Consider the following 288,358-nt stretch of genomic DNA (forward strand, 5'->3'; position numbering starts at 1 on the left):
AGCAGCTATTGAGAAATCATAGTCATATTTTTAAGTTGTCCTGCTGAGGATTGCCTTTAACCGCATCTCCCCTCCCCTTTCTCTCTCCCCCTTCTCCCAGACTTTTGTCCCAAGTACTTAATTGTGAGTAAAATATTTGTACTGGGAAGACATCAAAGGCACTGATTTTAGAAATTCAATTTTATATAATGCAAGACCCCTGAACTTTAGAGAAAGTTCATTTCATCAGCTATCACTAATCATCTGTGAGTCTGGTGCTTTACCAACTAAAACATAGTATTATGAATAATGGATTTTCCCCACATCTGAAGTGTAAGAATAATTACAAATATTAATACAAGCAATGATAATGCTTTGCGTGATTCTATTTTCTGATTTGGCAATGAAGTGCAGAAATAAACTGATACTTTTGCTTTAAAAAATGGGTAGCCTGTAAAGCCAAAAAGTGTAAAACAAGTACTTGGTGAAGGGGGGTTTTTTGCACATCTGTTCTAGCTGTTATTTCTTTGAATCTTCCTCCTCCACTGCTCTTCATCTCCAGTGTCTCACTCAAATTATGGCATTAAAAAGTGCTGAGCACCCGCTAGCAGAGAAGAAAGGCCTTCCACTCCTACCTCTCTGGGAGCGAGGATGTTAGCACTTTAGGGAATGAGCCTTCGGTGTGATGACAACATTTTCACCTTTATCTGAAGCAGCGTGATTAGAAAACGGAAGGTTCACTCTGAGCTGGGATCCGCTGCGCTCCTACTGCCTCCAGCGATGCAGAACAGCCACTTGGTGACAGGGAAAGGAGATGCTCTTGGAAACATCCATCCCTGTCAGAGGAGAGCTTTCCTCCTCCTTTTCCAGCAGAAGAAACAGAGAGATATTATCACTTTTTGCAAATACCATGAATACATACAGAGCATGATCCTTCACTGGCTGATAAAATTGCATTTAGGACAAGAGTAGCCAGGGCTAACATCTCTCAAAACAGATAGAATGGGGACCAGCAAAAGCAATTTAAAATTAATAGGGCCATATACTTTATTTAATGACAGGACTTCTGAAAAAGGAACAGTAGTGATTTAAAATACAATTTTGATCAGATGCTGGAGTTATATTTTCTATGTGTAAAGAGTAATCTCTTTCTTAGATGACAGAAATAAGAAAAATCATTAATGCAAGAAGGAAAATGAGTCAATACTGTAGAAAGGGGCATATTGCTCAGTTCTCATCTGTGGCAAGCTGTTTTTCAAATGAAAACCAAATGACAGCTGCTCCCAGAGATGTAAAGGCATAATCCACAGTAAAACCAAAGGAAGACTCATATATCTCCCGGAGATACCCCATGCACAGCAGAAATGAATGGCAAAATTAGGTACTCGCCATTCTGTGCGATGATGGCAAACCTGTCTCTGCCAGAACTGGCATTTTATTGGTCACCAATTGCACTGATTCTGTTGTATACAGTTGCAGATCTCTCTAGTTGTGTAAATCAGTGTTTTATCATTGACATCAGCCATAATACATCTGCTGAGAATGAGAAACTACAGGAAGAAAATTGCACTCTGCATTCATCTCCCAAGTCAGAATTGTGTTGGCATTGTTTTCCTGATCAGCTCTGGAGTACGTGCTTGGTTATCTTCTACAAATTCAGAGATCTCTGGTATAAAATCCCAGTTCAAAGTAAGAGACATGAGTGAGAGATTTTCTATTACCATTTGTGGCTTTTGTTTTGTAATGCTTTTCCATTCTGAAGGTATACATGTAGCGTGTACATTAATATTTTCAATGTTTTCCAGTTTGTGGACCCCTGAAAGTTTTCCCATGGAGGTATGGATACCTGCATAGACAGCTTAAATTGTTCCTATTTGGCTATAGGTTTGTTTTTCATAGCTACCTTTTGTAGATCCCACAGTAACCTCCTTCCCCATGGATCTTCAAGAGTTTTCTGACCTCATGTTAAAACTCAGGTCTTACACTGGTAATAAAGAAACTTCAAAAGATTTAGGTTGCCTTTATTTAAGCACCATGAATCTGAATATATTCCAGAACCTTTTGTATCTGAAGTTTTTGAGGAAAGAATAGGTCATCACTTTTTAATTAGTTAACAAACATTAGGGAAAATATTATCAGTCGTCTTTTTTTTTTTAAATACAAAATACAGTAAAAAATATTTCTCTGTCACTTGCGGATCATGGAAGGTTGCAGAGACTAAGTTATCCTATCTTGCAGTTCAGAATGTCTTCCAGTCATATTACTTTTAGAAACTAAAACTAGAATAAGAAGAATATTATCATATGTATACACCAATTTAGACAAACTCTCCTCCCCTTTTTAAGCTTTTCAAAAAGAGTTAGACATGTAGATCTTAGGTTAAGCATTAAGAAGATTAAGGATTGATCCAGGCCATTGTCAGATCACTTTTCAAGAATAAGGATGAGCAGATAGGAGTGAATTTTATTCTAAACACTTAAAGAGGATACCAGTTATAAGCAGTGCAACTGATACAGAATGAAAAAGGTCAGTGAGCAACAAGGTAGCTCCAAGTTCTTTCTTCTTCAGAAACTGCACTTATATTGAAAATATAGATAAAGATATAATAAAGATAGTAGATATTGAAAATGTATAAATGTATATCGTGTGTATACAGTCAAAGTACTGCTTCAAAGTACTGTTTCTTAACTCCTGGATTGCACCGAATGGGTGCATTAGTCATATTGAGGCACTGTAATGAGACAAAATCACAAAAGCTGTGCTGCGAGGATGGTTCTATAGTGCACTTTAGGGCTGGGCCTTTAGACCAGTGCGGTTAATTCCTAAACCCAACTTGTTTGAAAGATCTGGCTTTCTCACAGGAACACAAATAAGCTTTCTTACAGTTGTCTGGTAGCAGCCTTCCTTTTCTGGATGCACAGAGGAACAATCTGATGATATCTTTAAAATTCCAGCTCAGTTTTCTGCTGGCTTATAGCTGAACCCCCATAATGCAAAATTGTTTGGCTGGATATGATTTGAGGACAAACAGAGTGCTTGTTAACTCTTGCTTCCATGTGCATCACCTTTGTCAAACCTCTCACAACTATTTGTCTTTAACACAATCCAGAAGGATGCTGCACCGCCATCCCTGCAGAGTAACTGTGTCACCACTGAGGCTCACAGCTTAGCTGATTGCACAGGCATTGCCAGTGTCTCCTTCTCACCACTCCACTTTTTCACTAACAACGGTTTCAAAAAAAAGGGAAAAAAAGAAAGCCTTGGTAACTAGCTGGGGAAGCTAAGAGAGATCAGAACTGTTACCTCACCTCCCAAAAGATGCAAACTAAACCACCCATTGATCTGGGAGGAACTCATTAGGAAGCCAAAACCAAGCACAACAAATCATGGAAAACATCTGCAAGTGACTTCAGCTAAAATACATGACGGGAGAGTTTTCTGTGTCCCAGATAGCCCTGAGTTCAACTTCCACCAAAAGCAAAGATGATCTGCTCCTGGGTGAAGACCACCACCTCTGCTTCAGTGACTTGAAGCATCAGGTTTTCAAGGCTCATGCATTAAGGCATCATTCTCAGCGCATGCAAAAAGACACTGCTATCCTCTGGGTCACCGAGGAATATTCTCTCAGTAGTGAGCGGCAGCTTTCCGTAAGACTATTTTTAGAGTTGCAGAAAGAAATGTTGAAGGTAAGATGGCTGTGTACAGAGTAAGATTATATTCCAATAATCACTTCAAAGAGAATGGGGGGGGAAGGCATGTTTCTAATTTCTGTACAAAAACAAAGGAAGTAATTTCTTTCAAGGTTTTTTATTTGTTTTTCAAATTGCACAGTGCTCAACTTTTAAAATAATAATCATTCTTGACAGCCATTTAATATTTGTTAGTGATCTATAGCTTTATTATAAAGTACTCATCTAATGATGTATTTCCTTTACCCTAAGGGCCAAGTACAAAGCAGGGAAATTATCTCGGTGATACTTTTAATAACTTCCTGTGGGATTGCAAACTCTGGCTGAAGCTGTCTCTGCAAAAGAGTTAATCATGTAATTTCACAGATTAGACAACACAGGGTTACTAATGAGAAACTTCAGTTCAGTGATAAACTCTTTTTTTTTCCAAGAATATTTTGAGAGGCCTGTAACCTTTGGCTGACACCCAACGAGGCTATTAGTTTAACCATGGGATGTACTACCAAATGTACAAGAGTCAGCAGAACTTCTCCTTCTGAAAATTGCTTGTAACCCTCTGTGAAGAAGCCTTCAAAAACCCAGAAGGGATAGATGGAAGGGAAAAATCAGGCAAAAAGGGGCTGGCTTATTGGATTCCGATAATTGGCACGGCTTCAGCTTCCAGTTTCTTTTCAACAATGTCCGCTCACTATAGCAACCCCGGATCCCATTTAAATGTCATGCTGCCCTCTGTTCTATAAACATGTATCATCCATCACTAAATATTTAGATCTGAATTGTTGGAGCTGAGTTCTGTGCCAGGGGTAAGGGGATTAATTCCTTTCAAGGCCCTCACATGATGGATTTTTCACTGAAGTAAACATCCGAGAAGAGCTCACACTATGGCCATAAAATATATAAATAAAGTTTAAAGTTTAATTAAGTCAACATTATTTAAAGTGGTTGTCATATTTTATGGTGAACTCTCTGTGTTTATTTTGTATGACTCCCCATAAATAGTCTCTCCCCTTCAGACAAAAGGCACGGCTGGGTTAAAGTTAAGGGTCCCATGCGTGGTACGGGAAGGAGGATCTCCCGGGCTTGGGGGATCCGAAACACGCCGTATCGGGCCTTCTGCTATCTCGTGTCTTCCTAATGAGCTGAGATGTTGTGCAGACACAGGAAAAGCATGGCGGAATTACAACAGATGTGACAAGGGGAAGCCCTTCGAGTGGCTATCTGGGTTCGGCAGAGGGAGGGCTTCATCCTGCCCGGTCCAAAGGCCACTGATGCCAGGCAGACAGGCAGCAGGGAAGGAGATGGGGCTCAGAGGGGCTGGTCAAGAGGGGCAGTCCCTCCTGCCTCCACCAGCAAGGGGATTGCACCGAGCACTGGGAGAGAGCTGGCGTTGCTCCTATTCCTCTCCCACCCTTCCTCCTCCCTAAACAAGTCCCCCAACCCAACTAGGTGTACTTTCGAGAGGAAAATGATATGCCGTTATGTGACCTAATCCTTTGCAACAGCAAGAGTAATTTTAAAAGTGAAAGAAAATAAGTGGAGAAATTCATCAAAGTGATTGCTAAACTATGCTTTCCTGTAGGGAGGTCTTGTCATACCCTGATAAGGACTTCTAGATAATTAGGTAAGCATCCAGGTGAGAAAGGGTGAACAAAAGCTAGAGCTCCATGTCAAACCTGGGGAAAACTTGCATTCAACTTCTGCACTCCCTCAGCTGCTGTGGGCAGCTCCTGCCTGCGCTCTCTGCCTCCACTCCACATCTGTACATCAACAGTGGGCTACATCTCCGTTAAGGGGCTTGTTATTAGGGCAAACACAACACTGTTGTGAGATGCTCATATTCTCGAGGGATGTGTTGTGTAAGACTGAGACCCCTTTTTTTCTCTCTTTCTCAGGATTTTCTATATCTGTGAAAGGGGACTAGAAATGTTGCCAGGACAGTAGGGCTCAAAGACAGGACTAGTAGAAGAAGTATTAGCTGTGATAGGAGTTTGTCACTGATCTCCTACATGACTGAGAACAAGTCATTTGGTATTTCTGTTTCTTACAAATAAAACTGGAGTAACAGCATTTTATCTTGATTAACCTGCTTCAACTGTAAAGTTCTTGCAGCGAGGCTGGTCTTTTACGCTATGTATATAGTGCTCACACCAAAAATTTCCAGTCCCTGGAAATAGTCACCTATAGCTGCTATCGTGCTGCAAACACTGAAGCAAGAGAAGAGCGTATTCCCCCTTTTGGTTCCAGTTATTCCTCTCTGAACAGCCTTTTCTGCAAACGTGTGTGAAGTGCCAGAAAAAATGTAGGTGAACATTATTGCTGTGCCTATTCATGCTCATTCATCCTGTACCTATTTATAAAATATATCTGTATGTGTGTATGCATGTCTGTATATGTAGACGCACACACACACTTTACTGATTCTCAAATATCCACATTTAATCTATGAACATGGACATGTTCATTCAAATTCGGAAGCAGAGGTCATGCAATGAGTTCATGCAAGGCATGCTTTGTCCAGACAGGGAACATGCAAAAACACAGACCAGACTGAACCGAATTTACCAGACAGTAAATTCTCTTTCTAACAAATGAAGCCACAAACAGCCATATGATGAAAGATCCCTCTGCTTTCATTCTGTATCAGTACTGATTATGTTGCCCCAAAATCTTTAGCATTAGGTAACACGATCATGCTGAAGGCAGTATGAAATTTAATGAGGTCTTAATCTACATGACAGGTTAAAAGCTATGAGAGTTTCTAAGGCTCTATGTGGTATAAATGGAGTGCAAGCTAATATTATTTGATAAGATAGGAAGAGGCCCAGCTGAAGGGAAAGCATTTCCCTACAGGCCCTGGACTTCAGTTAGAAGTGAAACTGTTAAAACTAAAAAACATAAAGAAATAAAGAAATATAAAGAAGGAAAGAAATAAAGAAAAAAAGGGAAGAAAAAGAAAGAAAGAAAGAAAAAGAAAGAAAGAAAGAAAGAAAGAAAGAAAGAAAGAAAGAAAGAGAAAGAAAAAGAAAGAAAGAAAGAAAGAGAAAGAAAAAGAAAGAAAGAGAGAGAGAAAGAAAGAAAGAAAAAAGAAGAAAGAAAGAAAGAAAGAAAAGAAAGAAAGAAAGAACGAGAAAGAAAGAAAGAAAGGAAGGAAGGAAAGAAGAAAGAAAGAAAGAAAAAGAAAGCAGGCAGAAGGAGAAAGATAGAAAGAGAGAGAAAGAAAGAAAGAATGAAAGAAGAATGAATGAACTTCAAAGTAGAAAAAGGCAGCTCCATCACTCCAGAGCAAGACAACAGTTTTGAAAAAAACAGAGAAAAATGTTTAATCTGAACTCCATTTACAAGCAGTAAGGATTTGTCAAAAACCAGTTAAGGAGTGACTCCTAGAGGGGTTAATGGTGGTCAAAAGTCATCAGTGCTACTTTTAATGGCATGGAATGAAATTCAGCCCCTGCAAAAAGCTAGCACTAAGCTTGTTTATCTCGTAAGCCCTGTCCCCGCTGTTTGCCAGCCAGCAAAAGCTGCTCACGGGGTCCGAGACTTCCCTTCTGAGCTGCCAGAACTGGGAAATGGGAGGCAGGTTTGATTGCACCACTGTTTCTCAGGCCAAAGAAGTACTGCAATGTGCGATGATATTCATGTCTCATAACAACCTCTGCTGCACTTCCCTTGAGGGGGTTCCCACCTGCAGGGGCATGAAATCACCATCCTGGGGCTCATGTGCTGGATGAATTTACAGGAAAACAAATATCCTATCTCATGACCATTTCTGATGAGTCAAAAGTCTTCCCACTACTCCTTTTGTGGCAGGCATTGGATAAGCCAATGCCCTGTTCAATCAAGAACAACAGTGTCTGTAAAGAGGACAATCCCCTGGAAAGGAGGAGGGGTTCAAGTAATTGCTTTTCCTGACAGGAACACAAAGCTACCAGATGGAGAAGTGATGATTAGCCAGTCTCTTTGTCCAATTAATATTGAATTTATAGAACTGTGTGAAATAGCTCCATTGAGGGAGACTGATGACGACTTATCCCGGTCAAGGGATTCATCATGGACTGGGAGAGAAGTGATTAGGTCTGGCAAAGCATAAATATGAACACTAGCCCTCAGTTTGGCATAAGTGCTTGTTGGCTCTGCTGTGGACATGAGCTTTCTTTTTTCTTGATGAGAAATGCGATCATTTTCAAACACGCTATATATATTTGTGCAGAAATGTTTAGTTTTGACAAATCAACAGTTTTTGACAACAAAATAAAACAAAAAAGCATCTTCACTGGCAAATTCTTGAGCAGCCCTAGCAGTCAACGCTCCCAGAATTGCGTTTAAACAGCCAAATCATTCCCACAAGTATGAATATGCAGTTCCAGCTACTTTAATGGAATTTGCATGTGTATGTCAAGGGGCAGAATTTGGCTCTTGGTCTAAAACACGTTGAGCACTTTTTGAAGAGAAACTCATTTAGCAGTGATGTAAGTCTTTGCAGTTTTCCTGTTTTGTCTATGCAAGACTCCAGTTTTATAAGATGGTATGAAATATATTTATATTTGGCTTTTATAGCAGTATGCAACTGTGTAACAAACCAGTTGAGAACATCTCAGTTAATTGATGTTTACCAAAACAGTTATCCCTCAATTGTAATCCTTTTATTCCAATAAAAATTATTATGATTCTCTGTACTCAGATTTTTTTCTGATTTCATTGCTTTCATGCCAAGGGAATTCCAGTGATTTCAGTAAAATTACCCTGGCATACAACTGATGCAGCAAAGTAGTAAATCAGACTCTGTGGAAGAAATCCTAGTCCATTGAACTCAGTGGGAATTTTGCCATTGATTTCAAGGGAGTAATATTTTCACTGTAGCTCTATAAAATAATAACTTTTCTTTGTGCAGGTATAAAATAAATATCTCGGTTATAGTGACCAGATATGCACAGTATAATTACTGCTTCATTTCTCCATATACAGAAACAACAGAGAACTTTTAATTTTGATTTTTGTTTTAATTCTCACTGGTAAGTATACTTTGGGCTACAAATACTTCTGGAGAAATCATTCAAAAAAAGTATAAACAAGGTAGCTTGAGCATGAGCCTTATCGAAGGCATCCTGAAGTCAAAGTCTGGTGTAGCTGACCTAGATATTTCTTCAAGAGGAGTGTGAAAATAAACAGTGATGTGAAGTGTTTGAGTTTTACTTGTTTTTTGGCAAACAACCTGGCCCTGATTCACCTCTCACTTAATTGTATAAGTGCTATAAACGATAAAGTCAGATCTCATCATATGGAAATAATAGAAGAATGAAAAAATACTATGGAAATTGTAGTGGGGTCTCGACCATGAGAACGCAAGCTTGCAGTTTATCGGTTGAAGTGTTTCTGGTAGGGACTGGCCTTCACCGAGGTAGTGGCAGGAGATTCTCTGGTGTACTTTGAACCCATCTTTTTTTGACTGTCTGTGACCAGACTCACATGCAGGGGATAAGAGCAGAGCAGAGCTCATGGAGGGATTAAGAGCTCATTGAACAGGCCTACCAAAGGGCCCACTGGGGATCGTGTCTTAGAAGAAGAGACCAGAAGATCTTGGCATGGTTCAACAATACAATGAAACTTGAGGGAGGACAAGGTTACTTTCCACAAATACACTAAGGAGGAAGAGAGGAAGAAATACTAGGAAGAAGATACCTTTAAACAGGTGGAAAATATTGTCACAAGGAGAAATGGTTATAAACAGTCCAGGAATTAATTTAGGCTTCAAGGCAGAAGGTGGTTTCTGGGTCAGGTTTCCATGAAGGCAGCAGATAAAAACAGGAAGGTTCAAGGTGGAGCCTGGTAAGTGTGTGGACTGACTGTAGGAGATGGGGCTTGTGAGAACAGGGAGTCACTCTGTGGCACAGGACCATCCTTTTAGTCTCAAATTCCTCCACTCTAAATCAGGAGTAGTTCTGCCAAAGACCTGGTTTCACAAAGCTGGTAATAAGGAAGAGTGCATCATCTCCTCCCCTATGAAAAATCACTTTAGTGACTTTGCTCTGATATCTGCATAGCCTTGTCTGCCACCAGAGGGGTGTGGAATTCCTAAGGAAACAGGTATGTCCCACCCACATGCATGCTCCACTCCTTTCTGTATCTGGGATGCCTCATATAAAAAGTGTTGACAGCTCCAGTAGGGATTTTACAAGAGATTGCCATTCATATTCCACAAGGACCAAAAGATCCACATGGGAATATTTAATATAAACAGTAATAGTTTCCCACATCTTTGTTTAGAGAATAGCCTGAGGATTTCTAAACTTTAGGATCATATTCATTCCAGAAGAATGGTTTCACTTATAGCTGTATAAATCTTTCCTTTACTTAAAAGATGATTTTTTTGCTTCTATCTGAATATTTAAATACAATATCCAGGTAATCAGACTGCCATGAGTATTACAGGTAACTCTCACCTCATGTAGTTTTACTTTACAGTGAAAGACCTGTTCTGCTGAGATACTGAGTTGTTTGGAGTATCTGCTCTGAAGCGTCCAAAAGGCCATTTCTCTTGGCTTGTCTTTGGGATATTCTAAATGTCTTTTTGGCCTACTTAGAACTTTTAAACATTCCTGACTTCCTTAATAAAGCCTACTGCTATATCACACTTGTCACTACTAGCCATCATCTGATATAGCACATGCAACCTTCCTTGGAATTACCAAGTGTAGGGGAGGGGAGGAAAAGCTATCTTTTTGTTAAGAGATAATGATACAGCATTGCTGACTTCTAGCATTCATGTGTCAGGCTCACAGATGACTATGAGAATGGAATACATTTATTTCCTTCCGTTTGCCTGCTGATTTCTGAGATTTTAATGCTCGTATGTGTCAGCTCTTCTCCACGGCCATATGGGCTTCAGTGCACCAGAAATGAACAGTTATTGGATAGTGGAGTGCTGCATATTAGCTATTCATGAATCATTTCCCCACTCACACATATCTGTGTTCTGAGTTTCTATTTTCATATCCAGGCACTCTGGATAAGTTTAAGCAATGCTGACACTCTCTCCTGGCACACTGGTTTAACATTTGTGTCCTGTTGTGTTCCTGGAAATAGAAAGGATGGATGAAAAATAGAGGTCATAAGCCACTGCAAAAATCAGTGCCTGTTCTTTCACAGCTATAGTTAATCCTTTTTCAGAAAATAACTGATACCTAGACTTAACAGTAGGAAATCTTGCTAAAATTTCCAGCTGATGACTTCTGAAGAGCGTATGAACTCAGGGAAAATTTCAAAAAATTTGAGACATCATAACCTTAACAAATGTATGTGCCCTGGCAGGGTTTTTTTTAACACATAATGTTCCTCACATTCTTTTATCAATGTTTCAAGAAATGAATGATGACATAGATTGTTCTACAACCAATTCTTCCAAAGTGGGAAGTGTGTATGGTATCATCCAGTTCAAGAGAGAAAGTCAGAAGCAGGAGAAGAGCCAAACACACTTCTGTTTTTACCTCATGGCACTACGACAAAAATAAAGAGGGATCACTTGTTTGGAAGACTGAGGGAGAAGGCTCTTTTACTTGCTTGTTGACTGCTAGGTTTTCTTTCTGGGAGTTAATAGAAATAATACACTTTAATCTCTGTGTTTGTAGCTTTAGTTTACTGCTACCAGGCTCAAGTCTTTGATGTCGGGAGGAAGGGAACAGAGGCATTAAAACATAAAGACCTTCTTCCACTTGCCAGGTGAACTACAGAAGCTAGAACTACTTCTTTTCTACACAAATGGTACGTTATGTTCCCTTCAGACAGACACATGAAGGGAAAGCAGCTCAGGATGACCGGTGTCTTCCCTCACCAGTGCAGTCATTGAAGAGAACTAAATTTAAGTAGGCTACCTCTACTTAATGTTAAACAGTAGTTCATTCTTTACAAACAAGGCATCAGTTTTAGTAAAAAGGATGTTTTACATGAAGAGGACCAGAAATTCTTTCCTGAGCTTTCACACAAAGGATGCACTGATCTGATTTATCCATTTCCTGGAATTCATGAAAGAGAATAACACAGCTTTGTGATATTTTGTAAAAGCTAAAAGAAAAAAAAGACGAACAAGTAATCTAAGTCTATCCAGTTAGATGTTTAGACTCATTACATAATGTCAGAGTTGGGGGAAAAGAGTTAACTTCCAATTCATTGATATTTACTTTTTCAGTAATCAAGTGTCTTATTGGTGCCAAAGGCAAAAAGCCAAAATATAAGAAGGCATTCACCGAAGGGGCTGCTTTGTAAAGCTTGGTCAGTATTGGAAATAACTGGTGTCAAACTTCCTTTGTGAAGTGAATCACAGCAAATATATTCTCTTGTTGTACTTGTTTCGTCATCTGAAATTGTGGTTTAACTGTAGTTTGCAATGGATAAAGTATCTGTGTATTCGAGACTTCTTTCTCTTGGTCACGTGCTTGATAAAAGTTTTCATAACTGGGCTTAGCTAGTTTGTTTGGTTTTATGCTTCCCTTCTGCAGCCTCTCTCCTTATTCTCCTCTCTGGACTCTTAACAGTTTTTACTCCAAGCACACCAGTATTTATGGTGTGCCCTAAAGGACAGCGCCCCTTAAAAACACATTCATGAAAGTTAGTACAATCCTCAAGTACAAGGAGTTCAAAAGAAAAAACAGTCTGGAAATGAGCTTTGAGATGAATGCTTTAGAGTCATTATCTGAGGTACACTGGCAGTCTCTAATGAGACATTTGTAATTTAATTGTGTCATGGAGAGACTATAAATTTCCCCCAGAGCCCACATCCAAGTTGTTTTTATAATGAAGATAAAGTAACACACATACCAAAAATCTTTTGAATACGCTATAACTTCTTCCAAAAAGATAAAGAGGGCCTATATCCTATTTATGTCACTACACTCGGTTGCGTAACAGAGCTTACAACAAGTACGATAGAGGGCAAGAGTCAGTCTATAATCATTTAATACTGTATAATTATTTACATTTCTCTTTTAATCACATGATAATTTTGGGGGGACCAGTTCATATCAGTACTAGAAAAGAAGAAGAAAAATGACAGGATTGTAAATGGTCATTCTACAGAATCTTTATATGGGATTATGTTGGGTTTGATGCTTCCTCCGGGGAAGAAAATGTTCTAATACTGCATGACTAAACCACTCCTGTGTCAGATTTCTACGGCTTCAGAAGAATTGTGAAGATTTTTATGCCTCAATCAATACCAAAATGCTGCCTACTCATTCCAAGTTCCTAAATATATTAGGACAAGTATGTCTTTCACATATAGAAATAGATTGTGCAGTACTTGATCATACCTGATGAGCCCTCTGGGTCCCTCAGCTGGAATGGTGTATTTACTTCTCTTGCAGATTTAAGCAGGTTTTTTTGTGCTGTGATTCTGTTTATTAAATTGTGCTGGAGATAATCTCAAAAATTTCAGCTTGTTGGGACAACTGTCTCAAGCATTGAAAATGATTTAAAATGGAAGCTGCTTTTAAAATCGAACTTAAACTTCAACAGATATCTAAGCATTCATTTTTTTAGGCAAAAGTAGGACATATAACCCAGGAGTGGGAGATAGAGGAGGATGAAGAATATTTTATGTTCTAATTCTACGGCAAATATTGCAAAAATACCAAGTTCTACAAGAACCTGCTTTTGACTGTTTTCCTCTGACTTGTTTCTGTCACTCAAGCTGGATACTTGAGAACTGTGATCTAAATACAGGACAGAGAGTGATCATTCTTTTATTTCAATTCTATCTTCAACATAAACTGTCTCTGCATTTGTAGGAAAAGATATGTCACACTGAGATAGCTTTTCAAAAGTCATTCTGAAATTTCTCATGAAGTCTGTAATGTCAGCCCAAGAATCTGAAGCTGCCACCCGCGTAGATGCTGTTCAGAGTGCAAGGTCTCAGATGAGAGATGTGAAGCTCCTCCTCAGGAGCAACTCCAATATATCTTGTTCCCATTTTGGAACCATTTTTAAATTTTTTTCCCCCCTAATAAATGAATCTTTTCAAATGCTTTCTGCCATCTGAAGGTGAATATTTTCATCAATAAACAGCAATTTGTTTAACCAAAGAATCAGAAAAATCTCCATCTAAAATCGTTTTTTATCAAAAATGAGGTTTAGCAAGATCCCTTCCAAGCTCCACAGACAGTATAATAATATTTATCATGTAACTATTTAATTTTCTATTCCAGAAAGTACATACACATTGCAGTAAAACACTACTGAAACCTGAAACAAGAGATAATTAAATCATTATGCATAGACATATATGAAAACTGATCAGGAAAGTTTGCAGCCGTTTGACCATTTTGGTCTGATTCTTCATTGCCTAATAACTTGTGGAGTCATTTACAGGCATGTATAGGGAACATGAAACTGAAGAATGCAATCATGACTGCTGTATTTCATATTAACTTTTAGTAAAAATAGAAGAATATACATTCTATTCAGTGCAATGTATTAGGCTTCACATTGTGGTAGCTAAATGAAGTTTTATGGCCTTAATTTTACGGGAAGTTAGGCTAGACATGCAATTGCTTCTTTAGGCTTTAAAAATCTAGGAACCGTGGAGTAAATGACTGCATTGGGTTCAAGTCAATGGAGACTGAAGTCCTACTGCAGCTGGAAGGGATAGGAATTTGCAGGAAATACAGTACAGTATACACCAGAAAAGGAATGGGTTGTTTCAAATAAAAAGTTGTGTGACTTGTTGCTAATTCCAAAGAAAGAGGTTACAGCTTGCAGATGAGGCACGGGCTGTAAACTGTTCAGGATGACTTTCATTGCTCAGAGGGTATAATTAAAAGTATGAAGCAAACTGCCAAAAATCTACAATAGAAATAAATAGTGTACACCAGGTCAAAAGGGATCTGGACTCATTTCTGGAAGAAGAGACAGTGCACAGCTGTTAGGTTGATTTTTTAAGGGTGAAGATGATCGGTTACTATATGAATTGATTAATATTTCCTGGGCACATTCTGTTAGGATTTAAAGTCTTCTCCTGGATCTTAATGTATCATTGTTTCTTTCTGGCAGCTGCATCCATCCAGGAGCAAATGTCTTCCATTGACTGGAAATGTATATTGTAGAGTAAAATTGCTGTAGTTACCAGAGAAAATACCTTGGTGTGAAGGAATTTTCGCGTTTTTGCCGTGACATGTCAGATCAGGCAAAAAAAGGATGGGTAGCTAACTCCACCACTGGGAGTCTTGTCTCCCCTTTAATCATCATGACAGTGCCTAGGTCTGGGAGCATGTATCTAACCAATTGCATACACACGTCCATGCAAATAATATCCAAACAATTGCATACACCTTTTGAGTCTCACTGGCTCTACAGTCTCTGTAGTGTAATGTACCGTGCAAAAACTCAGAACAAGGGACAAGTGAACAAAGCTGGGGATAATCTGAACAAGTGATACTGCAACTGTCCATGAATCCCACCTCAGTAACTCACCCAGCCAAGTCTAAAAAAGTATTATCATCTGAAATGGATAGAGGCAGGCGTAGGTAAAACTGAAGGGCTTTAGAAAATCTGAGGCTCACAAACTTCTTAATGCTGTAATCCTCCCAATCATATAGTACCACTCAGACATTTCATCATCTGTAAGAGAGGGGATTACCACTTCTGCAACAATTATTAAATCACTAGAACAACTGATGTGACTTCGAGGAGTGTATTTCCACACTGCTGGCACAGAAGAAGACATGCTCTAAGGGAGGAGGTACTAGGGTGAGAAGAGATTACAAGCATTTAGATTTATTGGAATAATTCTTGGAGCCCTCTGTATTAAGCTGAAAGGCTGCGGGCTAAGGGGCCCTGCCTGCTCTGTAGCATGCCTTGAGCTCCCACTTATATGGGGCTGCACATGACTGCTGCGCCCCTTCAGCAAGGCGTTCTTCATGACACATAAGCAGCAGGCACGGAGGAGTTTGCAAGGCTAGAGATTGCACCCACTCTTTCCACCCTCTGTAACATGGAGCAGCAACCCACTTTCACAGTACCAAATCAGGGATGTGTACTGACTGCAGTCCCACATGAAATCTGCTTACACCAGAGCAGCAGCACAAAGAAGGTCCAAGGCTTTCTCTGCTCTCACCAGCACTGTGGATCTAGTGCAGAGAGGCAAGAGCTACTTCTGGATTAGCCCAAAATTTACAGGGCCCTGGGAAAAGAAAAGTAGCATGCGGAGGCAGCTCCTGTGGCTAATCCTGGTGCCATGCAGCCACTCTATTTGATACCTCTTTACTCAGAGGAGTTTGTAAAATTTAGGTCATGTTAGCATCCTACCTATATATGGAAAAGGACCATGGATAACCAGTTTTGCTCCTAGGCTTTTTTCGGCATAGTCTGAGTCACCCTCATTAGATGTAGGAGCAACAGAAATAGAAACAGAAATTCTTACTGAAATAGACCCAGGGAAGCCGTCATAGTCTCAGTCTTCTCCCCACTCCCTCCCAAGTTTTCATAGGTACTGCATAAATACAGCAGGGTATTGTCCATACCTCAAAGGGTTTTTAATCTAAATATTATCAGAGATTTAAGAGCAGTTGAAATGTTTCAAAATTTTCCAGCTTTGCATACCACATGCATTACTAGTAGTGCAGCTCTGTTTAGAGAAACTTGAAATGCGCAGGTGAAGAAGCCTGCGGGGCTGGGTAGTGTGTACAGCCACTGAATGCTCTTGGGGACTGATTTTTAAGGGACTGCCTGATGTGTGCGATATGCTTCTGTCCTTTTTTGTAACATCTGCCCACCAGCTCCTCGAATATACTGCTACTGACTGGAAGGAGCCACCTCAAAGAGGCAAACAACACAAATTACAAATTGTGTTGTCCATTATCAGGTGGGTGGCTGACTTGTGACTGTTACCGCTGAGCACACCTACACTGGCTTTTAGTGAACATAGTTGGCTTGAATCAATCAATCAGCCTTCCTATCCTTGCCCTATTTCCAGAATAACACCTGAAAACACAACATCAAACAGTGTATGGTTTTCCCTGATCTTCATTTGTCATTCCTCATGTCCACAGTGTTCAGTGAATTATCTTTTGTAGTTCAGGACTGACCCCTCACGAGACAGATGAGATCTGGATTTCCTTGGAAATGTCTGGCAAACCTTCCACTAACTGAATGGAGCTGGAATCAGTTTCCCATCGGTGGAATTTTGAGGTTTGTTTGTTTGTTTGTATATTATTTGTGTTCAATATTTCCTGTTCATAGCATATTTATGGAACGCCTTAACACAAAATAATGCCTTGGTATGAATCTTTCAATAAGCTTTGGTGCTTTCTTCAAGATACTTTTCCTTGTTTTGAGGAAAGTGTTCAATAGAAATTGTGCAAGCCTCTCTTCTGCACTGAATTTGCCGAATCAAGGAACAAAAAACCAGAAGTACTAAAGTACTGCAAACAGATTGAATGTTTCACTGGTCTTGCTCCCATTTCAGCTCCAAGCACTTTGGCAAATCCTGTATCTTAAATACCTGGCCCACTGCCTTGGCTGAAGAGAGATGTTTTTGTGTGTCAGGTCTCGAGGTTTCAAAATACGTTTGTGTCAGCACCAGCTGTTTTTGGTGGTTCATTGATCACACATAGGAACAGATCCTACCAAGTCAGTCCTCTAATACTTTAGAAGACTTTGTAGTGAGAGATTTCTCCAGATGTGGTTAATGCTCCTAAATGATTGGAGGGAACATCACTACTATTTTATCGAGCTGGTATTATGGGATAGTAGAAATTCACTTACAAAGACTGAATTAATCCTAACTTGGAAGTGCTTGGTTTTGGTAATCCAATATTTAAGTCTGTAGTTCTTTTAAAGCAGGATTTTAGAATTTATTTTTTTTTACAACTCTTCCTTGGTTATTTTGTCCCATAGGGCTAGTGTATGGACAGCACAGAGAAGTGGAATAATTCTGGAAAAGCAGTCCTGGGACCATAGTCCAACTGCACAGGGCATTGAGACTGGAAGATCCACAAGAATACTTTCATCTGCCTTTGCTTCTGGAAGGCTGATGCTACTCCTCTTTCAATGTACAGGGGTGTCTTTACTTGTCCATTTTCATAGAATCATAGAATCGTTAAGGTTGGAAAAGACCTTTAAGATCATTGAGTCCAACCGTTAACCTAGCACTGCCAAGTCCACCACTGAACTATGTCCTCGAGCACCACATCTACCCTTCTTTTAAATACCTCCAGGGATGGAGACTCAACCACTTCCCTGGACAGCCTGTTCCAGTGCCTGACTACCCTTTCAGTGAAGAAGTTTTTCCTAATATCCAACCTAAACTTCCCCTGGCGCAGCTTGAGGCCGTTTCCTCTTATCCTATCACTCGTTACTAGGGAGAAGAGACCGCCCCCCACCTCGCTACAACCTCCTTTCAGGTAGTTGTAGAGAGCAATAAGGTGTCCCCTCAGCCTCCTCTTCTCCAGACTAAACAACCCCAGCTCCCTCAGCCACTCCTCATAAGACTTGTTCTCTAGACCCTAACCTATGATTATTTTAACCCTATGATTATTTTAACCATAATCAGGGCTCCTATATTGCTGCCTGGGATTTCCTGGCCTAGAAACCATGTACAGGAGAACATGCTTCTCCCAAGAGATGTCTGATCTGCAGGTAGATTGCACACATGCACTAAATCTGAGGCTTTCAAAGTATACCAGACTGTGCTTAAGTGTAAATGAGCTGTATAGCTCAAGTGCAATTAAATTTATACTGCTGGGAGCTATGGGAGTCGCAGGGAGGACTGGTGCAGCTGATCTGCTCTTGCACTGCCAAGGAAGCCCAGGGCTCTGAAGCATGAAGCAGTTAGGTAGGAAGGAGCACAGATCTGCTTCCCCTGGCCTGCCAGATGCCCAGGAATCCTGAATAAGTCTAAAATCCCCTACTATTCTTCCTAGACAACACTTCTGAGGGGTAAAACAGTTTTCATGGTGACCTTGTCCGCTGCAGCACTCAGAGCCTCCTTGTTGGGCTGATGTTTTTGGGGAGTTGTGGGGCTGTGCCTCGGCTCCTCACCTCCCCCTGTGTAAGTGGGGTTCGCAGGTTTCTGATCCTGTGGGACAAAGTCCACTGAAGCTCATGGTAGCTTCCCAGTCACTTCTCTGGGGTGGGGATTAGGCTGGCTGTCTTTGGTATGGGAGTTTGTCCGTTTGTCAAGAGCACAGGAGGGCTGCAGGAGGAAGAGAGTGGAGCTAATGCACATCGTTCTTTTTCTATGTTTTTTCCACATGATTGCTGGCAGATGTGACCCATGACAAATCCTTGAAATATGGCTGTGCAGACAGAGATGGGATAGATCCAAGGGTAAAAAGCCTGTGCTTGGGAGATGCTGTGCTGTGACAGATTGCATGAGTTCAGATGTGTCTCTCTCCCATCTCATGTTTGCCATTGCGTACTTAGAGGAAAGCAGAACTGCTGAGGAGGACGGCTGGGCAGGGCTCATTTCCTTACTCCTGAAACCTATGGAGCGGGGAAACACATGCTAGTCCAAACACTGAGGCTCTCCTAACAATATGGATCATTTGAGACTGAGGAGCAGAGCTGAAATGACAGAGATAGCTTGTGCCAGAAGTGCATTTTTTGTGAATGCTGAAATCCTGACATTCCTGGCTAGCCCAGTATAAATATGGCCACCCAAGTGCTGTGGCATTATTTGAGTTCATCTGCTGAATAGCTGCTATGTGGTTTCTTTGGCAGCCCAGTGATTCCCTGAACTGACAGAAAAGCATGGCCCCGCTCTCTGTGGCTGCTGTGTGGGGGCCAGCATTACAAAAAAACCCAAACATGCCGTGACCCTGCGAAAGCACACGGGCCCGCGCATCCCCGTCAGCGTGCGGCTCGCTAACGGCGCTTGAAGGCGAGCGTGTGTGCGCACCCTGCACTGGAGCTGGCTTCTCCCCTCTCTGCCTGCGTGGCTGCAGCGAGGCCCAACCTGGGAACAGATTTCCCCATCCTTCCTCTTAAAACACAAGCAATTTCTCACAACTGTAACCAGAGGAAGAGGCAGCACATTTATATTAAACTTGCACTTGGCTGGATGTGTTTATGCTTTGTTTCTGAAAACTGCACTGGGCACTTTAGTAGCACGGGACAAAGTTCAGTTTGTACGATGCAAAGAGGGCTGTGGGGGAAGATGACCTGGAGGTCAATACAGAGGCTCCTCCCTCAGAATTTTTTTTCTTTTAATATCTGCAGTTTGTTGTAATCTGGGCCCTCCCAAGGGAAATAATTTGCTCTACTCAATGCATTTTATAAGCTCCAAAGAGAAGCTCTTGCTTTGCTGGGACGACAGAGAGGAGGAACTACAATATCCCACAATAGCAAAGAAAACGTCATAACTTTCCCTTCAGATCCAAGGCACGATTTTTCAGGAAGGGAAAGAGGAAACCTCTTCTCTAGCAAGCGATGGCAAAAAAAAATTTCAATGCCCTTCTTTGAACTGAAGAGAAAAAATCAGCAGAAATGCAGTGGAGGCTGGGTACCAAGAGCTCATGGGCCCTATCCCTCCTTCAGATGCTCACCCAAGATTTTCACACTGCTCAGGAGCTTTTTAGTCTCTCCAGCCATATATATAATAATACCAACCCATGCTGTTTTTATGGTTAGTGGATTACACTACTGCTCTGTCAAACCCCATGGTTTTATATAGCTTAAAGCAGTGTAAAAACACCAGAGTGAAGGAAGTGGGGAGTTTCACTGTCTCAGCCTAGTAAGCAGGCAAAATTGCCAAAATATCAAAATGATTTAGAAATGTAGCGCCCATTTATTTAGGGCCAAGTCAATTAATCTGAAAGGAGCAGTGTGTCCTTGTGACTAAACCACTATAGGGATCCAAAAAAATATAATTTAACCCTAGTTTAATTGTCAGCACTGCAGCACGCCGTTCAGAGGTGCCCACCTTTGCAAATAGGGCTTACGCTTCTGAGTTGCTTGGGCATGAACGAAGTCTGTTACTCAGCCAGCATTTACCTGGGGCAGGAGATAGATAACACCTCACGTTAAAGCCTCCGCAGGCAGGAGGGGATGCTCGCGGGGAGCTGGCGCGACACTTGTGTCCATTCTCACAGCTCCCCTGGCTGGAGCGGGGCCAGCCTTTCTAACCTCCGATTACCTTGCTCAGTCCAATCCCACAGCACTTTCTGTTTGTTTAATGCTGTCCAGCAGCCTTGAGATAACAGGGATGTTGCCAGAGAGAACGGGGCCAGCTCGGGGCTGGCCTCGCAGCTCTCCAGCGCCAAACGAATCGCAGCCCAGGGGTAGTTCAGACATGCCGGATCCCCAAGTGGGCCATGATGTCTAACGTCGGTGGGTCAGGACTCAACTGCAGGTTACTTTCAGAGCTCTGAGATGCCTGCTCGTCACCTAGCCATTAGCAAAGTCTGGCCTAACTCGATCATCTCAGGGCTGTGCTGGCTGTTGAAATCCTGGTCAGTGTAGAAAGTGCTCTTCTGCTCGAAAGAAATGAAAACGAGCGTGTCAAAAATATCACATGTATGTACATATGCATGCACATATGTAAGGATATGTATAAACTTTTGCGCTGAGAGCCGCGTTGGGGATGGAAAGGTTTACAGGCCCTGCAACAGAGCCATGCCGTCAGGCAAGAGGAAAATAGGAAAGTGCAGCAGCTGCAAATCCTCATACAACATCTCACTTAAAATGTCATGTGTGCTACTTGGTTTAAATTGTCACCCCTCCAGCAACCACAAACAATGCAGAAACAGCAGATGTGTTTTCTATTTAGAATTAAACAGTTTATCTCAACCACTGTCATTGTTACAGAGGGAAAATAAATAAATATCCATGTTAATGTAAACTTCAAAAGGTACTTTCTGGCATGAATGGCTATTCTGAATCTAGATTTCACTGAGAAAACTAGGATTTGAGAACAGATCTTTTTTTTCTTTTTTTTTTTTTTTTTTTTTTTCCAATAGGGATGCTGGCAGCTCAGCATGTAGTAAAACTTAGACTGGTCAAAAAGATTTTTTGGCCAGATATAGCATCCAATAACTCATGCCATTTAGACTTAATGGTCCAGAAAATTTAAGTAAACATCATAAACGTCTTTTGTTATTAAACTTTCCATTCAAACATTTTGTTTAACTCTTTGTTAATGGAGAGTAAAGATGACATTTCGAGCATATATTTACCTATGTGATAATCCCAGAGTCACCTCATTGAGATTTAAAGATTTGCCACAGTCTCAGCCTAGGCAAGCACTCAGCAAGAAAAACAATAGCTGGTGTAAGCATGTTCTCTGGAGAAGTTAAGTTAATGGTGAATTTGACCTTTAGAGGTCAAGGTCAATTTATTGTACAACTCAGTTTTAGAAGTCTATCACTTTGTATGGGCAAGCAGCATCTTAAGCAAGAGTGACCATATGAATATTATTGGATCCTTTTTTATTTTTAAGGGGAGACACTATTTGTAAAAGGTGTTGTTGAGTGATGTGGTTGGGACAGGCGTAAGGAAAATACGGTCTTTTTGCACAAAAAACAAACATACAGCTTCATTTAGTCATCTATGCCCTTTTACATCAATGCTTACGTTTAAGATACAAAAACAAAGCAGAACTCTGTCTAGTTGTGAAGATATTTTGACTAAATAAAGCTTGATTTGTTTCCACAGCCCAAGGAAGGTTCCAAAGCTGAACATCACTGCATTCTTCTTTGTGTGTGACATGGCCTTCACCAATACCTTTCTTGAGTTTGATTTGCAGCCAGTATTTTAAGACCTCACTGGCCAGCTTGTTTCCAGATTTTATATTTTTACAAAGAGTTTTTTGTCTTTAGGCAAGCAAACACACAAATGTTCCTGTTACTCTTCCTGCCTGAAATGGGCAGAAGAAGGGTACATGCAACCAGCAATAAGCTGTAAAACCTTAACTGCCAGTAGTTACTTTATGGTCTTGTAACACGTTCAATTCAACACTTGTTTCTCCACAATTGTCACAGTCCTGCAACTCTGCAGGACTTGTCAGTAGTTTACTAGATATCTACATACAATGCAGTCACCAGGACAGGCCCAAAGTCAGTGTTAGTATTTCAGAATGGCTACGAGCTGAAGAAGACACTGTGCAACACACTGTCCTCTGGGGTCCCTGTAAGAAAGGATCATTTTGAGAGCTGCATAGTTTCCCAGTGGTTAAGGTCAGAAGGAATCATTAATTCATCTGGTCTAGGGGCTGACCACAAGCACACGATTGAGATTCATCAACGTGAAATCTCAGCAACCCTTTTCACACCACAGAGAGCTGATCTAATTCAGCTGTCCTGTCCTCAGACAAGATCAGTCGCCAATGATTAGGGGGAAGGAATAGGAAGCCCTCCCTCTGGACAAGATGATGGGCAACTGGGACCAGTTTGAGTGTTGCAAGGGGATTCCCTCCTCACCTCTCTAAGCAATTGCCTCTAAACATGAGATTAAATCTCAGCCGTTGATTACTTTAATATAGTGGTCAATATAATTTCTCTGTGTGTACAAGCACTTTACCTTCTCAGCTGCCTCTGTTAGCTATCCTGAGGAGGGGTAACATGCAAGTAGGCGAGGGCAGAGCTGGTTTCAAGGAATCATAGTTCTGATCTCATCACTGGTACATGCTTGCTGCAGTAAATCTGCAAAAATGAGTGAAATCCTTGGGTTAAAGCATCAGGACTTGGCTGGGCACTGGGCATCTCTGTTAATGATTTTTCTCCCAGCCTAGCCAATGTGGGCATCACAATTTCTTCTGTCTGTCTTGACTCCTCTTCTGGTTTATGTGACTTGAATATAGATCAGAAGGACTTTTCCAAATGTGGTATTGCACATAAACAGTTTTTCCGGAGCAGCAGTTCTAGATCAACATTCCTGAATAATCCCATGAGCAGGCAATTTTAATGTGCAATAACAATATCTACATGTGGAATTACACAGGAATAGTTACTGTGTTTAGTTTCCCACCTGCTTTTGTGCCAAGCTAATTTTCAAGTGTAAATGATCCCTAAGAGGTTACATATTTACCCAGAGGAGGAAATAGATTCCTTTATTATAAGACTGAATTTGTACAATTGAAGGAACATGTAATACAAATGGAATGGACAGAAATCTGTTACTAAATGGGAAATGAAGAGCTTAATTAAGTGCATCACTGAACAACTAAGGCCTTTAGTTCTTAATATTGTTTTGAGTGTTCATACTCATGAGCATCCATAAAGTCTCCCAGCAACTGGATTGTATATTTGCATATACAACCTGTTCCTCTGAGTTATAGTTTGGAAATATTTTTTTCTGCTATATATTTATATTATTCTGCCTCCCAGCCTTTAGTTATTGACTAAAGTGTGAGTGAAAGCAGACTGTGGAAATTACAACTAAAGAGACAATTTATTTATTTTTTAAATGCTTCTGCACAATTTGAAATGGATTTGCAGTAACCTGGACACTTGAGCAGATGAATTTAAAGCCAGTATAACCTTCTTATTGCTTGCTTTTATTTTCAGACAGCCTTATTTGCAATAGTTTTAGGCCATCACTTCAGGGATCTCGAGGTCAGACCAAGAAACCTTCCAAAGCAATAAGAAGTTCATACTAAAACAATGCTATCAGATAGGAAAAGTAAATGCTAATGTTATCTACATGTCAGAGAGCATGGATAAGTTCTTACGCCATTGCTCTGGCAAAATGGATTTGCTTCCTTACTACGGAAATCATGCTATTGCTATTAGTCTCAACAGAAACAAAACCAGATTCTAACTCACTCAACTATTTCTGTTAAATAAAGGGAAAAAACCTTTTCAGAGCTAGAGAATAAGTCACAGCAAATTATCTGGTATGGTTCTTTTCCTTTTTCTGAGCTGCCTAGGAAAAGCAAATTATTTGCTGAGGCTATTTTATTTTCTTAGCTTGTTTGCTACATTGAATTATGCAATTATTCATGCCTCATATAGGGCTTCTTTGAAGTATTTAAGCTGTGTTGATAACATTTATTCTTACAGAGATCATGCTAAAGTTTCACTGTCTTGATTCAATGAATAACTCTCAGAATCCTGTTTTCAAGGCTGACACGGTCAAATATGCAGTGTACTTGATTATTCTCTGATATCAAATAAAGCATCTAATATTGCCTTTACATCCTTTTCTTAGGGAATATGGATGGCAGCAAATCTATTCAGCAGAAAAATCATGACCATAAACTTGGCCAAACTTAATCTCAAATGAATTCAGTTTTATCTAAGTGTCTACACAAGCAAAATAATTGGTAGTAAGTCTGTAGCTCCAGGCAGTACTCCCTCTGTCTCAACACAGGATGTATGCCTCTATGCAGGTCAATCATGTTTTGTTGAAGTCATGCCAAATAGATAAAGGTATCTGTGAGGCAGGCTTTAGGGGTAAGACTACATTATTCAATTTCATGTTTTATTTATTTTATTTTTAATATTTTTGCCTATATTTTAAAACAGATAGAAGTCCATCCCTGGAGGTATTTAAAAGAAGGTAGACATGGTGCTCGAGGACATGGTTTAGTGGTGGACTTGGCAGTGCTAGGTTAACAGTTGGACTTGATGATCTTAAGGGTCTTTTCCAACCTTAACAATTCTATGATTCTATGATTAAGTATTAGGCTTCCCAAAATGCCTTCTCCAAATCTTTTCTTTCCAATGAGTGACAGTGTCTTAGAGTAGGGGCAAGAACTGCTTCACCACTGTGATGTTATTTCTCAGGAATCACAGGGTGAAACCTTCGCGTTCCACCTGGGAAGACAGGCTCTGCAGCCTCACGGCAATAATGAAATAGAATCATAGAATCATAGAATCATAGCATTGTTTAGGTTGGAAAAATCCTTTAAGATCATCAAGTCCAACCATTAACCTAGGACTGCCAAGTCCACCACTAAACCATAAGCACTACATCTACCTATCAAATATAATAACTGTTTAAAATTTAAAAATTAAAATTAAATTTAAAAATAAAATTTAAAAAATTAAATTTAAAAATTAAAATTGTCAATAACTGCTTAAAATTCTGGTTTCTTCTGAATCCTGCACCCTGACTCATCTGGCAGCCTCATTCCCAGTTTCAACCCGCAGTATCTCCCTTTTAGGGATTTGACACATCCTTCCCTGACAGCGCTGACAACAGCCATCACACTCCTCGCTAGCCTCTCATACCCAGAGGAGTTTTGCTCCAGAAAAGAAACTTACCTTACATTGAAATGGCTGCCCAGCCAAGCCAGAGAGAGTGGACCCCTGTGCACCTCTGAGCAGTGGGAATGAGGCAGGATAGCAGGTGTTCAGAAGCAGCAGTCATAACTTAAGAGCATACTGGGTATCTACTCCCCCCTCCTAAAAAAAAAGAGAACATAACTTGGTTCTGATTTCCTTTACAGAGAATTTAAAATTAATTAATCCAGATATCTTCAGAGCTCTTTTTCCTCGGCTGATGATGGGAAACAAAAAGGTCATGACCATCTCTGTCTAACCACTTGCCCTCACCACAGTAAAATTATTGGTTTTGCAATGGAGGAAAATGTTCTTTTTGAGAAAAGGGAAGACAAAAGAACTTGGGAGAGATGAAAGTAGGGAAGAGGACGAAAGAAGGAAAGAGAGATTTTGAAGACTAGCATTAAAAAAATGTTAGTTGTAGGAGGTGAAAACCAGGGATAATGTATACGATGATGTTACTTGCCACCCTAAAAAGGTGTATGGTTATCAAATGATCAAATTTTTTGGTTATCAAATGATCGAATTAATTAAACTCCAATGTGGTACAGGGATACTGCTGGGATGGTTGTCTTTTGTGACTTTGGCAGCTCAGGGTCATTAAAAAACCCAAGACAACACTTATGTTTTCCTGAGAAGTTCTTTCACTGGTGAGCAAACTCTATTTTGACTGCTTAGATTGAAAAGAAAAGAATTATTATCAAGATTAAACTATCACATCTCTCATAATGAAGGTAAATTTTGCTTGATTTGTTTTCAAAATATGGATGGAAAAGGAAGGAAGTGGTAGCTGTGAACAGTGAAAAAAGGAGCTGCCTCAGATCTCAGCCAGGAAAGGAATGAGTTGCCTTCTCTGCCTTGGCTTTCTAGTGTCTGCTGCAGGTGAGTGGGGGGTTGTTTGACACTAACTACTGGTAGTTTGCTATGGGGTTTTCTCATTGATTTATCATTCCCAAACCTCTTAGGGTATCTTCTGGCTGATGTACTTGGCACATATTTAAGGATGCAGTTACATTTAAGAGATGACAACAGCAGCATATATAACTAGTGCAGCTGTAGACCTTTGTTTTACTCGGCTTACTCTATGGTCTGACTGTGCATTTGTTCCTCAGCACCTGGCAAGCCATCATCATTACAAGAGACATTAGCAACATCCACATCAGTCATGAGAGATTAGGTACGGTGTTAGGATGGTGTTTGCTGTCTCTGGTTTATGCAGGAAAGTTGGTCTCAAACTGAAATTAGAAGTACATGCAACTAATGAGTATGACAATGGAATTAAACATTTAGACTGGCTGGCCTGACTGGAATTTTTTCCATAATGAAATGAACATCCGTAATTGGTTTTGTTATCTATGTGGTTCAAACTGTCATGGCTGCCGTTATCAACCATCCCATCCAGAGTATGGCCATGATCTCCAGTATATTTTTGCTTGGGGTATTGTGCAACAGACCGTGGAGTACCAGGTATCTATGAACCAACAGCCGAGTCAAAGTATAGATCCTTGCAGTGACTTCTCTGGGACATTCTCCTGGTCTGAAAGATGCTGTCTGTTCCTCTTTTTAACATAAAGATGCTCTCATTAGAGCCAGTAAAATCTTGGAAGAGTGAAAGAAGTGTTAATTCCCATCTTGATTACCTCTTCAGCTTTAAGCTGGAGCATTCCAGCTGGGTTGAAAGGCCTGTTCAGTGTCCTGCCTTCAGAGCCTACTGGAACCTGTTCAGTTTTTGAAAAGCTTAGGGAAAAATACTGTTTCATTGCAAATTAGACCATTGAAGGACACAAAAATGATAAGATGAACTTCTGACTTTGAACTTGAAATATGTATCTCCCACACCTTTATTAATTTCCATATGTTATTATTAATTTCACCATTCCTTTATATACATAATGTTGAACACTAAGTAGTATCATTAATTAAAAGCTCATGAAACCAATGACATTTCATACTCTGCACACAGTTATCTGCGTAAGAATGACTTGTTATTTCTCTGTGCATATGAAATACAAATCATCTTTCCATCTGGGTAAAACAGTCAGGGACTCAACAGTACAGAGCTCCTTGAATTGGCATAGAAAATGAAAAGGAAGGGGAGAGAGGCCAGAGGAAGTAGTTCGGTGTTGTTTAGTCACAGAGGCAGCAGCCATCCCACAGGAAGTATCTCTGGCCAAAAGGGAGAGGGGTGGTCCCCCTTCCACTGCTCTGACCCTTGCAGTGTTGCAGACCTGTCTGAAGGGTGTTAGAGCCAAGGAATATGCTGCTCAAGAAAGCCTGAGACATCAGAGCGAAGCAGTGAATCACACACCGTGATTGCATCTGCACTGGCAGCAATACTGCAGGCTTGGTGCTGTCTTTGAGAGGACTGATATGATGCAGATGGGCAGCAAGCAAACAGCTTTCAGAACTCTGATCGCAGCCAGCACTGCAAACTTCACCGCTTGTTCAGTTCACCATGATTTCTTCATTGCAACCTCCCTTCTGATTCAATCAGATACCGTACGCTAACCAAGCAAAGAATTTCCGCTTATCACTTACTAATACAGCCAACGTTAGACACAACAGTCAGCCAGATACAGATGGCTGCTTCAACAAAACTTGACCACGGGCTTTGCCCTGCACTTAGAAGGAGGAGGATGCTTCAGTAATGTAGCAGGGACAAAGTAAGTCTGTGTTTGGTTTTTAAAAGGAAAGCAAAATTATGCAGATGTAGAATTTTGGGAGGCCAGATGGATTGTATCTGGAAGTGTTTATCATTTTTAATATTTTGAAACCAGATGTTGATGCACAGACATTGCTGGTTGCAGCCATAGGAAGCTGTGTTAGAAGGACACTCTCTAACCTTTGTTAAGAAATTACAATGTTTTGATCCAGTTAAGATCAACTATTAGTACAGAACTGGCCAACCACTGCTGTAAGCCGTTAAAAAAATAGGAAACAGATGCTCAATAGAAAGAAAGCGATCAGCCAGAGCATTCCTGATCTTTTTATAAAATGTAAACTTAAATACTTTATGTGTCCTTTAATGAACTGCTATGGAACAACTTTAGTAGTCAAAACATTTCACAAGATTATACAAATGCAATTTGTCATTTATTAATATTTCCACAGAAGTGGTGTCCCTGGGAAAAAGGGCACAGAGGTGGCACATGCCAGGTGATAAATGTAAAGCATTTCTGTGACAAGAACTCAGTGCAGATCTGATACTCTTAAGACTGATGGCATTTTGATTGCAAGAAAGCAACAGCTTTTATCCCTCAAATAGACTCTGGCTGTGGGGGAAGGAACAACCATATCTACATTATGTGGCAACATCTACAAATGTTAACAAGTATATGATAATGGATCATATTCGCAGGAAGGACAACTACAGAAGTGCTCAGAAACTGCGAACAGAGTAGAGATTTTGCGGTTGAAACCCGTTCTGTTGTTAAATTGAAGGATTAACTCTGCTTTTCAGGTTTTTTTCACCATCTTGCAAAGCTAAGCCATCTAGTCCTGCCCTGTTTTCGTAGCTGAGAACCGTGACGAGTGGCAGTCCTGCACTAGTGCAGTGCCTGCTGCCCTCCTCAGAGCTGTGACTTCTGTGTCAGAGAAAGAATGGAGCTGGACAAAGGCCCTGGAGTAAGTAAATTGTCTGAGTTCCACATGTCTTCCTTTCTTTCTGTAAAATGGCGATAATAATGCTTCCTATCTCCTGCTACTTTGTCACTTTAATACAGACCAATAATGGCAATCATTGCCAAGTTGCTTTGAAATTCAGTGGAGCCAAAACAGCATCCTTTCCTTCAAACCACATTATACAGACTGACTTGCTACTTTGAGCAAATTGGACAGCTGGATCCTCCCCTCATGGGGAGAACACAAGCAAGTTAAAAATGGAAAGGTGTCTTGAAGGTATTTCTTAATGTGCTCTGGAAACTGAGGCAGAATGATCCTTGCTTACAGCAGGGCTCTTTTGTGAAATACGTTTAGAGAGGCACTCAGATTGCTGCTTGTCCTGCCCATTTTGTGCTCTGCTGGTGCTATCTCAGGCTGGGGAACAGTTGCAATGGGACAGATGAGGAGATCTGATCTACATGGTCCTTCTGGGTTTCCTTCAGTGTCTAAATGAGCTGGGGGAAAGGTAAACTCAACAGTCACAGACATGACTGAACACAGTATAAGGTGATTTGAGATAGATTTAGATTAAATATCAGTAGAAGGGAGTTCAGAATAAGCATATTTGTTCTGTTTGTCAGCCACAGAGGCCGGGCTCAGAGTTACCATAGTCCTTGGCCATTTGTACCTTAGGTAACTAGTCCCAAGGTAACTCGGGCCCTCCATCCTACAACGTAATCATGGGACGAACTGACCGTTGACATACCCTACACCTAGCAGAGGGGCTCTCGGAGCTGCTCAGTTGTTGTGAATCATCATGGTTGATTCACATTTTAAAAACGCAGTTTCTCTAACAGAACAGCAGTAGTTTGTTAAAACATTGGACTCATTGCTGCACAACCAAAATAACACTCCCCAAACCCTCCTCCCCATTTAGCATGGCCTCCAGTGTTTATCATATGAATTCAGCGCAACCACAAACTGGATTATTTTTTTCCTTTTGTCTTTTTCCCAGATTAGATGCGATTTGCGCATGGGGCAAAGGGAGGGGATACCTCCTTTGTGTCTATTTTAGCAACCAAATAGTTTAGTCTTTTTTTCAAAAACAAGCTGCTGCTTCTCTTCTCCCCGTCCTTGTTTTTGGAGGCTATCCCACATTTCAGCTCATGCTAACCAGAGCATTACATCTGGCACTGTCCCTGTGATCGCTCAGGCAGCTGGAACAAGTTAGATTGCATTGTTTCCTATGACTTCCCCTTGCATATCAGTTGCCATTACTCCACCTCTGCTGGAGCGCTTTTCCATCCATGTTCTCTCCTTCTGTTCTCTGCAAACTGCCAGAAGGTTTCACCATTTCTTCATTTGCAATGCAAAGCACATAGAAGGCCAAATATCCAAAAGCAGATGCTAAGGAAAATATAGTATAGCTTTTGGACCAAAGCAAAAGAGATTACAATAAATGCTACTGTACTACTGCATTTGGGCCAGTCCCTGTTAAATATAGGCACTTCTCCTTCCTGAGGGAGGACAATGTAAGATGCTTTTCAGTCATTCTTTTTTTAATTTACAAATCTGAACACTTCCAAATGGTGGCCTAAACCTCAGGTCCACTGTTCATGTAAAGCAGGGGTGACGTTGGCAGGAAGGCTTTGGCAGAAGATAACCTTGCAAGGGGAAGCTCCCCAAGATCCCTTTCCTTGTATGAAGTGCTCATTGTCTCAAGAGTGCTGATATGAAGCTATATCCCTGTAAATCCAGCCTGGGTAAGCCACGTTCTCTCTCCTCTCTGGGAGCTGGGAATGAATGAGACAATTGGTTCAGTTTCTATGGTGAGACACAGCCACTAGTTCACGTTTCCCTCGTACCATCACATGCAGCTTGCTCCTTCCCTGCTAGGTGTGCCTGCTGGCCAGAGGCTGGGCCCCAGCTTGGATGGGCTTTGCAGCTGGTGCTGCCATAGTTCAAGTTATTGTTGCCCTCTGGCACTTGTCTGAAAGCCACTTCATCACCCCAGTTCACACCTCTGGATTATGGCTGGAGCTACCATAAAGGACCTGTGGGCTGGAGGTTATATTTTCTAATTGTGATCATTTAGAGTTACAAAAGAAAAAGGGCATTGCATTTGATGTAGCATGGGTAACGTGGAAGAGGTACACATTTTTTACAAAGTACAGATACACCCTAGCCATTGATTCCTGATCCAGATTTGGATTACTATTGTTTATTTGTTAAGTGCCAACAATGTGCTCAGAGCTGTAGAAAACTCGAAATGAAGACAATCCCAGCCCTCAAGAACTTGGATCTGAAATTCTCCCAAAGTCAGAAGAGGGTTTAGATCAGGTGTTCCAGTTCAGGCTCATCCTCATTATGAAGTGGTGCTGAAAAAATCCAGATGCTTAATAAATAATCGGTGCGTCTTCTTGTAAAAATGTAACATTTATTGTAAATGACTCATTTTTCTAATGAATATTTTGGAAGTGACGTCCATGTAGAGAAACTATAAACTGCAATAAATTGCACAGGGTTTGCCCGATATTTCTGGGGGCTAAAGAGAATGGAAATTCTTGGCCAAGATGATGAAAAACTTTCAGACAAGCCAGGGAGTGAGTGTCGACATGGTGTAATCTTAGGCATCCATTAAAAGTTTCAGGCTATATTATCTGTGTAAGTGCTGGACAGACATGGACTGAGGCACCAGAACCTGTTGTAGTGAATAAATGTTAAGGCTGTGAGAACAGCAAAACTCATGTGTTGATATGTATTGGGAACTGAGGATCTCTCTCTCTTTCTAGCCATTCTCCCTGAAAAAAAATAAAGATGCACGAGAAGAGTGATCTGCCCTTTCCTGGTGAAGTGCAGAGGAAGGTCAGGAAGGAAGGGGTTAACTTTCTGGTGGGTTTGGTTGGGCTTTAGGGCTCAGTTCTTTGCCCAAAGCACATCAATCCTGTGTACTGCATTGCTCATGTATGAGACAAAATCCTCAGCCATGGAAATGTGGCACACAATGTGTGTGCACGCACGCGTGTGTGCGGCGTGTATGTGCGTGTGTGTGCAGCTTTTACCTTCCTCTAAACTTGCACCTCTGTTCCTGTGGGATTCTGGGCCTCAAACACCTTGCATTTAACATGGAAAACAGTCACGGTAATTGACAGGAGGTGCACGTTTATTAGATGTGTAACCTGCTTTCACCAAAAGCAAAGCCCTAGGTATTCTAACCTCAAACTATTCCTCATTAGTACTCCCGTGACAAATAAATCCAGCTGACATGTGTGGCATGATCCAAAGCCCAGGCAAATTTCTCATTGATTTCCATGCCTTTTAGATCAAACCATCACCAGCTAGAGAATTACTTAAGAATTATTATTAAAAACAAAAATACATCACTGTTTTGTACATGTCAGGGGAGAAAGCAAACACCTGTTCTCAGTAATTTTATTCCAAGTTTGTGTGAACATTTTGTTCAGCTTATTTTTCCTCCCATATTCCCTTCTCTCCTTGCCTCCCCAAACCGGTCACCTCTGACGTTGCATTAACACAACTAATCTCTGGGTGGAAAAATTACATTCCATTGCGGATGTCTCTAGCCTGAAGCAGGGTGAGTGACACACCTGTGTACGAGACCTACTGCGTTGTTTAGCACGGATAATAAATGAGTGGATGTGATTTCTTCAAGGAATGTGTACAATTACAGGCAAATACTGTAAACCACTCAAAAGCCTTTCCACTGGGACAGATCCTCCTGTCTTTACTCAGACAAAATTCCCACCACTTTCCTGTCTAAACACAACCTTATTTGCAGTTCAGGTTTATCGTAGGCAGTCGGAAGGGAGAGGAGAAGGGGAGAGGTGTTGCTATTGCTGTTGTGCTGAGAAGCTGGACTAAGGTGGAGATAAAGAGTGGAATGACCCCTGGTGCTTTGGCTGGGAATTACTGGCCTTCAGGTTAGCACCAAACTGCACCTCCACCGGCGTCCCACAGACGGTCCAGTGTGTTGGAGCAGCGACAGGCACAGAGGCAGCACACACAGGCAAAGCAGAAGAGCTTTCGCATCTCTGCCCCCCAAGCTTTCATTTGCTTGATGGGGAATGGTATTTTTAACAGCTAAACATAAAGGTGCATGAATTTCTGCTGATTTCTAGCACATATTAGGGTCATTTTGGAGGAGAAAATTATGCTGTTGCCTCCTTTAAATTCCTTCCTTCTTCAGGTAATTGGTCCAGGTGTGTGGTTAGAGGGTGTGAGCAGGAAGAGGCGCAGACAATTTACTGATTCCTGTCTACCCTGCTGTTAATGGTGGTGCCAAGTATGGCCTCTGACAGCCTACTCAATATTCAGCTACAAACACTTCTGTATGCCTCCCAAGCTCCCTGCTGCATTTGGGCTTATCTCCTTGTATCACCTCTGGCTCACGGTGCTAACTTTTACATCAGCCCATGACCGCCTCGGCAGCCCACAGCGTGACCTCCCACCGCTGGCTGCTAGGCTCCCTGCAGCCAGGTCTCCAAAACCCTCTGCAACCAAAACATGAGTGTGAACCAGCCTTGGGGCCCCAGGCACCTTCCCCCCACTGCTTCCCCAGGAGATGCGGGTAGAGCGTGCTCCATCCACCAGGAGCCCGGTGTCGGGAGATGGCAGTGTCTCCCCGCCGACCGCTGCCCCGCAGCCTCCAGCTGTGCAGTGTCTCAGCCAGCAGCTGGAGCAAACACGGCTGTGGCAGCACAAACTACAGCCACGGCGAGCGTTCGTCTTGTTTTCCCTTGAAATATGCTCAGCTACGCGTTTGTACAACCCGCACTTGTTCAGCTGGCGCTGGAGGAGAAACTTGGTGGCTGGAGGCTGGGGAGCAGCAGCGGGACCAGCCTGTGGCACCCGCTGAGCTGGAGTCATCAGTCTGTGCTTTGCCATGCCACGGAGAATTGCTCCCTCTTCTCCAGCCTTCAGTCTAGCTGCCCACCCTGCTGCCGCTGCCCGTGGGATGGGGATGAGGGCTGCTTTGCTGGAGCACAGGGACCCTCAGCTCCCTGCTCCTTACACTTACCAGCCAGCTGGGTTGGGACCTACACGGGCCCAAAAACAGGCTGAAATGACTCCTTCTGAGCTCTTGTGCTGGTGACACCGGTCTGCCCAAGGTATCGACAGTCAGACCAATGCAGAAAGCTTTGGAAATTCCTTTCAGCTCACGTTTCTCTGTGCTCTGCTGCACAGGGCACAGAGAAACGAGAAGCTAGTGCAAGGCAGGTGGGCACACGAGCAGTACCTCCTGTCTTTTGCAGCAGGCAAAATGCAACTGGTTATAAATACTACATATAACCAGATAGACGCTTGAGCAGCAGAAGTTTCACGTTCCCATCCAAACCTTCCCATAGTTCAGGTATTGAGAATCACAGTTTCAGCAATCGCAGCAATATCTGCTTGGGATCAGCCTCTATGAAAAAAGGGGAAATGTGGACAAATAATGTACTGTAAATATTCATGGGCTGCAGTATTGTAGGCAAGAACGATTGCATAGCTGTTCCCCTGTCACCTGTAATGGTTTATGTCTGCTACCAGGGGCTGAGAGATAGGAGAAATAACTTATGTTTTTCCAGAGGGGTTCAATGTGAGGCAGAAAGGGAGGCTGGCATTCCCCATCTCAACACCAGCCCATGGCTGGAGAAGACAATTGCTTTCCAGCAGCACAGCAGTTCAGGAACAGCTCATACCCCAAGTGTTGCTGCAATAAACACTATATGGATCTCAAGCCCTAATCTGTATTAGCCCCCAGCACTGCCCCAGCTCTGCTCTGTGCTTCTCCCATCCCAGGTTCATCCCCAGATCTCTTTGTGCACCTGGTTCAATTTGGCCGTCAGGAGGGGCCACGCTTCCCAACCTCTTCTTCCTCCTTAGCGTGTCTCCTCCCTTAGCCCGTCCCGTGTCACATCCCCTCCTCTGCACCCTCCCCAGGTCCCAAGGATTCCCAGGGTGAAGGTGGGAGGGTCCCTGGGACACTCTAGTTTCTCTTTTCTTTAACAACAACAACAACAGGTTTCTGCAAAAGTCTTGCCTTCCTTCCTGGAATTATTTTTCAAAAGCAGGAAATTTATCTCTGGATCTGTCTTTTTTATCAGTCCCTTTTCTCTCCCCAGACTTTTCAGGACTCTTCCACAGATAGTCCAAGTCACCTTTGAGAAAGAGAACTGGCATTTTTTGACCAACATTAGTTACGTATCTACCTGACACTACTGGTCTGCCCAGAAAGTGAATGGGTGCATTGGTCGGTGCTTGCATTCATGTTTTTTTGGTGTCTGAGATGGTGAAGCATTTCACAAAATCCTGTTCCGGAGCATCATGTTTTTAAGATCAGTTCTACTTCCAAAATGAAAAGCTGTAATCTGCTTGCCATTTGTGTCAATCTGTTTATGTCAGGGGCTGAACAGTGGTGAAGCCAAAGGATCTAGGGACCTGTAAAACACTCATCTGCAACTTGTATGTCTTCCATTGAGGCAGTTGTTGAAAAGTTTGTTATACCCTACAAATACAAATTCTATCCTATGTTTCAGAACATTTAGATATCTGCTATTATCAGTAAGTTTCACTCAGCTCCCAGAATAAAATGGGCAGTGGAAAAACTATGAGTTTTTTAAAGGAACCGTGGAAGGATTGCCATTGCAACACTGCAGCCCACATTGGTTTGCTGTTCTTTCCACCAGTTTTACCAAAATGCTGAGTAGTAGAAAAGACTTCAAGAAGCTGCTGTAGCTAGAAACCTTTGGAGAAGTGATGCATTCAGTAGTACCCTGTTTTTCAGGAAAGAAATTAATATATCTGGCCTCACATCTCTCCTCAGCCCAACACACGCTCTCGATCAATTGAACCGAAGTATACTGAAAGATGTAATAGCACTGGCAAAGCCTTTTGGAGACTGTCAGCTACTGTGAAGAATGCTATGACTAAGCCTACTATTTAAATGGCTGAGGTCCATTCCCATGTGGGAATTTGAAGGTAGCAGATACCTACAAGATTGGCCCACCAGCTCCATTTCACTTGCTTCTCCTCAAATGAATCAATACAGAGAAAAATTGTGACCTCAAACAGGCATCTAAAAGAAGACAGGGCCACAGCTTGCTTAAGGTTGCTGGCGATTTGTTTTGCACAAAGCCTCTCTACCAGGAAGAGCATGGGAATGCTGGTTCTTTTTTAAGCCAAGGAGAGCACAGGAACATTTTGCAGATAGCTGAATTACCCACTCTCAAGATGCTATGACCTCAGTAAAAAGGAAACTCATTCAGTGAAAATACTGTGTTTTTCTCCTGGCTTCTTTGAAAACCCAGTCCTGGCTCCAGAGATCTTATGGAATGTCTCCTGGGAATGTCTCTGTGGCCAACTCGTTGCCTTGTTAAGCACAGGGTGATAAAGTTACAGAGATCCCAATCTGCCTATTTATCTCTGCCTGTTCTAACACATTGAGAGCTGGAAAAGCCCCACACTCTGCAGTGCAAACTGTTTGGACCACACTCCTGTCATCTCTGAAGGCTCTTTCTGTTACTTCTGTAGGCAACAATAGGTCTGGTCTGTTTTGCTGATAAATTATGAGATTTGTCCGAGACATAAATTTGGCTTACAGCAGAAGTGTTTGCTTGGCCAAGAGGCATACTGTAACAACAAATGTACTTATTGGATTGTCTACCATCACTGAAGTCATCGTCTTCCGGCCAAGGCCAAATGTTACAATGCACATGTCTCCCCTCATCTCTCAAGCAAATCACAAGACTGCTTACATGACTCTGAGAAAACTTCACTGCAGATAGCATGCTACGGAGCTGACACTTCGGTAATGTTACACATGTGTGATCTCAGTTTATTGAATGACCGTCAGCTTTAGAGATAGCAATTCCAGGAGGTTTTCTCAAGTAACTCTCTCAGACACTCGCTGCCTCTCAGTAAATGGGCCATGCAGTGCAATCTTCTCTTCAAATGGCCTCCAAAACATTCTTGCTACATCCCAGGGAGATGTCCAACTAGTCCCAAAGGTGGACTAATTCCGAGGCAAAATGGATTTTTAATCCCTCAACCCCCAAACTTGCTCAAGCATTGTGAAAAGGTTATCCCTTGGCGTCCCTCAAACTTAGACTGTAAGGGCCATTGTCAGACAGCTGGAATTCTGTTTAAATCCCTGGATCCAATGTTCTCTATTGATTGGAAGCAGCTAGTGCACACATCAATAGAAAGAAATGGTAAGCATTGTTTTTAAAAGGAAAAAATAATCCTGAAATAATGCAAGTGCTTGATTAGAATTAAGTAGGAGAAAGATATTTTTAAATGCACAGTAGTTACAAAACAGACTAGAAAGTGTGTTAGGGATTAACAACAAAACAAATTATAAAAATACTGTATGAACAGAGATACTCCATCAGCAAGGGGAGAGAAACGGTGAAATATCTAAATGTTGTTTCAGCTATCCCAGGCACCTTTGCTGAATGCACAGCTACACACTGCAGAGTGTACAAGATAATTAACTTCATGAAAGGTGGGAGTAGGAAGAAGGGGCCAGAAAAAATACAGTGGTATTAACAAGTATTACTGACATGCCATGTCCCCTTGATAGAAGTAGACAATAATTATTTTTATTTTACTTTCTCTGTATTCCACAATTCATCCTTCCCCATAATATTGTGTAGGCAATGCCAAATAAAATTGAGAGAACAAATTCATAACAGAAAGAGATATGTTTTCAAAACAGTTATAGCTGATCTGTAATTTTGACCGCCAAGTAAAGTTTTGAGGGAAAGAGCATGACAAGTTTCAGAAAAGACTGGGGTTTTAGATGATGAATAGTAATACCATCAATTCCATCAGTGCAGGTAGTTAGTTATACAAGTTGCCAGCCTGCTTTCTTAAACCAGTAGCTGCTGAAAGACTGGAATAAACTTGTTCAAGATGGGGCACAGCCTCTTCATCTTTCCTGAAAGTTTTTCCTTTTTTCTTGAAATACCTGGTGCTGGTCCCTGTCAGAGACAGGCTAGACCTGATGGACAGTTGGTCTAATCAGATCTAATATGGCTTTTCATAAAACACATGGCACTTACCTATGTTCTCCTGAATAATTTTGGAAGAAAGACTGAAATGACTTCTACTTCTGAAAGCATCGAGAGAGCCTTGAAGCAGAAAAACTCCCAAGGTGGGACAAGCGTTGAACATCTGGGCCACAGCAGACTGCAAAGAGCTGGTGAGGCAGTGCAGCTCTCAGTATTGCTGGCCTTGGGTTTTAAGCCACTGAACTGGCCTTTCACTCATCTCATTGCTAGGCTTCATCCCTCATTACGGGTGGTTTCTCAATGGACAATTGATGTAATGATTTCTGTGTTTTTAAGAGCAGTAACAGAAAGAGTCTTTTGCAGGGGAGATCAGTTTATCTGAAGAAATGGCTGCAAGTAGGCAAGTGGAGAGTGGCCGTTCCCACAACTATGGGTTTGGGACTGCCAATGGTGCTCCAAGCATCTGCTTACATCTGTAGAAAACAAGGCAGTCTTCTTTTCTTTGGTCAGCCTTATTACAGTGAAGAAACCAAACATACATGACTGAATGTGGCTTTTCCAAACCAGGCATTAATGTTACCTAGCAGTAAGCTGCTGTGAAAGGGGAGGTACGTGATGAGCCATGGAAAGGTGTGCTGGACCATGAGTAAAGCTCTCCATTGGGAAGTAATCTACACACTGAAAACCACCGAGGAACTCTGCATTAAGTACAAAGGTGGAAAAACATAAAAGCAGCATATCAGCCAGCATCACATTACAGAGCCTGCATGCTCTGTTATCCAGTTTTCTGTTTTTAACGAAGCAAATATCAACACATTTGTTTTATTCCTGACTGTTCTAATAAATCCCAACAGTGTGACAGGAGTTCTAGCTTCGTCTAGTCATTATGTTATCCTGAAATCCACAATGATAAAAGCTCTGAAATTGTTGCCTCTCCATATAAAAAAGCATCATGGAGGCTGATTGTGAATTTACTACTATGATAGTTGAGAAAGAAAACTTAATGGCAAAAGAGACTTCCAGTTACAAGGCTAGGAGTATAACGGGGTGATTTACCATGACAAATTTTTTCTCATAATACATCTCAATATTGAAATCAATGGTTACCAGAGATAAAGAGGTTCACTCTCTTTTCATTCAGAAATATGTTGAAACAATGTCATTGACTTCTTTACACACTCCATCCTCTTAAAAACATTTAAAAGGAACTATTGTCACAGGGTCTAGTGGCTGCTTTCTACAGACAGTTGTTTTGTTCTGTGCTGTTATTGCATCACCACACAGATCACTGCTATTGCATCACTGCAGAGATCACTATTGCACAGTCTTCACAACAGAGACAAGATTCCTTTATTAAGCCCAGCAGTGAGTTTGAGTGTCAAGTGTCTGTAGCTTTGCTTACTTGAATACAGGAGCTGCTGGCTCTGAGATCTACAGGTGCAAGGAAAGATATTAAGCTCAGGACTACCAGTGGAGTTACAAGGAAGGTTGAAATTAGCCTTCAGCAAAGACAGCCAGCCGAAGGAAGTAAAGGAACACATGTTCTACAGATGTTTTCTAGCATAAAACCACAGAGTAGAGTCTGATGGTGGTTCAGCAGGAGGGGGGACAAGAGATGGCTACCAATTAAAGATATATATTCTACCTACCTCTATGAAAGTGGTTGAATTACTAGATAGAAATTCAGTATCTGCTTCAGCAATTCCTCTTAAAAAACAGCATGTTTTCATTATAGACCTATGCCAATCTCTGCACATGGAGCAGAATGGGAAAGTTCAACAAGGATAAAAGAAGTCACATGGGGCCTCGGCCAGAGAAGAACAGATATTGGATTTAGCAACAGGTAAGAGCAGAGAGATGAGGTTAGTCTGGGACGTGTGATTCATATCCTGCCATGCTGTGCCACCACAAATCACTTAGTGCCTCAGTTACCAATGTGTTAGAACAAAATAACACTGCCTTTCCACTCAGTAGGGAAGAAGCAAGCTGTGCCTCTCTTCCTGAAAGCCCTCTCCCTAGGCTTGCTCAGCAGTAGAGCATCAGACCTCTTGGTGGCGAGTCCCATGAAGGGCTTCAGCTTGTTGGGAAACTGGAGGATTTATTTTTCAGGGTAATTTAATACAAAGGGAAAGAAAAGAAAGGAAAAATTCTAGTTGTTAAATACCAACCATTAAGATTCTACCTGCCTACTCTGACTGCTCTTTTCTATGGAATTTGTGAGAATAACCATGCTGGGACCCAGCAGTAAGTAAAAGTGCCAGGAGAAGGCTAAACTTACCCATCCCATTAACATGTCAGAGCAGACCTCTGTGAACATGGTGATGGGGTATTTCAGAGTGTGGGAACAAGTGATGTGTAAGAGGTAAACGAGGTATTTCTCTTGCAGAGCTACAGCCAGAGTGCAGTGTGTTCAGCCCAGCTGCAGTGAGGCAGGAGCTGGCCTGGGAAACCACATATAAACCATAGCCTGGCAAGCATTACTTGCCAAAGGGACTCTGCTGTTATCCACTTTAATAGAAATGACTGAATCTCCTGATTTTTCGCTGAGAGGTGCGCACCTAACCACTGAATTTACAAACTAGATTAGGAGATTAACAAAAACGTTCTTCTCAAGAAGAAATCATCATAAAACTGGAGGTTCCTATCACCTACCTCACTGCCCAGGTCAGGGCAGGTTTCTGTCCTTTAAAGGAAGGATCTCAAGCAGTGTGGACACTTCTCACTTGGGGCAGTAATGCTATTTAGCACCCTGGACTTAGGTAACAAAATAGCTAGCAGCGCACGTGGAGCTGGGAACCGCATGGCTGAATGCCAGAAAAAAATGTGACGGTCCACCTGTGCACACTGGCCCTGCTCCAGTGGCAGCACTGGACGCTGGCCTTCAAAATGAAGAGGGCACCAGCAACTGTGAGCCAGAAGCCCAACAAGAGTCCAGACTTTCTTCTTCCAGCTCTTTGCAGTGGGACCAGCAGCACGAAAGGGACCGGTAGCACAAAAGGGACCAGCAGCAGTTCTGTGGTGGGACCAGTAGCACGAATGGGATTTGACTGAGCGGCACACGGGTCCTGCAGCAGTGGCACCCACCTGCCAGTGGGCTTCCTTTGCTCCATCCACGCTGCCACATACCGGGGGGGCGACTCTTTCCCTACGTGTGCCCCACCGCCGCGGCTGCCAACAGCAAGGGGGGAGGCTGCTGCAATACATTATTTATGGTGAATTTGGGCTTATTATTGCATGGCATTCCAGCACGCAGACTCCACAGCATCTTGTGGGGAGATTGCTGTGTGATGAATAGCCTGAGAAAGGCCAGGCAAACGGTATTATTATAACACTACATAAATATGTTTTTTTTCATTTAACATTAAAACACCTGATTTCCTTTAACATTGTAAACATGTCACTTTATTAGGTCTGGGAGAGCTGATGAATTTAAAGTCATTTTCAGCAAACAAGTGGCAGCCTTTCTGCTTTTTAAAAGGAGGTGAAGGAAAGAAACCTTTATCATGAAAACATATGGAGGAATAAAAGGGACAGGAGAAAGCTGTCACCCGCTATGAAGTTTCCTGTAGAGAGGGGAAGAGCCACCCAGGTGACATTGGTGGAAAACAGTTAGAAAATGGGAGAAATACAGGATATAATCTCCTTGAAACAGTTGGCACAGTCTCTATGTTTTGTAGCTAATAAATTTAGTTTTCAGGAGGAAATTCAAATAAGCTGCATTTACTAGTTTTTAAGAATGGAAATGAATGCATTAATTATGTACAATGTTACCATCTGCTAAACGAGGCAATTTTGGCCAGGGCTTGGCAATTTCTTCCCGGACATAAAGTTTAAAAACAAGGCTTTTCAACCATAAAATTACTGCCTTGTAAAAGGACAGATAAATGTCTAAGCAAGCGCCTCATTACTGTCAGAGCAATGATTTGTTGTTTCATTTTACTGTTGTGTTTTCCTAGTTATTAGAGTGAAGGTTGAGTCAGCCTTTCCATTATAAATAAACTGCTTTTAAGGAACTGCAGTTTAACCAGGGAAGAAAACTCGCTCTGAGCATTTAGGTAAAGTGAAAAAATAAAAACACTAGCAAGTGCGTGGATACCCTTTGAGCTGAGCAGTTCTTGACTTCTTAAGGGCCCAAATTAGGTGTTGGGTTTTTTCCTCTGTGATTAGGTTCCCCCCAGCTAGGACCCCTGTTCCGCTGAAAACCAACTTAGTCTAAGGAGGATGTAAAAACAACTCAGAGATAATCACTAAGGCACTGGGAGCTCCAGTCCTTGCTCCCTGGGGGCTAACCTCAGGGGCAATGCTGCCTGGCCATTGCCCCCTTCCCACTAGGATGGTGGCAAGTGAGGTTGCAGTGGGCAAGGCAAGGGGCTAGGTGAGTGGGGTGGGTGCTTACCTTGAGAAAGGACCTGGGCAGGTTTGGCTCTTTCCCCTCTCAGTTAGCTGTGGGGGCTGGGTCGCTACACAGCCTCTGGTTTGGCCACCAGGCAGTTCGATGTTGAACACAAATATATTCTTCCTCAAGACTATTCAGGGCTTGTGATAAAACCCTTATTTTATCTTCCAGGGAGTAACACGAGCAGTTAGGCTTTGCTAATTACCTTACCTCCATCAGCCGCCATGTGTCAGTGGCCTGTGGTGATTCCTGAGAATAGGACCACATTTCATAAATCAGGGTCCATATGCTGTTTGAGAGGAGCAGTCCCCCCGCACTTGGTTGCATTCCCTTTCCCTTTTTTTTTCCTTGTTTTGTTTTGCTTTAAGTATGAGTGATCGTGAAGCACAGATGTCATTAAGGGTTTCTGGTAAATACCCCTTTGCAGGGGCTGCAGGAATGTAACACATGCTCCAGTCATGGTTTGTACCATAAAACCAAATCAAACTAAAAATTTTACATGGGAGAAAGATAGCATTTGAAGCTGATGCACTCTTGTAAAGATAGCATTATAGACCGCTCATGGGCTATGCTGGTGAGATACAGGCAGAGGCCTCCCATGGCACCAAACCTCCCCAGCATGGAGATGCACAGCCTTGCTCCAGCAGGAGAGCTGCTCCTGGGCATGCTGGGGAGGGTGGCAGGGACAGCCTGTGAGGACCTTGCCCTCCCTGAACAGGGCTCCTGAATGAAGGGAGTGGGACCAGGTACTGCAGGGATACACGGAGCTACACTAGCAGCCCCTACACCCTGAGGCTAAAACAGGAAGAAAAAAACCATTTCATTTGTGCTATCTCATTTCTTGCCAGCAGGAATGAGTTGTGTACGGAGGGACTAAGCTGGCAGCTTGACCAGCACCTCCAGTCGTGTCGAAAACCTTCCCTATGCAAAGCACAGTCCCAGGGTGACAGATCAGGACTGCCTGAAGGAGGTGGCACAGAGAAAGCCACGCAGGACCAGGAGTGATCCTGCCACCAGAAGCAACAGCTTTTATACTGAAGCAAGTTTCACAGAGCAATACGCACACATCTGTCATCACTGGGACAGCACTCTGCACGGGTGAAAGAAAATATTCATACGTTGTTAAAAACCACACTCAGAAGATATCCATTTCAGTCCCTGTTCACTACTGCCATTCCCACCAAATAAAATGTTTATTCCTGAAGAAAAATAATATATATATATGTATATATGCAGATAAATAAATGAAAACCATCTTTTTAGCCCATTACTGTGTTGCAATAGCAATGGATTAAATCAGCTGCAGCTGATTGTTACTAAGGTTTCACCGTAACAGCTAACTATTTCCTGGAGAATTAATTTATTTAACTGTCTGCATGTGGCAGACAACATAAGGATGTGAATTGCCATGCCCACATGGGTTGCTAAAAGCAAACATCTCAGTTGCCAAATGGCTGGGATGGCTCTTACACACTTGGGTGGCACTTTACAAACGGCCTGCTAGGTTCTCTGCTAAACACTCAGATCCTGATACCCTGAGGCGGTGCAGGGCATGGGGAGTCTCTTGTGCACGTGGGCATTTCGATAGGACCTCAGGTGTGCCTGGTGCCTTGGGGCAGGCGAGGTGCTCCTCTGCAAGCTGGCTACGAAGGGGCTGAGAGTGGGGCCGGGGCTGGGGTGGGGGATGGAGATGGGATGGGGCAGGTGAGCAGGAGGCACACATGAAGGGCAGGAGGTGAAAAGGCATGGCCATGACTGTCTCAGCCAGAGATGAGGAGTTAGACCGGCTGAGACCTAATCTAAGACCTGCTGAGACCTAATCTGGCAGTTCTCCAGCAGCAGGTTTAAGATGTGCTGGGACCTGCGTCTCCCTCTGCTCTTCTTGCAAGTAGGTCTGTGTGTCACCTCCTGATAAGACTTGTCCTCTTCCAGCAGGCTTCTACCATTAACAAAAACCATGCAGAACTAGAAATTTGACATTGTGTCAGTGTTTTTTGAGACACACCTCCTCTCTCACCCCATTTTGGGTGCAGGTGCCCAGGAGCTGGCAGTGGGGGGGCTGCAGGGTGGCCTCTGTGAGGAGCAGCCAGGGCTGCTCCATGCCAGACAGCCAAGATGGTGGTGCCTCTGGGAAACTGTGTGCAAGAAAGGGCAGAAAACACCACACAGGCAGAGGAGGAGGGAACAAAAAGAGTGAGAGGCAGCAGAGGGAACACCAAGGCCAGATGAGGAGGAGGAGCTCCATGGTGGAGCAGATATGCACACTGCAGCCCATGGAGGACCCTGTGCCAGAGCAGGTGGACATTCCCTGAAGGAACTGCAGCCTGTGGAGTGGAACCCACACTAGAGCAGAGGAGGAGCGTGAGGAGGAAGAAGCAGCAGAGAGGAACCACTGTGTACTTACTGCCTGTAGCCACCATACTCCCCATCCTGCCCGTGCTGCTCGGGGGATGTAGAGGAGTTGGCAGTGAAGGAGTGAAGCTGGGGGTGGGGGGTGGGGTGGGGGGGAACGGGAAAGTGCTGTTTTAATGTTTGCCTTTTTGTTTCCCACTACTGAATGCAGTCATTAAATATTTATTTTAATTGGCAATAAATTGATTTTCTCCAAGTGGAGTTTTTTTCCCCGTGACAGTAATTGCTAAGCCATCTCCCTGTCTTCATCTCTACCCACAAGCTTTCTCATGTTCTTCCTATTTCCCCTCTCCCACTGAGGGGAGGAGTGAGTGAGTGGCTGGGTGGGAGTCTGGCTGCCAACCAAGGATAACCCACCACCACCTCCCCCCAAAAACCCTGCAAAGAAGTCCTGTTGCTAAGTTCCAGGAGTTTGCTTGGCTATCCAGGAGGCTCCTGGATCGTAGACACGATCTCCTTACACTAACCTGGCAAGCTGTACTCAATGTGGCACCGCCAGTTCCACGAAGGGACACATCCATCCTGTGTGCTTCTTCCACAAGCCCCTTACATTTATCTTTGTGCACAAGCCTTTGCTGCCAGTTTTCTGCTTCTCCTCCCACCCTGGAAGGACAACTGTGCTTGCCTTGTGTCCTGCTGCTCTGTAAAAACATATGGCATCTCCTGCCTGCCTGCTCTTACAAGAGCACCAATTTGCTCCCTATCATGCTGGCTGTGAATAGTGGCAGGGGGACGCATTTGCAGCCCTGCCCAGCAAAGGGAAGTGCCACATTTGGCTGGGCTGCTGCTTACAGCTGGTCCCATGTGTGGATCTTGCTCTCCTACAGGTCCGGTATCCCACATGGGCAGGGAAGCAGGGCTGCAGCGACTCGCTCACCTCTGTGGCCCGTGTAGAATAACACTGCTGGAGCCCTCTTGCTTTTTCCTGCAAAAGCTGTAAGGAGCTGCTACACTTGAAAGGCTATTTGGGATCCTAGCAAATTCAGACAGCAAAGGGCTGCAGCTGCAATGAGTTAACAGAAAGCTGTAAAACCAGAGAGAAACAAGGAAGCAAAGAGATCAGCCTGCAAAAACCCATGGACCAGAGTTGGTGGGACGGTTGGAGGGGGCAGCCACATGGGGTAGGAGTTCAGAGCACAAAGAACACAAATGAGACTGTGCGGGCGAGATCCACACACACTGTTCAGGGAAAAATCTCTTTCTGGTTGCTGGTCTTTTCCCATGTCTTGGCTGCTCCTCCTCACGCTGCAGCTAACCGACCAGCTAACCACAGCTTCTCAGTTGCTAAATCCTTTCCGGGAAGATTTGTTTTTCCAGAACCCTTCACAATGGGCATAGTGGTTTTAGTGCTGTGTAAGGAGGGAGATTATTTTTTTTTTCATTTCTTCTTCCCTTCCCTTGTCTTTCACTCTCATTTTTTCTTTCTGATTTCAGAAACATTCCTCTTCACTACTGGGGCTAAACTGTAACCTTTTTGAGTCAGAAAGCTAGAAACCAAGATCGTAGCCCAGACAAGGTGAAAGCAAAGAACAGGGGCTTGATATGCCAGCTGAGAGCCATAGTCACTGGACTCCTGCAATGACTCAGACGACTTTACTGGCTGATCTGGTGGGCTCCTGATTCACTCTTTCTCTAAACAGGACTAGAAATGTTCCATTCATCGACATTGGTGTGTGCAGTCCCAAAACACATTTTGGTTTCAATGAGTCAACAATTTCTAATATTTTCCAAATAGCTCCAGTTGGGTTTTTTTAATGTAGAAAAAGTGTGTGCTTCCTGGTGAAGGGCACAGTAGGTTGTGTAGTAGCCTAGGAAACATGAATCACTTTCTATTTGCCGCTCCTCTGCAGCACTTCATTTTCGCAGACACTGAGAGCACAGCAGAAAAATCAAGTTTAATTAACCTCCATTCTCAGCCTGACTCCTTGATACGATACAATTCAGCTAAGCCCCGTCCTTCATGCTTCTCTGCTCTCTTGCTTCATGTTTATTGAAGTGCATATGTGAATTTCGAATAACCCATGTTTAGCTGGATGTTTGATGACTAATTCATCTGGCAAATTGAGAAATGGTGCTTTCTGCAACAAAGGACTTTCTTTGCTTGTCCACTCAAAAATCAATTAGTGAAACTTTCTGGTGGTTTTTCCCTTTTCTTCCCAACCAGAAAAAAAATAATTCCTTCGTGATTTTTTTTATTAGTGGTTTCAGGTCAGAGATGGAAAATCAAGACTTGAAATTGGTAGAGAAACTAACATGCAAAAACAAACCAATGAGACGTTTTGACTTTCTCAGCATTCCTCCTACTGCCTGGGCTTTTGGCAACTGAAACAATTGCCCCAAATTTATAAGCATTTGCAAAATGTTTCTGAATCCATTATTTGTTTGCAAAAAAGAAAAGGGATCAAACAAGTCAACCCTAAACATGCATGGCCTGGAGATAATAATATATGGGCAAACAACGGATGAGACACACAACAATAATTCCATTCAGAATTTCTGTTTGGTTTTCCTTGGGAAAAACCTTCACTATAGGTAATGGATAATGAGGAAGAGGTATTTTTGCACCCAAATAAGGAAGAGTTATTTCTCCACCCATAACTGCCCTCAGCATAATGTTTTTACTTTAGCTCAGTGCTGTGAATCGTTATGTGCAGAACATACTGACAGGCATTTATAGCATTGTGTTTCTCATCAATGAGAAATGAAGCTAATGCTGTGCTAAAACCCAGACAAAAGCTTTTAAGTAAAAGCCCCCAGTATCCAATTTTCATCCTGATGTGAAAAGAGAAAAGTTCTGAAATCTTCCACAGTTTTAATGGGGAGGAAAACCATTTTCTGACTACCTTTTATCTTACTCTCTTAAAATGGTACTGAATATTGATTCCTCTTCTCTAGAGTCCCATTCAAACCCATCTGGGAGACACAGTGTTAAAACTACTGTTTTCTATGGGTCAGTCTGCTCAGTAGATGGGCCTTCTTTGTATTTTGTCCGCCCTATTTTTGATATAGCTTTCTTTTCATTCCTAAAATTGGAATAGAAGGCAAATGTACATACAGAACAGTTATCTGCTGAGATTCAACAAGGCTCAGTGCCAGGTCCTGCACCTGGGCCACAACAACCCCATGCAATGCTACAGGCTTGGGGAGGAGTGGCTGGAGAGCTGCCTGGTGGAAGAGGACCTGGGGGTGTTGGTTGACAGCCGGCTGAACATGAGCCAGCAGTGTGCCCAGGAGGCCAAGAAGGCCAACAGCATCCTGGCTTGTATCAGAAATAGTGTGGCCAGCAGGACCAGGGAAGTGATCGTCCCCTTGTACTCGGCACTGGTGAGGCTGCACCTTGAATATTGTGTTCCGTTTTGGGCCCCTCACTACAAGAAGGACATCGAGGTGCTGGAGTGTGTCCAGAGGAGGGCAACGAAGTTGGTGAAAGGTCTAGAGCACAAGTCTTATGAGGAGGGGCTGAGGGAGCTGGGGTTGTTTAGCCTGGAGAAGAGGAGGCTGAGGGGAGACCTTATTGCTCTCTACAACTGCCTGAAAGGAGGTTGTAGCGAGGTGGGGGTCAGTCTCTTCTCCTTAGTAACAAGTGATAGGATGAGAGGAAATGGCCTCAAGTTGAGCCAGGGCAAGTTTAGATGGGATATTAGGAAAAATTTCTTCACTGAAAGGGTAGTCAGGCACTGGAACAGGCTGCCCAGGGAAGTGGTTGAGTCCCCATCCCTGGAGGTATATAAAAGATGGGTAGATGTGGTGCTCAGGGACATGGTTTAGAGGCAGACTTGGCAGTGCTAGGTTAACGGTTGGACTCGATGATCTTAAAGGTCTTTTCCAACCTAAATGATTCTATGATTCTACGATCTTTGTAACAGACGTGCTTTAATCTAACAAAAAAAAAATGTATTTATAAGCTGCTTCTTGCGGTTGAAGTGCTGTGGTTACCAAGGCTCTGCCACTTGCTATCTTGTTCCCAAGGTCATAATGTCACATCTATGTATGCTGATAGTCCTGCGGTCCCACTTTTGCCTTAAAGCCTGTGCAAGCAGACTGTGGGGGACTGCTTCCTTCAAACCAAGGCCAACACCCCACTAAGACAAGAAGCACTGCTCCCAAAGACATTTACAAAGTTTCATGAGGCTCAGCTTTGACTAGAATGGCTGCTTCCCTTCAGTAGCCCAGTCTGTCTCCTGAACAACCCATGTCCATAAGAAGAATATTAGCGTAACATTAGTAAGTGAATTGGTAAGGGAATTTAAATTAATACACTATGTGTCTAGACCATCAAATTGGTTTGTTCTGTATTTTGCCCCAAGGACACCGCAACAAAGGTGTTAGCTGTCTCTCAGGCTGCATCTGGAGCAAGGCACCTGGTGTTGTTGGTGAGGAACAGAGGGAGGTTCCCTCTACCTGCTCCACCCTGCAAACGGTACGCAGGTGAGCCAGTCTCTGCCAGACCACATGGGGACATGTTGCTCCAAGCATGAACCACAAAGGCAATGCGGACATACTTAAAAAGAGTCCAAGGTCATGCTCAGTTCCCATTAAGAGACATTGTGTACAGGGGGTTTCAACCACAAACCAAACATCCTACAACATGGTATAGTGCAGAAAATGTCATTTCCAAGTGTATTTATTGAGAAAAAGTAAAGATGTACATAATTTTACAAGCTTTTAATTTTAATTTACATTTTCTTAAATTATGTAGGCCCTAATAAACTATAATCTGCTAATACATGACAGAGACCCTTGGCTTCAATTATATCTCCAAAATGCTGCTATTGTTGGGATTTTGGCTCATGTCACTTCAGCTCCTCTTCAGAGATACTAAATACCATATTCATTTAGAGCATATGCCTGGTGTCAATCCTGTAAAGCAGAGATGACTTTTGAACCGAAACCCTGGATCTGGATACAACCTCGCAGCTAAAATCCAGTCTTCCTATCGTGGGCCAAGTCCATATTCTCCATAAACTCTGCAATTCCGATTGGCTGCAGGATTTCATCTGCCCCAAGATGAAGTGTGCTTGTATACAGGCTTTTGATTTGGCCTCATCTCCCTTGTCAGTGCTTACACTGGAACATACTCTGCATCTGCTTTAGATGCAAACACTGCTGCTCACAGTGGTTTCTAATGAAAACAGATCTGGGAGCTGGCTGCCACCTATATCTTTGCGCACAATCTCCATAGGCATCTAAAAAGAAGCATAATTTTTAGTTTTTCCGGTCTTCTTTTACTGATATACTGAACTGCATGGAGTTATATCTATTTAAGATACTACCTTGTGACTGCGATCACACTGTATTTGTATTTTGCAAGCTGACTATTCAAATGCCTAATGAACGTTCATGTTCTGTACTGACTGAGAACTGCTAGAGTATCAGCAAAAGGCATTATATTCTATATTTCATTTGCCCAAAATACTTGCAAACATGACATTGTGCTCAGTCTTCGTTGTTGAGGAGAGGCTGAAGGGAAGGCAGTTTCTGATTAATATGCTGTTGAATTAAAACGCACTCAATGTCAAAATGACCAGCCTTCGGTTTAATCTACTTAGGCCCAACTGGAACAGTCTGGCGTGACTATGTCTCTGCCTTGGTTATTTTCTCTGCTGTATTGTTCATGCAGGAAAATGTATCACAGTAATTTCTCTCTACAAGGCAGGCATGTACTACACACTTTTATTTAAAGATATATAATAATTTTTGCTTAGCAAGAGAGCATTCGTGCTCTGAAATTTTGTTTTAGAATTTTAGCATTGCGAAGGCTTTTGAGCTAAATCCTTGCATTTTCTTTGGATGTATGTTTGTGTGGATCATTTATTTTTATAATTAACTTCTGCCATGGTAGAACACAGAATCCAAGTTAAAATCAGAACTTTGTCATGCTCTGTAAAACTTCCCTCCTTTTGCCTCCATCTCCTCTCTAGAAGCCCAGTATATTAATTGAGCCATACCTGCCACAGAGAGCTAAGCACAACTCCAATGAAGGCACTGCAAACCTTTTATAAGAACTGACGGTTGTTGCTGGGCTATTGTTTGTTCTTACATCTGATTAAGAAAAGAACACTGAAAAGCTGAACAAATAACTTGAGAAATAATATTGCTTCATGCATTTAAAAAACACTATGACTTGTCAAAAAAAAAAAAAAAGAAAAGCTAGTTCACCATACCAATTTTTTGTTTTATAACAGCTTTTACATTGCTATTCTCATGCAATGTTATGATGCTGGAACTTGAGAAGGGCTTTGTTTCACCTTTTTTCCTATTCCAGTAGAAACACTTCTTTCCCGCTTGAAAAACAACAAAAAGCTGGTACGACAGCTTTTTATGAACAATGTACTTTCAGGCCAAATTTGACTAGCCAGGTACTGTAAATATAAAGAAGGTATGCATAATTTTTACTTGTTGGACAGACAAATCTATCACCCGAGTAACTGGTGAATGATGTTTTCATATGTGGCAAGTCTCGTGTGATGGCTTCACACTGCCCAGTGATAACAAATCATCATTAGTTTGTTGTGTGGTGACTTGTATATCCAATTCCAACGCAGCAAAGAAATCCCATTTTTATGAATTTATAGAGGAGGTTTGCCTTGGACTTTTAGTGGCTCCAGGCTTTTACCTACCAACTAACTTTCATATAACCTACAAAGTTTAAATCAACAAAGTTACTACCCAGTAACTAGACATACAGTGGCTTCACAACACAGAGAGGGAAGATCTTCACCTCAGTGCTGACTACTGTGCTTGCGCAGGCATTTTGGAGTTTACATTTAACATCTTCTCTTGCATGCACCTCCTCACGCAGTCAGAGCCCAGGCAACCTCAGGTGTCTCCACGTACAGTATTAAAAATAAAAAAGCAGTTTCCATCTTCTGCCATGAGAGACAAATCACTTGCTGTTGTTTCAGAGTGCTCAAGCTGCACGTGGAGCGCTAGGGACTCTGTGTGCAATATGGACCTTGCTCATTTTCCAAAGCTGAAAGGTAGCACGTTCAAAACTTGCAAGGTAATTATCACTGTATGGACTGTAATTTTTAATAGACATGATGAAAATTAAGGTAATATATTTCTCAATATTTCTTCACAAAAATCCCCTCCTTATTCTCTCCTCAGATGCCTGACACGCTATTGAAATTTCTGATTCAAAAACATTGAGGGTTGCTCCTGGGTAATATTGTTGTGCAACCAAAAATGGGTGAGGAAAATCATGTTGACCCAAAACAGAAGACACATAAATGTGGAACAGAATGGAAAAGCTACCAAAACACTGTTATATTTACCAATGTGGACTGTGCTTCTGAAATGGCCAATGTCATCATGCCAGCAATTTCAGCAGCTTGTGTTGATCCTGAATATGCTAAATGTAGCATCATTTTTGCATCTGACTGGTGAGAGATTCTTTAGTAATTTTTCATTCCTAACAAACTTGTGTTTATTCCCCATCTGGCTTAACTCCGCATCTTCACCTTCCAGTAATGCCACTTGCACACTTTGTCTGCTGGGTGGGAATTCGTTCTTTACACACAGCAGATGCACTCACTGTGTGGCTTTCAGTGGACTAAGTAATTCATGAATATGGCTCTTAGTTCTCTTGTCAGAGAATCAAGAAATGATGCTGAAGGTGTTAAACACTTTTTTTTTAACTTTCAAGGTAGCGGTCCCCAGTATCAACCTCCCAACATACTCTTAACTTTCCTCCAACAATCAGTGGAATTATTCAGAATCCAAATAAAAACACAAACTTTCCTTTATTTTCTTTTTTCTTACTGCAGCAAATACTTAAATGCTTTGGTGCAGCCCTGCTCTTTGATGTCTTTGAATTTCAAATTTGGTCATGTCAAAAATTATCACAAAGGTTTTTTTGTTTATCTACATAGTTTTTAACCAAAATTACATTATAACACACGAACACAGTCTTCTCTTTAAGGCACAACACATCATTATGCACATTCTGTTCGCCAAACTTATAAAAGAGACAATATTATATAACCCTCTCCCTCCCCTGCCCCCCCAAAAGAAAGAAAAATTGCATCCACTTCCAAAATCAGCTGCTAATAAAGTCACAGTAAATTATTTTCATCAATAATTTACACAAATTACAGGTCTAGACAGGTTTGTCATTATACAGTCTGAGTGCATTCCAATTCAGATTTTCTGGGTTAGGTAGGCTAAAGTCTGGTTCAAACCTCAGTGCTGAGAATATATCCCATTTTGAGGAATGTTGTTGAACACCACCTTGTCGGCTGGAAAACGCGTGTTGGTGCTTTGCCAGTTCGAGTCCTTTGTTCACTCCTGTCAGGGCTCACTTGGTGTGTACCAGCAACCTCCACAGTTTTAATTCATTTAAAAACGTTGCATATATAAGACCATAGAGCTTCCTTACGTAGCACTAACGTTTTAACTCCATTCAGCAATCTGAATTCTTCAATTTGGAATTTTTAATTCCAAATATTTCTTCCCTTCTTAAGACAATTCATATGTGTAAAGCCAGAGGCATTGAATCACACATAAAAATTCAGTGTACTTGAAATATATATATAAAAAAAAAAAGGATCGCCAACTTTAGAACACAGTTACAAATACTCTAGTTCCAGTGCTTGATGGAGAGCCAAGAGGTCCGAATGACTGGATATCCTCCAGAAAGGCATGTTGTGCTGTGTTTGTTAGAGGGGGGAAAAGGTCAGGAAAGACGAACACTGTGACACATGAGGCTAGTCAGATTACCACCACGTATTTTACACCACTGTGTTTCCAGATTGATTTTTGCTAGTAAAGTACTGACAAAAATCAGACCAAAATAGATCTGAGCTTAATAGTTCAACTGAAGTTAAAATAATTAGGTAGTATTTCTTAATAGTTTCTTTGGAAAGAGCCTGTTATTTAGTAGGGGCTATTTGCTTATTGTTAGCATGCAAACCCATCTGAAGGAGCATTATAGGAAATCCCTTTCTGCTCCACTTACTAGACTTTGCAAAATACCAAATGATCATTTAAAGGGCTATATGACTTTCATTAAAAGAGGCTTCATACACAACACTTTGAAACAGAGTTAAATTACATTTTTTGCCATCTAGGGGGAAAAACAAAATCTCTTTGGATAAGAAAATAACACATTTCTGGTTTAAAAAAAGATAATTTGTGTTGCAGAAAGCATCAGTGTCTGTGAAAGATGCAGATATATGCACTATTCTCCTTCAGCAATTCATCAGAATAGAAAAAACCCCATACTTTCATGTGTTCAGATCTATTTGTAATGTACTATATTCATCCATCTCTCTGAATGCTGTATCTATCCATGCAATATAGCCAACGTTAAGAAAAAAGCATGCCAAACTGGAAAGTACACAATCCAGCCACCTTTGTTCAGCACAAACTATAACAGACCCATCACCAGTACTGTATCTATATTAAGGAACCATTTGGAATGAGCATTTTGGTTATTTCTATTTTTTTTCCATTCCAGCTACAACACTAAAAGGGCTCTTTATTTTGCTACTCCTAGCACAAAGGTATTTACATCACTTGTCCTGTGCAGACATGGTATGGCAAAAATTTTCAGTTTCTGCACACTTTCAAGGTTATACTCGGAAGTATGGTGGAAATTACTAATTTGATCTGTTTCTGAACATTGAAAACTTATCTGGTGAAATTTAGACTTGAATTATTATAATGAAAAAAATGGAATATCTCTAAATAAACAGGTCTTTTTTAGAAACACAGACTTGTTGCACAATCTCCATGTTGTGTTCTTTTTCCTTTTGCAGCTACGTCTTTCTTGAAGCAAATTATATGTTCATCATATTTGCTCCAGTAAACTACAGATCTCCAGCTGTGTTAGCAAAAAATTTGCACAGTCCTTTAGATGTTTTTCCACATTCTCTGTAACACTTCTCTTGAAACCTCCCTGATTTCACCATTTAAAGAAAACCACCACCCAACCATCATGTCATAGCCCTTTCCGTCTCTTCTGTTTATCTTTAATTTGCTTGAAGTTAGTCAGACATTTTTGCTGCAATAATTTTTCATTTATTTTAAAAATAATTTTGCATTTTTTTTCTTTCCAAACTGAAGTGAAGCAAATGCTAGAATCCAAATGGTTCATTTTACTCTAAGTTTTGATCTCATCATGCTCTTGTTGCCTTGCATCTGTGGACTGAAATTATTTGTCATTCTGTCATTGTGCAACACTGACAGAAATGCAAACAGAAAGGCTTGCATTAGTAGCTATGTATCACACCAACATTTCAGGAGACAGGTTACCTTTTTTGCTGCCTGTTCTTCTTCTACACCATCCCCAATTACAACATATACTACTTTTCTGCCAAACCTTTGCATTATTCGTTCAAAGCAACTTTCTTTTCCTGGAAGATAAATGAGATAAGAGTTCAGAGTGAAGTTACCTGATTAGCTGCATGTTCCTCATCTCGGCCATCTCCAATCACAACATAAGTTATGTTAGTGCCAAATCTGGACACTATACGCTCAAAACAGCTCTCTTTGCCTGAAAAACAATGCACTACTTATTGAAGCTATCAATCAAGTGAGTTATGGTGAAGCCCTACAAAGGATTATTGCAGTGGTAAGACATTGTTACTACTACTTTTTTAAAGTTCCCAACCTTGGGATTTAGAGCCAAAACTGGTAAGAAGCAATTAATTCCCTTAGTGACACTAAGCTGTTCCAGGTAAAACTAAATCTCTTTCTTAAGAGTTACAGGAAAGCCACCAAGATAAAGGAATTGGCAGCACTGCAAAAATGAATAAGTCAATGAATGAATAACTGAATTTAAATATTTTTCTATTATTGTAGTAATATTTTTTCAAGGAAAGCAGAAATTTTAATTCTAATGTATCTGCAACAATGAGTGATGTAGCAATGGAAAAAGTGTTCAAAGAACAATGGACAAGCAAAATAAAATTCGTTCCTGGGAGAACTTCCAGGAAGCATTTGGCTCTTCTGGAGAAATGTGGAAGCGAGCAGGCTAAGCCAATAACAACAATAAACAGGATTGAAAGGAATCAAGCAAAGTCATCTGCTGGTCTTCTCATTGTACTGCAGGTTCAGTTTTACCAACAAATGCTTGTGCTACCGATCCTAAAATTTTCCTAATATGATGATTTCATTGTTTCCACAGGCAATTTCCATATTTAATTAACCTTTTCCATTAGGAAGTTTCTCTTTGACATGCGACCTACACGTGCCCTATGGCAAAGAAATCATCACCTACTGTCATACCTCCCATCAATGCAGAGAAAGATTATTTCTTTCCTCTCTGCAATAGTCTTTTACCTTGTTTGTTATTGTGTCTATCCCGCCCCAGGTTTTTCAGTCTCTTCTCACAAGCTCATGATTTCTAGATCTCCGATTCTTACTGCTCTCCTCTTGCTTTTTTTCAGCTGGCCCACAAAAAAGGGCTTATGATTAGGAAAAGCGTTGTATGTATTAACTGTTGAGTGAGGACCAGATTTCAGTGTGTGCAAGCAACAGCTGCAATTACAGTCCTGTGCTCAGCACAGTGCAGAGATCACTGAGATGAAAAGTAGAGAGAGATCTTGTACCCAACAGAGTTTTCTGTGCTCCCGACAGGGGTGTAACAGCGGCCACACTGTTCCCAGAAGGAATCCTGGTGCAGAATTACTTCGACAGAGCCTCCAGAGACTGTGCTTCACTCCACCACCCCCTTCTGTGCTGTCGGCACTATTTCTTAATGCTCCTTCCTTTGGTCCAAGTGCAATCTCAGTGACTGAATCCAACATGTACAGGCTGTATGACAGATGACATTCATTCCAGAGGCTGCTCAGTACCATGTGGCATTTGGGATACTTTGTGCCTTGACTTAAGTTTTTAAAGTATTTGAGCCATTTCTGTCTAGAGGACAGCTACACTAATTAAAGGATGACTGACGTAATAGTTTTTCCTGCCACTGTTAGAATATGCATTGTTTTTTCACTTGTGAAAATCATTTAGGAAATATATTGTAATGCTTTTGTCCATGAAGTGTCACGCTCCATATTACATAAAGTGTCATAGGTACAGAAATTAAGCGTTCCTGAATTAATAATTGGCAAATCACAAAATCTGCCAAAATTATCAGCCATTGTAGGGTGTGTCACAGCTCACAATAATGATAACTTTTCTTGGTTTACATGAAAATTTTTGGATGCGATTTCCAAAGACCATAAATTTCCAAACTGTAATACACAAGAGGTACACAGTTATCAACAGCACAGGGAACATCAACACAGCTTCTGTTGGTAACAGTTGTCATTACCATCGCTGATGTACTATGCTTCCAGAAAAAGCTTGTGAAGTGTGGCCTAGCTTACATAGAGCTGAAGGTCAGAGCAGAGACTATTTTAACAGAAGTTCTGCTTAGTTTTCAATTCACAAAACACTTCTCTTCATTCTTTTCTGCACTTTTTTGGTTTTTGCACCATACTTAGGAGTTTCTGAGGCTTTTAATCAGTATGGGGACCTTTATTCCTTCAGGCATCGTTGAAAATAAGCAGAATTTGGATTTATAGACATAAACACATCTGAACATATGCAATGCCTAAATCTTATAACTAACACTGTAACTGTCAGGTAAGTGTCTTGGAATCCATCCATTACTGGCCAAGAAATATTGGTAATGCAGTGTAGTCAGAATGGATGAAAGAATAATTTTCTTACCTATTTTGGTTGCACTGTAAATATTTTCAATGGGAAAAGCTCCTCCTAAGCTGTATAGCAGAACTTTTGCAAGTGCTGGGATAAGCTGGGTTGTTGTTACCAACACATTTACACAGTTACTCCTAAAACGAGAGAAATAATTTCAGTTTAAATAGCTTAAAACCCTTACCCAAATGCTGATGAAGTGAACCAGCTGTGGAGAGCATATTCAGGATTCCTCAACATTTACATTCACATTCACTCACACAGCACTGCTGCTCAGCACCATCACTTCCAGAAGAACGTACATAAAACTTTTGGCAAAATGCTTTAAAAAATATGCTGGCCTGACTTGTAGGAAATATTCCACACTGGTTCATAAAAAACAGGTCCTTGAAGATGGGTCCACTAAAATACAGACATTTAAGATCACCAACTACGTCTGAAAACAGGCATTGGAATGCTTTGAAAGCATCATTTTCATGCTGTCAATTAACTGGCAGTAGATACCAGCCAAATAAAAGAGTTAGAAGAACGCAAAAACATCATTTGTTACTCCTGTCTTGAGGGGAAATAAACAGCCAATACACATTTCCGCACAATGACATCACTTTCTTCATGTTTCAAGAGTAAGAATATTTCTGAGAAGAGGGAGAGATAAGAATAATCATGTTAATAAGCTAGCATCGAATGGTGAGAATGAAAACTTGAATGGAGAAGTTATGCTAGCAGTTACACAACAGAAAACTCAGAGCCAGGCTACTTTAGGCACTGCCAGGCTGGAACATGAGCATGACCATGGTGTGAACATGGAGCTGAGAGCAAATAGTTGTGATTTTTCCTCCTGGTTCTTCCATAAACTCCAAGCAAGACCTTAGGCTACTATTTCTGCCTTTATGTATCTCAATTTCCTGTCAGTAACATATAGGTAATGTTTAGCTGCCTCATGGGTAGCTTCTGAAGATTTATAGCTGTACAGTTCTTTGAAGACAAGACAAAAGACTTATTTAACAGTCCTGAGCAACTGGTAACAATTTTCCAGCCTCATCCACCAAGGCTCAACTGTCCTTCATTACCAAATGTCTTTTTGAAGACTAGCAATTCGGAAAGAAATGCAGATCTAAACACAATGGCTTCCACAAATTTTTTACTTTTTTTCTCTTCAGGTGCTTAAGACACTGTTAACAACTGTTGTTGTTAACAACAATTAAGTGAGAAACATATTGCAAAAGTTGTTACATTTAAAATAAGTTTTTCACATCTTTCCAAGTTTGTTCTTTCCATTTGACACTGTCTTTCCACTTGTCTTTTCCCAGACATGTTCAGAAGGCAAGATGGCTTAACATTGTTCTTTTTTATGATTTAAAACCAGATTTTTTGAGGATATCTGATGAGATGATACATATTGTGTGGCTGACTAAGGAGCAGCAGCAGCATTCACAGTTTTATTATTTCAAAGGAATAATACACTTTATGTCTCCTTACTGGGAACCCAGACTTTTAACTCAGTTAAAACAGATTTTTGCTCTTCTGAAAACTTAGATATATGCTTAAGCATACTGATTTGTCTGGAAGGAGAGAATATGTTCTGGGACCTATACAGTGTTTTGGTAGTACTGTGAATAGGCACAAACACTGAAGCACAGAACAGAGAGATATGGAGTTCAGAGGATGCTGCCCAGAAGACAATAAATTAAAGGCTGTCTCAGAATTCTACAATACCCTTTCGATGTATACAGGGACATTTATCACATTTTAGGAGACACTTCATACTATCTTTAGTAAATACGGGAATCACTGAAAATGAAATCACTTTCCATGGAATTTTTCCTATGTCCTATTCAAAAGTCATATTAGACCTGTTCTGGTTTTTAAAGGCACTAATTTATTGTAACCTAAAATGTCAAAAAATAGCCATTACAAGTCCAAAACTAGAAACTTTTTTACAGTAGACTCAAATACATACCTTGTGCTGATAATTGATAATGATTTAAGTGCATTTGTTAGCCAGGAGTCTGTCAGAGCTTCAATCTCTGCTCTTAATTGCAACCATGCATCTCTTTTAGCGGGACCCAAGAGTCCTTTTATGTAAAAAAGCAAGAAAAGAAAAAAAACACAAATTAAATTCTGTATTAGCTGGAATGTATAGATTTTATGGTCATTGCTTCTATCTTAAATTCCACTAGAACTTGAAAAAACATCAAAGAGAAAATCTATTGCCTTCAAGGCTCAGTAAATTGTTCTCTGTTTTTATTTGCACTCCACTATATCAAGCAATGTCAGAGAGTACTGCAGATACTAATAATTAGTCGTCTGATTTTTTTTTGTCGATTCAGCCTACGTTAGTATGTTTCAAAGTATACCTTTCAGAAATACACATCTTTTAAACCAACTCCTCACATACATCTTACTATCTAATTATCAGAGGCAGTGACAAGGAGATCCATGCCATCGGGATCACAGGCAGAGACACTCACTAAAGAAAAGACTTTAAAATGAACTTGCCTTTGCAGTATCTTCACATGTTTAAAACTACCCTGCTTATCACTCTGTATATAGGTGAACTTCAGGTTACACATATGGAAATACGTTTGTTTGCTGATGGCTTGCTCTTCATGTCCTGTTGTAGTTAGTAATGATAGCTCCTTTTATAGCATTTACAGCCCTGAAACGGCTGTAGATCTTATGTTCTCATATCTCAGTCCTTAAAAGCACCTTAAAAATCTCCTTTTGGGTATGAATGGTCAGATCTTAAAAAATACCCAGCCTATTGAATGTTGTGACATGAGTTCTTTGGAACCAAGCTATTTTAAATTTAGATTTGGCCCTGGAAGAGCAGGGAAGCAGATTTCATGACCTTTAGCATCCCTCTTCTCTTTCACACCCTATGTTCCCAAGAAGTGGTGATGATTGTCTTCAAAAATCTGAAATGAAGCAACCCAAAAATACCTAGTTTGATATAGCCTTCTGTTGCCTTCTAATAGCTATTTTGAAATAAACAGATACATACATAAGATTATTAAAAAGCTAAGAAGTAGAGGATGAATGAAGGAACTTTCCCACTGAGGATGGAATATATTTCAGAAGCAGGATTTGTGGGAGAGAAGAAAAACGTTAATACAATGCACCACATATCTGCACTCTGCCTTTGTAGTGGTTGTTCTTCTTCGTGTGTTTCTCTGTGCTGTGCTCTTGGACTGAAGCTCTTACTAATGATGTTAAAGGTTTTATGAAATGCAACAGCTTTAGAATCTTAGATGCATCAGGAGATATAAGAAAACCCAGTAAACATTTGGATAATACTGTTTCAAGTGGTCTCAATATATAAAACCTCCATTCATGACACCAATGAAGGGCAAGGCAGAGCGAGTGAAAGCCAATCATTTACTACCACCCTTTGCTCCTATTGCTTCATCTTGTGGCAAGTAAAGACTCTGAGCTTCTAAGAGAAAATAGATATTTGAGGTTTACATAGTTTAGAAAATGATTAAGGTAACGACTAAGTCACTGTCCATATTAGTAGTACTGTTTCCCATGTTTGAGAGACTGCAGGAAGTGAACACCAAACTGGTTTTGCTGAAGGTGAGCTTTACTTTGAGTTTCATGTTCCTTTGAAATAAATTTCAGATGAGTTGAAAAAGCTCATACTATAGAATGGGAGAGTGTTCACTTGGACTCCTTCCTGCTTGGGTTGTCCTCATCTTATTCTTAACTGTGGCTGTAGCAATGCTTGAAGACTTGTGTAAGTATTCCCCGTTCTCGCAGGCTCTTTTTGAGGGTGTCAGTTGACATATTCCCCTCCTCAGAAGAGGGCTGGCTGCCTCTGCAAGTCACACAGGACTCTCCAGGACAGATTCTTTCAGTTCTGCTGCTTGATTTCCTACAAGCCTGCTGGCATGGACATGAGTGAGTCCATGAATGAAAACAGTGACAGGAAAGCCCTCAGTCCAAACGAGGCTCCGATTTCTTGCAACGCAATTAACTGTGTAAGCTACAGAGTCAACAAAAGGGGCTAGAGGTATGGCAGTGCTAGAGTTTTCTTGCATCCACTGGTGAAAACAGACTAGCAGGTACGCAGCAGAGAATTTAGCAGACAGTGTGTTGCTACCAACTAGATCATAAAAATGTAGGGTGGAATAGGCCAGCCACAACCAATTTGTGCTGTGGAAACTATACAACCTCTTTCCTAGAATAACAGCATATTTGAGGTAGAGTAAGTGGCTCAACCAATCAGTAAGGCAGGTATAGCCGAGCTGGGTCTGAGGGAGAAAAACAGGCTCTGTGGAAGCTAAATGGAAGCCTGCTCGGTTTCTCCATCTCTGGTTCTCCTGCACAACAGCACAATGTTGGCTCTGCCATTACAGTCAGTGGCTCTCAATAGCCCAAGGTCCAGTCACATCACTTTCCATTCACTCTCTGGCTTCCAAGGCACATTCCCTTGGCGGGAGTTCATCGCCATGCAGTTTAACCTGATCAGCATTCTAAACTGGTTTTGACAATTAAACTCACCTCCTATGTTGTTCTTGTAAGTATTATACAACTCTTTTACTCTTCTGTAACGGAAAGCCAGCTTCCTCATCCAGTCAACCCCTCCTCTTACACCTGTTGGCAGACAAAGGTTTGCACTACTTGCAGCTGCATGGAAGCCATCAGTTGCAAAACTGTAGGTACTGCAAACACCCAAAATACAGTAAAAATAAATACAATGTATTCCTGTAAATGCTCAATTTATTTAATCTTTGAAGAAAAAAAAAGAAACAAATGCTCTATCTTACCTTAGGTCTTGTCCATTATCATCAGATGAAACATCATCTATATGAACTTGATCACACTCCTGATGAGAAAAAAAAAAAAAATTATAAACTATCTTACAAGAGAGTATGCTCTCGACATGCTTAGTACACATGTTGAAGAAATGATCAGTGCAGGCCATTAAGTGCACCAGAAGATGGCAGCGTATGTACACTTACAGCTTCCTATTGTCACCAATTTCTTTAAAATAATACAACCTTCAACTCCTACACTGTATAAATTATTAGTTAAAATAGGCCTTTAGAAAAGCAGTTTGTAATTTTAGTGTGATTTTAGATTAAAATTATTTTAATTGGAAAAAACCCGACAATTACAAGTCTCATTTATAGTCTCTCTAGCATACCAGTTATTCCAAAATCCCCTAAACCTTATTTTACCACTTCCTAAAAGCTAACAATGATGAACCTCCACAGACATGTAACTTCTGTTAAGTCTCTAGGAGTTTGGATGCTTCTCAGATTCTTTTCTTGATTTACCCAAATGCCCTTGATTGGAAAATCACAGATAATCATGCAGTCCTGGAGAATTTCATTATTTCCTGGTTTCGGAAAGGACGAAAGTAAGTCCAGGGAACTGAGGTACACTGGAAAAGTGAACTCCTCTCCAAGCTGGTTTTATAATTTGATAGCTATCAAATATCCTTTTCTGCACAGTGGTTATGGCAGAAAGATAGGAAAATGTGGGGGAAGCACAAATAAATAAATAACTCAAGCCACCATGCAACAGTAAATATGAACAGGCATCATATTACTGTTTTTTGTAGTTGCTAGAATTAACATCTTAACCCAAAGACACACCTGAAATTCTGTGTCCAGAGGTTTTACTTTCCTGTATGTAAGTAATTTTTTTTTAATATTTAAAATAGCTGTTGTTAACATAGTCCTAGTATAATTTATGAAAAAGTTCAAGTACATATTTAAAAATTACTCCCCAGCTAATGTTTTCAGATAATTTAATCTCATCGCTAAGGCAAAATGAGGCTGAGCTTTCAAAATGCACAGCGCTGTGCCTCAAATAGAGAGTCATCTGAGTCATCTACTTCAAATAAAGTTGCTGACAAGCAGCACTTAGTTCAGACTCTCTGTGACATGCAGGAGTACACAGTTCTAAATTTCCAATCTCAGTCTTGTACCAGTGCTAAGTTGTCCAGATAAAGGATAAATCTGAACAGGTGAGTGACTTCCAAATGTGTATGCCACAAGTTCCTAGAGTGTGAATTTGGGGAATTACCATTTCTTCTTTTTGTTTTTTGTTTTTTGCTTTGCACTGAATGAAAACTTAACAGACTTTTACCCACATGAAGTAAGTTGTTAAAAAAAATTAGCATTTTTTGTATAAAATAAATACATATAATTTAATTTTCAAATACATAATTTCATTGCATCATACAAGCAACCACAATTTAAAATCTTGTGTTAAGACTAAAAGAATGAGTGGCCAAACTCTGCTCATCTGGCTTAATCCATTAAGATAGGCAAGAAAGACCTGTGTTCAAGGAACAGAAATGAAGCATTCTTCTCCCCACTGGAGAAATAAAATCTTTTGGTTCTATCTGAGGAGATTATCTTGAGCTGTAGAATATTTTAAAGAAGCTGCTGTTGGATGTAAATAGCAGATGAAAAGAGAAAGAAAGGGGAAGTGGCAGCTGAAACAAAAGATTAATTTCTTTATCCTTATTAATTATTTATACCACAGAAAAAAATGCAACTATACTCCACCCAGTGTGGGACAGGAACTCAAAAATCAGACAAAAAGCCCCACTGGGACAAATTCTAACTCTGTATTTTGCAATATCTGAGCAATATCTGGTTTCCTAATCACCTTCACAGACTTTCCTAGAACTGGTCAAAGCCTAAGATAATTTTAAAAGTTTAAAAATCAGTCCTGTGGATTTGAAGGTGTACTAACTATATGGAGGGCACACAGAAGACCTGATGGATAAGGAGTGTCTGCTGCCGTTTGGTTTTTGTTAAGCCTTTCAGCTACATTGTTCCAGCCTTGAAAATTCCAGATAACTGTTCTGCTGATAATTTCATTATTAAGTTAAATATGAGTGGGTGGCAAAGGCTCAGCTGTTTACTTTTATTTTTTTATCTCACAGTTTGTTCATTTACTCCAGGAACAGGACATGAGGGGAACATGCAGTTTTCTGATTACTGGCCCCTTGTCCCTGCAAGAAGGTTCTTAAGTTTCCAGGTACATAAGAGGATCAAACACAGCAACACTCTCCAGCCTCCTCCTTTTCTTCCTTCCTCTCCTCCTCTCAGATCTATGGCTCACCTCCTCACCATACTGCCTATATACATTTGCTGACCAACAACTAACTCATGTGCCCACCACTGCTTGCTTCGTTCCACTTTGTTTTCTCGTTTATTTATCCACTTCAACTAAAATGTTTACATTTTACAAATTCACTTATACAGTGTGAAAAAACTTTCTGGAAAAAAAGAAAAAGCAGACGGTTTGAGCAGATTTGAGATAGTTCTCTACTTTCCCCAAAAGAAACAGGAAACTGGTGGCACAACACTAGATCTGAGTTTGCTTGTAAAAGAGACCAACAGTTGCAGGGAGGAAGGAAAGCAAGCAAGCTGTCTGTCACTTTAAATGTTAAGGTAAAGTACTTTTCACATCAGCTACAGTACTGGCTACACTCAAGTCACAGTGGCTCACTGTCAGTGCAAGGTCAAAACTAAGAAAGATAAAATATATTTATTACTGAGAGTACAGGAAAGGAACCTAGGTACAATAACTGGCTTTTGCTTGAAGCAATACTAATTTAAATTATATCTGAGCGCAGTTAATTCTTTGCAGCAATTTTTAAGGCCTGAAAATTTGAGAGTACAGAATCAACAAATCATCCATAAAAATTATCCTCCTGGAATGGACAGTAATTTCATTATCCAGTAAAAAGACTGCCTCACCACACAACATAAAAATGTTATTACTGAGGGGATATTCGGCACTATGCTTTCTCAGGCTATACAGAATACCCCTTTCTATGTATATGCTTCCGTCTCTGTTAAAACTAGTTTGACCTGCCTCCCATATTCTGAGACTTACCTAAATCCTATTTTTTATTTCTCATTTCCATTTCTAATAAGAAAAAAATGATGACAAGATCTTACTTAAAATAGGGTAGGATTATCATAAAAATGGAAATGTAATTCAGTTTCTTTGAAATAAACGCTCTTTTTTTCTTCATCATCCTGAGAGTGGAGGGGGATAATGGAGTTGGAAGATTCATGTCCAAATTCCTGCTTGCAATTTGTAGAAATCGGGTTTTTTTGCGTGCATGGTATGCCCTACCAACATTTCTAAAGGCTGTCTTAAAATTAATACTGAGATAGGGAGAAAAACTTCATTTTATTCCTTACCTGGTTGAGAACAGAATGCACTAGCCTGGATATTATTACAGAACTGAGTCCCATCTCTAAGCATTGTTTAGGCACATGAACTTTCTAGAGCACCAGACTCCTATTTTCATGGCAAAACACCAACTGCCCTCCCAAGCGATACTTCCCAAGCTAACTAAAATTTATACACTGAGAATGAAATAGCTGGAGAACAGCCTAGCCTGAAATAAAAGTGCAGCTTGGCTGATTAGAACATGGGTTACTGGGTCAGCGGGGAATGTCTCAACAGATCGGAATTTCTGCATCAGCAGTCATTGTAGTTAGACAGATTTGCATAGAGGAAGGAAAGCTTTATTTTTGTATGTGATAACTTTCAATAACTTGGTTATTATTACTAGACCCTGGTATGTGGTGTTTGCAACCAAGAAAGACAGGGAAAAAAGAGAGTTTAGGGGATGTAGTGATTGGAGTCAGTATTACAGGAATATAGGTTCATTAGTACATTACAACTGTCATGTCCGGAGCCACGAGGTTTATTGTGGGATGAAGATGAAAGCAAGAAGAAGGTATGGGACCTGATGGCTCAGCATTAAAAAAGTGAGATGATGAAAGGATAAGTAATCTGTCTAGTGAATAAAGGCCTATCTCACTTCCTCCTGTAAGAACTGAAGGTCTTGTGTCTTGATGGCCATGACCATCAAGAGCTCAGCACTCACCTCCCCTCTCCTGGGGGAGGATGGAGAGAGGAATTCAGAGAAAGAGAGATGGAGAGGGGGAGAGATGAGAGAGAGACCCCGAGTCAGAACTGGGGAATTCTCAGAATTCATTACACATTGATCATGCAGACGCACTGTAATATTCAGGAATGGCCATGTGCTCTGCAAACATATGTAAACAGACAGATTTATTCATCTGCATATTAAAGGATGCCTCTGTGTATTTTGGCACCAGATGCCATGCAATTGTATCTTATTTGCTAAGAACACAGAAAATTGTTGGTCTTCTTGCATATGCCAGAATGTGTGCATACAGCTCATTTCAGAACAAGAAGTTTGGAATTTTGGTAATCTTATAAGAGAGTTGGTTTTCAAACAAAGATGAATTCTGGGCTAGAAAATACTTAATTGCATATAGAAACTGGTTTTCATCAAATCAAATTGATTGAGTTATGAGATTCTCCAAGAGAGTCCCCAAGCAGTATTTTTTGATTTATTTAAAACTGAAAACTGTTTGGATACTGTTCAAGCTCTGGAATGAGCTGGACTATGAATTTTTGGATAGGATACTAAAACCACCCTATGAAGAATATACAAAATGCGATGATTCACCTATGACAGCTAAACCTGAGATATACAAAGAAAATAAATGAGAGAAAGGAATGAAACTTCAATGGCCATAAGCAAGAATAAAGAGGTATGGAAAGAGGGCAAAGCTACATTTTGCTGATCTCTTCCTCTTGAACTCAGCACACGATTGAAGAACTCTGGGCATATGCTACCGAACGGCTTAAAGTTCACTGGGTGCCACATGGAATCTGAACACACAGGGGCAAAGGTCTGCTAAAAAGAAATTTAAGCAATGCTTTGAAAAATTGTTTTGGAATCTATCCCTCGTACGGTGCACCAGAAGAACATTCACTGAATGCACTTGCATTGTCAAGTGATGACTCACTAGGACTACAATAAAACTGACTGGCAAAGGTGTGTCCAGGGCTTTACTTTTTTACGTTTCTGCTGCTGGAAGGAGGAAGTGCAGCCCAGGTATAGGGTGAAGCAGACCCCAGTTTCTTGACTTAAAAAGAATAAGTGAGAATAAATGAGGTCTGCAAGAGATGACAAAGAACTGCAGCCTGGTACCTTCTGCTTTTCTTATTGCCTACAGTTGATGAAGGAACAAAAAAAGTGCACACTAGAAAAATCAACGTCCCAGTGAATGGAAATCTCACTTATCCTCGTTTTTTCTATTCATTCATCAGAGACCTTTCTCTGGCATTTTAAACAAAACCTCAAGGTCTTCCAACTGCTGTTAGTGGCAAAATATCTGTCCATGGAGGGAACTCTGGGATCCACTCCGAGTAAGAAAACAACCAGTTTAGACCAGGGGAAGGTCTGAAAAGCTCGTACTTTAATTTGAGAACTGTTTTTCACCCCCTGTCTCTTGACACACATGGTTGTAAGACTGTCACTTTCCATTTTAACAGATCCAGACTCCCAGCGTGAAATCAAAAGTCCGTGAAGCCCAGCTGATGGGCCTGCTTCCCTGACCACTGCCCTGTGGCAGTCCATCTGTGTGCTTCTGACAGGTGAGTGGTCCACAGCAGCCACTCCCTAGGAAGAGGTCTCTCCCTTTTCTGACCAGATGCTGAACTGCACACCCTGGGTACATCGTGACAAAACATATGGTCGCCTGGTTACCTTGGGAAGAGACATCACTGATGAGTACACCTATCATAGTCCCAGCTCTCTGATGCTGCAGTCTTTGAGGTAAATGAAGAATACTCTACCTTTGAGCAAGAAAGGGGGGCCTGTGGCCAACAGGCCACTCAGGTACGTGGAGAGAAGAACACAGTCTCTTGTGGTCAGATGATGGCACCCATTGAAAGTGAATGTAGAGAACTTCAAGAGAAAGAATGAGAGGCACATATGTCCCCCTCCTGGAAATGACCGCAGACAGCTCTAAGTCCATGGAAACTGAAAAGATGGCCATAGGACACAGAGAGGAAAGGGTAGTTTACAGACTCCCTCTCTCACCCAGTTTCATGGAAGGACTCTGGTGCCATGGGAAGTCACTGCCACCTGGCTAACCTCTCTCTGATTAGAGTGTGACAAACCCAAAGTCTAGACAGGCAGAAAATGTCACACACAACAAACACTAATGCACAGCAAAACCACTATGTTAAAAATGCAGGCATAACAGTGTTTATGTTCCGTTGATTCTTACCTCTAAATCATTAAAAAATAAATGTGTGTCAGCAAGATTAAAAATCATTTCTTCCATTCGCAGTCCAAGGGTCACTGCCATTGGTGGATCCTTAAAAAACAGAAAGGAAGGTTAACTACTTAAATACCTTTAAGTTATATCAGAATTACTTTAAAAACTGCTGCATATGAAGTATTTTGAAAAGTTACCACTGCAAGAAATTTCTCTAAAATCCTTTCAGCATTAAGCTATTTTAATATAACGCTACAAGAAGAGACTGCTGAACCTGTGTAAGAACATTTGGGGAGCTGGGGATGTTGAAACATCAAGTTTTTTGAAAGTCAAGGCATTTGTAACCTGGCTAAACTGACAGGGGAAAACCTGGTGGCCATATGTGAACCTGCATAAAGAAGACTGTAAATAGGGAGGGAACTTCTCACAAAAGATATATGTAAGAAAACCAGTATTTATTATAATAAGAATACACAACATTTTTCATCCTTGAACCTTTTCTAAAAATATATAAGTATCATGCCTATCAATTTGTGGGCAAAAAAAAGCTGAGTCATGAGTAACTAATTTTTCTGACCCAATGCACTGAGTCAGCAGCAGAGGTAGGAACGAAATTACTCCATGTGACACCCAGTCCACTGCACAATTCCTCTGAGCTCTTGGCTTTTCTTCCCAACTTTTGGGCACACAGAAGTCCTCACCATGGTCATGCTAAACTGAACTAGGAAAGGTAGTCATCTCTACCAAATGATTACTTTGTAAGCAATTATCCTACACTGTGATAGGAAGGTGTGATTTAAGAGGCCTTTTCAATTTCTAATGTCTCTGCTTTATAAAAATACAAAAGGTAGTCTGAACCTATGCTCACTTTCCCAAATTGAGTTTCACTTTGGATAAATCATCACTGCCTTGCCTATGCTTAGGCCTATATCACTTATTTCCTACACTTTCTGCTGCTCCAGTATATACCCTCGAACCCTGTGCTTGGTCCTTCTCCGTCTCGATATTTACCCTTCTTCCCTGCAGGCACTCACTGATGATTTTCCATGCTCTCCTTTATGATTTTATTGCAGGTATTCATTCAACAAAGTGCCTGTAAGTGTTCTGCTAAGTGTTCTTCAGCGTGCCTACAATCTATGGCACAATTCTTTAGGTGGTCCACAGGAATGGGAAGGCATATGTAAGTTTGTTTGTTTGATACAGATCATCCCTTCATTTCTGATGAAATACAGGATTCCTGTCCCTGGATGAGATTCATTCAAAATGTTGCAACTGTTTGTAGGTCAGCTTCCACACTATCAAATCACTCTACCTCAGCAAGATACCACAAAGCTACCAATCTGCAATAACAGTTTGTCTGAGAGCATTTAGTGTACAGTAAATGTGAGATAATTAATTTAATTTTGCTAGGTTTGCTAGGAAAGAGGTTAAGCCAATTTGCATTACCTTACATTTGTTTTAGAATAAGAATGCACATGGACAGTTCCTGATGCTTAGCTGACACTTGGTAACTAGTTTTATCATTGCCTTAATCGTCTGCCTGAGCTTGTGGGGTTCAGTTAACTTTTTAATACGTAACATACTGCAATGGACTTTTAAAATAGATGTGATACTTTTCTCATTAAGATAAGAAAAAAATTTATATTTCATCATTTAAACTCTGATTGACACTAGCAAGTTTTCAGAAATCCTTTCTTAAATACCTTGAGATTAAAAATCTAAAAGTTTACCAGCATCTGGCAACAAAATCACACAAAACCTCACATGATCATTTGTTAGTATTAGGATCAAAGGCATCCCAGTCAGGATCAGACATCTGCTACTCCAGGGCTTCGCAACGACAGAATAAAAGATGGCTTCTGCCCTCAAGCACTTGAAAACTAATGGTAAAATCTGAAACATAGACATATTTTGACCCTTGCTCGTGAAAAAGTCAGACTTGAAGGGGAGAATATTGTACAAGAAATTGTAATGATCCAAAGTTAGACCCAATTCTCCAGCAGTGAAAGGAAATATTTTTATGTTGACCCTTGACCTGGCCTAGACTACCTTTCAGAAGTAAAACCCAAATGCAGTGCTTAGTAACATAACTTCATCCCCCACATCTTCTGCAGTCATGTTCACTGGATCTGAAAGTCATGTGGCTGAAGGCAGCAGCAAGTGCAAAGGTCATTTTTCCAAGGGGATGATTAAGGAACACACGTTAACAGATTTGCAAAAACCCATGTAAGATACCTAGAACACAAATCAAAATACTCATGAGATTCCTCATCAAGCCATAATGCTTTTATCAAAATGTCATCACATACAAACATGTGTTTCTTCCTCCTTTCTCTAGCATTTTTTTCTCTGCACAGTAAATTATAAATTTTTCTTCCTAGATACAATATAATAAAGAGTATTTGCAATATGCTGCTTTACCTCAATCCTACAAACACTAAAGCATGTGTATAACTTTATGCACAGGTGGTAACTCATTATTATTTATGTGAGTTAAGTTATTCACTGGAGTGCTTCCAAGACTGGAATCTCAGACTTTTGATTCTCAGCCTCTTTTTTCCCCTTCCTGGGTAGAAGCAGACTTAAATGCGGAAATTTGCTATAACATATTCCATTATAATCCAATTTATTTTTACAGGACCTACCAACTATGTATCACAATTTCCTGCCTTGCCTAGTATAGTTGAAAGACGTAAATGTGACAAAGCTTTTATGATTTTCTTATTAGTAGTATTTTAGTAACCAACTATGCCTGACTTTATTACTGTTAAAATGAGATTTCCTATGTTCCTGTTTTGACAAAGGCATGTGTAGGATATTGCTAGGTACTATATGTAAAATAAGATAAAGCAAAGAGAATTCATTTCAGCTTAGCATGAAATCAGTCTGGGATCTCCCCATAACAACTTCTGCTAAGAAGACTCACTGGAATTGAATTCTCAAGACATGAACAATTCTTCTTTTAACAAATTGGCCCAAACTTGCACTGCAACTGTTTAACAAGAATTAAACATCACGTTCCAGCCCTTGCCATGTTAAGTTCATTCCTTCACATACAAAAATAGACAGAGAAAGCAGATTTGTCAGGGTCTTGTGGTTTTATAATGTTTGCACAATGTGGAGGAACATCCCAATCATCGTTTTACTGTCTGTCAACTTGAAGCAGAAGCTGCAGACTGGCTCAAGTGGCACAAAGAACTGAGTGTTGAAAAGAAAGCAAGAAACATGTGCAGCTGATACAGATTTGAGCACAGCAAATTGAGAAACTGAATAAAAGGCAGACTGAAATTCTGCCAAAACGGTATTTTGTGCTACTCTGTACAAGCATACACAAAAGAGGAAACAATTAAAAAAAAAAATCTGGAAGTTTTCCCCCAGGTAATTTGCAGAATAAAGAAGCACAACTCTTTGGCCCTCAGAGGCATGATTTTAGCCAGATATCATTAGCGTGCAGAAGAGTGAAGACCAGCTACAGCACTTCTGTGTACCAAAATACAAATGACTGTAGTTACATTAGTATGAAGGCACTAAACTGGAGCCAGACTGTCTGTCTGTGGACTTCTGTACTAGACTGGTCCATCCACTGGAATGCCTCCTGGGACACTAGGTGAAAATATCCTGGGAAGACCAATATTTAAATGTTTTGACCAAGAGGGAAGTGACTGGAATAAAGCCCCAAAAGCTCAGTGTCCATTAGTGGAAGAAAACTATTTAATATTGTCTTGGAAGGTCAGGTTTCAGCACAAGATGTTCAAAATAATTTAATTTTATGAGAAAATAGTACAAACACACTGAACTCTTTCTTATAAAATCTCAGAAAACAAATAGATATATATACTGTCAGGTAGATTAACTGTGACAGGAATTTGTATGCATGTAGCCTTAAAAATAAGTAAGAAAACAAGCAAAATATATGAATAATATCGTAAGAATAAATTTTCAATTGGTGGCTGTCCTGAACAGACTTACGAAAAATCAACCTCTGGAAAAACTGGAAATGCTTCAGTTAAGTAGCAATATTTTTAGCTTAAAGCTTAGCACTTCCCTACATTATGTAGGAATCTCAGAATTAAGTTCAGCCCTCACTTTCTCATAGGGGATTCTTGTTCCCAGGAGAGCTTCATGTGGGTGGTAATGGAAGAAGAGATTACATCTCTTCTTAATAACCATATCTGATGGCTGATGAGGGAAAACTCACGTACTCCATAGGGAGTTTCTGTTCCACGCTCTCTAGAAGGCGGTAGGAAAATGGACTCAGAGGTCTCAGACTATGAGGGAGTAAATGGAGAGGACAACTGGAGGTCATGAAAGATACACTATTAATACAGATGGACAAAAGCATATTTATGAGTGAATTTGGGAATGTCATCATGGGTGCTAATGGTGACAAAGTTTTTCTGTTTAATGCCTGGACAAGCAGAGAGTGAGCAATAAAAAGTTTCTGAGCCCTTTCCAGAGAAGTGTTCAAGGTTAATGTGGCCTCCCCAACAACTTTCTGCCATTGGCAATGCTATCAAAAATGTCCAAATGTGATCATCAAGTGTGGGTTTGTTTTGATTTTTGCACTTGGAAATCACATTCTCCTCCTTCTAAGGTCACAAGGGACTTTCACTCTTTTTTAACCAGCTGCACCTTGAGTCACAGCATTTATCTGGGCATCCTTGCCCTCTGGATTGACCTGGGAGAAATGAATGAAATACAAATGCTCAGAGGCAGACAAAACTCCAGCTTAATCAGCCTTAAATCAGCAAGAATAACTGGAATGTAATAGAACAAAGAATACACACTGTTCACAGGGAATAAGAATGTTCCTCATAAACTTTAACAGATGATGACATCTCCTAACACATGTCCTGTCACATCAACAAATCCCCACTTAAGAGCTCAGCATTGTAGAAAACTGTATCTGCCAACTGGTGCTCAGCTGCAAAAACCATCATCAGCCACACAAGTCACAATATAACAGCTCAAATGCCAATGTTCATAATTTGCTACTGCAGTAAATAACTAAAAATAGAAATGTACTAGTTTTATGAAGTACAGAGCAGATGAGCAAATGAGCTGAACAATGAGAGGTACTCTTACTGCTGGGAAGCAGCACAGTTTCCCTGAACCCTAACAGAGGTGTAGTGTAGTTTTTATTCTCTTTTTATGTTAGCTCTGACTAGCCCAATAAAGTAACCACTACACCAAAAGTCAGACACAAACACCCACAGGTAGAAACCAGGAAGCCATAGAATATTCCTCCAGATATGTTTTATGTTTTAAATATCAAAGCGATGTGTTGACCAGCCTCTGGCCAAATCTCTCCCATTTCAGTGGATTTTACAGGTATAATCTACTGATGCCTAGATAAGAAGCAGCACTGTGCCCTGTGTTTCAAATGAGATGCTTACAGCTGCATCCAATAAACTAAATCTTTCACCTCATCACTAGTTTTGTTTTTAACATTTTTATTATAACAGCCTTATATAATTTTGAAATCAAATTAATATCACACCATGCAAAGTGCTGGACAAGTATATACCGAGGAGAGTGGCCATTCTCAACTTCAGAAATGCTAAGTCCGAAGTCAGAAATCTGATGTTCTCTTGACAAATACATGACCTGAAACTTGACTACTGGATCCAGGCCTTCCCACATAACCTCTGCCAATGAATGCCCCCATTGCCTGTCTCTCCTCAAGGATGCTTGGTTTGCCTTTCCCTTTTCTCTTCTACTTCAGCTGCTTGTTAAACTGTAGAAATCTTTTGAAAGAGAGCCTGTTTGTCTCCTGGTACCACTGTGGCACTCAAGTGCTCCTGCACACATACATTGGTCCCTGCACCTGGCCATAACAACGTGACAGCCACCTCCACATGCTGCACCTCCCCTCACTGCATTTCCTGCACAGCCTGAATTGCAGCAGAGCAGAGAGATTAAAAGACTCATTTTTAATGTTTTGTTTTTGCCCGATTACTGCAAGAAATAGGGGTAAAGGGTAAAGAGCTAGTGGAAAAGGGGGATGAAAGTTTACATGCCAAGGAGTAGATGGGAAAGAACTGAAGGTGAATATCCTTGCCTGTATATTCACACTAGCTCTAAACCCAGTATCTCACCCCTTGAAAGTATGAAGTAAGCACACTTGGTATAAGAACATGCCTTCCCTTAAAGCAATGTTCACATTAATGATTCACTTATCTCATTTAGAATATTTAAATGTGGGGGAAGGGGAAAACTCTGCTTTTCCTGTGAATATTTTGGGGGGGGAGTTTCTGTTTTGGGAGTAACCTGATTAAGTTATACAAAATGGGTTCACAAAATAAATATGGAAGAACATAGTATGCACAGCTGAGCATCTGTGTAACATTACACGCATTTATTTTTTTAAAATCAGATATCAAATCACCACAGTTAAATAATTTAGTATCACCATTATTTTATGCTACCCTGAATTTTTTTTTATTGTGAAGTAACAATTTAATACCAACTTTCCAGGATAAACAGCTCTCTCAATACTTTTTAAAGCCCTATGTGATCACAAGACTTCAACTGAGAACCTCACAATTTGTGGACTATTTACTCTCATAGCAACCCAATTCTCCTAACAATCCAGACTTCAGTCTGGATTAAGACCTTGTTTACAGATGGAAATCACGTGCAGAAAAGATAAAGGCCACATCTGCTAAACACGTCATGCACCAGAGACTGACTGAGATCCAGCTGTGCTATCTTTCCCTTCTCCCACGTCTAACCTCTTAGGCACTTATGCTCAGAAACATCCCATCTTAAGTTCCAGCAACACTTCAATGACGTGCAAAAGTTAAAGCCTACTCATGATAAGCCCTCCCTGTATTCCCCTTCCTACTGCTCTAGCCTCCGTGCAATCAACAATATATATATTTGAGTTTCATTGGCAATTACTCATTACCTTCCCAACAAGTTCTCTATAAATATGGCAAAGGTAGTCACTGCAGGAACAAAAAAGTCTACTACTCTTACAGTCTCTGGAAAGGAACACATTTCACTACTTGCATGGATGCCACCTATCAGTACAAAGGAAAAAGGATTTTACTTAAGAATTCCTCTCCTTTTGCTTCATGGTTGTTCATGACATTTGTTTACTGATGCTGATCTCAGCAGTATAACTACATTAATTTCACTTGCCCTTGAGATACTCTTAGTTTATGCAAGCCAACTTTATCGGCTGTCAGTACTACTGGCTGTTAATACGCCATTACTGTTTCTAAGGACTCTGTATGGAGAGTCAATTATAGTGGCAGATGTGCTCTTAAAGAACAGTGGTACTGGGATTTTTTCAAATATCCCTACTCATAACAAAGTGAGAAACCAAGAGGAATTACATTTCTGTTGCTGTCTCTGAGACAGTTTTCAAAGCTACTCACAGATGTTTGTGAGCTACAAAATGTGCTCTGATTTTGAAAACTTTGTATTAAAGTTGAGTTAGACTTTACTCACATACTGTGTGAGATGGTACATGAGATGTAAACATCCTAAGGGCACAATCAAAAAAGGATGAAAGTAATGACTACATCACTGGGGCAATTCAGCAACTTCTGTGGCAGTCTATGGGCTACACTCAAAAGTCATATATATGTTCATGTTCAGCTAGATTTCTCTCTTGTTTTGATAACTGTAAGTTAGAAATGGTTCTGACAGTCACTGTTGTTACAGTGTTTGAAAAACAGCAGAAGAGGAGTTTTTGACAGAGTACTGAAATGTGCACTGATTTGGCACTGTGAAGCTGCAAAACAAGCAAGGCTGTTTTTTACTAGACATGAATAACTACCCTTATCTTAGCATTCCAAAAATTCAGATTTTTGTCTGGGCCTGTGAGTTTTCCTATTAGCTTTCTCTTCTAATAACCACAAACAGCTGTCTCAAAACACGGAGGACTGGCCCATCTGTGGTTATAATTCACAGATCTAGCTTTGGACATTTCTGGGACACTGGCTGGGGAGGTGTGTGTGGAAAGCATTTCTCTACTGTACTGTTTCTCACATCCTTTTCTTGAGCATCTGATTCTGGCTGGAATAAAGAGGAAGGAAACTTATGCTAAACAAGCCCTTCGTCTGACATAGTATGGACACGGTTATGTTCTTAAAAAGAAATACCTTTGTATCAATTACAACACCTAGAAAATCTACATCCATGTATGTACATACCAATATTCTCCCTGTCCATTTTCTTCCCTTCCATACATTTGTCCTAATTTTTTGTTTTACCCCGGCCTTTAGCTCTACCCTTCCCAGCAGTCCACTCCTGCTGCTACTCACTGGTCTTCCCACCAGTCCCTTGTCCCCTTGCCCAGGCACCATCCCCTGGGCTCCCACCACCAGCCCAGCGGGGCTCGCTGCTGACTCAGCAGGGGACCTCCCACTCCTGCAGGCTGCGACTGCCTCTCTCTGCTCTCCTGCTCGCTGCTCTGTGACCTGAGCTGCTTTTGGATCTCATCGGAGGGGAGAGGACGGGTACAACTGTCTGCTTGGGAAAGGGATTCACTCCCCAACATTACTCACTCCAGAGCCAGCCAAGGGAACCAAAGATTCAGTGGAAAAGATGGGGAGTCAAAGAATAACATCTGCAGCTGGCGTCCAAGCAGGTCTGTCTCATACTTGCTCATTCTGATTTATCAGTTTCCCCTAAATTCACCCATCGTTCCAGTTTATTTCTTATTTCTTCCTCTACGCATCCAAATAGTCAGTTATTTCCATTTGCCCATTACCTCTATTATCTCCCTGCAACGTCTCTTCCAAAGTACCTCAGGAACTCATCCTTGTTCCTCTATAAACTCTTCCCTCATTTCCAGCATCTGCTTCAGCCCTGCCTCATATATTGTGCTTAGGGTCTGTGTCTCATTTCTCTCCTTGACTTTTTCACAGTAACCCTCTGAAAACGGGGCTTACTGTACACTTTCCCTCTACCTTCACCCAAGCCATGATGAACATGGAAGGTGAAAAACACATACATGTGCAGGCCAGATCGCTCTGATACAGCGAATTGATGCAGAATTCATGGCTCACATACCTTGCCATACTTCTGTGCATAGGATCCTGTGAGCAGCGAATGAAAAACTATGATTGTTTCATCCAAATCCCAGACAAATACACGCTGAAAAAAGAAGTGGGGACAGTATTATTAAACAAATAACGTCAAAGTCCCACCACCATCCCACCCAGGGGGCTAAAAGTCAACTCAGTCCTAAAGCTTAACTAACCACTTAACCAAGCAGGTTTTCTCTGAAAATCAGCAAGAACAGCCTATCATGCACGGTAAAAAGTTAGAAGGAGAGTAACTTTTGAACTCTTCAACCATTTATTATTTGTCCCCTAAAAGTCTTTTCAAAACAGCTGTGTAACACAGATTTCAGAACCATGATGGTGGTCAAACATAACTGTTAACTTAAGGATAAACAGTACTCTCAGATACACTTCTGCAAGTCTTACTGATTCAAAGTTCTTTATTTCTCCCGCATAGCTAAAATTAAGTCTTGGGTAAAAGTACTATATGCCAGATATAATGTCATATAGAATTTAAATAATATTGTAGGATAAAATGGATTATTCTAACTCAAAAAAAAAAAAAAAAAAAGGAAAGAAACTCCTTATATTGATAAGGCGTTAATTTTCACTGGTAAACTATAAAAGAAACAGAAAAACTGAAATGTAAAAAGTTAAAGAGTCTTTTCACTGGAAAAAATAAATCCTTTGAGAAGCAAAAAATGTGTAACAGTTTCTGTATAAAAGCAATGGCATTTACATTCGGTGCCTAGCACTGCAGCCCACCCTGCCACCCCAGGAGCGGCTGTGTGGCCAGCCAAGTCCCAGCAACAGTCTCGTCTTCTGCTGTACCCAGGGCTGTCAGTGAAGGCACAGCAGTGGGGCTGGCCAGGGCTGCTCGCTCCCACTGCCGGGCTGGTGGCAGCAGGGGACACACCGCACCAGCGGGCAGCACCTTCCCCTGATGCCAGAGCTGGAGTGTTTCACACACACACAGGCACTCCGCTTCCTCCTCCTCCTCCTCCTCCTGTCACTGTAAGGCAGCGCACTGCTAACACAGGAGTAATAAGACTATAATTACTCCGTTGCTAAGAGGTCACTTGTGTTTTAAATCGTCACCCCATATATTAGGCAGATATATTTCTTCACTAAGGCACTGATCTTGCACATACTTAAGTACAGCCATAACTTCGCTGATGTAAGCTGCCTTATTGAAATCCACTGACATTACTTACAAGCACAAGGACAAACCTGTGCCTAAGTATTTGAAAGGCTATGGCCAGATGATCCTGAATATTTACACTGCATTCATAAATACACGTAATTAAGCTGAGCAGCATATTTGAGATTTCCTATTCAAAAAACTATAAGAAAATGTGACAATTTTGAATACAGAACTCTCACAATTTTGTGGTTCTATTGCATGAGAAACTGAAACACATGCAATCTTAGAGCTAAAAAGTGCAAGGCTGAATCACATTTTCTTTTCTGCCTAACTTTTGTCATACACGACAGTAATGTCTCATTGTACATGTATGTTAAAACAGCAACTAATATCTGTTATATTCAGTTAGTGAGACCGAGTCCATGATGCTTTCTAGAGTGCTTTAAGCTATTTCCACAGCTGTAGTTTTCGAAATTTACTCTTCATCAGAAGAAACCTCCACATTACCATTCATCAGTTATGGCAGGCATACCTCCAAGTCACTGTCCGGAGGGGGTGATGGATTATTCTTCCGCCCTCTACCCCGAGACTTTGACCCAGAACTCCTACACGTTCTCTCATCAAGATCTTTGATTGGCGTGGAGGGGCTCTGCACTGTGTCAAACTCCCCTGTAAAGTCAACCATTCATGGCAAAATTAGTGCTGGATTTTTAAATAATAAACTTTTTTTTCTCTCAAAGCTAGACAGGTCTGTATGCAAACTCAACCACAAGATGCACCTAAAAAAACTGTATAAAATGAGTGGTAACATGGTTTGTCTTATGTAGATGGAATCTGCAGATGCCACATACACTTTTGACTTTACCAAGGAAACATTATAAACCTTAGCAGAATAAGAGAAAGATTAAAATGACACATACGCATGCGCAGACATATATACAAATACACATGAACACACGCAAAATATTGATATATCCAAGGAAGATGTATTTTAGAAATCACACTAATGACTTCTAAAAACATGAAGTCCCTTTTAGTTAAAGTAGTTCATTTCCCATGTTTGGAGTTCAGCTAGACTTATTTCCAAGTCCTGCGTTACTTTTACCAGAACACCCATTGGCACTCGTCCACACACCAGAACAGGCAGTCAGCTTGCTGCTTCATCTCCTCCTCCCATGTCACTCTTTAGTGGAGTTCACTTTTTTTTTTCCACCTTACCTCTACCCATAAATTGGCAGAGGAAAGTCATAATATTAAATGCAATATTCCAGTTACTATCAGAAAGAGGGTGAAGTCGTACTTGTATTCTGATCATCTTTCTCTAGGTATCAGCTATTGTCTGCTGTCAGAGAGAAGATGTACTGGAAGGACCATTGATCCGGCATGGCATAGTTGCTCTTAAACACTCAGGCCCATCCCTGACTTTTACCCATTTAGTCTACTTTGCTTCTGCTGGTAACAAAAGGCTTTAGAGGTGATGACAAAACAGTAGATATAGAAGACAGACAGACTGAAGAAGGTATCATCTCCAGGAAGGACGACACGGAACTTCCCTTTACAAAGTACTTTTATGCCACAGCTCAGTAAATGGAAAATATCCTTTTTTTCATAACACAGTATCTTCAGTTCCCCTTTAAAACTGCTAGCAATAAATGCAGTTTGGCTAGGTACCCAAGTGCTAAATGACATAAATCCCCCTTCATCATCTATCCCATTAACGATTTGATTTTTCTTCATTAAAGAAGGAAAGCGTACAGCCTTGATCTGACATCTGCTACCGAGTTTGATTCAAGAGAGTCCTTGTGCTGCATGTAATTGTGCGTTTCTGTGCCATTTTGGTAATATTTCTTGAAAGCGCTCATGATGGCATATCTGCAGAAGAAATTAACACTTGGTAGAAACATTTCCCAAGAATCATCTCTGATGCATCTGATTTTTAGCTGGAATTTGAACATTTTTCATTTTTACTAAAGAGCATCCCTAAGTGGCCAGCAGATCAAGGAGAGTGATTTTTTGCTCCATTATGAACTCACAAGTCCACGTCTGGAAAAATGTCTAGTTCTGGGTCCCCAAGTAGAAAGGAGATATTGACAAACTGGAGTTAGTCCAGGTGAGGGCCACGAAGACAGTTAAGGGGCTGAGCATGCAGAAGGAAAGGCTGAGTGACTCTTCACAGAGGTATGCAGAGAAAGGACAAGACGCAACAGACAGAAATCACAGTAAGGGATATTCCTGTGAGACACAAGGAAAAAATCCTTCACTGTGAGAGTGGTTAGGCCCTGGGACAGGTGCCCAGAGAGGCTGTGCATTCTCCATCCTTGGAGATACTCAAAACTCCATTGGACACAGCCCTGAGTAACATAATCTAAGTTGGCTCGTCCATGAGCAGGTTGGACCAAAAGACCCACAAAGGTCCCTTCCAACATGAATGACTGAATGTTTCTGTGATCTTCCCTGAGTCATTCACCTCAATCTCCCTCCACAACAAAGAAAAAAAGAATTCTGGTCTAGCAGGCTTTAAGAAGAAAAAATAGACTGCAGTCTCAATTAAGGGTCTGTGCATAATGTAACACAATAGTTAAATTCTTAATCTCTTCCATCATTTATTTATACCTTACAGTGAACCACATACAGAAGATTATTAAAATAAATACACTGGGAAATGTATTTATATATCTTGACTGGAAAAATACTGTTGTATTTCTTGGAAGAATAAGATTTAAGCCCATAATGTCACATTCCTGAATAGGAGCTCTAGACATTGTGAGGAAAGAATTCAAGATTCAAGGAAAGGGGAGAATAAGAAGAAAGTTAGTTCCCGAGCGCATTGGTTAGGACATTTACCTGGAGAAGGACATATCCAGGTTCCACTGCCTTCTCTGGGGTACACTTGTTTATTTGACTGAATGATTGATATATATGAAGTACAAAGACATATTTTCATGGTCCGGAATCCATATCCCTGTATCCTCAAGTGGAAGGTGATGAATCCTCCATGAAACAGGAGGAAATCAAATCTGTCTCTCTCACTTCCTGGGAAAGTACTCAAATTATTCTGCTATTGCCTGGAAGAAGACACTACTTTTTTCTCAAACTAAGTGATGACTACTTCAATGTCACAAAACCATGTGCGTCTCTGCTTGTGCAGAACAGAGCCAAACTTTCAGGCAGCAGCTCAGAAGAGATTTTCAAAACTGCAATTTGAGAATTTATTCCAGATACCATTTTAGACAGGACTGTCCTGATTTGGATAAGGATCATATGCATTCTGTAGTAGTTTCTCTTTCAGCTAAAACTCGTTTGCCAAGAAATGACGGGAAAATTAAGCAGCAATAATAATATCTAATGAATAATGTTCCCATGGTGTTTTCACTTGTCCCCGCAGAACCGTGAGAGAGAGTTCTTGCTGACTAATCATTTCTATTCCCAGCATGGTGTTGATGTCAGTAAGGACACTGCAGGCAGTGGAGCGATCAATAAGGTCACATTATCTTAGTTCTTTCCCCATAAGAAGAACAGCAAAATATACTTTGGAAAATGTACAAATGTGCAAAAAGATGCTTCATAACCAGAATCCTCGTGCAGCAAAAACCTACACTGGCTTCAAAATAAGTTCTGAGTGTGCAATAGTTCTGTATGAAAATATAATTTCCAAGATTTTTCTGACAGAGTGAAAAAAATGTCCCAAAACAAAACCCCAGAAATGAAAAGGCAAAAATTAAATAAGTAAAGATGAATGTTAACATTCTTACCACAAAAGTCTTCATATTTATAACATTTCAACATTTTACAACAAAATCAAGACTCATTTCTACAGTAATGTATTAAAACATCTGTTCTCAATGACTGTGTTTACTCTAATCTACTAAAAATAAAATATTAAAAAAACCCTGTTGTAAATCTTCTCTGAAAGTATCCAACAACTGAAGTAAATAACTTCAATTTCCATTTAGCATTAGCCATTACCAGTTGCCCCAGGCTTCTGCTTGTGTCAACACTGTACATGACTGCATAATTATCCATTAATCAATACTGTAACTAATCACTGTACCTTGTAAGTTCTAGATATTTAAAGCCAGCTTTATTTCATTACACTAATCACTAAATCAGAATGAGCAGCTGTCTCTTCCTTGAACGCAAGGTATGCATCTATTTTAGAACTGCAGAAGTCAGTAGTGCATGTTTTTTTGAACAACTGTAGGCTTAATTGCTTGATTTGCTTTTTACCAACAGCAGGCTAAAGGAGCAACTGCATTTTCTTATCCTCTGTCTGCTTTGGAAAGGAGGTCAATGCTGATAAAAGGAAAACTTATTAAAAATTCAGCCATGTAACATAAAAGAATACGAGAAATTCTAGTACCAAAGAGTACTGAAAACATTACCCTCATGAAGAGTTCCTACTGCAGCTCATATTAGACAGAAATTTTTATTGCAATGTTTGAAATTTTTTAGCTTTTCCAATACTCAACACGTGCCTAATAAATATACTTCATAGCCTCCTCCCACTGGAACTATGAGCAGCATCAGAGATCCAATAAAGCCAGAGGAAAATGTTAAAACCAGAACATGGAATGACCACTTTATCACAGATGTTCATACACATACTCATACACTGGTTCATGTCCAGCATGAAGCCTTCCATGTCATGGAGACCTTGCAGCAGTTCCAGTTAGAGGACAGGGAGCTACACCTGTTACAAACAGAGGTGGTCTTTCATATCCAGAACATTGTTTCCCACCTCTAGTTTGATGTGAACATCCCCCTCTCCCTGTTAAAAGACAGTTGTACCACTTAAACAGAGGAGAGGTGTGGGCACAGTCTGCATATAGACCTAATGCCATCTCCTGGAGAAGCTGCAAAGGGTGACTTCATTGTGGGTACTAAATTAAGAGAGACCAAGCTCTGTTGCATCCCAGTAACTGAATTGGAGCTAATATCCTATGACTTATTCACCTCGCCTAACTCTGTACATATGAAAGTGAGGTGCCTGAACATGAAGCTTTTACTCAGGCCTACTTCCTCTGTTAGAATTTTATCTGCCCTAGATGAAATACACTCATGTACTCATCAAAGGTACTCAAATGTACTCATCTCCTGAGACCTCATCTCAGGATTCATCTCGCTTACCCCAATTTGAGATGAAGTGCCCTTGGAGATACCTATTTGTCTCACAGACACTCTGTGGTAACAAGTGCATTTTGAAAAATCTTAATATAGGGCAGGTACAATACAAGCTCAGAAGAGAAGTCCATGGGAAGGTTAAGGAGCTGAGCCTTACACAGATGTGGGATGGATGAACTTCTGAGCCCCTTCATACTCTCCTTATGGATCGACTTTTGCTACATATTCTTACCAGACAGAGCTGTCGAAGATGGGTTTCACATTACAAGCCTTTTTTTTTCCTCGTTTGTAATGTGTTATTGCTTGTTGTAAGTACCAGAAACAGTAAAGTCTATTTCAATTTTCATCTCATTTTCTTTACTTGGTCAATAAATAAAATTGTAACTGATATTAACTCTTGATCTGATGGGGCTTTATTATGAAAACAAGAAATCCTATATGTGTGGAGAGTACTAGAGGCTTTGATTAGTTATTTGAATTAATAGCTAGCAGAGATGGCAGAAGAGTGAAGTGCCTTGCTGTGTTCAATCTTAGGTTTTAGTTGGAGTAAGTCTTAAGGACCAAGCGATAAAGGCCTGTCAGACAGCAAGTCAACACGGTGAGTGCTGAAGCTCTGCAGTATGATCTACTGTATCTGAAGTGCACTTCGCTGACTGTCTTCACTTCAAAGACACTGCACCTCACTGATGGGAATTTATTTTTATAGTGACACAGAAGGGCACAGACATGTCATGTATTCGCAAAGTGGGTGTTTCACTCTTAGCAGAGGGTTGCATGATCAGTGCAACACTTCACAGAAATAAGGAGCGTGGGGGCAGATTTGTAAGTTCAGATGCACAACCTACTTAAGAGGAAAACAAGTTCATATGCTTAAACATTCCACAAACAAGAAAAATCCTTACTGTTTCATAGATGTGACGCCTTCAATGTTTTTTCAACCTGTTCAAGCTATGTAAGATTCCTTTTCTTTGCCAATGCTACTCAATATTAAAGGAGTTTGTAATACATGATAAATTTGTAGAGAATTTCTAGGAAACACAGATACACAAGGATGATACTATATGAGAAACACCGCCTGATTTTCTCAAATAAGAATACGGAGGAAAAACAAAGGAGCAAGGAAAAGTACACAAGACATGCGCAGTTATGAAAACATCACTTGTGAGTACTCTTCACACTCTTTTAAAAATACTTTGTACATGATTTGTGTCTGCTATGGATGTCCTGCAACTGTTAAAATTTCACTTGATTTCAAGTTACCTCTTAGCTTTTTCTTCCTAAATCGGCATTCTGAGACTACTGAATAACATTTTACACTTTCATCAAAACCCAAGGGAATGTGTATCTCCTCATATCCATTCCATACCACAAACATGCACATGCACACACACACACACTTACTTTAAAAATCAGCCTGAGGAAAAGTTTCAACTCATGCTATTAAAATTCCAACATTTCTAGTAAATTTAAGCATCTTATATGAAGTATGAGGCCTTGCTTATACTTCTCTACACAGTATTACCCTTCCTTTGTACAAATTCGTTATCATAATACATTATTTTTTCTACTATCCTTTTCAGTGAGATGGTGCAGTTGTTAGGCTGAGAATTAGGAAGATTTATGCAATGAGTTGATTTTGTGATTAAAGCACATTTTCCCCCTATTCAGAGCCTAATCCCAAACCCAGTTTGTTAGCCTTTTTTAGAAATGCTCGCAGTCTGTGGGTAAGGCAGACACTACTCATGCCACCCGAGTGAAGCCAGCACCCCTGTAAGAGACTGCTCTGAGAGAGCACTGAGCCAGGTGGCTAGCAATTGATAACCTTTCCCACAGGTGCAACGCACAGCCTTAGTAGGCTACTTAGGTTATGGATATATGACATAATACTGAGCTAGATCTTTAACAACCTCCTATATAATAGAAACAATACAGAAAAGTGGGCATGAAAAAGCAGGTTCTTTTCACCCAGTAAGGCCACCACGCTCGTCTGACTGTGGCTGTGAATTTCTAAACTAGCCCACCAAGATCTTCATAGCTCTGCACTGTACTATGCATAATTTCAAATACATAATTTTAACTTTACTTTAGTCCCATTTATATTAAATGGGGGAAAATAAATTGGTTAGATGTTCAGGAACTTAGAAATCTAGCATAAAAAAAAAAAAAAAGAAAGAAATCCATATTAACCTTTGTTTTTGCAGAACACATAGAAAGGAGCAGGTAAATGACTGTGAACTGGGTTATAACGATAATGAGAAAAAACGAAGAGCTGCTATTACCCAGCAGGAGTGCCCTAGGAATCCAACCGGGTCACAAAAACACTGTCTTGTAGAGGATGTGCACAAGGGGGCAGAGTTGGGCAGGCAAAGGCAGTCTCCTGGTGCCTCCTGAGAACTTTCTTTTTGCAACTTCAACTACTTCAATGCTATTTTTAGAGAGACTTGTGCTGAGCCGATTGCTCTGTTCTTAGTTACCTAAATTTGTGAATTAGCAAGCACGGCTTGTATACATTTGAATAAAGCCCATCTACTCTTGCTAGCATGACTGGGGCATAATTAAATGAACAAGAGTATCTTGTTTTAAAATCTTTACAGCAATACTTCCGAACATGTAGGTGGATACAGGAATGTTCCACTCTCAGGAGAGCTCATTGAACTTTTATTTCAAAATTTACTAGCGGTTTGTTACTGTATGGTTGGTTTTGGTACTAACAGATCCCTACTAGACTGTTCTAACTTTTTTTCAGGCCTACTCCTTCCACAGACAACCATCTCAGTCTGTAAAGAGATTTAGTTAACAAACAAACTAGACAGGTTTCCTAACTAAACAAACAAACAAACAAACAAGCTTATTTTGGCTGGTTTCATGATTAAGTTTTCTGAAAGGCATGAGCTTAAAATGTCACTATTCAAACAAGGTGGATACAGAAATCTTGTCTTTATACAAGTACAGAATAAAATACAAAAATTGTTTTCACCTGAATGTAGATCTGTACCTGGTTGACTAGTCAGGCCAGAGAGAGAGTCCTGTAACTGGTAGGTTGATGATGATGAAGTGCCATCAGCCGTGTTGTTTGAGGTCATATATGCACCATATGTTGATGCTGAGTAATACTGTGCATATTGATTTTGGCCAAAAGCTGTGTATGGTGGATAATCCTAAAACAGCAAATGCAGCAGAGTATTTAATTAAGTAGAGTAATGAGTGATTTTTCCATGAAGTATTTCTAAGTGTGCAATCATATGACTTTTGCAAGAGTTTTAGGGGTTTAGTTTAGATTTTTTTTTTAATTTAAGGCTCTTTAACATTTTTTGATTTAAGGATATTTACTAAAAGACTACAGGGAGGTTGCTGAAGTATTTAAGTGCCAAAAGATGCAACTAGGCTTCTACTGGGATTTTGGTTGCTTTCCACAGAAAATAGCACTGAACCACAGTAAGTCTAATTCAACATAACAGATCGAAATGAAAATAACATGCTATCATTGGAGTTATATAAATAATTTTCTAATTGACAAACAAAAATGTTAATACTCATACCTGTTGTGAACTACTGAAGTTTGTAGAATTTGAAACAGAATTGTTTGCATAAATAGTGGAAGATGGTGTAAAACTAGAACCTAAAATTTAAAAATACAATTAACTGTGAGAATTCTCTTTGCGAATCAAAATAAAATTCTAAATACAATATTCCATGTTAAGATACAGATGAATCAGAAGAACAAACAACTTTTATTTTTTGTTTAAACAATAAAACATTGTAATGAAACTTTAAAAGAAATGAAATATTACTTCCACGCATACAGGCATACATTCCTCTTCACACCATGCAAAGAAGGTATTGGCGGTAAGTTATTACACCGATCAAGAAAGCATTTTTCGATTTATTGCAGTGTCTCACCTCTCCTCAAATATTGTTTTTCTCTTTTGCCTCCTTTTGTAAATTCTAACACTTTAGTGCATGTTCACTTATGAAACAAAAAACTTTTCAAAGAATATTTTAATGATCCAGGTGTTTTTAATCGATCTGTAATGAGGCATGTCCTTGTTTTCAAGATGTCAGATGATTCACATTGTAATTTGCAATATTTAAAAGATTAGCCATTGTACTGGAAGCTTAAAAATTATCCAAATAAAGCAGGTTATCAATGGTTATCAAAGGGTAATAAGTGAATTAATACTTGAATAATAAATGAAAGAATAAATATGAGTTAAGGAGAAATTCTAACAAATTATGTTAATCCAAAGAGAACCAAGTACCAAACGATGTCATACTCAGACACATGGAAACAAGGAAAAGTGACTTGTGTACGACAAGTACACCAAATACAACAAATGCTTCCAGTCCTGCCATGTGATTTCACCCCATAAAAAATGAAGGTGCAAATAAGGGCTGCACTGCATGACCAGATCTAAATTAACAGATAACCAAAATGAATACATATATGCACATCAGTACTGGAAAAAAATACTTAGTTTTAAATTTTAGAGGTAAAAGTATCTGTCAACGACAAGTGTACTTGCCAGAGTTCACAAAAATGAATCGAAAATATATCATAAATATGAGGGACGAGGGGGCTGTCAGCAGCAGTGGGACGGGATGAGCCCTGGTGGTGGTGGCTACTCACCTGGCATCTGATAAGAGTAGGGTGTTTGGCCTGGCTGTGGGGTGGAAAACCCTGGGCTGTAACTTAGGCACCCGCTCTGCAGTGGTGATTGGGTCTGCGAGAGCCCACTTTCCGTCTTGATGCCTGGCAACATTACACCCAAATCTGTATAAGAAATTAATTTTCAACTGATTCTTTAAAATATTTTCTTACAGTTGGGAAAATAAAAAAGAAAGCAAAAAACGTTCACATCAGCATTGCTCTTACTTCTACGTAAGATGAAGTAATAAGAGGTCAAATACCGTAAGTGGGTAAGCTGTACGGCTGTCCTGTCTGTGAGTAGGCTGTATAGACCGCTGGTTGCTGCATTCCTGAATACTGGGTTTGTCCGGCATAGGCAGACATTGTTTGAGCTGCTGGTGTAGAAAGAATGTGTGGATAGGGCCTAAATATTAGGAAAAATAGCATTACTGTGGCAACAAATACTTTGTATGTTGATTCAAGCAATAAAGTAAAGAAAAAGGTTTAAAGATGTCCAAAGGCAGTTCATTGTTCTGCCAACTGTTCCTCTTTTGGGATTTATTCCATCACCCACTGAAATAAGCTGAAAACCACTCTGGCTCACATTCCCCAGGGCATGGTGAATATTTTGTGCTGTCCCATCACTACAATTTAATTCTTAAGCTACTGCATCCAGCTCTAGGTGGACTGGGCCACCGCTATATGGCTTTATATAGATTTGACCCCTTTGAGCCAAGATCAGCCTGCTTAAATCAGAAAAGCCCTCATGCTTTTTTAATCCAGTGGAGGGAAGCTTGGACTAGAAGAACAAAGGAAATACAGAGGTGAACATTAAAGCTACTACATTATGTCCTCTCTGTATGGTTCTGCTTCAACAGACATCTAGTCTCTGGCTTCAACGGGAGATGGATTGTGCCCGTTGAGAGCAGCGTGAAAAATATTGACGGCAATACTTTGGTAACCAGATGGGCTTTAAACATTTGGAAAATATGGGCTAGGAAAACAGAATGGAAATAAAAATGGTCTTTTATTTATAAATACTGGGGTTTTATAGAGCGATTGAATAAAATCAAGTTTAAAATTTTTGCCCTCCAGAGCTGCAAAAACATACAGAGAAACATTTGTCTTGGATTGTTTTGTAAGTCAAATAAGACTTTATGGACCAAGAGTTGAATAAACACACTCTGCAGAATTACGCTAACTGAAACCTGACCATTAAAAGCCATGACTAAATTTCAGATTCTAATTTTTTTTTATTTTTTCTTTCTAATTAGTTCAGTACAGTTGGCAGCAGTTACTATCAGAAAAAGGATTACTTATTAATTTAGATGCCAGTAAATTATTACAGTAGATTAAAAATTCTATTAAACCTTGTAATGTATTTGGCCAAAAGTATCAGATATAGTTTGCCAAAACCTGTTTTAAGTGGAATAAGGTGGACTGTTCTTAGTTCAGGCACCTACTTTCTGTATCAATAAATATTGGCTATCATGATATCAATGCAAATTCATTAAAGAAACTTGAGAAAGTCTAATCAGCTACAGTTTCAATGTTTTCTCTGTATCAAAGTCACATAGTAGTTGTATCAAACACACGGAAACAAATAGATGGCATACTAGAATCAAGCACCCTCGTGTACAACACTGACTGTAGGACAAGCAAACTAATAGCCTGCCAACTGCAGCAGTTTCATTTAACATCTTTGGTGCTTCTTCCTAAAGTTCCCACTCCTGGATTCATGTGATTGCCCAAGAATCTGTTTTCAAAAAAAGTGAAAGACATTTTCTATTCCTAACAATGCCCATTGGCTTAAAAAAAAAAAAAAAAAAAAAGATTAAAAGCTAATAAAATTTATTTAATTTTTAAATCTTATGATACCAGAGAAGGAGGAGGAAAGGATGGTTCGTGACTGTGGAATGTTTGGAAGCGTTTGGCAATGCTGGCGCTGGGAGGATCTGTGACAGGGTTACTCCTCAGTATGCATCTTGCACATGCAATTGTGATTTCTAAATATAAACTGTCTTCTTCAAATTATGTCTGTATACATTGCCAGCACTGTTAAGATGCTGATGCCTGAGAACATAATGGTCTGGTTTTTTCCTTCTGTTGTGTGCAGATATTCAAGGGTATTTCTTGTGCAGCAATACCATACTGCACAGAGCAGGATCCTACTCTGTAGCAATGTGAGGGAAAAAATTTGGAGAGAGAAATGTAATGGAGTCAGTATTGAGGATTAAGTATTTTCCTTTCTCTCTCTTTCTTCTGCTGATGAACACTTGTTTGCAACAAACCACAGAACTGCCTACAGCCAAGGTCAATTCCCTATAAAAGACTAGAAGAGGTGCAGACACTAACTTGGAGGGATATATCTGTGGAGAGTACTGGTGCGCTGATCTTGGGCTGTAGCCACTACTTGTTATTACTGCAAAACAGAAAACAAGAGTACAGCAGTTAGAAACATTATGACACCGATACAGCCAAACAGTCTGAATACCAATGCAGCAACATTAACAGAGAAGCTTATTGAAATGGACAGCTTTTCAACAAAGTAGGTGTCACCTGAACTGCAATATCTTAATACAAAAATTAAAAAACTCCCAAATCATTCATAGTTGTACAGAACTCTCTAGTTGGTATGGACATGTCATGCTTTTTCAGTTTGACTGACATGTTTCTGAATATATTGCAGAGGCAATTTCATATATAATCTGATCCATGCACCATAGATCTTTCAAATTTGCAAGTTGTATTAAAATTGGTAGTTAAAAACAATCTTGTGATTTAACATATGGTATTGCACAGGATTGAAATAACATACACATACTTTTAAAGTCTCACATTAACAAGTTTAATTTTAATACTGGGTAGGAAAAATACGTTTTACATGGGTGTGGTTAATTTTAGTCAGTTTAGGTGATGGAAGATACCGCATTGACTACTAGAAAATGAATACCATTCCTTATCAACAGGCCGAATAGAAATAGCCACTAACAACAACATTTTTATTTCAAAAGTAAGCATAAATAGTCCTGTCCAGTAGCCATCAAAATTGTGTATGTCTATACTATTCACAACTGCATTCTTCCAAGAAAGCCAACAGACCAATAGTCATATCTCATTAAAATTTAATTCAGAAGCGGTGCTCACACTGGATTAATTCCAAGTGTTTGGAAGTTTCTCTTTCCTTTAGCCATCTGTCTTGACTAAGACAGATGTATTCCAAATATATGTACTCTAAAGTGTTGAACCAATCCCTTCAGAGCAAATCCATACTGGGCAAACATACAGAGTGTCTTTATTAGGCCATCTGCTGTTCATTCACTTTTCAAAAGATTAAAGTAGTACACAACGAAGCACTGGAATTTCTTTAGTCTAATCAATCATAGTTGTACTTCAAAGTGTACCCTCTTCCTGAGTTGTTCGTAATGGTAGTAGAAATGAACTTTCAGAATTGCATAAGTGACAAATAGGTTTACGTTCCTAACTATTTTATGAAACATGATGTATTTCTACATCCAGGCCTAATTAACATCTTTGAGATCTATTGCTTTGAACTTATGCAGAACTTAGTATCTTTAAAGCTAGTTTAAATGCATTTAGAATGCGTAGGACTTAAAAGGAAAACACAGTAGAAGAAAAACAATTAGCTTCTTTTTTAACTGTGCAGTTGACTATGGCTTGAAAATAAAGAAGAATTGGATAATAATTTTTGGAACGTGTGCCACCAAATTTCATAAAAGAGTTGCTGACTGAAAAGATACTGTGGGTTTGCCTGTGATGGGAGTCTGCTGAATTTAATTTTGCGTGGATATTCCTTTTTTTTTTTGAGAACGCCTTTCTGTGGTTTAAGCTCAATCCACAGAGTGATCCACTCAATGAGCATACAGCTATTCCCAGAGTTAGACAAACCTATAGCTGTATATATCAACAGAATTAGTCCATAGAACTCTAAAGGATGCTGCCAGTTATTTAAGGCTTGAAGAGTAATTAGTCTTCTCTGTTGTATTCTTATGACCTTTGTAAAGACAAGCAATAGCTAAGAGTGACCATGGTGATTCTCAGGACAAGGAACTTTTGTGATCCATTATCGACATATCGGATATTTTTTGCCTGTCCTGCTCCACTTTTTCTCTGATCATTTCCTGGATGACAGCTCACTTGATTAATCAGTTTAGTTAAAGCACCTTTACCATTCCACCACACCTGATGTAAACTACAAAAAATGAGTAACTCTTGATTTAAATCACTTGAGCTATCAAAACCTAATGTCCTTCAGCAAAAACTGTCCTGCCTGCTTTTTTACTCTTTCTGCATGTACCTTATTTTATAAATTCAGACAAGAAAATAAAATACTTTTGGAATGGTCTTAGATTTCCTTTCTTAGATTTCCTTTCCCCAGGTTCCCTGATGATACTACTGGTTGCAGGGAAGAGAGAGAAAAAGAGGCAAGTGCCCCCAAAGTAAATTATGTACCTTTCAAACTAAAAAGTCTGTTCCTTTCACTCTTTCTGTGGTAGCTTGTCTCAGTGATTTGTGCACTACATTTTAGACTGTGAGATGTTTGAGAAACACAGGGTGTAAGACCTACTATAAGAGAATGTTATAACTGAGCAGAGCCTGTGGACTATGCCTGTATCTCATAGATCAGACTGGTAATTCTAAGGGTTATCAAACTTAAGCAACTTTCACTGCTTGATACCCTCCTAACCTTACTTCTGAGGAATGTTGGCAATGGAGGAGATGGTGGAGGCAGGTTGTTATGGTTTTTATAACTGCGCCACTTTATATAGCCATTTCTATGAATGGAGCTAAACACTGGTTTATGTCCTCACTAACACTGATTCACAGAGGGGACAAGAAGCTGACAGCCAGCTCTTACCAGTTACCCTGTTAGCTCAACTGGCCAAGGTGGCTGTGGAGAATTTAAATGACTATAAACTGTTCTGATAGCATGTGTTGGGTTCAGTATCTTAACACAGGCTGGAATTTTGTATTTTTTCATTACGCATCTGGAAGATTCTGTGCAAAGAGGTTAGGTTAAAAGGATCTTATTTAAATAACAAATCACAATGTCTACACACAAGGGGACCAAACATAGGTTATACAGCAGTGGCATTTCCTAACTTCACCTTTATAGCCCTCAGAGATTGTTTTCTATATCCTTTTTGCGTGTAATAAATACTAAGTAAAAAGGATGATGAGAACTTCAAATGTCTCTCTCTGCTCCATTAAAATGATAAACAGTTCTCAAATTAATCCAGTATTGTAAGCCATACAAACACAAGAATGCAAGCACTCACAGTACAGCAGCTGCAGTAAATTCAGAGAGTATGAAAATGCTCGGTTCAAGGCTATTCAGCTCTTCCACATCCTGTGAATACCCACCCCAATGGAAGTCTGCTGCAGGACCACAAAGCTTCAAATCGAGTATACCGATATTAATTACCAACTCTCGTTCTTTGAAGAAAAAGGAGGAAGAGGGGTGCGCAACATGACTCTCCACCTGGCTAACCCTTGCTAAGAGGCACAGTTTCTCCCAGGGGCAGCTCTGCAGGACGGAGGAACCGGAGCTCTGAGCGTGAGCTGCAATACGTGAGCTGCAGCCCTGGGCGAGGCCACTGTGGCAACTGTCACTCTAAATTCAAGAGATCTATGCATTTAATTTTTCAACTTTTCAATAAAAAATTGGGGTTCATTGCTGTTACCTGTGAAGCCTAATCTGTTTCTCCTGCCCTATACCTTGCACAGGCTGTTTGACCATCACTTTCTGTGTTACAGCTGGTCATTAGGGACAGAGCTGGCTACTTTACACCCCACAGGGCTTGTTCAGCCTTCTGCTCAGCTCCAGGACATGTCACGGATTTTGATTGCTCTTGGAGTATGGAAATCAATTTTAATGGGTAGAATATTTGAAGGAGAGGATTTCTGCATCACAGACTCTCAAATGGGTCTCAGCACAAGGATTTCTCTTTTGACCCATGTCTCATTTCATAAAATATTTAATAACATACCTAAAGCCTTCCCTACTCAACAAAGGACGCTTGAGTCCTTCTGACCTATGCTTGTATAAGACAGAGTAGGTGATATCCCTGCTAGTGGCCTATATGTCTAGGCATCCTCATGAAATGAGCCCACAGTTGCTCTCTACGCTGCAGAAAAGTACTAGCATTATCACCTTGTCACAGCTGGGAATAACACATGTATGTAACTGATTATTGGGAAAAAACAAACTGTTTGGCGTTGAGCTTTGTTATGCATTATTTTCAATTGCAGCTGGTCTGTCTGAAATGACATCTTTCTACTAGACAGTATTTATTGTCTTTGGCAACCCATTAAACTTCCGAAATAACCAGCTAGGTTAAAACGCCACAGAAATACTTTTTTTGGTGAGTTTCTATTGTACTTTAGCAATTCTTCCACAAAACTGAGCCAACCAAATTGTCCAATTTGCAAGTACCAGTAAAAGGCAAGTGCGAAAGTAATGGATCTACTCTTTATGAAAGTGCGTTATCAAGGCAGCTCTGTGTCTCGCTCTGATGATGAAGACTGCATATCACCCAGACAGGCTGACTATTGATTTCCCACTGTGAATGTCTATACTCATTTAACACTTGAGTTTGTGGCCTAAACTGAGAATCAGGTTCATATTTCTTTTGAGTATGCAGGTGGCTAACAGACAAAAATTATTGTGTGAGGCTCAAATTCCCGCCTTTTTTTGGAGGCACCAATTGTTCCCAAATCTCTGAAGTGCAGAGATCTCAACACTTCTTTTGAAGTCAGTGGAAGCTAATGGGTGAATGGCACCTGGGGAAATCAAGCTGTTACTTAGCTATCTAAACCTGAACTGGAGGCTGCAATTTTTGGCACCCCTTCATGAAAATGTTGCCTTAGCCATGTTTTACACATAGAATCCAACTCAGATGTCTTAAATACATGGCAGAACCTGATAAAATTTCACCAACAATGACAAAATCATATATATGGTTGGACATTTTATAACCTGTAATCATTACTAATACAATTTTAGGATAGAGTAACAACAGAGTGAAAAAGAAAAGCTAATTTTTAGCCAAGACCATTAATTTTTTTATGGAACTTGTAAGACTTTAAGTTGATGGGGTTCCTGTCAGTATAATCATAATGACAACAAAGTTTTCATTTTTTCTGTTCAGAAGTAGTACACGCTTGCTTTACAACTCACAAAAGACCTTTTCTTCAAGCACTAAATTTGTTATAAATACTTTTCTGAATAACCAACTTCAGAGTATATCTGCATTTACTGATCCGTAAAAAACAATTCCAGAAACATAAACTCAATTTTTAAAACATTTTCATTACACAGAAACATTGTGATGTCCAAAATATTTTAAATAGGGCTTGACTACCTAAGTCTACCAAAGTAATAGCAGTATCAGTATGGAGTGGCAATTCCTGGCTTCAGTGACATTGCAGTCAGGCCATCACTGAATTGGTATTTTCAGATACAAAATTAATACTCTCCCCTCTCCTTGTTAATATTATTATTAGCAGGATTCAGCTTAATGATTACAAGGCAGATTATCTGTACTTTCCACAGTTGATCACCTTTTAATACTTTATAGGAATCTACTTAAAAATTGCTGTTTGTTTGAATTTTTTAAGAAGTATCTGAAACTTACGATTATTTAAATACAGACTTTATTTTCATGGAAAGAAAGTGGTTTATGGCAATCTGCTCAGTGTTTAAACTACACTGCTCATAGGAATAAAAAGATTAGCACTGAAATATAACCCTTAAGATTTTAAATTTGACAAATTAGAATGGCTGTTACAAACACAATCCATTTTTTTCTTCCTAAGATCATACAAGCCTAACACTGAGAAAAATCTACAATACAATAATAACACTATTACTATAAGATTTTTGCATACAGTAATCATCTTAGGCATCATTAAAACTTCTTTAAGATCATAGCTTATGAAAATTGTAGATTTTCATTTACAAAAATGAAAAAGCTATAATTATAATAATTATTATTATTATTATTATTTGGTATTAAAATGTTACTTTATTGTAGTTTTTTAAAGATTGCTTCCATGCAGTGAAATGTTCATTAGTGAAGGTTATTAAATGCTATATTAATGTGCATCTAACGATATGTGATCTTATTATGGCTTTACCTGACCCAGTAAAAGTGTCAAGCGATCCATCTCCAGTTGTTGTTGTTGTTTCACTGCTGTTCATGGGTTCTGTTTTGACTGCAAGAAGAGACACTACATAGAAGAATAAGTAGACATGAGATTTTACTTCTAAATTTGTACTGGAGTCTTCATGCCAGTCTCACTAGCGGTCCAGCTAGAACAAGCATGCGGTGCAACAGCTTCGACTTTCGCTCTACCACCGTATTGAGACAATCTACACTTGCTCTGCCTGAATGGTCATGCATCTACATAGCTTTTTATCTGTGCATTCCTCTATCTATTGGTTTTAGCAACTGGAATATCTTCTGGGGAGATTTCAACCTAAATCTAATTGATTCTAACAATTCCCTAAGAGTAGCAGAGAGGAAGGAAACATTAGCTGTCAAGGGATGTAGCACATAACAAAAATAGTTTTGCCTGACAAGTGAAACAATAATAATAATATGGTTTCATGCTCATATAGAAGCAAATTACTTCCACAGTGCCAGCATTCTGCCTTTCCGCTTCCCCTTTTACAGGGTCTGTGGGGGCCTTTTGAGCTAGGTCACCAGCAAGCAATTTACCATAAATGAAGAGAGAAGTTTAAAAAAAAAAAAAAGCAAAAGAACTAGAGTAGGACACAAACGACAGCCACGACAAGTCAGCTTCTAACTCAAAGGTTACCAAACATTTAGGTCCACTCTGAACTCAAATTATTTCTTACAGATCATCATGCACTCCTACCATCCAAGCTACAACTGAAAGCACCACAGAGGCAATCTAGATTTTATAGTTTAATATGTTACCTGAACAGACCATCTGGCATGGACTTTTGTAATGGAGTTTGGGAATCACCCTTCTAATTGATATGGTAAGAAACAGCAGTACAGAATACACTGCAGCTTTATTAGATGTCTGACTGGCAAATGTGGAAACCATCAACATATTATCACAATTGCTTTGCAAAGGTCAGTTAGGTGTGTGAGCATTTATCACATATGTATCAGCAACTTCCTTATAGATACCACAGGACGGGTTGCTGCCCGGGGGCACAGAGTGAAGTGGCAATGAGGACCTGCATGGGCCACTACCATGGTCACATGCCAAGCATGGAAATTCCAAGGACACAGTCCAGGATCTGTGGAGAAGCCTTTGCTGTGACAGCCAGGCTGGCAGAGCCCCCCCAGCAGGTCTAACATATGCCAATCATCAAAGGCATTTTCTGTCAGCTGATGCCTCTGAGGGACATCAGCTAAGCTGACCAAAGCTCTTGTCTGTCAACATCTCTGCATCCATGTTGGACTTCACTGGCAATAGTAAGGGGAGGGGGGGAGTTTCATGTGCTGAGCTGGCAATGTATTTACAAACTATGGCTCAGATTCAAGTCACCTAACTTAAGCATATAAATTAGGTGCACACTAATCTCCCTTTATGTCCAGTTGAAAAAAAGAGGTACTTCCATAGGGTGATTCAGTCCAAATACAGTCTGAGCTGCCCTTGAGTTCACCATCCCTCTTACAGTCTGTAGACGAAAAGGTAGTGGATGAGCTAAAAAAAGGATCTGGTTTTCTCATGGGAAAACACCACCTACAGAACCATACTGCTACTCCTCTGCATCTGCAAGCACAACGAGGAGCTCACCGGGAACTGCACAGCTATCAATACAGCCACCTGTGACGGGCCCCGTGTGAGTCACCTCTCCTATGATATCACACCTGATTTCCAGTCACACGGCTTAAGGGATCTTACTTCAGTAAGTCATATGGGATGCTGCAGACATCTACAATTGCACAATTCAAAGAGACACCTGTCAGGTAGGGAACATTTGAGAAATCAGGATGTATTTGTGTCTGTGACAGGGAGAGTGCCCTGCAGCGTCACTGGTGCCCCAGTGCTAAGGAAACCAAGTGGCACTTTCTTACGCAAGTTATACAGTTTTATCTTTCCATTTCCTATGAGAGATTAAAAAATATTCCAATGTGTGTCTTTTAAATGTAGACTTCTTTTCATTATCATTTCTCTTTAATAAAACTGCCACACCCATATATTCTCCCTGCAAGCAGCAGGATACTAATTCAATATGAAATCATCAGGGAGGAATTTTAGCCACATTTTTTCAAGCTGCTGTGCACTCCTTGTCATTTTGCAGGCTATTATCTTCTGATTTAAAAAAAAAAAAAAAGCTGTGACAGAAATTACACAAAATGAACAAAGTCATTCTTAAGAGTAATCAACCATTTCCATGTCTCTATTTAGATGAGAAAGATGTGATTTTATTTTCATCAGATCAATAAAATATACATCAAGAAAAAGCTTAAGGGTCATTTGTCACAAAACAATTGCCTCCACTGAACCTCAGGCCTCTCAGTCATGTGGAACATGTATTGTTGCCTGAAGCAAGAAAAGTAACTAAATTATTTTGTTTTCTGATTACTATATACAGATGTCTGCATGTATTTCAGTAAGAGAATGAAAAATCATACTAAGTTGGAAAGATTTGTATTTTCCCCTCTGAAGATCTCAGGTCATATTTTATTTCATAAGATGCATGTCTCTTTTCTCTGCAAAGTACGGACATTTGCCTACATGAAAAAACCTACTTTTTAGTACCTTTATCTGTTCCTATTCAAGAAGGTATTCCACTATTGCTCATACCGAGCTACAAACCTATGTTCAGTATGGCACCCAGAAAGACACTCCAGTATGTGCCTAACTAACTGTTTTATTTAACAAAAACTTCGGTAATGAATTGAAATGTTTACTTCAGAGTTGTGTCTAGTTCTGCTTAATGCCAGCTGCAGTGCATTTCCATCAGCACCACCAGCCACCATCTTTTTCTCTCCCTGTCAAGCAGAAAAGGATCTAAAAAGAAGAAACTCTCTCATGTACTTAACTTGAGGAAAAACATCATATTGGCACTGTGTTTTGTTCAAAAATACCTGTAGAAAGTATTTTTATATATGCTTGATTTTAAACAGTTCTACTTTGTTACATTCAGATTTTATCACAGTAAGGAATTCATCAAGGTCTTTTCCTCAGCGCAGCTAGACACTTGGACTATAACCTTTCTTTCTTTGTGTTGCATGTCATTAAACCAAGAGGGGAAAAGCACAAAGCTAACTAAAAAACAAAAAGAATTCCAACATTGGATCAAAAACCCAGTAACATTTCAAGCCGAAATCAAAATAAAAGCTGACACCAATTAAAAACACAGAATCATCCCTATGTTTCCCACATGCAAGATAAAGCGTGGTTCTGATACTAAGGCAACTGCTCTAGATGTAATGCAAAGACTAAGAGTTTGAACCAGCATTTTGGATGAATACTTTAAAGACTATACATTTAATATTCTATTTTTTAAAGCGTGGATTAGTTGGGTTTTTTTTCATATATTGAAAGACTAAAAATAAAATGAAAAGCAATCTCAAGCTGGAAATACATTTGAGTGTTGCTAACAGCGAAGACTGCACATGCTAAGAGTAGAGCTACCATGATGGTCAGGGGCTGGGGCATATGATGTACAAGGACCGACAGAAGAAGCTGGGCTTGTTCTGCCCTAGGAAGAGAAGGCTGAGGGGGGAGCTAATTGCTGCCTGCACCTATCTAATGGGAAGGTGCAAAGACGACAAAGGCACGCTCTTCTCAGAACGTACCCTGTGAAACGGCAGGAGGCAACAGACACAAGCTGCAGCAAGGGAAAAATCCTATTAGATGTAAGAAGAAATTTCTTTGCTGTGAGAGTAGTCAGGCCCTGGGACAGGTGCCCAGAGAGGCTGTGGCACCTCCACCTTGGAGATATTCAATACTCACTAGACGCTGCCTTGAGCAACATGATCTAACAGCATGTTAGTTGGTCCTGCTCTGAGCAGGGGTTGGCCCAGCTGACCTCCACGGATCCCTTCCAAACTTAATTATTCTAAGATGAACTCAGAATACAGCTCCCAACAGGCAACAGCTTCTACAATATACGTTCTTCACTTGATGAAAGGACTTAGCAGACCAACATGACCACTACTCCGCCAATCTCTTTTTTTTCCTCAAGAACCTCTCTATGTTAAGGACTGAAAATGAATAGAGTTTTAGGGGCAAGAGATGCTACTACTATGCACGAAGCAGGACAAGTAAGTGCAATAGCTATTAGAGCAAACAAATCTCTAAAAGCTCATGTGAACCACTAAACCATACAGCTTGTCACAGGAACGATTTTCCTTTCTTTTAACAAGCCCTAAGGCTTTTCCTAGGAATATACTCAACTAAAAGCACAGATCTAAATGTTCTGCTGCCTATGGAAAATCAGATTTAATGCAAGTAATGCAAAGACTTTCACATTACATTTCCTCACTACAGATAATTAGTACTTAAGTTATTACCTTCCACATTTATCTGAACATGCTGAACAGTGAACTGAGGTGACAGACTAAGTTAGCTCAGTCCTTTCTTAAACTTACATTCTTGTAACTGAGCAGGAGCATTCACATGGGATCAGTTATTCTAGTTCAAACAATCTTTTGTGTTCAAGTCTGAAGGTTTTTTTGGGTAAATTCTCACTGGATATGTGGCTTACAACTGGCAAGTTAATTCTGAGGGTTTTTTTAAAAGGAAACTTTTTGAGATCGTCCTAACTTTAGTCCAAATCTGCACAGCCTAAGCACCTGTGTAATGGCTTGTAGACAGTCATGGTGATGCATGTTTACACCTATGATTAATCCCATATGTACTGCAACAGTGTCACATATATAATTACTAATCATTATAATTCATAACAATTAATAATACATGAGAGAAAACTCATAAATGAAAACAACAGCTTGAAAAAGTTGGCCAAATGTTTGTAAAGTGGCAAGTTACATGCAGTAGCACACTAGACATAAGCTTTAATTAATAATGAAAGTAGTAGTACGAGTAGTAACAATAATGTCAACCTTGATTTGTGCTCAGGTAATCATGCAATGTTGTACCTAAAAGTAAGAGAAAAACAAATGGGCATTCTGTGGAAAATCCATTGGTCTGACTTCCAGCAACGCTGACTAATGGCGGTTCCCAGCAGCGCTGGTCGCCACGGGGCTCTCCCAGTCTCTCAGAGGATGTAGACAGTTAAGCTAATTTTAAGTTGGTTAAATTCTCCTGGCTCATCACATGACTTTCAAAGTATGGTAAGATAACTATTTATTGCAATTTCCTACCAGTTTTCTGGCTGTAGGAAAGGCCTCTGAGAAGCGGTGGAAAAAAAAGGAGGGGCGGAGGGGAACCCCATGAAAATATTCAAACCGCATGAGAAAAGAACAGAGCAATCCGAGAGAGATGTTACACAGCAGTCACGGAGACACACCACCACACACATGCACTGTACCAGGGTCTCTCATACTTGTTGCAGAAGAGGGAGTGCTGCAACTCAGCAACCAGTCTGCAGTATTTAACACAGTCATGTTGTCTCCTGAGAACAGGAATGGTATAACGGTTCATTGTCCCGATGTCACATTCAGGGCACGTGAATAGTCTTCAAGGCAAGTAAGTGTTTTTGCACTTTGAGCCAAGTCTTTAACTGCACTGTATTGTTTTTATGAGTATTATTTTAACTGGCTTATTTATGCAAGTATAATATAGAGACATCTAGTTATTAGTGTTCTTTAATGGTATGCGTGAAGTTTTCCCTTCTCTTTATGCCGGAATAAGGATTCTATTTAAAAATATAAATAGGTTGAACCTTAACGGTTGAGCCCTTCTCTGCAGAGCTCTGTTACTCTCACATGCACATACACTTTTTATTGACATTGACAGATTTTTTTTTTTTTTTAAATAGGGGTAAGTGAATAAAATGCTTTACATTGTGGCCAGAACGAACAAACTAAAAAAATTTTCTTCTTGCCAACTGTTAAAACAGACAGCAACGTATAAACTCCAAAAAAGAGGGCTGAAACTCTAGCTTGACTCGTATCCATGGTGTCACTCTCATGTACACTAAAGGGAATAGGACACCACATCTCAGAATGCGGTACCCTGCTTCCCACTGCTCCAATTCAGCTATGGCAGAATCTATTATATGAAAGCATTGGAACATGTGTTGTAGCTGCATGGTAGTGCTGTCCCTACAGTAATAGGTACACCAGTTACTTTTGAGGAAAATCTAAAAATTTCTTTATGACAAACTTTCATTACCTGCCAAGAAATGGAATTAGCATGTTCATAATGTAAAAAAAAATTACCTAAGCCTAATTTTGATGCACTTCTTTTGACAGAGGTTTTAAATTAACCTAAAAGTGTGTGGCTCAGGGTATAAGAGTAAATTACTACTCAGCAATGAAGTACGACGCAGAAAATGCAATCTATTTCAAGTTACCAACAGGTATAACCAAACCCTTAACACTTTGTGTGAATCAATCATTCCAAGATTTTCCTTATTGCACTTTTGCACAGTTCTGCCTCTTACTTCAATTGTGCAAATCGAAGAAGTGCTGTTGGAATTAGCAGATTTACACTGGTATGACTGCTGGGTCTTGCTCATCCTTGAAATTATGTTAAAAAATGAGTATGACTAAAAAGTTGCCAAAACTTTCTATGTGCCAGCAGTGTCTTATACTTACCTCCTGTTCCATTTGTTGTAACTGATGTGCTACTGAGATTAGGTTTATCCAGTTTGGAACTACCCGGCGCATCACTACTTCCAACAAGATTATGAGGACTGGCTAGATCTTGCATTTCCATAGACCTGTTAAAGAAGAATGTGACAGTATTTAAATGCATTGTGATACTACCTATAATCTGCTTTTTAGATAAAAACTTTTTTACATGGAAAGTTTGTAATGCAGCCAGATTAACAAATTGATATGGGTTCCTTTAAGGTCTTCTTTGCTTTTTACCAAACGTAAGAAAGTCGCTAAAAATTTGATGTGAGCAGCAACAAGGCCAGTACTTTTCATTTTTCCTGTAGGTATTATGAAGTAAATAATGCAGGCTTATGAAACTGCTCAAAGAGCTTGTAAAAGATGTGCACGAGGGAGTGCATATATATGGATGGACAAATGGAAGGATAAATGGCTAAATGCACATACATAGGTATTAGAAGAAAACAGAGAAATTAAGTGAGAAGTCAGTCATTACACCAAAAGTCAGAATAGGAACTTCTGCCTCCCATTATCTGTATTCCAACCACCAGCAGTCACTGCATCCACATTAAATCATAGGAACAGACCATACAGGTGAATGAATAGAACCTTCACGTACACCTGGAAGATTCTTCACTTACAAATGCATATATTCTTACTAGCTCACTTGATATTTTTTTTCTTCTGAGTCATTTCTAGGAAACTTGTAAAATTTCAAGTGGATTTAGACAGCAATGAATTTCAGCGTCACAGTTATACTGGGGAACTGTGGATGGCTTTCATTCACTGACAACAGATCTGCCTTTCTCAGACAAAGCAGACAAAGCAGACAAGGAGCATTTCTTGTTAGACCGGTAATTGCAATCCAATTTGCAGTGTGTGCTCGCCTTTTCCTTGCTTCATTTATAAATTAATTACACAGATTTTTTCCCCAAAGAAACATTTTTGCTATGTATAAGCAAAGTTGCCAGCCCATCTGTGACCGGAGAACCATTTACCATATGTATACTACAAAGGCCAACAGAAAGATTGTCTTACAGAGCTGTAAAAGCCCAATTGCATTGTAGAAGACTGAAATTGCTAGGAAAGAGCTGAACAGTTGGGATAGTTCAGTAAGAATAACTGCTCCTGTATATTGATATTCTGGGCAGGAAGAGCAGTGGCAAATTGTTAAGGAAACACCCAACATCTTAAGTATTTATTGCAAGTTACACTTTGAAATTGTCTATCTTCTGTGCTCCACATATCCTCCTCTGGGGAAAAAACAAACAAACAAACAAACAAACAAACAAACAAACACCCACCATCTTTCCATCAAATATGGGTCTGCTGTCTGAATCTATTTTTTTTCTCTAAGATAAGGAAAAGAAAAAAACCCACAGAACTAAATTATCTCCCATTTTGTGCTCCTAATTCCATTGATCTCCTGGATGCTTTAGCTTGCCTCTCACTGCATTCATTTAACTCAAGACACAGATTTAGAGCTCTCCTGTCTTGAGTATCTTCCAGGAAATGTAGGAAATACTACATCTCAACTGGGAAAAGGCACCAAGGCCTTACCCAAAGGCACATGAAGCCCAGGCAAAGAATCTCATTTACTCCAGTAAATGCTTGAATCAAGCCTGAGATGCACCAGTACTCCACTGGCAGGGCAGCCTCCTCAGCAGCAGTCTGGATGAGCAGGGGAAAACTGATATTGCAGGGGGCCATGCATCAGCAGGTAAGAATTTTATAGCCACATTCAAGGAAATGCAAAGGCATAAACTGAGATTTGAACTGCCTTGACCCGGATTTCTTCATCTAGTTGTATATACATTTCTACACATCTGTCAGCAGTGCATTATATTTATTGTCTACTGGAAATGTGATCAGTGTTAGATGAAATAAAATGAACTCAAGTGGTTTACTAGTTCGCCAGTTTTTGTTTAGTAGTTTCTGCACAAGGATAGCAGCTAAAGGTTAAAAAAAGTCTGTGAGTTTCCATCTTGTATGTATTTAAGGGAGCAGGAGAATGCTACACAAAATAAACAACGTGTGTTTCATTGCACATACAGTGTAATACTCCCCATGTGTTCACTTAGCAGTTTAAGTGTCTTGATTTCCTGTCCAATTATCATCAGCCCAGAGATACCTAATAGGCAGTTCTAGCTTAGACAGTTCACATGTCCTGTTTTTCTTGTTTAGCATGAAAATTACAATAATTTCTTTTCAGACAGGCATATATCATGGCCACAGATACAAATGTTTCAGCAATATTTCATAAGCAAAATCACTGATTTACCTAGCTAGTGTATTTAAGAAGTACCCATCTTAAGCACTTTTCACACTCAAATGAATCAGATTTTTTAATTGAATCAGATTTTCTTAATCAGAAAACCAAGTCTACTGATTTTCACTTGCTTGGCAAAGAATATAAAGAATTGGACTTTGTAAAAGGAATAGGTTTTGTTCCATACCAGTATGAAACCTTTTGTTCAGAAAAGTATTTTATGTGCCTTGTATTTGTTTTCTATAGCAAATGACATCCCAGTCCACAGACACAGCAAGTTCATTAACTAGTACTATTTTAAAAGTAGTGTATTTACAAATAGACATTTTCTTTGCATGAGTAAAAGACATCTTGCACTTATTGGTAGTCTATTAAGGATAAAAAGGATATCCAAACCAATAAAAAGTTTCACAAAACCATGTGTATACATTCTACTTATCCTGGGTGCTCTATCCTGTGTGAACAAGTAAGGGGATTATTTTAATATATCCCTATGTAATTTATTTCTTCAAGTGCACATGTTACCTTCTGCGTAACAGATGTCATTCAGTTCACCTTTCTGAATGCATTTAGTTTACCTTTAGCCTAAAAAATTCTTGGGAAGATGTAACAGACCTACTAAAATCTTACAGTTTCAGTGAATGGAGGATTCAGGAAAAATGCTTAAAAAATGGATGAAATAATTCCAACATCTTGAATTCATTTTGTCAAACTAAATGTTTATCAGAGTCCTGCTTTCACTGACTTAATCAGAAGCAGGTTTGGGTTCAGTATGTGTTTTCCTGCATTAAAAAAAGTAAAAAAGAGTGATCTCTGAAGGACCAATTAATACTTCTAAGTTTATGCAGTTACTTATTAAGGACTGTTTTCTAGTAAATGCAGTGTGTTTCAATTTAGACAGAGTAAAGTCTATTGTTAAAGCTGCTTAAAAAACTACATCGCACAACTTTATTTTCCATTTTTTTGTTTCTCTGCCAGGCACGTAACTGCTTGAGCTTTACTTTTCCGTCTCTCACATTGTCTCAGACTACTTACTTTTCAGAGCAATTAAGTAAAATGCTAAATTGTATCAAACGATACATTTTGAGAGGAAGCAGATTACTTGGTAAGAAGATGTTTTAATTTTCTCTTGACTGTTTGAAGAATGTTAGCATGATTCCAAGCTTCTGAGCAAAAACCTGAAAATTGGCAAGATGGATTTGCCTTTTACTCTGCTTTGGCTACGCTTTAAGTCTTTGAAAATTGGTATTTGCACATGCTTAGTGGATCATTTTAGAGGCTTACTGGAAAAGCCTCTAAAACATCCCATTCGCACAGAACAGCCTCCCAGATCCCCGTAGGCTTAAACTCCAACCTGGACGTGGACAACCCCAACAAACTGAAGCAGGTTTGTATCAAAAAGATGGCTGTGCATGAACCCCAGGCCTTCCACATTTTGTTCCCTGGCTTGAAGTGACATCTTTTAAAGGGTTAACCTATGTTCAGAAATAGGTTAAGGAACAGCATCCAAAGAGAGAAATTTTCCCCCCGTCTTTACAACGGCAGCTGAGCAAAATTTGTGATGCATCCCAGATCACTGGCGGGCACAGCCCAGCATCATAACCCAACCTTGCATAGGAAGGTTTAAGTATGGCTAATTATGGTTGCCCAATTTGACAACTGCATGACTGTATTTCTGTATAGCTTTCGTTTGTATTATTTTAAGGTAAAAAGTTCAAGCCTTGCTTCTAGGGTTGTGTTTTTAGAAGTCCTGTATTTTTTTTCTCTCATTACAATCACATATCCATTTGTGTCCTGCTTTTCTTTGGCAGAATTAAAATCTGTTTCCAGAAAATCTGAGTTGTTATAACTCTGTTATCCATTTACATTTCCAATTAAAATACTATAAATGTGGACTAAGAGCTGAGTCCTTCCACAACTCAAAACTCCATTGATTATTAATGAATTCTACAAGTAGATCATATTTAGATAATTTTCTTCTTTAAAGAGATCATGATTTAAAATCTAAACTTTTTGCTACATAATCTACTTTTACTGTATTTCAAACTTTTTTACTAAAGAGTTTGAAAATATGAAATCATTTATCCAAGATTTATAGTAGAATATTCTAATGTGAACACAAAGTACTTCAAATCCTAGTCTAAACAGAACATTTTACAAATACTAATTCCTCATTGTGCAGCATTTGCAGCAAATCCAAAACAAAAGAGAACTGAAAGAAGGATTAGCTGAAGGCTATTTACAACTGCATAATTTCATTTAGTTTATCAACTAATCAGAACAAAATTCTTTACAAGTATTTAAAAGGATTTTTCTTTTTTAAATTCTTTAAAAGGAAATTCTCTACATAATTTTCTTTAGCAGAGTGTTCACTAAACTTCACTGTGGCAAAAATCCACATTCTCTGGGGGCTTTTTTAGTTAGTTTTCCCCTGCTTTTCTTACATCCCTCCTGTTGCAACCCCAGTTCTTACATATCCCAAACTTTCTCACAGAAACCTGGAGCCTTGTCCAATTAAGATGTCAGCTACCTTGGAGCTTCTGAAATTAAACAAACAGGGAATTTCCCTTTATTTAAAATTAACTTTTAGAGCAATATGAAAGTTGGGTAACAGATCTGTTCAGACTCAGCTAAATCTGTTTCCTACTGCTGTCAGCTCAGCTCTCTGACCGACTACACAGTTTTGAAGTACAGTGGGGTGGGTTTTTTTCCATTTCCCACAGAAGTTTTTTTTAGCCAGATCTTGTACATGCAAAGAATTATTAAAAGTTTGCATGTAGCAAGATTCTACAAGATTAAAATTAGAATGGATGCATATATATAAATGTCATTAGACTAATAAAATCTACATAAAATCTGCAGCAAAGTTTAAAACAATCAATAACAATAGATACATCACCTTTATAGAGTTTTTTTTCTAGTTTTTTTTTTTGTAGAAAACTGTATTTTACACATTACATTCACAGTTACGCCACGGATTTTTCATGTTTACTTGCACCTACACAAACTGTAAATAATGCAATTAAAAAGAAGTTACACCAAGCCTTTAAAGGTCCTCAAAGACCACAGTGGGCAGTAAGAAAGGTGGAGAGAGAGGGATTCTGGATGACGAACAGGTTTCAAGGGAATATGCACATGCATGCAAATACATGTATGCTAACACACATGCAAACTTTTAATAATTCTTTGGTGCTAAATATCCATACACACATATATATAAATGTATAAATACACAATAAAAAAACTTTCTAACATCTTTCCACCAAAGACTTCCACAAATAGTGTAACACAACACACAGCCTAAGAACACTCCTCAAATGAGTAACATTTCCAGTCATTCTACTAACCCTAAAATACAGGTTAATAATGTTTCTTTTTCCAGGTGCTTTTATGCTGTGTATGGCAGCCTTTGTCTTTTTTTTGCCACTGTAAAAGGTAATGAAGAAACAGTGAAACAGATGAGCTAAATTTGCTCCATTGAGATGACTGCCTTTCTTGTTTTCCCAGGCTCACCAACCCCTGCTGTGTATCTTCTCAAGCTTAATAGATGGCCAAAATAGCAAATCTTTTGCTATTTCAGGCACAATCTTGTAAAAGCATGCCCCTCCACCATGCGAATTCTGGGAGCCTGCCAGAGAGATAAAACCAAATAATACTGCTGGACACTAGCAAGAGCTCCTTTCCACTCTCCTTGAGGCCTCATTTCTTAACTTGTAAAGTGATCTGATACAGTGCTAAGAAGCAGTAAAAAATGTCATGTTATAGGGATAAAACCAGCAAATGCTCTTCAGAATTTTATTACTTTTTTTTTAACAATCTAGAAAACAAGTGCTCAACTTTTTGCAACCATTTATGAGAAGGTGGATTCTAGCTACATAATTTCTGTTTCTCATGGTTTTGTAAGTAGGGTGTCAACTTTCATATCAAAAAAGTACGAGAAAGAAGCAAAACTAATGCCACATTGATATTCCCAAAAAATACTTCTCCTCTGTCAATCTACAACCAATGTCAGATAAAGAGTATCACAGGGAGGAAGCCTTAGTGAAACAAAGAATTGCAGCATTAGAGATTTCTGACATGTTTGTAAATATCAGAGAGCTGATAAAGAATAAAAATATCATGAAGTTCACCGTTGTAGAACTGTACAGTAAGGGCTGCAGTAGGGTCCTTATGAATATGGATGATTAATTACAAGCCTGGATATCATCATGCAGCTCCCCAGTGAAGGAGTTCAAGCTCACAGGGAAATAGCTTCTACCCAGGGACTGCAATAACCGCACTGTGGAGAAGATCTTTCCAGTACAAAGCAACAACAATTTGAGGAAAACTCAAAACTGCCCTATTTTGTTTAATAGCTTTTTAGATCTCAACAATACTGTTTATCTTGCAGAGGATGGGATTCCTTAGGCGATCCTTTGGGACATAAAGTGGCACTGGTTGTGATTGTATCTCGGTTTTGCTTTCATGCCTATTGTCTTTCTCTTGGCTATTCAAGCTCTAATTCCAGGAGAAAAAACCCTCATGCAGACAGTATTACTTTACAGGAGCTGCCTGAGAGGCAGCCAGTGTCAGTGCTCGGGATGCATTTGGTGCAGAGAGCTCGGCTGAGAAGGTGGGCAAGCAGGTTCGGTGACAAAGGCCAGCATTGCAGCGTGCTTCCTTATGCCATTCACAGCTAGAGAAAAAGGATGTCTCTTTTAACAGCACTGCACCTTCTTCCCCAACCCGCCTTCCCGCTTCCCCAGTTAAACTTTTGCTGTCACCCTCTCTTTTTGACCCTGTGCCACCTTGAGATTCTTCGTGCTTCCTGACAACTAGGTGTCAAGATATTTTTTGTCTTCATTAAATCTGTGCTTCCCTCTTTTCTTGCCGCATGAGCCAAAGGCCATAGCTTTTGTTAATCTATCATACAACTATTCCTATAGTAATAAGCAGATACTGCTTTACTGAAAGGGATATATGGATTTCTTCTTTGTGGGTCTAGTGAGAAAATATTACTAAGTACTGTGAAAAATAATTGCTTATGAATTCAAGTTTATTTTTGTTGGAAAAGAAAAACTGACATTTTCTTTTCCTGCCTGAGGAATAAAATGAAGGCGAAAAGGTTAGGTTTGCTCTGGTGATGACTAAACGCAGCAATAAATTTAGAAGGCTTGGATTGTCATGCTGTATAATTGCTGAAAACTATTATTTGCTTAAAAGTCAGTAACTGTATGGTTTCCCTCGTTTCTGATTGACTGAGACATTTTATTTCAGTTTAATGTCATTTAATGTGGTTTCCAGAAAACCACAGAAAACTGTCTATTCTAGTGCAGTTCAGCTGGCCACAAATTCACATTAAGTTATTTTCTCACTGTCTTTCTGACTTTTATTGGGAATGAATGTCATTTCCCTGACACAATTAAAAGACAATGTAAAATTAATTTGGATTTCCACACTTGTGGGTAAAACAGAGAATAATTTCTAGGAACCATTTCTGAATTCTCCTGTTGGACATGTAGTCCATTTGTCCAAAGCCAGTAAGTATCAAAATGAATAGATAAAAATCAAGACAAGTCGGGGCGAGGGGGGAACTTATTAAATTATTTACCTCAGCATAAAATTCCAGCTCACCCTCTCTATGCTCAGGAGATTTCTTCAGTTACAAAACACAGGTCTACGCTAGTGAAATGGGCAGGCTGTCACTGAAAAGGTAGATAACGGGAAGCCTATTTTGCCATATGGCTCCCCTTCTACCTCACCTCTCCACCTTGCAGTTTGGGATTGGTTTGATTTGATGAAGGCAAATGATGGTTTTGTACGGGAAACTGTTATATTCTGATGTAATAAACTGATGCACAAAAAAAAAAGCAAAGCTATGCAAAGTGATACCTTCTGGCCAGATGGATCCCAGCTTTTGAGATCTCTTTCCTGGGCTATCTGAATGTGACAGCCACAGGTTTGATGTGTTGTTACAATTTTTAGCTCAGGGTTTATGCTCCAGGCACTGGAGGAAGTATCTGGAAAGAGGTAATGTGGTGTCTGAACGGATATTTCCCGTCTTCTCAAAGAAAAAGGCAGCTGGTTGGAGAAAACCACTCCAGCGGCCAGAGAGAGAACATCTAAACTACTAAGCAGTGAGGACCAGGGACTGATGGAATAGCAGAGAGAATGGTAGGGAGCTTGGTCCTCTTAGTCATAGAATCATAGAATCATTTAAGTTGGAAAAGACCTTTAAGATCATCAAGTCCAACCGTTAACCTAGCGCTGCCAAGTCCACCACTAAACCATGTCCTTAAGCACTACATCTACATGTCTTTTAAATGCCCACGTACAGGCTGGCCCATCCTGAACCTGGGCTCTACCAGACCATGCCTGAGTGCCAGCTAGCACACACCAAACCCATGCCTAGCACAGCCCCAACAGCAGCAATGATCCCACGCCACAGCTCGGGCTCAGGCAGGGGCATGCTTCACACGCTGCCACAAGCTCGGCCATGCAGGCCACAGTCCGCAGGCTGCATTACACAGTTCCTAGTCCTGGTGTGAACAGAAAATACATAAAGATACACAGGAGGTTAAACTCGTGTTTAACCTGCTACTTAAAAAAACCCGTAACTTAAGTAGGTTTTGAAGTCATTATGTGAGCATTTAAATAAATCAAAAGCGGTAATGACACTGCTGTTCCACAGGGAGCAGTCAAGTATCCAACTTACATGAAATACAGACTACCAGTTTGCAGATATGTAAGATCTAAATGCAAGTCTTTGGATCACAGGGCCTCATTTTCAAAGAGTAGTTCACCCAACAGTTCCCATTTCCATTTCTGATCACTTCCAGATGTGATCGGCACTTGCAAATTCTGTGGTTCTCACAACATGATGAGCTGTGTCATAAACAAATAACGAACACTTCTGTGGAGATAGCTGAAATGCAAACAGCAAGCCTGTGGCCTTCCCTCCCACATCACAACTTCTGTAGAACAACTGTTCAGAGTCCCATCTGAAAAATCTGCTGAGAATTTCAGAGTCCTTCCTGCATCTCTGACAGGTGACCTGGTTGGAGGTAAGGAACAGGTAACAAACACAATGACTGGAGAATCTCACTAAGTCTTTCTTTGATGTTGTTAAGTCTAATTTGAGCAATGGACTGTTTCTCATATATGCAGAGGAACATGGAGATGATCAGCTCTGCCAATTACTAGCTTGTTGCTAATCTGTCCTTTGTAAGACACAGCCGTTAAAGCCACACTGCTTACCGCACAGAATTTCAAAACACCTCAGGGAAAACACAAGGCAGTGTTCCTTATAGCATGACAGTCTGATTTTAAGTGTAATGATGAGACGAGCTTTGAAAAGGCTGTTTGAAGGCCTGATTTTCTATGGACAATGAGTATGGGGGTGTTCTAGCACCTTTGCTCTTTAATGAGAGGAAATGCCCTCTTCCAAACGACATGTTAATGGCAGACTGAGATGGAAAGAAGCATCAAAGCACAGAAGGTCCTCCAAATCCCTGGTACTCACCCACACATGAGAAAGAGGAATTTCTAGGGATAAATTCATCACTATGTTATCTTCCAACTATCTTTTTTGGAGAGAAAGTGATATAATTCCTCATACCCTTTCCTAGGGTGCTGGAGACCTGCTTTTGCAATGGGGTAGCTCTTCCATTTAGATCTGATGTACCTCTCAAGTATGCTTCATTCTGGCGTTGTCTGTGCAGTAGCTGGAAGAACACTTTCAGCAAGGGGGAACATACTTCAGTCCCTTGATCTGCCACAAACACCACCACCAGTGGAGATGGGACAGCTGGGATACCTGGGTCCAGATATCGGTGCCTGATCCATATCTACATTTATTAATTACAATATAGTAATGTCAACTTTATTCATGTAAGACAAAATTTAAGCACATCAAAAATTAGGAAATCAAGGATGAAAGGCTGGGAATTTTGCTGTTGGCTTCAGTGGAGCCTGGACTGCATGATATAAGTATGAATTCATATTTTCATAACAAGTGAGTAGAGGGTGGGTTGTGTCTGACTTACCCTGAATTGCAATGTCTGTTCAATTTCAAAGTAGTTACTGAAACATGGTTCTTCTTCGTCAGCGATTGCCCAAGGGAAAAGAAGCTCGTTCAGGTGTGCTGTATTAGAGTGATCATACCTCATTTCAATGTAATTTCTTTAGCCACCAGTACAGGGGCCTTCAAGAACTTCATCCATCCCCAGAAAGAATGAGTTACGATGACAGACTGGGCAGAATACAGGAGTTGCCAAAAACTTGCTCCATTCAAACTTCACATTTTAATGCAAACATTCTGAATCTTCTCTGTTTTGTTTTTTTTTTTGTAAATATAAAATACAGAGAGCTATTGGCAAGCAGTCGTAACATGGGAAACATTAGCGCATCTCACTTTTAACAGTGAAGTTCCCCTTAAAAGTTAAACCTGATCTTTACCTTGGCTCCCAATACAAATATTCTGTAGTTTACCTCATGTGGAGCACATTACGTTTGGCTCCAAAACAGTTTGTGTCAAAAGCAATTATTTCTGTTCTCTAATTGCAGTCACAACAACGAGCTAGGTTTAGAATATAAAATAAATATATGCAACTGTTTGATTGCCTGATGCTTTAACTGCTTCAGCATCTGATCATTCCTGTTAAGTAATAAGGTGTAGCTGGGCGTAACCATTCTGGATGGCAAGGCATGTTAGATGTGTTGCACACATCCCTTTTTGTTTTGTCCAGGAGACCTTATTACCTGTACACCTGAAAGAACAGGGAGATTATTGCATTTACTGTTAATAACTAAGTACATTCAAAACAATTATTCTGAGCAAGAGAGAGAATGATGCCCTGATAAATGTACTCATGCTGGCCGATCTTTACAATTGATATCAAATGATTACATTTCATTTTGCTTTGCTGTTTGATTTCCCCAAGTCATTTTATAATTTGAGACTTAGAGCATATGCACAGTTTTTATGTAACTTTTTAATTTGGGGTGAAGTAGGTGATTTTTCTAAGAGTCAATAAATATGTGTTGCTGAGGACTCAAGGGCACAATCCCCCCCGAATTATCCCCTTGAGCTACAGGAAGGGGCAGGTACCAGCTGCAAATCTGTAACACCTCCAGTTCCAGCTCAGCCTGCACGCCAACACCCCAGCCGCGGCGGGGGGATACCTGCCTGCCCGGGCAGAGCCACGGGAGAGGGGCACGGGCAGAGCCACGGCTCCGGCCCCTCGCTGCCCCCCGCACACACATCGCAGCGCTGGGAACCAGCCTCTCCGGTGGAAACTGTCCTTTATAGCTCCCTCTACTAAAAGGCCAGCTTGCACCAAATGGTTTGACCTCGCTATGACTTCTGACAGACCGCCTGGCCTTTAAAAATCATTAACTATCCACTTCTGTCAAAGTCCTGAGGAAAAAACACAGCAGGAGGAAACAAACTCTAAAGTAGCGTTGGTTTTTTAAGTTCACGCACATCTATATTGCAGACTTAAGACTGTAACTTTGCATTTAGCACAGGTTCCCCAGTGCTTAAGAACCTGGTTTGCAAGACAGGGCACTGAGGTAGGAGATGTTAATAATAACATGATTGCTTTTTATAATTAATTTGGTTTTGTTTCTCATCAAATTTTAAAATATTACTGTTGTGAAACACAGTATAATAATGAAACTCTAAGGGGGATGAATATCCTTTTCTAGTACTATTTTGAGAAAGTCATGAAAAGCACTGCATCTTTGAGAGCACAGCAGGTTTTTTTCTGTTTAATTTAATCTACATAATTAGAAGGAAAATAAGACATAAGCCTGAAATAACATAGGAATAAAACATGATCTTATGTCTAGTCACCTGCCAATTACTTCTACACTGAAAAGCAAATAAAATCCTCCAAACCCTTAAAAAATTAAAGTGGCGGAGATTCAGTTGTAAATTGAAACAGAACTAAAATGAAGTTCACCAAACAGGATGCTCTCCCTCTCTGCCCTCTTCTGTGCTCACGCCACACAATAAATAATTCTGCTAAAAAGTCGATCTGTGGAATCGCTTTATTTATTTGGGCACTGTGTATGTCTTTCTCCATAGATCTGCCAAACATACCTTCCCACAGACTTGCTACTTCAGTCCTGGGCCTCTCTTAAATGGCCGACAAGAATCCCCTATGAATCAGATTGAGACCATCATACTCATTTTCACATTTAAACAAATCCAGATTTGAACTTTGGTTTTCAAAGGTGGACGACTAGTGGAAGGCAAGTATATTTCATACTTCAAGGGGAGGTAAAGTTACCTCTGCTCTACAAATGACACAAAGTCATTCCCAAAGAAATTTGACAATAATACAGACTCAGATCACAGTAAATTATATCACTTGGCAGCTAAACTGGAGAACTAAGTCCAGAATTGCCAACAAAACTCAAGACACACGTTTGGATATATGGAAAGCTTTGCGATTTCTAACAGAAAGGAGCCTGCACAGGCATCTTATGAGACCCATAAAGAACCTTATCAGCTGGAAAGGAGTGTGTAAATTCTGAGGATCAGATGAAAGTTTGGTTTTTTTTTGTTGTTTTTTTTTTTTTTTAAATGAAACCATTCAACAGGAGAAGATAGAACAGACAGACCATCTGCAACGTAACCACATAAAAGACCCCTGGGCAAATCCAAACCCATTAGCAGAAGTGCTTGACAAATCTGCCAAAGAGCCAGATGCTGCTTATGGAGGAGTCTCTTTCTCTACTTGTCATCTGGATCCTCTGACTTCTGTTCCCAGAGGAGGACAACGATGCCTGGTGCTCAGACTAAGCTGTGTGTGGAGAGAGCTGAAGCACAGAATCACTCTCTGATAAGGCTAGGTTAACATGAAGAGAGGAGACCAAGTCTGAAATATTAGAACAGTTTTAACACACGTGTGTAACGTGTGGAAAATGCAGATGTTAGAAAACAGAAAGAAAACTTGCAATGAATTTATTTGCATGTGGTCTCTTTTTATATGTGATTTTTTGGTTCATTCTATTCTTGTTTCCTACATTTTCTTTTTCTAATGACTGATCAGGATCTAGTAGAATGGCAAAGAGGTGATTTTTGGCATGTTAAATACTAGCACAGCATACTAACTGCATGGTGTTTGTTAAATGCTTACCAAGTACATAGACTGACTGATGGTATTTGAAATGTGTCTGAACAGGTTGTGAAATATCTAGCCAAGAATTTACACTTAAAAATATCTGAGGAAAAAAGTGATTCATTTAAAAAGTAACCTGTACCAATTTCAGAATAGGGGATTTGGATCTAAATGGCCAATTTTTTTAATGTATGCATTCTTCTAGGACTCTACTGGATTTGAAGTGCAAAGTAGGTGGAACCAAATACTTTTACTATTCCGACTCACCAATGGTAAAATATATTTGGAGTATCCAAGAGGTCAAAGAAGCTGAAACAGAGTCTGTATTAGTTCTTCTGTGTACTGCTGTAATGTGATATGACACAGCAAAAAATAGACGGAGGGAGAAAGAAAGAAACAGAGCTCCTTCTCATTGTGATTGCATGTGCTGCACTTGAAGAACCAACACTGTCATTTTATGGCTCAAAATCCAGTTCAGTTTTAGGATAAGGCTCTAAGAAACTATTGGATTAAGTAAAAATACTTGCAGGTATAATCTTAGATTATCTTCTTTCACTCAAAAATAGTATTTACCTTATTCCAAGACATTCCTGAAGGTTCAAAAATGTTAAATTCTGATTACTACATTATTTAATACAGAAATACATGCACTCCTTTTCCCTCTCTTTGAAATCCAAGAAGACTAGGTATATCAAAAGGTACCATGACTTAGCAGATCAACAGATTCAGTATAAACTAGTCAAAATGTGGGGGTGGGAAGGGAGGAAGAGCAGAGAGGGAGAGGGAGGTATAACGAACACTCGCTCTGGGAGTCAATGCTCATCTTTTAAAGGCCACTCATTTGGACCTTGCCCACCTGCTTTGCAGAACAGCAATATACTCACTTTACACAGAGATTAATTTCAGCCAGACCAGTGACTGCCAGACTGACATCTTGGAATTGCTGGCAATCCAAGGGCACTTCGCAGCAAGCTAACGAACGCTGGCTGGTCTATAATGCAGCGTGAAGAACACACATAGAAGTGAACTTAAATACCATCTATCTATGCAACTGGTTATAGCTCAGGCTGTATGCTGGGCTACCAGTGCCCACACCATGATCTGACTGAAGTAAGCTGTGTCGCAGGAAGCGGGGAGGATATTGGTATCTGATCCGTCCAAAATAGGTAAGTAACAACCAGGTGCATCCCCCTGGGATGGCTTTGGTCCTGCTCCCTCCATACACCTGCAGCTCCAGCTAGAGAAAGTGGATGGGGGAGAGTGACAATAGCCATACAAATGGACTCAACATTGCACTTAACTGCTGCCATCAGCATCTTACATTGTGATACCTGTTTATCCAGTAGCAAAGGCAGCAGGACACATATTGTTATCATTTCTGCCTGGTGTAAAAATAGCTGCCGTAGTTGCCCCAGTTATGTTGTGCAACAGCACCCACGTGTAAAAGGGATGATAAAGGGGGTGGGAGATACCGATGGAAGGACTGCACCGCACAGTGCTATACCTGTGCTGATGAGAAGTTGTTCTGAAATGATGACTACTGGATTACATTGCTTATTTCAATGTGCTTTAAAGAATCTTTGATTATAATATTCATGTTAAAATTGTCTGTGTACATGGTTGTTTACAGGTTCCCATACCTGGTTGAAAGTTATTACTATGAGCAAGTTGGTTTTACTGTGCTTCTTACACATGAAATTTTGGAAATTTTTGTTGCCCTCTTTTCATTTCTTCAGTAGTCCCTTTTCTGGTTTCAGTTGTTGGGGGTTTTCTTGGTTCTTAACTGCCATTAATATTTAGTTATTGACACGGCTCCAGAGCTTCATTTTTGTCAGCTTTTCCCAGACCTTATAAATAGCACTCACATCCATTTACGTTGAAGGGCACTCACCATCCCATTGCCTACGATGGTAGAATACAGGTAAGAATGGCTCAGCATGTCTGAGGGTGGTTTCATGGCTGGGTTCTGCTAAATTACTTGCCCTCTTGAGCAGGCTCAAAAATCAAAAGGCGCTTCGAAAATCACAAGTATGTCAAAACTATTAATTATACAAATACATGGGGTGATTCCAGTCCTCCTCACAATTAACCACAAACATTCACATAAAAAACCCTTCCTTTCTCTGAAGAAGGGCATATGGAAGAAAGAACAATGAGAACAGTTTAAAACAGATGTGGACACAGCGATATCCTGGGAGTCACCACCATTATTCATATAATAGCAGTGTGTAAGCTAGGAATTACTCAAGATGATGGAAAATTTTCTCACAGATCAGTCCAGGATAGCAAACGGGACTAGATTTATGTGTGCTGGTTACAGGATACTCTTGTTTGAATCCCCACTCCAAGAAATATGTAATACTTATAACAAGTGGAATGGCTTTCATAACAGGCTAATGTTTAGGACATTTACTTAAGATATGTAAGACATAAGGTCATATCCAATGAATAAATACATATAAAACACCAACTACTTTTTAATGCATATATTTGTGTATTTGTTGAGTGAAAACTGGGAAAAAACAAGCAGTCATGAAATATTTTAAGAGTAGGTGGTTCAAGCCATTATTCAATAGGATTTTAACCATTTTCAAAATACATCTAAACAAACAGGAATGACAGTACATTTCTAAGGGGACAGCAAATAAAATAAATCCTTTAAATTTAAATTTGTACATCGCAGCATGCACTTGCACAGGATTTTGTATTCTCTCCTCTATTTCATAAATAGGACATATTCCTACCAACAGTTAACAATAAACTCAGACCTGTTAGAATAGCATGGTTCTCTTTTTCTCAGAGACCTTTCTCTTGTTTCCAGATATATTAGATTTTTTTCTATTTTTCTAGTAGGTTTTAAATCATTAGCAGGGGTTGGTTCTTGCATTCCAGGAGCATAAATCCATACTAGAAAGCTCTTATCTTTCATAGTATGTGACGTTAGACAAAAATACTATGTACTTGCACTTAAGGGTAACTCCAAAATCTCCAAATTACTTCTACTAACACTTCTGTTAAAATCTTGTTTATCCTATTTTTTTTTTCAATAAGGTGATAAAAATTTTCAAAAAGTGTTCAAAACTTCTTGGGTTTTGTTGCTTTCATTTATTCCAAAGTCTGATCCACCACTGATTCAGGTTAATGGAAGTCTTAACACTGACATAATCTGGCATGGGATCACCCAGAGAAAGTATTACTAATATAATAGAAAATAGTTTATGTCTGATTTTAACAAAATAACAGGAATTTGTAACAGACTTGAAATATAAAAAATACATTAATTTTATTGTTAAAGCCACAGGGATCTGTTAATATAAACCATTCAAATACTTCCCTGTGATGTCATCAGTTACCATGTGTTTGCACTCTAAATAGATTATTGTAATTTCTGTAAACATATCAAATATATTTTTAGAACTCTTTGGGGGCTTGATCCAGAGCCAACAAAAACCAACGGGCAGACAGTGACCAGCTTCAATAGGCTTCGGGTAATCAGAAGACTGGATTTCTAAAGTTAACGAATGAGAACATCAGCATACAGCAGGCTGAGAGATACCACACAGACTGCTCTAAAAATAGGAAAGACTTGTGCTGCCTGAAAACTAAATGCCTGAAAAGATAAAGTACGTAGCAAAGCAACATACTTCTTGCAGCAACTGTGGTGTAATTGTCGTGGATGCTGTATGTCACTCAGTTACACGTATCTGCATGGTCATCTCACTAACTATATTATTTTGATTAACTCAAACCGTCTAAGTGGCATGCAGACTAAATACGTGCACTAAACCCTTAATAAGTAACAGATTTGTATAAAATATTCTCTCAACTGCAAGCTAAGCCTCTGTGTCCCAGAATGTAGCCTTTATGGAAATCTTATTCCACAACGTAGTTATTTTAAAATTGGAAAATTGTGATATGTTTTTTGCCAGCCACTGTCTTGACTGAGAAGTCTGGGCTTGATCCTGCCAAACATTTTTCTTAGGTGAAGTGTTTATAACTATAGTGGTCTCACTGACATGAATGCTATATTCTGACAGACATATACTATCCCTCCTGTTGACTGGATTTTTTTCTTCCAGTTCCCAAAATAACTTGTGGCAATCTTTCAATTTCAACTTTATTTATTCTGTCTTTTCATAGCAAATTTGTGTTGCTGTATCTGTTCCTTTTTTATAGTTTGCCCCAAACACAAGAAATACTAGCAGCTAGTCACAAAGTGGTTTTTCCTGGCTAAAGAATAATTTTATTATTGTATGTATTCCCTTCTAGAACTGAACAGTTTTGCAGAAAAGCAGAATCTGTAAAATCAAAAAAAAAAAAATGCTTTCATTGCCTTTGCTTATATTGCATATCTAGCTTGTAATAAATGAGTAGTGCAACAGGTAATTGCTGGTGGAGTCTGCATGGTTGCTCAGGAGAAGAGGGACTGTCTTCACAGTCAACAGAAAGAAGATCAGATAAATGGCATCTCAGAAGTTCCTACCTTACACATCTACTTCAGGGTGAGATGAATCTCACCTTCAGAGTCTAAATCAAACAGAGTCCTCTCAATATCTCATTTTCTCAAATGAAGCCCATTTATCACATCATTATGATCTACAAATTATCCAGTGTGAGATACAGCGGAGCTACACTACTCCTCACTCAGAAAAGCATTTAAATTACCCTTTAGCGAAGATAAGCTACATTTGGTTCACAGACAACAAACCCTTACCTTCTAAAAAACCTTTTAAGACATGGATGAGAAGAAAACGAGGGAGCGTAATGTGTCTAAACAACACATATGAAAGCTTGGTAGTTTGAGCTTGCCCATTTTTACTGCACAACCAATATTTATTTCTTTTATTGTGAATGCTGAAACTTTAATGACAATTTTCATAGCTATTGCTGGCTTTTCTCAATTGGCAGCTCAATCATAAAGCTCTTCTTCACCATGTAACAATAAACATTTTTTGTTCATCTCTTGAACTGCAAATGAATGAGAAGGTACTGGTGGTCTCACTCACCTAGGAACAGGTATGGAGAGGATCAACTGTGTTCAAGCAGTTATGGGAAAGGCATGACAGCTTCATCACAGAATCTGTCAGATGCCTGTAAAGCTTGGATTTGAGTTGAGGAGTTACAATGTTAGGTCTGGCTAAATATACGGATGCCCATGGAAACACTGTTCAGTAATGCACTCATGTAATATTAGCGTAGCTCAGGTACAGTGAGCATAGTAAACATTGTATTCACAACAGTACCCCCAAATTGCAGAGGAAACAAATCTCGGTCCAGTGAACTGAATGTGAAAACTGTGATAGCTCTCACTGGCATTCAATACCACCTATTTACTTGCGAATGCATTAATGATGGTAATGCTTTGGATGTGTACCTGCACTCTATATCCCGACCAATGAAAAACTATGAGTAGGTATCAAAATAAGACCAGCGAGAAAATGTGAAAGCCTATTTCTCATTCAAATGTTTTAAGAGGGACTTTTAAGATGAAGAAACAGAAACAGGAATTCCTATATTTTAAATCTTACTATGTGGTGCATATTTAAGAAGTGTGGCTGTGGAAGAACAGAACAGCAATCATCTGATGAACAGCTGCAATCTATGCTAAGAGCCTCACTGAAACCCATATTAAATTGAAATATTGGAGACCTTTCTTAAACACTAAAAAAAATCCCTCTGTGCTTTTTCGGACAGCCTGTTTATCTGGCAACTCTGTCTGTGCACATGATTCAATATTTACCAGTGATCATCATTGGTGAATTTGTAGTTCAGTAATACATAGGAAAAAACTTTGTCTAGCTGGTACTAATGCAATAGTTATAATGCCTCTGGTTATACTCTTCTTACAGCATCTGGTAAAGTTTTAAAAGGGACAATTTGCTTAAGAGTGGCTTCTTTTCCCTTTCTTTTGCTTTTAGAAATTAAAAAAAAAAGTATATAAAAGCAAAGACAAGTCGGGAAGAATGAATATAGCTTGAGATACTGGATCCACAAGCTTGTAGTAAAAATTATGCAACAAGAATGGAGGGCTTCTTACTCCACAGGGCTTAGCTTTAACTTACCAATACAAAGATCCATTGCTCTCCTGTGAATACACAAGTAATGTCTTTTTGACACCACTATGTATTTTCACAAGTTAATTTCTCAGCTAACTTTCATCCCAAGCTTACAAAGCTACTTGTTAAAATCTTCAAGTTCTTTTTTTCTCCATAGATGTAATCGTCACAATATAAAGATCATTGCTTAAAGAGGGAAAGTATATTAAATACATGGCCATTTTCTTTTACCCTTCCAGGAAAAAAAGAAACTGTGTCTCAGCTGTCAGAAAAATCCCCTCATTCTTCGGCAGCCTCCTATCCTCTCCAGAGAGTAAAAAAGCATTTTTTTTTCCTATAATCAGTGAACTTTGAGGAAGCAGCAGAAGACCCTGCTAAATTTCCATTTACAGGGACTTCCTCTCCCTCTCCCCATTTCTCTCCTCCCTATTCCATGTTATAGCCCAGAAAACCCAATATTTGTTCTCAGATCTCAATTCCTGACGCAACGTTGGTCTTACAGTGAAATCTCTGGCAGGCCTGGTGGGAAGGGAAGGAGAATTTGGGGGTAGCACAGACATGTTCATCAAGCAGTCTGTTGTCTCAGAGAAAGATGCTGCCCTGGGATGTGCGGCCAAACTAAATGTGCTCTAGCTGAGTGTGAGCGCGAGTCTGGGACTCAGTATTTATCATTTTACCAGACTTCAGAAATCACACATATTACAGTGTTTAACTCATTTCTGCAGCAAGGTCTTGCGGTATGAGGCTTACAAGTGTAGCTTCCAAGTTTTAAGGCAACAAAATGCTCCCTTATGAGAATTAAAATGGCTGATTTGATTATCTATGTAAAAAGGGACCTCATTAATAGCTGCAAAAAAGTTAATTTTCATGCACTGCGCTAGACTTCAGCGATCCTTCTATGACATTAAATTTAATGTAGGAGCTGTTCAGCATCCTTGGGATTGGCACCATTTTAAAGTATACCCACCGTATAAGAAAATTAAGAGCAATGTATATTTATAGGCTCTGAACACAGGAACTTCTCTTCCTAAACTTGCTAGTGAATTTGATACAGGGCCAGCGTGCTGGAGTTGTCACCCATGCATGTTACTCCTGTCTTGTCCAGACCTGTAATACAATGGTTGGCAAGTCCCAACCATCTACTGCCTCTGTCTTGCACGCCAGCGGTTCCAGAAAGCTGTAAGCATTTTGCATGACTGGATGGCTAACCAGACTTGCAGGGTGAATTTGATTTTTATTACAAAATTATGAAGAAAGAATGCCATAATATCGATACAGCCACAATATCACGATTAGCTATAATACCACCATTTAGGTATAATATCTAAACATTTGGGGATAAAAGGAAGTATTCACAACCAGTTCATAGGGATTTGGCAAAATAACTCCCAAGAAACTTTGACAGAATTTCTAAGACAAAGTTGTTTGTGAATCAAAATTTGTGACAGAGATACTGAAGAGTCATGCGTGTTTCCTTTTCTGTTTACAACTCATCCATCTACCATGACTTCCATTCTTAGCTACAGTTCCCTCTCCATCTGTGCAGTTTACCTGTCTGTCAAGATCACAACCATTTTCTATAAATAAATGCTGGCAATGGTCGATTTTTACTGCATGTATAGCTGGATACTTCTGGAAAGCATTTTTTGATATGCTGCATAGGTTAGTAAATTCACTTAAAAAAAATTTACTAGTCACATCTGCAGTTTGAATGTTTCTTTCTAAAAGACAAACCAAGGCCAAGCAAGACAAAGAATCTGCTGATACACACGTCACTCCAAGAATTCTCCTGACAAAGTTCCCACACCCAATTTAATTACTTCCCTACTGTAAAAACACTTGCCATCTGCATTTATTGTAATAGTTTCAAATCCAAAACCAACAGACTATAAAGCTAGCTAAATAAATGAATGATATTGGCCTTAGGTCCCAAGCCAGGAGCTATTCTGTAAGGCTGTGTGTCTCCAGCATTCATTTTTATGCTGATGTTTCATTTTATGTGCAATGTTTTCACTTAAGCCTTGTTTAGAGAAGAATTACCTTGCTCGAGGCTTTCAAGTTTTATGTGCGGCGCGGTGCCCTCTAGCGCCGCTCCAGCCAAAAGTCCCTCAGAGACTCCCCTGCAAGACCAAAGTCGCATCGGGAATCGAGATCTGACCAAAAAATCCCGCTTCGGGCTGTGTACGCAGCATTGCACACGCTCAGGCCAGGAACATTAATCCCAACTGCATCTGATATATCCACAAACTGAGGCCACGGAGCTCGAAAGGAAAAGCATTTTTGTTCGAAAATGCACCTTAAAAAAATGAAACTACCAGATTTAGCCTCCAGATCGACTATTTGTAACATGAGTTCCCTTTTGCACTTGGAGAAAAAAAGTATCCTATTCCTCAGACTTGGTATGAAGGATTTCTCTACAGCTCGTAAGAAATTTCCTGATGTGCAGAGGTAATGACAGTACATTGTATTCTGGGTCCTCAGGTTTGTTGCAATATCACAGTCTGATGAAACTACATCAGACTATGGAATTTGTAATTTTTAAAGACTTGAGATGTAAAAGTCTCATTTGGGCAAACAAGACACTTAAAACTACACACATGCACAAGTGTTTTGCTAAGTTGGGATTCTCCATGCCATCAAAGTACCTGGAAAGAGCTTGACCTTTATAATAAATTTTAATCCAAAATGCTACTGACTTCACTGGAAGCATATTTGGACATTGAATTTTGTATTCCCTTACATACATACAGTTCTTAAATGAAAGGATGTACTAATAACTGACATGGAAAGCTCATTAAAGAAATTCAGATGGTGCACAGCAGAGCTGAAGCCACAGGTATTATAGTGGCCTTGGATGTTGCACGTGACCCCCAGAGGATCCTGCTGCAACAGCGGCACAAAGATATAGTTAAGGACGGGATTTGGGGGCAAACCTTGAATTACTTCACTTTTCTGAGTTTTAATCACAATATTAGCGTGATGTCAGGTTTGTTCCATGGCTCTCCCCTCCCCATTAAAGCTTCTGAGTTTTTGTGAAGCTGAAATAGGTCTTCTAAACAAAAGCAAGACAAAGACAAAAGCACTTCAAGCCACGAAACTTGAAGTAAATCAATCATCCACTGTTGCTCAACAGCTTACTAATCAACAGGAAGATGCACACTTGATGGCACATCTAAAACAATTACTACCTCACCTGCTCAAAATTATACATACACGTACATATATGTGCAAAACATGGAAATTAAATCAATTTTTCCATGTACATGAAATTAGCAAAGACTAATTGGAAAAGTTTCTTTATAAAGAATGTATGGCATCTTCCCAACTTAGGAACACAGCGGCATGTTTTGTACAAGTGAAAACAAAGAAGTTTTGGTAAAGGTGGATTTTCCCAAATAAACTATATTATCAGTAAACTTCAGGACTCAGGTATGCAGAAAAAGGATAAACAAAGAAACTGACTTTTTTTTTACACAGATTTCCCTACACTGTTTAATAGGATTTTTTTTTCTTTAAATTGAGGATGACAATTCAGTGTTATGGCACCATCTAAACTCATCAACATAGATGTTAGCCTGCATCTTTAACTGGGAAAAGGGAAAAAACTCTTCCAGAGTGAAAACCATTAAAATTGATCCAACCATTCATTCTTTGCAAAACAGGTCTCTCGCGCTCTGGTGCTAGGTAGCTGCAGCACAGCTCCGCCTCATGCCCCGCCACCGCGCTGCGGTCAGTCAGCATTTGCCCTCCGGTACCGTACCTGGGATTCTGCGGCTCTGAACCATCTGACTCTGTACACGGTTTCTTTACCTGCAAAAACAAATGAGTGCCAGTTACCCTCACTTGAAACACAACTTCCTCGCTCACAGTTCACGCACTTACAGCGCTTAAAGTGGATCCAGCTCTGCTCACCATGATCGCTATAAAATACTTCCCGCATTTTACAGCAGCAGTATGCAGTACTAAACAGTGTGTTTCATTATTATCCCATGAACAGCTGCCAACTGCACTTCCCCAGGCTCCATTAGTATGTAAAATGTTCAGCTAAAATAGCTTGGGAGTAGTCTAACTAGGAACAAAGAAACCAAAGAGCCAGGTTCCCCACTTTGAAACGAGAAAGCCATACTGTTCTCAGCTCGGTAAAGAAATGTTTTCCCAATTGATACTGCTTCTGTTTCCTGCTAAAGCTCACAATAATAAACACCAGATTCTGGGGCAAAGCGCAGCATTAGCTAAATAACTCATACGTTAATTTTCATTTTGTGAATCTGCTAACTGTATGTTAACTGTATTTTCCTAATGCATCAAAGAACACGTACACCACTTCCACACATATTTGCAATATATAACTACATAAAAGGTATTTCAACTTCCATATTAATCTCTGCAATACATTGCTGTTAGCTAATTAAAGGAGAAAAAAAATCCATCACTTTAAAATAAAAACAGAAAACTGTTCTCTTGCAGACTAGGTATCTCCTTGGGATCTTCAGGATTTCCTGCAAAAATTTAATTGTACCTTCTGGTAATCTAAATTTCTTGTACTTTCAGCAGAGAAAAAACCATTTTGCTCACTTGTATGCTAATGCAGAATCCAGGGCTGCGTGGGAGGTTTCAAAACTCCATTTTTAAAGCCACCTAGAAACATCACAGTCACTCAGACTCACTTGATGTGACTGACACAATACAAAGAACATTCCCATTACAACCAGCAAGCGTTCAACTACAGCTCTCTGGAATACCCTGCATCAAGAGTTTCTTCTATACTTTTTTGCTACTTTAAAAGCATTTCAGAGAAAAAAAATTGTGACTGTGACGCAATTCTATTGAAGTCATTGGCAAAATAATCACCAACTCTAACAGAAAAAGGATTAGGCTAACGCTAAGTATTTTCCCTAAATACCTCAACTGAATGCCATGCAACATCACTCGTAGATGGCTGAGTACAAGCATGATTCTATAGATGGTCATGTTTATTCTTCATTTGCGTTCTAGATACTGAAAAAACAATATGGTTGCATACATGGTTACTCACAGAAATCAGTTTTCAGTAGCAATAATGAAAATTTCCCCATGACATTAACTTAAAACTGTCTTTATTATTGTAACAGGTGTTATCCGAAACACTAAAGAAGTAGCAAACACAAAGGATCTTCTAAATATTATGTTCTGCTTGATTTTTACTACAAAACTTTTTTCAACCTATCCAGTTATTCAGTTTCATCACCACTAACTTTCCTCCTCTTGGATTGTTTCTTCACTGTCCCTACTGTGTTACTCCAGGGACTTGGTAGTCGCAGCGTACCACGGAGACGTGCGATGGTGCAGCAGCTCAGCATGAGAGACAGTGAAGGCTCACGTAAACCCCAAACTCACAGGCACTATCTCATAAACATTGAGATGCAAACATCATTGCTATAGTTTTATGTTCAGTACATTGTTATTAAAGTAACGTTAGGTCTGAAATACAGTAAAATACTGGAGATATAAGCACATGATCGAGTACCAAGAAGAATACCTGCAGTGTGCGTTAATATACAAACAAGAGAAATATTCATTCAAATTAGTCTACCGAGTGTCAACATCACAGGTAACTGTTCAAAAAATAAATTCAAAATCCTTCAAAGACACTGAAAATGAAACAGCCCTTCCTTGAGAGGAAGTGTGTACTTTCAGAAGCAGATTGTCTCAACCAAGTTACAGAGGCACTTGGCCAGAAAAAAGAATCTTTTCATTTTACATATAAAATATAATTTTAAATAATTAAAAATATAATGTATTTAGAACTATAAAATAGAATTATAAAATATAAAATATACTAAGATAATGTAATTAACATTAATTAAAATATAACTGCATCTAATTTCAATAAATCCTAGTAAATCTCCTTTTTCTTTGTCCCTTTAGGATATACTAACTTCCAGGCTATTTTTGCTATCTCCTTGCTGTTAAGTTTACTGGCACTTATACACTCCTTTCCAATTCCTTTGCCGTTCACGTGGTTGCCACCAGTAGCACTGTCTGTCACATTTGCACTGGGGCTCAGATCTCACTCCCCAGGTCAGGAAAGTTCAACCAGTGACTTCAGCCAGTTGCTGGAGAGTCTGACAGTCACCCAGCACATCCCAGCACCCTGATTTTGCAAAGTGATGGCAGGTCCTTTGGTGGGAAATTACCACAGAAGCCCAAAGGTAATTCAAACATACACTAACGCTATCTGAGCACTTGTAACATACACAATATATTAAGAGCTCTCATTTTCCTGGGCAAGGATGACAAGTGCTTCTTCTCTCAGTTAAGCAATAGCGAGATACTCACAGATGAGTTTTCCTACCCCGGCTCACACTACTACTGCATCTTGCTTTGACCAGCATTACCAAGTAATTGAAATGACTGAAAGATTATGGTCTGTGTGGTGAATACAAAAAAAAAAGGCACGACAAATTTTGGTGTACCTTAAAAGGGAGTAGCAGAAAAGCCACTGACCAATTGTATCAAAAAGACTCACCTCCTGTGAGCTGGAACAAATTTCTGGGGGGGGGGGGGGGAAGTGAGTATTCAAGAGTATTGCAATGAAAAGAAAGCATTTTTAAAAATAAGAATATTTCAGGTTTTCAGCTTGGTATATAGATGATGCAGTTAGTCTATGATCATTCTCTGAGGAAATGTGCAACAGCATAAGAACGTTAACACTTGTCTTTTCCTGTGAGACTAAATGTAAACTTAATTGTGTATCTTTAGGGTCCCTCTTTGAGAGAAAAGATTTAATAAATAAAAATGTTATTTCTTAAAGGAGGAACAGGCATGCGATTTTCTTTCAAGTGGCCATATGGAATGAACACCATTTCTCTTTAGGGCTACTCAAGTAGCAAAACACGTTTTGTTATTCATGAAATTATGCCACCCTTGAAGGTGAACAGCAAATAACTGTGAAAACTTTTGATCAAAGACTAAATATGGTTTCCTTTGTCTTCAGCTGCACTGTTTTTGCTCTTAATCTGCCTTGCTGACTGTTTTCAAAATAATTAACTTCCACTAACACCACATTTATTTACATTCTCATGTGTTAAATGCTATAAAAAGAACCTTTTTCTTTACTCCTTCTCTGTTTTCCTTTTTTTCCTCTCTCTGTTTACACAGGTTTTCCCACCATTTTAGTTATATGCATGTTGAGAATCATTCACAAGAGTGGTAAGATACCAGTTTCAGTTGTTTTTTAATTTTGCCAAGATGTGCTTAAATCTCTTACCCTGGTTGCCTACTACGAAATGTTTGAAATGTTTCAGCTAAAAATCCTTAAATCCAAATTTTTGAGAAAACATGCTGTTGTGTTCATATTTTAAAAGTCACGCCACTGTGCTGCTGAGCGGCTTCGGTGCCTTCAAGTTTGGAGGCAGAATTCCAAAACTGGAAGCAGGGGGAGTCCAAGGTGTACCAGCACCCAGGAATCATCATCTATGTGAAATGGTGCCTAAATTTGTTTCAGTTTATAAGCTCCTAAAAGCCCTGTTTTCACACCATCAGTGGACTCATGTTGTAGTCTGGCTCCTGAATTTTTGAAGACCCTATCTGCATTGAATACTCTCCATCTGAAAGATGCTGGCGCTGAGTAAGACTTAGGATTACTCCTCCTGAGTGCCAGGAGCCCCCGTGACATCAGGAAAGGGACTGCCATTAGCAAAACTGTCCCTCTTTGCTCTGTCAGTCCCATCTCCCACCGAGCAGGTACCCAGGCAATACCCTGAAACAGAAAAACCCTTTAGACTCAAATTCAGGGAGGAACAGAGGAAAAACGGGAACAAGGAGAGGGAATGGAAACTGGGGGACAAAAGAAGAACAGGATCTACAGGGGGCAAAAGCCAAAAAAGAGGGAAGAAGCCAGGTGAAAAAAATGTGGCAGACGTAGGGGCTGGGGGTGGACAGTGGAAGAGTACTGGGGCTGGATGGGACGGGACAGCACAGCACAGTTTGCTCTCCTTTCCTCTAATTAGATTTGGGACTAACACCATAAATACAAGCCTGAACATTCATCAAATATCTGTGAAACTCACTAGTAAAGTCTTTAGTGACCAGTCTGTCCAGAGTAACAGGCTAGTTCTGCCACACCAGCTGCACTGCAGACCTAATGAATGATCCAAGCTGGGAAACTATACTTTGAACTTACAAGATGGTGTACAAATGTTATGTTTATCCAGAAAAATGAAGGTCTAATATGGCTCAAATTAGGGAAAAAACAGTCAATATTTTATGCAATTTCAGCCTTCACCTCTGCCCTGGTTCAGCTTATTTCAAATATGAACACTGTTTTAAGTGTCTAATACTATGAGGGCAATGTGAAAAAGAGATGCATTTATTAAAAACTAAAGTTCTTAATTTAATGTATATGAGAAATAGTTACACGACAAATGATTTTATATTAAGTATGGACTTTGGATGCTTCATGTTTAACAAATATAGACTAAGGAACATAAAAATAAAAATCTAAGTACAAATTCACTGAAAAAAGGAGACATCCCCTGGAAAGCCTTGTATGTCATGTAATAAGAGCTGCACCATAATGCATGAGAGACTGGATTTCCACAGGCCATATTAATTCTGGCATTTCCTTGCTTCTGATGCTTTCCTTTGCAACATTAACATCCTTTTAACATGATTTTATTGGACCTCATTATACTAGATGTTAAACCATGAACTGGTCCTGCTCTATGAAGTGTTCTCACACACACACTCACGGTATTAAACTCATAATGCAACACAGGTGAGAAATCCCTTCTAACACTTACAATAAGCACAGCTGAAAAATCTTGCAACATCAGCAGTAAATTATTCTGGCAATGAATCTGCTGAGCTCCCTCATCTACTGCATCAAATATGGCCTTGAGCATCCCTCCCAAATTGGTAGGCGTGCAACTGGGTTCAGTAGTGCTTGCAGTGCTTCGGGTCTGGAGGAAGCAGCTCTGCATGGTGGAGCTATGGAAGCTCTAACATCAAGGAGACAAGAATGAAGAGGGAGAAGTACTCTTTGCAGACCCAAAAGCATCTCAAAGTGCATCTATGTGCTTGCTCAGCCTGTGCTAATGCCGCTTCTGATTGGTCTGGAGTGTGGGCACAGCAAGTGCACTTCTACTGCCTGGATGCTTCCCTACAGCAAATTACCCTGGTGAAAGCCCACCAGCTCCTACTCATGGTCCAGGGAAAGGGACCATGTCTGTGGAATGGCCCCAGGAGAGGATGGGGCATTCAGGGGAACAGTTTGATGGAAATGTATAAGAAGAATATGGCTCAGGATATCTGTGACACTGCTATGAGATTGAATAATAAAGAAAAGCAGCTTCTCCTTCAAATATTTTTAGATGCTCACTTTGACACTTTAGATGCTCACTTTACATATAGTTTTATAACCATCTTGACAACAAAATCCTTAGCACAGAGACTGTCTGTACAATGCCTAGCATAACAAAGATTTCTTTTGCTCCATGACACCCTTCATTGCTACCATGAAACAAATAATGACATTATCTTGACCTACAAAAACAGGGCACGAGCTAGCTTAAAGGTACAAGTGCTGGGATTTAGTAACTAATTGTAGCCATTCTGAAAATGTATATGCTTTCAAACCGATTTAAAAAAAATATACAAATATTATTGAGAATAAAGCAGTTTTTTCATGGCTAAATTCAAATAATACTATAGCTATGTATGTGTTGTGAAGACAAAATCTCAGTGAAGCTTCTGCAAAAACGAACAGAAATGCTGAAGACGCCTAGAGAAAGATCTGAGAAGAATTCTGAATAATCCCAAATTCTCAGCTGAGTTTTTCACAGTAAATCACTGTTATGCTACACTTCCATAGGTCTCATAAGGGTTTCAGTTACTTAAGCCTAATAATAATAAACTTATATAATATAAATAAACAGTTTGTATGAAAATGTAATATGAAATTAAATGAAAATGTATATAAAAAATGTAATACTATATAGTTACTCACCATCAAGTTTTAATTAGGTTTCTGGCTTAGTTGAAAACCCAAACACTGATGCTACTGTTGAGTGAAAGACCTCGAAGCAACAGAAAATTGCTTTCCCCAATTTTTCACAGTGCAGGCACTGTACATAGCTGTATTTTAACTGAATCGCATCCTGAAGTAGATTTATCATATCTCAGCAGATCTGAAAGTAGTTCTAATTGCAATGGAATAATGAGGAAAACCGTGCTATAGGAATCAACTTAATTTCAAGGAAAAATCAACAGGAATTCACTAGAGTGAATTTAATTCACAATTAAAGTAATATTTTTTAAAAAATTAAAGTGAAAACAAGTTTTTAGCTCATCTCCTAAACTCGGTTTAGCTATTCAGTATTCTCTTCCATTTTCTTAGTAATGAAATTGTTATGCCATCAACTAAAATTGACAACTCTAATCAAAACAGATTGAGTTTCTATTATGCTGAACTTTTTTTTTTTTTAAATGAAAGTAAAGTGCAAATTACTTAAAATGTTTGAGTATGGAAGCAGACTGCTGAAGCTGATGTTTGTATTTTATGTAGCACAGTAGACGAGACTGCATATTTAAAGATATCAGATATGTTTCCACGTCTTTAAGAGGTGGGAGGAATAAGAACGCTGTGGATATTGCGTGGGAGCTTCAAACGCGTAGCACAGCGCAGGGCTGAGAGGAAGGGATGGGAACAGGGGAAGCCATTGCTGTTCCAGCATCGCTTCTTTCTATTTTCCATGCAAACCTTTCCTAAGACAGATATGTTCATGATGAAATGTATCATTGTTACCCTCCTGTCTCGCCCCCCCTCTCCAGACTAATACAGTAGTAACTCTGGTCCGCAACACTATATGGTGTTTTGCAACACTTTTTGTCAGCAACGCTGACTACAAGGAAGAGAGATGACTTCTGCTAAAGTTTCATTCTTTAGAGCCTCAGCTTCTTTGAACCAGTCATTGACTAATCATTTTAAGAAGGAGCTATCACTTACAAAGCATACACTAATTTGCTAAATGCTTCCACTTTTTGAGATTACACTCTTCATCACTGCCACAACATTTTAGATTTTCTGTATAAACCTCTGCAGAGAACAGCGTGGATGAAACTTCGACAGGAACCAACCTACAGACAGGCCAAGAGGCTGCAAAGCGGCGCTGCATTTCCCCTAGGTCTTATTTCACCAGCCTGGGATGATGAGTAGCGACACACTAGAGCCTTGCTGGTGTGCACAGTACGTAGAAAATAAAGTAAACAGGGATTTAATCAATCCAGGTAAATGTCTTTTTCATACTTACAAGGAAACCATAATGATTGTTTCTTTCAGGAACACTGCAGAGTCTTAGCCTTGACACAAGCCTTTGTGCTACTTACATCAGAGAGATTTATCCAATATAAAACTGTGTTTCCATTGAAAAGTTTCTCAGAAGGAGGTCTCATTAAGGTATATTTATAGCATAAATTGATAAAACCTGAGACAACCTTAACTCCTCAATTTTCTCATTCACAGGCTATCTTTGGGGTCAAAACTTTCCTTCCTTGGTACTTTCTTACTAGTGGAAGGATTTCCTACATGTTTGTTTTTGCAACTTGATTAATGGGTTCACTCAGTTCAGAGCTCTAAGCTCCTTTCAAGTCTTTTATACCTGCAAACATTTTTAAAACACATTTTAAATTGCCTTTGGCACAAGTGCACTTTAAAAAATATCAGAGGGTGTGATGGTCAAGTCATAATTTAAGCAATTGCAACCTGTGAAGTACTGTCTTCTACATTTTGAAATGCATTTATATATGCATTGTGGGAAAAAATGGCATTCTTTTTTTCTTTTTGTTTGTTTGTGTTAGATGAAAGAAGGAAATATGCCTTCCCTTAACTGGTGGGGCAGGCAGGGCAAATGCCACACCACAATAACACTTTTTGTTTCAGCCTGCGTTACCTAATAGCTCAGAGCTCACAGAACACTTTCCCCTGCCCTGCTGGGAGGACGGGCCATCAGGCTGGCTCCCTTCCCAGAAAGAAAATAAGAAATAAAAGGAGCTAGCTCCCCATTCAGCAGCTGCAAAGTCAAGGAAGCTCCAACAGTCTGGAGATGGGAGCAGCTCATTTATTGTCCAAGTCAGATTCAGGAAGCAATGCTAAAGCACTAGCACTGGAAAGATCTCGTTCTCTTTTTTCCTCTTTCATATGGTCTTTTTTTCCCTTTCACTCCCTCTCCCCCCCCCCCGCCCCCCCGTAAAAAAAACACTAAAGACAAACCTGTGGCCTTTTTTTGCCTTTTCAAATCAGCAGCAGTATGTGTCATTGCAGCTGAATCTGCAAGTATACCCTTGGTGCCTCCCTGGTATCTCCAAATTGGAAATCAGCTAGAAGATACTGTTCTTAATCTAGACATGGAAAAATGCTTCCTCTTTTTACTCCATTTATGGTCCCATGATCTCCCCCAGATTTGTTGTGATCATACCATTTTTATTAGTTTTAAGTGTTTGCTTTTTAAATCTCAGCATTCACAGATACCATTGATCTCTTTTCAGGGGAAAAACATACTGAGATGCAGGAAAAAAGCCACGCTGTGCAATGCTTTCTAGATTTAATCTTGTGATTCCCCAGCTCCACAGAAATATCATAAGCAAACTAGGTGTATCAAAACTGTTTTGGAGTTATCATTGAATATTCAAAGGAATAGCAAGTCATCTTCCATTATATGCATAAGATTCAGTGCCCCCTCAGAAAACCTGAACTTATTTTCTTTCCTCCTGCTTTTCAAAACTAACCAGGGCCAACAAACGCAAAGAAAAAAAAGTAAACTTTGAAGCTGAAATTTAAAGCAATGACAAGTCAGGAAGTTCAAAAGTTAATGTTCCTATGGCTGTGTTAACTTGGCCATGTTGCAAATACATCATGCAAATACTTCAAGCTATTTTGTTAAAGGCATATAGTACTGTGCCATAAAGCATAATAAAACATGCTGTTTTCTTTTCATGTGGAAACCATCTTGTATGAGCAACAGTACAGTGTATTTCTACTGCTGATGCTGATTTCTCTACCACAAGTCAAGTATCTCTGCCACAAGGCGCCCCTCTGTTCTGAAGATGCTGGTGCCTCACTGGGACCTAGCTTTCCCTTAGCTCACCCAAGAGCTTACATATTGACCTCCCCAGTAAAAAGGCCAACTTCTCTCCTGAGTCTTTTGCCTCACCAGAAAATAATCTGTCTTTCCCTTTAAGATCAAAGAACATTTGTCACAGCTTTTCCATCCCTCACTTAGAGGAAATTTAAACAAATGGCCTTGTCGATCATCTCCTCCTTTCTGCTCTTCACTATCCTGGTTTCTACCTAGGAGCATACCGATATCCAAGTGCGGTAAACAACATGATCACACATCCGTCAAATACTCATCCCCACCACAGATGATGAAACACATATATGTAAATATTCCATTTTAGCAGAGAAGTCCCTTTTCTCTCCCTGTACTCTTTTGTTTGTCTTCCATATTTTTAATATAAGTATTGCTATGTGCTAAGGCTAAAGGAGATCAGCCCCCAAAAATGTGCCTTACTCTTGGTCAACAATCTCCAGTTTCTTAGCTCCACTGAGAGTTCACTCCCAGGTGCTGGGTCAGCCTTGAGGAAGAAATGTCTACACCACCACCAGCTTCACCATCCTCTCAGTCTTGGAGAGCGTACTCATCAGCTGCATTCTTCATCCCAGAGCTAAAGGGACTTTAAAAACAAGGATTGTGGTTTTGAACTATATTCAAAAAGTTCAGGAAACGTCATTTAGTGGAAAAAAAAGACAGATCTAATGTGTTCACAATACCCTGACTTGATGCGAGCTTTGTAGTAATTAGTTTTCAAGCACCAAAGTCTTCGTAATAGTCCAGCCCATTTAATAATGAATGAATACCTGAATCATGTCATGGTCTGATAGAATGGGATGGAATAGTTTGGGTACATTAAAAGCACTGTATGTGGATTCAGCTACACGACAACTTAGATTATCGGTGATCCAAAGAAAGTTCCTAGGTTGAGACTTGAACTATTCAAGACACAAGCTATGGTAAACACAAGCTCTTCCAAGTGTAGCCATTCATTCACCAGTACCACTTTTGCTCTTGCTCAGATACACTTTCGGCCAACTTTTCTTCACTGTTGGTCTTATCCCAAGCATATATAGCTATAGCTATATGAGCCAGATATAATGGTAGGAGATCAACGTATTACCTGCAGTGTCTCACAGCACAATCCATGCTGTGTGACCAGTCCAGCACATGCATGTCATACAGAATCAGAAGAAAAGCTGATCCTTGTAGATGTCCTTCAGAAAAAGAGAAAAACTACCACTGTACTTAAGCTTTTCATCACAATTTTTAGCACGTATCTGTTAAGAAGGACTCAACTTACTTCTGTGTCTTCTGGATCCGTCTGCATCTCTCAGGAGAGACAACTGTATTCAGTGGACAGTGTCGTATGTGACACATAGTACCAAAAGGACAAGAAAATGTAAGTGACCATTACTCACAGATCAAAAAAGATAATCTGACTTCTTTATTAAAGCAATTCAGTTCCACATCCTGACCTGAATTCAGACTGTATATGCTCTAAAATGCCAACTTCAATTAAATGATCTTGCAACTGGCCATTGGGTAGTTTTGCTGTGATCGTGCTCAGGAAGGGGAGGCTTGACTGTAGGTGCAGGCAAAGATCACTCCAGACCGTCGGCTTCTTCAGCTCTGGTTGAACTCCAGCGTGTTTGACAGAAAAAAGGAAAATTCCTGCTCTAAATGTTGTCGGGACAATTTTGCCCTTTCTAACTAAAACAATCAACAGTTGTTGATTATAAGCAGTTGTTCACTGCTCTCCTTCACAACCCTGAAAGGCAGGAGTACCTCCGTGTTGAGTACATGTACTGAGATCTGGGAATGCAAACCGGCTGTTCATAACTAACTGCAATAACTGCAGAAAATGACCCAGTCCCACCTAGGCTTGCAGGGGCTTCCACTGGTGCCTTCACCCCGCTCCAATGGCAATGAGGGTAACAGCAGTGGTTAACTGAGGCTATGTTGTACTCAGTCCTTTAGCAAAAGGCATTCCCTGAGCTTAAGAGTTGTCACGCTTGGGACAAGCCTGCAAAGATTTAAGCTTAAGTCTAAACAGGAGCATGGTGCTTAGGCCCATTATCTTCAATGAAATGATTCAGAATAAAGAAGGTAAGTATGTGAATATGCTTTTGTAGGATGGGGAGCTCAATTAATGCCAGAAAGCAACAGGTGGACGGAGCAAGAAGACAGGTTGTAGGGAGGATGAAAAAGGTAATATGAGCAGGTAATATGAACATGATTTTAGCTCAGCACCTGCCTACTCATTATCAGCTGGCAGAGTACTGTAGGCATTGTGGAAGATGGGAATTAGATGGAGACCATGTTAAAACAGTATTAAAATAAAATAAAATTTAAAAAAAGGCAAAACACAACAAAAAACCCTGTTCTGCCATTCCTTGGTAGTTTTTCTCCTGGTAGTACGTCAAGATATTCAGCCATAAATATCTGACTTTTCGACAGACAAAATCTGTGAATCTGAACATGAACAAATAATTTGGTCTATGAAAATAGCCCAAGCTCAAGTCATCAGCTAATTGTACAACACTAGTATTTTTTTTACAATGCACTGCGGCTATTCCAACTAAAACCACCTACTTAAAATGTATACAAATGACTACATTACAAATTAAAAACACAAGTGTGTTCAAAACTGGGGAAAAAGTGGAAGTAGAAGGAGAAGGTAATAAGCAATTGCACATCACATTCCACCTTGAAAATTACCAAGTAAATCGCCTGTACATTTACAGTGAACAGCTGTCCTTTTTCTTCAGTTTCATACATTTCTGTTCTTCCTCGTTACTGAAGCTAATTTGTTTAGCATTGTAGTAATAATTTCTAGCAGCTGTTGTAACATTAATAAACTACATCAGATAACCAAAAACTTTGGCAACCTACTTCTATTAGAGTAAGGATGCAAAAAATTCTTTGTAGCTCAAACTACTTGCTGGTCAAAACAAAATAATCAGTTCTTTATGGCCCATATGTTGTCTAACTCGTGAAAAAATAATTTGTTAGAGGAAAGATAAAATGACACACAATGTTGCAGTATAAAATCTCAAAAACAAGTGGATATAATCTGAAGACCTATTCACATGCAGTTGTATTGTCATGCAACCAAATTTATTTCATTTCTGGTTAGTTTAGTTTTCAGTGCCTCTAGAACACTTCAATAAAAGTGAAGAAAATGCTGCTAAGAAATAAGCCTTTTTTTTTAAAGGGTAGAAAAAAAAGAATAATAATTTGTCAGAGGCAAACTACAGATTAAATACTTTCTAGTAAATGCATAGGAAAATATAACACATGTAATGTACACATAGTTACTATATGCTAGTAAGCAGCACAGAAGCAAAATCCTCTTTAGCGAGACTACTTTATATATATATATATGATTTACATTTTATTATTCAAATCTTAATGAACAGGGAAACTCCACGAACATTTACAACACAACATTCATTAAAAATCCTATTAATATCATAGAGTTAAAATGTCATTCAGGGAAATTAAAGGAGAAAAGATTAATTTTATCTACACACAGGGATACAACATATGTTTGTTTGTATACTAGTAACAACAACAGACATAATTAGAAAGCACATTACAAATATTTACCATTCTTTTTTTCATTTGCTTTATGCTATAGTTCTTAACACTAGCCAGAATAGCTGTATTTACAGTATAAACTATGTAAATAAATCTCAAACCATCACCTAATAATATATTTTTCATTATTAGTCAACGGGGACAACATCAGAGCAGTATAGCTCTTAAAATGCCACAAGAAAGAATCTCTTGATAGATCATATTTCAGCTCACATATAAGCCAATTTTGCCTCTTTTTTCAGGTTTGAAAATCTGACTGGTTTATCCCAGTGTACGACTTTAAAATACCCAAATAATTTTTCAGATTTTTTATTAATACTGCTATATTAAAATATATAATTTCAAAATATTTAAAAGTACGGGTTACTTTTTAAAATATTCTATAAACAAAATAGTTGAGCTAGCTTTATAGAAGCAATTAATTAACTGTTGTTGTTTTTTTTTAATTCATACCATTTTGTTTATATTCGCAGTCCTCCAGTAAATTCTTTAACCAACAGGCAATTACTTGGAATAAGGAGTTCTTCCAATATATTTTGGATGGTTTTACACACATATCTCAGGCATTAAATAAAAAAATTCTTCAGTTTAGGAAAATACAACAACCAAGATTCTTTAAACTCTGAAAGCATTCAAAACAAAAATAAAAAGAGACAGCTTCACAGTGAAGGATGATTTTCATCTACCAAGGTCAACGGTCAGAAATAACAATAAAGTATATTGCAATGCATCTGCAGTACTCTCTCCCACAAGAGTCTGCACGTTCGCCCCTGTTTCAGACAAACAAGCAAGTGTCCTTTGTCTCCGGCTTTAACGTGCCAAGTCTCCTGCATCTTTCGACCCCCCCCCCCCCCCCCCCCCCCTTCTCTCCTGTCTCCCCAACCTGATCCTGGAATGTTTTGGCCACGAGGTTAAGAAAGATTCCCCCATTTATCACAACCTGCCAAGCACAACAGGGTCACAGTCCCAGCCCCAGTCCTACCGCTTAACTAATCCAGCCTCGGCACAGGCATGAAACTTCAAAGATTTTTTGCCACAGGCAAAAATTAGTCCTTATTTGCTTTAAAATCCAAGTATCAATCAAGTTAAACTGTCCTTCAGTGGAGCTAACATTTTGAATGTTCAGAGCAACATGTACATTTGGTTCTTAGCTGTGACTCTAATTGAATGCAGAGCTCACCTGGAATAGCACTACAAAAGTACAGCAAAAATCTAATAATGAGATAATTCATTTTATCCAGAAAAAAAAAACCTTGACAAAAAGAACTGTTCAAACATGCATGCAAACACACAAGGATATGGTTTTGTGCATGTGTGCAAATAAATAGATATAATACATACAGAGTCTCTGTTTATATGAAATCACTTCAGATTATTTTACCCTCCAAAGGTTTTGTTATCAGTTATACCAGATGATCACCACAGTTATATACTTGTAAAGCTCAGTTAATGACCTTAAATATTCCTGAAATGAATTTTGAAGAACAATTACAGATTCACTATGAGAACACACAGAGAACTCTGCTTCAGTATTTAGGAAGCAAATCTTCAATTAACTCTAGCTAAAATAATACGTAAACTCTACTATTCCGGGATACTGCCCACCACTTTCTATTCAATCCAATGTGAACAATAAAATAATTATGCTTTTTAAATCAATCCAGGTTCTTCAATATATATTTTTAACTGCATCCTTGTGGGGCTAAAATGGGATTCCTTTTAAAATTAGCTCTTAAAAATATCTTCACATTTTCTGCAGATCTTTACTTATAATTGAACACTTTAATCAGGTATTAATACAGAGCAATGATTAAATATTGCATACAGTAGAGAAATAAACCACATAGATATTATATTTCCTGTTAAGCTATTACAGAAATGGTTTGGTTTTTTTTTTTTTCAGCAGTATAGTTGAAAATAGAGTTCATGAAATAAAATATAAAAGTAAATAAGTAGCATATTAACTAGAGCATTAAATTCTACAAACTGCTCACACACCTTTTATACAGAAATGCTCTCCTTTTATTTAAAAATACTGAAATTATATATCATGTTAAAATTTTAATCCCTTGTAAATAGCATTTACTAAATACATTTTACCATTCAAAGTTTAAAACTGGATAAAGTGCTACTTATTTCCTATATTCTCCCAAAATAGATGTAACTTCAATAACATTTAAGTGTGGCTTCTTGAAGAGCTTGAAAAGAAAACAACAGAAAACAAAAGATTAAAAAGATAGGTAAGCATGCAAATGAGACATAGTATGCAGTGTGGTTTTTCACTTGCTTCCTCTATTTTACAGTATAGCTAGATATTTTATCAAACTACAACCTGTTTAAGTTTAGAAAATAACCTTGACTTGTAATTTCTGGAACAGATGAATTAGCTTCCCTGCGTGCACACTCTAACAGGCATATACATACTTGCATGATCACACATACAGATATTTCCCCAAAGCCAAATTCAAGTTCTTTTGCTCGATATCATCCACATTCATACAAGGTTGATGCTACATGATTCACTGTACCATTTAACAAGCTATACTAAGCACTTTAAGAAATCTAAGATTATCTTGCAAAAATGCTTTGGCAAGAAGTGTATTTTTAATTCAGGAATTTAAAATATTACTTGCTTTACATACCTTTTTCAAACTTACATTTGATTTACTTTAGAAGATAAAGAACTATAATGGCACAAAAGGTAGTGAGACAGTTAAAAGCTATTTAGCTGAAACCCATTTCAGAAAACAGTGAATAGTCCAAGAAAAGAAACATGTAACTGGATCCTGCTGCTTGCTGCTCACCAGACCCCAGACACAAAATCGAAGAACTTATTTGCTGTAATAATTTATCATACCTTGCCTCCAAACAGGTTCCCTACACATTACAGTTCCCTATAGCAGTAAGTGGCTGTTTACAGCTGGACCAAACTGGGTTGCTCTTTCTTCCCTGGGACTTCGCTTGCTGCACTAGGATAATAAAACAGCACTGCCAGAGTAAACCCCTCCCGCGTTTCCCTGAATGAAACGGACATTTAAGAAGCAGTAATCATTATGCCAGCTCCTGTCGTGGCCCTCTGAATGCAGCACGGCAGCGGCACTGCTGCGCTCGCCTGCTACACGGACCCCACGGTAAGGAAAAGCACCTGAATACAATAGCAGCACACGCGCACGGACTCGCTGAAGAAGTAAGGCTTTAACCAGAATTTCTTCTCAAAAAATGGTCTGTGCAATTGCAAAATGCATTCAACTGTTTGAAACAAATTCCCAATGAAGTAAGACTCAAATACAAACTCTTAGCAACAACTGACAGAAAACATTACAGAGAAAGTTAAAGCGACCTTTGAGGTGGTAGGACTGATGCTTTAGCGTAATTGCACTTTTATCGTTATTTGTTCCAAACTAACGTCTAGTCAACTTAGAAATGGACTAAATGGACTTGAATGAAGTATTAGTAAATTAAATTCACTTTATTTGTATCCACAGTTTTTGGAGTTTAGGGCTAATTAATTTGAACTCAATTTATGTCTAGACACCTGTCTCAGCATACTGGCCTTTAAGTGTCTCTTACAATAATGTATTGAATAACACAGCAATGAACTGCTCACAGATTCGACAAAATATGACATTCACAGCAGATTATAGAATGACACATTTTATTTCCTACAGCACTTAACAAGTAACCTCCTGCCTCAAGAAAAAGCTGCTCCTGAAAGAACATGACGGATTCAGTCCTATGACCTACCTAAACTCCTGTACTCTAGGGCCACTATGAACAAACGCGTTGTTCCAAAAAGAAGTTTGAACCTGCTACTACAGAAATGAAAACAAAATCGCCCTTTCAGAATAGAATCTGACTGTGCAATTAATACCCATTAATTATTTCCCATTTTATCACTAAACGACATTTGCATCAATACCTCAAATAAAAATCCATCATAACCTTACCTCAGTTGTCTCTGAAGAACAGAAATGAATTCCCCAAATGCGCAAAGTCAGTTTCCAGGACAAAAAAAAAAAAAAAAAAGTATCTGTTATGTTTAGCGTTAATTAACTTCCACTGTACAGCAGCTAAGGTGTGCCGACAGATTATCAGGACCAAAGAACTTTTGCACTGGTCAGCTAGGATTTTTTAAACTCAGAAATACTGAAGACACTTTGTTCTTCCTTGAACTGTCACACCCAGCCTCGCACAGTCTGGTTACTTAAGTTAACTAAGGGGGAGATCGGGATAGTAAACAAGCTTGGCTCTGTCCAATGGCTTTCCACACCCTTCTGTTTATAGTAAGATGACTTGCATTCAGAGGTCACCCCATCAACAGCTCCTGTCTTTCAGTGGGTATCTAATGCGCTGCATTTATCCCAAGGCTCTTTTAATGAAACCACCTTCCTGGTCCCTGCTCGCCTGCTGTCGCTATGACACATCTGCTCCTTATTGTGCAAAGTCCTATTAAGTGTTAAAATATACAGAAAAGACGTACCTGGGCATATATTCTGCAAGTAATACGGATTTTTATGGGTGCAAACCTTGCCTGTGAATATTGACAAGGTCTTTTTAAAGATCAAAAAAAGAATTTTGCCAGCAACATTCATCTTGTGAATAAAAAAAATTCAGGAGAAAGGAAGATGGATGCCATTGTTTGATCTAGACTTTAAAACTTCCACAAATACTCCCCCAAAGGAGGAGTATGTGTATGTGCCCATACCAGATAATATTTACTTGAATATGTTAACATGCTGGAAACAAGAGATGAGGAAAGTCCTCAAGCTCTGCTGCAAAATGACACAGAGCCAAGAAAAACCAGGGTCAAGCGCTAGGACCCCAATGCAAACACCAAGTCAGTTCTGGGCTGAAAGAATACATGGAATTGATGGCTCTTACAAAACACAGTAAATAGGCAGCAGCGTACAGACTCCTAGCTCTCAGTTTTTATGCATACAATGTGCTACTGGTTACAAGGGGTTTGCGATCCAACTGGCCATTGTTATTTTCTTCATACAGCATTGCAAACCAAAAGGACAATGTCCAACTTCACTTTTCTTTACTCTACTGGAAACTACTGATCACAACAGACATATCTAAATCAATTATATCTTAAAACGGGAACAAGAACATGGTGATTAGCAGTTTTGTTCCCAAGTCCAAAGTCTCATTAAAATAAGAATTGAGAACCGTTTCTAAATTTCTGCTGATACTTTTTTCCTCACTCGGCCATCAGGCAGCACTAGAAAAGTTCAGACTCGTTTCACATGGAGACGTGAAACTGAAGATGGCACTCTCTCCCCATGCAAACACAAACTTGACTGCTGCTCAGAAACGCTCTTTGAGTGAAAGTTACACCTGCAGCACATTTTCGGCACCAGTTTTTGTCACCACTACAGCATCGAAATGACAGATAGCAGCTTGGCTCTGCTAAAGCTAATAAAACATGATTGATGAACTGGGCTAGAAAGCCATGTCAGTTCAGATTAGAATATTTGTGCCATCATTTGACAGGTCCCACACTTTATTATTAGAATGGTCTGTCAGGACTGTAAGGGCCACTAATAAATACATCCATCCAGATTCCCTGATGCCTTTTTTTGTACTTAAACCTATTTATGAAGTTTAAGTACAAAAGTTGTTTCATATGAAAACTCACTTAATTTTTACAAAATACTTGTGCTTAGGAATACAATATACTTCCTTAAACAGGTGCCTGTCAGCTGCTATTATCTCATGCACTGAAATCCAAGTAATCCTCATTTTACAGCATTATGTGGCATAATAAAGACCCACCTCATTGACAATGAAAACCCACTGGAGCATATATAAAGCACTGGGGAGAGCATAATCAGCTTTCAGATGTTGTTTTTGACATTAGCATTGGGCATAACCTCATTCTTAACTGCCGAAACAACTAATACGTCAGATGTGGAAGGTTGCTAATTCAAGATTGCTTGCAAGCAATTGGTTTTTTCACCACCAAAAAAAGGGAAACAAAGGAAAATGCTGCCAAGGGAAGACTGAGAGCCCCAGGACATACATGAACAGTGAGCTCTAAGGCTCAAATCCTTAGATGCTGCTCAATGAACTGCAGAGAGTCTTCACAGTAGCAGATGAGGAACAAAATTTGTCTCTTCTTCTACCAGGCATCAGACAGAGGAAAACCAGCCTGGTTTTAGACTCCACAAGCAGTTAAGGAGCATGCCGTCACCCCCTTTGCACACCTCTGTACGCAGGAGGTCTTCACTCAGCAGCTCCAAACCAGAGCAGACTCATTTGCCACCCCCTGCCACCACTTCACCTCTGTCCTCCTGTCTTCTGCCACAGACTAATACATCTCTGCTCACAAGGATGCAAAAACTAAAGAAACTACCATCAGCCTTCCTCCTTTTCCCAGTAAAACAAGACGGTTTTATCATTTCTCAGGCCTGGATACCTGGAGGCAAAGTACACTCCTATACACTTTTAAAGGTGTTTATCGCATAGGGGCGATAAAAAAAATTCTATGGCACACAGCATAATTCTGTGCACACAGCAGTAGTGTCAAGAGATGATCAGAAAAAATTATTACATCTACAGCACGAGCTCCTTTCTCAGGCTGACAGGGGAAACCACTGTCCTGACATCCCTGTGACTGATGAACTGCTCTGTCTGCAAATTGAGATTACCAAGGAGGAGATGTTTTCTATGGACACATAAATCAGAAGTTTCTTCATGCCCTTTAATTACACCACCGTCCTAAGGACACAAATGTGACAGAAAGGATAATAGCAGACATTAGTGAATAAAGATTGTACTCACTGGAGAGAATACGAGAGCATGAAATGTTAAATATTGTGAATTTCTCAATTAGTTCTGCAACCAAAAGTGTTTGGCTTAGGGCCGCAGTAGTGAAAATTACTTCCGATACTAATTTTCCTGTTCTACGCTTTGCTTTGTGTGTTGTTATTCACTGTTTGCCTGCAATATAGGGAGTATCAAACTAAAAAGAAAAGCTTACCAGCACGCCTTTGTATTTTAAGTATTGTCATGAACTAACAAACTATGCAGGACCACATAAGCTACAGTTACTGTTATATCTGCAGCTTTGCAGACTAATAAAAATAGCAGTGGAAGTATGAAAGACTTCTCTACCTTTTTTTTCTTTTTCCTCTAGGTGGAGAAATTGGAGAGAAGGAAAATGCTCTGTTTATATAAGCAGTAAGATACTAATGGGAACATAACGCTTTCCTTGAACGCATTTTTGCAGTTGCTATTTTTTTACTATTCCTTCAGATCTCATCATACGACATGAAGTACTGCTCAAGGTACATTAGAGGGAAGAACACACAGTAGCAGCAGATTTTGTTGCTGTCGAGCAACCTTGTCTCATACATGCTGAGTGCCACTGCAACCACTCCACATTTTGAGTCAATAGGGTTTTTTTAAGCAACGCAGTGATAAAACTGACCAAAAAAAAAAAAAAAAAAGAGTGTAAGAAGTAGAGACACTTTTTGAGAAAGGGCTGCCTGTGAGATTTTGGGTTGGTCAAGAGTTTCATAATTGGAGATCAAATTCAATGCCAAATAAATATTTTAGTGGACTCTGATCTTGCACTGAAAGAGGGTTTGAAGGTGCTTTGATCAAGGGGACTGCGCCAGCCCCTGACTCTCCCCTCCTCGGGGCCTCTCGGCGTTTCCCTGGCTGGCTGACTGGCTCTGGCAGGTCACGGCAGGCCCTGGGGGTACCAACCTTTATCCATATAATGGATAATGGTATAATGGTGCCTCCAACCAACCCAGCTTTGTCAAAAAACTAACTCACTCAACTGCTTTTACCTTTTTTTTGTTAGTCTTTTTAGTTACAAAACTGTCAGAAAGAATAAATTCCCAGATCTGAACTGCTGTGCTTTTTCAAGAAATCTAAGTAAAATTTACATTTACAACCCCCTCTAAGACGGCTTTTTTGTCTTGTATTTTTTGGTTGGTTGGTTGGTTGGTTTGTTTGTTTGTTTGTTTTCTCTGAGCTGTATCTGTGGCAATCCCATTGACCTTATGGGAAGACAAACTGTCCTTTGAATTTCACTTCATGAGTGCCTCCTACCTGCTCCACGGCTTGTCTGTAAAATCAAGGGAGTGAGACATAAAATCATTTCTATTATAATACTTCTACCGATACGCGATACTGTATTTAGTAGACTCTCCAGCCACCACTAACGCTGTGTAATGTTCTGCCTGGGCACTCACCAGCGTGCAGCTCCTTAGAGCAAAGTCTGCAGTTTCATCATAGTCCCCATCACCTTCCCTCTCCTTATTCCCCTCAGCCGTGCAAAGAGCTGCTTCTTGCATACAGAGAACAACAACAAAACAGCGGATGCCAGCTGGATTTCAGGACGTGCACTTTTTTCATTATTGAAGCTGCTACCAAAACAGAAAACCTATTTGATTAAATCTCAAAAAACCCACTGAAAAACAGATGGAAGCTAGCTAAATTCTGAGTTCAAAGAAAAAAATAGACATCTGAGTATATCAAATTTTCAAACAGTGATAATGGAAAAAGTTTATAAACGTAAATAAGAATTCCACATTGTAAACATAAATTAATAACAGCAACAAACTGTACATATTTACAAATCACATTCCTGAAAGAGCTTTAAAACATCACTTTTTTTTTTAAAGTTCTGAGGTCTTCTTAATTTGCCTTATGTTTTCTCAGCACTCGCATTTTCCAATTTATTTCTGCAGTCTTACATGTAACTCTGTAAAATGCAAGTATACATCTTCATGCCTTTAACTTGAAATAGTAAGCCTTTAACTTGAAATATTAATACCATAAACACAATAAAATTGTCATAACTGGCAACACAGTATTTTCTGCCTCAACATCTCCACCTCGATTTCTTCCACTGGTTTCAATGAATTTTTCTCCAAAAAGTACTCATTTGCATCTCATTTCCACCTGCCATTTTAAGTGTCTCTGATATTAATTCTGATTTAAAACAAAGAAATAACTTTACAAAATGCATGTCAAGTTCAAGGTACAAACTTTGTGAAAAGAATTTTCATATAATTTCTCCTAAAGGGAAGTTGTCATGTAACACCTTATCTTTTGAAGGCATTCAAGGTAAAAATGATTTATAGAAGTATTAATTCAAGCCCCTGCTAATTATTATGTGGTTTTATTCCCACATTTTCTAGGGCTCCAATCAAGATGAGTAATATGTCAGCGATCAGTGCTGGGCACAAATATGATCTCAACACTGAAAGCTTAAAATCTAGTTTTTCCTATGGTTCTAGAGAGTTAACTCTGGTATAATTTTCCAGGTTTATTTTATACCCAAATAAAAAATTTATTTAAATAAGTACAGGACAGAATTACAGTTGTGTGAAGGTTGGGAAGGGGTTTAAATTTTTGAAACAGACCTTGAAAGCTGCAAGGGAAGTAAGAGGTTGAACTGTAGGGAGTTTTTGACTTGAACTTCTGATCAGCAGACCACATTTTCAATCATTTTAACCATTATGCGCTCAAAGACACTCAGTAGGAGGGTTTGAGTATCTGACTGCTCTTAGCCAAGCCTCCTATCCTAGGTAACATCCAGTCTGAGTAAACAAAATGCCATCCATTTGTATCTCTCATTTTTTCAGACAGGTATGATACTCTTCACTGCTGGTACTGAGCACTTACTTATTTTGGCTTTTGTTCTGCTTCTGCGACAGGATCAGCTCTCCTCCCTCTTCCCCCCTCCCTCAGCGCGCACACGGCTACTTCATTGTACATACTCAGAAATGATGGCTTGAGGAATGGCATGATAGATTTTCCATATAAAACAAGGGCTCTATCCTTGCTTTTACTTACTGTTTATTTTGAAAGCTGACTGGCACCTCTGTAATTACCATGGATCTCCTCACCCGAAAGCTAGAGCAATATCAGGCCCGAGACAACCAAAGCAGGGATTCCTAAGCTGTGGTATGCAAACCACTTCAAGGCGGTATTTTTCTGCCGGGGCAGGCAAAAGCGGGAGTAGTAGCAACAGATCCTGACCTTTCTGGGCACAGTGCTAGGACTCACACTGTTTATTTGTGCCTGGAGCAAAGCCTAGCGTGGTAGGGGAAGTGCTTTTTGCATGAAGGAAAAGATGGTGTTTAGGTTCTGATTTGGGAGACAGGGGAATTAAGGAATGGCTGACTCACCCTCAAAAAGATCATCCATATATAACTCTTTTCCAGCAAATAATCTCTTTTAGGCTATCACTTCAAGGGATTAAAAAACCCAACAGTTTCACTGAGGTCACCTCCCTTACTAAGACTAATATATAAGTATGTAAGAAAAATTCCATTGTCCTTTTTTTTAAATATAACTTTTCAATGCAACATGATAAATTTTATACATGCATTAAAAATAAAACGGAACAAATAAATTATAAAAGAAGAAAGAAATTACAAAATCTGTAATTTTGTAATTGTCTGTACAGTAATTCCTTTAAACAAAACTAAATTAAAAGCTCTGGTTGTGAATAAATGAAGCTTATCTTTCATAAATTTAGGGAAGCTGGCCACTTCATACAGAAATGATTTTCACTGTATGAAAACCTTGAAAGGGAACCTTAAGTAAAAATTAATGGCATACATAAGTTACATAGGATATTATGGTGAAAATTCTTGTGTCCTCCGTGTCTGGTTATGGACATTTCAGGGAGATACCTAGTTTACCTGCCAGTTAACTTGGCCTGTACTGGAAACAGCTATTCTCAGACAATTATGAAACACGCTTTCAAAATGTCCTTTAAAAATTTGGACAAAAGATAAATTAATAGATTAGCTTTTCTAGTACTAAGTTTTTATAGCTCATTCTGTACAATTACATTTAATCTTAAAATCACCAATATGGTAATAAAGAACCCATACTCTGAAAGCGCTGTTGAGCCATACTAACTATTCATCTCAGTCTTTACATCTAAAGAGACTAACAGCTAGTTAACAAAAAACCTCAGGTATCACACTGAAATGAACATATTTTATCCAGCTTTCCCCCAGAGTTACAGATAACACTGTAACTGTTAGGCAAGTTAGTATTCCACATTTTTTACGCGTGCATCTGTTGCTAAAATCATTCCTTAGAAACAGGATTTATTATTACATTGCTTATATGCTTTCTTGATTTGGATGAGATCTCTGTCCTTTTTCCATAATGCTTACAAAAAGTTTGTATCAAACACGGTGCTGATAAATTTGTTCCTTTGAACGTATATGTTCTTCATCAAAGGAGGACTTGCATGGAAGTTTCCATTTTTTCCTTTGTTTGTGTTGGCAGCTTTACCAGTGGGAATTACAAAGAATTTCACAGCCTGGCAAAGGGAGGAAGTGACATCTCTATATCCCCAAATTATCCAGCTTTCAGCAGCTCGCTCCTTTTTCTGCTGTGCTACACTACAGGCTTTTATTCCTTTTTCCTCCAGTGACAGCTCACTGCTTAACTAAAATACAATCCTCCTTCTTTGTAATTTTATTAAATCCACCCTTTGCTTTAAGCTATTGCATCCTGAAGCCTAAGTTAAGTTTTTAGTCTTCTGCAACACAGAAAAATGTAGGGGCACATTCTGTTCTCTAGAGATGTTCATCAATTTTGTGTGGAATGCACCACAATAATCAAGAGCAGAATGTGGGTTTTGGCTTCCACAGATAGTTTTGCCAAAATATCATTGTATTAAACTGATCACTTACTAAACTCTACAAGCTTTCTAAATTTGTAAAACACCTTAAAATTTGACATTGCTTCATATGCAAGAATCCTTTAGTATTTTCCAAACATGCAGATTTACAATTGGAAATGCAATGGTACTAATGTCCACTTATGACAACACTCTACTGCAGTGTCAATCTAAAACTATCCATGACGTAGTAGCAAAATTTGGCCCTTGCTGTATTTTTTTACCTAGTATTTCTATGTATAAAGAAAGTTTTAATTCACTGCATCCGGTTTTCTTCTCATCACAGTTGCAACTCCGCTAGTCAATGGGGTTGCACTGTTGTAAGTGAGAGCAAAATTTGGATCAGGATACAGATTTCAACACCACCTTACTCAAAAATATAGTGTTTCAGAGGTTTTACCACAACTTCAAAGATGGATCATCTTACAAGTGACTAGTGCTGGAGAGCAAACATCCTCCATCATCATAACCAATTTCTCAGCATCAGCACAAGCTTTTGGAAGAATTACTTGGTTTAAATCGTGATCTCAATTTCTGGACACAAGTACAGAAATGCAGATAAGTTGCTTTTACATGCTATTTAGATTTGCATATACAAATAAAGAATAAAATATCACAAATCACAGTATTTCATAGCATGATTCAGAAGCTTTAATAAAATCAGATTTCTGTCTCTGTCATGAGACATTAGTTATACAGTGATTCAAAATTGATAACCAAAAAAGCAATAATTTTAAAAGCCTACAGTCAGGTTTTTTTCTTGTACACATATAAATTTATCTTCCTAAAACAGACCTCTAAAAATTTACATTATGGCCCAAATAGGGAACTTCGTATTCTGCTTCTACAACTGGGCTTTTGATCATTTCCAGTAATCAAACAGTACCTTTTCAAGACTGAGAATAAAATGTAGAAGCTTCAATGCTTTTTCTGTGGAGAACAAAATGAACTGAAATACATACAAAATGAAAGAATTCAAAGAAAACCTGGTAACTTTCTCAGGTGAATGAAATTTCTGTCTGAACTGAGCACCAAGCACCAAATGGAATACAGATAAAAAACATTAATGGTATTTCCTTACAGTATGTCAAAGTGATTTTTCTCAGCTTTGAAGGTAACATAATGATTCTGGTCCTTGGCCCTACAAAATAAGTACAGATAAACCTTTTTCTTCTCTCTCAGACACAACTGTATTTTGGTAATTTTTAGAATATAAGAAAGCGTTTTGGAGATACACATTTGAGCACGGTATTTCTTTCAAAATATTGGTTTCTATGCCAATAAGAGTATTCAAGACAACCTATTAAAAAGCATGTGCATGTGCTTATTTCTTCACATGTGAATTGTTTCACTGGATTTAATAAAATTATTCTCAGCGTGCAGTTAGGCATATGTAAATCACCACACGAGTGGAACCTGAATTGAAATACTGTTGTAACATTTCTGCCAGGTATTTCAGGTCTTTTCTCTTTTCCAGATTTGTAGTACTTACTGTTTTCAACAAAACAGACATCACACTGTAATATGTGCAATTAGAAATGAGACTTACTTCTCACACATATTTCTAGAGATCTACAAACACCTTGAGATATTACTAAAAAAATTATATAGTGCATGAAAATACTGCTTCAGAGATTTTAAACAATTCAAGCACACATACAGTCATTCAAATTGAATCCACTACAAATATCTTCAGTTTTAGCAAGAGTTCAAGGGAATGTTAGAAAATACTAAAGGAATATTTTAAATACCTTGAGTTCCACAGCAGAGAGAGGAAATATGCAAGTTGGTAACTAAAATATCTAGCTAACATAAAGCACGACTATTTCACTACAAGAAAAATTATTGTATCGCATATTCAGAGTGCATGGCATTACTGAATGGCAAAGCCATGTATGCAAGGTTTCTGCTGATTTGGCCCCAAAACAATCACATCTGGAGGGAGACAGGGCCCAACCAACACGTACCCTGTTACTGTATGTAACTGCAGTTCTGCCTTCTGTCCCTACTGGGGGTGCCCGAGCGATGTATTAAAAGCACTGAGGGATAAAAGGAAGTTTCAAAAAACCCCTCAAGTGGATTTTAAAAAATTAAATAAATGCCTGGCTGTGCCTGCGCAGAAGGGCAGGGTAGAAAGAGAGTCACGAGTGAAGTCCTTGCAAGAGTGCCTGTTTGAGAGGGGAGCAGGGACAGCTGGCAGTAGAAGAGGGAATAGTTTGGGTTTTTTTTCCCCTAGTGAGTGCTGCACTCCTGAGCTGGCTGAGAGCTCAGTTTAGAAGACATCACGCACGGTATCTCTGCCTTCAGTCTCTATTACAAATTACATTACCAGATTAGATGTTTGGGTTATACAGGATACAATGACGTATTTATGAAAGTGGACATTACTAATGGTTTGAAACGTAGATGCAAGAGTCCCCCCACTGTCCCGTGAAGTTATGGAACAGCCTGCCAGGACAGGGAATTCAATCTTACCCCTATACTCTATGGATTTGTTGGTGTGTGAAATACACATATTTATATCTGACCAAAGCAAAACTACTTAATTTTTGTGGATGGTCTTATTTTTCATGAAATAATTTCAGTCATACAAAACCTAAGCTTTTAGCCTCTGTGTTCTCTAGTGGCAATGAATTCCAAATCTTTATTATGTGTTGGTAGAAAAATATTCCTTTTATTAGTTTGAAATATATTTCAATTTCTCTTAATACTCCCTAAATTGCAACACTTGACTTACAGTCTCTATCCCAGTCATTATTGCATATGCATTACTGCACTCATCTGTCAACTACATTTGTCACAGTCCATAAAGGAGGGTTGGGTTTTTGAATGTCTTTATTAATTTCCATTTCCCATATCTGAATTTTGCAATTTTTCCAAATCCATAGCAGTTTGAGCAAACAGAATGGAACACAGCGCGCGGATTTCCCTCCCTCCCTCCGTGCTTTCCTGTGGCAGCACAGAAACATTGGGATAGACTCAAAACTGACCACTGCGTAACATTAACATAGATTCTGTGTGAGGTCATTTATGCTGTCCTGTAGAATACCAAAGCTCCTACCTATCTAAGCAGTATCAGGGAAGGGGGGTGGCAGGGCAGAAGGGTCTACTCACATTTTAGGGAACTACAACACAACTCTACTCCACCATTCTCTCTGAATAGTTAATAATAAAGACTAACAGCCCACTTCAGAGAGCAGTTCAGTCCTGAGACTCTTCCAGCATGTGACCCAGCAAACCAACACCCAATTTGCTGTTGCAGAGGCCACATCTCTTCATCAGCTGACTTCTAGCTTGGGTTCCTCAATGGGGAGTTGCAATTAGGTGGGATGAATCTGAATTTTGGTTCCCTAAATACCAATGCAAATTTAGATACCTGAAACAGTGGTGCGAACTCTCCTTTTTTCACACTTATAGTGTAACCAAAGATTTTGCTTTAGTGAAAAAGAAACACAACACTGGGAAGCTTGAGGCTGATCCTTTAGTTTTTAGTTAAACAAAATCTAAACTTCTGGTTTCTATAATAAGATTTACCATATAGACAAAAAGGGAGTGATGACCACAGATTACTAGGTTAGTTTTGCAAGCTCAGAGGAACACATTGTCTCAGAGTTGGTTATTGGGAAAGGAACACAAATAGGACCTGGAGGTGCACCAAGTTTAAGAATAAACTAAGCAGCTCAAAGAGGAATTCTGGGGGGACAAGTAGCTTGAAACAGCTACTATCTCAATGAAATGTAGGAAATCAAAAAAGAGCTGACAGTCTGTTTAAGAAGAACATGTGTGAATAAGCAATTAACCTTGAGCATTTGGAAAACATTAACTAATGTCTTCCATTTGACAGTGTGTGAAAAGATCATGTAACTTTCTACTGCATGAAACAAACTCTGTATCTTGCTTTTCCTGAATCTTTATCACAGGAACTTCATTAGCTCACTAGCATAGATAAAGATGAAATCAGGGGCCCTTAACACTGAAGACAGAAGATGGACTTTTTCAGTATGTGTCTATTTTTATGATAAAATACTACAAGGATTCTTAGATTTCTGGGGTTCAGGAAATGAACTGAGCAATTCTTCTGCAAAATTAAGTTAAACAGAAGCCATTTTTTCAAGGTCAGAGAGCAGATTCAGATAGCTAATTCAACTCAAAGGAATTAAAAACAAGAATGAGTATAAACAGGAGCTGTCATAATAGTAAAAAGGTGAAACTAGAAATTACAAAATTCTTAAATTTACCCAGGAATTTGGGCACTAAATCGTGCAGGTTTTTGAAAGTTCAGTTTCCAAGACAGTTTTCATAGTCACTGATTACACTGATTACATTAAAGAGAAGGACATAAAATTAATTTCATCCACATGAAAGAATTGACAAAGAACACTGTGACTAAAAAAAGCAAAGATCAAATATTTTGATAGAATACAATTAAAATTCACTAATCATTATGAGATACAACCTGTTACCCAGAAGCATCTTCCAGGTTTTGTCTCGATGTTTAAGTTGTACAAGGTTTGAAAGTTACCAAGTTATGAAGAGCTGATTCAGTGCCCCTCCAACTTTAAGAAGATGGTCTGAAACTCTACCAGGGTAAGACTGAAAATTCTGCTGAGGAGAAAAGGAGGCCTGATACCACTCATGCAAACTATCCAAAGGTGGGGTGAATAGGGCTATCTTTCTACAAGTTTGTCTTGCTACAGAGATGGCCAATTTCTTTTGAAGTGTTTGTATAGTATCTAGAAAGACTAGCAGAAATAATTAAAGGTACCAAAACATTCCAAAAAACTTGTGTCCATCATATGGAAAACTGTCAGAGAAGACACATTTTAAAGGATATGTATTTTCTACTATTGAAATAATTTGTATTCACTGTGTCTTTAAAACTTACGTAATTTTTAAGCATTTTTAAATGGTATTTCATAGAATCATAGAATGCTTTGGGAAGGAAAGGACCTTTAAAGGTCATCTAGTCCATCCCCCCTGCAACTGGCAGGGACATCTACAACCAGATCAGGTTGCTCAGAGCCCCATCCAGCCTGGCCTTGAATGTTTCCAAGGATGGGGCATCTGTCACCTCTCTGGGCAACCATTTGTGATTATACCATTCTATGCTGACAGCAAAACTTTGTAGAATTATTGAGTGAATAGGATTTTTTTTTAAATAGTGTTATTGAGTCACTAAAAGTATAACAATAACTTCTATTTTAATCTTAGACATATATAGGAAGAAAAACTTACAAGTGTAACTCAAGATTAAAAAGTAAACTACAGAATCATAATATACCAAATAGGTCACTGTTTTATAATATATAATGGATAAAATGTTGGAAATTTTATGTTTTTCAGATAAATATTTTGGTTTCACCTGCACAGAAATGAGTTTTTCTAGACGCTTTAAGTTTCAGTTTTCTCATCAAGGGAAATAAACTTTTTCTACCTCTAATTTAAAGGAATTCAATTAAGATATGCAAAAGCAGGAAATTTTCTCTTTTCCAATCCATATAACAAATAAAACAATAGAAGCTGTGCTTTACTAGTTAAACTAATTTTTGAACATTTCTGGTACACAGAACTTCAAAGGTGTCTATGCAAGAAGAAACCTAATTCTCAATTCAAACTTATTTTTTCAGAGGTCAGGAATTATTTTCATTTGTAACATCTGAAAATCCTTCTGTATACCTTTCAACAACTTTATATATGCAGACAGCTTTGAGAATCTCAACCAATGTAATGGCTTGTTCACTTAGTAACTGTGATTAGTAATTCTCTTGTATAACAAATCCTTTAGATTGGCATGAAAACATTTTTGTTATGTATTCAAACTATTTAAGGCTGTTTTATTTCAATAAAAGAGATTAAATCTGCATTTAGGTGGAATTCTGCTTTGCATCCAAACTGCAGGTTGATCCACATTTACACTTCTACAAAGTAACAAATGTGGTATCCTTATTTTAACAGAATATAAACTAAGCTTCAGAAATTGGGTAAGTCCATAAAATTACTTTAAAAAATCACTTGTTTTCCTAAATGCTTGTTTTTCAGGTGTCATGCAAGACAAGTCCACATTACATGGTTATACTGTCAATGACAAGGTTTCTGAAGAAACAATAATTTTAAAATACTCATAAGAAGCAAGATAAAGACCTTTTTTCTGATGAGTGGTTCAAATCATGATTATAATTGGTGTTTTAAATCACTTTGACTTAAACCAGACAACCCTGGGAAGTAGAATGACTTGAATTAATTCCAAGAAATCTTAAACAAGAGCAAGACAACTATTATTCTGAAGGTCTCATCTTTCACCACTGAAGTCAAGAGCAGATCTACCACAGATGTCATAGGCCAGACCCAGAATGCTCTGAACAGTCTAGGGCACGTTTCTCCTTGTTAGCTTGATTTTTCGTCTCTTGACTCTTGGGATGGCAGAACAGGTCTTAAGACTGAAATGAGTGAATCTAGAATCATAAAATAGGCAAATTTATATCCACACTCATTCACAAATTGTAGATTACATCTTTATATGTATTACTCTGAATTTGAATTATTAAATATGTTTGAGCTTATAAAGGTGTTGCTGATAACACTGAACAGTCAGGAGAGAGGCTAAACAGGCAATGCAACTAAAAGGAGCACACATTAGTAAGTTAGTTATCCACTCCTATAGTAACTTACACCTTCTTTTCGCTCTTTGGTATGTAAATTAAAGTGACCGAAACCAATTTACATTCACATGTATACATCAGAAAGCGGGTGGAAAGCTAGATTGGCTGAACTTACAAATTCCAATTTCTTGGCAAGTTAGATATCTCACCTAAAATCTCCTTATACATTTATACATTAGGAAATGTGGGCAAACCAATTATGGAACAGACACAGACCCAATGAGATCAAAAGCAGATCAGTATGCAAGGGTGATAAGCCTAATGAAAACAAGGTTTCAAATGGCATATTGTAAACTCAGTGGGAGCCAACCGGGACATCGGCACATGGAAAAAAGTATACGGGGACAAGTCCAAATGCACAGGGTTTACATCCACCTAGAAACTGTGGGGAGCAGACAGTTCTCTGCAGTTAAGGAAAGGCTAAGTTAATGGCCTGGGGGTTGTTTTGACTTTGAGCCAAGGCAATTAGTGGACTGCACAATATTATGGCTGTCCTGCCCAAAAAGACTACCAGAATGTTCTACAGAGCTGCGCTCTTCCAAGTAGATCATGTCCAACTGGCCAAGGTTTAATTTTGCAACTTAACAATGATATTAAACATTTGGCCAGATCTCAGTATGTGCTTGAAGAAAGAATGGGATGGAGTGTTAAATATATAAAGACGAGCCAGTATTACCCTCAAATCTGTCATCTATTGAATGCATCTGGGAGAAGCTGGACAGAAAACTAAAACCTTTAAAATAAATCCACAGATCACTGAAATCTTGCAATAATTCTCCCTGAAAGCTAGAAATGAATTGGATCAGCAGACAACTTTGCAAACACATACACACCCGGGTATGGGTGTACACCCACCCTCAAAAACAGACTTCCTAACATCTGCCAGGCCACCATGCCAGAAGTGAGTTTTCTCTTTTCTGACTGGATAATATTATTTTTATGTGCAGCTGTTGAACAAAATATTCTCCACAGCCCTTGGATAATAAATCCTTTGAACACATCTAAGTGTGTGTGTGTGCATGTATGAAATAGTGACTCTTCTCTGAATGTTTCCAGCCTGCATTATTAATACTCAACTTGTTCCAAAGCCTACAGCAGTTACTTGGAAGACTCCTCTAAGCGTCAGCATGCTTTGGATCAGCTCCTGGAGAACACAGCCAACTTGAAGCTTGATTGCAATGCAGAGATGTATGTAGGAGCCCACTAAACGCAGAATAATAAACCTGGCTGCTAACACACAGTGGAACATCCTGCATTTTAACAGAACACAGCACCACAAGGGCTGACTGGCCAGCACCGGAGAGATTACAGTACTGAGGTCAGTGGCTCAAAACCAAGTGAAATGTGCCTCTCTAGTAAGGCACAAGGTATTCTGTTTGGAGGCACATGCAGATCCCAAGTGCAGACACTCTCTGCTAGCAGAGTGGGTCACACTGCGTTCCTAGATGGTATCATCTCCCTGCATCCTGCTTGAGAGATCACAATATTGCACTATTCTCAACGAGCTTCTCAGACATGATCCAAGTTAACATAAACTTTTCTACAGTCAACAATTAAACCTGATTTTCTAACCAGACCTCAGGCAGCAAGAAGTTACTCAGCTGATGCAGAAATCAGGATATTCATTTCTGTGAAAGACAAAAGGGGAAGTACCAACACTTTTTGTTTCGGTATTAGAGCTAATTATGACCATACTGCAGCAAATGGGTGCTCGGCCATTTGCAAGTCTTTGCTTAAGAACATAAGAAGATGTGTTCAAGATAACAAAAAAATGCATTCAGCCCAATATCCCACCTTCAGCAAGTACTGAAAATGTGTAAGAACAGGGAAAACACATAGTGATACTTGACCAAACTACTCTCCAACCCTGCAGCAATTGTTGGACTACATTAGCTGAGGGACACTAAGTAGTAGACTTCATCAGCTAATAGTGGGATCTTTAAATGTTAACTTTTTAAACTGTTACTTAAAAAAAAAAAAAGTATTTTTTTTCCTTGATGTCATCTCTTTTGACAGTTTCATTCCTTGTTTCCTATCTATCTTCTAACTTTATCCATGAGAACCTACCCTCTCCTCCCAAGCCTGTTGACTATCCTCAAAAGCACTGCATGCAGAACGCTACTGCATGCCTTTTGGAAATGTATAAAGAGCTGATCAGCCAGATCTCCGTCTCTTGGGAGAATTCTAAAACAACAGTGAGGCATGCTAACCCTTTACTGTTTTGCTTACCATTGCATAAAAGAGAAATTGGGGGGGGGGGGGGGGCAGGGAGGCTAAGATCTTTACTGAATGAAAAGTTCATTTTGAATTATGTGTGCCAAGCAGATACTATAGTCACATATACTGAGAAACTGGTAAGGTTATGATACATTAAATTTCAATCTTCTGATCTTGGTAAAAAAAAAATAGAAAGGAAGTGTATCAAGAAAAGGACCTTGAGTCCAACCCCTGATGGCTGCAGAAGAAGGAATTCCCTCAACTTAGAGGGGTCTGTTCATGTGCTTAGTCATTCCCTCATCTAATGAGGCCCCAACGAGGGCTGTGCTATCAGGCCAACAGGCTAATGGTAGCCTACAAAAATTGCATTCATTCAGGAACTCCCGTATGTGGCAGGTTGTTACTGATACTCCTCAGCATCAACAGCTCTTGTTCTAACATTGGTCTTATTCTTTCTGAAGTAAAATGATTTTTCAACAAGAGACAATGAAGAGAAACCAAATATTCATAGAATGCTGGAACTAAAACAAATGTCAGTTCCCTCAAAACAAATACAGATGGCAGGTAACGTGCGTGGCCCAGGAGGCCAAAGAAATAATCAGTCTGTGAGCAGCGAACAATCAGCTCCGGCCTTGTGGAACCAGTCTGCATTTGGCAAGTGAGGGTACAGTGGCGTTCTGCTTGTTAATGGAGGTAAAGGCAAAAGGGTTCACTCCCCAAGTAAGACAATCATGACAAGGCTCATGGAGCGTTTGTGGCTGGTACCCATAGGGATCATTTCTTCTATGCCAGCCATGCTTCCCAGATAAACTTTTGTTATGGCCAAGCAACAAAAGTCCTTATAAACGGCATTCATAATACAAACACTAATGTAATCCACATGAAGATGGACACTACAGCAGAACATGGGAGAAGCTGCACGAGTGTGAGCGCATGTATGCATATAAACATAGGTGTGATAGCACAGACTAGCACAAAGCCTTGTATACTTTGGTCACAGCCTCAATAAATTATACCTACATTACTTACCTATAAAATACACTTCTTATAATTAACTACTATAGATGAAAACAAAACCAGAATTTACTTCTGGAATAATGAAGGTGACTGGTTATATAATGACTGTATCAAATGAAATATTAAAACATCAACAGTTTCTCATTAACAGAAACAGGACTAATATTCTGCCTTAAAGTTTAAAACAGAAACCAAACTCAACAAAATAGACATTGTGATCACACAAAAAACCCAACATAGCTTCATGAAAAGCACTGCTCTTCTAAAGTAGGTCCTTTCTTAGAAACAGAGCAGACACAGCTTCCATTTATTATTTATGGTGCCTTGTGCCCATGTCAGCTCCTGATTAATAATTAAAATTAATCTCATTAAGGCAGATTTCATTACAGCGTAATTTAATTAAATGATGAATTGGCTCCCAGATGTCACCATTTGTGCCGTCTTTTAAAAGATGCTGATGATGACACAGATTTACGAAGTTTTAGTCCTAACATGAAAGCTATATTATTTAACAGATTTATATCAATTTTTCACAAGCAAGGCACACAACCTGAAATATAATTCAGATAAGGTGAGACAGGCACTTCCAAGTATAAACAGAGGTCTATGTGTGTTTCTGTATGGCATGAGGAAAGATGAGAAGGTCAGCTTCAAATTTGTTAAAAAGAACTCTAACTTCAGTACTTGTGAGGATCCTACATATCAGCAGTTTAAGCAACTTCTTCCTTGTAGCACAAAGCGGCTGAGACAGCTGCAAAAAAAAAAAACTATTTCAGACAGATTTACTGAAAATTATTTTGGATTTCCAAATTCAGTGTCTCAAGACTTAAAAGAACCAATGGAGACAGATGAATGAAAAGAAGAAATGTCACTGGTAGCAGGAGAAGATGAACCTGGCTGTACCATACTTCCCACTAGTCTTTTCAAAATGCTATGCAAGTTTTCTCTTGCGAGTTAACTAAAAAAAAAAAAACAAAACAGTGGAATATCAGCTGCTAGTGAATCAGCACTATCAGAATAGGCCAGAAAGAAAGAACTAATGAGGGTGTTTCATAAGCCGTAGAGCAAACAAAACAAAGAGCATAGAGGAAGCCAAGTAGTGACATAAAATACTGTGACAAAAAGGTTCAAAATAGTGGAAAGGCATTTTCTCTAATATTACTCCAGTGTACCATATATCATAGTGACAGGTTACATTCCACAAAACCTCACAGACCTTTTTAAAAGACTTCAGTGTAAGGAAAAATGAAAAAAGTATGAAGCTGAACTCTAAGAGTGCACCATGCCAATATGTGCATTTGTGGGCTAATGGTGCTATTTTTAGGCAGCTACATTTGCCTAAGGCATGACCAGCAGCCTGCTCTCCATCTGCTGCATATTACTGCTTTCCCAAAACACAGTTTAGTGTATGAAAAGCACCACATACGTTGAAGTTCACAATCACCAAACGATCCTTGAATGTATCAGACAGAAGACGGCATAGCCAAAGTCCCCTCTTCAAGCAGTACTGTGCTCACAGCAGAGATTGCTCCAAATAAAGATACAAGTTCTCCGTCAGTATGGAAATGCTTTAGTACAGATACTTTTGATTAAAATAACACAAAACCACCCAGAACACTTTGAATATTGAAGCTGCACCTCCCTTAGGTGTCCCTGACCCATTCAAACCATCCGAACTCTGCCACAGGACTGCTGTTAACAAAGCCCTTGGTGGAAGGAACATCATTGCTCCTGTTTCTGTCCGGTAACAAGCATGGTAGCACTCACTTACGGGTGATAAATTTGGTGGCCATTTTGATCACCAGATAATCTTACTGAACAGCTAGCAGTGTTACCAAAACTGTAACCAACCAGGTACCAAGGGCTAAATCTCAAAGAACAGATTTAGGTATTTAGAACTAAGTAGAATCTTGGGCCTTAATTTACTTTTTGGGCTCCACATACAATAATGGAGAGAGAAAGGCAGTGCCAAAGAAGTCAGCATGCTGTAATTGTCTGCCTGGTGGGAAATGCTGAGCAGACGAAATGGGCTTGATTGTTAACCTGCTATTTACCAGTTAGATCAGTGATCCACCACTCTATGGCTTGCCTTCTCAACTATGAGCCACCTGGCCCAGTTAGGTGCCTAGGCAAGACTGGCTTTTTTTTTTTATGACTGGGAAGGTGTTCTCCAATAAAAGAGTAGAGGGATGGCCTGCAATAGATATATATATATCTATTTAAGTTCTCAATCTGTCTGATACGGAGCAAGAAATTTAACAGAAAGGGTACTCAATTCCCATGTCCCAGAGGAATGAAAAAACCCCACAGATGGACACACATACAGACACACCCCCCCAAATGTCTTAACTCCGTATGTCCCATTAAGTCATACAAGACTTTGCTGTTAGAAACTTATTGCTGAGGACAATATGCAAAAGTGAGGCAGGTAACTAGAGTGAGACTGGAGTAGTACATGTCAACATCTAAAACTGCACTCCTCAAACAGCCTCCTTATTAGCTGTAATTCTTCTTGATGTTGTATCTCTGCTTCTGCACAAAGCCAGAAATGTCTTATACTGAAAGACTGACAACTCTTATCTCTCATTTTATCTCCATGGAGCATCATGGAATGGTGCATCTTTGGTATTCTTGCAAATATCACAGATTCTGCTTTGTTCCTTATACAAACTGTAGAAAATATAGAACTGCTCCTCTTTGTAAAAAAAAAAAAAAAAAAAAAAGTAAATTACAACATTACTGTGCAATTTAGGAAACTGCTTATATATATATACAAAATGTTCTAATTCATAGAATATCTGTATGAATTTTTAAAGCATTCATATATAATTTATCTTTAAAGATTACAGGAAGAAACACCTTTCTTCTATAAATCTGTTCTAACCCTCTCTTACCATCTGCAAAATTAATATGTCAGTCCTTCAACACCATATGACTCGGCTTCCAGCAACAAACTACTACCTGAAATGTGAAAGACAGAAAGTCACTGTTTATTCTTGTCAGTCCCATGGTTCCACTGCACGTTGTAACATCTTCTCCTAGAGCTACATTTTAATTACCATGAAGCATTGGTTTCACTTAGATTATTTAAGTTATTTAATAGCTCATCATCAAAAAAATATATTTTGCAATGAGTTTAGAACAGCAATAATTTAGGTATGAGTATATATATACACTTTAAGGGATGATTCAATACTATTTCCACACATACAAGTCACGGTTTATCACAAAACTCTGTGATTTAGCAGCAGTGCTGGTTATACACATCTACAGGAAGAAACTTATCTCCCTTCCCTAATGTCTTACCTGCCTCTGGTCCCACCTCTCCACCAGACAGGGGAGTGGGCAGGAGGGAAAGAGGAATAGCCATCTCTTTCAATAGCTGCTTTGCTCTGCTTCCAAACATGTACGGATTATCTGAAAAATTATAGTCAATGAGCTAACTGGTTTATATCCTTTTAAAAGAGATGTGGGCTATGTGGGTAAAAATGTTCAATTCAGGCTGTAATTCAAAATTTGAATAGAATATAGAAGCTACAATCTTTCATTGCTTTTCTGTCTTGATCTGTGATTTCTGGGGAAACTACAGCCCCCAAATAATATACTAAAAACTAACATGTTATTTTAATCCTATTAGGGAAAATTTCCAAAAAGCAAGCCTCCCCACTTAAAATTCTTCCTCAAGATAGCTATGGTCTTTGTAACCCATCACTTTTTGAGCAGTATAATACGTACCTCCTTACCAAAACTAGAAGGTCTCTGCTGAAAAAACTACCCACAAAAAATGAATAAGAAGTCAGATATGTTCTTATTTTCTGGAATTCCATGCCTCTATTCCTCTGAAAAATGAGAGGCGAAAAATATCCCTCTTAATTGTTCTTCTGGTTTCAATATTTTTATTGACAATTTTATTAGTAGTTTTATAGAAAAAAACATAACGTATCATTTTCCGGGATTTCCCCCGCTGTTTACCTGGTGGTTAAAGCTGCTGCTTAGTGTCTCCGGTTTCCCACTCTATCTACCTTTCCACACATCTTACCAGGCTGGGCTCAGCATCATGCTTCCAGTCTGTTAACTAGCACAGACACCACTATGTATTTCTACTTTGCACCACTGCATGGTGCAGGCATGCCCAGTTCTTCCATGAGGTAACCTTTCCCAAAAAAAACAGAATTCCAAGGGGAAAAAAATAAGGTAAAACAAAACTGACATTCTAGGTTGACAGCAAACCCAGACAGAAAAAAAAATCTGGTACAGAGCAGTTGAAAATAAAGGGGTATATATATAATGCACAGATAAGTGATTTTTCTACATCCTATTTTTGCCTTTAACATAAGATACTAGTGAGCAGATTAAATGCTATTCTTTCTTCTCTTTCTTAAAGAAGCCTTTAGCAAAGTTCTTCTGTACTCACCAGACTACACACCCTCTGACTTTCCTCAGGCATAGCAGGAAAAAGAAATTAAAATGTGATGTATAGTTGGGTGCTCAGTCTTACGTCTTCCTATTTTCTTGAAGAATTACGGAGTGTTCCCTCTGGTGATTTAACACCATCACCTTACACTAAGCTGAGAAGACATTTTGAGTCATTATTATGGAGTTTTAAACACAATGATACTTACACTCCAACTTACTGCTGTACAGGTAGGGGAAAATGCATTAAACCCATTGATTTGAGCCTGCATATACCAATGGTGGATTTTGCCTACCATCTCTAGAACTGTGTACTGTTGGCTTAAGAGAGCAGCAATTACTAATTTAGTCAATTCTACTATTATTCTGGATCAAAATGAATGTACATCATTAGTGTAACTGCGTATCAGAAATTATGCTCTGGTCACTAAACTAAGGTGGAGAAGGGCTGAATTTGCTTCCTCCTACACATACCTCCTTCACCCTTGGTTCCATCTATACTTGTGTTTTTCTGGTGGAAAAGCCTTTTCTCCGCCACAAAATGAGTGCAACTGACTATATGCAGAAACTATGCAAAGACACAGAGAGAAGATCTAAAGAGCCCACAGCGACGCTGCCTTCAAACAGATAATTGCAATTACTGCTGTCCCTTGCACAGAAACAATTGTATACTAATAACAGAAAAATCAAAAGGAAGAGAGATGCCACATCTTAGTGGTTAGATGCCACACCTTAGATGCCACACCCAGTGGTTTCTGGGACCAGTCAGAAGAGGACCACAGTAGCTGATGTAGCATTCAGGTTGCTTTACTTGAATAACTTTGCTCCGTTACTCGTTCCCTGCCCTCTTCCTTTTAAGGCAAGAGAGCAATGCTCACCAGTGACATCAAACAATGCTCTTACAGAAATGAGATATACAACTGTTTTCCACCAGTTTACTACCAGACCCATGAACTCGAAAGGACAGAGGTCGAAGGGGAAGAGCAAAAAGACTGGAGCAGGAAGGGGAAGCATTTGCTTCTGTAATTTTGCCCTGGGCTGTCAAACCTCTGTCTATTTAAAAAAGAATAGCTTATTTCTCCTATGTTAGGAGCTTTCCATCTACTAAGAACATTGATTACAATTGCTTTTGATTGACTTCCTGGAACTAATTTTATTTTATACTATATATAGTTGTGGAAACACCACTGAAAAATAGACTGCCTTCTTACCGATCTAGCTTTGAATGACTTCCCTGAAGTTTATCAATTCAGCAAATAAGTGAAATTCTCTTAGCACAAATTATAACCTCATAGAATTGTACAAACTACCTCAAATCATTAGCAGGCTAGTAAGTTAGTAGATATTTACTAGTTTTGAATTTCATCTTACAGGCAGAACATAGTGCAGCATCTATTGGATGCAAAGTGAAACAATAATACATTTACATTTTGATGTAAATATTTTCTCCTCATAATACATTTTTTCTTGCATCCATTGAATAATAAAACCAGCATTTTCATCAGCAGTCTTCCTGTTACTTATTGAGCAATGTTCTATGAAGGATCTAAAAACTTAATTATTAACGAAGAGTTGAAAGTACCTTAGGGTGACACTGATAATCCAAAGACTTAAAAAATAAGGACAAATATTTTTATTTAAGAATCTTTTAGTAAAATATATGCTGCCAAAAATATGTGCCACTTTGTAAGGATGAACTTACAGAATAGTAAGCCTGAAAACTTAAGTCAAGAACCACTACAGTTCTTTGGGAAGTTTTTTTCCTAAAAATGTCATTTTCAGTCAGGTTTTTTCCAACAAACCCTTGCCAGTTTTACAGGAGTTAGGTGAACAGGTAAGGCTTTTCCCATTTTTTGCTCAGCTGGGAACTTAGGCTTCTCCATTACCACAGTCTGATTCTAAAGCTACTTTAATTCTTAATGGCTTAATCACTTGTGCTTATTGAATTATTCAAAGTGTGTTCTGAACAACAGAGAAAAGAAGGATCTTCCTTTGCAGCTAATGAAGCAAAGGCAAGTTCTGGTTTCACAGAACCTGAAGGGTTGAATGGGCAGCTGAGGAAAGATGCCCTTGAAAGTTTTGTTTTATGCCTTTTGCCTTACTTTTCTACTTACAGAAGAGGGAAATAAAAAGTGGGTGAAACCATAGCAGCAGAGTTGCCATCTCGTCATAAATGTCTTCCCAACAGGAAATCATTATTTTTCCTGGTTCTGTTCATTCATGATGTCTCATGATCACCTTCATATTCAGTATTTCTTGCACCTCGAGATGTAGGTTACAAAAACATCATAGCATCACATTTCCTAAAGGTTGTATAGGGAATCTGCATCTTCGCTACAGTTACCTCCTCATGAAAAGCTGTAAAACAGGCAGCAGGTGCAAATACCATGAAAAGGGAGGAAACCAAAGTCCTTTCTTTGGTACCAGGTACGTGAACTACAAATGGTAGTGTCTAGCAAGGTATAAATGTAAATATGAAAAGAAAGGGTCAATGACCACATAGGGGTGGCACATGGGCACAGCAGGCGGACCGGTGATTGTGTCGACCCTTTGAACAACCTGTTTTCCACAGGGCTGGAAAGCAGTGTCCAAACCTATACATTAACAGCTGCTAGCCATCTTACCTGCCAAAAATGTTCTTTAACAAGACTAAGCACAGAGATGGTAGTGTTCAACAAGCAAGTACTATCAGCCTTCACAGAGAATGTCCCACATTATCACACAGAACACAGGGATCTGGGAGTGGGTTTTTGGTCACTCTCCTTTTTATATTCTTCCTTTCTGCTCCCAGGCTAAGTTTCTCTCCTAAGAGAATTGCTTTAGCAAGGTTTATGAGGTATTAAACATTCTTCAAGAAAAAACAAGCCTACAATGTTAAGATGTCTGTCCGAGCAACGCAATAGTTGAAAAGGCTATTAACTATGCAACTGAAAGACAGTTTGGAAGAAATGGTACAACTATGAAATAAGCATAACCACAGAAGACCACAGAACAGCTTTTAAAAAAAATAAAGAAGTTAAATGACTTTACCAAAATAAAAAGCCAACTTCTTTCCACTCATCCAAAGATCCTTTTTGATATATGTATTTTGCAATATTTTATTACACTGCCAAGTATAAAGAATATTTTGTGCTTCATGAACATAGAGACAAAGCTTCTTGATTCCTGTGTGTTTCTTCTGTTAAATACTCAACAGAGGCCTCAAAGGAAACAATGGAACCTACCAGAATTCTCAGAAGTGACAAATAACATGTAAACTGCAGAGTTTATGTTATTTGAATAACCTCCCAAAACTAGACACCAAACTAATCTTGAATATTTGGATTTTATATATATGCAACTACTTAGGTACAGTAAATATAATAAAATTTGTGATTTTGTGATTTGTGACCTTTTTTTTCCTTAGTAGAGAGGCAACAACACTAAATCAGCAATACATTATTACTACACATTATAGAAATTATCAAGGGTGAAATCAAATTTATTGCAGCTGTAACAGTTTCAAAAGAGAACAGGAATCTGGGTCTGTGCCAAAGAACACACTTTGGGCAGTCAATCACATGATCTTCGAAATAACTAAATTAATTTTGTTGTAAAAATAAAAACTAAACCCCACTGAATATCAAAACCAAAGGGTACAAAGGTGATTTCCAGATTGAGAAGAAGGCTTTCTTTAATTTCTTTAACAGCTGCCATGATATCTAGCTTTCTAACATGAAATGCAAATACACTTTCTATCAGTTACAACCTGTATTTATTGAAAACAAAGGGATTTAAGTGATGAGTACAATAAATATAAGGCCTGATTCAGCTCACAAATGAATGCACCTTATCAAAAAGTGAAATCATCTAGAGCAGTAGGAGACTTCCAGAAAGCAGGAATAGCAGAAAAAAACTAGTTTGTCTTCTAATATCCACCCCCAGAATGTCCCAGGTGGGAGATTACAGCCCACATGCCAGTTACTCTTATGGGCCCCAATTCAGAAAAGCATACCTACTCAGGAAAGCACTTAATTAAGCACATGCTTATATGCTTTTCTGAATCAGGTCCATGGTACCATAGGAAATGGGTATAACAGACATAAAATGCATAAGTAAAAGTAACGGAGAACTTAGCTGCATAACATAAGCTTTCATTTATGTACTTTTGTATTTTTAAGATATGATGCACTGCTTAGAACATAGCACAGCTAAACATACTCCACTGTAAAATACAGCGTGGCTGAAAGGAGACCCAAGTATAACCACATCCCAGGAACCATTCAGCGTCTCATATGCCTAGTCCACTGCAAAAAGTTCTGCAAAAGGTGCAGAGTACCCTTTTTTTTGCGTTATTTCATTTTCCAGCAGATGGACAGCTTCAGGCATACTGATATAATGGGGATAAATGGCAGGTGGCCAAAGAGCTGTTCGTCACAGTGGTCTGGAGCTACTGATACATACCTAGTTAGAGTTAGCAAAGACAGGGAGCAGGGAAGGAAAGAACTCTGTACATGTTAATCATGCACAGGAAAGATGACTTCAAAAAGGTCATTCCTTCTTTTTCACTAGCAGCACTGCAGAGCAAAAATTTTCTATTTTCCCTTCCATTCAATGGTGCTCTTTATGAGAAATCCGAAGCTGAAAAAGAAGGTGGCCACCAGCAAGCAAGGTTGCCCAGCGGCTGCTTTGGGCAAAGCAGGAAGCTAACTGAGGGCACACGTGGACCAGATGGATTAAGAGCCACTGGCAAGGTCTGAAAAATGCCGAGTTTTGATATGCTGTCATATCTGCATGTGATTATCAGCCAGCAGGAAAACCCTGTGGTCTGCACTGAAGAAAACCAAGTCTAAGAATGGTAATTAGGAGCATGTATGGGAATACCAGACCCCCTATTTAGTTTCAAGTAACTGTTTTGCTAAAAAAGGTTACTTTTTTCACTTAGTTCAAGTTGATTTTGTATCACTTAAAAATAACACTAAGCTGACTAAAAGCATATAATAGCAGAACCATTCAGAACATTACACTGAGAACCACAAAGTTTAAAAATACTCTGCTGCCCATAGAGCTTTGATCAAAGAGATAAAGGCTAGATTTGGAATCTCCCTCACTGCAAGATAACTATAATTTTAACACAGGAAAATTAAATAAAAAGCTGCAGTTTCATTCCTTGGCAATTTTTATTAACATTGGAAATCAGCAGAAACTTTAGTAAGTACTGGCCACTCTAAACTTTGGATTTAGCAAAGCAGAAGCTACACAAACTCTCACAACATTACCAATATATTTTGCATCAGCCAATCCGTCAAAATGCAGAGGTTTTTGCATAATTCAATTACAGTTATTCAAAGTAGTTCTGTGAAATAATCTTGAAAGCTAAAATAGCCAGGCTAATGATATATTATTTTCTATTTACACTTACTAAAACGTAACCTCATGCAATTAAACCAAAGGAATAGTTTTCGAATAGGCAGCATTCATAAACTGAGAACCTGCTGGTCAACCCAACCCTATGTAATGGAAAGATGTATAAAACCTGAGCGTACTAACAGGGCTGCACAGGTATTTCAGGGAGGAAAGCAAGGTTTTTTTCAAGTCACCACAACATGACAAATAAGTAGGACAGAAACAGCAGAGAGCTGCAAATTCTGTATACCAATTACTGCATTGCTGCCATAAACTGACTTACAGTTTCCAAAGGCTTTACTTTTCATCATGCAACAATCATTAAAGGATCTCTAAGGCATTGTGTATCAAATCACTGACCGATGCAATCACACAGCGGTTTCTTTACTGTATGCTTTTAGTATGCCAAATAAGGATGTGGGAATTCCTTTTCTTTGAGTATGAAGACGAAATACTCTATCATGGGCTGTTTCTTTCCACAGCCCTCAAAACCCATCACCTCCTATAGCCATACTAATTACAAACACTCTACAGAATTAGCGGGGTTGGATTTCATTTTTTCTTCATGATTCTCTATAACTCATTCTTTGTATCAGTTTCTCTTAATAGCCAATATACATACATAGTGGGAATTTACAGATATGTGCCGGGCACACTCCCCCCGCCACCACCATTACAACTCAAACAAGCATGATCAAATCTCCAAAAATTTTCCAGATTTTCTCTCATCCTTAGACTGAATTTGCTCAAGTGACAAATATTTCCAGTATGAACTACAAAACACTGGCACATAAGGTGCATACACCTGTTAGTCCCACTGCATAATACAGTGGAGGGTCTGTAGGGTTTGTTTTGGTTACCATGTATTTTGTTTCTTTGTTTACTGCTGTTTTGGGAGTCAAGAATTTTCTGCTGAATTAGCAGATGTTTACTGACTTACCAAAATTCAATATTTAAAATATTAACATATTTCAGTATTTAAACAGTGACTTTTTCGCTGGAGATGTAACAGGTGTTTAAACTGATTCATTAAAAAAAAAAATCTTCAAACCATTTCCACCAAATTTTATACATGAAAATATTTACACTGACAGCAAGTGTAAAAAGTGTATTTCTTCATATGATACGGGGAGTTTTTAATCCTCAAACCAGCTCTTCCCTGGCATACAATCAAACAATGTTAAGTTACATGTAAATGGAGCAGACCACTCCAAAAAAGGGCAGGATCTGCTGTAAAACTGTGGTGGCCCTAATTTTAATCTATGATTTCTTTCCTTTAAAGAGAGTTTGCAAATTACTGAAGTCCCAGGGAAGCAATAACTCCTAAGCCAAAAAGTAATACTGGTCTTAGGCACTTAGTCTGCTATTCAATATATACAGTAATAACATTTTAATAAAGATTACTACAACTATTCAAAAGAGTCTAGTGTCATATGAATGGGGGAGGTCTTTAACTGATGGTAGAAAACTGCATATAATATTTCTTTCTAAAACCACACAATCATTTCAAATTGTATACATTGCATAATAAGTAGGATAGTTTTAAATTCTAGAAGTTTAATGATAATTTTTAAATGTACAATACCATATTAGGCAGTGTAAAATAGTTCATAATATATGGCCAATTATATATGTAATGACGGTCACTGTTGTCACAACTAGAAGACCTCTGCTGGCATAATAACAGTTATGCTTCCCAATTAATACGCATTTTCTGCTAACTATAAATTGTTCGTTTTGCTCCTATTCAGTACATGTAAAGATTTAGACATTTATCCATAATTATAAAAAGAGGGGACTGTACATTTTAATAAAATGTAAGTCTTTAGAGTATCTAAATGTTGTCAAAGTTCAAGGACTTGATTCTTTACGAGGGCAGAAAATGGATGTCATGATCTACTGGAATTATACCATAAATCTCTTGGTAGTAAGACAGATGTTGGATGTTTTTCAAAATGTACCGACTGGAGACAGGATCCAGGATATGCAGGCATACAATGAGACTGCTAATGAACCTTAGACTGCTATTCATCATAAACTAGATTCTGGAAAAATTTTTGCCTTCTCCCAAAAGATTTACTCAAAAATATTTCAAGCAAAGTGAGCTTGTACTGAAGGCGGGGGGGGGGGGGGGGGTCGGGGGGAAGACGACCATTTAAACACAACATCCCCACTAGCCTAAATATATTGCTAAAGAAATACAATTTTTAATTCTACGTAGATGACTATTCTATTTGCTTAAGGTAGATGGGGATAGAAAGATGGTTGGCTGGAGTAGACACAATATTTCCCATGCTTCCCTATTATATCACCTACAACAGCCTTAGAATAGAATGGAATCATTTAGGTTGAAAAAGACCCTTAAGATCATTGAGTCCAACTGTTAACCTAACACTCTTAACTCCACAACTAAACCATGTCCCTAAGCACCACATCTACACATCTTTTAAATACCTTCAGGGACAGGGACTCAACTACTTCCCTGGGCAGCCTGTTCCAATGCTTGATAACCCTTTCAGTGAAGAAATTTTGCCTAATATCCCATCTAAACTTGCCCTGGCTCAACTTGAGGCCATTTCCTCTCATCCTGTCACTTGTTACATGGGAGAAGAGACCGATCCCCACCTCACTACAACCTCCTTTCAGGTAGCTGTAGAGAGCGATAAGGTCTCCCCTCAGCCTCCTTTTCTCCAGACCTCCTCATACGACTTCTCTAGACCCTTCACCAGCTCCGTTGCTCTTTTTTGGATGCGCTCCAGCACCTCAATGTCTTTCTTGTAGTGAGGGACCCAAACAGAACCCTTTAATGCTAGTTGTGCCATGGTGATTTACATTTCTCTGCACTGAAAAGGCATGCCTCCTTTCTTACACGTCACTTGTGTGAGTACTGGGAAGAGCAAGCACAACAGTTATCTCCTATGTTCTTGTACATTCTGCAATTAAAATAATGTGTAATTAATAGCTTTCTTCAAGCAACTAAGAGAAGTACAACAAGCACAAAAAAGCTGAAGGATGGTTGCAAGCCCACACGGCATCTACCCAGTTATGTATCCTTTCAGTGGAAGACAGTGCCAAATACTACACACTGTGCAATACCTTTATTACACTTTATTACACTTTTAGTATTCTCTCTTTATTAATGCAGAATAGTCTTGTCAGCTCCAGAAATGAGAGAATGATTTATTCTGTCATTTTTTTTCCATTTGGAAGGCAGCTACAGTTTCTCTTTATTTCTAAGATGAATCTTTTCTCCATTTCCCCCTTTTAATCTGACATCATTAAGTTTACGACTTACAGGGCTTTATAGCCTCACAGTATGTACGATATGATGTCAAATGGGAAGCCCTGGGAATGAAGCCAAGTTCCAGTGAAGCTTATGGATGTCAAACTCACAGCATAGCTGAGTTTGGCCTTGGGTAATTCACTCATTGGGTTTCTCTAATTTAAATGGAGGCATTTTATTCTGGGAAAGCAGGAAAGTCGCACATGCAAACTTACCGGGTGACACTACTAACATTTATAGATAAGAAGACTGCTTAGTCTGTTCCCCCTGCTGGACTGAGCTTACTGTAGACCAAGAAATGGAAGACAATGGCAGGAACATGTTTTTGGTCTTTGCATAACAGTAACCTCTTTATGTAGCTAAATGCAAAGATCTCACCTCTGTAGCAGTAGTCTTAACAGAGACAAGATTCCTCCATAGATCTTCATCGCCATCATAAAAATCTTATTCTTATGGACAGATTTACACACAAATCTGTGCTGCCTGCTTTGTACTGTGGCATCTGCTAAAGACCATTTTCCAAACTCAAATTTCAAGGGAAACTATTTACATTCCCCTGAGAGAGAAGATTCTTATAAACTACAAGGAAGGACAGAAAAAAACTTAAAATAAAGCAGCTGGAGATATTCCCTGCACAATCTAATATGCCTGTGCTCCTAACAAGCTTCAAGACTTTTATAATGGTCTGATTGCCTGAGCTAAGTTTTTTCTTAATATTAAGCTCAAAAGCCACCACTGAGCAGCAGCAGAATTGCAAGGACTGATTCTACCATTTTCTCCCGGCAAACAGTAGTAAAGGATGGGTGAATACTGGAAACAGACCAGGTTAGCTCCAAACATCAGAGGATGTTCCACAAGCCTCCCCTAGGCAATGTTTATTTCCTTTTTCAGGTAGTACTCAGTCACGGCACTTTGATGGTTTGTTACAGCAGCACCACTGAAAAGTATAAAATATGAAAAGTAAACAGAGTTGCTTAGCGAAACCAACAGCCAAAGAGCCGTGTCTGAATATTTTGACTGTATTGTTCACCCCAGTGGGCAGCCATGCTGCGTTTCACATTTCTACATGACTGTATACACTTGGTCAAAGTATCCTCACCGTCAGCATTTACACATTTGGTTACTCTTTTTCCCCATGGATGCTATTTTCTATCTTCTGCTCTCTTTCAGCATGAAAAATTTGCAAGAAAATCACCCAGAATGTATACATTCCTATTTATACTTTCCATTGAAAATTTCCTCAGTGAAGAATGTAAATCTTTCAAAAAGAAGTGAGATAGGTATTACAGATGGTATGAGTATTATACATTAAAAAAATTGAGAAAAAGGTTCATCTTCCACCTATGTAACTTAGCCATGTTCTATGCCTGAATGTAATTCATGAGGAAACTACATTGTGTCTCAACAGTACAGTGTATAGAACATTTGTCATACACAAATGGAGGTGTGGAGAATACTTCACACACCTCCTGTATGTTGAGAAAAATATTCCACATAAAACTGTCAATGCTGGTGTCATTCTTTGGCACTTCAGACATTGTTTCTGATCTATCCACTGCAGTCCTTCTCTTTAGAGGAGTTAATATGTGCCAGCGCTACTAGAGCCTTGCTACTAAAGAGGTGAGAAAAAGTTACAGCAATTCAACTATACTGTCATACTATTTCAGTAAAATAAACAACCTTGTTGATGTTTTCCATTTTAGCTAAGAGTTACAGGACAGCCTTGCCTAGAAAGAATTTTAAAATTACAGTGCTTAAGCAGTGATGGCTCCAGTTAAATCCTTCCAGTCCAAGGGGCCAGGTAACTAGTGATGCATAGACACAGAAAGGAAACCATGCAAACCATGCACAGCCAAAACTCACAAACTGAGCCTCTTCATTTGAACAATAGCTTAAAATACTACTCAACTTTACTGTATTTTCTTCCTCTCACTACCCAGGGAATGGCTGAACTGGAAGAAAACAAAGAAAATCTGCTGGAAGGATACTGGCTACTGCTAATGGCAATAAAGTTTCAAACTGCAAAAAGGGAAATGTCCATTTCCATAGAATAATAAAGGGGTAATTTCCAGTGGGGTTTATCAGCTGTGGTTTTTTTTTCTTTCTTTTTTTTTCCCTTTTCCTGAGTTTTATGGTGTACTCATTATAGATAATGTTTTTAAAAATACACTCTTGAGTAGACTGGATTGTGGATGTTGATATTTTCTCTCATTTTTTTCTGAAACTGTGCTAGCAGCAAGTATAACTTTTGAGCACTGCAAAGCACTCAGCTGAAAATTTCTGATGTTTCAAAATACTGCATCGTTCCTGGTTAGACACTGCATCCCATATTCACTAAAGGCCTCAAGAGTGTCCCTTGAGACTGCTGGAAATCGGAGGAGGACAGCTAGAAGGTCAGCTCCTGCTCTTAGGACATGCCAGATGGGTTTCTGTAACTGGTGATTTTAAAGAAGCCACGCTCCAGCCCTTTTACAACCAGCTGGCATCCTTCCTCTCCAATGCACGTCATGTTAAGTGAACCCAGACAGCAAAGAATAAAGCACTGCCCCTGGGATAATTACAGCTATTTGTTAGCTCCACACTCTTACAGGTAAACTGGGTGAATTTGCAGCATGCAAATCCACAATCACGTCGTATCTGCAGCACTGACTATTATTGCAAGATCAGTTATAAATGGAAGTACATTTAGACATAAAATTTTATAGAGCTCTTTTTGATGCACAGTAGGCTCTTCATAAACATGAGAAATTCATTCATTCATGAAGGAATATGTAGTACAAGCTCGCTGACCATTATAGTCTGCTTTTTATCATTATGTATTTTAGCATGTAGACCACACCAAGATTTCCTTGTCTGACAAAATATACAATTTCCTATATGCCACAGAAGATGAAAGTAGCAATTAGTACAATCTAAACATACCTCTTTTTCTCCTGTCTTTTTTAATAGCTCACATAAGCTCTTTGCACAGTAGGTCTGCTTGACACCCTACTGATAGGCTTTCCAGAGCTGGTGAATTTTACAGCTGCATGACACAGAAATAATTATGTTGGGATCATGCTCTATATAGGTATTCAATTTTTGTAGACATAAAAAAGAAACATCAACAGGTTAACTATAGCTGCATGGCTACCGAATGTGTAAACCGCCAATATTCTAAATAATTTTAAGTGTGCTTTTATCAATACACAGGCATTTAGATAAAAATATAAAGCAGGTCTGTAGACTTTCCAAACCTATGAACTGCAGACAAATAAGTCGGTTCTTCAAACCTAATTATATTTAGCAAGATGTCCTGTTAGGCAGTTATTCAGAATCTTACTTATCACAGCTCAACACCAGGGCTTTCAACAGAACTCTTCATAAGGTTAATGTCCAAAACAGAAGACATCCAACAGCACCAGAAAAGCAGCTGAAGTGTACCATTATTATTGTAATACATCTGCTACCATAGGCAGTTCTAAAATACAGTTTAAATTACGTGAACTTAGAGATCTTCAGTAAATAGTTCAGGATAAGGTTCTCAAAATGTTCGCTAATTCTACCCTGTTTACATGAAAATTAGATATTATTTCAACCTGGAAATTTCAGGCCAATGTTGACTCTTCAGGGAAATCTTAACACTATGTGTTTGCTTTTGTCAAAATTAAGTACTATTGAACTCTTAATACTAACAAGAAAGAACTGAAGAGTTTATGAACAATCAACCAATGATGCACACGTAACTGCCCTTTGTCCTACAAAGACTATTTCCTCTACTGCTAATTTCATTTTGAAGTTATCTCCAGATTAAATTTAGCATCTTGGAAGAAAAATGTGAAAAATTTCCTTCAATTAATTAAACTCTGGATTCCTTGACTTAAAAGCCAGTCATGCACAAAACTCAGTATGGTGTCAACTCCTTGGAAGCCTATGATTTTCACTTGTGATGCCCTGAGGAGTAGGGTTTAAATTGTCATTTACTACATTTATTAATAAACACATAAATGCATTCCACTTGAAATAATAAACTGATGATATGAGGCCCCGTGCACCTTCAAAGCTATGTGTAAAGGGGATAAAATTAGTTTCATTTTTATGAATCTTCTAGATAGAGGTGCCACAGGTTAACCTACCACAGCGGCTGCAGGTTAATCCTTACTTTTATAATGAAATACTAAAAACCATGAGAACTCATTACCAAAGCTATTTAACTTGGGCAATGAATTTGAGAACATGATAGACAAGTAGTTAGATAACAGGATAAAGAGCAGGATGCCCAGATGTCCGTAGCCCATCAAAGCTCTAGCACCACTACAAGAACCACTACAACTACATGGAAGAGAATGCACAGAGAAAGAAATGCAGCTCTTAAGATTATTTAGCATAAACTGAACATGTGAATGTGCTAATGACTGGCGCTTGAGCTTACTCTGAGTACGTAATCACTTGAAAAGTAGATAATAGATACATAATGGAAGATGATAACCCGTAGTAGCTCAATGTATGACTCAGTATGCAAGAAACTGATTAAATGTATATAAAGGGCCACTGTGGTTGTATTCAAGCTCCTGAACAGTTAGACCCCTGCATATAGGATCTGATTGACAGTATACAGCATTCACTCTTGCTATCTGCTGTACTTCCCTGAGAACAGAGACTCCTGTGTTCAGTGCAGTGAAGGCTGAGTGAATCTGGTTCCTGAAATAAGTGACATTAAAAGCATCCTGGAACGACCCGTGGCGACCAGCAGGTAAGCAACTGAACTTCAGATGCCTACAATGGATCAGGGTCCCTCAAGGCTAATACCTGCCAGGCTGGTTAAATAAATGAAATTAATAGTGGTTGATATAAAACACAGGATAACAAGATAACCAACTCTGTTAAGTATAGAACACATTGCTCCCTCTGATGGTAAAACCCACTGAAAGTATAGAAATACTCCACAGATTTCATTGCAGAATTATTTTAATTTCATTGTTTCAAAAATTGTCATAGTGTCAAGTTTACTTCATATCTGAGATAAAACAAGCTAAAAAGGAAGAGAGGAAATGACGGCCCATTCCACTCAAGCAAATGACTGAACTTCTGGGAAGCAACATGCTGCACTCAAGGCACAGGCTACTGGAAGAATTTTAGCAGTAGAGTAAGAATCTTCCAATAGGCGGAAAATAGAGCAAGCAGAGCTTTTTCTAACTGCTCGAGAGCCACTATGAGGATCACTATTTAGTGAACAAGTTCTTTCTCACACTTAATCCTACCTGGGCTGATAAATGCACAAACCCTATTTACTCAGAGTCAGTAAAAAGAATTCCTAAAAATGGTTTAAGCACACATTACTCACTGCTGGTTTCTGAACAACAATCGTAGTTTGACTTTTTTAAAGAAGGAATTTAGTATCTACACTGCTGTGTCCAGCAACATGAGGTTCCCAAGCTGTGGGTGTTTACTATGTAAATCTCAAATACGCTCAGGTGGCACCCCAATGTTATTTCACTGCAAAGCCATGAGCAGTCCCACAGGGAAGATGACTACATGACAAACTTGAAAACCTGTGCTAATTTTTTAACAGCATTGCTAGCTGAAATAAGAAAACCATTCTTTTTCATTTCAGAAATAAGTGAGGTTTGCTCTTGCTTCTTCCCTTGTATACTTTGACTGAATCATATAAACAAAAATTTCACGTGGCCCAGACCCAAAGACTAAAAATTTAAAGCCAAATGCAGTTTCACAGAATCAGAAACGACTAAAGATTTGCACTACAAAAGATTTTTTTTCATGACAGAAATCCCATTAGTCACGGCTTCTTCTACCAAAAAAAAAAAAAAAAGAAAAATCCTAAAAAGCAAAAATCAGGGTCAGTTAACATTCATTCCTCTATATTTAACCCAAGATTCAGATTTAACGTTTCAGATCCATATTACCTTATCAAATTATATCACATATGCCTTGAAAATTCTATGTCCAGTATTTTCCAGACCGGAGCCTCTGGGGGCCGAGAATGGGAGGCAGAGCAAGAGAAGGAACCAAAGAAGCATTAGGGATCAAAATGTACCTTTCTTCCAGGTCCTCTGAATCAGAGACACTCTCCCACGTACCTTCCCTGTACCTTACCTGCTAGTCAGATGTAGAGCAAAGAGCATGCTGAAAATACAGATGAGAATGCCAACCTGCATACACCTGAGCTCAGCAATGAGTCTGAGCAGGATGCCTGAAGGATCCCAAGGATAAAAACACCGTGTTTAGGCCCCACTTCAAAATCTGTTTTGCAGCAGTTTCTCTTCCTTTTGATGCTACCAAATTCTAACTTCAGCAGGTGTTTTCACAAGGAAAAAAGTAAACCCCCCCCATATTCTCCATTAGCATTAAAAAAGCATGTAAATTGGCACTGGAAAGTAGTATCTTATAAACTTTCAGAAATTGGTCACAAAATCCACACAACATACTGAGCACACTAGAAGTATTATACTGGTAATACATATATAATACCATAATATGTTGGGCCTTGTTACACTGCTCTTTTTATTCCTGTTAAACAATTAAAAAAATATTATTGCAATGTTGCTGTTTACTGTAAAGATTTGTTTTTTCCAGTGCATACCAGTGACAATTCATGTTATAAAGAACACCTGACCACAAGATTGTTCAGATCTCTGTATACAGCTCTTTCTTTCACTACAGGAAAGCACATTCAACTTTTCAGATTAGAATTTATGTCAGTCTCAAACACAGAAAGAAATGTCTTCTCTGCCTATTGCCCAGATACAGCTCTGTCATCTAGTGGTGTCAGCGAAAGAGCACACTTGGCGTCAACCAGCAGGTCCTGCTGCATTTGAGACTCAGGCTTATCCAAAGCCACCTGTGCAAACCACTAGACTTCCCCCTCCCCCCGCCCCTTTTTTTCCCCCCCCTTTTTTTTTTTTTGCTTTAGGCAATGCACCTGGAAAATGGGAAAACTTCTTGACTCCACTGAAACACAAAAATTTTACTATAGGTGGCCTAGGCTTTCCAGGGTAAGTAAATTTTCTGTAAAAAACCTTCAATTTCAGGTACAGGTTCCTTAACACTACAGGACTATAGATCTTTTCAGAGTATTTCTCAGCCCTGTTGTTAGTTGACAAATGGCAAACACTCAGCTTACTAGTGGCTCTGTTCAACAACATTCTGGTCTGGTTTTGCCTTAAATATCACGAAACCAGTGTCAGGATGCAGTTAACATATATACACAAAGAAAGAGAGAGAGATGATAAACTAGGTCTGTTGCCACATTTAAGAAAAGGCTTGTTCAGTCAGCTCTGGTCGTGGTTGAAATAAGCTTAGTTTCTCACCTACAAGTTGCCTTTATAAGGGCAACACTCCAACACAAAACTCTTGTCTCTCAGCTGCAACGCTGCTTCACATTTGAGTCGGTGGACCTCTTGGACTAAAGCACAGTCACTGCTGAAGTCCAAGTGCTGGCACGCTGCTAAGCACGCTACAGCACCAATACTCTCACCTGTCATCAGGTGTTGCTGTCAGAAGCATGGAGGATGAACCAATCTTAAAATAAATTATTTTACTAATTAATAAATAATAAAATAAGCAACACAAGTTTTGCATTGTTTCTTCAATGGGATCCTCTGGGACAAGTTCTGCCTTAAGTTATATTATGGCAAAACTATTTGCATTCACTGTAGCCATAACATTTCAACACTTTTAACTTTTCCTCCTTTAAGTTGCTAGAGAGTTAACCTAATATAAAAGAGGACAAGGATGTGACTGTGGTTTAATGTGTCTGCATGTGCTCAATGTGTTTAAGACATACTTTATAAAATATGAAACTAGATTCTTCATCTAGTGTCTTTTTATTATTTAAAAATGCAACACTTCTCCCTGTCATTCTTCTCTTTTTTGATAGGAGTTGACTTGCAAGTCAACCACTCATATACTGAGGTAGAGCTCAGAGAACAGCTACTACAGGGAGAAGAAAGAAACCATGACTGTTATATGATGCTGAAAAAATATTAGTCATAGCCACAAATCATTCAGAAGTATTTGCTAATAAAATATTTCTGAAATTATTGCTTTTATTTTGTACTGTATTTCCAAGTCTTTTCCAAAAAAGTATTTAAGCACATGCCTAACTTAAAGCTCATGAGAAATCCCATTGATTTCAGCGGGCTTAATCACATCCCTTAAGTCCTACACATTCTTCAGCACACTGCTGCATCTGGACTTTTTACAATAATCAAATGATAATAAACCAAATACATGTTCAGTGTAATCCATACTTTTCACGTGAAAATGTAGACATAGTCATTTAATAGACATGAAAGCACTATGCTTTTAGCCTTACAAAATGAAAAGGCTAGAGAAGATTGATTCACTGCCATATTGTCAAATATTCTGTGTGCATTGCAAAACTCTGACCCCTTTTTACTGAAGAAGAAAGTACTTCTGGACATGTTAACATCATCTGGACACTGTCAAAATCAGAAGCCTAAGCTGATATACAATCACTGTCCTAAAGAAATTATTATATTTTCATTTTGCAGTCACAGATAGGACTGACATGGACATCCTTGAAAATTTTGTGAGTAATTCTAAGTTAAAATACAATATGAAAATCAATTAAAAGTATAGCATTTAGGAATTTGGCATTTTAAATGCCTGAACAAGTATCGTATCTTACAAGCAAAATCCATCTGCAGAGCTTGAAATGTATCTGTCAGATTCTGATGATTTAATATAAAGAAGCACCATTTATAGGGAGAGGCAATACCTTTTATTAAACTGGCTCATATGTTCCAAATCTTATGTATACATGCATATATACAAACCTTTTCTTAGGTGAATAAGCCCTTGTTGAAGCTCCAAAGAAGGTCTAAGTTGGCCCAGTTTTCAGGCCTTGGAAAGAAGTTTTTGTACCTGCAAGTTTTTCCCTTTTCTAGTGGTATTACCTGTTATAATAGAAGTCACCTCTGATATCACTATAGCATCAGAGCTATAACATCAATATTAATACAGAATTCCATGCTCCAGGAACCTTAGAGACCTCTGTGCAAAAGATGGTATCTACTTTGAGGGAAGTTCATGTAGCTTATGGAAGCAGCAATCTTCCCAAGTAGTTTTATCCCTAAAATTCCAGTCTGGGGCCTCTCTGGAGCCAGGAATATCAGTTGTAACAAGCTATATAGTAGTTATGTGTCAGTCCTTGTCAGCGCTCCAAGGACAGTATGTGACAGCAGAACATATTTCTTTTATTGGTTTCCCTTGTTATTAAACACAGCCCATACAATGCCTTTCCATTTAAACCTCTGATACTGACTAAGTAACATCTTCCAGGAGACAGGTGGAGAGCTGAACCAGAGGAGACGTGACAGTGCCGATGACAGGAACGTTTCTGTTTGTTTGCCAACCCCTCTTCTCACCCCATCTTGCAAGGTTACAAGCCATGAATGTTATTCTGCCTCACTCTCGTGGATATTTTTTAAGAGATGATTGTCTGTTTAGCTTTTAAAGAAAAGTGTCTTCAAATCGTAATTTTAATTAACTCAGAAAGAAACACACTTTTCTATTATGTGTGTGTCAACAGTGAACATTTTTATCTTTGACCAACACCAACCTGTGTTTCTCCAATGATATGCAAGTCATATGAAACACAAATCATCTCAGTTTATTCCGCGTGTCAAAATGCGTTATCTGCTTCTGAGTTTTGTCTCGTTTGGTCTGTCCCATTTGGTAAATGGGAAAAATAAAACACATACACAACAACTAATGTAGTTTGGAAAAAGCACCTTCAAATTTATCACTGGTGGATTATGGTATAGAAAAGACAGAATGCTGACATGGTAGAGGGCAAAGTAATTAGAAAAACAGTATTTATGTGTTTGAAGGGGTTGTTATGCCATATATAAAGGTCTTGCAGCAGGGAGAGAACAATGGTGATGTTTCTGACTCAAATTTGTTGGAATGTGAAAGATTCAGCCCTGTCAATTTTCTGTACTTTCCTATTAGATTACAGACAAAGAATTATGGTATTACACTTTATTCTTGATCCACTGTAATTCAAAGTGGGTGATAATTTTGCATCATCTACGGCAAGCCATCTCCTGTGCCAATTTCTGTGTCTATAGAAAGGGGGTAATAAAATACCTAAGCAACTCTCACAAATGCTCTGAAATATACCTTGGAAAAGCACACTGATTTTCTTTTATTTCAACTGACTTCAAGTTATGGCATTTTTCTTCAATGATTGCTTTTAGTTAAAAGCAAATAATCACTCATTAGAGTAACTATTTTTTGCTTGCTAAACCCGTAATTTCTTCAGAAGGTACTCACTTACTGATATTTAATATAGATCATTGCTTTTGTAACAGTGAAATATTTGTGCATACTGTTGGCATTTCATGACCAGAAGCTACCCTAGATAACTTCCAGAGGTCTCTTTCAACCAACACTGCTAATTTGACACATGAATTGCCCGTAACATTGCAAGTCCTACAAATATTGATATCACAGAGATAAGAACCACAACATGCTATGCTGCGATACGGAACAGTCTTCTAAATTATGACTGACACTTAAAACTCAGTAAAAGAGTTTAAACTATTTTTCATTTCATTGAAATGAGCTTCAGCCGAGTTCCCAGGGCGCAAGCAGGCTGCCCACCACAGAGGGGGGAAGACTAAATGCTGCAGGCGCAGGGCTCACACGAGAGAGAAGTACCTACAGCTGAAAACTGATTTGCAAGGGGATCACATCTGACACCTTCACACGTTAAAATGAAACAAAACTGGAGAAACAACACTGTCCAAAAGGGTTGGCAGGCATTGCCAAGCTGCAAGCAGGGCATAAATGCAAGTAACAGATATGATAGTCTGTATAGTCTGATGAAAAACAAATAACTTACCCAGGGCACAATGGGGACGATTGTCCAAACGTCACAAAAATGAAAACCTGTTCATTCAGGTTTAGCCTCACATCTGCTAGTGTCCTGTCCTACAGCACTGCAATCTATTGTTTAATTCTAGGCTAAAATGAAGTAATCTAAATATGCACGCTGTTATATAAAAGGGCCAGGGGATGAAATTACACCAGTTTCTAATAAGGCCCTTTGAAATTCTAAACTAGCAAGTTAGCAGCCAAATTATTTTTCTTCTACTAATACAGATTGAACAGCAAATAATGACTAGAAGAAGATAAAATAAAGAGTGTAAAACTTCTGTAGTTCTCAAAATCCTATGTTTGTTTGCTATGCAAAGGCACAACAGAGGACTATTTAGGTGCTAAACATTTATCATTTTATTATTCTTCATAAATACAAGATCTGTAAAGTTTCCTTCTCTCCCATTTCAAGACTAAATAGAAGAATTTTTAACATGCATCTTTTGAAAAAGTATTTCTAGTTAGAATTTAGTAAAAATCAGCATATTTATTTTGAATGAGAGCAATAATAGTAATATAAAATCTAATGCATTTCATTATTCTGCTTTTTTTTATTTAGTGTGTATAAAATCTATGGCAATCACAGTTATTAAAACTACATTTTTACCTAGCTACATCTGTCCACATAAAAACAATTTATGTGGCTTTAAGTATTCTTTTACTTGGTAAGTAGCAGCTTGCACATGGTGACAGACATCACACCAGAATATAAAAAGGACGGTTCGGTTATTTTCTTCTGTCTGTGATATAGATGTGCTACCATTTTCTTCTATTTCTTTCAGAATACTCATAAACAAATTTCCTTCCTATGCACGATGTACAAGCATATTCTGCATCTGAATTGGGAAAGAAAAGAGTTGTGAGCTCTTTAGGACACCCTCCCCGCCCCCCCAGAGGGCACAGCACCACTGATGAGCCCCAGCCCAGCCCGCTCCATGACGGCTGCAGAACTCCCTGGATCTCAACCGCACCTGACAGATCCCAGCTCTCCTCTGTGTCAGGTAACAACTTGCATCATTTTCCTGCTGATCTTCAAAATACAGCTATTTAGCTATGTGGTTGTGTGTAAAGACAGGAAAACCAAAGTATAATAAACTCCAGTCTGACTCTTTTGATTACTGTACAATCTAGATTAAGACTATCTTCCCCAACCTCTGCCACATGGGACTGGGAGCAAGAAGGCAAAGGAAAGCAAGCACGACAGATTTCTTGGCACAGAAGCTCTATGGTACAACAAGCAGGCAAGGATACTGACTTCTGACGAGTCGGTGCATAAGGATTTAAAGTGTAGTAGGGGCAAGGAATTTACTACAAATAAAAATAGGGAAAATAAATAAATTAGTGACATAATGCAATAAATGGTGTATATATTACATCTAATCAAGCTGGCATCTCAGAAAACGCAGCAGCTGCTCAATTCAGTCAAATGTAATTCTTTAGAGACTCAGAGAACGGGTGCACTTAAATTTCTGAAGCAGCACGTGGTCATGCAGTCACTGCTCTGAGGCAAAAGTGGAAGAGTTTACTTCTTATATGGCAACGGGGATGCTGTGGAACTGCTCATAACTATGATCATATCATTTTCACCTGACTGTGATATAGTTTAAGGACAGGAATCATAGAACCAATTGTTTCTTACTGGTGTATTTTAAAAGAATAGAAGACAGAGTAAACAACAAAAACTCGAGTTAGAACAATAGTAGGGATCTCGGAATTATGGAGAAGACTGTCACAATAAAAGCTACACTACAGTCCATCATACTTCAGGAGGATGACCTACTTGCAGAAATTAGCATAATTTCTTTGTTTTAAAATAAAACTTGAAAATTAACCTTGTTAACTAACCCAAGTACATGTGCCTGGCCTCCTTTCCCAAGGATGAAAGGCTCTTAACAGACTGCCCAGGGAAATGAGTTCAATAAAGGAATCTCTCCGTTCAGAAAACTCAACTGTCCATCAAACATACTATCCAACAGCAAGTACCTTCTAACCCATCTCGGCTGCAGAGACAGGCAGTCTTTCAAGTAACCAAGGACTAGAATATTCGGGGCAAGGTGCCAGCACAAGTTTGAGCACAGGTCTTGCATTCATGCTTATTCACACAATCTAATATGCTCACAGCAGTGGCTAGATCCTTAGGCTCCTTGAATTTCCATGATCTAAATCTTATGCACCCAACTCCCAGAGAGGAATCCTGACGCCAGAATGAAATACATAGGCTCCTTGCACATGTCAAGAACCAGAAATCCTGCATGATGAGCAGAAACTGCCTAGAGCTAACCAATACAAAACACATTAACCACTACAAAACACCAGGGCAGTACAAGCAGAAGGGATATAGGATATACATCTGATACTTTCCTGGAGCTTAAACCACCAAAGCTTCAGCCAGAGAACGCCCGCTTCTACCTGGGATCTCTAGCCCACAGTCCTGCCTTGCGGCTTTTAAAGAAATAAGCCAGAAGCACTCTTTTTTTAAAAAAAAACCTGGCTGTGAGAGGGGTTTAACCAGGGTATAATAGTGAAAAGGCTTTTGAAGTGGGGAAATGAAGGTTCAGTATCTGCTCTAGGCAAACAGGCTTCACACCACAATTCCTTTTCCCAAGACAGTGCCCAACACCTGGGCAAGACCTTAGTCTGGATGCGTGCCTGGATGAAGGGAGTGATGAAAGGGGACTCTTCCTACCCATTACGTTGAAGTTCTGCCACTGTTCAGCAAAGAGTAAGAAGAATAAACTCTTGTCTTGAATCACAATTTTCTGTGACACTAACAATAGTGTAAGGACAGCAAATCCTATCTCCATATGCAACACGGCACAGATTTCACCTCAGTTTGTAATCTGCAAGACTGTTCTCACATATTAGCATAAAGCTATGTAGTAACTACGAAAAATACTGCAGAAATTAGACTACGACAAGGTAGTAAAATGGCTACTAAAGTATGCATTTATCAGGCATCCAGTGGTGCAAAAACATTTTAACTACTATGAAAACACATTTTTGCTCTAAGCTAAACTGGCTCATCTACTTCCTATTAATAACCACACTATGTATACTGCACAGAGTAATTGTTTCACAGACTATGAGAGAAGAACTTCTGCTTAATCTTTTATGACCTTTATAAAACTTTATTAAATTATGAAGCCATGTAGCTTTTACATGCTCTAAAGTTTTGGTTGGGAACAGTTTAAATACATAAATACGTGCAGCTGTCCGAAGTAGTGCCACCATGGTGACTTGAGACACTGTTAAGACTTTCCAGTTCTGTAACATTTTAAATCAGCAATAAAACTCTAGTCCAAGATAAAGTCTCAGATAGGAGCTATCCAGTCAGGAGCAAAGTACTCTTTATTAAAGGAAATTACTGACATTTTAAAAATACATGCAAGCTCTTCTCAGTTCCTTGCAATTGTGTTACCTATAAAAGTCTCTGCTATAAAAAAAGATATTAAAACTAGTTTATTACATGGATAATCTCTTTCAGCATGTCAGAAATAGAAATACGAAATCCTGTTATTGATCTTTGGTACACTGAGCCCAAGCTGAGACTTGCGGGGATCATGGTACTCGCAAAATCTGCCCATACTGTGACCACTAGAAATTAAGATGTTAAAAACAAAGCCAATACTTTGGATGGCAAGCCCAGCCAACTTTAATTTGATCGGAGCGTGCTGCCTCCTCAGAACTGCAGCCTGGTGGTAAGAAAGTCTGGAGACCACATCCTTAAAGGAAAGGAAACATTAGAAAGGAAAAAGGAGAAATGTCCACCCTGTTTTTCCCAACTACTTCATCAATGACAAGGGGAATCTCCCTCTGACAGGACAGGGAGATATACTCCCAATTCTCACAGTCCCCGCGAAATCCAAGAGAGTCCTGAAACAATTCACGTACGTCATCTGCCACAGTCTGACCATCTGAAATTTCTTGTTCGCTTTTTTGGTAACTCTTGCTTTGACAAAACTGACAGACTACTATGGATACATATTTTGATACAATTATTTGAACAAGGCATACCACTGTGCAAGTTTTTAACATTTTATTCTTCCAGTGTACCTTAATTATATCCGTCAGCCCTCCAACAATTCTAGTTCTGCCAAATCCTATATAACTATGATCTTTTACCTTCAACAGGTAAAAAAGATTAAAACCACTCATTTCAGGTATGAACTAAGAAATGGTTTGAATCTAAAAGCTCAGAAGCTTTCCCCAGATCTTACTGTAATTCTCAAATCCAAAGTAAAATCTCTTCAAACACAATTTGAACAAAGTTCAATTTATTCCATTCAGTTTAGCAACATCTGTACTTACTGACTGTTCACTTAGATCCTGAGAGTCTTCCATGGAGGTTATTCACCCTTCTTTTCCCCCACAGGCAGAAATTATCTTCCCTTCAATTTACAGCTCAGTAGTCTAAATTAAAAAGAGGAGAAAAAAATAACATGTTAGTCTGTGGTCCTCACTTCTCAGGCAAATCTGCAATAAACAAACACCCTAACTGAGGCTGTGGTTTCACTAAAATCTGCAGCAAAGTTCCCCATTGACTTCTATGAAGCCTCATTTCATAAAAAATGTTTCATCACCTCCAGTATTATTTCGGGAAGCTATCTAAGATACACCAACAGAAACAGGAACACACTTAAGTAACAATTCTTCAACTCCTGAAAGAAAAAATAGTTATGAAAACAAATGAATAAAAAAGCTAAAATGTTTAATACAGGCAGCTGTTTAAGTAGACAACAAAAGATAACCCTTGGGAGAACATATTAGAAAGACAATTATGGAACACCAAACAAAACTGCTTAATACACATTTAATGAGAAGCTCTTAGTCATTAAGTGTCTGGCAGAAAAAGGTTATTATGCAATTATCAGCATGAAGTCCCCTCTCTAAGGTCCATTAAATTCCTTTAGGATTAAATAAAATACACAAAGTGGTTTATAACAAGCAGCTCCTGACAAAGTGCTAAATGACAAACATTACCCTAATTATCTGCTATGTCTATGCCTTCTCTCATAGGGTGAATCACTCTCATCAAATATTGAGATCTTCAATAGGAAAATTCTATTTTCTAAGAGTTCTGCATACGAATGATTATGGTAACCTTAACTATAAAGCCACAGAATTATATAACAATCTCCATTCTCAGAAAAGATCCACTTTGGAGTTATGCAAATTTGTGTAATTTAGAACAAAACAAGTGCAAGGGATAGTTCATATATACAATAATCGTAATATTATTACTCAAAGCTACTGTTACATTTAAAAGAAAACAAAATATGTAACAGTATGTAAACACATAAATTAAGGAACCCAAACAACCTGGATTTGTTTATCAACGTTACCTGTATTTGTTTATCAACAAGGCACTTGAAGAAATCACTACCTAGGAGTATGCCCAATAACATAAATGTATTGTGGATCTTTGTTTTAAGTTTTGACCAGCAAGAACTTATACCGTATGCTACCTCCAACCTGCATAAACGTAACCGTTACTTATGTGAGGTTAAACTATGTATAGCTCTGTTGGCACTTGCAGAACATCTGAAAGGAACCGGAGCTACAAGCCATTGCACCCATGTTTCCCCATCCACCGCTTTACGTTGCTCTGTGAATACCTCCTCTCTTAGTCTGAAGTGCCACTTACTTGCCATACCCCTGTTTACTCCCCAAAACATAACTCCCAAAATTTCCCTGTGTTTTGCATTAGGTATTTCCTAGAACATACACACATGCACGTTTACAGCCCCAGTCTACTTTCTTTCCAGGCTCACCTTTATTTCCTCTTTCTCCTGCCACCAGATTACACCCTCCTGTTTTCCTTCCCTCTTCTCTAAGTTTCAAAAAGATTTTCATTCACGTTTCATTAATTTTTGCCATGATGTTACATAAGGAAAAGATGAATTACAAGCAAATCATGTTGCATGTATTTCACCTTATCAGAAAGGTGAAAATAATTCCTGTTTTTCAAAATGGCTTCAGTCTCCTCTCAATTTCAGAGGGATCCAAGACATCGACGTCTTCCCCCATGATGCCTTCACCAAAACAGTAACCACCTCCCATGTTTTTTTGGTCAATGTCAAGTCCACACCCTTGTGTTTGTAAAAATCTTCTGTAGTCTTTGTCCAATGGAGACAAAAGGGGAATAGAAAGGCTTCTTTAAAACACCCACTACAGGCAAATTTCAGAGAGGAGCCTACCAAGAACAATGGGTATTTTGAGAGAAAGCAGCTCGACATGGCATTTCCTGCAGCAGCCCCTGCTGAAGAAGGCAATTCTAAACACAAAGGTGAATTTTCACAACCGATCCTAAAATATTCCATGAATAACTTAAACATAAAATCTGCTTTAATTTAATTAAGAGTTTGAAGTGTGTGCATGTTATTGCATTAGTAAGATTGCCTGCGGAAAGAAACGGTCAAGCACTCAATAATAAAATACAAGATTCGGAACAAATTGTTTGGCTGGTTTCTAAGTTTACTGACTAGAAGTCAGTATCTGGCTTGCATTCAAACATTAAATGCTCTAATTCTGTGTGTTGGTCATTGAAGGCGACAGATCCCTCACTTTGTGTGAAACTCAACTACAACTCAACTACAGAGCCATACCATAACAGACAGACCCATATTCATGTTCCTTTCCATATTGATCATGATCTTAACCAAAGCACACTGGAATCAACAGATGGATGTCACCTTTTCCCTTACAAAATAAAGCGTATCAGTATTTTAAATGCATCCTGACCATATAAGTCCAACAGGAGTTTTACTATTAAGAACTGCCTGACTCACCCACAATATGTGTGTTTTGTCCCAAAATTCAGGTGAATGTATCCCCTGGAATGTGTCATTAAATATGCCACTTGTATTAGCCACTTTTGCAAAAAGACTGACCTTCACGAATTTTTGAACTTACTCTACTGAATTGCAAGACAAAGACAAACCTGTTTAATCTTTGCAGAAATACACAATGTGTTAAATATAGCCTTTGCATGAACATGCTATATCATAATAGTTTCTAGGGCTCTGTTGTTCATCTTCGCACTGCCTCAAAATTCAAATACTCTTACTGGAAATGGAGCTTTTTTAAAATAAAATTCAGAATTAATATTTTATCAGTTTTCTACCTATCAACAGCTAAATCCTGCTACATTTTGAGCCCAGTTAAAGCGGCTGATTATAACCAACTGCTAACACAATGATTTTTATAATGGCAGTTATGCCAATTGCACTTAGACCAAATCCTTTAGGGTTTAGTTTTATAAATTTGTAAAAGAGGAGAAAAACCATTAGAGAAGTCAGTGATTTAAATAAGACCAACATTACTCCCTAATAAAGATATAAAATTAAAGGATAATAGTAACCTCGTGCTGTTTTATGAGGCAATAATCCAGTTACCAATTCAACCTTGTAGTTTATCCCATCAAGAGAACCAGATTAAAAACAGAGGGAGGGAGGGCACTCTTATCCCTACTATACTGCAAGTGTTTCTAACTGGGTTTAAATATTTTTAAAACTGTTGTTAAAAGTTTTAAACTCACAGACAAGCCAGAATGAAGAAAAATGCCTGTTTCTGCTCTTGATCCAGTTCTTGCAGATGTGGCTTTAAAACTGATGAAGTGTTTTATGCTCCCAGATAAAAATTTTACTTTTCTAAGCAATGTCTTAATTAGGAGGAATCCTGACTTTCCTCATCAACAAATGCATTCAAATCTAATTTTTTATTTATTTATTTTTATCTGGGGGAATAAAACACTTCATCAAATTTAAACTGCAACTTCCAGGACTCGACCATGAGGAGAAACATGTGTTTCCTCCCAGAGATACACCCATAAGTTAAAAAAAAAAAGTAAAAAACTACTTGAGGATCTGCTGCGTAAAGCTTTGTAAATGACTGAAAATGTAAGACAGCAAGGATGTGATCTCTCCCCTCACAATGATTTCTTCAGAAAATTAGGATTGCAACAAATAAACAACTGACTGAGGCAGTTTCATTCTCTATGGGATGTCTAATAAGATCTTGTGCTGCAACTTTCACAAGCTCAAGACAGAATGTGAATCTTGGGGATCCACAGGTAAAAAATAGCTTTAAAGAACTTGACGTTTCCCAATAGTATTTCAGAGGCTGCTTCAGGCCCTCCAGTCAGCCAGATGGAGAGAGGGAGTTCCAAGAAGAATCCATCATCTGGAAGAGGAGTTTGGCCATCAGACAAAAATTTTCCTCCCTTTCACTTCAACCCAAAAACTGAGGAAGAAAGTCCTCTCTTGTTCCACTATGAGTTGGTCCTCTTATTGGCGGTGGTGGTCCTCACTTTCTACAACATTTTTTTTCACATGATAATCCCCTTGGGCACATTGTCAGGTTCTTTTTATTCTTTTTTCAATTGAAGAACACCTGTGTTTATTGAGGTTATATCATGGTGATGCTCTGACACGATGCTCTGGCAGTATAGTACAGGAGCTGCACGATGCCAGTCAAATTTACTATGTCGTTTTTACATTTTGAAATGTGTCCATAAGAAGCCTAGAGAATAAACAGAAAGGATGTTGCTGTGGTTAACACAACTCATAGCCACAAAGAAGAACTCGCTTCTATCACAGCCACAGGTTGAGAGCCAAAATGTTAAGTGAGAAGTGGTCACAAATAGAACAATTTCTCATTTTCTAGTGCTCTACTTCAGAAACCTGTGATAGTAGAAGTACTTAGTGCTTAATAACTGCAACTGAATGTATGCAAGACGTGCAGCAGTAAGGTGCCACCAAAGAGCACAGCCTCCAGGGCCTGAACTCCCCCAGCCTCAGCCAAGCCTCTGTCTGGGTTTGCACCATTCCTACAGACCATCTGAGGAGAGTGAAGCACATTCGAGGCATGAAAAGTTATGCAAGGCAGATAATGAGAATCCATCCAAGGAACTAGTGCATATGCACTGCAATCTCACTAAATTAGATGATTTCATGCTAGTTGTTTCCCGTGAAACTCATGTATTTGAAGGAACTGGAGAGAGGGTACAGGCAATAACAAACAGGCACTGCCTAACGTTCAATCATTTCTTACTTAGGAAAACATTTTTCTAGTTCTCTGCATGCATATTACCTGTAGTCTCATGTGAAAAAGATAAAATATAACCTAAATTAAAAGAAAAGGAAATCAAATGCTGATTTATTAGAATTTCAACTTAGCCTATATCTACAATAAAAACTGTATTTTGGACAGTAAAAACATACTGCTTTCTCAGTCCCTACTCGTATCACATTTGGACAAGACGAAAGAACCATGCTCCAGATGAGGAATGAGACTGATGTGCTTTATAACCTAGCTTTCTTCAAAACTCAAGTGAAACTATTAGCAGACAAATCAATAAGAAAACACATATGAATTTAACACTTTTAAAATAACCAAAATTATAACCGCAGGGCTTTCTAGAAACTGGACATCACTGTCTGTCCTTGTTTTGATAGAAAAAGAAGACTTGTCTGCTTTCTCATCTTATGTTGTAAGGCAAAATGAAAATTCAGCTCTTAACATAATCTCAGAAAAGCTATTGCTTGATATGTTTCTCATGGTTAATTAATTTTTGCTTCATAGGCTTTTGTGTTTTCTCTTATACAAGTGCCATGTTTTCTTGAAAGGAGTGTCAACACTAATAAAAACAAGTCTTTAGTGGAAAAAAACCAGTAAGAAACGTTATCATCTATATCATCTATCATTCTATATCTAACTTCAAGGGAGAGCAAATGACTAACAAATTTTAAATACCATAAACATAATAAACAGTTAAAAAGGCAAGCAAAGCCATCCTGATAGTCATCGCTGCCCTAATCAGGGACATGTACTGCTTTCCTGAGGAAAGCTGGCAGGTGTAGAGAAAGCATACAGAATTGAATTTATTTTATTTTATTTTAGCTCTCAAATTTTTCTTTTTGCATTCCTTTTAATCAGAAGGATTCTTGCAGGAAGTAGAAGTGCCTGGGGAATCTTGCATGCGTATTTAGGCTTAGCTGAGGTAACTGCTCTCCATCTCCTGATATCAAGGCGAGTGAAATGAGCCTCCTGAAAAACTCATATTGCATTGTAGAAACAAATCTTGCTCCACAGTCTAGAGAATTAAGGGAAACATGGAATGTCCGTCTTTCCCTTCCTCCTCTTCTAATACTTTTTTTTTTTTTTTCCCCCCTCAGGCCCTCATCTCTAAAAAGTTAGATATGGATCGCTCAGATCAGTTTGGTTTCAGTCCACTTTTAGCTTGTTGAAGATGAGAGTTTTACTGTTAGAGAAGTTTTAGAGCTTTCTGGACCCCTTTGTGGCACACCCGGGACCCACTTCTCCATCTATTAGTGACCTCAAAAATGCTGAGCTCCATCCTTACCCGGAGCCCTTGGTCTGCAGCTGAGAGGCCAGCATGCCGCGCCATCCGCAGCCTACAGCTTATTTTAGCTCTGAGCATGTCCAGCGGCCCCTGGTGGAGGGAAAACATCTTCGCTGGGTTTTGTGTTCTGCTCAGCATCTGCTTACATCAATTTGCATTTGCAGATGGATTGCTTAAATAGAGAAGATACATTATTCCTTATTTTGAATTATCAGAATTACTCTACGAGTTCTCACAACAACTCACGCAACTTCCGTAGGCTTCTGAGCACAGATGGATCTCCTGACTAGTGCAACCAGGCAGACTATCCTGCTACTCCTGTCCAGGGAAGGAATACAGGAGGAATTTCCAGCATATGCTGAAAGGCAAACAGACGCAGCCGCTTCCTCTGTAAACAAGAGCCCTCGCTCTCACAGCAAAATTTGTGGGTGACAGCGTACCAGCCAGATGGAGGGGGCTGCGCAGGACACCCTGCAGGACCTGCTCAGCACTCTCATCCCAGCACAGTGTCCAGCAAGGCTACACACAAGAACATTCATGTATCTAAACTGGGTATACAGTATATAGTATAATATATATACTGGCTATAAAATATGTATTCTAATATATATAGAAACCATACTTCTGAAATGAATACATTTCAAGGTGCAATGTCAGACATTATTAGCACAAAAACCAAAATAGGAATTAAAAATAAAATGCTAGTATTCCATCATCAGGACACTGGTAACCCCAATGCTCAGATTCACTGAAGATCTAGGGTCTGCCTGTTATCCCTGCTGGAGATGAAAGAGTGTTTGTTCCTGGTAACACAACTCAGCCATTTCCACATCTTCAGACAATAGAATTATCCACCCTGGGTTATCGTGTAGGTTAAGAACAGGGAAGGGGTCTTCAAAACCCATCAGGTATTCATAGTTCTGTGCTCATCTAGTTTCCTTTTACCTTCCCCTGAAAAATTACACATCTATAACTGGGACATAATTTGTTATTTCCATCTTCCTTTCTGAGCATGTGAATTCACACCAGACATTAAATACAGCAATCAAAACAGACACAGTTCATGCCACAAACTGTAATACACTGAAAATCTCTCAAAATTAAAGTAAAATAATTTGCTTTCATGCCAGTCACTATACATTTGTTACACACAGTCTTGCAAATTCTGCATGGTCTTTGGTGAACACTTGCATAATTGTCAGTTCCGTGCAGTTTGCTTCCTCGAACTGAGTTTCCTGAAGGATAGCATTGCTTGTGTGGTATTTGTGGACATTTTATTAAAGAAAAATTAAGATGATATTCTCACTCTGCATCAGGTACTTCCAACTTATAAACAAGTCACACTACCATAAAACCATTTGATACCAGTCAAAAGCAGGCATCAAGACAAAACAAGCAGAGCAACAGAGACTATGAGGTCTCTGCATCAGTTAGGTAGGATAAGCAGGTAAGACACAGAAAGGATCGATGACAAGAGATCTGCCTGCTGTCCCATTATCATCATACAACAAAAGAAGCAGGAAAACAGCAAGACTTCTCGGCAAATGGGAAACAACTGCAAGCACTGTATCTCATTTACTTTAGGTAAAATACTACTTTAATACAGCATTTCTCTCTCTTGCAAAACTGGGTACCAATTTTGCAGGTACCCAAATATGGCTAAAACTGACTCCCCTACTCTTCCTACCACTCCCATCCCATACCTGTGCAACAAATAAGAAGGATTAACTTTAAGAATTTCAGACTACAGAATTACAAACTCAGCAATTCCTCCCTTATCCTAACATTGCACAATATGCCGTGAAATTGCCGAGATTGAAACCAGAGCTGCGAATCCACTGATGTTTGGGAGCTCCCCAACTGCAAGAGACCTCTTCGCTCACACTTAGATAAGGCACGCAGTGACACAGACCTCTTCTGACTCATTCCAGATTAATCAATTACAGATTATTCCAGCCAGAAATAAATAAAACAAATGCTGAGACTATTTCTGGTCTGGATTTGTGAACAAATCTAATCTAGAATCCTACTTTGTTGCCCTAAAAATAAAGGGAAATTGATTTGCAAAAAAATTAAACGTAGTGTTTTCAAACTCACGATTGATCAAACCTACACAATCCTTACCAAAAAGAAAGACAGTTCCAGGGTGGGAGAGTAAAGCAAAGATGCAGCAGACAGAAGCATACTCTTTATTATAATTTCAATAAAAATTTTAGGTTTATTTTCCTACTAGCTGGCCATTTCAATGTTTTGAACAAGTAGGTTTTTTCAGGGGGAAGGATTTTGTTTTTTACTACATGGTGTATTTTGGTTAATTTCTGAGACATTTTCCTTCTCTTTTTTGTAGAAAATAGCTGAAAACAAACCAAATAAAACATTTCAGTTCTTTATAAACAAGCCACTAAAAACAGAAAGAAAAAGGCTATGCTTGGTTAGACAGAATATTTAAAGAGACACTGTCAACTTGAAAATATTGATTATTTATTATTTCCTCTCCCCAAAAGACATGTCAAATTTACCTTTCACTCATAAAAAAAAATTCACCTTGTGACACAAAAATAGCATACAGTAACAATAGAGGTTATTTCTAAAACAGAAACCCTACTTATCATTTTAGAATTTAGGAGAACCTGAAAATAAGCGCATCCTCCAGGTAAAAGCAAACAGCAGTTTTACAAGGCTGGATAAATTAACCCAAAGAATCCAATCACATGTTAAAATGAAAGCCGTGACAGCACAGTATGTATACATCCTACTTGTTTTAAAAAGCCACGCCACCGTTTCAAGAGTGTATTCAGCAGTATGAGTATGCAATGATAATTACTGAAGAAGTTCAAATACTCGATAAGATCCCTAGAAACATGCTGATGAAGGAGGAAGCTCACCGCTTGCCCTTCCTTTGCAGCTGTCACCTTCATTGCCCACCCCTGGCCGGCAGCTGCCATTCCTGTTACTACAAGTGTTTCACATACAGTTCTTGAATGGACCATTTTGAAATGCCAGAAAGAAATATAAAGGTAAAGCCACCAAAAATAAACCTGGGTACTTTGGTTCTGGTTTGGTAGGAGAAATGCAACCTTTTTCTTAATTAAAGTTAACAGTAACTCCTAAATATTGCATTTGGGTAAGTGTTCCATTCTCAAGGAATTACTGAACAATGGGAAATTGTTGTTCACAAAAAAATGTGAATGCAAAACTGTCCCAGAATAAGGAACTGCTGCTGGTGCCAGCATGCAGCTCAGGTGGTTTCTGACAGAACGTAAGGACAATTATCACTCATCAAACCTAACACTGCTGCACGGCGGCTGTCAAGCTAAACTGAAACCATCAGAACACAATGAATGAAAAGCAGCAAAATTCCTATGTGCCACCCTTGTCCAGCACAAAGAAAACAAGCGCTGTGTAGTCTACGGTTTTTACGCTGCTGATCCTCGCAAGAGCTGCCTGCACTCATTTCGGTTCCAGGCCCATCAGCAGTCCCCAGACGCAACTGAAATGCCATGAAGTCCGTGGAACAGCTCCCCATCCCACAGGCGAGTCTCTTACTAAGAGGCAGCACTAAGTGTGCAACAGAAAGCAATTGTGAAAAACAGGTATTCTCGGGTTTTAATTAAACAACTGTTTTGACAACGGATCCTTTACCATATTTCCTTTCCCCCACGTAGACATTTATTAGCTGTGATCAAACTATTCTACATTCTCCTTCGGTAAACTAAAATCTGCTCATTCCCTGGAAGACATGTTTTCCTATTATTTAATTACTCCTCTGGTCTTGTATCTGAAACTTCTCCTATTTTTCCAGCTTCCTCTCTAAAGCTAAAAGAGGGCACCGCTTTCCAGTAGTAGCCACACCCATACTATCTACACAGGTAATGTAACCTCTCTGACTCTGCCTAGTACTTTTTTTAAATAATTACTACTCCTTTTTTGGCTATGATAACACACTGATCATTTGCTATAGCCTCCAGTTGTTTTTTTAAATAAACCACTGGCTTGTACTGAAGCACATACCATTTGCTTGCTCTCAGTTTACTGAATGAGCCAGACTACTCTTAGCAATCTGCTCTCTTCATTATTTACTCTTCCTTCAGTCTTTGTAGCAGTAGTACTGTAGGCATTACTGTCTAACGACAGAAGTACAAGAAAGTTTGTAAGAAGAAAGATCTCTTTCATTAGGTCAGCAATTGATCTAATCAAGGGTATTAGTTCTTGTAGGACTTACTCATCTTTGTGTCACAGGTAAAAATAATAAGTAGTTTTTGACTTGATGACTAACCCCTGAAAGACTGTGTAACAGTGTCCTCTTTAAAGATTCATTAGCAAGTAAGTATTTTTTAAATCTATTTTTATAGATTTTTTAAATCTATGCTTTAGTTTGCTGTTTAATCCATTTTATTTGTGCCAAGTTGATTCTGTGTCCTTCAAGTTTATTAATCAAAAAGTGATATCAACTCAAAACCCTTACAGAACTTTATTACATCACTACTCATCTCTAGAAATCAAACTTGTACGCACATCAAAAAATAATATCACTAGTTTGGCATGCTCAAGTGTTCATACAGCCATGATGTGGTATAGCATGCATATTTCAGTGTTATATGGGAACAACATACAAAAGGCATTTGGAACGTGATAGCATGTAAGTTAATACTTTGTGGCAGTGGAGATTAATAAAAAGTAGATGCCATAAATTAAGCACTTGTCTACAGTGACATCTAAGTAATGGCCACTTTTGAGAAGTTATTCCACTTCTTTCCCCAAGAACAGCGGTGAAAGAACGCAGCCCATCCTGCGCGCTGCAGCCCTCGGCGGTGATGTTCTCCTCCTAGCGCAGTTACGCTCTGCCTGTCCTGTGAGCCCGGCTTTGGGACAGCGGCGCCCAGACCTGGAAAAGTTCTGTCGTCTGGTATCACATCCCAACTCCTGCCTTCATTTGAGAACACCATAGCTGTCCCCTCCAAAGGTACCAAAACTTTCCCTGTTGTTTTAACCTGCACATATATCTGCAAATTATTTGCAGCAACTTTAGTTTTAGTTAAAAATAACCACATCAACAAAACCTTTTGGTTAAATATCAAGGGATCGTTTTTGTAGACAATGTTTTCATTCTGAAAAATTCCACCTATCCCACAGACTTGACCCTGCACTTCAGTTAATAGAGGTGGCAGATTAGGTAACGGAGACTGTGGTTCCGCAGCTATTTCTGCAGCGTCGGTGCCAGGCTCAGCAGCGCGGGTGCTGCCACTCATTCCGACCTTTGCCTTGCTGCCAGCACAGCTGTTTCTGAACCACAGCGAGGAACGGATCCAGCTTAAACGAGTGGCTGACAGAGGAGGGGTAAAGGGCTGCTTAAGAAGCACTGCCACCAAATGTGAAACCATAGCTTAGCGCTTTTCCGTCCTCTGCCACAGAAAACGGATGGACATAGGAACTTCAGATACAGTTGGTTACAGAGAACAACGAGTCACATGCAGACTACTGCTATTACTGCTTTTATGAACCAATACCCCTAGCAAACGATGTAAAAACAGAGCAAAATAATGGACCTCTTCCTACAGACCTTACAATCAAACTGCTGCAGGCTTAGTCCTGATCTGACAGCATCTCTTGAGCTGCAGTTCCAACCCTGGACCTCCTTCAACGCAGATCTAAGCAAGACCCCAAAAAGATGGGTAGTTGCACAACTATCAAGGAGTAACTCCTTCCATTTCATTTGTCTGAAACCAAAAATCTGACTACTCAGCTAGCTCTTGGAGAAATTAGACTATCGTTTAATCAGAAAATCAGAAAACAATCTGAGACATAGCTAACCAGCTACCAGAAATGGCTAGGAAGCACATCAGCTGGCCATTTTAGCTGAAAGACCTCTTACTGCAGGTGACTCCTAGCCATACTGCTGCACAGTGAGCTCAGCACTCAGATGGTGCTTTGAACACAAAAATTGCTTCTCTGAAGGGGTGATCAACTGAACCAAATTAATAGGAACATTACACCAGCTCCTTCTATCACACCAGATTAGAATAAACAGAAAAATAGGTGGCTGAGTGGAAAAGTGCTTTAATCTTTCCACTCGGAAAACCCACCACAGTTCCAAATCTTGCCTTGGGGCAACCTGGAAATTTTATTTTGGAGACCCTTTCCCAGAATATAATTATTCCATTTGTAAAACCTCTATACCATTCGGCCCTATTAGTTTCCAGCTCCCTAGTTCTCTGCATTAAGAAGACCAGAACAGGAACGCTAGGTTGAGTCTGAGTTGCATTGCTAGAACTTGGCAGAGGAAATGTGTGTAATCTGCCTGAGCTGTGCCTGGTTTTGTGAAACCATGTCTACGCTGGGACGCCCAGGAGAGCTGGAAGAAAGACCTCCCATATAGCGTGATGTCAGGATGCATAAACTGGAGCGTAGAGAGGCTGGTTTAGCTGCTATCACTTGGGAGTAAGGTGAACTTCATTTTCTGTGATTCTCTGGGAATATACCACAGTAAATAAAAAGGAACATCCAGGTGGGATTTAACATGGTAAACGGATTTCACACTTTTCATTGAATAGGCCTGGCATTCACGAAATGCCCCTGAGTAAACGCAACCTGACTATTCACTTCTATGAACAACAAAGTTGCCTGAAAGGAATTAAAAGAATACAGTCAGTTAACAATATTTCTAACTAACTGCATCATTTTCAGGAATACAATTACTGCAAAAGGCATTTCTGTGGTCATTTATAAAATGCTGTAAAAAATAACAAGATATATTATAACACAGAAGTATGAAAATGTCTTAAAATGGAAGAAAATGTGAGTATATGATTTGGACATTTATACTTAACCCTCCTTTGGTTTTTTGTAAGTATTGCAGGATCACTCCTCTGTGCATGTGATCTCACACATATAAAGTATCCTACAATACCCCCCCCTCAAAAAAAACAGACTGCACTAAGAACAGAGGACTAGATACTCATCTGGCATAATGTGAGACCACTCCAGTAATTTCAACATTCCTACTCCAATTTGCAACAGCTAAGGATCTGGCACAAAACATCGAGTTAAGTTTCCAATTACCTCATGCACCAGCATTGATTTCAATAGTTATATACACATAGTCATAGAGGAGAATTATTTGAAAAGTTGCAAACTCAGCTCTGTATTTCTTTTACTTTTGTGGTCTAAATCAGACCCTTCATGGTATTTTAATGTAGGTTTTTGTGGTTTAATTATACATGTGTCAAGAGCAGAATAGTTACTTGCTGTGTCTCCCCAATTAAAAAAAAAAGGCAGCAGTAATTCTTTACACTGCTGACAATGTCAACTTACACTGGGTCATGTCACAACAGTAATAACTTTTAATGTTGCCAAAAAATCTAGTGCATATTAACTTAAGTATGTAAGTAAGTAAAAAGTTATCCCCTATATGCAAATTAGTCTTCTGTAAGTGAATATTTTGCAGGTTGCCTTGGGAGGTCTTTTTGCAATTTGCTGCTCCAAATTAGTCAAATTGTATAGTCCAGCCACAATAGGAGGCAGCCCTGGTGTAAAGACACAGCATTCAGTCAGCCCAGACAGACTGAGTTCTTCAGAGACAGCACTTAAATTACATCCAATTAATCAGCCCTACACAGTCCTGCAACATTACTCGCCACACTGTACTTCTATGGACAGCTGCTTAATGAAAAATCGCCATCATTTTATTTATTTTTTTACTTTTAGGAAAAGGACAGAGATCTCCAAAGGAATTTAGGCACAGAAAACCTCCAAAATCCTTCTCTTCAAATCCATGGTAGTTGCAGTCTAAATCAAAGTTTAGTGTCTAGTACCTGAGCCTGATAGCTTAAGACCAAATATATACTAGTCTCACTGGTATATGGACCTTCAAAAGTTCTGAAGATAATCACTCCTCATTATAATCTTCCCTTATCATGAAGAAATTTTAAACAAATTGAAAATAAAATGCTTAAACTTTAGTATTCCTCAGACAGCCATTAGCATTTGACATTTTGCTCAAAAGTCTGACAACTAGCCTATATACAATCCTGTGAGTGAGACTGCCCAGTGATGCATTTTGATATAGGATCATCAATCATCAAAGTAATTTTACTGTTTAACATTAAGGCAAAAGGTAGGCCAGCTATTTGACACATTTCTCAGTCTTAGAGACAAAAAGAAGAAACTGCTTTAAAATAGTTTTCACCAAGATCCTGTATTACAGGCATCCCAAAAGGAATCCTTCTGGCAGCATTACAACCTACAATGTGGACCAAAAATCTAAGTTTTATTGCCTTTTCAAATAAATTTTATTCTTTACTTGACAGATAAGCACTCTTCGTATCTGAGCTTTCGCACTGCAAAGTGCATCCAAGTTCCTTTAAGCACTTCTGATTTAATGACAGATGTAATAACATTGCAACACAGAAGTGTGGACTTGGCCAAAAAAATTATTTCATAAAAATCTGATTTCTGTACAGCAACATCTAAAATGTCACCTAATACATACAAGTAAAGCAGAAAGTTTGTAAAGCTTGGGGCTTCGATAGGTAAAACATCTACTGACTTTAAAAGACCGTACAGATAATTTATTTTTAATAACCATTTGTATTTAATAAGAGCAGCAGTTTATGCCTTCAGTATAAGCATACCCTGAAATCTCAGGGGTGATTAAAGGGCCATGCCAAAGCTGAAAGGTTTCAAATATCAAACTATACTATTATGTCAGGGCCAGCAAGATCAATTAGCGCTTTTCAATGACAGAAAAGGTTAAGTTGGACACACATTTGCACAATATTTAAATCCAAAGAATAAAAATAGCACATATTAAGTTAATACCACATATTAAAAGTTTACTTATAAACCTCTCAATCGATGACCAAATACCAAAACTCTTCTTCCCCTTGCACAACATAAATACTGCTTTTCTAATGCAAAATGGCAAGAAGATTACAGATATGTTAGACAGTAGAAATAACACTGGATTCTCAAGTGCAAAGTACAAACCAAAGACATCTGAGTGTTTCTGCTACCAGACTTGGTTTAGTGCTGAACTTTCAAAAAGCTTTAAAAATACTTGATCGACTTGACAGATGTCTGTTAGTCTGATGCCCCTGTGTTTGCATTCTTCTTGAAAACCCTGACAATAGTAAAAATGAATGATAATGAGCAAATAAACCTATTCCCATGTTCAACTGAAAGACAAATAGAAAACTACCATACAACAAAAAAACCACGAATTAAAAATACTAATCTGTAAATAAACTCATCTCAAATCTGGAAAAAAGCAAGTGTACACCTTCTGCAATTAAAAGCCATACAGAAACACGCACACCAGGAAGCAAGGGAACTCACATTTCAGTTCTTAGTATGAGAAGAATACTCACTGGAAGTGCAGGTATGTTAGAAGTTAATTCGATACCTGTTAATACAAGCATTGCCGCAGTAAACATAGCTTGAACAAAGTACCAGGTTATGATCTCAAATAAAGTCAGTATGAAATCACAATAAAAGTGCAGCAGATTAAGAAAACCTAAGGAAAAAGCACACTGTGTTGAAATCAGTGATTTAGATTGCAATTGCATTATTTTGAGTAAAAGCAAAGCAAGATTACTTTTGTTCCAGGATATATTTCAAAACGGCTTTTTTTTAAAGCCCACTTCTCTATTTATTTCTTCAAGGAGTGATTTGAAATATTTACTACCAGACAGTACCTAATTTTAGGTTTTAAGTGCTTTAACAGCTCTATGAAATATGATCAGCAGCTGCAATATAGAAGTATGCTGAATAAACTCTCCTTATAAAAAGGGAGACCTGTTTTACCCTGAGTTCATAAAATCCCTACTTTCAAGAAAGAAAAAGATAACACAGAAAAAAATTAGTAGTTGCGTCCTGGAGCGTTTGACAGAAATTCCAGGAATTTCTTTCTTCTTTCTGACTTAACTTTCATATCTAATAGAGGAAAAAGCAGTTTAAATTTTAACACTGGAAGATTGCGTTGAACATCATGCAGCAATACCACAGGTCATCAAGGAAACAGACAGGTACCTTTCCCATACCAAATGCCAGTGGTTTACATTGATTAATTCTAGGACTGAAAGGTAAAAGTTGCATAAAGTTTAAAGAGTAGCTCTCAAAGCTTGCATCAGAGGCTAAAAATATGCAACAGGATACTATCTATAGCTGTATTTCTGGTTGCTTTGTTTGAAACATTTTAACTGGGAACCTACCGGTTTTCTACTCATTAAATTGCTGGTTTAGAATTTATCTGTCTCATTGGCGTTATCCATACAGCAGAATAAAGTTCAATTGCAAAGTGTTGTGAAGCCATTAATAAATAGAAATCCAGCAAGAGTAACCTTCGACTAAATTTATTAGCAATACAACCATATACACATAATAATTTATAACTGCATATGAATCAGCTGAACAAAGATACATAAAAGATCAGTCAACATACTCCTATTTTTATTAAATTTGATTGAAGAACATTTGGTAACATAAATGTTAGAATTTTCAAAAGAAAGCAAGAAGAGCCGTTTCAAACGTAGCCCAGCTAATGTTAGATATCGAACACACAGGAAGAATGACGGGGAAGGGACAGAAATGTCAATCTGTATTTCCACTCTACTCCCAGTATGATACATATTGTAGGTATGCAAACATTTGTTATTCGGCAGCATTTTCAGAAATACTAGGAGAAAAAGTCAAACCCACAGTAATTTTACGAAACTTCTCTTTTGAGCGTTAAGGAAATGAAACAATGATATAACCTGAGCTTTAATGCAAAGTACACTCTTCAAATAACAAATAAACACTGAGGTCAGACCAAAAAAAAATATTTACCATACAGAAAAGATGCTTGTTTTGGATACGTCACTCTCAACCTAAACTGTTGATTAGTTTATCTCGGATACACTTTCTCCTCTCAGCAAGTGAAACACGTAAAACAAACCCCGGAAAACTGAAAATACTGGTTTCTTACTGTTCTAGCATGACTTCATGCTTAAACTCGAATCGGCCAAGGCGCTCCCGTGTCTGGCGCGGCGTGCCTCCCAGGATTTTGGGCAACACCAGCTATTTCACATCGCCACTCGCGAGACAAACGCACACCTCCGCCTGCCCCGCTTTAAATCCTGCCCGCGGGATAACGGGAAGGCAGCACCGGACCGGCTTGGCTCTTAGCGGCAGTTTCATAAATGTAAATGAAACTTTAGATGCCAATTACTGATTGGCAGCGGCGCTGCCCTGGGATCCCGCTCCGGCCGCTCGCTGGGAAGCGCCGCGGGGCCGCTCCCCCGCGGGTGGGTGCCGGGCGGCGGCCCCGGGGCACCCCCCGCCGCCGGGGCGCGGCGCGGAGCCCCCGCGGCTCGGGGAGGACGGCCGCCGGAGCCCTGTGAAACCCCGCCGGCGGTTTTCCGCGGGTATCTGATTTTGGAGGTGTCTGTAATGACAGCCGGAGAGGCAAATTAATGGCCAACAGCCCACTGGGTTTGAACACGGAGAATCCTGTTACCTCGTCACGGATCAAGTACACATACATACACACACACACACACACACACACACACACACACACAGCGGCTTCCCCACGTGGAAACGCTTTCAAACCAAAACACAAGACCCCGCACCGCCGGCGGAGAGGGCGGCGGGACCCCCGCGCCGGGGCTTTCCTGCGCCTCCGGCCCCCGGCGCAGCGGGGACGCGCGGCGGGGGCGGGGGCGAGGGGGGACAACCCGCAAACGCACCGTTTTGTCTTTAAACCGCAAGAAAAACAAGCCGGGGCGGGGGAGGGGAAGGGCAGGAGGGATCCCTCAGGGAGAGGAAACGGCGAGGAACAAAAACAACGGGCAGCTCTGGCCCCGCTCCCCTCGGCCGCCGGGAAAAGCGGCTGCAGGAGCCCCCGCGGCGGCTGCCGGCCGGGAGGCAGCCTGCCCCAGCGCCGGCACCCCGACGGCGGCACGCCCGCGGCGCTCCGCCCGGAGCGGGGAAGGCGGGGGAGACCCCCGGCCGCTGCCGGCGGCTGGGGCAGAGCGGGGCCCGAGGGCGGCCGCCGGAGCCGACCTCCGCCGCCGCCTGTGCCTGCGGGTCCCGGCCGAGCTGCCTCACCCCCCGCGCTGCCCAAACCTCGCTGGCAGAAACGGGTGTTTCGGGAAGGGGCTCGCTACCATCTCTGCCTGTTTTCATGCCGCTCTCCCCGCCGCCAGAAAACTTGTTTTCTTCCAGCCTCCGGTCGAGCCGCCGCCGGCCCCGGCCCTCACAAGCGCGGTCTGGCGGCCGGGCGAGCCGGCGGCCCGCAGAGCCCTGCCTGCCTGCCTGCCGCCGCGGCCAGGCGGGCCGGCCTCCCCCGTGCGCTGGCGGGGCGCAGCCCGGGCCCCCCATTTCCGCCGCTCCGGGGGCGGGCGGGAGGCGCAAGCGGGGAACAATGCGGTGGCAGCCGGCACGGCTTGTGCCTGTCCCGGGGCTTACCCCGGCAGCCGCGGTAACAGCCAGGGGTGAGGGCAAAACGGTAGGGACTGTCACCTGGAGAGCGGCAGAGAGTCAGCCCGTCCGTACCGGAGACCAGTTTTTTTTGCAACTAAACTCGCGTGGGGCCGGGGACGAAAGCCCGTCTCTGCCCCGCCACGGACGGCTCCGCTGCTCCTTCCCATCACGTTTCTTTTACGGCAACTTTTTTTTTTTTTTTTTTTTGTCATCGGACCAAACCGAAAACAATGCTAAATAAACCCCAAACACAAGCACAGGCACACACCCATCTCCACGGACACGTGCACATGCGACAGGGAACCGGTTTCCTCCACCTCTGAGCAGCAGGGGAGGGAGGCAGGGAGACTCGGGGACGGGGAAGTCAGGGAGACACTCACCTTCTCGCTGCCGGGCTATGCCGCTACCTTTATTTTAGGGCTGCTCCTTATTTATTTATTCTCGTCCCTTCTCCGAGCCGAGGTTCCCCTTTTGCACTGTTCCTCTGGCAAAAACAGGACATCCCCTCTACAAGTCCCCCCCCCTTTCTCCACACACAACGCGGAGCAAAACGGGAGGGGAGACTTGGGGCGGGGGGGGGGGGGGGGGTAGATGGAGGAGGAGGCTGGTACGGGAGAAGTCAAGTACTCCTCGCACTTCAGCAACTAGTTGCCTCTCAGGCACAGGCACGTAGAAAGTTTCCCTGGCGAGGGACGGGACTTTGCTAAGACGAGGTAGCCCCCTCCCGCCCAAAAAGGCCGTCCCGGGAGCGGGAGGTAAGGGGCGAGGAGCGCAGGAGCCGGCGCAGCCCCGGGGCTCGGCTCTGCACTTGTGCCGGGCGGTGCCGCCGGGGCTGCGCCCTGCGCCGGCCCCTGCCCGGCCCGGGCCGCCGCGCTCAGCACGCCTGCGCTGCCGGCCCCGGCACACCGCGGCGGGCAGCCGGCCCCGGCCGGCCCGGCCATCGCGCACCGCCCGGGTGTCCCTGCCCGCCGGCCGGCAGCCCCGGGCCTGGACCCTTCACCTCCACTGCTCCCCGGCAGCTACAGCCGGCAGTGATGGGAGCGAAGAGGGAGAGGGCCCCGAAGGGCGTGGGTCACAAGTCAGCCCGCGGCTGGCTAACTCGAGTTTAGGTACCAAAGTCGGCACTTCACTTTTTCCTTTTGTTTCCTCTACCACACTGTAAAGCAGTCCTGGCTTTTTGGGAAGGCTGTGCGTATGTGAGGACTGATCAAGCGCTACACGACAGGACCTGTTGCTGTACCCTTTTATAGGATGCATTTGTCTCCTTCCTCTCAAGCTGGTCCGTGGGGATGGAGACAAAGTCCTTTCCCGCTTTGAAACTGAACGCTCTTTTCTGCTGGAAATTCAGCAGCTGTCTTTGGTCCTCATTGCTACCTAGTGTCGGGAAGCAGAAGAAAATCCCTCATAGCCTAGTCACATTTCATACTCTTGTCCTTCACCTTGTGTTACCTCCTCAGTATTATTTCACTGAGTGGATTGGGTGGCTCTTGTGCAACCTACTGCATCGCCCTCCTTCTATCAAGTAACTTCACTCTCCAAAGGGTGCAAGACAAAAATTCAAGAGAGGAGGCAAAAATTAGCCCCTATAGCTGGAGAGAGATGTGAGAGAAAAGTCTTGATTTTTAGAACTACTGAACGGCAGAAGCTTTTGAGGTTGGCAAGTCATATGAGATGAGGAAAAAAAGTACAAATTCGTGAAGATTATTTCCTACCTGCCTTCTATTTGCTTACTTTGCATCCGGTGATGCTATTTAAGGCATAACTTTACTCAAGCCATGTGCCTTTGAATTTCATAATTTGCATTCAACGAATTGTACTAACGTGGTCTCTTTCTCCTAAATAATTTCAGACTGAAGATGACTAAATCTTCATGAAAACAAGTCTATAAAAACCCTGTATTTGCTGTCTTGGGAGAGTCGCCACTTAGAAAGAGAACAGACTTGGAAAACTCTTTTGACCTACACAAATACAGCTAGAAAAACATTTAAACTAAAAAAGCCCCCAAAAGCCAGCCTTCAAATTGACATAGTGTAGGACAAGCCAGAAATATGAAGTGAATTTTGAAACTGAGAGTTTAGAGAGTAACTGGCAGGGGGGAAAACTCAGATTTGCAGGAAATAATTGCGATTGACAACCCTGCCACAGAGTAACAGTCGGGACTAATGCCAGCACCCATCTTGCTAACAGGCTCCTTCTGTAGGGAAACGTGCTAACAACTCCTTCCTTTCGAGGGGACTTTTGTGAGCGGCAGCCATCTAACGTGAGGTGCTCGAACACGATAATGAAGGTTTTCTGAAGTCTGGTTTCCTTCCACTTTACTTCAGTGAAGCAAATTCCTGTTACGGGGAACAGTCCCCTAATAACATGGGTTGTTTTAATAGGCATATCACTTTAAAGCAAGCTCTTAACCATCTGTTGCACCCTCTCTTAAAATGTAAGATACAGCTGACTTGAAAAGATTAGGTATGATCTTTGTTCGATGTAACATGTTTCAGACTGAGGAGGGATGGGAGAATCGCCCTGCAGTTGCACGGTGCGGACCCAAGGCAAGTCTCCCATTAAGGTGCCTGGCCTTGCTGTCATTGAACCACATCATTGCTATTTTGCTATTGATTTCGGTGAGAGTGGGCAGGGTCACGCACAAAACTAATGAGCATTTGGCCTGAGTCACGTGTACCAAAGGAAGTGCTAGAGAAACTGATCTCATAACCAAACACTAATTTTTTCACAGTGATTTATTGTAAATATGACTTTCACAGGTAGGAATTAATTGATGATTTTGGTTAAATCGGTGCCTTTGGGCTGAAGTAAATTCCAGTGAGCTCAGTGGAAGTGATTTCAGAAGGCAGCAAATCCAAAATCTACTACAATATACTGAGTCATATAAATGACTCTGTGTGACCATATAGAGCCCTGCACGGAGAAGGTCATGCTAGAAATAGTCTTAACGGAGCCCAAGGAAAGGCTGTAGGATCCACTTTTACACAAGAATAATACCTTATCCATTTAAAGCAACAGGGGAATGTAAGTAGGCAGGATGTAATTATCTAGATTGGTATTTGGCCAGGCACTCCTACACTTGCAAAAAACTACCATAGGGTGTTTAAGGACCGCAAGTGCTCGGTATCCTTGGATTTCCTCTTATGTAAAGACAGCACTTGTGATCATATACTTTATGCTGGTTCAATACTGAGTCAGCAGAAGAATGTTGCCCTGCACAAATACTAGTTCATACAGTAACTTGGAATTTCCTTGGAGGTCTTCCATGCAAATGCTATAGACCCAACCTACTTACCTTGTGAAATCTAATGAGATTACAGCCATAAGTAGTGTGATTCCAGATAATCATGTTTGCATACGTTACTACAAACAATATGGGCTTTAGAATCTTTATAAATAATTTTGAAATGAAACGAATATACTTTTACATTGCATCTCAGTGACAAAAAGGTTTTATTGTTGTTGTTGCTTAGTTGTTCTGAGAAAACCTCATGGCAGACAGCCACTATTTTGGCAATGTATCATTATTATGATTTATTGAAGTGCCTACCATATGCCGCATCCAGCTTAGGTACCTGTTGTAAATTTTGTTTTACAAAAACAGGGCTTTGAAATATGGTCTCTTATTTTCAGGTTCAAGTATGAAATCCAAAAGTGTGTTAATTAGGCAAAGTTTGTTGATCTGTATACTTAAGGTTATTATTGGTGCTTCATGGCTTTATAGTCATAAAAAGAAAGAATGAATGGGGGTTCTTTTGCCCCGGTTATCAGATTTCAGGTTTAAAAAGAAGGTGACCCACCCTTTTCAGTAATTCGACATGCAGGGTTCAGCTGTGGGTTCAAAAGCAGGTTACAACTGGCTAGTCATTGTGAACTTGAAGTGCCAACTGTGCCTTTAAGCATGTTATATAACCTATTTTTTGGTTTCAGTTTTCAAGTATGCCATCATTTCAGTGTTATTTAGATTTCCATATATTTTTTAATCCAAACAAATCTGACCTCAATCATAAGGTTCCATGCCTCCAAATAGCTGAGCTTTTCTAATATTTTATTTTGAGTGCCTACATTCAATACTTCATCACATAGATATGTGCTGCGGGCAGTGCCAAATACGGTGCCAGGGGTGTCCTCAATTATCTTCAGTGCTCACCAGGAGAGGGCTCTGTTCTGCATCCCATACACAGGCAAAAGTCCCACTGACATTAGTGTGAGTTCTGTCGTTAAAGCTTGCTTGAAACAAAGCTGGCTACGTCCAAAGGAAAACCTGCATTTTTCAGCTGGCTGTGCAGGCAGAATGAGGTGTGCCTGATAATTTTAATGTGCATCCTGCAATTATACCTGGATCTTTCTTTCCTTCCTGGGAGGGACTCGCTCTGCTGCCAGCAAGATACCATTTCTTCATGTTTCATGGAAGTTTCACAAAATTTCATTTAAGTAATATATGGAACCTACCTAGAGAAATTGCCAGGCCATACATTGTTTTTGATGAATCATGTCTTCACTGTTGCTGTGGGACACAAAAACTATGTCTGCAGTGATTGAGGCTAGCACACAGATCTGTTAGCTTGCTTCTTGGCATGGTTTTGCCCTCACCAATTAGTGTTCTCCTAAAAATTGCCCTGGTGCAGTTCAGAGTGTGGTATGGGCCAAGGACCATTCCTGGTGCTTTGCCTGGTCCAGCCATCCTATGCTGGAGAATGAGAGAGTTGATAATGAGAGTTTTAGCCTTACAGAAACACTGCTCTGGCAGATGGCCTCAGGGCAGAGGACCAATCCCCAGACTATTTCCTAGTGCAGATGTAGCCTGAAAGACTCTCTTAGACCTTTTCCAGAGACAACATTGTGTCAGGTGGTTGGGGAGGTGGGAGAGATGGCAGGGCTGGCATTACCTCCAGAGACCTCTGGCACTGGGGGAGGGCTGCGGGTGTGCCCCACCTCCATCCCTGTTTATTCTGGCAGTAGAACCTTGTTTCAGGTTTCATTTCATCACAAATAAAATAAAGAGCAATCCTTGGATGATTTATAAAAATGTGAATATTGTAATCTCTTTCATGAAACATAGTTCTGCTGCTTCGTGTAATTCCCTTGTACTTGCTTTTTATTCAGTTTCACGTTAAATGCAGTTTCCTGACTTTCTGGTTACTTCTAGGAATTTCAGCCATCTTTTAAGAATTCTCTCTGCTCATTTACAACATTCTTCAGCAGAATAACTTTGAGATGGCCCCCATACTATTTCTATAAATCTATTTAAACCATCCTCAAATTCTGTGAGACATAAACCCCAGCATTTTGAAAACAGTTTTTGTTTACATGTAGAGGTAGCATAGACCAAAGACATGATATAATCATTTTACTGTCACTGACCAGAAATGGTCTGTGTAAGAGAGTACTTGTGCTTATTAGTCAACTATCAGGCATGTTGAGGTTTCCAGTGAAACCAATGGCAAAGCATTCATCAATGTCATTGTCAGCAGAATTGAGCTTGTTATGCAATAAACTCAAATACAGATTCATGCCAAGAACTTTTTACTACACTGTAACATCATATTGTTGCTGTATTGCATTATATTATAATAACATACATTCAGTAAAGAATAATTGGCCATGGGCTTTTTCACATCTTTTATAGAAGTAAAAACATCATTGCCAAATGACGCTACAAATGACATTATATATTACCGTTACACTAAAAATAACTTTGTTTCTTCCAGAAGCATGACTAAATTTGATTCTCCTAGTAGTATAAGATTAAATGAAGCTCAGGCAATTTCACCCATTTACTTGCAGGTGGCGTGCAATAGAGGAAGGAAACACAGAAAAACTATAAAATGAAAAGCAGAGATTCCAAAAAATTATGTCAAAGACTGTTTTCAGAAAACCTGTTTTATTTCAAAGTACAAGTTCCTTTCTCCTGTTAAAATGTTCTATTCAAAGACTTCAGACATTTCTGAACTTGTAAATTACAGCTCCAAAAGTATATATAGATTTAAGCTGCTAGTTTAGTTGCAGCACTGTAAGTATGGTAATAGGCAGAAAGCCGGGCACAGCACTTAGGGACCATTATCCTTCATTTTCAGAAAGTATTGTAATGTCGTCTTGTGTTGGGATATTCCTGACCAGACTCTTCAGGTGTTAGTTTCTGTGAGGACCTCATACTGAATCTCAGAGATATCGATTAGAAATAAACCGTTCAGGTTACTTTAAGGACATTTAAACAGCAATTGCAGAAGTCTGTTTTGTACATGGCTGTGAGTTAATCCTGAGGGCAAGCTCCTTATTAAATCATTCTTTATGCACTGAAATCTTAAGACATCCAGCAAGAGGTGAGTTTGTTCCATTCTGGCTGTGAAGTAATAAACGTACTCTGAAAGAATCATTAATGTTTGTGGCTTCTGCATTCTTCCAATGGGTCCAGCCTGTTTATGTAATGTATTATTAGTTATTAATACAGTTATTATATTTATATTTGGTTGCTTATTAACGTTTACTCATAATGTATACAATCTGCTTAGAGGTCTTATTGCACTCTGTAAAGACAGAGACAGGCACAGTCCCTGCCCCAGGTATCTTACAAGCTAGCCCCATGTAAACGGCACAAAATATATTAATAATATAATTATTATTGTATTATATAATATAATGGCATGACTCTGGCATGGTCATCCACCGGTTGAAGGCAATGGAAAGAAGCACTTCAGTTTTAGCATTGACTGGAACATACCTTGATGCGTATCTGTAGCCTTTGTGTGGACATTATTACTGTAATTACACAGAATTGCATATATGATGGAACAGACTTTCAGTAGAGAAGCAGCTAATTGTTTGATGTACTTTCTGAAACCATCAGCTCCGACTTATAAGCAAGATAAGAAAATGCTGATGTGAAACTATGTAAGGCCATATAGCCTTGCTTCAGCTAACTGAACAATGTTGATACATCAAGAGCTATGAGAGCTACCTGTATCAGCAGTCAGCTGATTTTCCCAAATCAGACAAGTAGATATTACGTGCCTTCTCAGTTCCATTTTGGGGGGAGAAGTGCTTGTCATACAGATAACTGTGTGTGACTGAGTATTGATGCAATGGTGCACGCACATCTTTCTCTCCATTAGTTTGCAGTTGGGCAGCAACAGTTCTGGGACAGGAAAAGGACGTTTTTGACAACAGTCTCCAAAGCAGTCCTGAGTAGGTTAAAACAAGAGGCAGAGAGGGTCATCCAAATAAAGGTACTCTCCTGAACCTCTGTCCTTTCTCACCCCTCTCCCATTAAATTCTTTTTTCCCTAGTAACAAATAGTTTAAATTTTTTTAAAGAACTAAACCCAAATGGTGTAGGTTTTGCCACAGCTCCTAAGTTGTTCTGAGACCTACAAGTGGTTACATCAGCTCTGGTTTCAGAGCATCCTTGCTATTACAGTGAAAAAGAGAGAGTGCAGGAAAGGGACACAAGGGATGTGGACCACAGATGAGAACAAAGCAGTTAATGTAACTCCCCACTCCTTGCCCTATGGTACACTCATTATGGTACTCCTCATTAAAAGACATACAAAGTTCTCTTCCTCTTCACCTTTTGCATTAGTTGACTACACTTGGGATTAGCTGTGAATGTGAGTACCTTATTAGCATTTGAATGACCTGTACTGCTATGTAAATGAAACTGAAGACTGAACTTCATGTCAAAAGAAAAAAATATACATATCCTAAAAGGTGGCAGCCTGTGTTTCATTTTCCCTGCCCCATATCCTGTTCTGGGAAAACTTTTCTCCACTTCTGACTTCATAAAACCATATACACATTCTGAGCTTTTTTTATATATATATTTTTATTATTCACACTTTTGAAGCACAGAGAGGGACCAATTTAAAGGGCCTAAAATCTGGGGAGAGTTTTGCTCTGGAAACAATTATTTTTGTTGAGGACTATTGATGAGGTGATTACCTAAGAATTCAGTGGTAGGAAATTGAAGAGGAGGCAATTTCTGAGTTTTGAAAGATCATCAATAACAAGTGAAAACAAGTCAGGTTTCTCCGTGGCTTGTTTATACAAGAGTGGTTGTTGATAAATGAACTTCAGATTGGGTATTAGAGGTACATAGTGTGCAAACTGTAATAACAGTTTTACTGCTCAGAGCTTGTGAAGACTGCATAATTTACAGGCAATTTACTCAACCTTTGCAAACAAATAGTAAAATCATTACAGTAATCCTCATCCTCATGTATCCTATTAACAATGTTTTTGGGTTTTTTTTAACATTTATCAATTTTCCCTAGGTTTTGTTTTTGCAAACAGGCAACAACTTTGAAAATAACTTCACTCTATTATGGATGGAGTTTAATATCACCTACTTGGGTGGGGAGGAGGAAGAGGAATTAATAAATGAATGGTTCCATATCTTAAGTAATATAAACCACAGTTACGATGCTCAGATATGTGGTATCATGGCTTTGCTCTAACACTGTAGTAGTTAAAGCTTGGTCTTAACCATAGTTGGCAGCAAGAGGAGATGCTGTGTTAGTTGTGTAAATATGCAGTTAGCTATGCAAAGTCAGAGATTAATTGACTAGTAAGGAGTGAGGTGGGCAGTGCTGGAGCTTTTTCTTCGCTCTGCCAGGTTCAGTGTACCTGCCGCATGATGTGGCAGAGATGTTCTCCCACATTCCTTCCAGGTACCTTCACTTCTGAAGATGAGTGGTAATGGGATTTATATCATAGTGCCAGGAGAAAAACAGGAATATTCTTGTATCAGATTTGTTTGCACCTATTGGAAAGTTTAAAAAATGTTTTTTCATGGTGAAAGAGTTTCAGGAGGAAGAGATTAACAGAGGGCAAGTGAAGTAGTTTGCTCAGGTATCCAGGAACCTTCTTACTTGTCCTATCATGCATAGTGCTGTAAATGAAGAGTAGCATCAAACAGGATTTCTGGAAGGGAGAGGTGGTGCTGAAGTAATGAATACTTTCTTAAAAACCAGAAAGGTTTGAGTTGGAGGAAGCACAAGGTTTGTTTCAGCAATTATTCTCAAGGAGAACAATCTGGAAAAGCAAAGCAATTTTGCCTGAACATACAGCCAAGTGACCTCCAGGAAGGATGAGTGCAGCTAGTTCCCTATAGAGGAGGTAGATTTCCTCCCTCAGAAAAAAGAACGACAACAAGAAGTTTCTCAGCTTGTACAGGTAGAAATGTGGGTTGTTTTTTTTTAACCCTAATGTCACTAATATTTTGATGAAAATTAGAGTAAAGAAGAATAATCCCTGTAATTTTAATTCTGGGAAGCACTTGGCAGTTAAAATTCTTACAGATTTTAATGATGAAGAAACAGGACTAAAGAACAGATTTACATAAGATCTTAAGTAGGGGGGAGTGCTTGGTCTGAATTCTTCTGAGGTTCTGCAGTAGTTGCAGCCTGTGTTATTATCTGCAAGAAATGCCCATGGAAGGAGGAATTACACTCTTGCAACAGCTGAGTTTGGTGACATTTATAATGTTGAGATAATAAGGCGTTGACATTGGCCCCTATTTTTTCCCTTTATGATTGTGTTCTGTTTGAAGTGACTCAATATGTATCATATTTGTATTGCAAATACCACATCTGTAGTTTGTACACAAATGCTTGAGAGATTTATTGTCCATGTTATATTTAATTCTCTGTCCTGGTTTCAGCTGGGATAGAGTTAATTTTCTTCTTGGTAGCTGGTATGGGGCTGTGTTTTGGGTTTAGGATGAGAACAATGTCGAGGATACACTGACGTTTTGTTCTTGCTAAGTAGTTGCTAAGTGGCGCTCACAGTGGTAAAGGACTTTTCAACTGCCCATGCTCTGCCGGGTGCACAAGAAGCTGGGAGGGGGCACAGCCAGGACAGCTGGCCCACACTGGCCCAAGGGGCTATTCCATACCATGTGACGTCATGCTCAGTATATATATAAACTGGGGGAGCTAGCCGGGGGAGGGGGGGGGCAACGATCGCTGCTTGGGAGACGGGCTGGCCATCGGTCGGAGGGTGGTGAGCAATTGTAGAGTGTATCGTTTGCTTTGTATTACTATTGTACTATTATTACTTATTATTATTACTTGTTATTATTATTATTACTACTGTTCTATTTTTATTTTTACTTTAGTTATTAAACTGTTCTTATCTCAACCCACGAGTTTTCTCCCTTTTGCCCTTCTGATTCTCTCCCCCATCGCACTGGGGGGGGAGTGAGCGAGCGGCTGCGTGGTGCTTAGTTGCTGGCTGGGGTTAAACCACGACAGTCCTTTTTGGCGCCCAACGTGGGGCACGAAGGGTTTGAGATAATAACAGATTAACTAGAGTGTATTAAGGAATTTCATTCTGTTAACAGTTATCGGTTGTAATATTTATTCATCCATTCTCGGTACTAGTCTACCTGATCTGCACCATGCTCTTGTTTTTGCTGTGCTTTGCCATAATGAGTGATGTGTTGCCTGGAAGACTGGTTATTAAAACACTGGCCTTGAGTGCTATCTGGTATTTGGGTTCTGTAGTGAAGCCATTACTGTACTTCGGGTACCACCTCATGGAGACAATTAGCAATTATACCTCCTCTTCTGAGAGTTTTTTTATGGAGGAAATACAGGATGGCACCTTTGTTACTTTCTTCTATGATGTTTTCTCCTTCATTACAACAATTTTTCATTATCTTGAGCATCCTTGGGTAGTTAAGATATATCCGTTGATAGTTCTTGGGAATTTTGTTTCAGTTTTATCTAAGGTTAATAAGCAGCTTAAGAATATCATCCAGAGATCTCCTCGAAGGCTGGATAGTTATGAGTGGCAGGGTGTGTGGGAGAGTATGGGCAAGTACCTAGGACAATGGGCACCTCCAGTGTTTTGGAACTTCACCCCCGAACAAGTGCAGAATCCTGAAAAACTAGTAAAGTATTTGGAAAATGTATGTTGTCACCCTGGCAACTCCAGAGAGACACAGATCACTGCAACGTGCTGGGGCCTGGCCCATGCCTACCGAGCCCTATTCAATACTATTCAGTACCCTCAAAGGAAAGAGAAGGTCTCTGGATCGGATGACAGAATGACGGCCCCCATGGCTGTGCCGGCCCCTGCCACAGGCACTGCGGCTGTACCAGCCCCTGCGCCGGCCCCCGTGGCTGTGCCAGCCCCCACGATAGGCACTGCGGCTGGACCAGAGAACCAATCCGTGCCAGTATCACTTGCCCCTATACAGAAGAAAAAATACACAAGGAAATCAGCTCGTTTAGTAAGGGCTGATGATGAGCCAGGGCCATCAAGAGAACAGGAGGAGGAAGAGGCAGAACCCATAAATGAGATGGTAACCACCCAATCCCTCTCCCTGAGTGAGCTGCGAGATATGCGAAAAGATTTCGGTCGTCGTCCAGGTGAGCACATCATCACCTGGCTGCTCCGGTGCTGGGATAATGGGGCCAGTAGCCTGGAATTAGAGGGTAGGGAAGCCAAGCAGCTGGGATCCCTTTCTAGAGAAGGAGGCATTGACAAAGCAATTGGAAAAGGGGCAAAAGCCCTCAGCCTCTGGAGGCGACTCCTGTCAGGTGTGAAGGAAAGATATCCCTTCAAGGAAGATGTTATATGTCACCCAGGCAAGTGGACCACCATGGAGAGAGGTATCCAGTACCTGAGGGAATTAGCTGTGCTGGAAGTGATTTATAATGACCTGGACAATGAGCAGTTATCCAAAGATCCAGACGAAGTCCAATGCACACGACCCATGTGGCGGAAGTTTGTACGGAGCGCACCATCATCACATGCAAACTCATTGGCAATAATGACCTGGAAAGATGAAGAGGGACCAACAGTGGACGAAATGGCTGGCCAGCTCCGACAATACGAAGAAAGTCTCTCTTCCTCCCTACAGGCCTGCGTATCGGCCGTGGAGAAACTGTCCCAGAAGGTCCAGCAACTCGAAGAGGATATATCCTACTCCCCACCTGTACGAAGCAGTATCTCAGCCATTAGGAGTAAGCGTCCCTCTGTTCAAGAGAGAAGATACAGTGGATACACACCACGAGGCACCCTGTGGTTTTATCTGCGTGACCACGGAGAGGACATGAGGAAGTGGGATGGAGAATCTACCTCGACCCTAGAGGCACGGGTACGTGAGTTGCAAGGAAAAACAACTACAAAAGGTGGTTCTCCCAGGAGAGTTGCGGCTCCAGTTTCCAGCGAGCAGTTCCTCAGACAGGGTAGAAGGGCTGATTCTGTTTCCGATCCTAATAAAGGGATTTTTGACTCGCATTTACAAGAAGTGAGTAACGTGTGCTATGACCAGGACTAGAGGGGCCCTGCCTCCAGCCAGGTGGAGGAGAGGGACAATCGGGTGTACTGGACTGTGTGGGTTCGATGGCCTGGCACATCAGCCCCACAGGAGTATAAGGCTTTAGTGGACACCGGTGCACAGTGTACCCTCATGCCATCAAGCTGTAAAGGGGCAGAACCCATCTGTATTTCTGGAGTGACAGGGGGATCCCAAGAGCTGACTGTATTGGAGGCCGAAGTGAGCCTAACAGGGAATGAGTGGCAGAAGCACCCCATTGTGACTGGCCCAGAGGCACCGTGCATCCTTGGTATAGACTACCTTAGGAGAGGGTATTTCAAGGACCCAAAAGGGTACCGGTGGGCTTTTGGCATAGCCGCATTGGAGACAGAGGAAATTAAACAGCTGTCTACCCTGCCCGGTCTTTCGGAGGACCCTTCTGTTGTGGGGTTGCTGAGGGTCAAAGAACAACAGGTACCAACTGCTACCACAACAGTGCACCGGCGGCAATATCGCACCAACAGAGACTCCCTGATTCCCATCCATAAGCTGATTCGTCAGCTGGAGAGCCAAGGAGTGATTAGCAAGACTCACTCACCCTTTAACAGTCCCATATGGCCAGTGCGAAAGTCTAATGGAGAGTGGAGACTAACAGTAGACTATCGGGGCCTGAATGAAGTCACGCCACCACTGAGTGCTGCCGTGCCGGACATGTTAGAACTTCAATACGAACTGGAGTCAAAGGCAGCCAAGTGGTATGCCACCATTGACATCGCTAATGCATTTTTCTCAATCCCTTTGGCAGCAGAGTGCAGGCCACAGTTTGCTTTCACTTGGAGGGGGGTCCAGTACACCTGGAATCGACTGCCCCAGGGGTGGAAACACAGCCCTACCATTTGCCATGGACTGATCCAGACTGCATTGGAACAGGCTGGGGCTCCGGAACACCTGCAGTACATTGATGACATCATTGTGTGGGGCAACACAGCAGCAGAAGTTTTTGAGAAAGGGAAGAAAATAGTCCAAATTCTTCTGGAAGCTGGCTTTGCTATAAAACAAAGTAAGGTCAAGGGACCTGCACAGGAGATCCAGTTTTTAGGAATAAAATGGCAAGATGGGCGTCGTCAGATCCCAATGGATGTAATCAACAAAATCACAGCCATGTCCCCACCAACCAGCAAAAAGGAAGCACAAGCTTTCTTGGGCGTTGTGGGTTTTTGGAGAATGCATATTCCACATTACAGTCTCATAGTAAGCCCTCTCTATCAAGTGACCCGCAAGAAGAACGATTTCAAATGGGGCCCTGAGCAGCGACAAGCCTTTGAACAAATTAAACGGGAGATAGTTCATGCAGTTGCCCTTGGGCCAGTCCGGGCAGGACAAGATATTAAAAATGTGCTCTACACTGCAGCTGGGGAGAACGGCCCTACCTGGAGCCTCTGGCAGAAAGCACCGGGAGAGACTCGAGGTCGACCCCTGGGGTTCTGGAGTCGGGGATACAGAGGATCTGAGGCCCGCTATACTCCAACTGAAAAAGAGATATTGGCAGCATATGAAGGAGTTCGAGCTGCTTCAGAAGTGGTTGGTACTGAAGCACAGCTCCTCCTGGCACCCCGACTGCCAGTGCTGGGCTGGATGTTCAAAGGGAGAGTCCCTTCTACCCATCATGCAACTGATGCTACGTGGAGTAAGTGGGTTGCACTCATTACACAACGGGCTCGAATAGGAAACCCCAGTCGCCCAGGAATCTTGGAAGTGATCATGGACTGGCCAGAAGGCAAAGATTTCGGAATATCGCCAGAGGAGGAGGTGACGCGTGCTGAGGAGGCCCCACCGTATAATAAACTATCAGAAAATGAGAAGCAATATGCCCTGTTCACTGATGGGTCCTGTCGTCTTGTGGGAAAGCATCGCAGGTGGAAAGCTGCTGTATGGAGTCCTGTACGACAGGTGGCAGAAACTGCTGAAGGAGAAGGTGAATCGAGTCAGTTTGCAGAGGTGAAAGCCATCCAGCTGGCTTTAGATATTGCTGAACGAGAAAAGTGGCCAATGCTCTATCTCTATACTGACTCATGGATGGTGGCAAATGCTCTATGGGGGTGGCTGCGGCAATGGAAGCAGAGCAACTGGCAGCGCAGAGGCAAACCCATCTGGGCTGCCACATTGTGGCAAGATATTGCTGGCCGGGTAGAGAACCTGGTTGTAAAAGTACGCCACGTAGATGCTCATGTACCTAAGAGTCGGGCCACTGAAGAACATCAAAATAATCAGCAGGTGGATCAGGCTGCTAAGATTGAAGTGGCTCAGGTGGATCTGGACTGGCAACATAAGGGTGAATTATTCCTAGCTCGGTGGGCCCATGACATCTCAGGCCATCAAGGAAGAGATGCAACATATAGATGGGCTCGTGATCGAGGGGTGGACTTAACCATGGACACTATTGCACAGGTTATCCATGAATGCGAAACATGCGCTGCAATCAAGCGAGCCAAGCGGTTCAAGCCCCTCTGGCATGGAGGACGATGGCTGAAATATAAATATGGGGAGGCCTGGCAGATTGATTATATCACACTCCCACAAACCCGCCAAGGCAAGCGCCATGTGCTTACAATGGTGGAAGCAACCACTGGATGGCTGGAAACATATCCTGTGCCCCATGCCACCGCCCGGAACACTATCCTGGGTCTTGAAAAGCAAGTCCTATGGCGACATGGCACCCCAGAAAGAATTGAGTCAGATAACGGAACTCATTTCCGAAACAGCCTCATAGACACCTGGGCCAAAGAGCATGGAATTGAGTGGGTATATCACATCCCCTATCACGCACCAGCCTCTGGGAAAATAGAACGATATAATGGACTGTTAAAGACTACACTGAGAGCAATGGGTGGTGGAACATTTAAACATTGGGATACACATTTAGCAAAGGCCACCTGGGTAGTCAACACCAGGGGATCTGCCAATCGAGCTGGCCCTGCCCAATCAAAACTTATACGTACTGTGGAAGGGGATAAAGTCCCTGTAGTGCACATAAAAAATATGATGGGAAAGAGAGTCTGGGTTAATCCCACCTTAGGCAAAGGTAAACGCATTCGTGGGATTGCTTTTGCTCAAGGACCTGGGTGCACTTGGTGGGTGATGCGGGAAGATGGGGAGGTCCGATGTGTACCTCAAGGAGATTTGATTTTGGGTGAAAATAGCCAATGAACTGAATTATATAATGTTTGTTGCTGTATAATACTGTATGTCATCACTTCTGTGATTACTATATGACATATCAACAGTATATAGCAGGAATCGCCCAAACTAATGAAGAATGAGCTCTGAGGAAACCAAGCAAAGCGCAGAGATGGTAGAACTAGACCTGGCTTCAGCATGCTACAATCCAACACCACGCGCTACCTCTCCTGCCCAGAAAGACTGTTATGACAGATGAATCCCAGAGTCATAAACTAAATGAACTCAACAAATGTTCTAGAGGGAATGATACTCGTGTATTGTATCAAAGGAAAGGAAGGGGGTGGTCGTTAATGAGGATATGTTGGATAATGTGGGACCTGGGCATGACGTAAATGTTATGGAATAAGGGGTGGATACTGTCCTGGTTTCAGCTGGGATAGAGTTAATTTTCTTCTTGGTAGCTGGTATGGGGCTGTGTTTTGGGTTTAGGATGAGAACAATGTCGAGGATACACTGACGTTTTGTTCTTGCTAAGTAGTTGCTAAGTGGCGCTCACAGTGGTAAAGGACTTTTCAACTGCCCATGCTCTGCCGGGTGCACAAGAAGCTGGGAGGGGGCACAGCCAGGACAGCTGGCCCACACTGGCCCAAGGGGCTATTCCATACCATGTGACGTCATGCTCAGTATATATATAAACTGGGGGAGCTAGCCGGGGGAGGGGGGGGGCAACGATCGCTGCTTGGGAGACGGGCTGGCCATCGGTCGGAGGGTGGTGAGCAATTGTAGAGTGTATCGTTTGCTTTGTATTACTATTGTACTATTATTACTTATTATTATTACTTGTTATTATTATTATTACTACTGTTCTATTTTTATTTTTACTTTAGTTATTAAACTGTTCTTATCTCAACCCACGAGTTTTCTCCCTTTTGCCCTTCTGATTCTCTCCCCCATCGCACTGGGGGGGGAGTGAGCGAGCGGCTGCGTGGTGCTTAGTTGCTGGCTGGGGTTAAACCACGACATTCTCTTAATTATATATATATATGTATTTACAGTTAAATTTTGAGGCAGTTTAGTAAGATTAATAGGTAGCATGATAATACTTCACATTTAGTAGAATTGCATTTAAGATTAGGGCACCATTCTTTATGCCTTATTTTGGTCTCTTGAGAACTGCCAATTCATTTTCTGTTGCACTTCTCTGGATTTTTTTAGTTTTAATTCTGACATCTTCCACTCATATTGTAAAACAATTCCGTTAGTATTGTCATAATGTAGAAGCTGCATTTTATTAAAAGAATACTTAACAGGTTTTTTGAGATTTCCCTGGCATTTAGCCATACATCAATGATGTAAAGTTTACTCCTTGTAATGTGCATAAATACTTCTAACACTATTTTACAGAAGACAAGAAAATAAAGCATGAATGATTCTTTTCAGGGAACCGTACAAAGTCCGAGTTTGACAGACCTTGCAGAGGTACAGAGCTTTGGTGACCCAGGTACCTCATATTGTGAGGCTGTAAACAAATCCTCTGTCTATAGAAGAAGCAAGTGGTGAATGTTGTCAGTGAGACTTCTTCCACCGCCACAGGAATCCTAAGCTAGTATCTGCCCTAGTGCTTGGGCAAGTTGTAAATACTAAATATATGGAAAAACACACATGCCCAAAGTCAAGAAAAGAGGAAGAAGGAAACCACAGATATGTAAAAGAAAAGAATCTTTCAAACATTTAGAGGTTTAGTGGTTGTTTCTTTCTATATGTTGATTATAGTTACGCTAAAATTACTGTAAGAGGATGGTAAGTTTGCAGCACTGGAAGTCTCTAATTTAAAAAAAAAACTTCCATCAGCTGTAATACTGGCTTCATGACCTCATGGTGGTTATCATCTGACAATGTTATTCTGGAAACCAGAAACTGATTGCTACCCTCAGGTCCCATCTCACGTGCCCTGTAGTAGCTGGGGTTGGGGAACCTGTGGGAAGAATACACTGCTGTCACTCAGCAGTGGTCTTTCTGGCTAATTAAAGAGGAGCACTGACAAGCTCTGAAAAGAATCCTGTCAGCCCCCATCAATTAGAACAATGCAACATATTACATGAGTCCTGAGGAAAGGTTTTTAAAGAAAGAAAATGCAAAGGTGGGCAAGTAAAGTCCCCACAGGGATAATGGGATGATACTGCAGAGGCAGCTAAAGTGATGCTAAACATGATGCTGTCTTTCCCTAGCTTCCATATCAAAGCTTCATATGTATCACACAGAATTATACAACTCAAATTAACACTGCTGTGGGAAAACAATAGAGACTTCCAGATTTATTCTTGCTTTGGGAAATAAAATGCATATCAGACCAGGGTGGGGCTCTGTTACATTGGGTGTTATATGACCATCTAAAGACAAGGAAAGAACCTTCCTGCGGAGCTTCAAATTTAAGGGTGTAGGAAAACAAACATAGACTAAAGTACTTCCCCAGGGTGAAACAATTCCTCAGTACCCATAGCTGGAACAGAACCTGTGCCTCCTGTGAAACCATACTGGCCCTGTGGTACATCCTGCACCTTAAGTATGAGAAGTATAATAAGTAGGAATTTTTTATTCTCAAGTTATTAGGTCATTTTTTCTAATTTTCAGCATAACAGAGTAAGCTGGATCCCCCCTCTTCCCAAATGCAAAATTATCTTCTGTTCTGTATTCCCTCTTGAAGTGTCATGGCCCTCCAGGCTTCCTTGCTGTTACAGTTGCCATTAACTACTAGCATAAATACATTGGATGAGACTGCACTTCGGGTATAAGAAAACAAGGACCATTTGTGATATAAGCACTGCAGCTCTGTTAAAATAAATAAACTATCATCATGTTAGCAAGCAAAATGGATGGACAGAGTCACGTACCTTTTTGCTACAAGTAGTGACTGTAGCCTTGTATAAATATGTATCAACTGATTTAACAAATCACAAGACTAGAAAAATTGTGATTTGCATAGATGAACCAGCCAGCACTTCATGGTTTGAGCCACATGCTGCAGTACACTTCAGTGTTAAGAGAGGTAGATTGCTCCTATGATAGATCTCCATTTCTGCTGAAAGCATATAACTAAAGAAAACACCACAAATTGTAAAACACCTCTTCTTTATTCTCCTCACATACCTCCTTTGAGCTACCTACATTTTTTGAGTCAGAGTGGAGACCAATGGCACAGCACATAAAATGAGAAACTGTCCATATCTAAGAGAAACCTCATAAAACTTAGGGCACTTGGCTCCATTCATCTTGTATTTCTGTTTGAATGATGGAGGAAAGAGGGTAGAGGATTAAATAAAACAGTGGGAGTAAAGATATGACTGCCCTGGGTTAATTTATGATTAGGGTTGGTTTGTTTGCAAGTTTTTCGAAGCACTACCAACTTGCCCAAGAGGCTCAAATGGTCAAGACATCTTGTATAGTCAATAGTCCACAAGAGACTTAAGGAGCTGGTGAGAATTGTCTCCTCAGCCCGACTGACAAGCTACCTACTTGCCTTGGTTAACTGGAAGATTGTCTTCAGCATAATTTAAACTCACACTTCTGGAATTGCAGCAAAATAACTTTACCACCCTGCTGGAAAGCTTGTCTAAATAGCTGCTTCTGATGAAAATCTTGGATGGAATCTTTACTTACATTGTCCCTACTTCCCCATTATTGCTGGTACCAGATTATTTTGTTTTCTCTAATACTGATGTTGATTCTAATTAAAAATGAATTTTGTATCCCAGTCATCCTAGTTCTTAAAAACTAGACTGCACTGAGAAAGGCTATATTTGGTTCCTATATGTACAATATTTAATATTTTGGTACATCTTCTAATCTTCTTATTGAAGCTGAGCTTTCCACCATTAAAGTTGCCTTAAACAGTCTCATTAAAAACCCTTTTAAAGCCTTTTAAAGCGAGCAACACATAATTTTTAATGTGGAAAAAACTCTTGAAAGCATACATTCCTAATTGTTGCTTTAATCTAATTTTTCATGTGGTGAATTAATCATTTGTAAGTTTATGAACACCAAAGGTCCAGGGTGTTTTTCAGCCTCCATGAAAGTCTTCATTCTATTTTTATGAAATACGGCAAAGATGATTTACTACTAGGGCTGTTCAGCCTTTTGTTTTCTTTCTGTTTCCCTCTCTGCAACACATCTTTTTATTTTGCCCTTCAACAGAAAAAACTGTTTAGTTTCCATCCATGCACTGAAAAGTCTAACTGGAAAAAAAATATATAAATTCTTGTGCTTCTCCTTCTTTTTTCTTCTCTATTTGAAAGTCAGAGAATTAAAAAAATACAAATAGTAAAGTCACCATCAATTGTTTAAATATGAATAAAAACCATTTTGCTCACTTACGTTTCACTTTTATGTAAAAAGTGTGTGCCATCTTTAAACAACTGAGAACTTGAAAGCATTACTTGCTCATTGTTGATAGTGTAAATAGCTATAAATATATACAAGTTTGCAGTCAGCAAAGAACTGTGGAAGCCTACAGAGCATATACTAGCTAAAGTCTCCTGCTTAACTAATAGCCTCTGTTTTTTATATGTATAAACTCACTATTAACTTAATGTTTTGCCATTATTTCTCAGAAAAAAAGATGAAACCACAGACAAAGGATTTGTTTGATAAGGCAAAATAATGGAGACAGGTTCTTTAAAATACTACCTGAATGCATAGTATACCTTATACTGTGACTCTTGAAGTGCTTTGATATTAACCTGTTTCTCAAACACTTCTGCAGTGTAGAAAAGAGTGGTCCTTTTATTAGCTTGAGTATGACTATCAACAAAAAATGCATGTAATTAAAGGCATGACTGTGCTAGGAACTTTTCTTAGATATCTTTATTCAGCCATTAAGTAATTTGATAAAAAATGTTGCATAAGCAGTGCCCTCCCAGTGTTCAGCTCTCCTGAAATTAGATCACTTTCATCTCATATCACAGTGGCCCTTGCACTAGGGGCCAGTATTATACTTTTTGTCGGCAGCAACCACCTTTACCAGGTCCCAGGATGCAGGAGGAGTATTTCTAGCAGAAGGTTCAGCAAGATCAGGAGGTCTGATACCTGTTCTGGAGTGAGGGACAGAGCTACTGCCCTGATAACCATACCAAGATGGCCAGTCATCTTTTGCTAGCTATTTGGAGAAGAGGGTACTCAGGACCTACAAGGCGACACTGGAGTGTGCGTGATGAGCACATGTGATGAGTGGACTGCGACAAGCAGATGCTGATCAGTAAGACAGCCTGATCTTCTACCAAAACCCAGGCCAGAGAGTTCAATAGCTTTAGCTACATCAGCTCTTCTTCTGTGAACAGTCCCCTAGATTTCAGTGGGTCTCCTTAGATTGTCTTACAGAAGCATAGCAGAATCTGGTACAGGAGAGAATTTCTTTTAAATCTCCACTTTATTCCTAAATTCTTTTCTTCTTGGAGTATGTTAACACCATAGAACTACAACTATATTAAGGGAAGTTTTCATGCCATGATGGAACTGTGAAAACAAAGTTCAAAGGTATATCCTTAGTGTTGCAAAGGTTCACCACCGATGAATTGCTCTTCTCGCTTTCTAGTAAGCAAGTCTGAAACTGCTATGAGTTGTGAAGGGAGATAGATTCCACATTAGAAAACAGCACTGCAACCATGAAGACAAATGCTAGAGACAACATTTGGCAATTTGATTAGTATGTGCTTGCAGAGGGAGAATAGCATGTCCCAGTATAGAAGGGGAATCTTAGATACATTCCAGGGAACACTTCTTTCTTAAATTTCCCTAATACTGGTGAAACCTGAGTTTATGGAAGAAACCAATACCTTAAATAGTGATTTTTTTCCCACTACATATGATCCATAATACTTAGAAATTAAACAACAAAAGCCAGAACCACTTATCAGCAATCGTCTAAGAAAAGGAAGTAGCGTAACATAGCAGCTCTGAAAAAAGAAATGAAAAACCCACCACTGTACGCAATTAGAAACACAGGATGGGAAGTCCTGGGCCACATAAAAATCAAAGGCAGAAATCCCGTTGACTTCTGTTGGATCAGAATTTCACTCAACAGGAACTTTGACTAAGCAAAACTAAATTATCTACATACTAGCTAGGCCAAGACATTGTAATTTGTGCTTGTGAAAGTGCCATGCCATTGGTGCATCAGCATTTATATAGTGCAAATTCAATATGTATTTTTGTTAACATAGATAGTTGTAGATCCTTCCATGAATTTATGAATAGTGAAATCAAAGGCAAATGTAACTAAAGCCAGAGCTGTAGCAAAACATCTGCATGAATCATTTCTGCAGCCTAGGTTTGTTTCATAGTCTCAAAGGGGACCTCTGCTTTGAGGAGGACCTCTGTCTCAAAAAGGACCTCCACTTTGCCTGACATAGAAGTGTACTTAAGATAGATAGCCCACAATAATGACTGGTTTTGTAAGAAGAACAAGTGGTAGAAGTGGGCAACAGCTTAACCTAAGATCGCCACTGAGGCAACTGTGAGTTTTGCCATTCCCAAGGAAAAAGTGTTTAACACAGGGCTGGAAAAAATACAAGACTATAAAAAGACTTAGCCATAAAATTGTAGGTATCTTATTGTAGTGGACTATTAAAGTATTGTAATGTGCAAATATCTTAGCATTCATTAACACCCAAACTACTAAATCACAGCATATACTTGTTATGTTGCACAGAAATCCACTATCTATGTAAAAATCCACTCTATATAAAACTGGGTTTAAACAGGCTGCTGTATAAGTAAACCTATTAATGGAATATGTTTGCTATGAGTTTATATACTACGACCAATAGGCAAGTGACAGAAGAATGGAACCAATAAAAATGTGCCAGTTAACTTCTTTTCACCTTCCACTTTTGCCAGATTTTGCCTATATTTTATCTGCTTGCAGAGCAGTACTGCAGATACTTTCCCGTGTGAGCAGTTACAAATTATCAGGGTTTGCAGGTTAAGACCCTTTGGCTGTGAACTGTTGGCAGGGGGTAGGCTTGGCTTTGGGTCCCATGAGCTACCACGCAAGCCGCTGGCTCAGTATGTGTCATAAGCTCTGATGGCTTCCTCTTTCTTCCCCAGATCTGCCTATCCAGTGCTGTAACATGTTTGCCACTCTAGTGTAAATGCGTCGTGTAAGCGTGTACTGTACTAGCCTGTGAATTTATTAATCGCAATACAGAGCAAAAATCGGAAAGAAGGTTTTTTAAAAATAAAATCACCATGAAGTACTTACCCTCTATTAGAGAGACGCACATGGTGAACATTCCGCTGTATTTCAATACCAGTGTTACATCTCGAGAACAATCACACTAATAGGAAACCCCATTAAAATATTTTCCCACCACACAACCCTCCAGCCGGAGACCGTTTCAGACAATGGTTTCACTTTTTTAGTAATGATATTCTTAGCAGTCCCATTGTTCTAAACTGGTCCCACAGATATCTAATTTTTAGTAGGATAGCACACATTATTATAACATATCAGAATTTTTAACCAGAAAATTTCCCTCTGACTTTACAGACTTAAGGGCACTAAGTCACCATATGTGGTTTCTTGCATTTTTCTGACTACTGTATTCTAGAACTAAACAAACTATGTCACACCAGCCTTATCCGTGACAGATTTCCACTGCCTGGGGGTGTTTATGGACAAGAAATAAGCAGTCTGTTTTAACTCGTCAGAAAGTGAGCCTAATGAATAGGCTTAAAGCCTCATCTGTTTACTAGTATTTTATTATTTGTTAAACTGGCTCATGGTCATTCTTACTATAGCAGTGCCATTCTCACCATTGTACTTAGCTAATGGCCTATCAACATTTCCATTAGAAACTCTTTGTGAGAAGTCGGTGACTTAGCTGTGAAAATTTACAATAAAGGTGCCGACCTAGAATATTAGTTCCCAGATGTGGGTTGAATATTTTTATTAGATTTTTAATATGAATGCGTGTATATGAATGCTAGTGAGGAATGTTAATAGCCTTATTTAAACCACATAGGCATTGCACAAGTTTCAGCTCCCTGTTGCTTAGCTGGTGCACCACAGGCAACACCTCTATTATTTCTGTTGCCAGGTTCTTTTAAACAGCAAGGTGCCTTAAATCAAAAACCAGGGATCTACTATCCCCTTGAAACTGGGCCCAAGTATGCTCACAAGGTTCACGAACATCATGATGGGCCAATTCTGACAGCGCTGCCAAATTTGCAGCCGTTGGGGACTTCCTGATGTTTATTAGTCATCTTCCAGTGTCATGCGGTGTGCAATATGAGCTGCTTCTTGCTGACTTCAAACTCCAAAGTGGCGTCATGAGCCCTCTGGGGAACACAGACATCATTCGTTTTATTAAGGACCTGGCTGGGACCCATCACACGTTCTGCCCACTTCTTATTTAAGAAGAAATATCTATGCGCTCTTTCCTTCCCTCTTTCGTTAAAAATTAAGTACTGTAATCAGTTCTGAATACTTTCCTCCTCCTAGCAAAAATAGAGCCTGTCAGGAAACTTCTTCAACTTTTATAGGAGTGGAAATGTTTAGGAAAATAATATTGAACAGCAACCACAATGGTCCAGTCTGACCGGAGGGCTGTACAGATGTATTACAGCAAGCACATCACAAAGCAGAGGCAACTGGCGCTAACAGAAGTAGAAGAGTAAAACCCCTTTGACATCCCTTTCCCAGGTTAATCTGCATCTACTGAACATTTCGGTACAGCCAAATGGTTTTGAAAATACAGGTTTTCATGAAGCTGCTGGAAAAGCAGCTGTCCTAGGGATGCCATGATGTTCTCCCCTAACATGCCCACGTTCTCCCCAAACACGCCCTGACATAATCTAAGCACGAGCTACCATGGGTCAAACCCATGCCAAGCAGCCTGCTAGTACTGGGCAATGGCTGGGCAATGCTTAGGCCCGTACTCCGCCACTGCTTCATGCAGATGTAGCTATTGCGCTCCAGCTCAGTACCTTAGGAGATGGCCCGCTGAAACAATGAGCAACGACTGCTATCTGCTGCAAAACACATGGGACTGGCTCCTGAGAGGCTGGCTTTGCTGACTTCTGCAGGGCACTCAGACCCTCTCTGGGTGGTACTTTGTGAGTTTACTCTTGGAAGAGGTTTCATGGAAAAATCACTTCCACACTGAGTTTTGATATATTGTTGAAAATGGCCCAGTCTGGTTTATACTGATAGTTATAGTGTCTTTAGCACTGCCTAAATTGCTTGTATAGTCAAAATCCATTGATGACAACATATGACTGCCTTAGATGGCAGATTATACCATAGAATATAGAATATAGAAATAGAATATCACAGAGGCAGGCCCCAAGTGTAAAACATGTGAGGTGCAATCATCTCTTTCTTGAAATATTGTCTATGATGTATATAATCTGTGCTGCTTAATACAATTTGACATGTAAAAAGAAATAAAATGAGATTAATTACTGTATCTAAAGCAGATTAAAAATATATCAACATGCAGATAAAGAATTGATTTGAATGTCTTTCTAAATTATTTTTAAAAGATATTGCTCCAAAATGCATTATCCAAACTCTATTAATTTCAAAATGAGATTCAAGCAAGTATAAGGCTGTGTTCACCTTTCTTGCTTGAATTTGATATAACCTTCAGGCTGAATATTCTGCATTACTAATGGTATTTACGGGCATCGAAGGATAATCTGATGTTCTTATAGGCACTCAGACTACTCAATTGCTGTACACTTGTAAAACAAAATATAAATAAGCACTGGAGTCAAATAGGAAATAAAGTTTCTGTTTCATGCAGTACTATTTCAACAAAGAATTAAAATCTTATAAATTGTCCCAATAAAAATCTTTCCAAATGAACTTCTGCTCTACATAACAGAAATTTCAGATTTGAGAAATCAAATGTTGTAATGAGAATTAAACTACCTCATTTTAATACAAAAGAAACTTAAAAATTATGCTAGAAGAGACTCCATGAAGTCATCTAATCCAATAAGTGTAGATTTACATAAGTGCACATGGGACCAGAAGACTGCTGTTAAAAGGCTCAATCCATCTCCCCTTAAAGTCAATAGAAAGACTTATTTGAATGGGAGTTGAAATATGCCCTAGAGCTAGCTACTGTAAAGTGGGAAAGACTTACTATAAAATGCTGGCCATATTTTAATCATACAGACCCATCTTTTAGGAGGGGCTACTTTGGAGAGTAAATGAATCCAGTGGGAAAGCCTTTAGTTCATTCAGCTCTAAATACCTACGTGTAATATTCTGGTATGCACTTTTTTATGACCTTCGCATTTTTCCCTCTAGAAGGATTGTCTGAGTTGACTAAAGGAGTTAAAAAAACATCTATGGTGGTGTAGGATTTCATGGCTGAATGCAAAGATCATTCATTACTATATGTATTTTTTTTTCATTCCTGGGTTAGAAAACAGCATAAGCTCATTCAAAGTTCATACTCCAAGTATTTTTTTTTCAAGAAGATATCCTTTCTGTGTTATTTAACAGTTGTATTTTTATTATATATTTAATTGTTGCTGTGTAGATGTTTAAATACATTTCAGTAATTCTCAATATGTGGCTTTTGCTGATGTGAGGACTACTAAATGAGTAGTTCATTTAGTTCCTCATTCAATTAGATAAACCATGGCTCAGCAAAACAGTGTTCCTATAAACACACACTGACACCTCAAACCTTTTCTCCCTGGAAAACAGCAGCTTTAGTAGGGCCATCGCTTAATGTTAACTGGCTGAGCCCTGACTCTTGTCCCAAGACCACAGAGATGACAAAAGCCTAGGCACCAAGTAAGGTAGCATCAGGTGATGTGAGAAATGAACTCCACTCGGGATTTCTTCAGGTACTCCTTGTCACATCAAATTACATGAAAGGGAGGGCCCATGATGCAGTTTGGGAATTTGCCTTTATCAAGACCCCTTTTAGTACAGGGTCCAATCTAGGCAGTGCATCCCTACTACAGCACAGCCTTTCAGCTTCTCCCTATATCCCTATATAACCCTATATCCCAAGTGCAAATAGGAAGAAAATCATAGCTGAAAGCCAGCCAGGATTATCAGGACCATGGTTCTTGGAGCCACAGGGGTTCTCCCATGCTGCTCTGTGACTAAATGATATATAAGTGATTCAGAAAGTGGAAGCTGTTTATGGCCCAACAAAAGAAAAACCTGTATTGGCAGGAAACAAAAAGAGATGAAAGAAAACCAGGGTCAGTTAAAAATGCTAATTGAATAAAGAGAGAAAATAGCTGCTGAGTTAGACCTTTAACTTTAGCTCTCAGAAGATGAGAGAAATTGAAGTGCTCCATTATGCCAGGCTTGCAGACCTTTACTGTTTGAGGCAGGCTCGCAGGAGGACTTGCAGTCTTACCCTGAAAGCGTAGCGACCACATGCTCTGTGTGAGAGTTGCGCAATACTCCAACAGCAAACATTGGGAGCCCATGCGAGTCATGGGCCCACATTTTGTAATCCCAGTTTACAAGCTATAAATAAACATGTAATTGATCCCTCTTCACAGAACAAACTGGATGCCTTCTGGTGTCAGCTTTATGTTAGGAATAAGTTTTTCATTTTCTTCCCAAATATTCAAGGGTACTTGACCAATTTTAATTAGTTAGGGCAACATCATTCGTTTCTTTAGGAATAAATGGAGAATGGAGCTTAATAATGATTTCACAGGCTCTTTTGCAATATTTTTCAATTCTTTATTTTTCCTTATGCATAAAATTCAATATATGAATTCCTGTTTAGTTGTGTCTTTTTGGCCCTCCTGATTGCTTGCCTTTCAAATCTTAGAACTGTTTTGTTATCCTTGACTGCATGCAAGGCATTTTCTGCAAGAGCCTTGGACTTTGGCACAGTCTGAACTAGTTGGAAACAGATCTCCTTCCAGGCGCACAGCAGAAAACCCAGCTGTTTTTTAGCATTTGTGGAGACCACTGATGGTGTGCTTCATACTGTCAACATTCAGTGCTTGGGCACTTTTACAGGGAGAAATAAGAAGTTCTAGATACCTACTGCATCTAGTAGGAAAAAAAAGTAGGAAGAACAAATGGGTAAAATTTAAAGCCATTCAAGTTGAAACTCACATATTTTCAAATGTAAGGGATGTTTGTCACTGGAACAAATTCCCACAAGAAATAATACCTGCACCATCTCCTTATATCTTTGTAAACAAGTCTGGATGCTGTAATCAAAAACATTATTTTGATTATGAATTATAGTTACATGGAATTATATCATTTATGTCCTTTTGGGGTCATCATCTCTCATCATCCCTTTTAGATGTAAAGTCTATAAATGTTGCACATTTGTGATAATGCGGGTAATAATAATTTGATGGTTTACTGACTGGTTAGATTCCTGCAAGAATGAAAATTATAATACAACTGAGGTTTTAGGGTTTATTTTGTTTTATTGGAGGTACCACTTATTCATCTTGAATTTATTTAAATAAAATAAATAGGTATTGTTTTAATGCTTTTATTAATGTTTATTAATGCTTTTAATGCTTTATACTTAGCTAGCATCTCTCCGCAACAAGTAGCCTGAACATAACTTAGACAGAAATGATAACCAATTACTGGGTGTAGGATGTACCTAGCAGAATCTTTCTAAAGAGGAGGGAAGGCTTTACACCTGGGTTTTGGACATACAATGCAACCACAGTGGAGTACTGGTGTGGTTTTCAGTGTAAAATGAAGTTCTGAGCCCAAACAGACCTTGCAATGATCAGATAATGTTCTAAGGAAGATTTTCATGGCAGGTGTGAAGATTAATGCCTAACAAAATACCTTTCAAAGGACAAGAAATACATAAAATAGGTAGAAAATGGAGTTTTCTTCTTCCTTCACAAAAGGGGAGCAGAAGCACCAGGAGCCTTGCCCCAGGACACACGGGAATTCAGTAGTGAGCTATGAGCAGAATCCACTCCATGCCTTAACGACAGCTCTATTAACCAGCATTATTGTTACTCTTTCTGTTATTACAAACACTTAGAGCAGGTCTGGAAAGAAAACTAAGGGAAAACAAACAGTTTATCAGTCTGTTTTATTTTATCTATTTTAGTATAATTGCTACTACAATGTAAAAACCCTGAACAGTACATAAAATGTTTTAATGATCAGGACAGAGGGTTACTAGCTGAAGAATAATTAAGCTGCTACCTCCTAAGTTGCCTGTTATACATTCACATCTGGAGGGAAATTGTACTCTAAAGGCTAAGCCTGCAAAGGGCTCTTTGGCAACACTGGGCAGTGCTCTGCCTAATCTCAAGCATCCTAGGGCCAAAGCCAAAAAAGAAACTTTGGCCTTGTAATTCTTTCCATGGCAGTGCCTGTAAAGCAGTCACCTCGCTCCAGCAGTGGCACGCGCCCGCCTGCCTCAGCACCCGGAGGAATTCACAGCAGCCAGCACGATGAGCGGGGACCGGGGCAAGCCTTGAGGACATGGTGTATCTTAGGTGTCAGTACTTCCTAGGCCACAGGTGCCTTACGCTAGCTGCAGGGCAGTGGGATTCGTAGTCTCCCCTCCTGAAGTGAGGTGTTTATGTATCTTTTCTTTTTTCTTTTTTTTTTTTTTCTTTTTTGACAGCCAAGGATTAGTGGTTTCGTCCTTCTTGAAGACTTCATAGAAGGAGCTGGTGGTACTCCCTATGTTTCCAGGAATCCCAAAACCTGGCAATATACCGGCAAGAGCAAGGAGCAAGAAGTTTGCCCTCAGAGCCGCGTTTGTGTAGGAGCTTCTTTCTTACATCTATCGCTGTTACTGGTGAAGTGCCCCCAAAGGCTTTGCGCAGTCATGTTCAGAGGCTGTGTGCAGCAGAATCTGCAGACTTGGCAAAATACACAAAGCAAGAAGATCCACAACGTGTGATATGTAGTGCACTAGAAACTTCTCAGAGATTTAAAATTGTGTATTAGGCTTTCTGAAGTGTGATAGTTTGAGGCTGAAATCAAAATACAACAGAGTGAAGTGAGAGTCACTGATACCACATTTACACTGAGTGGACCCGGGCAGCTGTGGGGAGGAGAGAAGAAGAGGACAGTACTGAGCACTTGACCCAGAAGCACATCTGTGAAACTTCACTATCTTGCTCCTTAACCAAGTACACACTGTAAAAATTACAGGTGAAATGAACTGGAAAAACTAAAGAGGCATTTCAATAAGTACAGGCTTAGAGCTGATGGCTATCACGCATCTCATTTGTTCCTTGTTATTAGTCACTCAATGATTTGAGTACTCCCCACTCTGGGTTCAGTATCTTCCTTTTCATCGTCAGGAAAATGTCACAACAGCCAGACCAGAGGCTATACTGGGAGAGAAAAATAGATATTTTAATTTACTGGTCTAAAGAAAGGGAAAGTGTGACTACAATCAGACATGATGGCAAGCCACCTGAGGTAAGGAAGGAAGCCCTGGATTCCAGTCTTTCTACTAGTGATGGCTTCATTTGAAAGATGGGAGCTGTTTCAATAGGAGGGAATTAGATATTCCAGGACAGCCAATAGCCTTCTTATCTGAGATAGGCAGATAAAGGATAGAACTGAAGTTGCATAAATATTTTAACCACTACTAACCTCTTTGGTAGCCATAGTTGTGCTGGGCTTGAATATTTAAGGGTATTAAAAACGTCTCTACCAGAGCAAAGCTCATTTGAGAGCTCAGTGAGGCAACGGCTGATTTGCAAATCCCATTGAGCTTCAAGAATGAGTAAATTACCAAATTGCTTAGTCCAGTAAAAAAAGGTTTCTGGGCATATCCAACAGCAGATTTTTGGCTGTTTAAAAATTTTAAAATAAAATGTTTAAATGGGTTTAGGCAAAAGCTGAGAAGGAGGTTGAGAATCTCTGTAGCAGACTGAGGTTCTGGAGGGTGCAGTTAGCCATCTATTCCTTCATGGATGTGGCTGTAGCTCTGAAGTGGCTCTGTGGCACTGCTTGTGAATTTCTCACATCCGTGCTTAGATCTGAAAGCTGGACATGTTTAGATGTGAGTTCTTCACTGAATAAAGAGAATAAGTTCCAAGCTCTCCCCTACCCATTCCAAATAAAATGCGGATAGCTTTAAATGTGTTAATTCTGATTTGGTAAATATTTAGCCAGGATTACCAGTTCTGGACATTGAAAAACCTGGATTCAAACAAACAAGTCACAAAGTTCCTTCAAAAACCCTTATTTAAGAAAAATTATAACAAGTAATGGGATCTTTTTGTTGCCTCTTTGGTTTTGAGGGTTTTTTTCCCCAGCATTTAGTACCTACTTAGTTGACACTGTCAGACTCTTCTTGGCAGAGAAAGAGGAGTTAGAAACTCACATTATTGATTAAAAAAAAAGAGATCCTCTCAAACTTGCATGATTTTAGGGCTTAGGGCCCCTGGAAGAACTCTCTGAATATGGTACAAATAGTGATGCAGACCTGTATTTTAGCTCCTAAGGGTTAAGGCTGGCACTTCTTTCTCAAGGGAAAGCAAAAGGATGCTATGAATGCAGGTAAAATTGCCATCGTTGTGCTGGGGAGGCACAGAGGAGTCTTTCTCCTGATCCTAGTGATGGAAGAAATCCCCCTTGGAGCAGGTGAGAAGGCAGGCATTGCTTTTCTTCCTTTCTTGGACACTGGGCCAGCCGTGCTGTCTGTGTACACAGGCAGCGTGATTCTCAGGGCAGGGGATGGCACAGAACTGTGTGTCTTCTCTTGCTTAACCAGGTTGCTCCTTGGGTTAGGAATACGTGCTCTAGGAAACTCCTTGAGCTGCTTCTTTACTTATATTGAGGCCCTGCACTACCCTAAATGAGCTGAAACCTGTAAGGTACAATCTGGCCTTGGGTATTTTATTACAAATAACACATAACAATATTCTTTCAGAAGGGACATCCTCCTTTCTGTAACCATGCAATTCCTTCTGCTGTTAATGGGAACTGCTAAAGAGGGAAGATAAATCTCAGAAAACACTGACTACAGCATGACGCATGTGCTTAGTTTGGGGTCTGAGGCGAATGCAGAATGCTTTTTCTCTCTTCAAGGGCCATAAAACAATTGAGGAAGATGTTATTATTTTGTGTGTTATTATATTTGTGTGTTATTCACAAGTGAATCCAAAGGTCCAGCAAACATTTTCTTTTCACTGTATACTTGTCTCGCTACTGACTCCAGTGAATTTTTACTTCAATGTCTCTAAAAACCTGAAAGACAAAATATTCCTGCCATTATTGCTATTACAAATTACCAGTGATTTGAAGGCAGAAGGTAAGCCACACTGGAATTTGTAAGCATCATGCTTTTTCATCTGTAATAAAAGAATTCAATGGCTTTTAAGTTTCAGGGAACAAATGAGAAATTTTCAAAACTTTATTTTTTTTTATGCCACAGAAAAATATTCAGGGGAATGGAAACTTTCCATAGAAACACACTAGTTCAGTACAATATTTGGGGATCACTCTAGTCCAAAACTTGATTTCTTAATCAAAACTAGAGAGAAACGCAAGGAAGTGATGGGGAAAGAAAGTTATAGAAACCCCAGAAAAGCGAAGAGCAACTTAATCAGACACTGACTTGGACAGAGAAAGATGCCGACTAAAGGCTCTGCTCCACAGTATTTACTTATTACATAAACCTAGATGGTTCCAGCAGGAGAGGCTTCTTACGGAATAAGTAGTGGCCTATTCTTTAGGGCTGCTCACTTTCAGATGAAGAGGATGGCATAAAAGGAACTGAAATTGTCTCTCATATGCATCTGGAGCATCCAAAACAGTATACTGCTATGATGGGTCACTTTTGACTGGCTTTTCCTTTACCTGATTTTATGAATAGAGCTTCAAAGAATCTTGATTTCATGGTGGGAACATTTATGAAAACTTGGCAAGTTTCATGGGACAAGAAGTGTGTTTCCTGCCCAACTCTATTGCAGGTGTTTAGTCTTTAAATTAGGAATTTATTGCAGTATGATATTCTTTTCCTAATACTAAAACCAAAGTTTTCCCTACCAAAAAAAAAAAGCTAAGTGAGCCTTATCAGAAAGCAGAACTGTCATAATTATGATTGTCAGGATCCTCAAAATTAATTACAACTTCAAGCTGTGACAGAGCCTAAAATAGCAAGAGCTGCTGGTGATCCAAAAATCACTCACAGCATGTCCAAGCTAGTATTTGGCAGAGAGCATATGCAACTTAAAAAAAGAACATAACCCTTTAGGCCCATGCAAGCAATTAAGCTCTTTGTGGAAATGTCAGGCCATAAGTATGAAAAGACCTTTCAATTGTTTACATACAATTTTCCTCTAATTAGTGAGAACTGATTTTAATTTTTCCCCCTTCATTTTTCAAATAAGACCAGATGGGCTAAAGTTCAGAGGGCAGCTGTTCTGTTCAAAAACAAAAAAAAAAAAAAAAAAAGAAAAAAAAAGAGGTGATTCTTGCCAAGTCAGACCCCATGATTCTTATAGTGAGGGGGGTACAAGTAAATGCCAATCAGCTTAGCAGCATTGAAAGATACGTAAGGAACTTAGCCTGGGAGCTCTGCTGACGACGTAAAACAAGACGACATTTCCAGAAGTGTCTGTCAAACAAAGTATAAAAATAATCAGAGACTGATGACACAAGTTACTGACACTCTAGCTGATGTACAAGTGGGTGAAATTGAACAGCACTTTGATAACTTTAATTTCATTGTTGCAGTGCTTCTTGCTAATGTTCTAAATGCAGTGATCAGTGAAGTAAAAATATACAATATGACTGTGTTTGATCAGAGCTACCTCAAAATGATAATGGGGAGGATTTTTCTTTTGTCGCACAAATTGTTAAATCACTGCTGTCATATTAACCTGTGCTGTCGCTGCCATCTCTCCTCTTACTTTATCTTTTATCTGTGAGACGATGACTTTTTCCTCTGTCTCCATCCACGCTTCCTGCTCCTCTGAGCATACAGCAGCATGCTTTAAGTCTTGAGTGTGACGACCCCAACACTGTCTAACTGCAAAATAGGTCAGTAGAATGCACGGCAAATGTCACCTAGCTAATCGTCAAGACTGCACGTCTTGGCTCCTGGAGTCTTGCCTCAGCTTGGATTCGTTAGGAGAATGCTAAGCCAGTCCCTTGACTTTCTGTGCTTCAATCTGTAAATTGAGAACAGTATTTATCCATAGCATTGGAGAATTAGGAGGCTGCACTAAATGGTAGTTGTTTAAAATCCTTTGGTAAGAAAGTGCTTGTATGGATGCTAAGACGTAGACAGTCTATTTATAAGAGGGAATAAATAACATGAAACACAGTGATTTTATTTTCTTATTTTCTTTTATTCTCAATGTATTTCAAACATCTTCATGCAGTCCTGCTAAAAAAGCCCAAATGTAGGACCTTATTTAGATTTTTGGTTATAAATATGTATCCTCAGAGGTTATTATGCTAGTCTGAGCTCTTTTTAGAATTTAGATGAGTTATCTTTGTTCACTTTGCTTCTGTTTTCCCTTGCATCTATGATCTGTCTTATCTATTTGGATTGGAAGCTCTCTGTAACAAGGACTATTGTAAGGTGTCTGTGGTACCTAATGAGTCAATCTTATTTTGGCCCTGTTGGCTCTGCCATAACACATAGTGCTAAAAATTAATCAATTTAGTGTTTAGATTTATAACTACAGTCTGATGGAAACTTACAGTCCGGGAGACAAGTGATATCCTCTTACACTGGCAGAGCCTGCAGAAAAGTGTTCCTCTCAGTAGGTCAAAGCAAGAAAAAAAAAAGTGAAGGAATGTGTGTCGTGTCAGTGCTCCTGCAATATAAAGCTGACACAGAAGCATATGCCTCCAAGAAACAAGTAATAAATCATAGAATCATAGAATGGTTTGGGCTGGAAGGGACATTAAAGATCATCTAGTTTCAACCCCCCTGACACAGGCAGGGACACCTTCCACTAGACCAGGTTGCTTAAAGCCCCATCCAACCTGGCCTTGAACACTTCCAGGGATGGGGCATCCACAGCTTCTCTGGGCAACCTGTTCCAGTGCCTCACCACCCTCATAGTGAAGAATTTCTTCCTGATACCTAATCTAAATCTACCCTCTTTCAGCTTAAAGCCATTACCCCTTGTCCTATCACTACATGTCCTTGTAAAAAGTCCCTCTCCAGCTTTCTTGTAGGCCCCCTTCAGGTACTGGAAGGCTGCTATAAGGTCTCCCCAGAGCCTTCGCTTCTCCAGGCTGAACAACCCCAACTCTCTCAGCCTCTCTTCATAGGAGAGGTGCTCCAGGCCTTGGTCATCTTCATGGCCCTCCTCTGGACTTGCCCCAACAGGTCCATGTCCTTCTTATATTGGGGGCCCCAGAGCTGAACGGAGTACTCCAGGTGGGGTCTCACCAGAGCAGAGTAGAGGGGCAGAATCACTTCCCTCAACCTGCTGGCCACACTTCTTTTGATGCAGCCCAGGATAAGGTTGGCTTTCTGGGCTGCTAGCGCACATTGCCGGGTCACGTTGAGCTTCTCATCAAGCAACACCCCAAGTCCTTCTCCTCAGGGCTGCTCTCAATCCATTCTCCGCCCAGCCTGTATTTGTGTTTAGGATTGCCCTGATCCATGTGCAGGACCTTGCACTTGGCCTTGTTGAACTTCATGAGTTTCTCACAGGCCCACCCCTCAAGCCAATCAAGGTCCCTCTGGATGGTATCCCTTCCCTCCATCGTATCGACCGTACCACACAGCTTGGTGTCATCAGCAAACTTGCTGAGGGTGTGCTCAATCCCACGGTCTGTGTCGCTGACAAAGATGTTAAACAGCGCTGGTCCCAATACCGACCCCTGAGGAATGCCACTCGTCACTGGTCTCCACATGGACAGCAACTCTTTGAGTGCGACCATCCAGCCAATTCCTTATCTACCAAGTGGTCCATCTGTCAAATCCATGTCCCTCCAATTTAGAGACAAAAAGATGTTGTGCAGGACAGTGTCAAATGCTTTGCACAAGTCCAGGTAGATGATGTCAGTTGTGCTTCCTTTATCCACCAATGCTGTAACCCTGTCGTAGAAGGCCACCAAATTTGTCAGGCACGATTTCCCCTTAGTGAAACCAAGTCGGCTGTCACCAATCACCTCCTTATTTTCCACGTGCTTTAGCATAGTTTCCAGGAGGATCTGCTCCTGATCTTGCCAGGTGCAGAGGTGAGACTGACTGGCCTGTAGTTCCCTGGGTCTTCCTTGGTTTGGGCACCCTTCCTTTGAAGGCTCTGCAGACAAACCAAGGAGGAGGGCAGACTGAACAGTCTCTTTCTTCCCTAGTTTTGAGCCTCACCAGGCAGAGTGGAGATACTCCACAGCCAGTGCTTTAACACCTTCCTAAGTCTCTGGTGAGACATGTTTTCTAGAGCAGACCCAAACTGTGCTGAAGTTGGTGGGATGAATCCCAACTTGTGCTACTGCCTCCTATACTCCTACATTTTAAATGTAGGCATGAATGAAGAGACTCTCCAGACTGAACTGAACAGAGAATATCAAAGTAGATCCCATTGGATCCCTGTGTTGATTGCACTCTTTGTGAGCATCACCGCTAAGTGCTACCTTTCTCTTCAACTCACATTGAATTTTGTTCCCTGTTCCCATTTCTTCCTATCATTTTACTTGCTGTATCTTTCTTATTATATATAAGAGTAAGCAACATTGCTGAATATTAAAATCAATCCAGGACACACATACCAATATTTGGCTGATGCCACCAAAGAAGGCGAATAGTGAGTTCTTGTTCATTTCATGACTAAAATTGCAAAAAGATGGAATCATCAGGATTCTCCATGTAACATGGCAGCTGGGGATGGGTTGTGTTTCAAGGCATCTTATGATACTGGAGTCTCAGGATGATGAATCATTTAGCTTTGTGAGGGACTAACCACACAAATATTCAGCATTCACACAGGCACGGGTGATGATTGGGTCTCAGAGGTTATTCATTTGCCCTAAAAATCCAAAGAAATGCAAGTTCATAACGGTGATGAGAAGCTGGCCGGTGGAAGAAGCAAACTGGTGGTTGTCCTGAATGAAAGAATGAATGGTAGGGCTGTGTTTGAAATACCAGAACCAATGTTATAGCACAGAGTAAAACCATGACTTGTTCTTGTGGCAGATGGATATAGCTGTGAATTCAAATATCAGTCTGGAGAGTCTCTTCATTCATGCCTACATTTAAAATGTAGGAGTATAGGAGGCAGTAGCACAAGTTGGGATTCATCCCACCAACTTCAGCACAGTTTGGGTCTGCTCTAGAAAACATGTCTCACCAGAGACTTAGGAAGGTGTTAAAGCACTGGCTGTGGAGTATCTCCACTCTGCCTGGTGAGGCTCAAAACTAGGGAAGAAAGAGACTGTTCAGTCTGCCCTCCTCCTTGGTTTGTCTGCAGAGCCTTCAAAGGAAGGGTGCCCAAACCAAGCCCATTTCATACATATCACTTGGAAGCAACTGGATGGCAATGACTTCCTCTCATTAGCACCAGGCTGGCCTGGGGCTGACCCAGCAAGCCCAAAGCAGAAATCTCTGTATCCCATTACCAAAACCCTGAACTGTGCAACTCACTTGACTTCTCATGGTATAGACTATAAATAACTTCGTTCCAGACATTTCCAGGTGGTGCCACACGGTGAAGGCCACCACAGAAGAGAATGTTACTCTCCCCAAAGCCTGTATCGGGAAGCTTGCTTTCAACTTGTATGTCCAGTGGTTTACCTTGAAGGCCACCTGCCAGAGGTGGTGTTTTGCTGACATGTCGATGGACGCTGGCTGTTTTTTGACTAGGGAACTGTGTTTCCCGCAGGCTTCAGAGGGAAACAATGATGTACCCTCCCAAGGATTAGGGAAGCCACGGGGCTAAGCAATAGCACACAAGTGACAAGGATCTGACTTTGATGTATTGGTTAGGACTCCACAGGAATTCCAAGGCCAGATCCCGTGGATCCTGGTGCTGGCACGTGGAGGAAGCCTTCCCTCTGGCCTCCTCACTGCTCTCAACCTCTTTTGCAGAGGCAGCACAGGCAGCAAGGTTGTTGGGCTGCCCTTGGCTCCTGGCCAGCACCTGCATGCTGAGCCCTGGGCTGGAGGTGACGGACCACAAAAGGCTTGCTAAAGCTGCTCCCAGCATAACTAACATATTCTTCGCTCTGAACTTTCATTCCCATAACAGCAGTGGTCTCGCTGCTTAGTGCATTGGTTTATTGATGCCTCCTCTTGCTATCAGGCTCCACCTTCAGTGTGGCCCATGCTCCTGCATATGGCAGCTATACCAGTTTCTCTACTTTGCCCTGCTTGTTGCCTTCTTTGTAGCCGTGGCTAAGGCAATGGATGTCAGTGGGGGGACATCTCCTAAAGCCATCTTTCCCATTTGCAAAACCTGCAGTCTTCCAGAGGCACATTTCTTTGCAATTTCTTTCGTAGCAGGCTTACTTCAAATTTGCTACCGTGGGGTTTGATTCTTTGTGCCCTCAGCGTGCTGCAGAGTGGCTTAGGACATTGCTTTATTTGTTGAAAGCAAGAAGAACTGGACTGACACTGGATTTTATTTTGTATTATTTTCATGCAGAAATGGAAATAAATGTTGTTGTAGCGGCTTGGATCATTTACATGAACACATCGTTCCTATGGAACTACATAGCTGCCCAACAAAGAGAGAGTGATTCAGGAGGCTGTATTTTAAGGTTAGTAATGGCTAAATTACAGCAATGGTCGACAGTTGTGTCTGCTTTCTATCCCAGTAGTAAGGTACCTAGAGGACATAGACTAAGATTAGAAGATGAGAAAAAAAATATGGAGAATTAATATAGACATGCATTTAAAAATAAAGCATTGCAGTATTAGCAGAGCAAGTCCTGCTTAGGAAGGCTTTTAACAGTTATCAACAATTCTTTAGAAAACAGCCACAGTTTACATGTGCAGCCAGTTGCTTTCTAATTGCTACAGCAGGCTACCACTGGGAAGAACAAAGGAAATATTTAGCACATCGTAAATTCTTCTGCAGCCCTGCCGAGTGGCTGGAGTTCAGATTACACGTTTATAACCAACATTTGAGAGCAATTTCTCCTGCACTTTGAGAAAGTGGGTGGGGAAGCTGTTTGACACTTTCTTCAAATGCCTGAAGTAATGTGTGTCTGAAAGAAACGTGGGTTCAGAATTCTCTTCCACTTGTCTTTTGATTCAGGCTTGCAATGTACTGTAATATATTGAAATGCTCAGAAAAACTTTGTTAAAAAACAGATGTATGTGCCATTGTTGTTGCTGTTACTATAACTGTTGGCTTCCAACTTTACCACTATTGCGGATGACTTCCTGAAATCTTGCAAGCTGATCAGTATTTGCTTCCACCAATGCTAAGGATCTTGCAAATGCTGCAGGGAGGTGTGCTGGTAACTGGATGGGAGATATTAGTCTCCCTGAGTCGATACTTAATCATGTCCATGTCTTGTGAACGAGTTGTTGAGCCTCTGACAATTGTAAAGATTTCGTGATCTAGCAGAAAATATGCTGGTGCCCTGGCCAACCCTTTAGTTTCAGTTCTAGGTGAATTCAGATGTTGCTCAAGTTTCTCTTAGCTTCACATGGATAAAATATTCTCCATTAAATGTTCTTAATGAGAAAGCAATATTACTGTCTACTCAGCAGCTGCCAGTAATGTACAAGAGATGTAAGCAAGAGAATCTTCTGTGTTACAGTTATTCAGTTTGTAAGCAGTTTCAGTGTTAACCATAACTTTTATGAACTTCTCTTTAAAGAAAAAATTGTCTTAGAACTTAAATCATGTTAGATGTTTGTCTATATCTACTTTGGCACACTTTTTTTTTTTTTTTTTTTTTTTTTTTTTTGGAGGGGTGTGTGTCAATACTGCGGTATGGCAGCCATTATTACAGCTACAAATGGGACAAGGGTGGCTATTTGCTTCCCCCCCTTCCCCAACTGGCTTAAAAATGCAGCACACTTGGAGCTGAAAAATTGAGACTCCCAAGTGCCTATAGCCAAATTAGAAAATAGAAAAATGATGGTTTAAGTATAATTTTAAAAAGATCACTTTTCAGTGTTCTTGACAGTATTGTATCTACATCGTTTCCTACATGTAATAGGTTTTTTACATTGCTGGTCTGACAAAAAATTCAGCAAACATTCATATATTCTATCTAAACAGTACTGATGCGTCAGAGACACTGTCAGTATCTCATTGAAAGAGGAACAATAAATTTGTCCACAAAAAGTCCTCCACCAGCCTCCAAGTATATAGCTCTAAAATAATAATGTATTTACAAAGCCTACTCTCAGTCACTTGTATAACAATTTTCTGGGGATGTATTCCTATGGGAATAAGAGCAGCTGAGAGTCTAATCACACTAAAATCTATAGAAGACATAGAAATGCAAGGAAACCAGTGCATCTGTAATGGAGGGAAAAAGGACAAAAGATGATGTTGCTAGAAGAACACAGGATGAAATCGTAGTTCCTGCCAGATAGTTACCTTAACTCTGTGTTATCTGATCATGGTGGGTTTAGCTATAAAATGTTACAGTCACACTAATGCATCAACTGTTTATCCAACTTTCTTCAAAATGAAAATCATTAATTAAGTGTATCCTTTAAAAAAATCTTTATCACAAAATTCTGAAGTCTGTTAATTGCATTGAAATAACCTTGTGTTCAAATTGTTCCTTGTCAGCCCTTTAAAATTAAAATGGGGATAGCTAATGGAAAACAGTCCAGAGAATGAAGACAAAGTAAGATGTAGTATTCTCCAGTAACAATAATGTACAGCAATTTTTCTAAATCCTAAAAAAAGAAGTTACTAAATAGTTTAAGCCCCACCTTTAACTTCAAGAAATCCCAGTGTCCCACTTCCGAAGGACATTTGTTTCTGGGATAGACATCTATGATGACCAGAGCAAAGCACTGTGCACAAACACAGCAAAAGGCTGGGTGATACAGGAACTGATCCGCATCAACAGGAACTTGGGTCTCTAACTAAAAGCAGCCACTGGTTTAGTATGGTCTGGCACCATCACTGTTACTCCATAAAAATTAAGTAAGATTAGGTAAGCTTTTAAAAATAGTTTAGTGGCAGGAGATATAGCAAGCCTGCATCATTAGAGGAAAAATCCCAGCGATCAGCCATTACTGGGAGATTTAAACGCTTGAAGCAGCAATACAATGGAATGGCTGAGGTGCTCCATAGATGTCTGTTTCTATTTATGTCTTTCTATCATCAGCTTCACACTCTCCACCCCTGCACACATTACTCCTCTTCCACTGAATAAATGGAATATTTCACCCATGAATAACAATGTTCTTTCACTAACCTAAAAGTGCCACACAATGCCTTCACACCTGCAGCATTTATAAATTGCAGGTCCTGTGGTCATGAAAGGAACTTAATAAGCACACTTCACAGGTGAGATGGCTGTAGGTTGGAAGCAAAATGTTCTGCTAAAATCTGCTGGATTTTATCATTACAAAACCTGTAGTTTCCCCAGCCTTATGCTCCTACGGCCCACAGTCACAGCAAAACTATTTCCGTGGCAGTAAAGCTATCTAGAGGGCGTATTGTAAATGCATTTACTTTTATAGTTGTTGCCAGTTTGGTAATCCATGTTTATAAGAAATTGCGGAAGTGGTTTTAAAGGTTACAGAAATATGCAGACTAGACAACTGGACATGCAGGGGCTGCCCCCACCTTCTGCCATTAAATGAAATGACAGATGGATGAGACCTTGTATCATGAATATAACTGGTATTTTAACAATTGATGTTATTGCCACTCTTTTTCCATTCATGCTTCATCAGAACTTTTCCTCTCCCTGTCTTTCCTCACTATTTACTTGTTGTGAAGCACTTGGGTCTCTGTTGGGAGACCCTATCCTGCAAATACTTCATGTCTGTGAAATATGTGGTTTTAATGTGCGTTATCATCGTGGTATCTACTTGCCTGAGCAGGGAAGCAAGTTGAGACTGTGCTGATGACCTGCTTCTTCTGGTCTTGTCAGTCCTACTGTTTTCATCTGAATTTCATGTAAAGCCAAGTATGAGTCTCATGCAAAACAAGATAACACTGGCTCCTTTCCTTACATTCAAGGGGTGACACAGAACAGTAGCAGTAGAGACACTCAAAGGCTCTTGGATCTTTTCATTTCCTTTTCTCAGATGATGCTAAATTTCTTCTCCTTTGTCTATTCTGGCCTTTGTAGCTGTGACCGTAGGATTTTCCAGTATTGTGAGGCATAAGGGTGAGGGGCAGGGAGTCTTAAAGAGGAAAAGATGTGGCTGGATTAAGAGATGTCAAACCCTCCTGAGGGCTCTGTGTCTGTGTAGAAGAAAGATCATCTCCCATTACAAATAGGAAGTGGGGCCTGACAGAGTAAAACTGAACGGGGAAAGCACCAGCCGCCCATCTGCACATAACATACATGTGCTCTGCAAGTGTGTGAATATATGCATGTGCACACAAAACAGAGAATATATATTAATTAATGGATAGAATATATGTAATATACATCCTTAAATGTTTGGATTTATTTCCATAACCGTGCAATATTTAAGTCTGTGTAAAATGTACATTGCATTTGGAAAATAATTGCCTACTATCCTCGGTTTTTAACTATTATGCTACATCCCAGCTGGGAAGATACGACCTTGCCATGGTGAGCTGCAAGGGCCATGAATAGCGAATGCCTAACCCCATACAAAACCTTAAGACATGAGGAATTTGGACTCCTAATCAGGAAGCATCTTAAATAGCAATAGAGTAAGAAAGATGAGACCTGCTGATGCATTAATGGAAAAGCGGTAAAAAACCAGCGTCTTTGCTTTATGTTATTGCTGGTTTGTCTCTTGGCACGCTATCCCAGCTAACTATTGTATGCACCAGCAACCCTTGAGTTTTTCCTCCCAGGAGACACTGTACAAAGCTAGTAACAGACATAAACCAGTCAGCCAGTGTACAAAGAGGTGAAGCACAGCCCAGTGAGAGCTGCAAAAGACTTGTGCAGGAAGGGAGTTTACTATCCGCTGGGCTCTACCAGAGCTTGTGAAGGTACATCTGCCGATGAGAATCTGGGAAAGTCTCGCAGCTGGTTAGTGGGTCAGATGTTTTCATGTCACGCGGGACTTTTGGAAGTGTCAGATACTAAGTGATCATGTAACTTTCAGAAGCCTGAAATCACCACCGTCTGCATGTCAGCTCCCTTTTGCTGTTGCCATTCCTCCAAAACAAAGCTCATATTAAATGCTTTGAGTCTTGGCATAACACAGATCCCCAAACCACACTTATCCCATGACCAGTGATGAGTGTGCAGTTCTATTGTTAGAAGCAAACCACTTAAAAATACCAAAACATACGTTTTACACATATTTTCAACTTTCTTCTCTGTGAACAGCAAAATCTTTTGCCTTTTTTTTTTTCTTCCTTCTTTTTTTAAGTTTTTAAGATCTCCACAGTGAGATCTTGGGTATTTTTTTATCTTAGAGATGAGTACATTTTACACAAGTGTGTTTTGACATCAGTTCTTTCTCTTGCCAGGCCTACGAGTTCTGGGTGCAGTGTGCTCCCTGAATTAGTTATGATGTCACTGACACCTAAAAACGGGCATTTTTCTGTCCTGGTTTAGGTGTCAATGACATCATCATCTGCTGCAGTGGAAACAAACCCCTAAAATTTAAGCCTGGGTATGTAAATTGAGGAGTAGCTGGTTTTGAAATATTTTGCTTTAAAATGTAATGTTTAGTCTAGACAGATTCTGTTAATGATTTGGGATCACGAATGTTCTGTGTGCAGGAGAATTGCTGTTAACCTTTAAGAGAAAAGAAAAAAAAATATTCAAGGTTATAAAATGCTGTTACATACCTGAAAACAAGAACTGCTCCTTAAGTAAATAGGAGTGTAGATGGTTGTAGAAAATGCTAACTAACTGCCTCATAGGACAGACTAATCCGATCTGCTTTATTCAAATTTATCAAGGAAATATGAACCAAAATCACCTGAAAATCTTTAAAATTTATAACTGTGACCTCTGAAACAAGTGGAGCTGTGGAAAAACAAAATGCATGAAAAAGAATAATTGGGTTCTATCTCCTGAAAGTTGTGTTTCCAAAATACACTCAGTTTAAGCCTAACCCAACCTCTCACCTTGATCTAAGTGACCGTAATAGCTCTGGAAAAATCCTAAACTGGTTTAAAAGAATCATCGTATTAACAATGATGCTAACTTGTCACATTTATGGACTAAATTAAAGCTATCTGTTTGGCACACTTTCTTTTCTTTTTTGCAAAAATACTTAGTTCATCTTCAGTTCATCTTCCTGTAGGGCACAATCTAGTACCCATTGATCCCAATAAGAAAAAACAAAACCAGAATAAGTAGATGATGCCAGCTCAAGACAAGACCATCTCTGAGGCGCTTGTCACCAGTGGAGCAAGGAGCCCCCATCAGAATCAGCATTCTAGATTTGAAAAGCAGCTGGTTTCATCTGGGGCAGCAAAACTGTAAAACCCAATCACTTTTTCATTCTCAGATGACCTAAACAGGACTACAGTAGTATTAAGTACAAAAACGTGGGCTTCCATTTCATGTGACAGGGCTATTACGTCTGCTTTGATCACAGATTTCTGAAAGCATTTTTAAGGATATTAAAGGCAATTTCATAATTTTCAGTAGAACACGCAGTGAATTAGATACTGTCCCCACATGGATGCTGCTGTTGTGTTTCTCAGACTGCTAATTTATCCAAGAAGAGTTTAATGTAACGAACAGACATAAACCCCTCTCAGGGTGGAAGCCAGCAACCTGACAGATAAAGAGTCAAGTTAAGAAGTGGGAAACAGAATCCTGTGAGATAAAGCCAGGAAGTGAACCTCAGTCACAGATTTCTTCGGTCAGTGCTCAGATCACAGTGTTACGGTATAAAAGGAACATGAAAGTGGTGGGAGTCCTCCTCCAGCTATTCTAAAGAAGTACAGAAAGTGCTACTACATTTTATGGGTAACTGTTCCTTACTGCTGTGCTTTAGGGGTGACTTTATGCAATGTATTTTAATGAACCCCTCAAGGAATTTAGCAGAGGGTTCCTGGATGCCAGGCAGGCTTAAGTGTGAAGGTGGAAGTGAGCAGCTCAGCTTTACTTATTGAGAATGAGACATTTTCTGTATATAGACAGAAGAAATGTTTTCAAGTTACCAGTTATGATGCCTCAAGGAGTAACTCAGAGGGAGTTTTCAGAATCCCAGTATTGCATGCAGTTATCTACATTTTTGCCTACGTCCCTCTTTAAGTCCCCAAGTCCTTGTGTGGATGAGCATGGACTAAGACAACACCACTGGTTGAACACAAACCTCATTTTTGACAGTGCTTATTTTAACTTGGTGCAAAGTGACACCTACCGTCTCTCTGTATTTGTATTATTATCTGGAATTTGTGGTGGGTTTATTTTTGTTTAGCAGTAAAGCCTATACTTATGTAGAAGCATCTTGAAAATAAAAAATAAAGACAAGACCATCTCAAAAACATCTGTGTACATTAGCTGTTAGTATTACCATCACTCATGGATATCCTTACAGCAACTTCATGCCTTAAAGGTTCTGGAAGTTGATTGATTGTTCCCAAACTACTACATAGTTTTAGTTGATTAACCACATATATTTTTTGCCAATATGTCTGGCTACCTTTTAGAAGTTAGTGCATTGCTGGCCATATTACAGAAACAGATTTTCTAAGGATTGGAATCAGATTTGGCAGTAAAGGGTTCAGTTGCAAATTCATAGGTGATCTTAAAATTTAATTTGACATAAAAGAAAACTCTTTGCAATGGAAAAATAAAAGCCTGGCTTCTATTTAAAATGACATCTCCACTTGCAACCTTTTTTTTTTTTTTTAAGCTTTAACATAAGCCCTCTTAGGGACAGTGCTCACTGAAATTTCTGGTATTTTCCCTGTTCATTTGAGATCGTCTTCCTAGGAATGAAGTAACATCCTGTCTTTTTAAAAGCAGAAAAATATCTGTTCAAAATGTCTTCTCATTAAAAAGTCTTTTGTCCTTTTCTTTGGCTTTTTCAGTTTTTAACGAGTTGTTTATATATCTCAATGGTTTGAAAAGACAGATGTATTTGATGTAATCTTCCATGTAAGCTTTTTTCATTTCACTTATAAATTGCTTTTCCATATTTTAAGATGCAGTTATGTTTTCATGGAAAAATGACCAAAAAATTGTGAGCAGTTATTTGTTGCTCACCATGAACTTCCAGATAAAGTGGGTATAAATTGCAGTAGGTAATAAAATCCCAACTTATAAATAAGCCACAATTTTATTGTAGAAATAGCAATTAAAACTGTGTTGTTCTGTTTTATTTTTACCATAAGACTGTAATATATGGGTTTCATTTGGGTGACAGTTAGATAGTTAACAGCATGTGCTCTGTTTTGCTCAAAGAAAGAGCAACTCTAGGTACCGAAGTTAGAGATCCCAAACTGACCAGAGATACAATGATGAACGGCGTCCTTAGAGCGAAGGGCTTCCAGAGCCTACCAGGAAAGGCTGTAACCTATACATTATAAACTCATAAGGAACAATGAAAGACAGAGATGCCAAAACTGTCAACCTTGTAACTAAATAGCAATAATTTAAGCCCATATACCAGGCTATATATCATAGATTTCTGCTTCCTGAAGCACAAGTTTGACCAAAATGGTGTCCTATTTTTTCATCTCTATAAACCTTTCCTCAGTTTACTGTCAGATACACTTTTACAGGTTTGGACAAAGTTCAAGCACAGAGCCTTAACTGCATCTTGAGCCTCAGTCTGCGAGAAAACAAAAGACAAAACAATTGTTTTGGTGGTTTAAACAGATGTGCAAATGTGTACTTTGTTTGTTGATTTGGAGTACCGATAAATGTGAAAGCTGTTTGACCCGTCACAGAGGTACCAAATCACCAGTGTTACATGGCATTTCTTCACTGAAACAGGCATTTCATACCAGAGAAAGATCTTTGTTACGACTTGATGTGGAAGTGGTACCCATAAATATCCTAAGCATACACTCAAAAAAAGAACATATACATACTCCTAGTTGGGAACAATCAAAGTCTGGTGTCTGTGAAGCTCCCAAAGCAAAACACAAAGGAAACCAAGGACAAACTTGCTGTTTGTGTTCTCTCTGGTTGCTGTGGTTAGAAGTTGTGAGATGTTTGTGTTTTTGCTGACTCTTCCTCTGTTCAAGTCCTGCTCTTGTTTACATTATTGCTTTTAAATTGGATGTAGTCAAATAACTCAGCCATAACTGACAGTGTTTCTGTCTGCATAGGGCTTAAGTACTCATTAGGTTTCATCATCATCCTCTACACAGAGCTGTGTGTCATCAGGTAGACCAAAAGTCATGCTTTCTAGGGCTTCAGAGCTGGTGAGGCATCTACCATAAAGTAGCAGGGGAAAAAGGGAAAGGAAGGGATGGAAAGGAAAGGGATGGGAAGGGAAGGGAAAGGAAGGGAAGGGGAAAGGAAAGAGGAGAAAAAAGTAAGAACAAAGACAAAAAAAACAAAAGAGGGTTTGGATTATCTAATTGGGGGCTGGATTTATCCTACTGTTATTTTTAATAAATTTAAGCTGATATCATTTGCTAAAAGCTCTTCTCAATTATCCCATTGTGTTGACTTCAATACAGTCATATGAAGGGACTGAATTTCATCTGGTATACTACAGTATCCAGTACACACAAACAGAACTAATCTACACACAAATAAACTATGGAAGTCTACAGTTAATATATATTTATAGAAACATTCTTTTTTATTTAACAAAATTGTTTTCAGTTAGAACAACTCTTTTGTGCTCATGTTTTTTGGAAGTAATCCCAAGTTTTCAAACCATCACCTAGCCATAAGGAAGCTGTTGAGAAAAAGAGCCAGGCGATGGACTATACTATTGTGAGATAAGTTTTAATATCACTGCCACATTATAAAAGTATCTAATGAAAAGATTGCATAGTATGAAGTCAAGAGACCTCTTTGATTCTCTGGCACATGTATTAAAAGATATGTTGGTATGCTATAAAATGCTACATGAAATACCTTGTACAGTTCTGTCCTTTAAGCATATAAAAATACCTTGTAGTTCAGAGTATGCTGACCACATATGACATTTCACATAGATATTATTAAATTAGGAAAGTGCTATGGTTTTAATGTGTACCTACTGTATAATTTTTGTTGACAAGGAGACACAGAAGTCAAATTCTGCTCTTGACTATTCAGTTTTTTCCATGGTCATCAATGCGTTAGTGTATCCTGAAGAAGATCTTAGTTCTCTGTGTACTAGTGATAATGAAAAATGTTCATGAAATTTCACGTAAAATAAAATAAAGCATAGTGGGCATGATCTTTTCTTTATTTCTACTGTAATTGTGAGAAATGGACAAATTTAATAGAAGCAGTTCTGCAGAAAAGCAGTTTGCAACTTCGTGATGGAATTTTCAGTTTTCTTCACTCAAGTTTTAAGTGATTTTAAAAAGAAAAATGTGTGTTTGAATCCTATTATATGACTTTTATTCACTGAAATGGTCCCCAGGGCTAATCCTGCATGATCAGTATGGATCTGGGGGGAGGAACCCACCTGGAGGGAACTGGGCCAGCTCTCCCAGCAGAGGTTGGGGCTCTGGAATATAGCAAGGCCACACATTATGTTCACATCCCTTAATTGAAATTTAGTTCCACAAGGCTGTCATATGTGTGAGGAGAGAAGTAGAAATATGGCTTCCTTTACTGGTCATGTCTTCACAGCCATCACAGATGGTAGCAAGCCTCTTAGCTTCGAATTCTGATTGTCCAGATGTGATCCTACTCTTGTCCTCAAGCCACGCAGTCATGACAGTGTGGCATGGTGCCTGAATCGATAAGCTCTGCCACAGCATTTGGCCCATAGTGACAGGATAAAGTGTAGAAATGATGCAGAACTGGAAAGAGTAACTGCCTTTGTTTCTACTCAGCCATCACTGTGGAAATACCTGAGCTGTTTTGGCTTTCTTATGAGAAAATATTAATTGATTGCTCGTTGGTTTGGGTTTTTTTTTAATATTGTAATTACAGAGTGAAACTTTTGGGTGGGGATTTTTTGGTGGTGGCGAGGTTATTGCCTCTGAAGATCTGAGAAACAAAGCTGAAAAAGCATCAAACCATGGCTTCTAGGAGTTTTGAGGACAGAATTTGAAGGGATATTGCACTCAAAATGTGAATTATACTGTAAAACATAGTGAATCCATTACTACTTAAAACACAGAAGATTCAGGAACAGATTCCTTAGAGACCACTAGAGCTGCAGAATCACGTAAGGATATGTTATTGACTGCTATACTTGGTCACATGCTAATCAGACTATGTGTATTTTAAAGCCCATTTATGGTTGAATTTATGACCAATTGCACTACTTGTATGGTATTTGAAGGTGTCACAGACAGTTTGGATGTAATCCAGAAAGCAAGCAATGTTTTCTTCTTTCTCTAAGAACCAAGCAATGCACTTTTCTTTCCTTGATGAAAGACCCTGGCTCAGCACGCTGAGCTGCCTCGTAAAATGTATATATGTCTGAAACATAAGAAGCTTGCACTGACAAAGGAAAAGCCAAAAATGAAATAAAGAAAAGGCAGCTAGCTTGATGACAAGCTGGCATGTTCAAATTTGAGGCTCAAATTCAATGTGAATCACAACCATGTGAATCTTACTCTGTTTCAGAACTGAAGCAGAGCTCAGATCTTGCAAACAGAACGATTCTGCCTAGATTTACACATGTGCTGTAGACCTGTTCCAGTCCATGGTATTGCTTGCTTATGTGCAGAGCTACGTGTGGACTGGATTATCTGGGTAATGCCCTGGAAAAGCTTTCTGATTCTTTTTTTTTCTGATGACCTACCATCATGACACTTTTCCATCTTTTGGAAAGGCTACCCACAGGAAGGACTGTTGGATATCACGAAAAATAGTTCCTATGAAAATAAAAGTTGGATAGATTTTTCAGCAACACTACCAGGACTATTTTTACAACCCTTTAAAAATGCACGTTTGTTTCTAAAGATTTGAGAGAAGGGTTTCAGTAGAAATAGGGTATCTGTGGTTTCAGTGTCTTACTGCACTGGGAGTTGGGGGGAGTCAGGGCAAGGAGAGGGAGAGGTAGGAACAGATTGTAATAATAAAGCCACAGAAGAGTATTACACATGGAATTTAACATTAAGTAAAGATTGCCCAAATTCCTACCTGTGAATGCTTAGCCTGGTGTTTGTTACACTTCCAAGTGTGAAAGAAAAGCCACAAACATTTATCATGATTGTCAGTAAGGCCCCCTTCTGCACCTCTCCCATGCTCTCCACTCGTTTCTCTGCGTTTCAGAGCTGTCAACATCCGTGCTTGCTCAAGCCTCCATTTCTGGCCATTAGTGCGTTACAGGATTGTTTTACACGGCCTGCCTAAGAAGCAGCAGCTTGATTTGAGTAGGCAGGGAAGGGCTTTTAGGAGCTGGGAACAGTCCGAGCCCTGGCAGCATTCAAGGTATCCTCCCTGCGGCTCGTACCCATTGAATTACCCCAGCACACACTGAGGCCTTCGCATGCAGCAACCTCTACCAAGCACTGCCATTTTGGGGAACACCACTCTCCGGTGGCTAGCAGTGTGCTGCAGTGGACCTAAGCTGCAGAAGTTGCTCTGCACTGAAGTCACAGGTCCCTTTTTCTCCTATCTGAGGAACGTGAGAAACTTTTCTTATCTCTTAGCAAATTCCTAATATGATTATTCTGTATTTATGTCTTCCTACCGTGTTCTTTGCTCTTTTTTCTTGGGATTCAGTCCCTTTTCTTAGTCTTATTTTATTCCTCTTACAGATTATCAAGATTTGTTCAGTGACCATTCTTACATTTTCCTACATTTTATCATATACTTAAATATATAGTACAGTTCTTTCAGAGTCTATCAGCAGGGGGAGTGCTTTAGGAATAAAATTATTAATCCTCATTGATTTTAACCCAAATGCCAGGCATTTACACAGAGAAAGTGCCTTTTGGGTGTCTGAAAATGCTGCACTGGGAAAGGTGGGTTTTTACGTCATTGTGGACACAAGCAAGGTGGGACTAACTCTGGAGGGAAAGGGCAGGTCTGTGGAAAGGATTTTAGTAGCATCCAGGGATGATGAGGACTTACCTGAATTCTGTCTCATTGAAATGAAATTAAATACAAAAGACACCCAGCAGTGAAGATGCATTTGGCTTCTTCATTATTTCTGAGGAGTGCACGTTTCCCCAGTTGCCTTTCTCTCTCCTAAATGGCAGCCATGAGGAGTGGTGCTGTGCCAAGGTGACCCACACTCTGGCCCACGGTCGCCCCTTGGCAGCTTGAGCTCCTCACAGTGCCAGGTGCTGGCCCAGCACCCCTCCAGGGCCACCCTGTCCCACCCCGCTGCTCGTGCCCTAACAAGGGCATCACAGCCATGTGACCCCAGCCAAAATCAGGTTTCTAGCGTGATGAAGCTCAGCCCAGCACTTGCTGGGTGGAGCTTCTGCCAGCAGCGCCATGCATTAAGGGGCTTAGGGTTGCACTAAACACTTCCAAATAAATCCCACAAATCTTTAGGGAACCTTCTTGTCTTTCCTGGAGCAGTACAGTAGGTGCCACAGTGGTGGCATCTCCTATTCATGCATTTCAGTTTCCAGCTCCAGGGAAATGAAGTGTCGATGCTGCTTTCAGACTGGATTCTTTGCAGCACCTGTGAATGAAGGAAGGAGCCAGCTAACACTTATCCTGGTTGTGATTTTTGTGTTGGATCTAGCAGAGGAAGCATGTGGTTAGGATTATAAAAGGCTAATGACATGACAGTCTTCAGTCATTGTCAAACTGAACTCCATTCACAGCTAGGCATGAAGGGATTTCTTTTTTTTTTTGACCACAGCAGCCCCCCTGAGGAATCTACATCACCAATCTATTTTTAATTATGGTGATTACTAATAGATGATTTCACTTGTGATCCCAGTTATTGTATTTGCCACTCTTGGTATTTCATAGCTTTAACTTATGCTGCTTCACTGACCTTGGCTTTGTTTGGCAGTTACACAAATAAAAAGTGCACCTTCACCCTCCTGTGTGCTTTTTGTCATCAATGCACAATAGCAGCCATTGTCCACATTTTGAAGAAGGTCTGATGCAGAAATTGGCTATAAGAGTAGCCAGTATTTCAGAGATTGAAATGGATATCACCTAGTTGCACAAAGACAGCTAAATGAGATATCCTAGGGTTATTTAAGTCATTTTTTGTAGCTATCAATGACTTATCAGTTTAAGATTCAGGCACTCACTCCTGACCTCTGTTGTGGTTTCCTTTCAATATCTGACCTTAGATTGTATGATGATAGGTACTTTTATGTTTGGTAGTCACTGCAATTTTTAACATAATCAGACTGTGTAGACACTCTTCCACATATACAAACATGTGCCTTAAGTATTAACAATTTTATTTTATTTTGCACCTCTGCTCAGCTTTCCATAAAATTTCAAAATGTACTGTAGGCTGTTAAGTATCTTCAATAGCCCTTTAAACTATGCAGATAAGCCGTGAAACCTGTATGTGCCACCTCCAACTCTGACTATGACATGTATTGTGGTCTCACAGAAAAGTAAGCTGCTATTTGTTGTGGTACAGATTAAATTCTTTATTTGTCAGGGAGGACTCGCAAATATCCATGCATTTATACTTCTTCAGTGCTAGTGTTATGCAGCAGGGGAAGTTTCACTCTCATTTCCCTTCCCACGCTGGGAGTTTGTAGGTGTTATCTCCTGCCTGCCTGCATGTGACCTCAGTGAAGAAAGAAAATTCAAAATGTCAGAGTCAGCTCAAATTCTCAGAGAAATCTACCACAGGACTGCCAACCCACCAGTGAAGTTTGGTTCGGATTAAATGGAATCATTTTATACAGATCTGTCTATAACAAAACTTTCCCAGATGCTGTAAAATGATATCATGATGCTTCTGATTCTGAGCTTATGAAAAAGAAGAGTTATACCATTTGGCATGCAGATTTGTGGAGGATGGTTACTGAGGCTTCTCTCTAGTTCCTATTTATACAGATAAATCATGCGCTCTTTCTGGAGTCTGGTCCTTAATCCCTTCCAGGGACTACTTGTATTGAGTAGGACTAAAATGAGACTCTCTCCAGAGTAAGAACTTGAGGTATAAGAGTCTTGATAATCAGAAATAAGGCGGGATGGGGGAAATAATTTTTTGCACTTTCCTTTACCTTCCTTCCTTCTAAACTCAACCCAAGTTTATGGCTTCATGTTCATATCACTCTTTGAAGGAAATGCACAGTGAGACCGACACAAGTGTCTCCTCTGCAGCATTTCTGGCCTAGGCACCTTGTGAAATGTTGAGTCCCAGAGAGACAATTCTGGTGGTGTGTAAACGCACGCTGACACTGGGATGACATAAAGACATACACATTTAGAAAGGTTTTAAAAATTGTTCCATCTGACTCCCTGTTCCCTACTTCCTTTCTGACTTCCTTTTATCATGTTTGCATTTTGCTCCTATGCAACATTTCTTCTTCTCCGTATTTTCCCCAAAATCCCACCCTGCTCTGGAAGATCACTCCTTTCTAAACTAAAAATGAATATTCTGATCACATGGAAACAAAGGCAGTGGTGTCCCAAATTGGTGAAGGAAAGTCTGAATTTTTTTGTGTAACTTTCAAAAATGTCTCAGTCTTTTGTTTCAGCGCTGTTGTTTCATTGAAAGATAAGGATAAAAAAGAAAGAAAACGATATTTGTTCAAGAGGATCAAAGCTCCTCCCCTCTTACATAGGGGAGCCAATGTAAGGTGGCCAGCCCTAGTGATACAACACAACTGTAATTATCTGTATGGAGGCTGCATAGAAATATGGAAATGATTTTGAAATCAGCTATACCTCTAGTGAAGTTCTGCAGGCATGAAGTCAGGGAGTTAACTGACTGAATGTTCATAACCCAAGTTCAGCCCAAATTGCATGGGGAGGCCACTCCTGATACAGCCAGTCTAGCAAAATAGGAGTAGCGGTCACGTCTGGAAAGTCTGGGGCCACAGTCTCTGGTGTGTGTCTGTCTCTTGGTCATGTATCACAGAGTTACCTTTGCCCAAGCAAGCCTGGTGATTTTCATTCCCCTGCAGGAGTATTGAATATTATCAGTTTAAACGTGGTTTTATGGTTAATAAGTACTCTTCACACTGCTGGTAAGGGCCCCCCAGGGCCTAACAAAGATCATTCTTTGTTTTAAAAGAATCTCATAAAAGTAGATTGGGTCGTTCTGATCACATAGACAGATGTGTGCCATCCGAACGCTCCCTACCCCCTGCAGTCCGCAGCGTGCGCTTCAGGAGTTCAATAATATGAACCTCACTAATCATCACAGTGTCAGTTCAGGTCACACCGCCACAGACTGAACGAGGCGTCCCTGCGTTAGATACGCGATGGAGTCCTGTCATGCTCTGAAATACAAAAGAACCATGCTGTTCTGCAACAGCAGAGGCAGAAAGCTAACCCTGAAAGACATCGTGCCTTTTAGGACAGCAGTGATGGAGCCTCAACATCTCCAAGGGTGAGACCCTTTATCTCTATTTGTTCTGTCCCCCTTACCTGAATCGGCTGCTCCGTTACAAGTTTCAGCTTTCATTTTTAAGTTGTGCCATTTAGAAATGCATCAGGGTTCTGGAAATCAGATGGCTATGTGTTTAGGCATCAAATAGCCCAGAGGACTCTACTGAAGTCTACTTTCTCATCTTCCTGTAATTCCACTGAGTGCCTGATCTGAGACCCCTTTGTTTTACCTTCCCACAGTCTTCACACATAAAAATTTGCCACTGTCAGAACTGCTGAATCCTTCCGTCACCTCCTCCAGCTCTTCACTGCCTAAACCTCCCCAGTTGAGATCATTCATTCACCAGCTACAAAAATCTTCTGTTAGTCTTCTGCTTACAAACATCCAGGTTCATCTTTGGCTGCCTGCCAAACCTGATGCTACTCATACCCCTAAGCATACAGCTCCCCTCTCTGCTATAAACTACTCAGGGATACTCTTCTCTCCACTATTGCCAGCTCTTCAGTCCCTCTTTCCCCATCTGCATAGAACTGTCCCTTCCTCTTTGCTCTCTGTTTGACTACATGAGCCTGATAGATGCTAGCCTTTTGTTTTCAGAGTCCTAAGCAGAACTCTATAGCCACCAGTTGTTTCTCTGCTATTCTTGGCAGCAGCTCTCATTTTAACTTTCCTCTTCCAGCGATCTCCACAAGAAGCAGTTTGTGCATGGCCAATGACAAGTGGACATTGGCTGGTGTTTTAAAAAAATCTCAGACAGTATTACTCTCTGAAGCATCTCTTCCCTTTTCAGCCATTCTGCTTACTTTTGTATGGCTGCTTTTGAGCTGAGGTGTGTACAAGACAGTCCCTTTGTTATTTGCTGTAATATTTTATAAGGATTTGTTACGTAGCATGGAAAGTGGTGACAGTAAATCCTTTTCTAATACAGCAAGGCCACTACAAGGAATGCTCTGCTCGTTGTTAGGCAGACACTGGGACTCAACTCAACAAGGCATTTGACTAAAAATGCTCACTACTGACACATCTGCTTTATCCATCTATTGTGGAGGGAAGGAGAGGCAGAAGGAGTTGTGGGGGAGGCAAATTATAAAAAATCCCAACACCTCAAATTATTATTTTAAATTATTTGTGTTGATGTGAATGTAGAAGAAGATTAGCTGACTTTCTGGAATCACAGCACTAAAGTGACAGTGATGTATGAGATGAAAAATGCTTTCTAATACAAAGAGATGCTCTATTCCTTCTTCTGCTGCAATGCTGTGTGCAGCAGAGAGACACCCAAGTTTCAGCTTACAAAGCTGACCCAGAAAGTACTTTATTTTTATTCTTTCACTGCTCTGTTCATAGGCAGGCAATGGAGTATGTTCTCCAACCTGGAGCCTATTTAAAAACAGACAGAGCTGTTTTTTGACATCCATGTCAATTCAGATGTCTAAAAGAATCTCTTCCAAATGTAGTGCTCTTAAACGTAAAGAATTCCATTTAAAAACAACAAAAAAGAAGTTTTAAATCCACATGATTAAAAAACACTAGAAGGGCAGTGCTAGAAACTGATGTGCTTTTTCTGACTTAAAGACAAATACATCTTAAAGGCAAACTAGAGTAAACTATTCTGACTCACATAAGAGCAAGGAAATGACAAATATTTGCCATGTGCCATCTTACTCCTGAGAGTACTGACTGGTTGCGTTCAATTCACATTTTATAAGAGGCTCTCTGTATGACGCTGTTGCCAAGGTCTCCTGAGAGCCCACATGATGGGAAGTATACAGTGTATAGTGAAGTAGACAAGGATGTCAATGGGAGCTCTTCAAACCTGTAATCTTTGATATTCCACTTCACACACAAGAATGTTTTGGCAGCTAGCAAATCTGATGAAAGCTGTTGCTGATCTAATCTCCTAAGAATTCCTTAAGAGTCTCACCTGCAAGATAGGCTTTATAAGGCAATGTCTTAGGAAGCTCATGAGAACCTGTGGAAGCCAGGTGGTTTTCCACAGGCTTTGGATCAGCCTGTTCACTGGATAGAAAGGGTCCTTTCATACATGCATGTTTTTGTAGTAGGTGAGGATCTTGACCTGACTACTTAACCTCATGGGGCTAGATGACATGCCCATGCTGGTTCCTCTGGACACCTCCAGCACTGATGACAGCTCATATTTTCCTATTTGGCCCACCAGTAGACAGGGAGAACAAAATTAGTGTACAAATCCTTAGGCAACTTTGCATCAAAAATTAATTTGGGACAGAACCTCTTTCCTTTTTGTCGCTTTTATGCCTGTTTAAGTAGCTCAGAACATGATGTTTAAGGTTTATTGTACTCATCGATGCTGCTTTTTTGAATCTATATCAAGCACTCAAAAAAGTATCAATTTATGATAGTAGCTTCAAGGTTGTGTAATTGATGTAATAATTTCCAACTTATTTGCTTCTCATTCCTTGCAGAAGAAACCATCTGGGGGAAGAAAAAATAGTGTTTATCAAATAGCTGTTTTGTAAATAGATTAAACTCTTCAAACAAGATGGTTTTGAGTCAGAACTTCTCTGCCAGAAAATACAGTTCTACCATTTACAAGACTTGTAAATATAGGTCGTGGCTTATTTCTCCCCATTAAATACTATAAAAGAGTTAACAATGCAGAGGCAGTGACATAAGCTTGGAGAACATGGGGCTTTACTTGAACCTGCCATAGTGTTTGTGGTTGAGCTTATAAGGAATAGCCCATCATGAATTCTTACAAAGAGATGGCAAGACAGCAATGAGAGCTGTGCTGGAGAGCACTAAAACTCTGTCCATGTAAGCAGAAGCTCCACTTCTCAGCTCAAGTTCAAGGCACCGGAAATACAGAAAAGAAAAAAGGCTAAACTTAAAACTGACATCAACCTATAGACATTTTATATGGGCCCTGCTCTTCTAGGGGTGTGTGTGTAGCCTTTGACACTCACTTTCTATCATTTATCTGTTTGTGGGAGGAATTTACAAGGATTTGCGTGATTCCAGAGCACATAGCTGGTGCTCACCTACTATATGTTCCTATAACACAGGTCTCTATCTCTTTATATCTCTATCTATCTCTTGCTAAATACATATATGTATACATGTATATGTGTATATGGATATACATGTCTTTATATATACTTGGAAAGAAAGAGCGAGACAGGGAGGTAGAACAGAGATTTCATTCAGGACTACTTTTAAACTACTGCATCTGTTTTCTGCATTTGAAATATGAAACAGATCAATTTCATAAGGAGTTTCCAGGTAGGCCAGTTTCCTAACTAGAAATAGTATTATGTGAAACAACAGGAGGAACATCACGATTGTCCTTTTATTCAACCTTAGAAGAATTTAGTCTCCAGTATTATTAAGCAGTAATTGACACAATGGTTTCCAAACATTGTGGCTGGGACCTGACCAGCTGCTTTGGGGTATGCAATCCTGAACACATCACAAATGATTAATTCCCATCAGATTTGAGACTGCCCATAACTAAGGTGACACCACCTTGGATTTCTGACTCCAAATGCTCAAGAAATGAGGCACTAACACTTCAGAGGAAGAGGCAGGCATCTTGTAATGCTAACTGTAAAATAAGCCATGCACTGGACATGTTTCTCCCTAACCTTGAGCAGAAGTTAGTACCCAGATTATACCCTGAAGCATATGGATTTCCCCTTTATAAAAGTTTTATCTCATCTAATGTGACCGTGTAAATTACATATGCTCTTCTCACTCAACTGTGTATTTCCCTTTTGAAGCCTGTTTCATTTTTTACTTGTTCTATTCAAAAACATTTTGACTAACTTTTGTTTCATTCAGGTCTTCATTTCAAAGATAACACACTTTTGCCTAACACTTTTGTTCCCACAGAACACTTTTTATGACAATTTTGAGGGAGAAAACACTATTATTTTCACTGTTTTATCTCAATGTTTCATTTGTCATGTTGTGGAAAACGCAATCTTTTAAAATATATTAATCCAATTTTCTCTAAGAAACAAAGGCTGTAAAGTAAAATATCTGAAAGCTGGTGCTTTGTCATTTCTTCACTTGATTCTTCTCAGTGAAAGAAGTGTTAGGGGCAAAGACAGTATGTTTCACCACATGCTCTTTTACCATAAGCACAGTAATGTATTGGGAGGTATCCCTCAGAGTAACGGGGAAATAGAGCACCAGCTCTACTCCCACTGAATAGAACGATAAAACTTTCTTTTTCAGATCTGGAAGAATCAGCCCTTTTCTCCTTCGGCACCTTTTAGTTTCACAGTGTGTCTCTTTGTGTTGTAACATCTTGAGAACAGACATATAGGTTTTTCTGATTTACTTCTCTTCCGTATTCATTACATTGTAAATCTTTAGTGTGATTCCTCTCGAACAGTCATACGCTTTTAGTCTCTGCAAAACAGTTTCTGTATCTGTACTTATCTTTGCTTGCCATTTGTAACCTTTGTCTAATTGTTTTTAGATCTTTTTTGAAGTGGGATGCCCAGCATTGACCGTGATTTTTTAGAAGATTTTAGGACTTTAATGACTGTGCCAAGGTCAAAAAGGCTAACCTGAACAACAGTTTCCTTCTGTATTATCTCACAAGCTGGATAAAAGTGTCGTATTAAAAGTGTAGTCAAAAGTGTTGTGATGGGAAGCATGCTTAGGGCAATGTGTTAGTGGCAGAGTATCACATGCCTTTGTATATTGATATTAGCCCCAATGGTAGTACAACACCTTCTAAATGTTTTCTCTTGAGGAAGCTTCTTCCTTATCCTGAATATAAGAGCTCAGCGATAGAGCTGGCGCACCATGAACAGAATGGGGGAGTCGATTTCTGTGACCTGTATACATTCATCAGTGAGGTCCAAGAGCTGTTGTAGGAGCAAAATTTGGACACAACAGGTTAATGATACTTGGCCATGGTACATTTTTGCTCATGTTGACGTAACAAAGGCATATTGGAAATGGATCCAATACCTGTGTGACATCCTTTGGACTTCATTATATTGACAAGTATGTCATATGCAAAAGCCTACCTCAATTTTGGGTACAAAATAGGCATTTTTTTGCATTTGTTCAGACCTGGGACTATGAAGGAAATCAAACAGAAGAGTAATGTTTTGAAAGCAGTTTCAAAATAAGTTCCTCTCATAGCACTTTTCTGTCACATTGTCTCTCCTGTGTGTCATGGTGATGAGAGAACCGTGAGTTGCATTGAGATAGCTGGTTGTCTTTGCCAGGATGGCCCTCATTATTCCTATATGGGGAGATGATGAATACACCCAGACTCTTACAGCTGACAAATACAGAGTTCCACCTTAGGCGGTCACCTTAGGCTGGATTAATCTCTGTCATCTTTAGCAGTTGTCTGTGCTGAGATCTCTGACCAACAAGAATTTTGTGCAGGGGCTTTTTCTCTGTTCTCTTTTTTCTCCACCAAAACGGGCTCCAGAGAGTGGATCATTCTGCGCAGCGTTCTCTGCTATTCTGCCAGGAGAAAGTCCAAACTGCAATGAGATTTATATGAGTGGAAGCTTGCACACATGGGAAGATTCAGGAGTTAGTTGGAGATGTGCCCCCCAAGAGAAGCTCAGGTGGATGGAATGGCTTTCCAGGATCTGGGATTTACTGTTTCAGAGATAAGAAACCAGTTGCATGCACATGCTATACTGGTTCAAATTTAGAAGTTATTTTTGAAAATAAGACCCTTAGCAATGTTAATTACTTATACATAATCCTTGAAATTATATTAGTGGTAGGAATTTGAACACTACTCACACAACTTAACAGAATTACTTTGTGCTGTTGAACTATCAGTGCACTTGAAGAGGGATAATATGTTTTTCAAAAGCCACTGGAAACTTGAAAGTCAAAATAAGCATTGAGATGCTTAACACTGAGGGAACAGTGTCTAGAAAGACTAAGAGAGAAAAATTTCTTCATAAATTAATTTCATAACTGTATAATTTTTAACCTCTCATCACTATTTCTTTTTCCTCTTGGATTTAAAGGAGCTGCTGATTCTGAATGGATCTGAAGTATAAAGGAGAAACCAGGAGGTGGACAGGTGCAAATAGCAATCAACGTAACCTTCATCAATGTCCTTTTCCATTGGTTTACAAAACCCTTAGAAACATGTTGCAAAATTCCCATGCTGAGCTGCCATGTCGGCACAGTTCACTGGCTAACACTTTTAGACCACAGCAAATCCAATGGGTTATTGCATCCCGATACTTTTCATTAGCAAAATCCAACAGTCTGATCCTGTCCAATGGATCTTCTAAGAATTGCTAAGCCACTTTTATACCCAGCAAAGGGAATCAGAGGTGCTCTGCTCATAAGATTCATACATACAATGCTGCAGGTTCAGCTAATGGTTGTCACAGGGTAATAAAAAAACAATAATAAAGCTGGATATTTAGAGACACTAAAAATCATATTTTATCAGCTGCTTTTACCTTTTTGCATCAAATGGTTAATCATATATGGATCAATGGAGAGTGATGACGTTACAGCCATAACAACCATTACCGATTTCAGTTGAAAACAGGTCATATGTCACTGTGCTTGTTTCTACCTATTCAAGTACTTACTCTTTGAAGACTATCTTTTTCTCACTCCTTGAGCCTTATCTTTAGGAAATGCTAATAAATTTTCTTTTACATAGACTTTCCTTTTAGTAGAATCACTGGGGAACTGTTTCTCCTGTTGCAATTACTGTCATTCCTACTGGTTTTCGGATTTTAGTAGCTTGGTCACAGAGCTGAGGGCAAAACCATAGCCCACATACTGTGAAGTCCTGCAGGCTGTGCAGTTTAGCCTGACAGAATGATTATAGCATGGACACCAGCTCAATGTGTAGCCTTGAAATTATTTCCAAACTTGGTTTGCACAGGGATGCATGGAATATATTTCAGCTCCTCTGGTGAAACAGGCTGTTCCCACAGCAGTGCAAGCCCATTTTCCCTGCTTGCCACATAGATCTAAATGAGAGCATTCATTCTTTCCGCACCAGGGGTTAGCTCAATATGTATCTCTTGTACAATATAGAAACAAGAACATTAGCATATGATGATCTGTTGAAGATCATCATCATTGTTATTGCCTTTAATCATAATTACATTTTTCCAAAATCAAATGTGGTATGATTCAGTATGTACCCCTGGCTAAGCTGTGTATATTACAGGGCCATTTTAAGAGCATATAGATGGGTATGAATTCCATGGTTTGTTTTTTTTCCTACAGTTTAATATCTCAGTAACTGTTAGAACAGACATATTTCCCTGTACTGTCCTTTGTCCTGCAAGCATTGTTTGGGAAAGGCTCATATGTCTCCAGACTGGCCAGTCTATTCCTGACCCACAAACAGGTGTTTTGACAACCTCCAAACACTTGTAGTTCCTCATTAAAGCACTGTGAATGGCACATGTGAACAATCATGTGGCCTTCGGCACTTTTTAGACAGTTCAGCTATGACAAGAAAATTTTTATAAGCTCTCATTCCTTTGAATGATTTCATCAGTGAAGATTTCATTTTTAAGATTCACTTCCAGTGAGTGTCATATATCAACATAATGGATAATTTGTTAAAAAAAAAAGAGGTATGATCATATTTGTGGTTATATGGCCTGACCAAAACTATTTGGAACTAATATAATTTTTTTTTCTGGCTTTGAATTGCTTTTATTAAGCAATGATGAGTGTGTTCATAGTTTATCTATGAATATAGTATGAATTTTCATTGCCTCTTTGAGAATACCTTTGTAGATTTATCATCAGTTTTAACATATGCGGGCTTTAAAAATGTGTGTCCTCTAAATCTAGGAAGGGGATTTGGGAGGGGGTCTGGAAGAACCACTATGGCCTCTTCTAAACTGCAAAATCCTTGGTGAACTGAGAAACTGAAGTTGTTTCTGCCTACACCCAGTTCCTCTTGTGGGAAGGCAACAGCAGAATCAGATCAGACAATGATGATCTAAAAAAAATCCCCTATGTCATCTTGTCTACGTGAGAGGACTCCTATATAAAGATGTGCTTGGTTGCAGAACATAAAACTTCACAGATTTCACATTATTTTATCTTTAATAATAATAATAATAATAATAATAATAACAACAACAACAACAACAACAACAACAACAATAATAGCATAATCATCTTTGAAATGGAGTCTTGATTGACTCCATTTGTACTTACAGAATTTTTAAAACGAGGGCATGCTTAACATTACAGACTGTGACTGACCAGCAGGGTATTTAGAATTTGCCTAGCTTTAAACTCATGAGCAATGATTTTGATTTTGAAATGATCCAAGCTTAAAAAGAAAATGAAGGAATGACTTCAGCTATAAGACTATCCTACTGTTGTTGTTTGAAACCTATTGAATTGGGACGATCAGGAATATATTGTATGAAATCCCAGTCCCAGAGAGCTCATTGACTTCAATGTTATTTGAGTTTTTAATCTACTACTTTTTACAGAGAGTCTGAGTCTTCTTATTATGTAGGTGATATACATTAACATGGATCTATACAATACAATGAGCCCTTCTACCAGCTGCCTGTTAAACAAGCCCCTTGTATTCTTCCTGTTAAGTCATTTAAGGCTAATATAAACATACAGTCCAGTCTTGAAACTGGGGAGTAGGGGTATAAATTTAAAGGTTTAAGTTGGTGCAACTATATTATATTATGTATTTCCACCAAATCTTTTCTGCTTTACATCGAGTGCAGAGATGTCATCTGTACGAAAAACAAAACCACTGAGCTTGCTTCATTGAATTCATTTCACCCTGGCCATGCTGAAATGATATGTATAGATTACTTTAGTTTCATCAGAAACATTTAATAGTAGCAGAGATTTGTTGACATAATGTAGATTTGGGTACTGTATAAATTGATGACAAGGCATTTTTAGGAAAAGGCACTTTGCTCACCTTAAAATATATATCTTGGAACAGTTGTTAAGAAAAGAATGACTGTGTGTTCAAAATTATGGATAGAAGTGGGTTTTTTTCAGCCTTAGTGTTGAGGTCCCATGCTGCATCAGGTGAGAAGCAGATGCTGATGATATCGCATTATTCCATAGGTGTGTGAAGGAAAGTACCATATTAGTACAAAACAAACCCGGAAAGTCTTAAAAAAATAATTGCAGGGGAAAGAGAGGAGAAGGATGATCCACCCCATCGTTCTCCTCTCTGATTTAATGCTATGTTTCGTAACTACTGAATGAAAGCGACTGGAGGGTATGTTAACAGGCACCCAGCTGTAAGCCCCACAGAGCTTTAAAACAGGCTGCATCAGAGCAACTTAACTTTATTTTGGGAGGTTATGGGATAAGTCAGAACCTGATCTCCGTTACATCTAGATTCCAGAGATATGATATATTTCAGCGAGGGCTCAGAGTGGCCATATTATTGGAAGTGGGTGAAAATCCACCTGGATTTGGCACTTCAGACATGCCTAATTATAATTCTTTGAAAGCTGTAATGATTTTTAGAGGACTAGAGATAGACGCTAATAGTGTAACGATTCTGTAACATGTCTGTTCCTGGAAACTGCATATTAATTCTCACAAGATTACTGTATCATTTACATGTTCCATACGCATCTCAATTTCAGAAAGAAAATAAAGAAAATCCAGGGAAAAACTGGAAAGACTGTGTTAAATTTGTGAATTTCTGCTTTAGAAAATGATAAGCAAGAACCTATAGATATTCATAGTGGAGGATCATCGTTAGCAAAAGTCTGTCTTGCCAGACTGGAATTTGGAAAAACTAATTCAACTTCTATTTCTGCCCTGGACCTTCAATGTGATTGACTTTCTTAAGCAAGTCATCAGGACTCAGATCCATCTCACCTAACTTTACCATCTAGAAGGGCAATTTCTGCTCTGCTTAGGCTCTGTTCTTCATCATGCTACAGCTAGAAGACATTTCATTCCCCTTTCTAGATTCTGCATGGACTCTAGCTGTATGTCTCCGACATAGTCTATTCTGCATAGGTGCTAATTTTCTCCCAGGATCCTTCCAAGACAAACCCTGAGCATGAATGAAGAGAGAGTTTTGCCTCAGGGTCCGCCCCATGCAAGAGGTATGGGCCACACCAGCAACCTCTGCTATTTTTGTAGAGACATAATTACAGAAGAGCCTAGACATCTGTCCTAGACTAAATGCCTAACTTTGAGATAGCTGATACTAGATGTGATGAATTCTAACACTGGGTCTCTACATGCTTCTCACACTGTAAAACAGGAATAACAATAACCTTTTGTCTGTCTCAGATTCTTAGCATTCGACTCTGACCTTTAAGTGCTCCTGTGTAAAGAAATGTGCAGTTCTGTGCAACCACATTAATACCAATTAAATAAAATTTTACCTATCTTTCATCTGAATCACAGAATCATAGAATGGTTGAGGTTGGAAGGCACCTCTGGAGGTCATCTGGTCCAACTCCCCTGCTCAAGCAGGGCCACCTACAGCTGGTTGCCCAGCACTGTGTCCAGATGGGTTTTGAATACCTGAGATCCACTGCTATTGATTTTCCTATTACTGGTTAAACACAGTTGTTCACTTAATAATTATTTCAAGTTACCAAGACTTTATTTTTTTTAAGAAAAGGTACAAAAACTTTAACTGAGAACATTCTTTTTTTTTTGAGGGGGGAAAGGATTTTATTTGCTAAACATAGCAAGCACATAATAGATCTGGATACAGATAACACACTTGAAGTCCATGATGACATTGCTTTGCAAGCTCCTTTATTAGTCCTTAAAAGCTCTTCTTATCTGTCACAATTTCCTTCATATGAGCAGCCTTTTGTTGTTGCAGTGCAATGGATTAGCATTTCTCTGACAGTTTTTTGAAGGTAGCTTCAAAATGGCTTAGAGGGGAAAAAAGAGCTAGGAGATTTGAGCCAAATTTACGCCGTAGTTTGTTGGTACCCTTCCGAGTGCGCTCACAGTGCGCTGGCTGCTGGCTTGATTAAATGCAGTACAAACCGTTCTCCACAGCTTATTGCAGCACTGGGGCAGGTGTCCAAGTCGCTATGTTAATTAAATGCCACTGATATCTGTGGAAAGTTTTGTGCCTCTGGTTACTGAAATGACAAACACAGGGAAACTTATAGAAATCATCACACATTTTATAAGATGAGCAGAAACCTCATTAGCAAAACATTGATTTCCCATGTTTTCCCATGAGAGCTGGTGGGTGAGAGATGCATCGAACAACTGGCAGTTTTATTTTGGGAAGAGGAAGATCATAGTTTTCTCTGTGTGGTTCAGCATCTAACGGACAGTTGCAAATTTTTGTTCCCCTGAAATCTACCAAATCTGGGAATCTGGAGTTACTCATGTGGCTCTTTCCAAGCGGCTCATGCCTGCAAACACAAAACAAATGTAACATTTCTTGCAGGGTGGGGAAAAAAAAAAAGGACAGTCAAGAAAGGCGGGGGGGGGAAGGAAAACGGCGTACCCACACCACTGCCACTTCGCTGCGCTCCCAAGATTCAGATTCCAGTTTGGCCGGAGATGAAATTGATAGCTCTGCGGGAGGAATGTGGGAATAATGGCTACGGACACTATGAATGAATTATGTGCTGCAGGCACGGGGCTCCTCAGCGCATCGGTGTCCGAAATTTTATTTTTATGTGGCACATATTTAGAAAATTGAGGAGCGCCTTGGAAAGTTGGGACAGCTGGTGAGCGCGTGCGGGGCGCCGGGGGAATGCCGGGTCTCCGCCAGCAGCCTCTGGCCAAGCAGGTCTCCAACACGCTTGCCAGCCCAACACCCCAGGAGCAGGCCCCCGCTGCCGGGGCCGGACAGATGCTGTGAAATGGCTGGCATTAAGTGCCTTTTGCAGGATATTAAACCAGCATCCTAACATGTAAAAAAAATGAATTGTCACTGACATTATGTCGGCCCACTTGGAGCCCTCTCTGCTACTTTCCACAGTCTGGTAACTATTATGCACAAGAGATCAATATTCTCCTCAGTGCTGGAATTTAAGTAATGATTTCCAATAAAACCTATTCAGACTGTTCTGGCTAGAGGACAGAGACAAGCCACAAAACATAATGCACTTAAAGCCTTGCTTTTCTCCTCTTTTCTTTTTTTTTTCCCCCTTCCTTCCTTCCTTTTTTTTTCTTTTAAAGACTTGAATAATGGAAGCGAGATCTAGCGATAAGATGTGTGCACGCACACAAAAAGGAGGCATTTTGGTCCAGGCCAATCTGCTTAGCTGATGGCTGTAAGCTGACACCCGTAATGAAATAAAAATGTCTCGGTGCAAGTGCATGGCTGCGCAATTGCTACCAACACCCACCCGGGCAGCCCCAGTGATGGGTGCTGGGGAACACACTCTTCCACATCACTTTTGTTCACTTTTTTCTCTTTTGCAGCAAATAAAAGATATGTTTCCAAACTGTAATTAGGTAAATACTTCATGATTTCTTGCTGCAGAAAGTCTGAGATCTTTAGACATGAACAGCTCCAGCTCCCAGTAACTGTAATTGACACTCCAGGTGCTCAGCACTTCTGAAAATCAGGTTTCTAGTACTGTTCCAGTTCTTTTTTTTCCTACTTGAAAGCTTTTTTTTTTTCTTTCTTCTGGTCTTTGCAAAAGAATCTGAAGGGTGTAAGAAGATGACTGGTACTTGAGGAATGAAATTTCTGATCTATTATCTGCTAGTGAAGGAAATAATTTACAGAGGTGAGATAGATAGAGACGTACACATATATCTTCCAAGTTGTCATAGTTTCATATTTTGCCTTTGGCCTCACTGTACTGCCTAGTTTCTTTGTGTCCCGCAGTGCAGACTTCAGACAGAGGAAAGACCCTGTCCAAGTGTGCTAAGACTGGACTACTGTGGTTAAAATGGTTTCCCCTGGATCTCCCTCACAGCTTGCAGTTGTCTGATTTCAATCAGTGGCAGTTCTCTCCACATGTCTAGCCATCAATCTTCTCCTGCTCCTGGATGAGTGTGTCACAGCATGGTGCATGTTCCAGTTAAAAAATAGACTGCACCGCAGCTCTCCCTCCTCAGTCATTGATAAGTATTCCTTTGATATTTTTATTAAAAAAGAAAGAAAACACGTAATGATATATGTTTCTGAAAAAAAAAGGAGGAAAAAAAAAAAAAAAAAAGAAAGCCTGAAGCACACTGAAGCCCTGGAGGCTGTAGGAACAGCAGGAAGCAGGGAGGGAGTTTGGGGTTATGTGGTTATGATGAAGCTATTGCTTGGTAAGTTACAGTTTGTGTAAGAGTTGAGGATTTCAATCTTTATTGCTTTCCACCCTGCACTCCTCCAGCAATAAAAGTTCTCTGGACATTGTGTGAGTCACCGGTGTTCATCTACTTCACACCCCTTCCTTCCCCCATAGTGAATAATAATTGCTATTTGAAAACAGGGCTGCTGAGGGATGGAGGGGGTTTTGCACAAAAAATAAGCCAAGCGTGTCATAGTCCCTCGCTCTCACTTTTGGACCTTCTGGAAAGGGAGATAAATGGCTGTTTCTCTGTTTTAATTCATCTTTTAGATTACAGACCAGTCTACCAGTCTCCTAGACCAGCTTTCCTCTGCGTGGCTGAGGTACATGCACAGGAGCATCCAGAAGTTGCCCGATAGAGAGGACGGAGTGACCTGTCTCCACATAGGTGTCCTTACCTAAAGTAAACCCACCTTCTGAAAAGACTGAAGCTACAGAGGGTCTGCATAATAACTCTGCTTCTGATAAAGCACTTTTCCATGACAGCGCTCAAAGCACTTTATAAACGAAGGTAAGATTATTCTTCTTGTTTTATAAATTGAAAACTCAGACACAAGGAGGAAAAGCAAATTGTGCAAGGAGGCAAGTGACTTGGGGGACTATAAAACTCCTTTCTCTCAAGTGTCAGGGTTGTATTTAGGAGGCGCTCTACTTAATATCTCACCCAGTAATGAGCTTTTACTGTTCATATATCGAAGCCGATGAGATTCAGCAGTTAAAGAAAGATTGCATAAATAGGCTTGAGTCAGTCAGGCTTGAGCCTGTTTTTCACATAAGATGTAAAAGTCCATTTCATTTCTTGTGCCGATAATTGTAATTTAGAAAGAAAGCGAAACGGGAAAGCAGCCAGCTGGGAAATAATCACGTTTAAGAAAGGCAATTAAAAGCTAACCACTTATGACATAGTTATTTCTTAAGCTAAAATTAATCTCTCTCTGTTACACTGTCACATTGTCTCTTTTCAATCAGTGATCTGCAGTGAAATCAATTGATTCTCAAATCTCCACATGTTTCTAAGAGCCCTTCTCCATGATACTAACTAAAGCCCCTAAATCTGGTAAATTCACCCATAATCACAGAATTCACTTTCTCATGGAAAACCATGTGATGAAAGCCGTAGGAAATAGTCACTCTTAAAGCAGTTTGCATGAATAACCAGCTGCAGGATGAAAAATTTGCCACCAACACTATTAATTAATAAGAGAGAGGTTTTATGGTCTATTTTACTTTTCATTGTGCATTTTGTTGGCTTATTCTTTTACACTGGGGACTAGTCAATTTTATTTCTATGCAAAAGAGCATAGCATACATTATTCTCTCTTCCTCCCCTCTGGTAGGCAATGCATCTCAAAAAAATGAATATACATAATAAATAATTATCAAATAGGCACATTTCTAGCATGGATTTGTTGCTCAATAGGATTCAGTTCTTTAAAAGGGTATAGAAGAAGATACAAAATCAAATGACACCAAAATTGGTGGTTATGAGTAGTGATGAAGACATACCAGTACCGCACAGAAATCTGGGCTGATTAGTAAGTTGGCCTCACTTGTATCACTGCTAGATGCCACATGTGGTGGTTAAGACCTTTAATTAAGAATGAAAAAAGATGCATTAGTTTTATAGAACGGTCAACAGTCTTTAGGCACAAAGTGACTCAGAAAAGGATTTAGTTGTTTTGCTGTGCAAACAGACGAGCAAAAGCTCCCAGGGCGGCAGAGAGGCTGAGCCAGCAAATGCTGTCCTGGATGTATGTATGGGAGAAGACTAACAGATAGAAACAAAGAAGTTTTACTACTACAGAATACTGACAACTAGTAAGATCATAACTGGGATGTCTCTGTCCACTTCTGATGTACACATTTAAGTAGGATGTTGGCAATTTGGAAAAGAGCTACAAACACAACTTCATTAACAGAAGTGTGAGAAAAAAACATCTTAATTTAGTCACTAAAAAGTGCAGATTAAGAAGTGATATAATGATGGCCTGAGGCTACTTCTCTAGAAAGAAAACTAGAGAATCTGGCTTTTTAACTTAACAGAAAAGGTCATTATGGATGGAAGCTGAATCTCAGCAAATTCAGATTAGCATTCAAGCACACAGCTCTTTTCAATGAAGGATCTTAACTGCTGAAAAAAAGTCTTATCTAGGAATACAATGGATTCTCTCTCCTGTGAAGTCTCTAAATCAAAGCTGGCTGACTTTCTGAAAACGCAGTTACAGCTCAGGCAGCAGCAGTGGATTTCATATTGGGAACACTTGGCAAAATTCTTTAGTCCTGTGTTGAAGGAGGTCAGGCTACATGATGATTATCATTCTTCCTGGCCTTAAATGCTATCAATCTATGAAACATGGACTTAACTTTAAGTCTCATTCTAAATCATTTTACATTCATTTGACTTCAGTGGAGCCATTTAACATGGTTAAAGTTAAACATGCGCTCAAGTGCTTTGCTGAGTAGAGGGGGACTTGCCCTATTACAACTGACCACATGCCAAAGTGCTTTGTTGAAATGGCACAACAACTCTTTGTAAGTCATCAAAGCTGCAAATGAGAAAATCCCTCATGTTTGGTTTTTTCATAGTTTTGAGTTCAGAAGCCACTCTTTTGCTTACAATTTTCCCCCCACCACGTAAATCACTGTGTACTGTGCCACAGAGCTGCCAAATGGCACTGCCTCTTCCTGGCCTGTTCTCCTGCTCTAGGATTTAAGGACAAGTCCAAATCCTACATGAATCAGCAGAAGTCATCCCAGGTACATTAGAGGGTTGTATGGACAGGCCATTTCTCTAACGGTAGAAGAAGACTCACCTTCTGGGAGGCAAGACACTGCTTTAGGAGATGTGATTAGCTCTGCCTACCTACTTGAAGAAAGTATTAACAAAGCTACAACTTTTATTAGTGTAAACTGTAAGAGACTGAATCAAAATGAATTGATGCTACATGCCGTGATTGTAGAGGACTTTTCCATCAGAAATAGTAGTTATCATTTCAAGCGCTAAAGTGATAGTGTTAAATATTCACACAGGTTGGCTCTTCACTGTTTCAGTTCAAAAGGAATTCAGAGGATGCAAAAGGATATTTAATGTAAGGACTTCCTGGCCTAAAAAGAAAAATAAATCAGGCCTCCCTTTTCAGTATGTGTTGTGTTTTTTCCACTTTAGTAGCCATATTTTTATGCAGCGTTTATTTAATTTCAGTGTACTAAAAAAAAGTCTTCATTTTTTAAAGGCGACAAAACTCACAACTTCTATGATAAATCTTGCTGTGCTTCTTTAAAGGGTAGCTCACTTTTTAAAAAAATGCGGTGAGGTGTATTAGTCAAGTCCTGAATTTCACGTTAAAAACAAATAAATCACCAGTGAAAAGCAATCAAGTATTTGGTACTGAAAAGACTTACTATAACAGAAAAATGAAATACAGACTGTGAAATACTGCGGGAAGTGCTTATAAAGTTCATTATCACTTTTCATATTTTCAGCAATTTCAAAAGCCAGAGAGAGTGAATGTACTTGTATTTTATCTCAATCTTTCACTTTGCTTTACAGTTCCTGCCAGGCAACTTGATCTTTAAGGCTGAACTGTAGGGACATTCCTATTAATTTAGGTATTCATCTCAGCTACAGTATGCAGCGTTGATTCCTTGTTAGGCTGAATGGTTAAAGTGAGTATTTGCAACTTTGATTTACATCTTGCAAATTGTATTATTTATAGCAGTTTTGCCCTAAAATGGCTAGTTAGCAGAGTTCAGTGAAAGTTAAAATGACTTAAGCATAATGTTAGATCATGCATGCTATATAGCACTGACTTTTGCTTCTGGAGAGCTTGGTTCCATATTTACAACACAGACCACAAAAAAGTGCAAGCCAGAATTCAGCCCCAGTTAAAGCAACCCACAAACATCTCATTAAATCATTCAACACACAGTATCAAAAGCTGAAAATATGGCTGCGCACTTGCATTTTCCAGCTCCCTACACAATTTTAGCTCTGAAATGGTTTTCTACCACAGGAAGTGATGGCACATTGTGTCTTTGATATCCAGGTCAAACAAATCCCCCAAAAATGTAAGAGCAGGGGATGACTATAGTCAAGTACTGCTCAGTAAGCATCAAAATTAAGGGCTTCTTTTTAACTAATATCATCTCACTGATCCAACTTTAAAGCACAGCCCCAAAACAACTGAAAGAGAACAAGGAAAGTTGGAAACTGGAAAACTGTAGAAATTCCTGAAGGGGAAAAGTTTGATGCTAGCTTCACCATGAAAGGGAATGTAGTCAGCTCTAATCATATCAGGATTTTCATTCAGCCCCAGGATGACTTCTAATTCCTGTAACAGTCTTGTGCTGGGCTTCACCACAGAGACGCTAAATGAGTAACAATCTCCTCAGCACTCTCCCATCCTGAAAGGGAGGAAATGAAGAAAGGAAAGAATACCTTATATGCCAAGCCACCTGCCTGGAGATGCAAAGTAAGACTTTCGCTGTCTTGGACAATTGCATATAATTATGTTTTTTCACCTCAACGTTTCATTTCAGACTTGGCCATGGGAGAAAATTCCATATTGCATTGCTGCTTTTCTTCAATTATCAATAGTAATATAACAAGATTTGGAAATTTCTCCTCATTCTGGACTTACAAAGTCATTATGGAACCAGGCTAAATTATTTGAGTCAAAGAGAGGATTCTGTCTTTAAAATTATGTATGCAAAGAAAGGAAGACTGGATCATTGCACAGAGTGCTTGCCAATGACTTGTTAGACCCAAATTACTTTCCTAACCTGATCAGTGTGTAATTTCTTACAGGTGTAGTGAGATTAATTACACGGTGACAGACACAGAGCTGTCTCTTGCAGGATATCCTATAGGTGAGGTGGAAAGGACATGACCTTGCATAGGGGATTCCTATGGGAGGGTGGCAAAATGCATTTACATGAACTTTCCTCCTGCCACTGGATCTCTAACAGCTGATTACATTTTTGCATCTTAGCCTTTTTAAGCGTATTACATAATACAGCCTTTCTTCTTAGCAGATCATTTCCCTATTTGACCCAGCCTTTTTACCGTGGCCTGCAGATCTATCTCAGCACAGGAGGCCACAAAAACTGTCTTTTGGGGCATCAGACCCTTTTACCACGGACACTCACATGGCATTTTTACTCCTCAGGCTATGCGTAGTGCAAGAACTTAGGAGAGTACAATGATCTTTTTTTCTGAAGGGAATGGTGCTTCTTTGGCATATTTTGTACGTTACCAAGCTACTGGGCATACATTCCAAGTAAGTTCAAATGTCAGAGCTACTACATCTAAAGGGCCACATTAAAGAGATCCAAAATCAGCCCAGTCTTTTTATATAAAGAGCAGTAAAAGCTCTCCAACTTAACCTAATAAATTACTGTTGTAAAAACAGTTTTATGTAATGTGCAGAAGTCTAAGAAAAACTGTTTTAATGGTTATATAAAAGAGAGATTTGCAAATCTGTGAATATAAGTTAACGTTATGCATTTTTCAAGTAAAGGGAAAAAAAGAGGAGCTAAAAATTGCCAAAGTAAAATGCAGAATAATGGAGTCTCAGTTTCATTTTCATTCAATTAACTACCTTGAAAATGAAAAGGCTGTTCTACGGAGTTCTTTTAAAAGTTGGATTAATTTAACTTTGGAAATCAAGTACTAGGAATCAAGTGCTGTGCCTGCACTTTCCATGACCAGCTGAAGGAGACGAGAACAGACAATGATTGAGCAGAGCTCTCAGGAGTAATTCACCACATATACACAAAATTTTGACTATGTTGCAGTCAATGGAGTTTTGGCTATTGACTTGAATGAGGTCAGGATTTCAATCATGTTCATCTTAAAAAAATCTAAAAGTCAAATATGAGAGAAAAGGAATCTAAGTAATTGTCAGAAAAAAATGAAGTTTTGGGGGGCTGAGTTTATTTGCAAATCAAGATTTAATTCCATTAACAGTTTTGGCTGAAAAATAGGAATTTCTTAAAAAATTGTAAAGCATTGCATTTGCTTCAACCCCCACTTTTTTCTGCTCAGAATGAAGGAAGGTTAAACTGAAATCAAATAATGGGCTTACCCATCTGAAGATGTTTCCTGTGGTTTGTGAAATCTTTGTGTTTACACAAATGATCATTTATTTCATTTCCTTGTTTATCATTTTACCCCAAAATTTCTGTTTCAGTTTGACACAAATTGACAACCTCCTTTTCTTTTTGATGGCAAGACTGAGAAGCCCATTTTTCACAGAGCTTCACATAACTCAAATATGATAACGCATATGCACCTAGAAATACATTTTTCCAACTTACTGCTGAAAACTGCAAAAACTGATTCCTGAAGTCAGACATTTGATTAACACAGAATAACAGACATTCAGTAATAAAACCATGAAATAACAATAAGAAGGAGGTTTAAAATTAATTGGTACGTTGCTTAAACCTGAATATGCACGGTAAATCACAGTGAAGAGAAGGTGACCTTCTGTGCCTAGACAATATAGGATGTGCCCTCGTAAATACATCATACCTAAAAACCCACAGCTGGCTTACCTGCCCCTTTTGAAAAGCGACACCTTTTCAAAATATCCTCAACCCAGCCTCCACTTTGCGCTCTAAACATTTCTGTAAGCACTTTTTTTTTTTTGTATTGTCATTTTTGCACCTAATTTTCAGCCACTTTTTAATAAAAGGGAGTGTACAGCCTATAGAGACACGTTCTGTAATTCTGCATGCAGGGCTCAGCACAGCGGTGTTCCTGTAACTGACTGGCACCTTGGCCAGGGTGCAATGCAAATATTAAACAATATTAGATGGCTGGGTTAGCCATTGCTGTGATTATCCTGTGATCTAGACACCTTCTCACCGTCCAAACATTTAAAAAAGTTTCCATTCTTCTTGGTGCTAAGTATATTTTAAACACCTGCTGTGCCTATTACCTTCTATCAGAAATTATATTGTAGGTGTCAACCAAGCCTGTGCAGGCCTCCAGTTATTAAAATACTGCACATTGTTATCTTGTTTTTCCTTCTCTGGTGAAAAACAGCTTTAGTCTCTCAAATGTTTCCCGAGCGTTGTCCCATCTCCAGAGCAATGGTATGCTTTCTGTGAGGAGACCCAAAGTGTCCAGTTTTGTGGAGGAAATGGAGCTAGCACCTCATACAGTCTCCGAACACTGGAACTAATTTGGATTTCTCTCCTCATTCATACACTCAGTCTTCTCCCCCCACTCTGCTCCACCTGTTTTCCTTTTCTACTGAAGTCATACAATGAACTGATGACTGAAGATTTTCCTATCCACAATCCTTGCAATTTCTTTCCAAGTCAGGGCACAGCATGATAGCTGCACTTAACTGTATTTTGATTTTGGGGCCAAATTCAGCACGGTACCACCCCGTGCAATCCACTGAAGTCAGTGAGATTACACAAAGAGGAATTCAGTCCACTATTACAAAGGCTTTAACTTGTTTTCCCAGCTCACTATGAGCACTAATAGCCCGGAAAACTTTCATTTCATTTGTAGTATCTGGCAACTTTAACTCTCTTTTTCCTTATTTTGCCTGTTTGGTATCTCCAGCCACAGTGCAGTGCTGCTTCACTTCCTGAATCATCTTCAGCGTCATTCAATACCTGCAACCTGTTGGACACCCACAGCTTCATTCATTCCCTTCCCTTATCAGCTCACTTGTTCACTTCCCCATACATAATCTAGTTACCTCCAGACAGTGCCTCCCTGCTGGGCATCTTGCTGCACTCCCACAGCTGGGAATCCTCCTCTTCTGTCATTCACTGTGCCCAGCTAAAAACTACCAGGGTATCCTTAAAGTACCTCTCCAACTCACTGGCCACTCTGAAAACCCAAGGTGTCTCCTGTATCCCAAGCAGAGATTTCTCAAAACACAATGCTCTCCTCCCATCAGCTCTAATGACCATTTCTGGCTTGTGCATCCCATTGTAGGCACTTAACCCTCTTGGTGGGAGAATCCCAGCAGTGCCAGGAAGCCCCAGTCTGCCTGGAGTTTCACACAGAAAATCTGATGGGGAACTTAGCAAGAGAGAGTGCTTTGCCCCAAACGACATACATACAATACAGTCTCTAGTGTGGGTGGGAAAAAAACCAAACCCAACAACAACAACGAAACCAAGACAATGGCTGAGAAGGAAGATCAAAATACAGGCAGGTGATATATTCCAGAGGGTAATGACAGAGGCAACCTTCCTGGGACCAAGGTCCTCACTTCTCCACCCAAACTGCAGGTATCAATAAATAAGATTCACTTGCATGTGACCAGAGAACAATCAAGGCAAAAAACTCACAAGCCAAGTGCTTTTCAGCTGAAGTTGTGTTTGGATGGCAGCGAGCTGGGGCGGTGCCCCACAGATTGCTCAGAGTAAGGTAAGTGCTGGGGATGGGCTGAATGCAGCATATACCACATCTGTTATTTGCCAAGGGGAGGCTGCTGCATCTGTGGTTTTGCCACCGGCTCCTTAGAGCAAACACGTTCACTACAATATTCCCTTGAGCAGCAGCTGCAAGAGGATCACTTAAAATTGCATAAAGCATTAATCTGAACTCTGAGACAAGTTTGGTACCGCACAGTTGGACATAAGCCAAAGTGTCCCATGTAGTAAAGGGAAAGGGGGGAGGGAAGAAGAGAAAGAAAGGAAAAAAGAAAAGACAGTCCTGTCAGTGGTTTTAAGCCACCACTTTTTTTTTTTAAATGGAAAAATTGTTACAAATGGGTTCTTCAACATATGTTATTAATTTCATTGTACTGGCTTCTTGCCAGTTAAGCATCAGTCCTGGTTTCTTTGCTTTCAGTTTTAACTAGCAAAACTCATGAGGTCATTAACAAAAATGGACACAAGCTTTTTTTTTTCTTGCACACAACTGTTATGGAGCAACTGAGTCTTCTGAAGGCTTTTATTTAATAAAACTTCAGCTTCTTTTTTTTTTTTAATAGGGAGATGTGCTCCTCAGCAAAATCTGGTGTTTCTACTATAAACAAAGCAACATGTGAAGGACTTCAAACACATTTACTGGTACTGGCAAGAGTAACAAAATCAGAAACTTTAAAAAACACTCATAAATGTTAAGTAACATTTCGTAAAGCTACACTGCTATTTACTTTGCTCAATATGTATACGTGCAAGAGACCAAAGCAGTACTGAAAAATAACAATGAAAGAGATGTGGTTTGATAAAAATATATACATATGGAAATGTTGATTGAATGTTATTAATGCTTGATTTGGCTTGCAGAGAACTGCAAAATCCACTTGAAGAAATGAAATCCACTTGCCGTTTCATGGATTTCTGTGCAAAGCAGCATCTCTGACATTGCAAGAGACACGCTGAGCCCTTAATCCAGCACACACACTTGCTGTAGGTGCGAGCAGGGAACACAGGCTCATTTGAAGAAAGAACTGGTTTATTTTGCAAGTGGAAACTGGCATTATTCACCCCAAGGAGTGGAAACAGAGATTTGGAGCTGCCATGAAAATAGTGCTCTTGCTGGTCGCTAAGGGTGCTAGTGCCGCTACGCTGTTGCACCCCAAATGCCTGCAGTCTCCACTCCCTGTCCACTTCCTGGCCAGTCCATGGTGGCCAAGCCTCTTGTGAAGTCCTCTGCAACCACTGCTCCCAGTACCCATCTCCAGGACTAAGCTGAAGGCTGTGCTTTGTAACCTAGCAAATGAGAAGAGAAAAAGGATCTTCTAAAGGCTTGGCCCCACTCTGCCCCCTGGTTCCCATCTGCCATGTACACCTAGCAGATGTTGGATGGTGGGTGCTGGACAGGACCTGGCAGAGGAAGTCAGCACCAATGTCCAGCAAACCTTACACATTGCACCTATCATCTACTTCATTATAACTGCAAAGAAACTGTCCTTTAGGAAAGGAGGAAATAAGTTTCACAACAGCAGGTGTAGCCTCTATGGGTTATTAGTACATAAGACAAAATAAGTACTAAATAAATAAATAAGTAACTACATTTTCATGTTCAGCAGAGCTACCAATATGCACAAATAACAAGGCTGGAGAAATGCATGCTCTTATTACTTTTAACCTTGTCCTTAATTCCCCCCCTTCTCTCCTGTTGTTTAGTACACGCTCCTGTTACATCATGTCTAAAATTAGATTGCAGGATCAGGCTTTCTTGTGAAATATTTAGTGCTACTTTCTTTAGGCGAGACCAGGAATTCTACAGGAAAGGCCTTTTTTCACTACTTTTTATGTCTTAGCCTGATCTTGCGCTGCCAAATGAAAGAAAGTCTTTTTCTTGGCTTCAAAGAATCTTGGGCTGGGCCACGCAGCCAGAGACCACAACATGGCATACTTGTTAGATAAAGGAAAATGTATGTGTGCATGTATAAATAGCTGATCTGCCTGCTAGAGAAGATGAAATCATGCTCAGACATTTCTTTTCTAATTAAAAAATTATGATTCAAATGGAACCAAAGTCTCCTGTGCCTGAGGCTCCTATGCCTGAGCAGCCCTGCAAATTATACTAGAAAGAGATACAAGAATATATCTTCCTACTCTAAAGATGCAGAGACCATAGATAAGGATATGCAGATGTAATGTAATATCCGGGGCTCTGTTACACACAGCTATGCATGCATACACACAAACGTATGCACAGTTTCCAAGAAAGTCTCTGGTAGTATAGGCTTAGAAAGTACAGTTTGGCTAGCTAAAGGCTGCAGATCACTACCTTAACTGTCTGTCTCTTCCAACAAACTATTTTCACAGCTTCGCTGTAATTAAATTAAGGTGTTTTATTCGGTGGAAAAGAATGAATGAGAAATTAAAACTGCTACTTAAGGGTTTATGTAAAATCATGCTCAAATCCATGTTTTACTCGGAAAGTCCTCTGTGCCTTAAGTTAAGTACCTGTGTCCATACATATTTATAAATGTAAATTTTCCCCTCCCCTCAGATGATTTGTGAGAACAGGTACTTTAAAGTATAATGGGGCATTTTTAATATCTTTGCATGGTCTGTTCAATTCCTGGTTACTTTTCTTTCACCCGCAGGAATATTGCTGGTCCTGAAGGTCCCCCAAAAAGTATCTGGCTTCTAGATCTTCAGCTGATCATGGCAAGGACAGGCCACAGTAACTGGTGAACCTAAACCTAAAAATAGGTGGTGCTTTTTCACTTTAGTTTTGATTGTCTCAAAATGCATCCATGAGAAGACAGATGTTTAGGTAAGGTTCAGCCTTACATTTGTTGGTCAAGATTTACCTCATGTAACTTTAGACATGTGAAAGTTGGTTAGCTAAGGCTGTGCCTACATCAGCATTTTTGTTGCAGGCAGCAGCATGGTTTTGAAGTGAATCCTCTGATCATTGCCCCTTACTGCACATTGGTTTGGTTTGCAGAGCAATTTCAGTGGGTTGAAGCTGGATTCCTCTGGAGGGAAATGAGACCAGAAGCTCCACTTCCAAGACCAAAGTGCTTTCCAGCCCCTAGTGAGGACATAAGGGTGCTAACCTCAGACTGGTCCTTTGGACAGCTCTGAACCACAAGCATGATCTCAAGCAACCCCCCTGAAGAGCATGCAGTGCTGATGTTGGGGCCTGAGCACCAAAGCTGCTTTGGTCTCCTGGTCTGTTCCTATTGCATTGAGATGCTTGCTAATGCTGACACAGCCCAGCTCTCGGCTGGTCACATCAAGCCTCCTTTCTATAAATAAGCAGAGGCAAATCACTTTCCTTATCTGAGACAGCTATCTCAGGACAAGATAAATGGAAAGGACAACCAGCTTAGACATACGCAGTGAACTTCAGTGTCCTGAGTGAAGGCAGTCAATCCCTGTCCCATAAGCACATTTCTAGATATACTCAGCAAAAAGTGAGGAACCAGCTGTGGACCGCTCGCATGTGGTGCACAGAAGGAACGATGGTGCAGCCCTACACGGCAGGATGGGACGTGACCCTCAGGGGAACCTATGCTCAGGGTCTCATCCTGGGACCCCACGCACAACTGTGATACAAGCTTGGGGCAGGACTTGTAGAACTGAATGCACCTGGGAACAAGAAAGGATTTAGTTTCTAGCATTGTAAAGGATCTGCCCATTCCTGATGCCTCCTGCAAACTCGACCCTTGTAAGCCTCAGAGGGAGTACTGCCCTTCTCTCTCCAAGTTCCTTACAGCTCTCTACATCCTACTCAAAAAAGAAGAAAAAATCCCTTAGAGAAACAAACATTTTATCCAATTAAGGACATATAGAACCTATCTGCATCGATAGAACCTATTTCATAGCAGTATATAGATCCTGCGCTATACAAATATCATCATAACATACAGAATAAAATTCCTCTTTTCTTTTTCCTTAAAGTTAACTGCTATGTTTCAAATGGAGAGAAGTAGTTTTATAGTTTAATTTATCCTATGACTAGTTATATTCTGTTTGAGAACTTCTACATTATCCATCTTCTGGAGCTCTAAGAACTCACCGTAGCAGTTGCCAAATATGTAAATGTTGCTGCAATTACACTCTCATTGCCCATGAAAAATGGCCTTGTAAGGTTTTGAATGGATGCAGTTCTTTGGTACTGAAAGTATTTTTTAAAATCCAGGAAAAGATTTTTCTTTATCCCTTACTGTAGTAGGGGTTAAAACACACTCTAAACATTAAAGTTTAATAGAAAAAGTTATGATATATTTGACTGATTATTTTATCAAAACATTCCTTTTCTGATCTCAGAGGAAGACTGAAGCCAACCAGAAATACACCAGTGATTTTGTCGTCTATCAAAGATTTATTAGATAACGTATTTCACAAAGAAAATCTATTTGTCACATATGCTTGACTAATCTATTAAACAGG

The 288,358-nt window shown here is 39.8% G+C and overlaps 1 protein-coding gene across 11 annotated transcripts; it reads right to left on the reverse strand.

Moving 5' to 3' along the window:
- Positions 1 to 53,865: 53,865 nt before the first annotated feature.
- Positions 53,866 to 189,731, reverse strand: EYA4 (EYA transcriptional coactivator and phosphatase 4; the record flags this gene model as incomplete). Of its 11 annotated transcripts, XM_082306231.1 has the most annotated exons (20): positions 53,866 to 53,946; positions 55,553 to 55,653; positions 57,965 to 58,086; positions 59,910 to 60,024; positions 62,453 to 62,613; positions 62,719 to 62,777; positions 69,049 to 69,138; positions 78,067 to 78,150; positions 79,736 to 79,872; positions 87,302 to 87,482; positions 87,864 to 87,943; positions 88,952 to 89,095; positions 89,233 to 89,375; positions 91,307 to 91,373; positions 97,112 to 97,204; positions 102,034 to 102,069; positions 102,477 to 102,545; positions 103,693 to 103,817; positions 126,907 to 126,956; positions 189,699 to 189,731. In XM_082306231.1, the coding sequence occupies 20 exons, from the start codon at positions 189,729 to 189,731 to the stop codon at positions 53,866 to 53,868; spliced, it is 1,971 nt and encodes a 656-aa protein (XP_082162357.1). The 11 variants fall into 11 exon arrangements, with proteins under 11 accessions (XP_082162357.1, XP_082162361.1, XP_082162362.1 ...); XM_082306235.1 differs by lacking the exon at positions 102,034 to 102,069 and having other exon boundaries at positions 87,320 to 87,482; XM_082306236.1 differs by lacking the exons at positions 55,553 to 55,653; positions 102,034 to 102,069 and adding an exon at positions 55,693 to 55,793 and having other exon boundaries at positions 87,320 to 87,482.
- Positions 189,732 to 288,358: the final 98,627 nt, after the last annotated feature.

The sequence above is a fragment of the Platalea leucorodia genome (assembly GCF_965183815.1).
Source record: "Platalea leucorodia genome assembly, chromosome: 3".
NCBI lineage: Eukaryota > Metazoa > Chordata > Aves > Pelecaniformes > Threskiornithidae > Platalea > Platalea leucorodia.